The following is a 277,228-nucleotide window of genomic DNA, read 5'->3' as shown; positions in this document are numbered from 1 at the left end:
ATCAACATAGTTGTTTGGCAAAATGTCATATTAATGTCCCTAGGCAGAGCAAGGTGCTGCAAGATCAACATCAACGACTTTGAGGTTGCCTGGTAGAAGAGAAACAAATTGGGTTTACATTTTTGGTTTAAGCCCAGTTCTTCGAGCAATAGTGGTCTAAATCCAATTAGCCATCAAATCGATCACTATCGCATTAAAAGAACCAAAAGATGAGGTCAGTGGGTCACGTATGGCTTGTTTTGTTTTATCTTGCGTGTGCAGAGCTTCTGCTGGGCGCGGACGAGCTGAAGAGTCTTCACGAGTTTGAGGAACAATGCGTGGACGAGTATTTCCGAGAAAAGGACGACGAGAAGCAATCGTCCAACAACGAGAGGATCCGGGTCACCTCGGAGAGGTCAGGCAACGCTCAAGAACATGCCAGGAACGCCGGTGTTGAGAAACTTACGTTTTTCCACAGCACATCCCTCCGAGGGCTGACATGCAACGGACAAACAGTATGAAAAACACGTGGCACGTTTGAACATGTGAACAACATGTACAGTAAATAACATTTATATTTATATTGGTTTGAGGTTTTCTGGGAGGGAGGAGGTGAATCTGAAAAGAACACGTCAAGAACATATTTGAAAAAAACATGTCCACGCGTCTGGAGGAGGTGAACATGTGAAGAGCATAAAGAACCCGTTAATGTTAGTTTGATGTCTTTCATGACGGTGAAACACAAGTTGACGCTTGTCACGAGGTGAACACACAAAGAACATATTTATGTTCGTTTCATGTTGTTGTTTTCAGACGGGTGGAGAACATGAAGAGTAGAGTTGCTGTAGTTGTTGTTGAACAGTTGTTCGTGCATCTGGAGGAGGTGAACGCGCAGAGAACATGTAAAGGACGTAGAAAACACATTGATGTTGGTTTGATGTTTTTTCATAGGGTGGAGAAGAGCAAATGACAAACATATGAAGAACATGCCTAATGTGGGTTTGATGCTTTTTTGGGCTCAGGGTGGAGAACATGTCCATGCGTCTGGAGGAGGTCAACGAGCGCGAGCACTCCATGAAGGCGTCCCTGCAGACGGTGGACCTGCGCCTGGCGCAGCTGGAGGAGTTCTCGGCCCGCATGATGAACGCTCTGGAGAAGCTGGCGGGCGTGGAGCGGCTCGAGCCCGACCGCGCCGGAGGAATCGCTTTGGCGCGCGACGCCGACGCCGTCGCCGTCTCCCTGCGGCGCCGCGGAAGCGTCGGCAGCGCCGATGGCGGCGGCCTCTGCCGCTACTGGCCGGACCGCGACGGCGACTCCTGGGTGGCCGCGAGTCCGGAGAGACGAGCGGCACGCGCCGACGCCGGTAGGACGGACGTCCTCCGAATGCATCACGTCTGAATGACGCAGGAGACACAAAAGATGTGGCAGCAAAACAGGCCAAAATCAAGTCGGGGTTTGCGTTTCAAATGAGGCTTTCATGCCAGGGTTAGGGTTTCAAGCCTGGGTTAAGTTTGCAAACGAAGGTTTCAAGTCTGGGTTAGGGTCTCAAATTTGGGTTTCTTAATTTCGATCAGTATTCGTCATTCGGGTTTGGGTTTCAAATTAGGGTTTCTAACCATAGGGGCTCGTGTCTGGGTTAAGGGTTGCAAGTCTGAGTTAGGGTTTCAAATGAGGGTTTCAAGACAGGGATAGGGTTTCAAATTGTCATTTTAAGACAGTGTTAGGTTTTCAAATTATGATTTCAAGACAAAGCTAGGGTTTGAAGTTGGGGTTTCAAATTAGGGTTTTGAATTACGGTCCTTGAGACAGATAGGGTTTCATGTCAGAGTTAGGGATTCAAATGAGAGTTTCTTGCCAGAGATAGGGTTTTAAGTTAGGGTTTTAAATCTGGGTTATGGTTTGAAATGAGGGTTTCAAGCCAGAGCGAGGGCTTCAAGATAGTTTGGGTTTCTAGCCAAAGTTTTGTCCACTTCCTGTCTCCAGGCCCCGTCCAAACGGCGTCCGCCTGCACTCTGGACGTCAGTCGGAACCGAGACAGGAGCCAATCGCTGTCCGGCGTGGACATCCTGATTTCGCCGTGCGACAGCGAGCGCGCCCCGCCGGCGCCAGACCACGCCTCCCCCTCCCGAGTTGAGCCCAGTAACCATGGCGACGGCGAGGAGGCGGACGACGAGGATGACAGGAAGTTCCCCGCGCTGCGATCCAAGAGTCTCAACATCAACACCAGCAAGAAAACCAGGACGCTCGCCTCGGATGCGCCGCGCGGTCCGCTTACGCCGCCACCGCCGCCGCGCGCCAAAGTTAACCTCGCCGACCTCGCCGAAGTGGACGCGCACCAGAGCCTGGATTAGGGCTTTCAACAAGGGGCGGGGTTTCAAAATCGTTTACGGCTTTAAAGAAGCGTGCGGCTTTTCCGGTAAGGTTTCAAGCCAGAGTAAGTTAGCTTTCAAGTCACGGTTAAGGTTCCAAATCCGGGTACTGAATTGGCGTTTGAAGTCCGGGTTAAGGTTTGTTTTCACCGTAATGTGAACAGCGTACAGAACGTATAACATTCATTACACGTGCAATAAATGTAATTAGGATCGAAGGTTATTGCAATGTAAAATTACAAGTTGGCCCAACTAACGGTTGAGTTGAGAAAAATCCAAATTTATTTCGTGTTGTTATTCAATTTGATGAATTAATACACACAAAAAGGTTCATTGTAATAAAATATTATTATATAGTGTTGAATTTATTTCTATTCATTAATTCATGAACTGCTGCAACTGCTGCACAAAATCATATTTGGATTTGATTATTTTCGAAATTGCCCATTTTGGAGGAACAAAATAATGATTGTAATCGCTTCTATTTTATTGCGAGCAATCATTCTACTGGGGAAAGTGTCGATGCTTTGTAGATTTAGGGCATGTGTCCCGAGACAACTGCACGTGACGTCGTGAACTTGTTCGGTTGTCGCGGCGAGATGAAGACAAAAAAAATAAAAAAGCAACACATGAGTCACTTGTGGGTCACTGATGGTGTAGTGGTCCAAGGTTGCCCGCGTCTATACGTGCCCTGCGACTGACTGGCGACCAGTTCGGGGTGTTAGTCGGCCTTTCGCCCGAAGTCAGCTGGGATGATGTGAAAGGTCATTTTTGATCATTTCCGGGTCACTTCCTCTTCATTTTGGGGCACCTCCGTTTCACTTCCTGTTCGTTTTGGTGACGTGAATATTCAGTTCACAGGATGTCTTGCATGAGCGAGCGGTAGCTGTTGCGGTTGGGATGGATGGATGGATGGATAGATAGATATGTCACTACCCGAAACGTAAAGGCAACCTTTTTATTATTTGCAATTATACAGAATATATATATATTTTAATTTTTTTTATTGAATAACAATACAACATTTCAAAATGTTTAGCTTGTAGACCTGTGTATAGAGGCGCATAGTATATAAAATGATCGAGAAATAGATAAAGACTAGAAAGTAAAATGCACAGTGAAGCAGGTGAATCAACTCTGAATGTTCTCCAAGTGTTGTACTCTAAAATATTTTTAAATGTGTTTTGTTAAATGAGTCAACGACGCGCGTGCGCATTTGAGCACGGACAGGTGACGGAGGAGCACTTCCGGGTCAGGCGGAGTTCCAGGAAGTAAAGAAAACAAACATTTTAAGTTGCCGTTCGTGTCGAAGCTGTTCATATTAAACACATCAATTATATTTGAATAAATCGTCGAGGGACAACATGGCGACCACCATCAGCACACAGCGGGGAGAAGTAAATTTGTCATTTATTTATTTTTGCTCTTCAATGTTTAATCGTGCTACATACGAAGGAAGCGGGTTACGACACCATAATCATCGTGGTCGCATTGCAAAAACAAACGTAGATATTAAAAAAGCTTTTTAGACAAGAGAATTTTCTTAACATTAAACACCGGGTGGTGGTGTTTTTTTTTTTTTTTTTTTTTAATGCTTCGGGGGATCCGGCTAAGTGCTGGATTCTGCTTGTTTCGCAGGCTAGCTGCTAACTGAGTAGCTCCTAGCTTTTCTGTTGCGGGTTTATCTCACAGCTTTCTTCCGTTTGTACTGAGATGTAGGCCAGTTCTATTTAATAAATAATAATATTTTGTAATCAGAGTCGGCTATGATTTGAAGCTCCCTCCCAAACATATTTTAACGTGCATTTTAGTCATAAATAGCGCTACATACTGCATTGTACTTTTTAAATACATAAAGTAATATCAATTAAATGGGCTGTCAGGAATCACAGTTTGTATGTCATGATTTCAGGCTTCAATTCAATGGGTATTGTGCTGCTGCTCCTGGTGTGCGCACGTTGGCCACCAGATGGCAGCATAGTCACACGACTGAAGCATCATCAAGCGTACTCATGGTACTGCATTGTTTGTGCCAAGGTGTACGTGGGCGAGCTCCCCCAGGACTTCCTGCGCATCACGCCAACCCATCATCATCATCCTCATCCTCATCATCATCAGGTCCAGCTAGATGCGCAGGCCGCACGACAGCTACAGTACGGCGGCGCCATCGGAACCGTGGGACGGCTCAGCATCACCGTGGTGCAGGTAACGCCACAAAACACAAAGAAAAACATAACTAACTGCTAGTCTGTTGCCAAAATATGTGAGTAAAGTACTAGTTACCTCACTAAATCCTAGTCTAACAATCTATGTGACTGTGTATCTGACGATAACTATTTTCTAATGGATTAATTATTTAAACAAATTGAGGGAAAATGTGTGGTGCTCGTCACCGGTGCTCGGGAGAGGACGTTCGTTGAAGGATTGCTTGAGGGATGTTCACATACTTTTAATACGATACGGCTCGCAAGCGGGCAGTAACGGTTGTAAGTAAACATGCCTTCCAGAAGAGGCAGGAACATAGGGTGACCTACAAGAGCGGAGGTAGAAGCACGCAGGCTCAACAGAGGGACAGCCGAGGTTCGAGTCAAACAGTTTCAAGGTAATGGTAGCAAATACGCATGAATTGTAAACTTTGCAAAATTGCCCCTCAAAAAATTCTCTCATTATTTTGGCACTGAGCAAATAGAAATAATTTTGGTAGTCCTAATTGACCTAAAACAGGAGAAGTTGATTCTGACAGTGAGAGGGAAAAAGTCTTTTTACGTAGACATCAGCTTTTAACGGTATAAAGGACAGATTTACGGTAACCCCTTCACTGCCAGTGACGGCTTTTGAGGTCAAATATTCCTGTTATAAATTGGGACGGCGTGCGCCTGTTCCCGTTTTTCAGGCGAAGCTGGCCAAGAACTACGGCATGACTCGCATGGACCCGTACTGCCGCGTGCGTCTGGGCTACGCCGTCTACGAGACGCCGACGGCGCACAATGGCGCCAAAAACCCCAGATGGAATAAAGTCATCCAGTGCACGCTGCCGCCCGCCGTCGACTCCTTCTACCTGGAGATATTCGACGAGGTAGCCGTCACCGCCCGGCGGCGTCCACGTGGCGTCATCTGGTGGGTGGTTGACGTCAACATGTTGACGTCATCTCGCGCGGCGCGATGACGCTGCGGCGCTTTACACGCGTACACACACACACACACACATACCTGGCAACAACACGCTTTCCACGATACACACGCGCACAACTGCACGCGACAGAAAACAACACAACACACTATAAACACGTGTACAACACACACACTGTACACACAGACACACACACAACTGCAGAGCATGCAAAACAACATGCGCACAACACCGTATTTACACACAAATACACACCACATGGAAAACAGCACACAACACACGATACACACAGCTACACACATGCAAAACAACACAAACACAACACATTATACACACAACATACAGAATCCATCCCAAATTGCACCTTTGTTTCTGTTTGTCTTTTTCCAGCGGGCGTTCTCTATGGACGACCGCATCGCGTGGACCCACGTGAGCATCCCCGAGGGCGTGCGAGAGGGCGGCGTGGTGGACGAGTGGTACACGCTGAGCGGCCGGCAGGGCGACGACAAGGAAGGCATGATCAACCTGGTCATGTCCTTCGCCGTGAGTAGCGAGCCGCCGCAAAGCCAAGAGGGTCTCGTGGTCGGCCCGCCGGGTGTCCCGAAGTTCTTGAGTAACCTCGTCGCATCAATCGGAGTACAAAATCGATCCGATTGGCCTCAAAGCCAATCGAATTCTCGACCGGCGTTCGAAATTGGCCTCAAATTCTTGATCAACCTCATCGCGTTCCTCACCGAGCACAAAATCAATTGAATTCATGTTTTTAATTTGCCTCAAAGTCAAGACACGGGTAGATCAATTCCGTGTCTATTTGAGAGCATCGAGTCGTCGACGTGCTTTGTGTTGACGGCGTCGATTTGCTGCCGTGCGTTTTTGCCGTAGTCGTTCCCGGCGGGGATGATGAGTCAGCCCGTGGTCCTAATGCCCTCCGTGTACCAGCAAGGCGTCGGCTACGTGCCCATCGCAGGTCAGTAGTTCTCTCTTTTTTTGTTTGGGTGTCGTTATCGGTCTTCTGAATTCAAAAGCCCGAATATCGGCCGACGAATCGGTCAGGCCCCTGCGAATGGCGAAAATCGGCCATGTTTTTTTGTTTGTCGTAGGCGTGCCGCCCGTGTACAACCAGGGCGGCGCGGTCCCCGTGACGTCGCCGCCGGGCGGAGGCGGCGTGGCTCCGATTCCGGCGGTGTGCACGGAGGAGGACCTGAAGGCGCTCCAGGACATGTTCCCCAACCTGGACCCGGAAGTGGTGCGCACAGTTCTGGAGGCGCAGCAGGGCGACAAAGACGCCGCCATCAACTCGCTGCTCCAGATGGCCGAGGAGCTCTAACGCAACGACCGACATCCCGCGTTACTTTGGGGGGACGGGGGGGGGGTTGGGGGGGGGCGACAAAAGACGAATGTCACGTCAGGACGTCACGTGACCCGCTCTCGGCCAACCGGACGAGCCGATCGGCTCACTGCTGTTCAGCAAACGTGACGTTTTTGTTCTTTTCTTCGTCTGCTGTCGTACCAAATGTTTCTCGCCTCGCCAACATCGTGTTAAACGACAAAATAATGTATCACATATATCAAGTAAAACAACAAACGAAAACTCAGCGCGTGTGCTTTAAATGTAAGCTATATATAAATAAATATGTATACACACAAGAATACAAACATGTCTGGTGTTTGTTTGATTTAGATGACTGAAGTTTGAGGTTTGGTCGTATTTTTCTTTTCATAAAAAAAAAAGAAATTAAAAATTATCGGGGTGTTTTTTATGGTTTCTTTCTTTGCAATTTGTTTGCCAAATCCGGCCTTTTGATTATTCTTTGCCGTTTTGACAACGGAACATCAAAATTTCGATGAATGATGGCCTGACGCTCAAAGGGATCAACGAAATAAGAAAATGCGTCCACTCAAACAATTGCACAACAAATGTCGAAGGATCCTAGAAAGTTCAATGTCATCGAACTAATAAAGGCCGAGTGAATCATCAAAATCGTCAAATGAAGATCAAAAATAGAGCTATCAAAAAACACCCAACAATTATTGATGTGTCACGTGAAATCCTACAAGAAAATAAATCGAAAGATTACAATTTTTTGTCGATTGATGATTCCTTCACGAGGGATTTTATAAAATTTTGAATTGCATTCCGTTCGATATGCTAATTGTTTGGTCTTTCGTGATTCGATGACATTTCTTCCACTCGGGTCAGGTGATCATGATGTCGGGATATTTTCATCATCCATTGATCGTGTTTTTTTTTAAATTATTTTGTTTGTTTCATGGTTGCTTCTTGATTAGTCTTGGATTTATTTTTTTATGTTTTTTTTTTAAAGATTGTTACATTTCCATTCACATTATATCATATCCGGTTAGTGTTGATATTTCTCTTGGCGATAGTGAATGCTTCTTTTTTCCCCCCTGCTTTTTCAATCGACCGAAACATTAGAAACAGTTTGGAAGCCACTGCGTACGACAAGAATTCCATCTTCCTTTACATGTTTTGTGAAACTCTTCCAAGCTAATGCTAAGGATGCCGCGAAAGAAAATGTTAGCATGACCGTCATCATCTCGTGTGATAAAGAATACAAGTGCTCCTGTTGCATCACTGTTCTTTATTGGATTAGATGTGGACGAAGGCTTCAGTCATCGAGGGGGCTCACGGGCGCCCCCTGGCGGTCGGCGCCTCCCGGCAGGCCGTCGCAGTGCAGTGACACGCTTCCGCCACGGTGGCGCTGTGCCGCAGCGTGGATCCGTCGGGGCAGGTTAGTTCCACCTCCCGCCTGCCGGTGGCGCTCTCGCGGCAACACTCGCACTGGCGAGTCATGGCGTTGGCGGCCGCAGAGTACCTTGAGGACATCGTTGAAATTCATTGTTGTATTTGAGTTCAATGCATCGCGAAAGACGGCGGTGCGTTTCATACGAGTGACTCCACTGATGCATTTAAGGCCATGACGACGTGGAGTTATGGGTACACATTTTCAAGACACTTTTTTTTTTTTATGCCACTAAAACACCACTTATTTTGCTGTCTGCTATTGCGTGAATGCAAAATGGCTGCGAAAGTTCTAATTTTTCCAAATGAGAAATATACTGAATACTAACCCTAACCTGATCGGAACCCTACCCCTACAGTGACCCTAAATATGAGCCGAAAATCCCAACTCAAAAGGCCAAAACGTTGCGGTTGAAGGTGAAGCGGCTCACGTGGACGAGCTCCCGCAGCGTCCGGCGCAGGAAGTGACGTTGACGGGTCCGCTGCTGCGACATCCGTTCACCTCCAGGACGCTCGCTCGCGTCCGCACTTGGCACACGTCGCGCGGCTCACCTGGAAAACACGCACACAAACAAACACGTCGTCTTCCGTTCATCGCTCGTCCGCGACTTCGGCGACAAAAAAAAACAACTTACAACGTCGACAGCAGCCGCGAGCGTCCGTCGTCTCGCTGCCCTGGAACATGAACACAACAATCCATCGCACGTGTGAAATGAGCTTCCTTCGCAAGAAATGCTGCTTGTTGCGGTCTTTAGTTTTTCCGAGGAAGGAAAATTAGCACATTGGACTCAAGATGTGCAACAATATGAGGACAAATAGAGTCGTGGCGAAACGAGCTTCGCGCCAAAGGAGCTACGCTATGCTAACGTCACGCGATGTGGGCGTCTTCTTGTATTGGGAAAGAGGGGAAACATTTCTGTTTTGTTTTGGGGCTCACTGACCCCAAAAGGGGGTTAGAGGTTAGAGAGGTTCTTCCCTGGAACGAAAACATGTTAACGTGCAGCGATTGACTTTGAAGGGAACGTCTCCCCTCCTTGTTCGGGGTGTCCCCACGCTGCCGAGATTCGGAGAGGACTTCCTGGAATTCTTTGTGCCTCGAGTGAGCGCTTACAAAAGTATCGGGCATAACTGATTGTGACTCACTGGTTTGCAGTAGAGTGTGTCGAAGGGGGGGCAGGTGGTCTTGGTCTCCTTGGTAACCAGGTGCCCGTTGACGCGTTGGCACGTGAACGTCGTGCAGGCGTCACCGGGCCACCAGAATGTGGTGTTCACCTGCACAAAAAACCAAAAACAAAAAAAACAAGCCAACGTTAACGTGACGGACGTCTTCTTTTGTTGCGTTGTCGTCGTCGTTGTTGTTGTTGTTGTTGTTGTTTTGCGTGCGCGTGTTCAATTCACCGCTATGACGTGTGTCGTGTCGTCGGGAGTGACCGCAACGCAGCTGGTTTGGACACAAGTGCCACAACATTGCGATGCCGCACGCTGGTACTGGAAGCCCTGCCAGAATAAGAACCAAAAGTCACTCGCCCCGTGAGCATCGCGCTGGCTGCGTCGGCAATCCCTCGCAACTCAACTCTCTTTTCTTTCGAGAGCACTTTGAAAGGTGAAACAAAAGTACGTTGCAAACTATTTTTCTTTTTCGGCTTTCCCAGGAACCCCACAGGGGGGCGTGAGTGCCGTTGCTGTCTGACCTGAGAGCAGTTGCGGTCGCACGTGACGGCCGTGCAGGTGATGCTGTTGAGTCCCGTGTGAGGATCAGCGACGCCGCCGCAGACACACTCTTCACACGCGTTCGCGGCGGCGAGCTTCGGTCCTGACGGGGGCGCTGCTGTTGTTTGTCCGAGCGGCTTGGAAACGCTTAAAAGTGCGCCGGACGCTCGCGTCGTCATGATCTTGGCGCCAGGCTACAAAACGCAAAAAAAGACGCTTACGAATACAACCGTTATTACACATGCACGTGCGTGTGTGCGTGCGTTTGCGCGCTCACCTTGTACTCCGTCATGTTGTAGACACACACACCTTTGGGCTCTGCACACAAACATGACGACACGCAGACACCAATAAGGTTGCGATCCACATAATGACATCATCATTCCGCATGCCAATTTGAATTATGGTCTGTATTTACTTATGCATTATTAGCTAACGTCATCTACGAGTTAATTACGGCGCATGATCGCATCGCCATGTGATCAGGCGACTTACCGCAGGTGTACGCGTGGCAGCAAGTCTCATTTGTGAAATTGAGACTGAAACCCGGCGAGCAGCTCAGCGGCGGTGGGCACAAGTCGGCGTTACATTCTGGGGGGGGGGGGGAAAAAAAAAACATGCTTTTGATATTCCCGTCACAGGCGTGTGACTCAAGCACACGTGGCGGCGTCACCACGGACCGCACGACTGCACGGCGCAGCACCCGTCAACGGCGGCGGTCAGCTGCTGGCCGGGTCGGGCGCAGGTGAGGTCGCCGGGGGCCGGCGGGCACCGGACGGGCTGGCAGAGGACGCTCAGCGAGTCGCCGTCACAACGGCACGTGTTGCAGTCGCTTGTCCACGTGTCGCCCGCCTGGAGAGGAAAAGACCAGGTGAAAATTGGGAAACTGAGTCCGACCCCAAAGAGCGAAAGTCCACAATTGACGCTCACTTATGATTACCATGAAAAAAAACACACACACACACACACACACACACGAAGAGGGGGGAGGGTTAAACAAACAAATAGGGGGATAGATAACCCAAAACAATCTGCGAATGTGTGATTTTGCAAATGCTGAACCGCCATTATGCGGGCGTCCACTGTGTATTTGGAAATTTCAAGCAAAATGATCTATATAACTTGACCAGGGGAGGCCACACTTTTGTGCCTTGAACGAACCATGTAAAAAAAAAAAAAAAAAAGCCAGTGTCCAGTTCAACAGAAAGTTTGATGAAAAGTACTCAAACAATGAGAGGGAGAGAGATATGTCCATTCAAACGGTGAGAGAAGGTCAAATTAAGTCCACTTGCAGGGTTACAGTGCATTTGAGGTTCGCCGGAAACTTCACCGCAAAGCCCAATATCCCCGACACGAATCTTTGCCGTGAATAAAGGCAGGCCGGTACCTGTTTGGGTTTGCCGTCCGGTCCCACACAATCTGACAAAAAGAGGAACACGTGGTGAGAGACGGGCAACCAATCAGGAAAAAGATGTCGAGGGGGAAGTGGACTCACCGCACGAAGTGACGCACGTGTCGTAAACACTGTTGAACAAGATGGAGTCCTGCGGACAGAAGCAGCCCTCCTTGGTGCCGTTTGACTGGACCTGGAACCTCCTGTTGTACCTGATCACACACACACACAAATTCACATTCTGGATCCGCTCGACTTTACATGAACACAAGATGATACCAGTTGCTACGTTTTCTCAGATTACCTGTCGTTGCACGTGGGCTCCACCAGGGGGCCACATGCCATGTAGACTTTGTTGCCGGGACACACGAGTTCTGCAGGCGACACGAGAACGACTACATCAGCAAGAACATAAAAATTGAAGTTGCAAGCAGTGACGAATGGATCCGCATAACCAATCTTTGAAATGATCATCAAACTTTGAGGCGATGCGCTCCCCAAATTAGACAGGGTAGACAAAACAATCTTGATGCCTGCGTCCGCTTGGGGCTCATTAGGGCAAATTCCCTAGCAGGAGTTGGCCTTGGAAAGGGCTGCTTCGATCCAAAATGCTCAAGTTCCTCTTCAATTTGGGGTCTAGGTCCTGGGGACCTTTTTCTACAGCTTGCAATGATAGACATCAATTTAGCCATCCATTTTCCGTACCGCTTCTCCTCACACGGGTCATGGGCGTGCTGGCACCTATCCCAGGTGACGCTGGGCGAGAGGCGGAGTACACCCTGAACTGGTCGCCAGCCAATTGTACGGCACATGTAAACAAACAACCACTCACACTCACATTCCCCCCTATGGGCAATTTAGAGCTCTTCGATGAACCGAGCATGCATGTTTTTGGGATGTGGGAGGAAACCGGAGTACCCGGAGAAAAGCCACGCAGGCACGGGGGAGAACGTGAACTCCACACAGGTTTGAACCGGGGGTCGTCAGAACTGCGAGGCAGTTGTGCGAAGCGGTCGTCCAGCTATCACAGACATGTCCACCCAAATTGGTGTCGATCAATGAAACTAGTGTCCGGGGCTGAGCAACCTTCGAATGAAATCCAAGACCTTGGATTAGCGCAAAATGGCTGCTTCAACCCAAAATGTCTGACTTCCTGTTCAATTTGGGCCAAGGGTCTTTGGGACCTTTTTGTGGGTACAAGTTATAACAGGACATATCATCACGATACATGCACATAGCAAAACCGGTACGTTTTCGAGCATCCTTGAAGCCTGCAAAAAGGCCAATAATTTGACAGAAGGATCATATTAATAAACGCGGTGACTCCAAGAGGTCCTTCGCACTGCCTGCTGCTCAGTCAGAAAAAAAAACAGTTTTTCTCACCACACTGGCCCTGGGTGCGGTTCCTCCAGTCCACACATATTCCCTCACTTGAACACTGGGTGGCGTACGCCTCCAAACTGGAGCAGGAGTGGTTGGCGCCGCCGCAGATGTCCAACACGCATGACGCAAAGAAAGGTTCCGGAGGCACCAGGACGTGGCACCCCGCAAACACGCTAAAGAGGAATCGAGATATTAACACAAGAATCTCAACATCGCGTGACGTTTGTTACGACAAAGAGCAAGCCCACCCAACGGCCTTGCGGAATTTGTGTGCGTGTGCATATGCGTGGTTCAGTAGGCCCGATTATTTTTGGTTTCTTGCGCATACATACACTTGTAGTAAGAATCCTACGCACTGTTTGATCAGGGAGAACCCTTGATAGTCACCAAGACCTGCTCAAAACATCCAGACCTTCACCAACAAGTGGGCCCTATGCAGCTAGCTTTGTTAGCGTAGCATCCTGATGGATTACTTTGGAGTCAGCCAGTCCTCCCTTAAACATGTACAGTTGGTTCCAAAATGCCCTTAACTGGAACATGCAACTGGAACATTCCTTTCTAGATTCTGGTATATGTACAGCACTTTGTTTCAGCTGCGGCTGTTCTTGAAGTGCTCTATTATTAGAATTGAGTTGAGTTCACCTGCTGGTGATCAGGTCGCAGATGGCCGGTTTGCAGGAAGTTTGCGTGGGCGAGGCGGACGGCTCCGACGTGGTCGCTCCGGCTGTTGCCGTGGTAACTGGCGACCCGGTGGGGGTGACGCCACAGGGCGTTCCTGGGACGAGCCAACGGTCGGACGATTCGGAGCAGCTCTCCACCTGTCCGTTGGGGGAGCGGCAGTCGTTGTACTGGGAGTTGTCGCACGTCCCTGGGAGATGACATCACAAATGTCTACTTTGTGATTAGCTGATGTTGACACCGAGGCTGTGTTGGGAATCCCTCCTGATTTCCCTTGACATTTCAGTGAACTATACAAATCCTTCTACAGTGTTTAGGGAGTAGGGAATGAGTGAATGATTCCCAACGCAGCGCGAAGCCTGATTGTCACTCACCACACTGTCCCTCTGTGTTTCCGCCAAACAGGGAGTTTGGCAGGTGGATGCTGAAGGACGAGCCCCTGTAGCGCACCTGGCTCTGGATTTCTGGGATCTCCAGTATGATCATCAGCTCCCTCCCGGTCAGACGCAGAACTGAGTTACTCCAGTCAGAAAAAATCTGTTTCTGGTTCACGAACGCCTGAAAGAAACATCAGATTCCATGAGATAACATGCCAGATGGTTTACAGCCAAGCCTGCCTGTGAATAATGTCATTCATCCAGGTCATTTCATTCTCAGGGCGTTGAATCAATCGCAACTGGACTCTTCTGGTTTGATTCGAAGACGTTTCGCAGGGTTCGTCTGTTCACGCAACAAGGCAAAGTTAGGTCTGACTGAGAAACTCAAAGATTTTCAACCAACACATCATTCCGGTACACTTCAAAGCTGCAAACGCCCTGAGGCAAGGGCTTGTACACCCCAAAGACCGGACACCCTATACCCAGTAAGCAAACTGGTGTATGGGGTCAAGTTCAGTGATGAATGTACAGATACGTGCAGTACATTGGGGAAACCAAACAACCGCTGAGCATGTCACAACACGGATGGGCAAACTCCTCAGTTCAAGACTGCGCTGAGGACAAAAAGGTTTATATTCTGGACAGCGAAGACAGATGGTTTGAAAGAGGAGTGAGAGAGGCCATCTACACAATTGTGGGAAGACAATCGATCTCCCACTGACAAAGCCGTCCTTTCGTCCATTCCAAAGATATCAATAATTCTGCCTCCAGCAAATAAAACAAATAAAAACACGGTCTCCTCGGGCCGTTAGGCAGCTCCACTACCACTTTAAAACTGAATGGAATATTAATGAGGGAGTGTCCACCTAACGATGGTTCTGCCAGGCATTCTAACGACTGTCGTTTTGCATTCCAAAAGAATGATACCATTCGTGGTTTGGGCCATGCCTCCACTTGGAGCATAAATGGTAAAGTTTTTCCACACCAACTCGGGCTAGTGAGTCCTAACTAAGCCTTGTTGCATGAATTGATGAAGCCTGCTCGGATGAGAGGCGAAATGTCTTCTGAGACAACCACCACAGTCTGGTTCCGATCGCTCCAATGCCTAGAGAAGGTTTAAAGCCAAGCTAGTCACAAAGTTTTGATCAGGGGTGTCCAAACTTTTTGCCTTTATTGCCCCGGTGGCTGGGTGCGGAGGGGCTACCGACAAGGTGGCAGGCTACGTGGTATGATGGCTGCGTCACACGGGGTGTCTCGGTCTCCGCAACGGTGGGCACAGGAGGAGTCGGTGCACCACGTGACAGCAACAGGCTTGGAGCCCTTTCTCGTGGGCAGTGCACGCACTCTCCTCAACAGTGGAGGCGACCTGCAGGCTGCGGGAACTGTCCGTCCAACCAACGGCGCTAAGCCGAGCCCTCCAGTGGCAGGTCACAAATGCCAATCGGTCAGAACAAACAAACAAACAAAAAATGGCCTGATTATCACTCCAAAATAAGATTTGTTTTTAAAATCAGGTGCATCCACCTGTGCATCTCGGCCACAAGCCCACAAGCAAGGAAAAATAATGAATGAGTTGATGAGTTTCTTCAAAAACAGGCACCGGAAAAATTGTAAGAGAGAAAAAGAGCCTACAGCTTCAGAGAAAAAGAAGGGTGTATTTCAGAGACAATATCGGCAGCTTCCTTAACGTATGACCGGATTACTGCTGGTTAACTCGCATGCACGAAAAACCGCCTAATCTGCCTAATATTTCACGACAGGTTCAAAACTGTTTCGACACAGCCCACGCACACGGCCTTAAAAGAAAAGCCTAAAAAACAGCGCGTGGCTGCAATGGTCCCCAGGACAAAGTTTGGACACCCCGACTTTAGCTATTTGCGCACCACATTGCTGACAAGTCCCGAAGTCTTCCTCTGCGTTAGCAGCACTCGGTAGGATTTGTAAGTGAGGTTGAGAGCCTGAGGACAAAAACTGCTGTCCGGAAGGTTGCAGTCGTGGTTGTTGATCACCGCGGTCAGCTCGTGCTTTGCTATGATCTCCTTGACCAGGTAGTAAGAGCAGTTCCCGTGGAAGCTGTAAGACTTGCCATCGAAGGTCATGAAGTGAGACTCACCCCAGATGCTGCACACACCTGGGAAAGTGAAAATAAAAACACAGAAAATGTCTTGTTTGATGACAAAACTTAAATATTTTACAATGAACCGGTATGTACAGACACGGTATATTTTGAAGTGACCATTTTGAATGGGGTTTTACAGTATAGAGACAAGTCCGAATTGAAGTTGCACATACTCAGTGTAGTACCGCATTGTGCCACAACATGCCAGGGAGCACTGAGGTCTATTGAAAGAGTTGCCGCGTAATTAAAAGCAAGAAGAAGAGGCAGTACTAGTAATATTTGTTAATTCCACAGAGCAGAGAATTTATTCATTTTTAGAGTATTGTATGCTCTGTTTGTATGTGTTGCTGCTCTGTGTGAGTTAAAGTAGCAGTTGTTTCAAGGTTTAGTATAAGGCCAACATCGATGCTAATTTCCGTTAGCCAGTCTATGGCGTTTCACATAATGTAAGTTATGTTCGCAGTTAGCGTTTGTTTGGTTGAACATTTTGGTGTTTAAATATCCAAATGTTTAATTCTCTTTGGTTTTATGTGTCAATATTATCGCAAACTTCAACTGGGAGTGACAAATAAACATGCGTTGTCTCTTATTTGGGGAACTGTACGAGCAAGGGAGTGACAACACACGCACATGCTACAGAACACTTTCAAACTTTCCCCGGTTTAATTGTGTTTTAATAAGTTTCAATGTGTTTAAAGCACGTGGGAGAGGTCAAATTATTTTCAAAAATGTATTTCATAAGGTCTCTCTATATCGTGAATGTTGTCCTATTACGGGGGGATTAGCCGGTGTAGTTTCTACACTATTTAATTTTAAGGGTACGGCTCTAAGAGTGATTTTGAAATGATATTGTAATGATTTGGGATCAGAGTTTGGGGTATATTCACTTTTTAAACTATTTACCTACTATCAAACGAGTATCACCTGGGATCGGGAACAAAGCGAGAAGATAGAGGGTATTCCAAGTCAGAATTCCAATCTTACATTGACATTCATAGTGGAAGCAGCATCTGCCGTCATCATAGACCTTGACGGCTTTCCTTCCGTTGGTGCAGATTAATGGTTGCGTGGTAGGACAGGCTGTCGTTGACTCTGTGACCACTCCATTGACACAGGTAGCCAAGGTGCAGTTCTCCACTTTCCAGGACTCTCCATTCTGTCAGGCAAGACCAGAATCCTGGTGAGAGGCAGCACTTAGGAAACCAGATGTTATTTTGATCTGACCTTTCTGGGTGGAAACAGTTGAGAGCAGTCGAGGACGGTAGTGGAAGGGAAGGTGGTTGTTGTTGAAAGTGAGGCCGCTGTGGTGGTGGCCGTAGACTCTGAGGAAGTAGACTCCGCAGCGGTGCTTGGTGCGTGCGTCGGACACGGACTGGATCGTGTCTCCACTTTACAAAATGCATTGCAATACGCAACAAAACACCAACCTAAACCGTCACTCACATTGTACACAAAATCACCTGCAAATACACAAAATGAACATCTCAAGCTTGTTGTGATCTTATCCACATTCAATGGAAATTGAAAGGACAGTCGTACCTTGACTTACGAGTTTAATTCGTTCTGTGACTGGGTTCGTACCTCAATTTATTAGTATGTCAAATAAATGTATTCCATTGAAATACCATTAATCCGTTTCAGACCCTCCGACCTAGCAACGGCTAGTAACAAAAAAAACAACACCAACAAATTGTTGGAGCGCTCTGAAGTCAAGGTACCACTGTCTAGGCAGAGTGACCTACCAGGAAGGTATGTAGTCCCGTTGAAAAAGCAGGAACACAACGTCGTGGTAAACGGAAGTGAAGACGGAGAGGCTGTTGTTCTGGCTTGACCAGTCGTGGTTGTTCCACTTGTGGACACAGTCACAGTGTCGGGAAATGTTTGTGTTATGGGTCTGATAACGGTTGTCCCGAGAACAGGTGTTGGAGTCAAAATAGTTGTGCCTGTAAGTGAAGGTTTTGTAATCACAACAGTTGTTTGTGGCTCTCCAGTGAAAACACCCTCAGTGGTTGAGAATACTCTGGTAGTACTACTAGAGGGTTGGGATGTTGTTGTAAAAAGTGTCGCATTGGTTGTTAGGACAGTGGAGAATCTGAGTGTTGTTGTAGCCTCACTATTCAGTGTTGTTCCCTCTCTGGTGGTTCTCTCTCCAGGGGTGGTGCTAGTTCTACTTGAAGTTTTTGTTGGAACTTTGGTAGTGGTGATGCTGACAAACGGTTGGGATGTTGTTGCTTTGTAGTCATTAGTTGTAAAACCTGGTATTGTAGTTTTCCCAAAAACTGTGGTTGCCTCAGTTGTTGAGCCAGTTGTAAATTTCGGTTGCGTTGTTGTCTCACTCTGTACAGTTTTTCTCTCACCAGTTGTCGTTTCTGCACGTCTGGTGGTACTTTCCCCTTTGATTGTGGTTGGAACTTTGGTGGTTGTGGTACTAAACGACGGTTGGAATGTTGTTCGTGTGTATTGTGTAACTGTTGTTGTTTCACCAACAAATGTGGTAGAAATGGTTGTTGGACCAGTAGTGACTCTGTGTGTGGTCTCACTCTTTACTGTAGTTCCCTCCGTGTGGGTTGTTTCTCCAGGTCTGGTGGTAGTTCCCTCTTCGGTTGTTGTTGGAAGGTTTGTAGTTGTGTTACTAAAAGAGGGTTGTGATGTTGTTCCTGTGGATTTGGTAGCTGCGGTGGTAGTTTGTCTTGAAGTTGTTGTTGGCATTTTAGTAGTTGTGGTACTCACAGAGGGGTGAGAAATTGTTCCTGTCAACTCTGGTTGTGTAGTTGTTAAACCTGGAACTAAGGTTGCTGTTTCTCCAACAACCGTGGTAGACGTTGTTGGGCCAGTGGTGAATCTGGGTGTTGTTATCTCACTGTTTACTGTTGTTACTTCTGTGGTGGTTGTCTCTTCGGGTCTGGTGGTAGTTCCCCTTTTGGTTGTTGTTGGAATGTTCGTAGTTCCGGTACTAAAAGAGGGTTGGGATGTTGTTCCTGTGGATTTGGTAGCTGTTGTCGTTTCACCAATAACTGTGGTAGATGTTGGGCCAGTGGTGAATCTGGGTGTTGTTATCTCAGTCTTTACAGTTGTAGTAGTTTGTTTTGAAGTTGTTGATGGTATTTTAGTAGCTGTGGTACTCACAGAGGGTTGAGACGTTGTTACTGTCAACTCAGGTTGTGTAGTTGTTAAACCTGCAAGTAAGGTTGTTGTTTCACCAACAATTGTGGTAGACTGTGTTGTTGGGCCCGTGGTGAATCTGGGTGTGGTTACCTCACTCTTTACTGTTGTAACCTCTGTGGTGGTTGTTTCTCCAGTTCTTGTGGGAGTTTGTCTTGAGGTTGTTGTTGGTATTTTAGTAGTTGTGGTACTCACGGAGGGTTGATACGTTGTTCCAGTCAACTCAGGATTTGTAGTTGTGAAACCAGGAGGTAAGGTTGTAGTTTCTGCAAAAACTGTGGTTGAAGTGGTTTTTGGTCCAGTGGGGAATTCTGGTTTTGTTGTCTCACCCTGTACAGTTGTTTTCTCTCTTGTGGTTTTTTCTCCAGTTGTAGTAGTAGTTTCTCCTTTGGTTGTTGTCGGAGCGTTGGTAGTTGTAGTATTCACAGAAGGTTGGGATGTTGTTCCTGTTAGCTCATGTTTTGTTGTTGTTAAAACTGGAACTAAGGTTGTAGTTTCTCCAAAAACTGTGGTAGAAGTGGTTGTTGGGCCAGTGGTGAATTCAGGTTTTGTTGTCTCACCCTGCACGGTTGATTTCACTCCTGTAGTTGTTTCTCCTGGTCTGGTCGTAGTTTCTCCTTTGGTTGTTGTTGGAACCTTCGTAGTTGTGGTACCTGAAGAGGGTTGTGATGTTGTTCCTGTGGATTTGGTAGCTGTTATCATTTCACCAGCAACTGTGGTAGATGTTGTTGTTGGGCCAGTGGTGAATCTGGGTGTTGTTACCTCACTCTTTACTGTTGTTACCTCTGTGGTTGTTGTTTCTCCAGTTCTTGTGGGAGTTTGTCTTGAGGTTGTTGTTGGTATTTTAGTAGTTGTGGTACTCACAGAGGGTCGATATGTTGTTCCAGTCAACTCAGGGTTTGCAGTTGTGAAACCAGGAAGTAAGGTTGTAGTTTCTGCAAAAACTGTGGTTGGAGTGGTTGTTGGTCCAGTGGGGAATTCTGGTTTTGTTGTCTCACCCTGCACGGTTGATTCCACTACTGTAGTTGTTTCGCTTGGTCTGGCCGTAGTTTCTCCTTTGGTTGTTGTCGGAGCGTTGGTAGTTGTAGTATTCACAGAAGGTTGGGATGTTGTTCCTGTTAGCTCATGTTTTGTTGTTGTTAAAACTGGAACTAAGGTTGTAGTTTCTCCAAAAACTGTGGTTGAAGTGGTTGTTGATCCAGTGGGGAATTCTGGGTTTGTTGTCTCACCCTGTACAGTTGTTTTCTCTCTTGTGGTTGTTTCTCCAGTTCTAGTAGTAGTTTCTTCTTTGGTTGTTGTCGGAACGTTGGTAGTCATGGTACTGAAAGAGGGTTGGGATGTTGTTCCTGTGTATTGTGTAGCTGTTGTTGTTTCACCAACAACTGTAGTGGACATTGTTGTTGGACCAGTGGTGAATCTGGGTGTTGTTACCTCACTCTTTACTGTTGTTACCTCTGTGGTGGTTGTTTCTCCAGTTCTTGTGGGAGTTTGTCTTGAGGTTGTTGTTGGTATTTTAGTAGTTGTGGTACTCACAGAGGGTCGATACGTTGTTCCAGTCAACTCAGGGTTTGCAGTTGTGAAACCAGGAAGTAAGGTTGTAGTTTCTGCAAAAACTGTGGTTGAAGTGGTTGTTGGTCCAGTGGGGAATTCTGGTTTTGTTGTCTCACCCTGCACGGTTGATTCCACTACTGTAGTTGTTTCTCCTGGTCTGGCCGTAGTTTCTCCTTTGGTTGTTGTCGGAGCGTTGGTAGTTGTAGTATTCACAGAAGGTTGGGATGTTGTTCCTGTTAGCTCATGTTGTGTTGTTGTTAAAACTGGAACTAAGGTTGTAGTTTCTCCAAAAACTGTGATAGAAGTGGTTGTTGGACCAGTGGTGAATTCAGGTTTTGTTGTCTCACCCTGCACGGTTGATTTCACTCCTGTAGTTGTTTCTCCTGGTCTGGTCGTAGTTTCTCCTTTGGTTGTTGTTGGAACCTTCGTAGTTGTGGTACCTGAAGAGGGTTGTGATGTTGTTCCTGTGGATTTGGTAGCTGTTGTCATTTCACCAGCAACTGTGGTAGATGTTGTTGGGCCAGTGGTGAATCTGGGTGTTGTTACCTCACTCTTTACTGTTGTTACCTCTGTGGTTGTTGTTTCTCCAGTTCTTGTGGGAGTTTGTCTTGAGGTTGTTGTTGGTATTTTAGTAGTTGTGGTACTCACAGAGGTTTGATACGTTGTTCCAGTCAACTCAGGGTTTGTAGTTGTGAAACCAGGAGGTAAGGTTGTAGTTTCTGCAAAAACTGTGGTTGAAGTGGTTGTTGGTCCAGTGGGGAATTCTGGTTTTGTTGTCTCACCCTGTACAGTTGTTTTCTCTCTTGTGGTTTTTTCTCCAGTTGTAGTAGTAGTTTCTCCTTTGGTTGTTGTTGGAGCGTTGGTAGTTGTAGTATTCACAGAAGGTTGGGATATTGTTCCTGTTAGCTCATGTTTTGTTGTTGTTAAAACTGGAACTAAGGTTGTAGTTTCTCCAAAAACTGTGGTAGAAGTGGTTGTTGGACCAGTGGTGAATTCAGGTTTTGTTGTCTCACCCTGCACGGTTGATTTCACTCCTGTAGTTGTTTCTCCTGGTCTGGTCGTAGTTTCTCCTTTGGTTGTTGTTGGAACCTTCGTAGTTGTGGTACCTAAAGAGGGTGAGGCTGTTGTTTCTGTGGATTTGGTAGCTGTTGTCGTTTCACCTATAACTGTGGTAGATGTTGGGCCAGTGGTGAATCTGGGTGTTGTTATCTCAGTCTTTACTGTTGTGGTAGTTTGTTTTGAAGTTGTTGTTGGTATTTTAGTAGCTGTGGTACTCACAGAAGGTTGAGACGTTCTTACTGTCAACTCAGGTTGTGTAGTTGTTAAACCTGCAAGTAAGGTTGTTGTTTCTCCAACAACCGTGGTTGAGGTTGTTGGGCCAGTGGTGAATCTGGTTGTTGTTATCTTGCTCTTTATTGTTGTTAGCTCTGTGGGTGTTGTCTCTTCGGGACTGGTGGTAGTTCCCCCTTCGGTTGTTGTTGCAACTTTTGTAGTTGTGGTACCAAAGGAGGGTTGGGATGTTGTTCCTGTGGATTTGGTAGATGTTGTCGTTTCACCAACTGTGGTCGACGTTTTTGGGCCAGTGGTGAATCTGGGTGTTGTTACCTCACTCTTTACTGTTGTTACCTCTGTGGTGGTTGTTTCTCCAGTTCTTGTGGGAGTTTGTCTTGAGGTTGTTGTTGGTATTTTAGTAGTTGTGGTACTCACAGAGGGTCGATACGTTGTTCCAGTCAACTCAGGGTTTGCAGTTGTGAAACCAGGAAGTAAGGTTGTAGTTTCTGCAAAAACTGTGGTTGAAGTGGTTGTTGGTCCAGTGGGGAATTCTGGTTTTGTTGTCTCACCCTGCACGGTTGATTCCACTACTGTAGTTGTTTCTCCTGGTCTGGCCGTAGTTTCTCCTTTGGTTGTTGTCGGAGCGTTGGTAGTTGTAGTATTCACAGAAGGTTGGGATGTTGTTCCTGTTAGCTCATGTTTTGTTGTTGTTAAAACTGGAACTAAGGTTGTAGTTTCTCCAAAAACTGTGGTAGAAGTGGTTGTTGGACCAGTGGTGAATTCAGGTTTTGTTGTCTCACCCTGCACGGTTGATTTCACTCCTGTAGTTGTTTCTCCTGGTCTTGTCGTAGTTTCTCCTTTGGTTGTTGTTGGAACCTTCGTAGTTGTGGTACCTGAAGAGGGTTGTGATGTTGTTCCTGTGGATTTGGTAGCTGTTGTCATTTCACCAGCAACTGTGGTAGATGTTGTTGTTGGGCCAGTGGTGAATCTGGGTGTTGTTACCTCACTCTTTACTGTTGTTACCTCTGTGGTTGTTGTTTCTCCAGTTCTTGTGGGAGTTTGTCTTGAGGTTGTTGTTGGTATTTTAGTAGTTGTGGTACTCACAGAGGGTCGATATGTTGTTCCAGTCAACTCAGGGTTTGCAGTTGTGAAACCAGGAAGTAAGGTTGTAGTTTCTGCAAAAACTGTGGTTGAAGTGGTTGTTGGTCCAGTGGGGAATTCTGGTTTTGTTGTCTCACCCTGCACGGTTGATTCCACTACTGTAGTTGTTTCTCCTGGTCTGGTCGTAGTTTCTCCTTTGGTTGTTGTTGGAACCTTCGTAGTTGTGGTACCTGAAGAGGGTTGTGATGTTGTTCCTGTGGATTTGGTAGCTGTTGTCATTTCACCAGCAACTGTGGTAGATGTTGTTGTTGGGCCAGTGGTGAATCTGGGTGTTGTTACCTCACTCTTTACTGTTGTTACCTCTGTGGTTGTTGTTTCTCCAGTTCTTGTGGGAGTTTGTCTTGAGGTTGTTGTTGGTATTTTAGTAGTTGTGGTACTCACAGAGGTTTGATACGTTGTTCCAGTCAACTCAGGGTTTGTAGTTGTGAAACCTGGAAGTAAGGTTGTAGTTTCTCCAAAAACTGTGGTTGAAGTGGTTGTTGATCCAGTGGGGAATTCTGGTTTTGTTGTCTCACCCTGTACAGTTGTTTTCGCTCTTGTGGTTGTTTCTCCAGTTCTAGTAGTATTTTCTTCTTTGGTTGTTGTCGGAACGTTGGTAGTCATGGTACTGAAAGAGGGTTGGGATGTTGTTCCTGTGTGTTGTGTAGCTGTTGTTGTTTCACCAACAACTGTAGTAGACGTTGTTGGACCAGTGGTGAATCTGGGTGTTGTTACCTCACTCTTTACTGTTGTTACCTCGGTGGTGGTTGTTTCTCCAGTTCTTGTGGGAGTTTGTCTTGAGGTTGTTGTTGGTATTTTAGTAGTTGTGGTACTCACAGAGGGTTGATACGTTGTTCCAGTCAACTCAGGGTTTGTAGTTGTGAAACCTGGAAGTAAGGTTGTAGTTTCTCCAAAAATTGTGGTTGAAGTGGTTGTTGATCCAGTGGGGAATTCAGGTTTTGTTGTCTCACCCTGTACAGTTGTTTTCTCTCTTGTGGTTTTTTCTCCAGCTCTAGTAGTCGTTGTTACATTTGTTGGTGTAGTTTCACCAACAAATGTAACAGAAGGTGTTGTTGGGCCAGTGCTGAAGCTGAGTGTTGTTGTCGTCTCGCTTTTTACTGTTGTTCTCTCTGTGGTGGTTGTGTCCCCAGGTTTGGTTGAAGTTCTACTTGAGGTTGTTGGTGGAACGTTGGTAGTTGGGGTACTAATAGACGTTTGGGGTGTATTTCCTGTGTGCTCAGTTGCTGTTGTGGTTAAATCTGGTGCAAAGGTCGTTTTCTCAATAATTGTGGTCGTGGTTATTGGGTTAGTGGTGAATTCGGGGGTTGTTATCCCACCCTGTACAGTTGTTTTCTGTATTGTAGTTGTTTCTTCAGCTCTTGGGGTCGTTCCACCTTTGGTTGTTGTGGGAACCTTGGTAGTTGTGGTACTAAAAGAGGGTTGGGATGTTCTTGTGTATTCAGTAGCTGTAGTTGTGACACCTGGTACGAAGGTAGTTGTTTCTCCAACAACTGTGGCAGAAGTGGTTGTCGGAGTAGTGGTGTTTCTTGGTGGTGGTGTTGTGTCTGTCTTGACTGTTGTTCCCTTTCTGGTGGTTGTCTCTTGAGGTCTGGTGGTTGCTCCTCTTGTGGTTGTGAAAGAAGCTGCTGTAGTTTTCCCCTTTACTGTTGTTGTTTTTTCCTGCGTGGTTTTTTGTGTGGTTACCTTTGTAGTTATTGATGGTGTCAGAGTAACAACTGCAAAATAATCAGATTGTCAAAAATGTAGATCATCGTGCCGACATACTTCATCTTGATTTCATCCAACGAGCAACCTTTGACGTTCATACCGTTCGTTGTCATTCCCGCTGTGCTGAAGGTAAACGGTGTTGTCTGCGGTGACGGGCCGACGGTTGTGAAACACAGATCAACGTTCCGGCTCACAGTCCCGTTGGTTCCGCACGTTGCTGTGATGCAGTTTCCCAGCCCGTCCGTCGTGTTGTAGATAGTGGCGCCGTAAGCGTATGTTTTGCCGTTGATGAAGCACGAACAGGCTGACATTTGGGAATATCACACAATTACTACAATGAATACACGTTCCAAGGACATGGTTTCATGTACTTACTGTTTACGTTGTAGATACACTGTATTCCAGACGCCGTACACAAGCTTTAACACACATTAGACGACAGTGGTTAACACAGTAGGAACATTTTGTTTATGTTAGTGGTTTTCAAACTTGGGTACCCAGACCGCAAAAGGGTCCGCAAAATAATACACAATTATTATTCTTATGGCATTTAGGGGTACACAAGGTGTTTAATTGGTGCAAGGTTTATGAGGGGTTCCTACGAAAGAATTCTCCACTTGTAAGGGGTTCCGGGACCCAAAAACGTTTAGTTGACATACGGATACAAGGTTTGCGTGTCGTGCAATGGTGTACAATGGTGGTGAGATGTACCAAGTGTGACAGTTATCAGCAGGAACCGCCTCGCTCACGGCGTAATGGGCGCCCTGGTTGTCATAGCAACCACATTGATCCCACGACACGCAAGTCATGCTGTCCTCGTCGAAGTACGGACGACTGGGAGGACACTGAGGGTAACATCCTGAAACAACACAATATTGGCTTATTGCGACACAAGATTCCCTCGGAATACAAGACCACATTCCTTTGGACTGCACTACAATACGTACTTGGAGTACAACACATTACCTCAATAGAACACAAAATTCCCTACAACAAAACATTTGCACCTTCCAAACCGCTGATGAGCTGAGAACAACTTCCCGAAGGATTCCTGCAGGTCTTCATGCAGTCCGCTCCACACGGCTTGTAGTGCCACTCGCAGCCTCCAGGGGTGTTGTAGTAGTCGCAGAAGATGGCTACAACAGAACACATTCCATTAATTGGTCAGCTCATGATTGACTGACGCTTTGATTTGCAGCTGTCGCAGGACTCACGGCAAAATTTGGGCGTTCTCCATCGTACACAAGCGCCGGCCTCATTACAAGCCTTAGAGTAGGCTGCCACCGCCGTGCACAAACATTCGCAGTCGCCACCGCTGTCGCACGCGCACGAATCACGCACGCATGCGTCATAGTACGGACCAGGATCGACCTGAAACAAAACAAAATTCTCCTCCTAAACACAGGCCTTGGCACTGGGCACGGGTAGGATAAACTGTCTCCATGATTGTCAAACTCTTAGCCATTTAACATTAGCCTCATTGGGTAACAGTCGGCCACTCAGAACTGTGAGACAGATGTGCTAATCAGTCTTACACCGTGCCGCCCTCCATCAGCGATCGTTTGTTGACATACGGCTTGCTCGTCCCTCTCCCTGAAAAGGAGTTGTTTCCAATTCTAGAACATTCTAGAATTCTGAACACGATTAATTAATCACTCTCCTCTAGCACTGCCACCCTGCACCTTTTAAGACAGCCCTTATAAGACCCTTACTGAAAAGATCCAACCTCGACCCCGAGAGTCTGAGCAACTATAGGCCAGTGTCAAATCTCCCAAATTGATTGAAAAAAAATCCCCAAACAAAAGCCAATGGGTTACAAGTCATGCCAAAATGCCAATTAGAAACCATTCAACGTACCATTTTGTGGGAGGGGGGCGTTTTAACCCCCCCCGGGAACTGTCGCCCTGTGTAATTGAACACTTCACAGATACGCCATACCGCCACTGATTAGCATTATTACTTGACTCCAGCACTGCCTTTGATACCGTCAATCATAATATACATACAGTAGATCGCCTTGGAAGGTGTATCGGTTTCAAAGCCTTAGCACCTTGTTGGTTTTGGTCTTATCTCTCAGAAAGGACACACCATGTACTTCATGGCAATGTAGTATTGCAACGTCACCTGTGGAGTCCTGCAGGGGTCAGTACTCCTCCCTTTATTGTTCTTTATCTATATGTTGCAAATTGGAGATTTGCGTATGATAATATGCAAACATGTCATTAGCTTTCATTGTTGTGCGGAAAATACTCAGGTAAACCACACGATTCCTGCAATCTGGAGGCATGTCTTGTTGAAATCAATCAATCGATATCCTGCAAATTTTTGCTTTTGGTTACCCGCAAGTGACAGGTGTTGAAGGTGACGCCGATGATGACGCTGCACTGCGTCTGCGCCCATGCGGCACGGTATCGGTTGGCGCGGCACGGGTCAGGCACCGGAACGGGGCGGGCGGCATCGAAGCAGCCGGACCCAGACACCGCCCAACTGTTCCCGAACTCGAGCACGTCGGTAACCCTGTCTCCGGACCGCTTGGCCAGGTCGTTGCGGATGTTTCCGTCATAGTTGCCGCACAGGCCGCACACCCGAGCCTGGGAAAAAAAACAAAAATCACCATTCTTCTCTCGGACTTCCAGGATTCCTGATGATGAGCCCGGGAACATGTGACTACAGGGTTCCCCCCTATGCTGTGGCTCTAGCTAATCTAATCTAATCTAATCTTACTCGATAGTCTGGCGCCAGTTTGATGAAGACAGAGGTCTTCTTGTCCCACATGATGACGACTCCCGGTTTGATGGTGACCACCATGTAGACGCCCATCTGACGCACCTGCGCCGGAAGAACCAGCCGGTGGCTCCGGATTACGTGGAACCTTTCCTCCGTCAGGTGGAATTCTTCATCATCCTGGTTGGAGAACTATACTTGAAAGTGTACTAAAAGTGTATTTTTCAGTTTACTCTAAACAGTGTTGCCACAGTTACCTTGAGAAGCACTCAATGCATCGCGATGATAATGACAACATCAAACTCTTCAAAGTGCACTCGACCTTTCTGCTGGAATTATGTAAAGTTACCGTGAATGGTGTATTGCGTGTATAATTGTTACCGTTATCAATGAAGCAAACAAAGGATCCTGATCGGATTTGTCGAGCCAATCGCGATACGTACATGCAACTTACGCTACACTCAACGCTCAGCTCAACTTGGTTTATAGGAACAATCACAGCTGCAACAAAGGTCCACTGTATACTTCAAAGTGTACTTTGAAGTGTAGCCATAATGTGATGATGATGATGATGATGATGATGATGATGATGATGATGATGGGTGGGGCACCTGAATGAAGATCTTGATGTTCTTGGAGCAGGTTGCCGTCGGTGAGCTTGCGCACGGAACGTTCTCGCTGATAATCCGGAAGCTTCCCGTTGTCTCGTTGTGGCCGCAATAGTCCTGCACAGGCCACACACACACACACACACACACGTAGCATTCTCACTAATTCTCATTTGAGCAATGCATATTTATCAATTGTGTGTGTTGTGCGAGTTTTTTTTTCCTTTTACCTGCAGAAGTGTGTTGTGCTACTGCGTGAGTGTGTGTTACCTACGAGAGTTTGTGTTGCGTTACCTGCACGAGCGTGTGTTCGCACTGTCCGTGGAAGGCGAACCTCTTGTCGTCAAAGGTGATGTAATGGCCGTCGCCGTAGATACCGCACACACCGTCGCACAGCTTGCTCGTGCATGTGAACCTTCTGCCTGTGCACGTGCTAAACACACATATGCGCGCACGCCCACACTGTAATACGCCCTCTGCGGTGCCTTGACCTTTGTGTACCTTATTGTCCACCAGGGGGCAGTGTAACACACAGAAACACTACTCGTAGACTTGACAATAAAACACAAGGAAGACCTCAATATGAATGCAAGTTTCGTTAGCCCCTCTATGGCATTTTGCATTATGTGTTAGCATTAAGCTAGCAGACTTTTGTAAGAAAACATTTCAAACTTATTTTCAAGAGTTCTTACGATATGGTTCCTACTCATATTGTGAGTATTTTCACAACAAGCAAGAAAGTCCAAAGGCGTCATTTAAAAAGCTGCGCTTGAATACTTGAATTGGAAGGGAAAGATCGAAGGTGCGAGCGATGATGGCACCAACCAGGTGTTGCAGTCCACTCGGAGGACGTGCCCGGGCCGGTAGGCGTGACCGTTGTGGACGCACGGGCATCTGCCGGCGTCGACGCAGCCCCCGAGCCCGTCGGAAACCAGACCGTCGGGACACACGCAGCCCGAGACACAGCCGCCGCTGATCTGGGGGGAGGGGAAACCACGGAAACGGCTCGCCTTGTTTTCAGCTGTGCGCGTGCGTGCGTGCGTGCGTGCGTGGACTCACACACGCCAAGTTGTCCACGGTGCCGCAGCTCCTCTCACATTCGGCGCCCGTGGAGCCCAGAGGGGCCGCGGAACAGTTCAAGTAGACTTTGGGGACCGCGCACCGGTGGGCTGCACCGTCACGGACGACGACAAAGGAGAAAAAACACAAACACCACAATTAAGAAAGGATTATATTGATGATGACAATGAGACACAGTATGGAAACATCAGGTAATGACAAACCCTGATACATCATAAATACTCTAACGCTTAAAAAATAAATGAGTACATAAGAAAAATACCATAACACATCATATTATATATAATATTCTAATACGTATTAACACTGGCCAAAAACACATTATACATAAAAAAAATACCCTCATATATCATAAATCCCCAACCAGTGTAATACTGTCAATAGCCTCATATAAAGGGTGTTAGACTTGCTGTAGTTCATGGGCCACATACAGCCGAAACCACATCACACTTAGTATAAAAATAAACAACAATACATTTTTAAGATCAGATTTCTCGAGAAAAAGTGGCAAATTCATCCTGCGGACCAGATTGCGCCCCCTTCGTGGGCCGGTAGAATTAGAATAACACATAATATCCTCACTGGGGTCGCGGGCGTGCCGGAGCCTATCCCAGCGATCTTCGGGCGAAAAGCGAGGAACACCCTGAACTGGTCGCCAGCCAATCGCAGAATACATAATCAGCACACCGGCATATCATAAATGCTCGCTTACATCAAAAATACCGTTATGAGTAATAAATACCCCAAAACTTGATAAATGTGTGCGTGCGTGTGTACGTACAGGGTGCACTTGCCCCTCCGGAGCAGCTGAGGGCGCCGTGTCTGCAGATGCTGAAACGGGAAGGGAAAACGCTGACATTTTTGCTATTCCGGAAAATTCCTCGTATATCAGACTGAGGACCGGCAAGCGATCCGTCAAGCGTGACCTCACACAACAATGGCGCCAGGACAAATAAAGCCCCCGGTCCCCACGAGTAAATAAACGCCCTGGGACGCTATTTGCGGGAATGTGCCGACATCCTGTTTGTTGCATCAACCCGCACATTCACTTACTTTTGGCACCCTACTAAAAAAATATATATCAAATATACACACCTAAAAATGAATACATATATTTACGTGTAAAAACAAGTTCCATAATATTTTAAAAAACAAATACAAATTGAAAACGCTATCATGTAAAAAATATCAGAATCATAAACACCGTAACAAGTAAAAAAAAATCTAAAGGAAACATATTACTCCAGTGTATAAAAAAAACAACTAATGCATAATAAAAAACTTAAGAGATAATATATACCATAAAAAAAAATACCCGATGCATCATAAGTAGCCCATAACAAAATATGTTAATATTAATACATCAACCCTTCAGCATTAAAGCAGGTTGTGGTTACCATGGTGACAAACTATCGGCATTCAAGCTGCTTACTGTGCACTTTTGGCAGCCCCTCGGGGTACCAAGCACAGCGCAAGGGTACAAAACCCGAGCGATTTTCCACATGGCCCTCCCCCCGCACCGCATTACCATGTGCCTCCCTGGTGGTTGACGGCCTGTCCGGGCGGGATGATGTCGTCGTCCAGGTAACACGGGCACTGCGCGGCGGCCACGCAACGCCCGCTCTCATCCATGTAGCTTCCTTGGGCGCAGCCGCAGCCGTCCACCGCCACGAAGCGCGCCCGGCACGCCTGGTCCGGCCCGCTCAGCGAGCGGCACGTGCGGCCGCAGCTGGTCATGTTGTAGTCGTACACCGTGCCCGCCGGGCACGAGGACAGGCGGCCTGCCCCCGGAAGACGCCAGATCGCCGTTATCACGTATAAGTTTTGACTAATTGGGAACATGCCAATGCTAACAAGTGCAATGTTGAATTTTCAAGTGTTAGCTGCATGCTATTAGTTTGGAAATTAGCTTATCATGCTAATGCTAACACACCGGCGTTCAATATTTAATATTTTCAAGTGTTAAGTCGTATGTTACCCTGGCTGTTAAGTTATCCATTAGCTTAACATGCTAATCCTAATATGTTAAACCTTTGCAGTGCTTCAAATGTTCAAGTGTTAGTTGCATGCTACCCTAACAGTAAGCTTAGCAATTAGCTCTCCATGCTAATGCTAACATGCTAAATGTTAATTGTCAATGCTAGAGACCATGCGGCCTGTACATTCCATAACGGACCTGAAGCCAAATGGGCAAACCTTAGCCTATCTTAGCTTAGCATGTGTGTCAGCTAGGTGGTTATTCACTTTTGTTAGCTTCCCCAGTTAGCCACCCCTAGCATGAACCTCGCCACGGTGCCGCGTTCACTGACCACAGACGTCGCTCCTCCAGCCGCTGATCCGGATTCCCGCCGCAGAGCACGCGTACACGTAGGCGGACACGGCGGCGCACATGCACGACTCGCTTTGCTCACACGTGCAGGCGTCGTACACGCAGTTCTGCGGTCACCGTGTGACATCGGCGTCAGCGTCGTCGGCGTCATCGCCGTTATCGTGTCATTGTTGTCGTCGACATCGTCACTGTCGTCGTTGTCGTCGTCATCAGTGTCACTGCCGTTGTTGTCATTATTATCAGCAGCAGCGTTGTTGCCAACACTGAGGGCCGACCCGTGGCATAAACAGTTTACGCGGTAATTTAGGGCCACAACCCCGAGGGCAGCGGTCACTAACCGGCGGACGGCGGTCCGGGTCCGGACCCAGAAGCAGTTCCACACGGACCCACGCCATAGCCAAAAAAAGGAAGGTTACGATTCAAGACATGCAGGGCGCTTCTCTTTTAAGCAGCGCAGCATAGCGGGCTTTACAGCCGTGACGGACCGTACCGACCAATCGCATGCGATTCGGCCAATCAAATCGGCATCTCGGGAGGTTAATCGCTAATTGCGCCAGACGCAGACGAGGAGAAACGGAGCAGGGGAGAGAGAGAAAGTTAAAGACAGAGAAAGATCGGAAAATGACCGATCAAGCAAGAAAACATTTGGAACAGCGTATTTTCGTTTGAATGGGATTCAAATTGAATTGTAAGGCATTGCGGAAAAGCGCAATCATTAAACAAAACGTAACCTTAAAGAAAATCATGAGATGGTCTGTTCAGTCATATTAAAGAAAAACATATTTTATATTTCACTAATTCTGCCCACTTATGGTAACTTCAGCGCACGACTGTATATATCAGCAGTCATAAATATTTGTTTAGTTCTGTGTTACTTGGGATTTATTGAAAAGCGTCTCTGGGTACCTTGCTGAGCGCTTTATAAGTGTAACGATTACTATTATTATTATGATTATTAAAAGGGTTTGGGATTTGACTGATATATTGATGACAAGCAGACTACAGGCAGGCTACTTAAAAAAAGGATATAACACAAAAACTAGACACTCGATGATCTTCCGGACCTTTGCTTCAGGAAATGTTCTCGATCGGGATTTTTACTTATTGTTTTTGTCGTCGTTGCAAACGGGAATTTTGTGTCGACGCAGCGCATATAATCGGCGAATTATTTTCAATTTTATTCGAAATAATTGAATCGCAATGAGTATTTTTTGTAAAATAAACTATTTTAGATTTGTATTCATTTGTATATTGCATTTGAAATAAAACGTGAGTAAACACCAAACTATTTTTTGATACGCATGAACTGTTTTTGCCTCATCTCCATCTGGCCATTTCAAAAAAGTTTGCTCACCTCGATTAGATGTCATTTTGCTGTCCAAATGCGGTGGGAACGGGACACGTATTTCTATTTATTTCTATTTTTGGGGCCGCCAAAGTCCTCGTCGTCGTCGAGTGCGGTTTGTGTGTTCTCGGGAGGCGACTCACGTCTCTGAAGGTGTCTGGACTGACCACTGAGTGGCAAGCGCCGAAGGCTGAACTGGGATCAGTCAGTTTGGAGCACCAGTACTGAGCGTAGCTCTCTGGTAAACGAACGACACATTCACACATTTGAAATATTTGGTGTGCAGACTGAGAGTTCCACTGAAACAGGAGCCCATCTTTTCTGATTCATTTTTAAGAATTTCCCTGAAATGATGGATCCCTGTCAAGAAATGTGCGTCCACAGTCACGCAAATGAAAACTTTGTTGTCATTTGTGTTGTTGTTGTTGAAAACCTTTGTCTTATGTTGTAATGTGTTAATGTGCAAAGAAAAAAGGCAAAAATGGGTTTTAAAAAAAAAATATGCCAATTATTTTCCTTAAATCTTTGTTAGAAGTATTACATTGTAATGTGATAACGTGGTAAAAAATAAAATAAAAAAAATTAAATTAACCTTACTTGTGCTGGGGGGAAAAAAGTCAATCACAAGAGTTTCTGCCTCGAGGCAAAAAAAAAATATTATAAATATATATATATATATATATATTAATAAAAGCATTATTGTGCCGCCTGGAACCATGTTTGGCCACCATGTTTACCACACGGACATTTGTTGCAGACGCACGCCATGTTGGGCCAGCAAAATACTTTGCCAAACGCGACAGCATCTGTTTAAGTGATTTTTAAGACACTGTCTGATATTCATATAACATGATAAGTATGAGTGAGTGAATGGTAATTATTCTTTTTCTTTTTGCTAAAAATGCTCATCGCTAGCGCTAATGCTAATCGCGATTGCTAACCGTTTAGCATCGGCTAATTTTGTTGTTGACTCGATGGAGCAGACGATAGGATAATCGATTGTAAAAAGATTCGAAAGCGACAGCCCTAAACCTTACCCTTGCTAATGCCGTGAGCACACGGGTGTCCGAAGCGCGTCCTGACGTCGGGGCAGGCGGCTCGGGTTTTCCACGTGCTGGCGAAGGCGGCGGCGGCGCCCTCGACCAGACCGCTCGGCACGCGGAAGTCGTCGCTCATCACGTCGTTGAAGTCGCCGCACAAGCCTGTGGATCGCGTGCACACGCAAGTACACGTAAAGTACATACAACATATGTACACATTTGAGTACTGATTCACGTACACGTTTAACATACACATTGAAATGCAGTTCACCCAAGCAGGCTTTCTTGTACACATCCAAGTCCGCTTGAAAGTACCGTTGCCATGTGCGGTGTGACATCAGGTGAGGCGAGGACGCCGATGCCTACCTGAGGTGCTTCCTTTGAGCGAGGCGGGCGCGGACAGGAACAGTTGCATGATGGGAGAAATCTGCAGCATGAGGCGCAGACCCGGGCCGGCGCCGATCAACACGTAGAAGGACGACGGACGGAAGACGCTCAGCTCGGCTGCCGCACCGCAAACAGACACACGCAAACGCCGTTAGGAACTGATGGAGGAGGCCAGGTTGCTCCTGATGCTGTGTCAGGTTACTTTTGTTTCCGCGGCAACACGGAGCATCATCAAAGCGTCAGAGGAAACTCACGTGTGAAGAAAGGAAGTTGGGAAAGGATATTGTTGATGTACACCTGCCCGGAAGCTTGGATCTTCACCACCTGGCAACACACACAAACCGTGAGCGTTAAAGCGGTTTGTGGTCACTATGGCAACCAGCACAAGGGTGACAAACCATCAACATTGAAACTGTTTCCAGTCACCAGTGATGACAAACGCAGACATTAGCAGTAAAGCTGCTTGGGTCACTGTGGCGACAAATCATTGAAGTCGCCTGTGGTCACCATGGTGACAAACGGCAACTCTCAGCATTGAAGCTGCTTGAGTCATTGTGGTTACAAGTCATCAGCATTAAAGCAGTTTGTGGTCACCATGGTAACCAGCACACTGGTGACAAACCGTCAGCATTAAAGCGCTCACCAGTGATAACAAACACAAACATTAGCATTAAAGCTGCTTGGGTCATCATGGTGACAAATCATCAGCATTAAAGCTGCTTCTGGTGACCGCGTAACGAACCATTTGCATTAAAGCTGGTTACGGTCGCCGTGGTGACCAAACATCAGTAAAAAAGGTCACCACGGCGACAAACATAAATCATTAGCATTAAATAAAGCTGGGGGGACTCGGCAGCTTTACGTACCACAGAGTTGCTGTTCAAGGCCAGTGTGACCGCCCGCAGACAAGTCCTACCGTCCGCAACGCCACATTGGACCAGATCCACCAAGACCGTGTACGACGAATCGTTACTCTGAGGAAAAGTACACAAGCGCATGTTAAACGACAAAAAAATCTGCCGACAATTGACGCCCATTATAAATAAGCGCATCGAAAAAAAATAATCAACCACCCGGTTTTGAAAAAAAAAAAAAAATGGGAAAAAAAATCTGCAAATGGGAGAATCGGTGGACGTTGAAATGCGAGTATGCGGGGCTCGATCTTTTGTCTGAAGACACCAGTCATAAAGAAAAGGCAAACAATCACGTCATCAAACGTAACATCTGTCCCCTTTTCCGCCTCTGGTCACGTGACCGTCTGCATATGGCGCATTGATCCATATTATTTGTAGAGCACGAAATACATCAAATCGACTTGTTTGTGAAATATGGAGCATTAAGACCACGTAGGTGCCTTCACGAAAAACTCCAGAGTACACGTTGATGGAAGCTTGAAAGTACACTTAAAAGTGCATGTTGAAGGCGGCATTTCAAAGTACACATGCAAGTATACGTCGAAGAACACATCCACGTAGTCTACTTGATGGTACGCATACCTTGGCTAGCACGTACGTGCACTCTCCGTGGAAAGTGTAGACTTTGCCGTCAAAGGTGTTGACGTGAGCTCCGCCCTCCACGGAGCAGCTCCCCGGACACTCGCCGTCCTCCGAGCACCTCCAGCGGCCGTCCTCGCACACGCTGCGGCACAGGACCGACCTCAGATCCGCTGACCCGCAGATTGATTGACAGGCGTGCGTGCGTGCGTGCGTGCGAGGTACCATGATCCGCAGTCGTGCGAGTAGGTGTGTCCGGCCGGGTACACCTGCCGGTTGTGCGAGCAAGGACATTGATGGACGGCCACGCAGCCCGAGTCGCTGATGTCATCCAGCACCGTGCCTGAGGACCCGGACCACATCATCATCATCGTAATCATCATCACGGCCGGAACACTTTCTAGTACGTGTTAGAGTACACTTGAAAGTCCACATTCACTTTCAAGTACACTTGATGGACATAATGGAGTAGTCCGGTCCACTTTGAAGTAGTCACGTAAGTACACGCCGACGTACCGGGGGGGCAGCTGCAGCCGTCGTGACATCGTGTGTCGCAGGTCCGGCTGGCCTGAGGGTCGCTGCAGCTGTCCGGACAGGAGGGGGCGCACTCCGCGAACGCCATGCGGGACGTGCACTCCCGGTCTGCGGAGGGGACCGCAACGGGGAGGTTTTACAGCTGCTTGTGGTCACCGTGGCGACGAATCATTAGTGTTAAAGCTGCTTGTGGTCACCGTGGTGACGAATCATTACGATTAAAGCTGTTTGTGGTCACCGCGACAACAAATCATCACAATTAAAGCTGCTTGTGGTCACCATGGCGATGAATCATCGGTATTAAAGCTCTTCATCGTCACCATGGCAACGAATCATCAGCATTAAAGCGGACTGCGGTGACCACAGCAACAAATTATCACAAAGCTGCTTGAGATGACCACGGTAACAAACACCGACCATCAACTTTAATGCTGACGTTTGTGCTGGTCGCCATGGCGACAAACCATCAGCATTAAAGCCGATCAATCGAGCGAGCGAGCCGGCGAGTGCGAGTGACTCACGGCAGAAGGTGGCGTTCCTCCACGTTCCCGGCACACCTCCGCCGCGGACGCAGTGTCGTGAGAACTCGGACACGCTTTGACAGACGGCTGTCAAGATGCGCGAAGCGTCGTGCGCGGCCGCGTGGCAGGCGTCGGCCGCGCACGCTCGGACGAAGGCGTCCGTGTCCGCTACATTCCGACAGCTGCCGAACGCTGCGCCCGACAACACCTGCGTGCACAACTCCTGCAAAACACACCAGAAAGAAAGAACGCCATCAATGAAAATGGAGATACAGGCCCTTTAACACAGGGGGCGGGGCCTGCTGCATCACCGTAGCAACCCATGACCGTACGCTCAAAAGCACACGTTCGAGTACACTTTCACGTATTGTCATGGGTGTGTGTTCCGGTTTTTGTCTTCCCCCTGTCTCGTACACACCTGCTCCTGAGAGCGTCTTCACCACCTGTGCCTCGTTTACCCTAATTACGCCAGGCTCTCATTCTTTCTGGTCGCCAGTTGGTTGTACCTTGTTGGCATTCCTTGTTTCCACGTCGCAAGACTAGACCCTGTTCCGATTATCGACCTCGCCTCTTTGCCTCACGTTTTTTTGGATACTGTTTGCGGATTGCCTGCCTGTGTACCGACCTCTGCTCATATATTAAACCTCTCTTTTTTGAAACTGTCCATTTGAATTGGAGTCGTGCATTTTGGGTCCTGTCCTCTGTTCCGTTCATGACAGAACGAACTGGCCCTAACAAGGCCCCAGCAGACTCAGACCCAGTGCGCAAAGCCGTGCAAGCGCAGGGTCAATGCCTCGCGAAGCAGGATGAGCAGCTTGCAACCCTCCACCTTCATCTAGAGGGACTGTCAGAGCATCAGGACAATAGGATGAGATAGGTTGAAGTTCTAATGGATATGGTTCAGAAGAAGGAACCAGCTGGCGCAACACCCGATGCCGCCCCTGTACCATCGTTTCCATGTGAAGCGGTTACCATGCAGCCACCTGCCACCTCCGCTGCTGTCTGCCCACAGCTCTCTCGGTTCTCCGGAGATTCTGGGAATATTAAGCCGTTCATCACTCAGCGCGAACTCCACTTTGAGCTGCAGGCAGCTGCCTTCCCCACCGAGCGGGCAAAGATCGCTTTTGTCATTTCCCACCTGACTGGTCGTGCGGACGCGTGGGCTACTGCTGAATGGTAGCTACTGCTCAATTCCGCCGCGTGTCATTCTTGGGCTTCTTTCGTAGAGACTATGGAGCAGGTTTTTCAGTATTCCACACTCGATCGTGAGGCAGCTCGCTCCCTTGTCACCTTACAACAAGGCAAGCCTAGGGTTTCAGATTACGCGATTAACTTTTGCATTCTAGCAGCTGAGAGTCAGTGGAACAACAGGGCACTACTCGATGCATTTTTTCAAGGACTATCCCCCGCTGTCAAGGATCATTTGGTCCCACTAGACATGCCGACCGACTTGGACACTCACATCGTTCTCGCCGTAAAGATCGACAAAAGGCTTGCGGATCGTGAGCTGGACTGAGACGGGCGGAGGGTTGCGTCACCGCGCACCTGAAGGACGAGCCTCGGTGAGCAGCCAAACCAAGGCAGATCCCCTGTCTCCGGTCCCATTCCACTGGCTAGCGTCACCACGGATGAACCCATGCAACTGGGCAAGTTCCGTCTCTCCCCTGAGGAACATCAACGCCGGCTGAGGGAAGGACGGTGCTTCTACTGCGGTCAGTTGGGTCGTTCCTTGGGCAACTGTCACGTCAAGGTTGCCGGTGCTGGTACCAAGGGTACGAGAGCGGTGAATCTAACTTTCATTTAGGAAGACCCTACCCGGGTTCTTCCTAATGTTACACTATGCTCTCCAGGTCAAGTGATTCAGACATCCGTCTTGATTGACTCTGGTTCCGACTCAAATTTACTCAACTCTCTCCTCGTTAGACGGATCCCCCTACTTCCCCCCTTTCGTGGACGCGGGCCCATTAAGGGGGGGTGGGGGGGGTGTGTCATGGGTGTGTGTTAGGATTGTTGTCTTCCCCCTGTCTCGTACACACCTGCTCCTGAGAGCATCTTCCACACCTGTGCCTCGTTTATCCTAATTACCACAGGCATTTAACCTCGTGTCTCATTCTTTCTGGTCGCCAGTTGGTTGTACCTTGTTTCCACGTCACCGACTCACAGTAAGACAAGACCCTGTTCCGATTATTGACCTTGCCTCTTTGCCTCACGTTTTTTTGGATACTGTTGCCTTTTCGGATTGTCTGCCTGTGTACAGACCTCTGCTCGTTTATTAAACCTCTATTTTTTTGAAACTGTCCATTTGTATTGGAGTTGTGCATTTTGGGTCCTGTCCTCTGTTCCGTTCATGACACGTATATTACAAAGCTCGCCTTCAAGTACACTTTGAAGTGTACTTCGGAGTCCGCATGCGAGCGCCGGGAGAGCAGAGCGCACGTTTACCTTGTCGGCACAGTTTTGATCGACGGCGGGCTCGTCTTGGTCTCGCTCCTCGTCCTCGCACGTCTCCGCCGGTCCGCTGACTTTGTGCCGGTCGGCGTAGTCGGCGACAGGAAGCGGCACGCCTGCGCGACAAACGTCGAATTTCCGTTTCTCGTCAGCGCCGAGAATTCCTCACTTTCGCTTTGCGTGACTCACCGTCTTTCAGCAACTCGTCGTTGATTCCGTCGAAGTTTCCGCAAAGTCCGCAAATCGAACCTGCATATTTTCTGTCAATCTCGATCTGAAACGCACAACGACTGACTAAACATTTTGCCAACAGCAGTCGTAAAAATCTTTGGTGATATCGTTTTCATTTTGGGGGGTAACCGACTTGAAACAATCCTGTGGGGGGGGGGGGGGGGCAAGCACACAGTTAGTAGGGGCACAGCCCCCCAGAACCGCCGCTGACGAGCGTGCGAGCGTGTGCATGTGCGCTACATACGCTCAGGGCGTCATTGAGGTTCCAGACGAGTCGTATTCCCAGTTTGGAGCTGACGAGGACCCTCGACGACATTTTCTTGATCATCATTCCCGGCTTCGCCGCAGGAAGTCGCACACTGCGCACGCACACACATGCAGACAAGCAATTCTATGTCACGCCCACACACACGGCTCCGTTAGGCCTCGGTTTCGGCTTATGGCTTATTACTTCCCCGCTACGCGTCTGTTCGGGCTCCCTTACAACTGTGAAGCCCGTTACGCAGTAACGGCCCCTAACCTAATACATTTGCCCTTTTTTAAATGTAACGGCCCATAATGTAATAACTGGCCAATGACGTAATAAAAGTCCTGAACCTATAATGGCATCAACTTTGGCCAATAATATAATTATTTTAAAATATGAGTATCGGAAAACCAGTCCAGTCCTGGAGGACACTAGACAGATGTCGCGCAGATCTGGACTGGTCTTGTGATATCAATGGGCTAACCCTAGGCTTCTATTTTGAAGTTGGCTATCGCCGTTCGCTGCGGTCTTATTACCGTAATGCCTGTTATGAACGACATTCGGGGCGGCTGGCTCGACTTGGTCTTTTCGAGCGGAGGCTGGCTTGACCGCAGTCCATCACTGCGCTGAGCGAGGGATGACCGCATTTCCAGGTGAAGCGCGCTCACCTTTTGCCGTTGACGCGCACGCCGCCGTCCGCCCGCAGCTCCAGCACGTCTCGGTCCAGCCTCATCAGGACGGCCCGGATGGCGCCGTCGCCGTCGGCCGCCCGCCGCCGCATCTGCACGTCGAAGCTCTCGTAGGCGTCGCGGCAGTCGGCCGCCAGGCGGTGGTTGCACGCCGACGGCAGGCGAAAGGTGGCGCCGTCGGCCGTGCGCCAGTGGGAGCGCCCCCACGTGGAGCACGCCGGAACCGCACCTGCAGATGCGTTGGCTTTGCGACAAAACAAACCTCTCATTGTAGAATCTAAATAAAAACGTCAGCACTTCCAAATATGGGCGTGGCGGCCATGGCCGCGCCCTATGGGGAGAGGATATGCCTCAAAATTATTTGCACGTGCCATTTTCAAATCCACAAATAAAGCCGCGATTGACACGTGTTTTTTAATGTTGTGTGTGCATTTATCACGACTTATCCATCCATCCCTCCATCCATTTTCTGAGCCGCTTCTCCTCACCAGGGTGGCGGGCGTGCCGGAGCCTATCCCGGCTGTCATCGGGCAGGCGGCGGGGTACACCCCCAACTGGTTGCCAGGCAATCGCAGGGCACATAGAAACAGACAACCATTCGCACTCACAGTCACGCCTACGGGCAATTTAGAGTCTCCAATTCATGCATGTTTTTGGGATGTGGGAGGAAACCGGAGCGCCCGGAGAAAAGTCACGCAGGCACGGGGAGAACATGCAAACTCCACAAAGGCGGGGCCGGAATTTGAACCCCCGGTCCTCAGAACTGTGAGGCTGACGCTCTAACTAGTCGTCCACCGTGCCGCCTCACGACTTATCATTTGTAAATATTCCATTTTGCTTGTGAATTGTTGAAGGTGCGATTTTGGAGACAAAAAAAAAAAAAACGTAAGTTTTGTCTCCAAAATCGTAGGTTTTGTCTCCAAAATACGTAAGTTTTTGTCTCCAAATAGAAAGAAATCGCCTTCCTCAGCTTTCAACAAGATAAAAGACAGCTTATTATTTCAGTGTTTAAATAATAAGAGTGGCACTTTAGTTGCACTTTAACATATATATATATATATATATATCTGTGAAGTGCGGTCAGGGTAGGCAAGTGAGGCAGAGCCTCACTACCCCCTGGTGGTCTTTCCTTTCCACTGCATGTGAAAAGTAAAAAAAAAACAACAACCTATGATTGGACCATTTTGACCATTTTAGTTCTACGGTCCGTGCTTTACATCGCGAGACACATCGAGAGACCACGCGCACGCACATCCGTTCAGGCAGGCTGCGATTGGTCGGTGGCGTCACACAAGAGACATTGGTGTTTTCCTCAACACATCGCCAATAATATACGTATCATCACACAAGTACCGCGCTAACCGACGTTTAACAGACTGTCGTATTTATTTCATGAAGGTGTGTGGCATGTTTGTCTTTCTTATCGACCAGAAAAGCCACTAAAAGTGCACGGTGGAGTCTGGTATGTCCGCTGCCACAACCGGCACGCGGCAGCGTTGCGTGGATCTTCAGTCACGTGACGTAGTCACGAACCTCACCGAAGCATGAACCTCGCCGCACGTCACTATTTACGAATGATAAGTCATGATCAATTCTTTCCATTCGAAAGAGACGTGCAAATCATTTTGAGGCATATCTCACCCCGTAGCATCGTTATCGAGACCGTGCGATATCACCGGCGCGACAGAGAGCGCCACAAAACGAATCGCCCCCATTTTCCCACCTGCGTCGGCGTTCACGTCGCTCGGCAGCGCGAGCGAGAGCAGCAAACCCGTCCGGATCCAAGTCCCGGCCTCCATGTCTCTGCGACCGGTCGCCGGCGAGGGTGTGAAGTCTCAAACGCCCTGCGCCGGCAGCTTTTATGCAGCGAGCGCCCGCCCGAATGTCGGACACCTCCCCCAGGGCGCGTGTGCGCGCACAAGTCAAGTCAACACGAGGTCAAAAAGTCACATGACAGGATTTTACAGCAAATATTTGATTGGTCGTCTTGTTTGGCTTCCTTTGATCCCGTCGGCTTCGGTTTTCCCTGGCCGTGTGCGCTCTGCGACCAGTTCTTTCTTTGTCTACGCCGAACGGTCGCCAAATCCTCGGCGGTCTGGCTTTGGCGACCGTTCCAACGCGTGTCTCGCGACCGGTCCGACGTCATCGCGACGACCTGTTTCCCCGGGGAGGAGGAAGCCGACGGCGATGATGAGGAAGGCCAAAGTTCAATTTTGCTGACTCACTCCAGGACCTTCATCCTGCTGCCCAGTGGCGTCGCTAGGCCTCTTTTAGCGGGGCTGAAGGCCCCCTAAGAACCTCTCAAGCCCCCCAAAATATTTGCTCACATAATCTGTATAATATGTAGTCAAATGTAATAATATGTGTTCATGGCAAAGGTTCATAGTCCAAGCCCCCTTAAAACTGATCGGCGGGCCCCGAAACAAACATTGATCGCAAAATGCCCGCCGCGACTGTGAGAAAAAACAAAAACAGTATGACGACTGAAAAAAAAAAAAAAAAGACTACTTCTTGAAAAATTCTACTTTATTTAAAAAAAAAAAAAAAAAAAAAAAAAAAAAAATTGCCCTTTTAAAAAGGACAAATAACTTTCAAAACAATTGTCACTTCATTTTTGGTCAAAATGTAATGTGACTCTTGAAAGTAACAAAGTTTGATACGACGACTCAAAAGAAATTTTCAAGAAAATATATACATTTATTCCAGAAAAAAAGTGACGAAGAGAAGGGAAATTCCAATTTTGGCACAGATTTTCTGCCAAAATCAAAAAAAAACAAAAAACAAATAGAAAGTACTTTTCAGAAGGCCAACTCCTAACGCATTTTTACATTCAAAATCATTTATGATTGACTTTTGTGTTATAATTGGGGGGAAAAAATGATTCAAGCGATAACAATTGCTTTCGGGGTCGCTTCTGCACGGCGGTAGCAAGAATTATGTTGATGTAATATTCAAATTGCGCGATCGCGAGGTTAGATTTCATAAATCAAGACGACGACGCCCGGCCCGCAGGCGGTGGCGCTGCGAACCTTTTTGTTTTCTTAATCCCTCACAAACAGCAACACGCCTGCAACACGCACACGCCAGCAGGATGTAAAATGATGGATGGGTGAGTGGGTGGTCAGCACGCACATAAAGACGGGAAACAAACACACACACACACACACACACACGCACGCACACACGCATACAATGTGAGGACGTGAGGCGCGTCTTCAAACAACAAAAGACGAACAAAGCGGCAGGACCCCGTGTCCCAGGCGCTACCGATCAATGCAAACGAGAACTAGCAGACAATCCGACAGCTTCTTCCCTCTTGCCATTAAATTGCTGGAGGCTAAGTGACTCTCCGTAGTATGTTTTTATGTCTCAAAAGTATTTTCTGTCAAATGTTATATGTTGTTGTATGTATGCCATGTTGTCTATTCTTTAGTCATCAGCAGGAGAACATCACCAAAAACAGGAGAAGGAACCTTTTGTGGAAAGAAAGGTCAAGCAGAAAAGCCACTTGGACGCTAATATTGTTTGCTTTTTTTTTTTCAAGGTGAAAAACAACAAAAACAAGGATGAAAAATGGCTTTTGATGGCAATACAATCCTTTCTTTACAAAGAAAGAACTAAAAAAAGACACCGTGAGCCACGCTGACTCAGCGCATGGCGAGTTGAAGATCAGTCAGCTTTTTACGTCGTTCAGTTTTTTTATGTCTCAAACAATTGGTTAACTGTAATGTTATTCCTTATTATTCACTTATTTCTTTTAATGTGTTAATTGATTGACAGTAAATAAACAAACGCAGCCCTGTGGGGGGCACAGGCCAGTGCAAACCGTAGGCCGGCCCCGAGCCGTCAACCCGCGGGGCGCCGGCGGAAATTCAGCTACTGTGGGTCGAAGTCGAATAAGAAGAAGAAGCGGTGGAAAGCGGGTTCTTCGGCACAAAGAGACGAGGAAAGGCACAGAGCCTAGAACTGAATGTGGGGACTTTGAAGGTTGGGACTATGACGGGAAAATCTCGGGACTTGGTTGACACGATGATTAGGAGAAAGGTTGATCTATTGTGTGTCCAGGAGAGCAGGTGGAAAGGCAGCGTTGAAATGATTTGACCGTGGTGGAGATGGGAAGAGAAATGGACGAGGGGTTATTTGAAAAGAAGAATTGGCTCAGAATGTCTTGGAGGTGAAAAGAGTATCGGATCGAGTGATGAGGCTGAAACTTGAACTTGAGGGTGTTATGACGAAGTAGTTCTGAGCATCCCAGACAGAGAGAGAGAGAGAGAGAGAGAGAGAGAGAGAGAGAGAGAAAGTCGTGATGGGTGCAGATTGTCAGGGACGTGTTGGTGAAGGAAACGGGGGAGATGAAGAAGGGATGGGGAAGTACGGCATCCAGGAAAGGAACTCGGAGGGACAGATGGTGGTAGACTTTGCAAAAAGGAAGGAAATGGCTGGAGTGAACACTGTGACAGAATTCTAGCGCGTGAGAAGATGCCTGAGGAATGGAGGAAAAGTGCGCTGGTGCCCATTTTTAAGAACAAGGGTGATGTGCAGAGCTGTGGGAACGAGAGAGGAATAAAGTGGATGAGCCACACGATGAAGTTGTGGGAAAGAGTGGTGGAGGCTAGACCCGGGACAGAAGGGAGTATTTGCGAGCAACCGTATGGTTTCATGGCTGGAAAGACTACCACAGAGGCACTATTTGCCTTGAGGATGTCGATGGAAAAGTACAGAGAAGGTCAAGAAGGAGCTCCATTGTGTCTTTGTAGATCTCGAGAAAGCCTGTGACAGAGTAGCCGGAGAGGAACTGTGGTACTGCACGCGGACGTCTGGAGTGGCAGAGAAGTCTGTTCGAATAATACAAGACGAGTACGAGGGCAGCAAGAACAGCGGTGAGGTGTGACAGACGAATTTAGGGTGGAGGTGGGACTGCATCAGGGATCCGCCCTGAGCCCCCTCCTGTTTGCAGTGGTGATAGTTTGGCTGACAGATGAGGTCAGACTGGAATCCCCCTGGACCGTGATGTTTGCAGATGACATTGTGATCTGCACTGAAAGCAGGGTGCAGGTGGAGGAACAGTTAGGAAGGTGGAGGCGTGCACTGGAAAGAAGAGGAATGAAGATTAGCCCAAGTAAAACAGAATATATGTGCATGAATGAGAGGGGTGGAGGGAGAAGAGTGAGGCTACAGGGAGAAGAGATAGCAAGGGTGGAGGACTTTAAATACTTGGGGTCAACCGTCCAAGAGCAATGGTGAGTGTGGTCGGGAAGTGAAGAAACGGGTCCAAGCAGGTCGGAACGGGTGGAGGAAGGTGTCGGGTGTGTTCTGTGACGGAAGAGTCTCTGCTAGGATGAAGGGCAAAGTTTAGAAGACAGTGGTGAGGGCGGCCATGACGGACGGATTAGAGACAGTGGCACTGAAGAGACGACTGGAAGCAGAGATGGAGGTGGCGGAAACGAAGATGTTGAGGTTCGCTCTCGGAGTGACCAGGTGGGATAGGAAGAGAAACGAGCTCATCATCAGAGGGGGACAGCCGAGGTTCGATGTTTTGGAGACAAAAGTTAGAGAGAGCAGACTTGGATGGTTTGGACACGTCCGGAGGAGAACTAGTGAGTCTATTGGTAGAAGGATGAGGAGGAGGATGGAGCTGCCAGGCGAGAGAGCGAGAGGAAGAGCAAAGAGAAGGTCGACGGACGTCGTGAGGGAAGACGTGAGGGCAGTTGGTGCTGGAGAGGAGGATGCGGGAGATAGGCTGGCGTGGAAAAGGAGGACGCGCTGTGGCGACCCCTAAAGGGTCGAGCCCGAAGGAAAGGAAGATTAGTAAATAAACAAAAGAGCTTTACATATGCAGTTCATTAAAAAAGATGGAGCTACTTCAATAATTGGTCAATTATAATTAAATGAATCACAAATCAATTATTTTCATAAAATAAAATAAAATATTTTCTTTTTATTTTACGAAATAATTGGCGATTTAATAATCAGACCAATTAAAAATACATTTTATTTTGCAAACAAACAGTTTTACACATACATTTTACATATATTTTATACATTTGAATGAATAATTGGTTAATTAGTTGTAATTATAAATGTCCAAGCGGGGGTTGTCACAGCAAGTAAAACAAAAAAACTGAAAACAAATGATTTCATGATCAAAATTAAGTATTTTACACATACACCAATTATTGCCCCCATTCTCAAATTCTTATTTGTACTTTTTTTTCCCCCTCTTTGTTTACGATCATCAAAGACATTTAAATAATATCAGACAAATATAACCCAAGTGAACTTAAAAAGCTTTGTTAAAAGGTGAATTCTTTTCTGAAGGCAAATAAACGATTCAAAGTTACCTGACCCTGTGTGAAAAAGTAATGGCCCCCAAAACCCAAGAACTGGTTGGGCCAGCCTCAGCAGCAACAAGTGAAATCAAGCGTTTTCGAGAACTGCCAATGAGTCTTTCACATCTCTGTGGAGATATTTTGTGTCCCGCTTTTTATGCCATTCAGAAGTTGACTTACTGGTGTGTTTTGGATCGTTATCCTGGTGCAGAACCCAAGCGCGCTTCAGCTTGACGTCACAAACTGATGGCCGAACATTCTCCTTCAGGATTTTCTGGTAAAGAGCCGAATTCATGGTTCCATCAATCACAGCAAGTTGTCCAGGGCCTGAAGGAGAAAAGCGGCCCAAGACCATCACACTACAAACACCGTGCTTGACTGTTCGTGTTGATGTTCTTTTTTCTGAAAATGCTGTTTTATATTTACGCCAGATGTAACAAAGACACACACCTTCCAAAAAAGTTCAACTTTCATCTCGTCATTCCATGTCTTGGGAATCATTCAGATGTTTGTTTTTTTCCCCAAAATATGACAAGCCTTTGTGTTCCGTTCGGTCAGCAGCGGTTTTGGCCTCGGAACTCTGCCGTGGATGCCATACTTGCCCTTGCGGTCTCTTCCTTATTGTCGTGTCATGAACGCTGACCTGAACTGAGGCAAGGGAGGCCTGCAGTTCTTTACAAGTTGTCCAGAGTTCCTTTGTGCCCTCCCGGATGAGTCATTGCTTTGTAGGCCGGCCACTCCTGAGAAGGTTCTCACCACTCTTCCATGTTTTCGCCACGTAAGGATAATGGCTCTCCCGATGGTTCTCTGGAATTCTAAAGCTTTAGAAACGGCTTTTGTAACCCTTCCCAGACTGATAGGTGTCAATGACTTTATTTCTCAACTGGTCTGGAATTTCTTCGGATCGTGTCATTTTGTTGCGGCTTTTGTCGATCTTTTGTCCAACTTGATTTTGTCGGGACAGATTGTGTTGAAGTGATTTCTTGATTGAGCGGGCCTGGAGGGAATCAGGCTTCACATTCAAAATGAGGAAATATTTGCAAAAAAAACAAACAATTATGTTTATCAGTTTGAACATTACACAGCTTGTCTTTGTCGTATATTCAATTGAATATAGGTTGAAAAGGATTTACATATTATTGCATTCTGTTTTTATGTTTTGAGAATTGGGGTTTGTAAATTGCATGCGCACTTGACATGTACAAAAATTGTAACTTACATTTTACATGTAAATATTACAATTCTTTTTTGTTAAAACGACACATGGTACATATTTGGCGCAAACATGGTATTGGTTGTTGTATGTTATCTGCAAATCAGCTGTCTCTTTTTAAACTCTAAATTTTGCCGCTTGAGTGCAAGTGTTTGCCCACAAGAATGACTAACAAACAAAAAGATGGTGTTGCTGTGGCGACGGCCTCACTGGTTGCTGCTCTGTTCAGCAGCACACGAGTGTTTGCTCTTTGGCCCACAACTGAACGAGTTCGCCCCGCTGTGCGTCTTCATGTGCCTCACCAACGCCGAACGGAAACTAAACTTTGATTTGCATTTGGCGCACGAAAAGGCTTTCTCTCCCGCGTGCGACGCCACGTGTTCCGTCAGGTATGCTTTCAGCGAAAAGCTTTTGGCGCACACGGAGCAGGGGAAGGGTTTCTCCCCGGTGTGCGTTCGCGTGTGTCTGGTCAGGGCCGAGCGGTCGCTGAAACGCACTTGGCAAAAGGAGCAAGAGAAAGGTTTTTCTCCAGTGTGCGTCCTGGTGTGTGTAATCAAATGTTCCTTGAGCGAGAAGTTTTTGGCGCAAACGGCGCAGCGGAATGGTTTCTCGCCAGTGTGCGTCTTGGTGTGGATCATCAAGCTGACCTTCCGCGAGAAGCTTTCGCTGCACAGGCGGCACGCGTACGGTTTCTCCCCGGTGTGTCTCCTCATGTGCGTGGTCAGGTTGGACTTGTGAGAGAAGGTCTGAGCGCACACGGAACACGCAAAGGGTTTCTCGCCCGTGTGGATTCTCACGTGCGAGACCAGATGTTCGTTGCGAGGGAAACCTTTGCCGCAAAAGGAGCAAACGAATGGTTTCTCCCCCGTGTGGCATCGCATGTGTCGCGTCAAGTGTCGCTTGCCGCCAAACTTTTTGTCGCACCGATGACATTGCAAAGTGTCGGTTTGGCTTCTCGCGTGATCGCCTTTGCCGTCGTCGTCGTCGTCGTCGTCATCATCATCTGCATGTTGGTCCAAGACCGGATCTGCGTCATCGCCTTCACTCTTCACAATCACTCCAATCGCTTGCTCTTTGACGTCGGGGGGCTCCGGCTGCAGCTGCCGGACGTCTGCGGGACACAACACAGACAAACACAAATGCTTTGGAAAAGTCCAAACGGGAAAAGGGACACAACGTCGCTACCGGGCAGAAAACTCCCAAGTTTTCAACCATTATTTGTGCACAAATCGATAATATTGGAAGGTCCCCACGTGGTCTGTGTTGTTTGTAAAAATGACAGATGGAAGGGTTTCTGAAAACCGTCAAAACGGTTTGCTTTCGGTTCTATCCGCATGTGTTCCGTTCAGTTCGTAAGATGCGCGACTCGCCTCCGTTTTGATGAACAACTTTGCTTCACCGGAGCATAGCCAATGCTAGCGCGATGTAGCCAGCGAGCCTTAAAAAGTGGGCTACAGAAACGCAAACTGTTGAATAGCTACTCCACCATTTGCCTGATTTGGATGTGAACAGCCTCAAATGAAAGCTTAAAGTCTGCAGCAAGCGCATCTTGTTCGTTTCATCTCATATCCGTTGTGGTGGTGTTGGAGCCAAAAAGATGACAATTGTCGCACACTTTCTGCTACCTAAGCCGATGCGTACTCTGTTTATACCATCCATATATATTTGGGCCTGAACAATGAATCGGTACGTATCGGCTGATTATAACCAAGATGCCGCCGACACATGCGGACGCCTCGGTAATGTGCTCTCAGGTATTGACCGTGTTTTTGTCAATATGTCACAATTTTGCGGATTTTCAAACAGGTCAATATTGTTCATTTTGTCCGATTTTGCAGAAAACATGTGGTACCTTCAATGAGCGTGACCACTTACGTTGTGGGCTTTTCAGAGATGTATCGTAAAATAAGATTATTCTACGAGGTGAGGTGGCAATGAGAGTTTTAAGGAAAAGAAAACAAAGAACATTACAATGCAGAGGTACACGTCACACGCTCGTACTCGGCCTTGCGGGGGTTACGTTCCAAACACCCCCCCTCCATAAGTGAAAACCCACAATATAGAAATACCTATAGAAATCTTTTTTTCTTTTTTTTTCACTTTTAATTGTTTTAAACACACTTAAAACACTTCACACATTTAAACAAAGAATATATTGAAAGAGAGAGAGAGAGCGGGGGAGAGAGATTGCATGAGCAATAGATAAAAACTGGCAAAAATATCGAAATGAGTAACACACAAAGTACGAAGAACAAGGTGTTTGCATCTTGGAGAGACGACCCGCACCATCAATTGCCTTAACTGGTTAAAAAAAAAAAGAAAATGTATTGCGCAATAATGATAATCACAACCCCCCCCAAAAAAAACGCAAATTATCGGGAGCACGAACCATGATATAGCGGGGGTTAACTGTATATCACACATGTAGTATGTGGAGGACAATTTCTGAAACGCTTATATATCTAAAAAAAAATAAAGAAATAAATAAATTCAATGTAAAGATGCGGCTAGATTTGTTGTCACTATAAGTGCATATGTCATAACAGCAACAACAGGCACACGTCAACACACCAATACTACAACGAGTGAAGCGAATTCAACTCGAAAGCCAACGTACTACTATACCTGTAACTATTTCACCCCAAAATAGATTTTGAGCCAGTGGTGAGCGGCACGCCCGCCTGTGCAAACGGTCAGAAAGGTAAAACCTCAATTTGAGCTAGGAAAACCCCCGGTGGACGTCACGTACTACTCCTGGCTGCACATTTGTGTTTGTACAGCTGATACTGGCGAGTGAAGCTCTCCTGGCACCAAGTGCAGCTGAAGGGTTTCTCCCCGGTGTGTCTCCTCATGTGCGTCTTCAGGTTTCCCTTCTGGGAGAAGCGCTCGCTGCAAAGCGAGCACGGGAAGGGCTTCTCGCCTGTGTGCGTCCTCATGTGTGTCATCAGGTTGCCCTTCTGGGAGAACCTCTCGTGGCAAACGGCACACATGAAGGGTTTCTCGCCCGTGTGCGTCCTCGTGTGCCGAGCCAGCGCCGAGCTGTCGGTGAAGTCGGTGTCGCACAGAGAGCAGCGGAAGGGTTTCTCTCCGGTGTGCGTCCGGGCGTGCACAGTCAAATGTCCCTTCATGGAGAATCGTTTTTCGCACGACGGACACGAAAAGGGCTTCTCCCCCGTGTGGGTCCGCGTGTGTGTGATCAGGTGACCCCTCTCGGAGAAGGTTTTGCCGCAAAAGTCGCAGCCGTACGGTTTTTCCCCCGTGTGCGCCATCATGTGTCTCGCGACTTGCAGCTTAACTTTGAACGTTTTGCCGCAAACCGAGCAGACGAAGGGTTTCTCCCCCGTGTGCCACCGCGAGTGACGCTTTAAATTTCTCCTCTTGCCAAACATTTTGTCACACTGAGAACATTTGAAGCTCACATCACCTTTCGAGTCTCCTTCATCCTCGTCGTCGTCATCTTCAGTGTCAGGAGAGCGCGACGTCGACGTCGACGTCACCTCGCCGCCTGAGAGCGGCGCTAAGAGGCGCTCCGCTTCCGATCCTCTCGCCTCCTCGCACTGACCGTCAGCTTCACTTTTCACAAGGAGTCCAGCCGCCGGAGGTACGCCGATGTCCGCCTGTAGACCGATGCCGCGCTCCTCCTCCTCCTCCTTAACGAGGGGCGTCTCCGCCTGCTCCTCTTTGACCCCGGCGGGCGTCACTTCTTCCTCTTTCAGGTGGGGCGGCCTGGGCAGAAGCGGCTGCCGGGCGTCTGTCGGCACAAGACGACAAACAGAGTTCAAAGTCCCCTGCCATCCATTTTTTTATGCCCTTTAATCGGGCTCGTAAGACCATTTCTGCTGAAAATTCCCAGGATGCCCTTTTTCAAGCTATTCTCGGCGGTCTTTTACGCCTTGAAAAGTTCTCGTCCGCTTCCGGCCACGCCGCGGGCCCTGCGGCTCTGAGCGGCCAACGCTCGACTCAAATATTGTCAACAAACAATCAAAATCGGAGATTTCCGAGGAAATGACAACACAAGCTGGGTTTTCCCTAATTGTTTTAAGGCATAGTAATCTTACTGTATGTAAACTTCTGACTTTTAAGTAAGTGATAAAAAAAAAATAATAATAATACAAAAAAATCCTTTTGTCATTATTCTGGCATTTAGCAAACAGGAATCAGGCCCTGTGTTAGCAAAGCCTGTCCTGTGAATGTGATCAAATATGAAAACACTGCTACACTGTATTCGTTTGTGGTATAAGTTTACGCAGACTCTGCTCATTCTTGTGATTTAGATGACGATCAGACCACATTCGATGGCCAATTTATGCGGAAATGTAAGAACGACCTGTTTTCGTTCAGAAAATAGTGGAACTACTCGCACAAGACAAAAAACTCCTTTCAAAAGTCTACAAATTCCTCTCAAGTGCCAGTTCGACACACTTACCAATTGCAAAATAGGAAAAAGACCGCTCAGTGTCTACAGACAATGAATACTACGAACAAACAGTCCTTTACAGCTAATGCAGTTCAAAGTACTCCTCTCTCTCCTCTTGTCCTATTGGTTAGTCGTTGCACGTGCTCACCAAGTGTGTGTGTGTGTGTGTGTGTCCCGTCCACAAATAAATAAGAACACGATTGTATTGTTGTAACGTTACTTGTGTCCACTCTGTCCCCTGAAAGCCTTTTCTGTCCGGCCGCATTTTCAATAAACATCAGAGTATTTCAAACTGTTCCTGCACAAAAGGCACGCAAAGCCACCATTTTGCAGGGACATCCGTCATCAAAATCGTTATCAGCAGTAAATAGTCGTAATAGTGAATCAATCTCTCTCTGCATGAATTCCTCCATTGACCAAAATAACGTCAGAGCTGACTTGGGGGGGGGGAATGAATGCTACAGCTGAAAAAAAACAACAAACAAAAACAAAAGCAACCTGCTGTGTGCGAGTCCATTTGAGGTTCGGAAAGAGCGTCGCCGCTCCTTCTCCTCGTCTGCGCAAGGAAAGTCCCTCGTGGTGCTCGGCCGTCGCTCTGTTCAACTACTTGAAATGTGTTTCCGCTCAGTCAGTCGCTCATTTCCACAATGGCGACACCCAAAACGGTGGCTAGCTTGCTGTGCTCCTCCTTGTTTAGCGGCTAACGGGCGAAAAGCGCGCTGGAGGCTGTCATGAAACTGCGACGTTTTCTCACTGTGCGCTGCCAATTGGCGAAATTGGTGGGGAGGGGGGAACGAACGAACGAACAAACAAACAAACAAACAAAAAGACCAAAATAGTACAGTTACACGACCTCGCCCGAACAAGGCGGAAGTGTTGCAGCGTTTTGGGCCAATCAGCAGAGGGCTACGGAAACACCATTTGGACACACACTACAAATAGCTGCTGGGAAATGTTGTTTGGTCAAAATGAACCGGGGCGACTCGTCAGTAGCCTATGGACCAATTGAGTTTGAGTTTTTTGTTTTTAGCAATTTAAAATTGGAAACGTCGTTGCTTACAATGTCAAGTTAAACTGTCGGAAATGGTAACTAGTTCAATTATTTTCTCAAAGTCATTACATTTGATTAAATCCTACTTCTGTTTCTGTTTTCTGCAAATCCCGTTGGAGGTTTTGCACACACGAATGCATAATAATCACACATCTGGAGACTGTGATGTATTCCATTTTATTTCTTCATGTATTTAGATAAATCTTGTGAAGTGCTCCAGATGGTCTACGTGCCGTTTCTTTTTTCATTTTTTGTATATAATATTGCCTTTTTGGATAAATACGGTACGGATGGATCGTATATGTCGAGCAGAAACCTTGTATGTCCAAATATGGTCAATTTCGCACTGTATATTATGGTTAAACAGTGCTTTTTAAGCATTTTTAAAGTGTAGAAAATAGCTTGCCAACTGATCTATTAACACTCGAACTGCTCGAGAAGCGGTGCAAAACTCCGTCTCGACCCTCGGTGCGGCGTCGAGTCGCCTCGAGATTGATGTCTGAAAGGTTTTGTTTGTTTGTTGTTTTTTTTTTAGATAGTCACCAATGTAAGTAGAAGTTCAGTGAGCTACATCGGAACAAGCCGTTTTTGTTCAAAATGGATCGTTGTTATTCTTCGGTGCAGAAAAAAAGCATCAGCCACGATGGTACAAACAGGTTTGGGTGCAAATTTATTTCCACCAGTGAGCCAGAACAAAACAACAACGGTACGGTCACACTTGAAATCTTTGATTTTACGTGACACGTGCTTCCACATCAGATGACAAAGTGTTTGATACACATGATACATAGGATAATATATGTCTGACGTTTTCCTTTCAAGAAAAAGTCAAATCAAGCCGCTGCTGCTCTCCCCGCCACATTTGTGTTTGTTGAGCTGATACTTATAAGAGAATTTGTCCCCACACACGTGACAAACGAACGGTTTCTCACCCGTGTGCGTTCGCATGTGTCTCAACATCGTCGCTTGAAGCGTAAAACTCGAGTGACACACAGAGCAAGTAAAGGGTTTCTCTGCGCTGTGCGTTTTCATGTGGTTGGCGATGGTGGACTGCAGTCGAAACGTCGCGCCGCACACGGAACACGAAAAGGGTTTCTCTCCAGTGTGTATTCTGGTGTGTTCGATCAAGTTCATCATTCTGGAGAAGATTTTACTACAAAAGGAGCACGTGAAGTTCTCGCCAGTGTGAGTTCTCATGTGCGGAATCAACGACGACTGAAAGCGAAAAGTCATGTCGCACACCGAGCACGAAAAAGGTTTTTCTCCGGTGTGAATTCGCATGTGCGCTTTCAAATTAATGTTTTTAGCGAAGCCTTTGCCGCAGATTGAACACGCGAAGGGTTTCTCGCCGCTGTGCGTCTTCGCGTGCTCCTTCAAATTGCTCTTTCTGGCGAAGCTTTGACCGCAGACCGAGCAAGCGAAGGACTTTTCGCCCGTGTGCGTTTGCGTGTGTTTGATCATGGTGGAGCGATCTCGAAAAGTCATGCTGCAGACCGGACAGGAAAAAGGCTTCTCTCCGGTGTGCTTCCTCATGTGGATGGTCAGCGTGCCCTTTTGCGTGAAGCTTTTAGCGCAAAGCGAGCAGCTGAATAGTTTTTCCCCCGTGTGACTTCGCACGTGCGTCTTCAGATCGGACTTGTAGACAAAGGCCTTGTCACATTGGGAACATTTCAAGCCGTCGGAGACGCGATTTCGCGAAGCCCCCTTCGAGCTTTCGACTTGCGCTCGCTCCATTTGGACGTTGTCCTCGCTTTCACTGTTTTCCTCCTCGCTTTTGACGATGACGCGAATGACGGGGAGGTCGCAGATGTCGGCCTCCTCTGCGTCCGGACCTTCGTGCTTCTCCCCCTCCTGGCTGACGCCCACTTCTTCCTCTTCCTCTTTGATGTGGCGGGGAGCCGGGCCCTCCTCTTCTCGCTCGCGGCGCCGAGGGCGGCGCCGCTCCGGGCTCAGCGGCAGCCGCTGGACATCTGCGGGACACGAGAGGACAATTGAATCCGAATCCGTTTACCAACAATGTGGTAAACGTACAAAATATTCGTAGAATTCGCCTCTGGTTACGTATTATTTTGGATTTGTGGACAGTCGTGGAACGAACGAACGGAAGGATCTTTGTCGCGCTTCGACTCGCGCTGTGGCACGATCGTCGGCTCCGTGCTTAACGCTCGGACGTAAGCTAAAAAGCTTGTCGTCTACGCCGAAAGATCCGCCTCCGCGCATTTTATATACACATAAACAAACGCCACGCAAAATACATTGAGTTCAATTAAATTTGGACTTGAAATCATCGCTAAACAACAAAATTGCACACCTGATCAATACTAATCATACATGATGAAAATTGTCCGCAATGCTAATCACCCACCAAAACTTCATGCCAATTGGAAAATGTTTAATTTGAACATTTGTGCAGCCACTGGATTTTAAAGAACAATAAAAAAAAAAAAAAAAAAAAACGTTTTTTATATATGAAAAAACTGAAATTGTTTTTGGTTGATATTTTTCTGAACACAACGGGCACCGCGGGGGCTTGGCTGCCTGTTCAGAACCTTAGCCACTGGTCGGACACTGGGAAAAAATAGGGGTCGGCTCAAAGTCAAAAAAAGTCAAGAGGGAACCTTTTCCACGGATATTTTGAACGTATTTCAATTCAGTTACTGTGGGTCGAAGACGAAGGAGAGGTGGAAGGCGGGTTCTTCGGCAGAAAGAGAAGAGGAAAGCACAGAGCCTAGAACTGAATGTGGGGACTTTGAATGTTGGGACTATGACGGGAAACTGAAACTATGACGGGAGGCTGAAAGTTGAACTTGAGGGTGTTATGTGTCATGCGATTCGCGGCGATGCCCCTCAGGTAGGATGCGACCGAGAGGGGAAAGAGAAATTCTGGAAGGAGCGAGACGAAGTAGTTCTGAGCATCCCACACAGAGAGAGAGAGAGAGAGAGTCGTGATTGGTGCAGATTGTCATGGACATGTTGGTGAAGGAAACATGGGGCGATGAAGAAGTGATGGGGAAGTACGGCATCCAGGAAAGGAACTCGGAGGGACCGATGGTGGTAGACTTTGCAACAAGGATGCAAATGGCTGTCGTGAAGACTTTCTTCCAGAAGAGGCAGGAACGTGGGGTGACCTACAAGAGCGCAGGCGGATTACATCTTGTGCAGACGATGTCATCTGAAGGAGGTTACCGACTGTAAGGTAGTGGGAGGGGAGAGTGTGGCTAGACAGCATAGGATGGTGGTGTGTGAAATGACTCTTGTGGTGGGGAAGAAGATTAAGAAGACAAAGGCAGAGCAGAGAACCGAGTGGTGGAAAGCTGCAGCTTTTCGGGAAGAGGTGAGACAGGCTCTCGGTGGACGGTCGGAGCTTCCAGAAGACTGGACCTCTGCAGCCAAGATGATCAGAGAGGCAGGTAGGAGAGTACTTGGTCTAGCTTCTGGCAGGAAAGGAGAGAAGGAGACTTGGTGGTGGAACCTCACAGTACAGGAAATCATACAAGGAAAAAGGTTAGCTAAGAAGAAGTGGGACACGGAGAGGAGCGAGGAGAGGAGAAAGGAATATATTGAGAAGCGACACAGGGCAAAGGTCGAGGTGGCAAAGGCAAAACAAGAGGCATATGATGACATGTATGGCAGGTTGGACACTAAAGAAGGAGAAAAGGATCGACACAGGCTGGCCAGACAGAGGGATAGAGATGGGAAGGATGTGCAGCAGGTTAGGGTGATTAAGGCTAGAGATTGGAAATATGCTGACTGGTGCCAGCGGTGTGCTAGCTAGATGGAAAGAATACTTCGAGGAGTTGATGAATGAGGAAAATTTGAGTAGAAGAGGCAAGTGTGGTGGACCAGGACGTGGCAATGATTAGTAAGGGAGAAGTTAGAAAGGCATGAAAGAGGATGAAAAATGGAAAGGCAGTTGGTCCTGCTGACATTCCTGTGGAGGTATGGAAGCATCTAAGAGAGGTGGCTGTGGAGTTTTTCACCAGCTTGTTCAATAGAATTGTAGCGCGTGAGAAGATGCCTGAGGAATGGAGGAAAAGTGCGCTGGTGCCCATTTTTAAGAACAAGGGTGATGTGCAGAGCTGTGGGAACGAGAGAGGAATAAAGTGGATGAGCCACACGATGAAGTTGTGGGAAAGAGTGGTGGAGGCTCGACTCGGGACAGAAGGGAGTATTTGTTTCCATGGAGTTTCCATGGATCGGTTTGTTGTGCCAAAATGAAACCAATGAATTCGAAAAGAAACTGACAAAAAAAACAAATACAAAAACCAACAAAAAAAAAACAAACACGAAAAGGAAATTCCTCGTGAGCTGTAGTCCTCCTCCCATTTGCCTTCTTAAACTTAATGAGCAATAAACTGTTATGTTTATTGACTGATTTGTTTCTTTATAACAGTATGATTTCATTGATTTCTAAATCGCACTATATTATTTTTCAACCGCACTATGATTTAATAAATTCTCACTGAATTTTGTGTCTGGAACAGATTAATTCCATCTGTTTTAAGAAGGTTCCAGGTTACGCGTGGTTCCACTGGATCGCATTTAAAGGGGTGTGTAGACTTTTGCTACCTCTGGCCATAGTCGCATCTTCAATAAAGCTTAACACTCGCCATTCAAGGCTAGAAATGCTATTAAATGGGAAAAAGAGGCAACCAACCTGCTGTGTGCGAGGCCATTGGAGGCTGGAAAGCAGCGCCCTCTAGTGGACGCTCCTTCTCCTCCTCCTCCGTTCCGCAAAGTTCCTTGTCGTACGCCGCTCTCCTTGTCGCAAATATGCATTCACTTCGCCGCTCATTTGTGTCCATTCTCCCCATCCAACGGCAACAATTGATGGCCACTCGCGCCCGCTCTTCGCTTGGCCGCTTCCGCCTCTTTGTTAGCAGCTAACAAGCTAAGCTAGCTAGCGGGAGATCGTTCAAAGCGCGCCGAGACGAGATTGAAACAAACTGGAATGTTTCGGATATGCTAGATGACAGCAATGAGCACTTAATAAAGAAGAGGGGGGGGGGGGAAGCAGCAAAAGGTACAAAATAATAATAATAATAAACAGAACATTTAGACGCACACTGTGTCCTAGTGCTCGATTCGACGTTTCCTGGCATGGGGTTGTAAATTAACACTACGCATGCGCAATGGCCGCCATTTTGTATCAACGTATGGCAAGTCACTGGGGACAAAATAAACGACAGCGTCCTCGTAATAATACATCCCTTTTCAAGACCGCTCATCCTGGTCAGGGTCGCGGGGCGCCGGAGCCCATCCCAGCTGACTTCGGGCGAAAGGCGGCCTACGCCCGGAACTGGTCGCCGGTCAATCGCAGGGCACATATAGTCACGGACAACCATTTGCACCGTCACGGAGTGAGTGGGAACTGAACCCACGCCCGCCCGCACCAAAGTCAGGCGAGTGGACCACCACACCATCAGTGACGTCCTTGTAATCATCTTACAACAAAATTCCACATCGAGCAGAAAAAAAAACAAAAAAAAAACAGCACAGTGACAGGCTTTAGATCGGTTAATTATTGCACTCATATCAATTTTGGGGGGGAACTTTCCAACAGTGGACACCTGAAAGGAAGAAGAAAAAAAAGACATCATTTCAGTTTCAAGTGAAGCGTCGAACGCAGCGTCGAACGGACCCAACACCAAAAAAGGGAGTTTGGATTTGGGGATCGACATTTGTGAAAATGCCATTTAGCAAAAGAAAAAGTTGAAGTGAACTTTTGTTCACTAGTACTTTTTTCCACCTGTGCTGTAAGCGAAGTTCTTCATGCAGTCTCGTGGCCAGCACACTTTGTGCCTGGTGACGTCGTACTTGTACGAGAACCTTCCGTGACAAATGTCGCAGACGAACGGTCTCTCTCCGGTGTGCGTCGACGCGTGCGCTACCAAACTCCTCTCGGCGGAAAATCTTTTCCCGCAGACGCCGCAGCAGAGCGGTTGCTCTCCCGTGTGCACCCTGGTGTGTTTCAACAACTTTGCCCTCAGCGGGAAGTCTTTACCGCAAAGCAAAGACAAGAAAGCTTTCTGGCCCGTGCGCATGATGACGTGCGCTTTCAAACTGTCCTTGGAAGTAAAACTTTTGTCGCACGTGGAACAAGAGAATGGTTTGTCCCCGGTGTGCGTTCTCACGTGCGTCATGAGATTTCCCTTGACGGGGAATCTTTTGCCGCACACATGAGCAGCTGAATGGTTTCTCGCCGCTGTGTTTTCAGGCATGTGCCTTCGGGTTGCCCTTTTGAGAGAATCTCTCGCTGCAAACTGAGCAGCTGAATGGTTCCCCCCCCCCCGTGTGCATTCTGCCGTGCACGTTCAAGTTTCCCTTGACGGAAAAACGTTTGCCGCACACCCTGCAGCTGAACGGTTTGTCGCCGTTGTGCTTCCTGGCGTGCGTCACCAAATTCCCCTTCTGGGAGAAGGCCTTGCCGCAAACGGTGCAGCTGAAGGGTTTCACCCCGGCGTGTGACCTGCGGTGTGTTCTCAAGTTGCCTTTTTGAGAGAACCCTTCGCCGCACACGGAGCAGCTGAAGGCAGGACATCTCAGATCACTGTTTGAGTCTTCTTCTCCATCGTCATCAGCGCCAGAAGATGATGTGTCCTCACTGTCTGGCAGCGGAGCGAAGAGGCTGTCTACTTGTGATCCTCTCTTCTCGTTTTCACCTTCTTCACTTTTGACAACGACGTCCGCTTCCTCTTTGATGCGGAGAGGCCTCACCAGAAGGTGCGGATGGACGTCTGCAGGACACATGAAGACAAACAACCAGGGCTCAATTATCCAATTTCACTTCATTTGTTGAGAAACTATTACAGTATTGATTCATGACAAATATTGTCGCATCTCCATAAACGGCTGCTGTAAAAAGCACCGCATCGTTCAGGTTGGTAATATACCTTATATTGCGATCATGCGCCATTGCGCACCAACGTCAACACAACGCCAAAATAATGCTCAATTGACACTTGGTGTCTATAGTTTTTTTAAACAGATGAACGTGGCTCCTTCAGGCACCTGGAAATTGCACCCAAGGATGAACCAGACTCCTCAATTCTCTACCTTATATCTTGGCTGATTTCTTTTGACTTTCCCACGATGTTACAAAAAGAAGCAGTGAGTTTCAAGTGTGGCTAGTTCAAATACAGCCACGGGGTGTGTCTCCAACTCAACTCATAAATCAGAAGCTTCCAAAGAAATGACATCGTCATCATCATCATCTGGGTTTTCCCAAATTGTTTAAAGACACAGTAACCTCACGCCTTGATCAGACTAAAAGATTGCATTGCCTGCCCTGCTCGCCGTTGCCAATATTTATTCGCATGCACAACCCGATATTTAAAAAAACTCAAGTACACGAATCGACAAAACGCCGGAATGTTTGCATACAAACGTGAGTGCTAGCACTACCTAGCTACATTTTTGTTATGTTGCGTGCCTGCTAGCAGTATTAAAAGTACGCGAACGTGACCTCGAGCTCTTCGTGAAAAACAGACAAGTCACAACGTCCTCTCCGGAGCACCCGGGGCCGACACCACACAGCTTGTCTTATTTTCGTTCTTTTTATAAAAAAAAAAAACAAACAAAAAAAAAAACATTGCCGCAATCGCCGTGGTAACGGTCGTATCCAGTGGCGTTGAGACGGTTTCTGACCAAAGAGCTGAGAAAACGGGCTTTTTGTGAAACTGAGCATGTCAAGCGCGGAACGATAGCTTTGACCTCAAACTGTAAAACAACATGAACAAGACTGAGAAAAGGGCTTTTCATGGAAAAAAAGAATTCCTTTATTTCCAAAGAAACGCAGTTGAACGTCGACGGCCATTCACTCCGTGAACTCTTGTTATCTTTTCTGTTTTTACCATACGTGACACGTGTCAGGTGACTAAACTCGTACAACTCCCGACGTGTCGGCAATATCCTCCCTCGTGATCGACACCGACAAGCGGCGATTGACCGCCCAAGCCTACCTTCTGCTCCGAAACTGCGCCGATTTCAAATGGAAAACGCGACGCTGCCGCCTGCGGGGATATGTTGGTCACTACAGTGATTTACAAAGCTGAAATTCACAGGCAAGCTGTGCGTTGACGACTATATTTAGTGGCAGTAAACAGTTGGATTGTAGTTGCTGTTAGAAACGCTGAGCATCGTCGTTCTATGTCGCCTACTTCTGTGTCGAGCCAACTTTTTCCAATGATAGCAGCGATTGGAAGATAGGATAGAGACGAAGGAAGTCATGAAAGTTTGGAAGAAAACAGGTCGCCTGAATGAAACTCCCTTGGCCAGAGATTGGTGCGTTTTCACAACCTGCTTAATATTTGTCACAGGAAAAATGATACCGGAATCGTCTTTTCTAGTGTAAATCGATGAAACTTTTCTTTTTGTTTCAACGAAAGGAAACACTGCCAAGTGAACACAAATGTGCGCGCCCGAGTGGAACGAACCTGCTGTGTGAGAGTCCATGTTGTCGCTGGTTCTCCTCTTTTTGTTTCCCCTCCTGCTGCTCCGCTGTCGTTCTTGCCGACCCTCCGCAAACTTGTCGATCTTTGGCTTCGTTTGTTTATCACAACAGCGCGTCGGCGAGCTGGGGAAGCTTCGAACGTCCCCAAGGTGAGGACGTCATCGACGGCCGTGTTTGCTCACGAAGAAGAAGAAGAGGACGAAGAAGCAGAAGAAGAGGACGAAGAAGAAGACGAAGAAGAAAAAGACGAAGAAGAAGACGAAACGAAGAAGAAGACGACAAAGACGAAGAAGAAGAGGACGAAGAAAAGACGAAGAGAACGAAGAAGACGAAAAGAAGAAGAGGACGAAGAAGAAGAAGAAACGAAGAAGAAGACAAAGAAGAAGGAGAAGAAGAGAACGAAGACGCGGGAGACGAAGAGGACAAAGAAGAAGAAGAAGAAAAGAAGAAGACGAAGAAGAAGACAAAGTAGAAGAAGACGAAGAAGAAGCGGAAGAAGAAGAGGACGAAGAAGTGAAAGGCGAAGAGGACAAAGAAGATGAAGACGAAAAGAAGAAGACGAAGAAGAAGACAAAGTAGAAGAGGACGATGAAGAAGAAAAGAAGAAGACGAAGAAGAAGACAAAGTAGAAGAGGACGAAGAAGAAAAGAAGAAAGAGGACGAAGAAGACGACAAAGAAGACGTAGAAGAAGAATAGGACGAAGAAGAAGAAGGCGGCAATGACGTTCGATTGAAAATAGAAGCGAGCAATGCGGAAGTGCAGCAACGTTTCAATCTGCGGAGGAGCTACGGCAAGTACACTTGGTCAAACTACATGGCCTCGCTTCTCGTCTCGGGAATGACGTCAACTCATGAAAACAAGCTTTGTTTATTTTAGTATCTGTGTTCATTTTAAATTGCAAAGGACTATCATATGACCAGTGTTGGGAAGATGACTTTGGAAATGTAGTTACCCTGGTGAAAATGTGTTAGTAGTGGAACTATTTCAAAAGAACAACTCATGACATTTTGAGGACTTTTCTGATGTTTGAATGATGGCATCAGCAAGACCCTTGGATTTTCCTCTCCAAAAAAGACAAGTGGATTAAAACCATAGATCACAACTTTGAAATATACCACATATTTGTTCTTCACACACACAAATTAAAAAACTAACCACGTATTTGTTCTTGACATAGAACAATAAAACACTGATAAATGATGGTGAAATGTCAATCCATCATAAAAGTGTGTTTGTTGCATAATGTGTACAGCGAGTGGAAAACCACAACAACATACTACGTTGATCTCATGATAAATGTCGACAAACTAGCTTCACATCACAACCCAGATAAAGTCCATTTTCCATGAAATCATGACGACGAAAGTGCTCAAAAGTCAACGTTGCTTTGCAATTGCGACGGTCGCTGTCGAGTACTCTCCTTGTTTTTGTCTTTTGTCTTGGGAGACATGACGCAACTTACTCGCAGCAGAGAAGATGCGCTTAACTTGAGGGAGTCGACTCCCAACCTTTGACAGATCTTCCGGAGCGCTTCTCCTCACGCGCGGGCCGAGGCCTATTATCCGGGCAAACGCCCGGAACCGGTCGCCAGCCGATCGCAGGGCACACTACTAGTTTGATAAGAGCTACTAGTTTGACGTCCAGCTCTGAGGCAGCTTCAGCTTCAACTACTTGTCAATTAGACGTGATTTGTACAACAGCTTGCAGTTTTTTCCCGTCAAGCGAATATGATTCCATCACTGGTTTGGTCCTTAACGTGTCAGAAAATGGGCAAAACTGTTGATTATTCTTCCCCAACGGAAAAGATGTGCGCAAGCGTTTCATTTGGATTCAACTCGACTTTACACCGATCGGATCGGCTAACGATTGTGCGTAAACATGCCGGCGTTCTGCCGAATCATGCTCTAAATAACGTTTCTGCGTGTGTGTGTGTGAAGGAATTGAATTACAATAAAGTGATTCAGTTACAGTAAGTCATGTAGTAATGTTGGTTTCACCTGACTGGTTAGAGTACATGCCTTGAATAGACTACTAGAGAATACTTACAACAACGGCTCGAAACGATTCATCGATCATCAAACTAGTCACTGATTAATTTGATTAGTTGTGACACGTTTACTTGAAACATTTCTCGAAAAGAGGCAACTTTTTAATTCCGATGGCATTTAGGGGTACGCGTGCTCATTATGTCGACAATGGACCCCCTGCTTTTTTGTTCTACCCAAAAAAGAAAGAAGCAAAAATCAAAAGAATCGGGATTTTTTTTTTTTTTTTTTTTAAATTGAAAATGATTATAATTTTTTTTTTTTTTTAATGGACAAAGTTCCACAGAACCGGAGGTATGCCAGGGTCCACAGTAATTGGCGTGAAGATGCCGAGTGGGTCTGTGGACAAATTTCTCCCAGTACCCAAAAAGTTTGCGAACCCCATGAATGGAGAACAATACGGCACACGGTCCGAAAAAGACTTTTTATTTCAAATGGATGTAAAGACGCCAACTGGATTGAAATTGATGAATGAAATGAAGCGTCATTTATTGCTGCTCTCCTCAGCAGCACATTTGTGCTTGTTGAGCTGATACTTGTGTGTGAATTTTAGCTGACAAACTTGACAAGTGAAGGGTTTCTCTCCTGTGTGTTTCCTCGTGTGCTTCATCAAGTTTCCCTTTTGGGAGAAGGGTTGAGCGCAAACGGAGCAGGAAAAGGGTTTCTCCGCGGCGTGCGTCGTCTTGTGCGTCGCCAAACTGCCCTTTTGGGAGAATCTTTTGCCGCAAATTGAGCAGGGAAAGGGTTTCTCTCCGCTGTGCGTCCTCGTGTGTCTCATCAGATGTCCTTTCTGGGAAAAGGTTTGCGCGCAAAGGGAGCAGGAAAAGGGTTTTTCGCCGGTGTGCGTCCTCATGTGCCTCAAAAGCGCCGAACGCAGACTGAAGCTGGTCCTGCAGGCGGCGCAGGCGAAGGTTTTCTCTCCGGTGTGAGTTCGCGCGTGCGTGGCCAAGTTGCCTTTCCGGGAGAATCTTTCCCCGCAGACCGAGCATGTGAACGGTTTCTCTCCCGTGTGCGTGCTGGCGTGTTTCATCAAATTTCCCTTTTCGGAGAATCTTTTGCCGCAAAGCGGGCAGGGGAAAGGTTTCTCTCCCGTGTGCGTTCTCACGTGGAGCTTTAAATTACTCTTTCTGGGGAAGCCTTTGCCGCAAAACGGACAACTGAAGCTTTTTTCTCCCGTGTGACTTTGCACGTGTTTTCGCAAAGTAGTTGAGTCCGCAAAGGTTTTGTCGCACTGAAAACGTTTCAAGCTCGACTCTTCCTCCTCCTCCTCCTCATCAGAGTGCGACATCGACAGGTCGGCTTGCGTTTGCAGCACTCGTCTGCGCTCCTCACTTTCGCTGTGTCGGGAGCAGTGAGCTTCATCTCGGTCCTCTTCGTCATCTTCACTCTTGACAATCACATGAATGAGCGGTAACGCAGCCTCGTCCTCGTCCCCGTCCTCGTCCTGACTGATGTCCACTTCCTGCTGTTCCTCTTTAATGCGGGGCAGCTGCTCATCATCTTCGCTGACGTCTGCAAGACACAAGAAGACAATTGAAGAGGTTCGGTGCAAAAAAAGCAGACAACTCCATTCTGCGGGATTTGAGTCGATTATATCGTAAACCGTCGTCCATTGCAATACAGTTAAAATGAGCACAGTTGCGTCCTCACAATAAATTTCACGCTTGCCTTTTTTTGTGTTACCTTGTGTTTTTATACACTTAAAATGTGTTGAAAGAAACAATGAGTGTTGTGACGATGGCAAAATTCTGACTTGGATCCGCTTGTCTTGAGCATCTTTACCATCTCTTGGCTTGCATCACTTTGAGCACATCAAACAAAAAGCCCCCCCCCCCCCCCCCCCAAAAATGGAGGAAAAGAGCTCGAGCTTCTGCCTGCGGAGATTTAGGGCTAACATTTCATATTTGGATTGAACTATAAACTTGACAAATCTACATGTGCAGAAAAGTCACTCTCGAAAATTCGCACCAGTTATTTTGGGCGGGAGCAGCTTTCCAAGAGAAAACAATTAGCAACTTGGTGGAAGAAGTCAAAAAGCTCAACGAGGTGGAAACAATTGTTGCCAATTTGAAAAATCGAGTGTCGAGCAAAACACGATGCAAGACTGGAAAAGACATGCAGGAGTTGAAATGACAATCGAGGTCTTGGCCAGCAGGGGGGGTGCGAGCACTACTTTCACATGTATTTGAATTACGAGTCGACGACTGCGTTAGTAGCACATTCGAGTTACACCGCCGCGCAGGAACGGAAAAGCGTCGGAAACCGAGGACTTCGCACATACGCTCCTCGCTACGCTCCGTTTGGCCAACAAACGATCAAAACAAAGACTAACAACGTTGTTCGTTCAAGGAAACGGTGGCAAGTGAGAGTACGAAGAGAGCGAACCTGCTGTGTGAGAGTCCATATGGAAGCTTCCAGACCTCGTTGCCGGTTTGTTCCAGAATCTTCCTCCCGTTTCCCTCACGACGAAGACTTCGTGACTTGACACGCTCCAACGGCGCCTTAGCCTGCGTGCGGCTAACTCGTTAGCGGCTACCAAGAACCGAAAACAAAGCTTCACGGATCACCGAGGCGCGAAGTCTTGTCACTGTTCGGCGTCAGTCGGTTGCGCGAAGCACAAGACAAAAGGACAACGGACAACAAGTGGACATTGCAGCACGCACCGACAACCATCGTAGCTTAGCCTAGCTTAGTTTAGCTAGCCTGCTCAGCGATCGGAGGTGACGTAGCTACGGCGACTCCACTTGGACAAATGACATGGCCCGGGATAAGCGCTCTTTCGAGAATGTACGTAAATAAACAACCCTGAATGTAAATAAACATCATTTCATGTTTACCGTTGTCATTAGAGGTTAATACGTGAGCTCTATTTTTAGAATTATATTAATGTATGTCATTTTCTAGATATAGGATTGATGCAAATACGCAAACGGTGATGATAGGTAAATAAATAACATTGAATTTTCATTCTTGTCATTACGGGTTAATAATACTCATTTTAGAATTACATAAATGTATGTATTTTCTATTTTGAGAGTTTACATAAATATATAAACGGTAAGAAACGTCTTCCGCTGCCCCCACAAAAACAAAAAAAGACAAAGAAAACGCTTGGTGGTACGCTGATACAATCGATTCCGACGCAGTTGTTTCCAGTGCGCATGCGCATGCGCACCGCGCGGTGGTCTGCTGTTCCGGCAATGGCGACCTCTAGTGTTGCACGTTGGCTCACGCACCCACACGTGAGCTGTGAGCTTTTCCAAATGCATTTATTCAAAGTGACCCGAATGATGAAAAGATGAACTGATTTAATTCCCGGCGATTATTTTAAATCTATTTGGCATGATAACGCTTTCACTCTAATCGCATTCAGTGATCAAGTACGACGTATGCGATCAAGCTGACGCGTGCGAGTCCACGCGAGATTTGAAAAGCGCGTCCAGTCGTTGACGTTGTCGCTGGTTCTCGTCCACGCTGCGTTAAAAATAATAAATAAAAAGGAATAAAGCGGTGAAAGTTGGGCAAATGGCACAAACGCACGCTCGCTGGCTCGCTAACTTCCGCCCAGTGACCGGGTGCGCGCATGCGCAGGACGTGGTTTTGGTTTGTTTTTCAGTGGGACGTCGCCATCTACCGGCCCGGATGGACATTGCGGGAACGGTGTGGACGATGCGAAGAAGCAGGAAGATTTGAGATGATCGTCACGTGGGTAGGAGTTGAACGAAATATGCGTTCATGTTGTACGAAGGCGTTTGCGTTTTGAAAAATGTATATTTTCCTTTGGGAAGGCAGAAAAATGAGTCCTGTGTTCTTTTTCTTCTCCACGTTTATATTTATTTGAAGACCGATCTGATGTAGCAAAGCGCGAAACGTGTTGCAGCAAGACCCAGAGAACAAAAACCGGACGCTCTGTCGCGAAGGAGCGAGACGAAGACGTACGTGCACTTCACTGCCAAAACACGTCGCGACCCCAACGAGTCCAGCCGATTCCCTCCCCGACACGCTAACTTCCCGAGCCCGGCCGCTAACCTGACGAAACGCACGCCGCTCCATTTCCATCCATTTCCATTCTCATACAAGCTCAGGTTTTTTTTTCTGCTGGCATACGTGTGCAACAGTGTGCGTGCCGCTGTGGTTGTTTTCACGTTCCGAGTGTTTCACTTGTGTACGTTAGTGAGCATCAAATGCACGTCAAAAGCCACCGGGGACACGATTGAGGGTTGCACGCGCTTCGGAAAACGCTCTCACACGCAAGTGCACACGTTCAGAAGTGCAAACGCGTACACAAGTGAGTTTTGCGTGAGAGCATTTAAGTGGCGTGCATCTGAGTGCGAGTCCGGTATTTCCCCGTCAGGGTCCGGACGGAGCGGCGGCGCACGGGTGCTTGTCGAGCTGATACTTGTGAGAGAAGCTGCGGTCGCACGCCCGGCATCGGAACGCCTTCTCCCCCGTGTGTCTTCTCACGTGCGTCGCCAGGCTAACCTTCTGCGAGAAGGTTTTCCCGCAGAAAGAGCAGGGGAAGGGTCTCTCTCCGGTGTGCGTCCTGGCGTGCTGGACGAGCGCCGAGCGAACGGTGAAGCTGGCGGCGCACGCCGAACACGAGAAGGGTTTTTCCCCGGTGTGAATTCGGGTGTGCGTCAGCAGGTTTCCCTTCATGGAGAAGCGTTTGGCGCAGAAGGGGCAGCCGAAGGGTTTTTCTCCCGTGTGCGTACGAGCGTGTCGCATCAAGATTCCCTTCTGGGAGAAATGTTTCCCGCACACGGAGCAGCTGAATAGTTTTTCCCCCGTGTGGCAGCCCATGTGTCTCTTCAGGTTGCTCTTACTGCCAAACGCTTTGTCGCACTGGCAACACTCGAACGCTTTGGAACACCTCGTACGCGCTTTGGAGGCTCGGTTGTCTTCGCCTTCAGAGCGGGAAGAGCGTGTCGCCGACGCGTCCTCGCTGTCGGAGAGCGGAGCCGAGAGCTTCTCGTCGCCTTCGCTCTTCACGACGACTCCGGCGAGCGATGCCTGACTGACGCTGCGTTCCTCCTCTTCCTCTTTGACGCGGGAGGCCTCCGGCTCCTCCTCTTCCCGTTTCACGCGGCCGCACGCGACCTGTTTGACGGCGGGGGACGCCGCCGCCGCCTCCTCTTTGACGTGCGAGCGCTCCGGACGCGTCTCCCGCTGCTGCCGGACGTCTGCGGGACACCAGAAGATTTCCACCGTGCTCATAAGAAAATATTCAGAATGGGTCATTTTCACATCGTTTGATCAATAACGGTAAAGACGTGGCCCACAGAATTTTGCTTTTGAAAACCAATTCATTTGTCTGATAATGAATATTTCAATGATTGGCAGTTGTGATCCACCCAAACGAAAAATAATAATATTGCGCGTCTTTACCGTTACTATGATTGTATAAAGGCGAAAGTGTAATGGCTTGAATGGGTAGTTTGCACCATTTGAATGAATGGTTTACTTTCATTCATTCTTGCAATAAATCACAACAAAAGTTGCGTGAATGTACAAAAAATTGAGAACAAATACAAATTATAATCATAACTAAATAAACGGCTACATCATACTTGACCTATGAAAAAACATGCACGTATTTTATTGATTTAGGTGACGGGCAGCGCGACCATGCATTTCCGGCGATGTCCACTGGGTGGCAAACGCGACTTTGGAAAGAAAAAAAAGTTCATTACGTGATATATTTTCGAAATAACTTGGAATATTCTCAGTTGTAAACTAATGCAGCCCGATGGGGGGCACAAGCCAGTGCAAACCGTAGGCCGGTCCCGAGTCCGGATCAATGCAGAGGGTTGCGTCAGGAAGGGCGTCCGGCTTCAAACTTTGCCAAACAAATAGGAGCGTTCATCCAAAGAATTCCATACCGGATCGGTCGTGGCCCGGGTTAACAACGCCCGCCGCCGCCGCCGCCGCCGTCAACCCGCGGGGCGCCGGTGGAAACACAGCTACTGTGGGTCGAAGTCAAAGAAGAAGAAGAGGTGGAAAGCACAGAGCCAAGAACTGAATGTGGGGACTTTGAATGTTGAGGGCGTTATGTGTCAAGCGATTAGTGGCTATGACCCACAGAGCAGGTCGGAACGGGTGGAGGAAGGTGTCAGGTGTGTTATGTGACAGAAGAGTCTCTGCGAGGATGAAGGGCAAAGTTTATAAAAGAGTGGTGAGGGCGGCCATGACGGACGGATTCGAGACAGTGGCACTGAAGAGACAACTGGAAGCAGAGCTGGAGGTGGCGGAAACGAAGATGTTGAGGTTCGCTCTCGGAGTGACCGGGTGGCATAAAATTAGAAATGAGCTCATCAGAGGGACAGCAGACTTGGATGGTTTGGACACGTCCAGAGGAGAACTAGGTGAGTATATTGGTAGAAGGATGAGGAGGAGGATGGAGCTGCCAGGCGAGAGAGCGAGAGGAAGAGCAAAGAGAAGGTCGACGGATGTCGTGAGGGAAGACGTGAGGGGAGTTGGGGACAGGAGGAGGAGGATGCGGGAGATAGGCTTACGTGGAAAAGGACAAGCCAAAAGGAAATGAAGCTTTTCGGTTGTAAACTTCCAATTATAATGACAGAAAGTTGGTTTGGCGAGCATGAGCCTAAATATGTATTGTGGATGGAAAATCGGCACTTACATTCGGCTTGGCTTCTGTACGTCATTTGTTTGCATCCAAAAGGCTCCATTGTGACTGAACGGGACAGCGAGCTACCACCGAAGCGCCCCGCCGGCAGTCATATGATAATAACCGCGGTAAGAATTGTTACTCGTTATTATTTCGGCCCTCGGGTTTTCCCTCTTTTGTTCCTCCTCCGTCTCCGCTGTTTTGTTTGTTTGTTTTGTTTTTACAACACTACCAAGGATTTCTTCACTTCACAAAGCCCCCCAAAGCAAGACTTGTTTAGCTCACACGAGCTTAGCATGTCGCTAACTTCCGCGACTCTTTGTTTAGTGAGCTCAGGAGCGAAGCTCACCGGAAACGCTTCGATGCGCGCTCGATCAGGAGGGACCGGAATCAACTTTAAATGTAATAAAGGCCTCGTAAAGTTAAAAAATATATACAGAATTCCAATGAAAAGGGCGTGATTTGCTCGTGTTTTAGAGGCCAGTGGCCCTCCGCTTGGCGACGTAGGGCCGACTTCCGCCTTGTTCTTCTTCTTCTTCTTCTTCTTCTTCTTCTTCGGTGGAGCGCAGTTGACAACTTGAATCCTTAACGGCGCAGAGCTGCCATCATTGGACATTTTGCTCCACAACAGACAAGACTTGTTAAGTAGAACACTGATACGTTTCATTCACAAAAAAAAGTCACCGTATTGTATTTTTTATAAATATATTCGTGTTTGTCTAATTATTTTTGTTCTAATGTATTTGTATTTTTGTCTTGTTTTTCTCATTCAAATCTTTCCTAATATATTTTACGATTGACTTTTATATATATATATTATTATTATATATGTTTTATAGTGTAATTGTTGTGCTGTTCAATTTATATTAATTGTGCAATGTGTGTGTGCACATTATATATATATAATTTGTATTTTTTTGTACGGATGAAAAAAATTAAAAGAAATCAGATTGTATTTTTCCCTAATATTTTGTTTTATTTTTGACTTCTATATTAAATATTTTCTCGATATTTTGTATCTTTCCCCCTATTTTGTTTTCGTCTTATTTTTCTCTCATTATATTTATTCCTCATCCTTCGATTTGAATCTGTTTTTTATATTTCTAATATAAAAATGTTTATTTTTTTACATTTTGTACTTTTTCCAGGAGTCATTTTTTCAAACATTTTAGTATTTGCGTATTTTTTTTCTTTTTGTATTTATAAAGTCTCATTGCATATTTTCCAAGTATTTTTGTACTTTTCCAAATACCTTTATATTTTCACCAATTTTTCTTCGAGTTGAATTATTTTCTAACATTTTTCATATTTCTCCAATAATTTTTTACTTTTCTATATACCTTACCGAGACTGCTCTTCAGTCACAACTTAAATGTTTTAGTTCACTGCAAAAACGTCAACAAAAAATAAGAGCAGAGGAGAAGAATACAAAAGCACAGACAGCAGCAGTAGCCTTTGGTAATATATATAATATATATAATATATATATATATATATATATATATATATAAAAGTTTGCATGTTTGCTGGAGTAACCGCAGAATAGTCACAGCCATACCGATACAATATATGCACGTGAAATATGATGCATTAGCAATTAGTGAGAAGGGAAATGCATGACAACTGCGTTTGGAATCACTATTCGTTCCCTACTCATTAGGCACTAAAATACCAACATGCTATACGATAACAAAAGCACAAACGAGGTGCAAGTATTTATTATTTTGTCCCCTTGGGATCGCCATCCTCACGTTCTACAGCGCAGTATCTGTGACTTGCGGGCGGCTATAAAAGGCTACGCAAATTTTAGTCCAAGTGGAAAAAGCACGAGCGAAAGTTCAGTGCGCGGCGCCGATATCCGAGGCGCACTTGTGTTTGTTGACTTGATACTTGTACGCAAACTTGACGTGACACAGGCGACAGCTGTAAGGTTTCTCTCCCGTGTGCCTCCTCGTGTGCGTCTTCAAGTTGCCGCTTTGCGTAAACTTTTCGCCGCAGACCGAGCAAGCGAAAGGTTTCTCGCCCGTGTGCGTCCTGGTGTGTTTGGACAAGATGTCTTTGCGGGAGAAGGTCTGACCGCACACAGAGCAGGGAAACGGCTTTTCTCCCGTGTGCGTCCTCGTGTGGATCATCAGATTCCCCTTTTGGGAGAAGCGTTCGCCGCAAACTGGGCAGTGAAAGGGTTTCTCCCCCGAGTGCCACCTCATGTGGATCATCAGGTTTCCCTTCTGGGAGAATCTCTCGCCGCAGATGGAGCAGGGAAAAGGTTTCTCTCCAGTGTGCTTCCTCATGTGTTTCGTCAAATTGACCTTCTGAGAGAATTTCTCGCCGCAAACGGAGCACGGAAAGGGTTTCTCCCCCGTGTGCGTTCTCATGTGGATCATGAGAGTGCATTTCAGGGAGAAGCTCCCGCCGCAGATGGAGCAAATGAAGGGTTTCTCTCCCGTGTGGGTCCTCATGTGCGTTTTTAGATTTCTCTCCGTGCCAAAGCCTTTTGCGCACTCGGAACATTTGAAGCGCTTGTTGTCGTCGGGACATCTGCCGCGACCTCCTCTGGGGTCTTCCTCGTCGTCGTCGTCGTCGTCGGTGCGGTTGTCGCTGTCCGACAGAGGAGCTAAGAGGCTGTCTGCTTCCGACTCGCTTCGACTGCGACGAAGCTGAGACGACTGAGCTTCTTCGTCGTCTTCGCCCTTCACGACGACTCGAATCAGCGGGAAGTGGCCGATGTCGGCCTCCTCCTCCTCGCGCACACCTTGGAGATGCTCTCCTGCCTCCTGACTGAGGTCCACCTCCTCCTCTTCCTCCTTGATGCAAGCGGGCGCTCGCTCCACTGCGTCCACGCTCCGCTGCCCAAGATCTTCTGCAGGATACACGAAGGCGAACGTCAAAACAGATTCAGGTCTCGAGCAACAATCAACGGACCAAACCGGAGCGGTTCAATTCGCGGTACTTTTTCACACACCCTGCTTTCGCAGTCATGCCCTACAAACTTCGTGTCGAGTGGTGAAACTGCTGTCTGTGGCTGTTTTTTTGTTGTTGTTTTTTTTTCCCTTTTCTAACATTCTCACAAAGCGTGAGACTTGGAATTTGTTGCTTCAAACCAAAATGGCTGACTTCCTGTTCCACGGCAGCGAGCGCCTTGGAACTCGGACACCGGGACGAAGGCCCATGAACGGGGAAACAAATACTTCATGTGACTGTTTCCCGGTTCTTTTTTTGTGACACAAACATGTAAGTGGAGTTAAAACTGTTTGTCAAAAAAATCATGTCAATGTGTAATTACGATCAAGGGTGATATATTTTGGCTACAATTATCAAGCGGTCGGGGTGGAAAAGGGCCTCGCTCAGCTCGTCTGTGAATTTCAGCTTGCTCACCCGCTGTAATGACCAAAAGATCCCTGTAGATGGCAGCGGTTCATCGCTTTGGATTTGAGCTCAGCTCAGCTTTTAAGCGGAACATCGACATTGGGCAGCTCGTCGTGCCGATCGTGAGAGAGAGAAATGCCAACATGTCGGACGTTGAGACACCTGACGCTCCGACGGAGTACGTATCCGTAGGCTAGAAACGGAGTAGATGTCGCGGCAGGTTGAAAGTAGGGCTTGGACTCGCCGTCTAAAACCTTATTCGCTCATCACGTTGAGAGTAGTGTTGAAAAAGTATTGAAAAGTATTATATTATTATAAGTATTATAGTATAAAGTATTGAACCCCTTCTCCTATTTTGGCATTGTTTACTGTCATTAAGATGTTGATTGCCACTCCAATTACATGTTGAGTCATTAAATCCACTTAGCCACTGCTAGCTTTTTATGTGTAATGGGATTAGCGGCTATGCCCCACAGGTCGGCTGAGAGGTGAAAGGTGAAAGAGAAATTCTGGTAGGAGCTAGACAAAGTAGTTTTATCCGGGTTGGATCAAATTAGAAATGAGCTCATCAGAGGAGAAGAAGAGCAAAGAGAAGGTCGATGGACGTCGTGAGGGAAGACATGAGGGCAGTTGGTGCTCGAGAGGAGGATGCAGGAGATAGGCTGGCATGGAAAAGGAGGACGGGACAAGCCCAAAGGAAAAGAAGATGTGAAAGAACCAACCTTGTGTGTCCATCGGAGCGTCCAAGTAGTTGACGACGACGTCGTGGTTCTCGTCTGTTGTTCGAGAAAGTTCCTAACTCACAGTCTGCTGTCGCTCCTTCGAACACGACAAATGTTTCGACGCATTTGTGGTTGTTTCATCGTTAGCTCGCGGGTTAGCCCGCGCTGCTAAGTTCCGCGTCTTCGTGGGCCGCCACTGACGAGCAAAGCCGGTCGGAGAAGCTTCCAAGCGCACTTTGCGCGCAAACAAAACGACAAAGTTTCCTTGTGTCTACTTTGTATGGGAGAAAAATGTTAATAAAGAAGAATCTTGACATGAACATGAAATGCTTCTATACGGACATCGGGCCGCTGCCCACTTCCGCCCTTGTCTTCTTCGTTTGAGTTTTATCGCATCCACCATCCGCGGGGTTACAATGCTGCCGCCAAGCGGAGAGGTTGGGCATCACACGGCCGTGTTCTGGTTTGACAGGTTGCTGCTGTTGCTGCCCACAAAAAGTTGGTGTTGATGGCAAAATACAAATTAAAGAAAGAAATCTAATTAAGGAGGAAGATAATGAAAGCAAGTAAATATCCGGAAGAAAATCAAGTGAATTAAATTAAATGTCAATTAAGTGAGATCAAATAAAGTCAAGCAGAACAAAGTTGACTAAAACTCACAAAATCACGTCAAATAAAATAATTAAAAAACAATTTTACAAAATCAAGTACAAAAATGTAAACAAAAAAAAAGAAAATAAAGTGACGGAAAATAAATCAAGTAAAATAAACTACAATTATGTAAAATAAAGTGCATGAAACCCATTTATTAATAAACTATGCAGTTCAATACAATCAAATTAAGTGAAATTAGGAAAAATAAAATACATTCAAATAAAAGTTAAGTAAAATGAAGTCAAACACAATTACTTCAATTAAGTCAAATAAAATGGAATAAAGGCAAACAGAATAGAGTGTAACAAAGTAATGTGATATATAGTAACACAATAAAATACATTAAAATATAGTGAAGCAAAGTAAAATGCAATCAAACAGGTACGATAAAACCAAGTCCAATAAAATAACTCCCATTATGTAAAATAAATCGTAACTCAAATAATGCGATATAAAGTATTATCTATAACAAAGTCAAATACAATAAGTCGGAAAATCGTCGGAAAAGTAAGTGCAATTATTTGTTTTCAAACTTTGAGGAGAAAACAGTTCCGCGCATCATCTCTCAAGGATCAATCAATCAAAGATGTCTGCAGGCAGGCGGCTTGCAGTACCACCGCCGTCTCAAGGCGGCGGCAAAGAGCTGGTAACGGCCACCCCCGATGTCCCCGTGAAGACTTCACCGGGATGTGAGTCAATGTTAGCGCGCACACCTGATGAAAATTGACAAATTGCTCTCTCTTTTGAAAACAATACAATACTGGGTAAAAGTTCAAAGTCACCATTAGATTGGGAGTGTTATTTTTTTTAATACAGAACACAAACACAGGAAGTATGGTTACAGCACTCACCACGGAAAAAGAAAACGCGTGCGCATTTGTTGCAGTTGCATGCAAAAAAAAAAAAAAAAAAAAAAAAAAGTCACTGTCGTCACAGTCAGCCAAGCCCATGGTTTTCTATGAACAAAAACAAAATGACACAGAATCATTTCCCTTTTGAAGAGTTAACAATTGTAATCAAGATCCAATTAACGGCTGCAATCGCCAGATAACGGGTGGGGGGAAGCGTCAACGAATGCCAGATGCTCAAGTGCGCCTTTATCGAGTGACACCGACTGCAAGGCTGCGAATTCTTTCCCTTCGAGAGACGCCGAAAGACATTTAATCGAGAACTGATCGCAATCGAGGCTAATGACACGAATTTGTCTCGCAACACAATAACCGTGTGCTCAGAGAGTTTCGGTTTTGGATAACTGCAATGAGGAATGGCAGCCTGTAGAGGGCAACGGTGCCTTGAGGTCGTTACCGGTAACCTTTGACTTCTCAGTGTTTTTCCGTCTCCAACGCGTCCTCTGTCAGTCGACGTACTCGAGCGGCTCCGACGACCGGAGACAGATTCCCCTGTGTGTTTTCGACATGCTTGGCAAATAAAGACGATTCTGATTCTGATTCAAGATTCAGTTGTGATCTACCTTCCATTTTGCGCCGTTGGCATCTCGATGCCAGGGAAAGAATTTGAAGTGCCTTTTGGAGCGTAATTCAAACAAAAGTTGTTTGAATTACGACCCCGGGAGGCAGAAAATTGGCGGGTGGGTCGACTTCAACCGTCCATCCCGCGTCATAACTTTTCCACGGGAAGTGGAACGTGAGGCAGGCGGTGTGAAAGATGCGGCGGTCAAAGCTGCCCGTTATCTTCGCCCTTGACGTGGCCTGTTCTTCAGTTCGCGCTGTTGTTGTCACGAGCACATCTGTGTTTGCTAAGCTGACTTCTATTCACGAACTGTCCCTGACACACGTTGCAGCTGAAGGGTTTTTCTCCCGTGTGCTTCCTGGCGTGAATGTTCAAATTGCCTTTCTGCGCAAACGTCTCGCCGCAAACCGAGCAAGCGAAAGGTTTCTCGCCGGTGTGCGTTCTGGTGTGTTTCCTCAAGCTGCCTTTCAGAGCAAACCGTTTACCGCACACAGAGCAGGGAAAAGGTTTCTCCCCCGTGTGCGTCCTCATGTGGATCACCAGATTTCCCTTCTGCGAGAACTTTTCACCACAAACCGAGCAGGGAAAGGGTTTCTCCCCGGTGTGCGTCCTCATGTGCTTCATTAAGTTTCCTTTCTGGGAGAATTTCTCGCCACACACCGAGCAGGAGAAAGGTTTCTCTCCAGTGTGCGTCCTCATGTGTGTCGTCAAGTTGACTTTCTGGGAGAATCTTTCGCCGCAAACGGAGCAAGGAAAGGGTCTCTCGCCGCTGTGCGTCCTCATGTGGATCATGAGAGTACCTTTGAGTGAGAAGCTCCCGCCGCAAATGGAGCAGACGAAGGGTTTCTCTCCCGTGTGGATCATCGTGTGGCCGATCAAGTTCTCCCGCTGGTGGAAGCTTTTGCCGCAAAACGGGCAGATGAAGATTTTGTCTTCCGCGCGACCCCTCGTGCGCGCCATCGAGACGGACGTTTCGCCGCACGCTTCGTCGCACTGGGAACATTCGAAGGCGTCGGGCCGACTTGCCGGCTCGCCTCGGGAGTCCTCGGCGTCGTCCCAGAGGTGGCCTGCTTCCGTTCCGCTATTTTTCTCCCCGAGCTCAGCTTCATCTTCCTCGTCTTCACCCTTCACAATGACCCGGATGACCGGGAACTCGCCGGTGTGGGCCTCCTCCTCCTCAACGTGTTCTCCATCCTGCCGACTGATGTCCACGTCCACCTGTTCCTCTTTGACGTGGGGGAGCTCTGGCTGGACTTGCTGGACGTCTGCACCAAACAACAAGACAAACGCGCGTCGTCAAATATCGTCGCGTCAACAAAATTCTGTGAATTTTCAGAGTTGGAAACTTCAATGCGCTCGACATGCTAGCCTTCCGGGAACAAAAAAAAAAAAAAAACCTACCGTAGAGCTTGGTTGCCTAGTGACGCGTTGTGCGCTAATTGTCGAATGCATTGAAATTGATGTGTAAAACATGTGGCGCTTTCGTTTGATCTCGTCTTTTGAGAAGTCGTGGAAGGAATATTGTGGAATTTCAGGGTGAATTCAGCCATTTGCATTCTGTTTAACACAATGATAAACTTCAACGCTACATTTCTGGAGAGAAGGGAAACATGCACATCGCAGTGATTTGTCATGAAATATTGAGTTTGCCCCGCGATGTTGTCCCAATTTTTGATTTTGGCCCACCGTGCATTCGACACAGATATAACGGAAGCGAACTTAAAATGCTGTTTTTACATGCTGATTTGATTTATTAAAGAAAAAAAAAAAAAAAACAATTCAAAGTGACCTGGCCCTGTGTGAAAAAGTTAAGACCCGCCTTGTTAAATCGTGAATTCATTGTGGCTAAATCCCAACCTTTGGTTCATTTTCACTGATCCCGCCCAAGGCTGATCAATCAAGAAATCACTTCAAACAGAATCAGTCCCGACACAATCAAGTCTGACAAAAGATCTTTTATAAAAAAAAAAAAAAAAAAAAAAAAAAAAAAAGCTGCAACAAAATGACACGGTCCAAAGAAATTCCAAAACGGTCGAGAAATAAAGACATTGACAGCTATCAGTCTGGAAAGGGGCACCGAAGCCGTTTCTAAAGCTTTAGGATTCCAGCGAACCATACGGAGAGCCATGAACCTCAAATGGTGAAAACGTGGAACAGTGGCGAACCTTCCCAGGAGTGGCGGGCCTACAAAGATTAGCCCGAGAGAAAAGCAATGACTCATCCGGGAGGGCACAAAGGAACTCCGGACAACTTGTGAAGAACTGCAGGCCTCCCTTGCTTCACTTCAGGTCAGAGTTCATGACACAACAATAAGGAAGAGACCGCAGGGCAAGTATGGCATCCACGGCAGAGTTCCGAGGCCAAAACCGCTGCTGACCAAACGGAGCATAAAGGCTTGTCATATTTTGCAAAAAAAAAAAAAAAAAAACATGTGAATGATTCCCAATGATATGGACTGACGAGATAAAAGTCCAACTTTTTGAAGGTGTGTGTGTGTCTCATTACAGCATTTCAGAAAAAGATCCTCATACAAACTGTCAAACAGGCTGGCGGTAGTGTGATGGTCTCGGGCTGCTCTGCTCCTTCAGGCCCTGGACAACTTGCTGCGATTGATGGAAGCATAAATGTTAACACTAAATCCTGAAGGAGAGTGTTCAGCCATCAGTTTGTCACCTCAAGCTGAAGCGCACTCGGGTTCTGCAAGCAGGGTCACCATCCAAAACACACAAGTCAGTCAACTTCTCAATGGCTTAAAAATGAAGGTTTTGGAGTGGCCTCGTCAAAGTCCAGGCTTGAATCCGTTTTGGAACTGTGATTTTAGCGTCTCGCGTGGGGGGAACGACGTGAGTCAGCGTGGAAAAAGCCGCCAAAGACCACAGAGAGAATGGAACTTTAAAAGTCAATATGTATCTTGTGTCTGAATTGAAAATATGTCATCAATCAATCAAGCGATTGATTTTAAACCGTATCCTCTGTTGTTTTCATTGCGGCTGTGTCATAAGGGAGGGATGCTCACGGCGTTACAATTGTCGGCAAAAGGTCGGCATATGCGACATGGAGATCCCGAAATCCGAGGGCAATAGGAATAACATTTGGGCAACCCACTCGTCAACTATTGGGGGAAAAACTAGCAAACATCCAAATCCTTCAAACTTAGGGAGCCAATTCAATTCCAAATGTCGGAAAGTTCCTTTCACGCCAAGAACAGGAACCTTCCTTCGGGCGTTCAGCCTTGTCATAAACCAAGAGAAGGTTAAGAGGGTGCGGCAAAGGCGGCTTCGGATTTGCATTTGTACGTTGAAGAAAAGGGTTTGGAAACGCGAGACCGACCTCGTGAGTCGGAGTCCATCTGCGCGTCCGCCCGTTGACGACGTCGCCGCTCCTCTTTTGTCTTTTTGTTCCGGAAAGTTCCTCGTCGCCGTCCGCCGGCGCGCTTGCACCCATCCGAACTTAGCCAATTGCCGAACGCTCCAATGACTCCTCCCCTACAAAAAACAAACAAACAAACAAACAAAAACAAAAAAAACCTCAACACTTTAGCAGCTCGCTAACTTCCGCTGACGTTATAGCGTGCGAGCGCCAGCCGGACACGCTTGGAAGTGCACCGCGACGAAGAGCGAAACAAATGTCGGATATTGACAAATGTGGTGACGGGCGTGGAAAAGTCCAAAGTTGTCGCTCGCCTTCGACCGCCAATCGGCGACTGCTTACTCGCTAACTTCCGCATTTTTTCTTTCGCTTGATTTGATAGGACGACGGGCTCGTGACGTCACAGAGCGACAGCTGTCAATTCGATGACAGGGGGACACGGTGGACGACTCGCAGTTCTGAGGATGCGGGTTCAATCCCGGCGCCGCCCGCGTGGAGTTTGCACGTTTTTTTTTTTTTTTTTTTTACAAATAATGCATCTTGGTTCAAGCAGAACAATGCGATGCTCTTCCACCAGATGGCAGCAGAGAGAACAGTCATTTGATCGTTCGGTCAAGTAGCCCGAGCGTCACGTTTTTTTTTTTTTGTTTGGATTTTTTGAGAACTTCTTGCAAGTGGCGCCATAACAAAGCCCGCTGGAACTGGGATATTATATTTTGACGGGAATTCTTCATAAATGAGAAGACCACCAAAATCAAACCAACCTCCTCAATGCACTCTGGGTAATCCGGTACGAACCTCGCATTGTTGACTTGAAAAAGCTAACATTGTAAACAAGATGACGTCATATTTTGGTGTCAACAATGGGGAGATAAAACCTATTACAGCCACGGCACATCCAGGTCAGCAGGGGTCGCTATCCTGCTAAATAACTTCTCGGACGAGGTCGCGTCTCACGCAGCTGATGTGGACGGCCACCTGTTCGTCCATCCATCCATTTTCTACCGCTTAGCCGAGGTCGAGTCGCGGGGGAAGTAGGACGCCCAGACTTCCCTCTCCCCAGCCACTTCTTCCAGCTCTTCCGGGGGGGATCCCGAGGCGGTCACATGCCAGCCGAAGGACGTAGTTTCTCCAGCGTGTCCCGGGTCGTCCCCGGGGTCTCATTCATTCATATCTCTCTGGTCACGAAGTCCTTTGAAGGCCTCATGCTGGACCACCTCAAGAGCGTCACAGGTCCCCTGCAGCTTGCATATCGAGCAAACAGGTCTGTGGATGACGCGGTCAACACAGGGACTGCACTTCATCCTAGAACACCGGCACGGGGACCTACGCGAGGATCCCCTTCGTGGACTTCAGCTCTGCGTTCAACACCATCATACCCGAACTCCTCTCCTCCGAGCTCAGCGTCTCGCCTGCCATCTGCCAGTGGATTTCCATCTTCCTGACGGGCAGGACACAGCGGGTGAGCGCGTCGACCGCCTCGGAGAGCTCTCGTGATTGGTCCGTTTTAGTCACACGCTGTGACGACGTACTCAGCGTGCCCCTCGGTTCTACATTACCATCCACGTCTGGGCAATCACAAAAGGTCCCGGCTCCGCCTTGCGGCAGAAATTCTGACAACCTATTTTAGAAGTCGGAAGTTCTTTTCCTGGCTTGGTCTGAGGATAATAAATGACATCATCACCTTGAAAGGATTTACATCGTTTATTTAATATCAGGTCAACTAGTCTCTCTAGGTGCTGGTTACAAAGTTTTGCATACACATGTGGATTACAACTACATTAGATTGTACACACACAAAATTGCGACGCTTGCGTTTGGCGCGAATGTGCGATCTACGCATCGAAATCCATTTGAGTGCTGCTGCCCTCGCCGGCGCACGCGTGTTTGCTCAGCTGATGCTTGTGAGAGAATTTGCCCTCGCACGAGTCGCAACTGAACGGTTTTTCGCCCGTGTGGGTTCGCGCGTGCACGTTCAGCGTTCCCCTGATGGAGAACTTTTTGCCGCACACGTTGCACGAAAAGGGTTTCTCTCCAGTGTGGATTCTGGTGTGCCCGATCAAATGTCCCCTCTGAGCGAAGCCTTCGCCGCAGAAGGAGCATTTGAAAGGTTTTTCGCCCGTGTGCGTTCGCATGTGTTGGATCAACGCGGGACGCACGGTGAAGCCGGCGTCGCACTCGGTGCACTTGAAGGGTTTTTCGCCCGTGTGCTTCCTAGTATGTCGCATCAAATTGCCTTTGAGGGAGAAGTGTTTGCCGCAGAAGGAGCACGTGAAGGGTTTCTCGCCCGTGTGCGTCCTCATGTGGTAAACTAGATGCGCCTTGCGGATAAACCTCTTGGGGCAAACGGTGCAGCTAAAAGGTTTTTCTCCCGAGTGGATCATCATGTGTCGCTGCAAATCGGACATCTTGAAAAAGGCCGAGTCGCACAGGGAACATTTGAAGTGTTTGGCGTCGTATCTCACGCGATCGGCGGTGTATCCCGCGCGACGATGGCCTACGGGCGCCACGCCCGCGTTTTGGTTGTCATTATTGGACGTGGCGACCGAGGGGCTGTCCGCTTTCTTCGGGCGAAGAACCTGAGACCACGGAGCTTCGCTCTTCACCGCCACGTGAGCCGCGGGAGGCTCGCTGCTTGCGGCGCCGGCCTCCTCCTCCTCCTCCTCCTCCTCTTCCTCTTCCTCTTCTTCTTCTTCTTCTTCCTCCTCCTCCTCCTCTTCCTCCCCCACCTCCTCCTCCTCCGCTGGCTGCCGCGGACTCCACCCGTGCTCATCTTTTACGTAGCTCGGATCGGGGTCCTCCTGCTCCTCCCCCCCTGAGCCGCACTCCTCCGCCCGCCGCCGCTGCTCCTCGGGGGGACCGTCACCTCGACTGACGTCTGCGGGACACGAGACAAAGGAGAAAAGTCACTCGTCGTTTGGTGTGCAAAGAGGAAGACCAATGGAAATACAGCAGTGCCTTGCGATTTGGGCGGGGAGGAGTGTCAAAACAAAAACCAAAAAAAAAAAAAAAAAAAACATCACGATGACTAAAGAATCTGGACTGAAAACCGCAGAAGCCTCAGAGGTGCTCTACATTTTAGGAACATTAGTAACAAGCGGTCGTGGCCTTCAGAACCTTCTCTGCCGGCCTGAACATTATCAATCATTAAAGCGGTGTTCATTATTTTCAACGGCCTCTGGTCTTGATTTCATAGCGCGTCACAGGTCTGGGCTGTGCAGCTTCATTTTTTGTTGTTGTTGCCCAATCAGACGTCAGCTTGTAAGCGTTCCCATATGAATGTAATCTTTCCCGGCTGGACGTGCCGAGCGAAGGCCCGCGCCCGAATTGTACCGCCAACCGCTGGTTAATAAGTCAACCGAAGGGGAATGGGGAAAAAGATCGACATAGAAAAAGTTTCAACAATTTGTTTACTCGACAGCAGAAAATATGTAGCAACATAAAATAAACACGTTTACAGTCTTGACTGAGTGTTTTGGCAGGTATGCAAGACCCGGAATAATCAAACCGCCTCCTCGGGCATGGAGAAGATGACAAAATGTCAACGCTACCATTTTCAAGTTATGACGCGACATCCGCTGTTCACATTATTGCCGTTTGCAAATGTGCACCTTAATAATAACACAGATGACACCGTTTCAAGTTAAAACGGAACCATTTGACAACAATAAGCAAAATTGAATCCAGGTACATCTCAATAAATGAGTCTGCTAGGAAATCCCAACACTTGCAGTATTTATAAATATTGATTCTGTAAACACTTTTCAGAGGAGAAATTCAAGCCTCAGTTCGACGTTAAAAAAACATTTCCTTTGTTTCGTGACTGTTATGTAGGGTTGGGCATCATTTTGAATTTGAGCGATTCCGGTCGCAATTCCGGGTGCTTATTTCAATTCCGGTTCCAAACGATTCTTGATCTGCGCGCTCTCGCATGCGTGTGTGCACTGCGATGGGTAAAACGCAGAGAAAAAAAATTTCACGTGCATGCATGCATGTTCGTGACAATAAAAAAGGTGATCCTTCTTCTTCGATTACGATTCTTTTAGGGAAAAACTCATCGGATCTGTACGATTTACGTAAATGGCCTATTTTTTAGTTCAACGCGGCCAATTCCGCCAAAAGGCGACTGATTTGCCTGCAAGAGTATTGGTCTGAAAAAAACATGGCAACAACAACCCTAATCTTTCCTCGTTTGAAAACAATGGAAAGGACATTAACTCATTTAAAAAAAAGTTTGTAATGTTTTTTTTTTTTTTAATGAGAAAAGCTTCATAAACCAAATCAAAATTAAATCGTAAAAAAAAAAAAAACGTTCTCCGTCAATGCACATTGTGTTGAGCATTCTGGTGTGTGCAACCTGGCCACTTGGGGGCAGTATAAAACAGCCACCCTCTAAGGTTTAGTCCAGCAGTAATATTAGTCCTTCGCAGATGATAAAGAATATATGGCCGAGTACTGTTACATTGTCAGTCTGAATGTGTTGCTGGACCGTTTGTGTTCAGATACCCGTTCCTTAAGGCAGGGGTTGTCAACTTTCGCAACCCAAATTTGCACATCGTCCCCAAGCCGTGACCCACTTTTGTAGTGAGAAGCTAAGAACGTATTGCTGAAAAAGAGCCTTTGAAAATAGATTTTTCAACATAACTACACAACGTTCACACGTTCAGAATTCCTCTCTGAGCCGAAGATTAAAAATGGCAACTGCACGTACATGCAGTCAAAGAATAGACAAAAAATTAAAGCTCAGCAAATACGGCAAAACAAAACTCAACGGTATATTGCCACTGGTCTCTCTCTCTCTCTTCGTTTTCCATGTACAAATACACGTACCGTTGCCTTTCTGACACGTACCTGTTAAAAAAAAAAATAGTTTTCAAAATAAAAGGCAAGTCCAACCTGAGAATACGTGAAATATTTCACTGTACATGCCGGCGTCCTCCGCTTGCAACAGAGTTCCACTCCTACATATTTGGACACAAGTAGGAATGGAACATAGTCGATCATTAACCTGCGCAAACACTATCGCCGGGTCATAAATACAGGAAATGGAGTATTTGTTTGGAAACCAAAAAAAAAAAAAAGACCATAAAACAGTAAGTTGTATGCGGTTGCCGTCATGTATTTCAAACGTAATGGGGTTTCAGGTTTCTTGATGACTTCTAGGGACGGCCATTGGGAATTAGCATCAGCGACAAACGCTGCGCATTCAGAGTTTTGTCCCCCGAATGTCTATATTGTAACATCTGCCCTTATTGCAATAAACATGGGGGGGGGGGGGAGAGAGAAACACCGCAGTTTTTCTTGATGCCTGATTTTAATAAAGAAAACTAGCACTGAAGTGTATACGTCCTATACAGTCGTATATAGCTCAAGGGAATTCGCACACAGCTTATAACCAGGATCGGCGTTGTAGGAATCCCACGGGCTTTCCTGGCACGACACGCACTGCTCCAATATGATTGGCGCGCGTGTGTGCGTGTACGAACATGGTAGCTCGGTAGGTAGACCGATAGATAAATTGGGCGGGATAAAGAGATGGTCAGTCATAATTGAGCAGGGCTGGGCGGGGGGGGACAAAAACAAAACAAAAAAACGAATTAACTCGGAATATTGTCAACTGCCCGAAAGCAAGTGTGAGGCCCAAGCGCAAGCAAGCGACCAACCTGCTGTGCTCGAGTCCATGAGAGCGTCGAGCAGTTGCCGCTGTCGCAGGTTCTCGTCCTTCGTTCTAGAAAGTTCGTCCTCGTACTCGGTGATGGTTCTCTCCAACACCACGAAGATTTCCTCCACGGCCGCACTCAGCCGCTGGTTGACCAGCGCTCTCAGCATTTTCACTTTACACATGACGACGAGGATAGTGATGACTTCCAAGAAGACTTTTGCGGCACTCACTCACGGCTCGTGTGCGCAAGTTAGCATGTGCTGCTAAGCTCCGTCGCTCTTTGTTCGCAGCTAACGGCTAACAGCTAGCGGGAGTCGCTTCAATCTTCCAGGCGCCGCCGAAAGACGCAATCGCACAGAAAGTCGCGGTTGAATCAAAGAGACGGGAATGCCAAACGAGTAGCCTACTAGACAATAGTAGCAATGGTCCAAACCACGGTCAAGTTCGCTCCCCGTTTCGAGGCGTGCAGTCAATTTGGGACTTTTGGTCGAGGGCTACTTCTTCTTCGTCTCTTTTAAGGCGCCTTTTCGGCTCGTTGCTGCCTCCTGTGGGTCGTTTGGTGGCGTAGCGTCCTTCTTTTCACAAGTCTGGCCTTTTCTTCTGGCCTTTTCTTTTTGTTTTTGTTTTACGGTGGCGTCAAAAATAATTTGACGATCACCAAACAAATCTAAAGATCAATCCATTATGAAAGGAAGACTATAAAACTATTTTATTACAGATTGTGTGGTAAAGTAACAATAATGTTATTTATCTAAAAAGATTCCGACAATATTGACGTTTCCTTGGTGATATTGCAACTTATTTTCGAATTGATGATATTTTCCTCAGCCATACAACTTGTTTTTGTGTCATATCCACTTTTTTACCTAACATTTTGGGGGGAGTCAAAATGCTATTTTTTTATCTGTGCATGTTCCAAATATTTTGTCTACTGACAACTTTATTCTCGAAATGGTTTCTTTCTCCTGAAAGTCATGATTTCATCTTGTCACATTATGGCTGATGAATGAACATTTGTACGAATGATTTGAAGACTAAAGCATCACTTCACAAAAACTCACCAAATTTCACAGGTGTCATATTCTGATACTTTCAAAAGAGGCTTCAAGCTGTTGATTGCCACTCCAATTACATGTTGAGTCATTAAATCCACTTAGCCACTGCTAGCTTTTTATGTGTAATGTGATTAGCGGCTATGCCCCACAGGTCGGCTGTGACCGAGAGGTGACAGAGAAATTCTGGAAGGAGCTAGACAAAGTAGTTTTATCCAGGTTGGATCAAATTAGAAATGAGCTCATCAGAGAAGAAGAAGAGCAAAGACAAGGATGATGGATGTCGTGAGGGCAGTTGGAGGAGGAGGACGCGCTGCGGCGGCGACCCCTAAAGGGACGAGCCCGAAGGAAAAGAAGAAGCCACTGCTAGCTTAATGCTAAGACAGAATGGGAAATGCCATCGGTGGGCTAACGGATAGCGGCAGTGGCATAACCTTTTTAGCAGCAGATATTTCAACTCAAAATGTAGACAGACAACACAGGTGCATCTCAGTGAATTACCATCGTGTCAAAAGTGCAATTTATTGACCTTGTTCAATTCAAAATGTGAAGTTCATATTGCAGAGGTGCACTACATACACTTGAAGGAAATATTTCAGCATTTTTAAATACATATGTATAATTTGCACATGCGTATAATGTTGATGATTATAGCTGATCGCAAAGGAACCGCGAGCAGCCGCCAAAGACAGGCTCCGCCCTCCTGATGGGTTTTTGTGGACGGGTTTGGAATAGATGTAGTGCGTTTCATGGTTTTGTCAAGTTTCCCTGCGCCACGTTCACGTCTTGTCCTGCTCGTTCGGTTATTGTGTCCGCCTGCGCTCGTCGGCCCGCGACCTTGTGTCAACCAATCAGCTCGCGCCTTGTCCAGGTGTTGCTCGTTGTCTCGTCACTTTGCTCGTCTTTAGTTTCTTGTCGTGCTCGTACTCGGCTCCGGCGTTTCTCCGGCACCACCAAGATTTCCTCCGCGGCCTCGTTGTTGCCGATTGTCTCGTTTCTCTTGTCATGTCGTGGTTTATGTTGCGGTCTGTTTACCCTCATTTTATTTCCTTTTTTTTTTTTTTTTTAGGCTTTTGTTTATTTGGTCTTGAGACACGTTTCTGCGGGCCTCGTTTGCCCGTTTTTGTCTTTTCGGAAATAAACGCCCTGTTCTTCCCCGATTCATCCTGCCTTGCCTCCCTGCTTCCCTGCGCTGCGGTTGACTTTTCAGCAATAAGTCTAGTTCTCGTTCCAGCTCCCGTGTGTCGAAATCGCTGGCAGAAACGAGGCGGACATAAACGGCCCGCGTCGATCCACGCGGCGACTCCTCCGTGCCCAACGACCTCGGCCAACATTCGTTGCGAGGCTTTTATCCAGTGACGCTTGTTCGAGCGCACGCGTGTTTGTCCAGTTGATACTTGTACGCGAAGCTTTCCTCACACGCTCGGCAAGCGAAGGGCTTCTCTCCCGTGTGCGTCCTGGCGTGCTTCGCCAAGTGTCCTTTCTGAGCGAAGCTTTGCCCGCACACGGCACAGCAGAAGGGCTTTTCCCCCGTGTGTCTCCTCAGGTGTGCCACCAAATGCGACTTTTGCGAGAACCTGTGAGCGCAAAAGGAGCAAGCGAAGGCTTTGCGCCCCGTGTGAGTCTTCACGTGGCGTCCCAGCGCCGTGCTGTCGCTGAACGTCATGGCGCACAGCGAGCAGGAGAACGGTCTTTCTCCCGTGTGCGTCCTCGCGTGCGTCACCAGACTTCTCTTTCGGGATAATCTCTTCCCGCAAACGGAGCAGGAGAACATTTTGTGGCGGGCGTGCGTGCTCATGTGTTGGACCAGCGTGGAGCTCACGCTGAAGCTCACGTGACACACGGAACAGGAGAACGGTTTTTCCCCCGTGTGCGTCCGGGCGTGCGTTACCAGCGTGGAGCGATCCCGAAATTTGCTGTGGCAGACGGCGCACGAGAAGGGTTTCTCGCCAGTGTGTATGCGTGCGTGTGCGGTCAAATGAGCCTTGCGGGGAAATCTTTTACCGCAACACGCGCAGACGAAGGTTCTCTCTCCCGTGTGTGTTCTCGCGTGCGCTCTTAAATTTCTCTCGTCGCCGAAAGTTTGGTCGCACCGGGAACATTTGTGCCTTTTCACGCCGTCCCCTTTGGAGTCTTCATCCTCACCGTCATCGGTGTCGGGAGCGTCTGAGAGTGGCGCGAAGAGGCCGTCTGCTTCTGATGCTCTCCTCTCCTCCCTTTCTTCTTCACTCTTCACAGTGACACAGATCACCTGCGCTTCCTCTTTCACACGCGGGGGCGCCGGCTCCACCTCGGCGGGCCGCTCCCGGACGTCTGCGGGACAATCGAGACGACAAATGCGGGTCACGTACAGCGGCGCCTCGATTTAACGGACAAAAGAAAATCCTGCCCAGTTGGAATCCCCCTTCCGTGCACCAGCGAGGTTAAGTTTGGCTCGACTTGCCTCGTAAAACAGCGACGTCGTCATAAAGTTGTAAGACGTGTTTGTTTTTGTTTACGGGCGCTATGTTGGTCCTCAGTAAGGAATCGGAACCGGAACCGCTCAAATTCAAACGATCCCCAACCCTCGCCGTGACTGCGTAGAAGTCTGTGTTCCCCGTTTTGGGCTCGTTGTCTTAATGTGTGTACCGTGTGTGTGTATAAGACCAAAACTGTTAAACGCCCGATATTTGTTTAACTTTGTGTGTGGAGCGTCTCACAGATAAAAACAATCTTTGAAGATATGAAAAATCCTTCTGTGCGTACCAGGTTTTAGTTAGTGTGGGATTTTCAAGAAACGGGTATTGGATTTCTTTTTAAATTCATTTTTTTTTTTTTAGCCCATGTACTCGTTTGCATTAGTGAGACAACTTTGGCTTACTAGTAGGACAACGTCATGTTACTACCAGAACAACATGCAAACTCCACAGGTCGTCCGCCGCGCCGCCTCTTATTAAATTGCTCTACAAATAAAGTTGAGCGAATGGAGTAATATCGAGAAATGTCATACAGTAGGGGAAGGCAGCGGTGTTAAAAAATAAATAAATAAATAAATAAATAAATGTACTCGTACGACACGGAGGGGGATCCTCAAACTCTTGAGCTGCGCCGGCGGGCTTTGGTGAGGACCGGCTGGTAGCTTCAAGTCTCATTTCCGTCCTGTCGAAGCCAAAAACAAGAAGAAACACAATCAAATGCCTTTAAATGGGATCCCCATCTGGTACGGTGACATGTGAGGGAGAGGGTTACCTGTCAGCTTTCAAATGACAGAAGACCGAGGGGACCAAATCTGGACTTCCCGGGGGGTCCATGGACGCCTCCCCTGTACGGACAACCTCATTCATTCCTTTCTCGTGCCCACTGATGTGAATGATACAAACAAATCTAAATTAAACAAACACATTTTCAGTGTTTGGGGCTGTAAGGGTTTCATTGCAGTTCCGCTCGTTTCGATGGAGAAAGACGATGAGAGATATCATACGAGTGAGTGTATTGCGAAACACGCAATTCTCTTCAACAGTTCCGTGGCTCCGACGTACCACAATTGGGAGCAAAGAACCTATATAGTCCAAATTAATCTCCTCGACACACTTCAACGTACCTGTTAAATTCTTTACCAACAAGATCAGAATCAGATTGCGACCAGGTGAGTGCGCCAGGCACGAATATGCAGGAGACCCTGTACACACACGACCCTGTACACACAAAAGGCTTCTCAAATTCGGATTTGTTTGCATAGTTTCCCCACTTCAATGTTTAAGATCATCCTCAAAAAAAAAAAAAAAAAGGTCAATATCCGACAAATATAACCCAAGTGGACTTCAAATGGTGACTTTATTGATTACCCGGCCCTGTGTGAAAAAGGATTTTGGGGGCCGATCACCGATCAGCAATCTTTTAAAAACGATAAACCCATGACCGATCCGATCACAAGATGGACCAATGTGTATACTGACTACTGTACCATCACAATTATTCTCTAGCAGTTGAGACAAAAGTGAAAACCTCAATGACCTCTAAATTAACCAAAAATTGTGATTAGCCACAATTAATTCGGGTGGCAATTGCTTACGTTCACTGGGAAATGGATTCCAAAACTACTTGCTGCGTACGAACACAAGTTGTCGCGCTTGTCTGACGTGTTAGAGCGGGTGTGCAGTACAGTAGCACACGTTAAAGCGGGTGAGCGGTGGAAAGCGGTGCCCGTCATTTATGCTAGCCAATGCTTTCAATAGCAGCGCTGCAAAAAACGCCTTTTACTCATATTTTTATACATGATATTATTATTGGCTGTGCGACGAATTCTGCATTCTGAAAATGTGCCTGGTATGAAGTCAGCCAGCGCTGCACTCTGCAGACGACACTCTTGCCACTTTCCGAGTCCGGTTAAGCTCACAAACACCGGCGGCCTCAAACGGCGTCCTGGGCCACGGGATGGGATTCCAAAAGAAGACAAATGTTGTGTTCGCTTTTAAAACCGACGGCACAACAACAAATGCTCTCCTTCCCAACTCTTGTTTACTTCCATGTTGCTAGCAACAACAAAAAAATCAAAAAAATACGCATAAATAAACGGCATACTGCGCATGCGTACACCAGCCGCCATTTGGACCGCTATCTACGGTACGCCTCTAAGGACAAAACACATTAGGATTTTTATTATTTATTTTTTCGCGAAGCGAGAATGCAATCAAGTACTATCTTTCAACAACAAATGTTCTTTCTTTTTTTTTTTTTTTTTTTAAATAATAATCCTAATCCATTTACTTTGGACATTTCTTTTTTTTCCCCTTCTCTTTTCCCCCCCCCCCTTCTCTTTAGGGTCGCCAGTCAATTCCTGGAGTCAGGATACTTGCTTCATTTCATTACAAAATAGAGAGTGAGCTGGGAGGCAGCCGAAGTCCGGGACCTCGGCGCTCCCATCCCCCGGCTACAGTTGCCGGCCCTAGGTCTAGAACACTGGTGTCAAACACAAGGCCCGGGGGCCAGATTCGGCCCGGCCCTTCAATTTATGTGCCCCGCGAAAGCAAATCATTTACGTCGACTTCCATTATTCTTGCTCAAATCTGGACCGAAATTTCAAATCGTCATTATTAATAGCAGGGTGGCTCGAAGCGCTTGCAGGAATCTGCAGCCGGGGATCGTCCGATGCGTCCTAGCGACCTCGGGTGAGGTGGGCGCCCTGCCTGGAGCGGACGCCGGCGAGTTGGCCGGGGTGACCAAAAAGGCTTTTCTGCACCAAGACTCCCAAAAACTCCTCTCAGCTCCGGCCCCTTTTATGGCCAGAGCGGGTCAAACAGTGTGGTCCCACCCCCTCTCCCTCCCTCCTTTTCTACCACCTTCGCGAACACCGAGGGGCTGGACTGCCTTTTGGCATTATTTTTCCATTGTAGCATTATTTTGTGGTTTAAACCCAGTGGAATAAAATATGAATTATTGGGTTTAAGATAACGAGACCACTTTCCTCACCCTGCATCAGCCCACGCTCATCCTCTTTCATACCTGTAATGAATGTTTCAAATGATATGCGGTGTGGAGAACATCACTATATTTGTGGCGTGGGGTGAGACATTCCATCTGGTTCCGTTAACAACACATTTGCCGTTAAGACATTCAAGCAAAACAGTAAAGTTCTTCAAATATTGACTCCCAGTCGAGTCACAGACCGTCTTATGAGCCCGTCTGTAGTGTCGTTCCGTCGCCCGCGGGTGTCGCTGTTGCCTGTTCCAACTCCCAAGTGGCAGCTCTCAGCAGGGTGGAAGCGTCGCTGCCTTCGACTGGCGGGGAGTTGACGAACTTAGCGTCCGGGGGCGAACCCGGCATCCTTGGTTCTCCGCTTTGAAGTCCCAGGCAGACGTGATTCACTTAGCGTCGGCATGGCAAAGCAAATGTCTGTGTCTTGTAGTAGACTCTGGAGTTAACGTCTACCTCGGCGGGCAGCGGCGGTAGTGCGAGGCTGGGGTGCCGGGTGGCGTCTTTTGCGTGGTATGTCCGCTACATTACCGTCGTTTGAGAACCCAATGCTTGTTGCAAAAAAAATAGGACCACGTAACACCCTTTGCCATATATTCCATTTTTAATCTGTGTACTGTATACAGTATATGAACATTGTGGGATTTCACTGGAAAGCACGGTGCATTTGTTTGGCTCTTGGACATACTTTTGTCATAATTGTACAGTAATTGTTCTTTGGAAATTAAAGCAAATCAAGAAACATTACAAATAATTCACCCAGAATAGGTCCTCATATGTCCACATTTTTAACGACACGTTTCCACTTGAACAAAGGTACAGTGTAACAATTAGTAGCACGAAACAATTTGCTCTGACATTACCAACGGTGGATGTCCCCACAAATAGTCAAAACAATGACTACTATGCATCGATATTGCGGGGAGTCTTCTGTCCTGGAAAATGACATCAGGGATGCTGTATATTGTATATTTCAATTTTTTGTTTAACTTTCAATATCGAACGGCAGCAGTCGGATGAATTAGAATCCACGAGAAGTCGCTCTGCTCAAGAACAATGGAAAGGTGGACGTGTGACGCCAACTGGATGCATTTCCGCGGACCCCTTCCCCTTGTGGCAAACTTTGGAACGGTCTTCAAGTATTTCTTTCGGGTATCCTCGATCACAGTGATTGTTTGCGACTGGGGGGTTCAGGACCCAAGAGTGGGTCGCGCAGCCATTTTGGGTGGGTCGCGGACAGGCAGTAAATAATCCATAGCACCATTCAGACTGAACGTGGTTACAGTTCATCCGTAGCCTTCATTTCCGAAAAAGAAGGCAAACTACTGATGTTGCACTTTCCTAAAAAGATCAGTGCCAAAATGTACAATTATGTACACGCAGTTATGTTTGTCAGTTTGTTAATAATGTGCCCTGAAAGGCTTTTTCATGAGCGGTTTATGTTTGAAAATATAATATTGATATGTTTTGCAAGACTATTTTTGAACAACGCATGTTCTTTTATCGTTCCTAACAATTTGCAATGTAGCTATTTTCGCAAGAAACATGAAGTCGACGCACACGGTTTGCTATCGTGGGCCACGCAAAAGGACGCGGCAGCCCAGATCTGGGCCCCGGGCCACGACTTTGACGCCCGTGCTCCGTCAGGACGTTTTTATTTTTTTTATTTTTTTCCCCGCAACGACGCTCACGATCCCTACTCCGCGTGCGTTCTCATGTGTCTCAGCATGGACGAATGAAAGCTAAAAGCCGCGCCGCAGAGCGAACAGGAAAAGGGTTTCTCCCCGGTGTGCACGATGGCGTGCTCTTTCAAGTTGACCTTCCTGGTGAAGCGTTTGCCGCAAACGCCGCACATGAAGGGCTTCTCTCCCGTGTGCGAGCGCACGTGTCTCAGCCACGACGAGTGGACGCTGAAGCTGGCGTCGCACGCGGCGCACGTGAACGGCTTCTCGCCCGTGTGCGTGCGCGTGTGGTTGACGAAGGTGGCGTGAAAGCGAAAGGTGGCGTCGCACACCGAACACGAGAAGGGCTTCTCCCCGGTGTGCGTTCTCGTGTGCGTGGCCAAATTCATCTTCCGGGAGAAGCCTTTCCCGCAAGTGGAGCAGGTAAACGCTTTCTCCCCCGTGTGGACGACCATGTGTTGCATCATCGTCGAGCGGAAAATAAAGGTCATGTCGCACACGGGGCAGGTAAAGGTTTTGGAGGCCACGTGCTTCGCGGTGTGTTCGATCAGCGCTTCCCGTCGAGAGAAGGGTTCCTTGCAAAACGAGCAGCGGAGAGCGTCGCCGGCGTCCGGTCGGCGACTTTCCGCTTCGGCTCGCTCTCCTTCGTCTCGGTCGCCTTCCAGCTTGACGATCACGCAGACGTCCTCCTGACCGATGTCCACTTCCTGCCCTTCCTCTTTCAAGCGAGGGCTCTCCAGTTCCTCCTCTTCCTCCTTCACAGGCGCTATCTCTGCTTCCTCCTCTTCGTCTTTGATGCGACGTAGCTCGGGTCGCTCCTCTTCCTCTTTCATGCGGGAGATCTCCAGTTGGTGGACATCTGGAGGTCGCGAGGAGGCAAACACACGTCACATCTCGTTATTATAGGGAGACGGAGAGCGATACTCACGCAGTGAACCACAGGCTTCTAAAGGCGCGCTTTGCAGCTGGAGGAAACATCACTTTTTCTCATTTGCGGTAAAAACGAGCAATTGGCCGCCACCTTTGTGGAATAATTTGTTTTCAAAAAACACAACAACAAAAACCCCACACATTTCGGAGAATCTATGGCACAAATAAATATATTTGATAAAAGTGGCCACACACAACGTGCTTGTAACACTAGAATAAGAGAATGGCTAAAGGGGACGTTTGATGGATCGTATCCACAGTTGAAGCGTTGCCAGGTGTCTTACAAACATTGGTATTGGATGTCCGAATGTTGCTAACAATTGTGTTTATAGGTTGAACATACCCCGGCACAATTTGTGAACCATTTCATTATTTTCTCGATTGCTATGTTGTGTTTCTTGAGTCTGCCCATTAAAAGTACATGAAATGTGCTTCTGTTCGATTACTGCCGTTTCCTGAATTGGAAGAATAGTCGGTACAGGTGTCAAATTGCATTTCCTATGGAGGTCGGAAACGTCAAAAGCAACCTGCTGTGCGCGAGTCCATCGTTGCGGCGTTCTCCCCTTGTTTTGTTCCCGAAAGCTCCTCCTGTCACTCTTCAGCGGCTCGCTCGCTCCGTCTTGCACACATTTGAACGCAAGCGCGCTCGTTCTTTGTTTCTGCAGCTAGCGAGCGAAACGCTACACGGACAGGTTGGAGGCGTGAAAGAAAAGGCACACGGGGATGTTTTCTTCATTGCGCGAAGGAATATAGTCGTATCAATATCCACCGGTCACAGACAAAAGCAGTGAAAAATGAAGCCAATAAAAGAAATGCGCGAGTCCCGTTCCGGAAGGGCTCCAGAAGATGGCGGGCGCATGCGCAGTACGGGGAAGGCGTGCGTTTCTGGTCACGAGACGCAAGCCGCTTTGCGCATGCGCTGTACGGGGAAGGCGTACGTTTCTGGTTACGAGGGGCAGGCCGCTTTGCGCATGCGCAGTCCTGCTGTATCGCTATTCTCTCTCTCTCTCTCTCTCTCTCTCTCTCTCTCTCTCTCTCTCTCTCTCTCTCTCTCTCTTCCCCCGGCTAGGCCGCTTCACGTTCACAAGCGTCCAAGTCAGTGTCATCAAGTGGCGTTTTGTCGCCGTGTTCAAACGTGCTCGTTTTCTCTTCAACGTGTGCCGTGTACCAGGGCTAACATTAGCATCTGAGCGTGCCTGGCTCATCCGGCCTCCCCAGCTAGCTTCCAGCTCGTTAGCCGCCGATAACAAACAAAGGAAGCTAGCTTGTTTGGGGTTCGTCTCGCAGCAAGATGTTTAAAGTCCAGATGCTGAGAGCTTTGGTCAACGAGCGCCTAACTTCGGCCGTGGAAGAAATCTTCGTGGTGTTGGAGAGAACCATAGCGGACTACGAGGACGAACTTTGTCGAACCAAAGAAGAGAACCACCGACAGCGCCAACTACTGGACGCTCTTTGCAAAGCTCACGCGGATGCACCTTCAGCAGGTTGCTTCCCATTTATTCACTCTTCTCATTGATGTTCTGTTTCTGTGTTTGTTTCCTTTTGCAGTTTGTGCAGCCAAACGACAAAGTAAGTCTTTGGTTGCCTGACTACTTTTTTTTTTTTTTTTAGTAATCAATTGAAATTTAGAGGCAGTTGATAACTGACACATATCCTTGTCGATCTTTGAGGTATCCTATAAATGTAGAAAATCAAGTAATTGAACAAATAATCAACAGAATAATTGATTGCTAAAATGATGGTCAGTTGCAATTGGCCTTTATCAACCTTATTTTTCCCCCCGTGGTTTTTCTTTTTCTTTTGAATGGAACCAACCCCGAAAATGCTCAGTGGTGGCTGATCCCCGAATATTCAAGATTTTATTTTTTCCTTCATGCAATTATAATGGCCGTCAATTATCTGTGAATAATCACTGCATGTTTTTTTTTTTAAATTATGAGCATGGTTACAGAACGGAATAAGCTTGTTAGTCAAGGCGGCCCTGTACTTCTTTGCCCCCCCCCCCCCCCCCCGGTTTTCAGACACGATGATGTGTGACAAGACTTTTCCGATCAACTTGTGTCCCGCAGTCCCGCCGCTGCCGCCGCCCCATCGCGTCGAGGAGGACGCGGGCGAGCGGCCGGACGACCCGGAGGAGGTCGACCTGGGCGAGCTGGCGGTGACGCGCGTCATCGTGAAGAGTGAAGACGAAGACGAGCGTGAGGAGAAGGCGGCGTCGGACGGCGCCGTAGACGCACAACGACGTGAGCAAACGCAGGGCGGCAATTCGAAAAGACGCGCGAGGGGTCGCGCGGCGGCCACCGCGGTCGGCGGCGAAAGCGTCCCTCGGGGGGAACGCCTGCCGCGAGCTGAAGAAGAGAAGCAGTTCTCCTGTTCGGCGTGCGACATGACGTTCAAGTTTCACTCCACGTTCCTCGGCCACATGAAAAGGCACAGCGGCGACAAGTCGTACACCTGCACCGTGTGCAACGCCGCCTTCAGGTTTCAGTCCACGTTCGTCAACCACGTGCGAACGCACACAGGGGAGAAGCCCTTCGCTTGCCAAATGTGCAACGCCACCTTCGGCGCCCACTCGTCGCTCTTGAGGCACGTGCGCTCGCACACGGGCGAGAAGCGCTTCACGTGCTCCTTCTGCGAGAAAAAGTTCCCCAGGAAGTCCAGTTTGGTGGAGCACGTGCGCATCCACACCGGAGAGAAACCGCTTTCGTGCTCCGTGTGCGACATGACCTTCAGATTTCATTCCAAGCTGGTCAAGCACATGAGAACGCACAAGGGAGACAAAGCTTTGACCTGTCACGCGTGCGGCCAAAACTTCATTTCCAAACTTCGGCTGGATAAACACGCGTGTGCTCGCGGGGAGAGCAGTGGCGCTCGAACCGACTTCACGGCGCAAATTTGACCTTGAAAACGCATTTGCGATTGTGCCGTGCGGGTTTTCTTTGACCTTTTCCCATTGTCTTTCCAGCAGGTGAGAGAAATAAAGTTTGAATTGAGTTCAGCGTAATGGATCCCACACTTTGTCGTTAATTGTCCATCCTGCCCACCTTAGCTTCGGGCTCATTCAAACATCTGATTATGGCTGTGATGCATCATATCAATCTGGCATCCCCGCGTGACTAAAGTTTACGACTTTTTATCTAGACGACACGACTTTTCTTGAAAACTCGACGCTCCTAACCGTCCACCCTTTTTTTTTTTCCCCCTCCACTTGTCTATCCTCTGGGGTCGGGCCACGGGGTCAACAAAACCCACTTGGTCCGGCTCTTCCGGACCAAGCGGAATCCGGCGATGACGTCCTATGTTTACTCCGCGCCATCGCGAGACCTCCCGGAGCCTGCGTTGACAAGATGGATGCCAGGTCGAAAGTCTTTGACTTTCATTTATCAAACACGCAAAAAAAAAAAAAAAAAAAAGGCCATAGAAAAGGTCTAAACAGCCCTTGTTCAAAGGCCAGGAATTTGTTTCAAAAATATAACGTAACAATGAAGATGTTAATTACGGCAACAACAAGAAAAATACACGTTGCATTGTGGGAATCGTGCGACTGGATGTGACGTATGCTTGTTGTCGTTAGCATTAGCAGCTAGCTTTGGGAGCGATCGCGCAAATAGCTAAACTGAGGCCCGGCCGCGCGCTGTCTGGGCTTCCTGTTCATTGCAGTCCGCTTTCGTTCGTGAGTGTCGCGTTCTCAAGAATCAGTCTTGGACTTGGATTTCTTCTTTTGTTCACTTTATTTCTCAATCGATCATCTACTCGACACGGAACTGCATTCTTCTTCGTGTCCTTTTCCTCGCCCTTCTGTGACATGTTTTTACCTCGTGCCCCCTAGTGTTCCGATTTAGACATCGCAATTGGATGTAATTGTACCGAGATAACAAGATGACAAACTTGTGTTTTTTTATTTTTTTTTATTTTTTTTGGGGTGTCTTGTGTTCTGTGTCTTTTTGTCTATGCCTTTATGTCTCTGAAGTGTTCTCTGTCAATTGACTGGCTGTTGTCGTACTCGAGCGGCTCCAACGACCGGAGACACATTCCTTGTGTGTTTTTTGGACATACTTGGCAAATAAAGATGATTCTGATTCTTCTATTTTTCCCTTAACGTTTGTAAATCAGTGCATTTGTATTGTGTCCCGTCGGCGGTACAGAAGGGGATATTATACAACCCCAATTCCGATGAAGTTGGGATGTACTGTTAAACATAAATAAAAACAGAATACAATGATTTGCAAATCATGTTCGACCTATATTTCATTGAATACACTACAGAGACAAGACGGTTCATGTTCCAACTGATCAACTTGATTGTTTTGAGCAAATAATCACAACTTAGAATTTTCTGGCTGCAACACGTTCCAGAAAAGCTGGCACAGGGTCATGTTTACCACTGTGTTACATCACCTTTTCTTTGAACAACATTCAATCAACGTTTGGGAACCGAGGGCACTCATTGTTGAATCTTTGTCGGTGGAATTCTTTCCCATTCTCGCTCGATGTACAGCTTCAGCCGTTCAACGGTCCGGGGTCTCCGTTGTCGTATTTTACTCTTCAGTCGACGCCATTCGGTAGCCCGCCGCATTAGCTGGCCAGGCGCTAATGCGCCATCCAAGCAACATTCACGAATTGTTTTGTTCGAGTCGTATTCTGCGATGGTAATAATAATCGCTTTTGACATACAAAGCATTCTTGTAAAAAAAAAAACACGTGGGTAGTTTAGTTGCGGCTTTTAAACATCGAACTCGTGTGCAATACAGTGCAGTGCGGTGCAGGAAGTTCTGAAGACGCCACGCATGGGTGCTGTTTGCAAAAAATCTCTTTTCATGTATGTTTGGGAGTAGTAATAGCCAGCAAATGTCCAAAAATTGACAGTCGCTGGCAGTGGTCGTTGCACTAAAATGGGTGGAAAAAGCAAAGCACAGCATGGTGTTGATCTGCACTCACTCTGCTGCATTCTTGGCAAGCCTTCAATCATTCAGCTCAAGCTGCCGTCAAGACGAATTACGTGAAGTACTCCAATCAGTCACAAAAATAAGTCAGGGGGCAAAGGTTAGGTTTGTGTGGGTACCAGCACATGCTGGTGTGAGGGGGAATGAAAAGGTGGACGAGTTGGCAAAGAGAGCCTTCAGCAAACAAAACACCGGAATAAACATCCATCGGAGTAAGGCGCAGGTCCAATGTGAAATTCGGGAGAAAAGCGTACACGTGTGGGCGGGAGGAGGCAGAGGTTTTAAAGCACTGGCAATGAAATACAAGAGCGTGTGAAAGTTGAAAGTTGGGGAGGAAGTGCAATTGGCAGAGAAGATATTATATTGACACAATTAAGGCTGGGGCACTGTACGTTAAATAAAACAGTCATCATAAAATGGTCTGGCAGTGATTAGGAAAGTAAGCCTCCAGGCTGACCCACACTCCAGAGCAGAAGGTGGCGCTAATGAACCATTAAGCTGGATGACAACCGCTAGAAGAAAAAATAAAAGTCGATTTTTTTATTTTTATTTGTATGTGTACGTTTTTATTGAAATAACAAATGTAAAAAATGTAAGGCATTTCCTTAAATATCACGCAAACTGTTTATCGTGAGGGCGTGGTCCACAGGCGATACAACAGCCAATCATAGCACAGCGTCGCCTGTCCTGCAGCCAGTAATATTGGAGCAGGGCGTGAGCGATCGATGCGCTCCGGGCGTTTCCAGACGTCCCAAATGTAGGACGGCAGACTCGACTAATGGAGCGCGGAGTCGTCGTTCGGGCGACTCGGCAGCTGACAGCTCGCGCGCGTCTAATGCGGAAGTGACACAGCAGCAGTCAACCATGGTGTTCGAGTCTTTGGTCAGCGACCTGCTCAACAGGTTCATCGGAGACTACGTGGAGAACTTGGACAAGTCCCAGCTCAAGATCGGCATCTGGGGAGGTGAGCTCGGCGGCGAACTAGCGGCTAACTCGCGGGTTAGCCGCACGCAGTTCGCTAATGAAACTTCGACTCTCGCCGGATGAATAAAATGTGAACGCTCGCGAATTGGAGAAACAAAGTCAACAAAGTCTCACCGGGTTCAAACTCTATTTTGCCTTCCTCCCCACAAATGTCAATGTTCACTTGGCGTTTTTGTGTTTTCTCCGCTGTCAATTTGGAACAATGTCCTGTTTCGGAAGAAAAAAATGTTTTCAATCCGACGAATCCCCAAAATAATCGACATAATCAAGGCGATATGTCACTCAGTTTGAAAGCACTCTCATTCAAATGGGTCGGAGCCCGGGCACTTGCTAGGTTTGAGTGGACAGGTTGCCTTCTGCGGTTCTCCCAGTGTCTCCTTTTGGCCATTAAAACTTCCTTCTGGCCCGCAGAGACACTTGGAAGATGGAGTGAAGCCAGCAGAGAGTCAGGGAATGTGTCCGCCTTGTGGGCATTTTGGGAATATAGATTGATTGATTTGATTGATTGGTTTATTTAAAAAAACGATTTCAAAGCATTTGTGAATTTCCTGGAAGTCATATTACAGTTGTTTCGTAATTGTGCCTTTAACACGTTCACTGCCATTGACGGCTGTAGACGTCAAATATCCATGTTAACCGGGAAGGCTGGCAGTGAATGAGTTAATTTTATGCACTACTCTCTCTGCTTGTTGCTTCCTTAATTTATATGCCTATTTTTTTATTCCTTTTCTTCTACCTATCTCGTAATAACAGTTTTAAAAAGGTAATTTTCGGAAGACCAACTCCGGCAATGGATTAATGAGCAAAGCGTCCCTGCAGTCACCGTTCGACTGAGTGCAATAACACTTGCGGAAGAAATGAAAAGCGAACGTTTTCAAGGAGGTGCTTTCGTTTTACGAATAGGCGCCATCTATCCATCCGGGCAAGGACTGCCGTGGCGCAAGCAACTTCTGGCGGATTACAAGGAAAAGATGGCCTTCTTCCGCTCCTACTGCAGTCGAAAGATTGCCGACAAACATTGTTAAATACTCCAAGAAAGTACAACCAAACTCAGTTTTGCTCCCGCTGCCTTTTTCAAACCATCGTTTGAGCGTGCATGCATACTACCGTCTCATTTAAGCTAGCGTATGTTGTAGCATGCCTGCGCCCAATAATACGGTGCGCCTTATGTATGTGTGAAATACAGAAATACACCCCGTAACTGAGCCTGCGCCTTTTAATACGGTGCGCCCTATGGTCGTGAAAATGCAGTAGTTTTTCCATGTTTTTGGGGGGGGAGAAAGAATCTATCCTTGAATAGTTATATGGTGACACATCTCCCATTTTGGTTCAGTCTCATATTAAAGTCATCCCCACAGATAACCCATCGCTGGACTTTTGAGTTGTTACCCCTAACCCTTACTAAAGCGCAAGCAAAGAAACGCCTTCATTATATGTGAGGTGAGAGAGACGGACAAGAAAAGGAAAGGAAAACAATGATCTTTGTCCAGCTGCACTCAAACTATCAGAACGGAGTCGCAACATGGCCGAAAAACAGCCTGGCGGTCACAACGTGATTTGAATGTATAAAAGGGTTTCAATATTAACTGAATTATTTCAGTATTTATTTTGATATTTATTTCAATATAACTTCAATTATTTCCCACAATCTACAACAGTCGTCGTGCGCCAATTGGTCGACGAATCGGTTCAGCCCCAATGTCGGTTGCCGTGGTGATGCACTGTTATTTCTTGTAGGAAATGTTGTCCTGGAGAACCTGAGAGTGAAGGAAAATGCACTGGTAAGTCTTTTTTTTTTTTTTTTTTTTTCTTCTTTTCCCTCTCTCTCTCATGCCACTAAGTATCCCAGTCATCATCGATTCTATTCTATTCAGAGTGACTTTGACATCCCATTCAAGATTAAGGCTGGACAGATCGGTGAGTGCGTGTGTTTGTGAGTGAGCGTGTGAGCCTCCTCGCCTTTGTGTGAGCGTCGCTGTCCCTTCGCAGGCACACTGACATTGAAGATCCCATGGAAGAACCTGTACAGCGACGCGGTCGTGGCCACGCTGGACGGCCTCTACCTGCTGCTCGTTCCCGGAGCCAGTAAGCCACGCGAGCCAGACCATGTGCACTAACAACGCTAACGTGCGTGAGAGACTTTGTGCGTTCGCCCGAAGTACGCCGGCATAGGCTCCGGCGCCCCGCGACCCTGAGTACGATAAGCGGCGGCGAGAATGGGCGGATGGAGCCAATCATTCGCATATTTGAATCTCAGATTTGTTTCTGGGGGGGGGGGGGGAACAAAAACAAAATTTCAGATTTTTCATTGTTACGAGTCACATATTCAACACACTGATACGACAGTACTATTGATATAGATACGAATTCTACTTTTCAAACCAGTTCGTTTGTTGACGTTCTCTTAGATTTTGCATTTATACAACATTAAATGATTTGTTGCTTGATAAATATTTCACACCGCAGCGTTTCAAAATATTTGATAGGTTGTAAAGAATCGAAAATCCTAATTAAACCCACGATGCGGTGTAGTGCTGACTGCGTGTGCGCGCTTCATGTTGCGGACAGCCATCAAGTACGACGCGGCCAAAGAGGAGCGCGACCAGCAGGAGGCCAAGCGACGTGAACTGCAACGCATCGAGGATGCGCTGCAGATGGCGGCAAGACGAGGTAAGACGCTCTAATCGAGGAGTTGCAAAGGGGTGGAGCAACCAGCGTCAATTCCCAGAAAGTTCCTCAAGAGAAATGGAACTTTGGGAAGTTACGCCGCCCAGACGAACTGCACTCATTATACCAACAGGCAGATTGTCTCTCCCTACCATACACCGCTAAAGCAGGGGTGTCCAAATCCAAAGTTTGGGCCACTCTTTGAAATCCTTCAACTTGAATTTCTTAAACGTGTTATTCACCCGAGCACCGCATTCACTTGCTGAATTCCCTTTGCTTTGCACGCACGGCAATCTCGCACGCGACGAACACTACTCCCAAAAAGTTGGAGATACTGGGCCGAGTGGTCAAAATTTCACATTGAGCCGAAAACGTACTCAAACTTTCACAGGGGAACTTAATTCGACTTTGTGTCACCTTTTGAATGCGTGTGTCTGATTGTTGAATCTTTCGGTACTTTTTCTTCCCAAAACAAGTAGCCGAATGGCAACATTTCAATGCCTTTCTGTGACCCTTCCGGTCTCATTAGATAGGGGTAGAACGGGTCACAAAATGGTTTGGTATGTTCGTGTCACGGTTTTGCTTTTGTGGTGACTTCAAGTAGCGAGCAGTTTGTATCCGTAAGGGATGGCCACTTGATTAGGGATAGCGGGAAGGCCCACACCCCTGCATGGTTATCTACGTGGTTTTGCCCGCGAAACATTCTGACAGCTCCTATCCTGCAATTGAAGTGTTTTGTGCTTTTGTTCGTGGAAGAGGCAAACAAACATATTACTGAAATTAAGTATTCTGACGGTACGGTAATCTTGAGCCGTTGAGCTTGAAAATGTATTCTTTTTTTTTTTTTTTTTATGTTTTGGTTAATAATAAGATTTGTTTTTTTTTTTTTTTCCATTGCATGTGCTCCATAGGTACAGTCGTAATTATAAAAAGAAAATAAGCAATGGAATTTGTCCAAGTAAAATCCAAATATAGCACTAGCGTAAAAGTAATCGGCAAAGGTTGAGTCGAGGCAAGTGGACTGTTGTTGTTTGTTGAATATATTTCACCTTTAATCCAAAAGGCTTCTTAATTAATGTTAATGAGTAATTATTATTATTATTGTTATTGTTGTTTCCCGAAATAGTAATAGTAGTTGTTTTACATAATTGTACCTAATAAAACACCCATGACATAATAAATGTATATATACACACTTCATTTTGTTCGCACTGGGGGTAAGGTTGGTTTTCTGTTTCCTGACATTCCCCTCGCAAAAGCCCCCACATGACCAACTTTATGAGAGTAGTGTACAGCATACGTGAGAATCCACTTCAAGGGCTCAGTTTTGTTATACAATTGATGCCGGTTGCTGGTTAACCTGACGAGTCCTGTTAAGAAGAACATCAAATGCGTGATGTCATGTTCGTGTATGTTATACTATGATTTGTTGTGTGTTCACGCTGCGTTTGCCGTCAAGCGTCACAAAGCGGCGAGCTGCTCTTCAGTCTGGAAAGTGTTGTTTATACGGAAACGCTCAACGGTAACACACGCACACGCACGCACGCTTGCTAGCATGCTGCAGACTTGTTAGTGGCGAGCTTCTTGTCCAACAGTCATTCAAGTTGGACTTTTTATATCGTAACAAGAGTACACCAAACCTCCCCATCCCTGTTAATCGCAGGCGATGCAAACCCACTAGTGATTAAACAAATTCAGTCAGCAATATCGTATAGAGAGCATATAAAAACACCAAAAAATCCCTCCCACATGCTTTCAACCTTCTTCAGATTGCCAGCTGTTTTCAGAGCATTTTGACTGATCTTTCAATACCCCAGAATAAGGCAAAGTCGACTCTCTTCTTTCGCCAGATTGTTTCTACTACACATGGTATACAGTTTATGCCACACTCCCCTAACTGGGACTTGCCGGTATTCTGTAAAAAGTCATAAAAAACGGATTGCTTAGAAATCTGCAATATAGCGGGGAATGCGAAAGCTGAACCGGATGTTTACTGGCTACATCCGTCGTTGGACAAGCCCAATTCCAATGAAGTTGGGACGTTGTGTTAAACATAAATCAAAACGGAATACAGTGATTTGATAATCATGTTCGACCAATATTTCATTGAATACACCGCAAAGACGAGTTGTTTAATGTTCAAACTGATCAACTTGATTGTTTTGAGCAAATAATCATGAGCTTTGCATTTGATGGCTGCGACACGTTCCAAAAAAACTGGGACAGGTGGCCAAAAAGACGGCGAAAGTGGAGGAAGGCTCATCAAACACCTGCTTGGAACATCCCACAGGTGAACGGGCCAATTGGGAACAGGTGGGTGCCATGATTGATCTCCCTGAATTGCGCAGTCGTTCACAAGCAAAGATGGGGCGAGGTTCACCTCTTTGTGAACAAGTGTGTGAGAAAATAGTCCCAAAAGTTTAAGGACAATGTTCCTCAACGGGCAATTGCAAGCAATTGAGGGATTTCATCATCTACGGTCCGTAATATCATCGAAAGGTTCCGAGAGTCTGGAGAAATCACTGCACGGAAGCGGCGAGGCCCAAAACCCACATTGAACGCCCGTGACCTTCGATCCCTCAGGCGGCGTTGCATCAAAAACCGACATCGATGTGTTAAGGATATCACCGCGTGGGCTCAGGAGCACTTCAGAAAACCAATGTCAGTAAATCCAGTTCGGGCGCTACATCCGGAAGTGCCACTTGAAACTCGACTATGCAAAGCAAAAGTCATTTATCAACAACACCCAGAAACGTCGCCGGTTTCTCTGGGCCCGAGCTCCTCTAAGATGGACCGATGCAAAGTGGAAAAATGTTCTGTGGTCCCACGAGTCCATATTTCCTTTTTTTTTTTTTTTTTTTTTTTTTTTTTTTTTTTTTTTTTTGTTGGGGGGTGAAATTGTGGACGTGGTGTCCTCCGGGCCAAAGAGGAAAAGAACTATCCGGACTGTTACGGACTCGAAATTCAAAAACCAGCATCTGTGATGGTATGGGGCCGTGTTAGTGCCAATGGCATGGGTAACTTACACATCTGTCTAGGCACCATTCATGCTGAAAGGTACATACAGGTTTTGGAGAAACATACGCTGCCATCCAAGCGACGTCTTTTTCACGGACACCCCTGCTTATTTCAGCAAGACCGTGAACATGAAATATATTTTCTTTGTCGTGTATTGAATTAAATATAGGTCGAACATGATTTGCAAGTCATTCTGTTTGTATGTTTAAGACAACGTCCCAACTTCATTGGAATTGGGGTTGTACTTCCTGGTTGTGCTACAGTGCTCTGTGATTGGCTGTTTTTCATGGTCATATGGTCCACTCACTCTCACTTCCTCTGACTAACTGCTGTGTCTTTCTTTAATGCTGCCAAAGTGCCAAAAGGATTTAAAAAACATAAAAAGCACAAAAAAGCTCTGAGGAAGTTGAAACGTGATCACGAGGGCAAGTCAGGTGAGTTGCACCGCGTTTGGTGAAACAGAAGAAATGTTGATCTCACAGCTTCTCCACCACCTCAAACATTTTGTACTACTTCGTATGACTTGTGTCACCAGCTGTGACTAGTCCTGTAGTTCTGGGGCAGGTTCAGGTCCTAACACATGGACCCGTTCTGAGTCTCCTGCTGGTTGCTTTCAGAGAAACCTCAGGACGAGAAGAAGGACTCCTTCATGGAGAAACTGGCCACGCAGGTCATCAAGAACCTGCAGGTGAAGATTAGCAGCATACACCTGCGATACGAGGACGATGTAAGTTCTGCTTCATACTCATTCTAGATCCAGAGCAGATCCAGGATTTAACAATGTACTCACGTTATTTTTTTTGATCAAGTCTTAGTAAAGCTGTGTTCGCCAACTGTCATCGATTGCGCCCCACGCCAGCTTTTCCTTGTAATCCGCCGGAAGTTGCTGCGCCACGGTAGTCCTTGCCCGGATGGATAGATGGCGCCCTTTCGTAAAACGAAAGCACCAAGACGGACCTCCTTGAAAATGTTCGATTATCATTTCTTCTGCAAGCGTTATTGCCCTCCGTCGAATGGTGACTGCAGAGACTCTTTGCTCGAGTTGGTCTTCCAACTCGGGCCACCTCGCCTTGTTTCCGCTGAAACTCTGCGTCGTCTTCTTGACTCGGCGAAGCTCGTTTTCCTCCTTCCTCCACTTGCGAACCGTGGATTCGTTGATCTTGAATTCTCTCGCGGCTGCTCGATTCCCACGTTCCCCTGCGTAACTGACAGCTTGCAGTTTAAACTGTGCTACGTAAGCGTGTCTCTTCGTAGGTGCCATTTTCGAGGGGGTCCTTAGCCAAACCGATGTTGTTTTGCACAATGCCCACCCCGGCGCAATATACCTACTGGGGGTGACGTGACTGAGTCTGGTGACACCGTGGAAACCGTTCTGCTGCGTGCAACATCCTCCAGCGTGGGATCCTTTGGGTTCTTTTGGCGGTGGGACTGTGATAGGCCGGGGAAGTATTTCTTAGAGGACTGTTACCCCCCCCCCCCCACGTGCTAGCTAGAGATAGGGTATCTCTAACTGCTATTAAGTACCGGGATGACATTATAAGACTGGAGCAGTGGGTCCCGGGTTCCTTGTGATGCATGACAATGCCAGGCCTCATGTGGCTGGAGTGTGTCAACAGTTCCGATGTTATGGACTGCCCTCCCCGTTCCCCAGACCATTAATCCAATCGAGCACATCTGGGGAATCATGTCTCATTCTGTCCCCCAATGCCACGTCAGACCGCAGACTGTTCAGGGGTTGAAAGATGCCCTGATCCAGGTCTAGGAGGGGATCCCTCAGGAGAACATCTGACGTCTCATCAGGCGCATGCCCGGGCTTTGTAGGGAGTGGATCTGGGTACGTGGAGGCCACATGCATGACTGAGGCTCATTTTGACTCCTCTCGAGGGATTTGCGCAGAAGTTGGATCGGCCGGTGATCTGGTTTTTCCCCTTTGATTTTGAGTCGGATTCTGAATCCAGACCTCCATGGGATGAGGATTTTCATTTCCACAAATCATTCTCTTATTTTTTTCTCAGCGCACATTGCACAATATAATGAATACAGATTTTCAACAGAATTGTTGAAGTGGTCGTTTATTTTCTTTTAGCAGTAATTGCTGGTATGCCTGTTGAAAAATTAAAGTATTATCTGCATACTAATTTGTGTGAGAGGTTTTTCAAGAAAATTTTAGTTACCTGAAGTGAATCTGAAATGCCTACCTTTTGTGCACGCACCAAACGAAAGCGGAAAATGCTTGCCTTGCTCTGTGAGCGTGCACTGACTTTCTACTACTGCTTTGGTCTCCAGAAGCACTTGCTGAGTCAAAGAAGTTATAATTACGAAATGACAATTGCACCAAATGAAAGCACTCGACACTCATCTAGCTGGGGAGGGTTCACATTCAGGTCCATCTCAAGCGCTAGGTTCACATCTTGGATCTTGGACAACATATAGGTCTAGGTCCAGGTACAGTGTGTGCCCGCGTGCGGGGGGTGTACCTGGGTAGTCATGTAGATGTTTGTGTGCATTTCAGGTGTCGGACCCACAGCATCCCCTGTCCGTGGGAGTCACCCTTGCAGAACTCAGCCTGCAGGTCACACCGACTGCATCTTCCATACGTTGTTATATGCATGGTTCTTTGTCATTGTCACGTGTTATTAGCTAAGTTGTCTTTTGGGCTTAGACGACAGATGAGAACTGGAAGTTATGCATCCTCAATGAAACGGCAAAGATCATCTACAAGGTAAAATGCTGTCGATCAAACGCACACGCCCTTCTAACCACTGTCGGTCAAATATATGTGTAGGTTTTATTTTTATTTTTTATTTTTATTTTTTTTGGGTCCTGCAGCATTATGATGATGTTGAATATTAATGAGTTTTCATGTATTAGCTGGGCCGTCTGGAGTGTCTTTGTGCCTACTGGAACGTCAACAGTCAAATCTTCTACCGAGGATCACGGCAAGACATTGTGGTGAGGTTCTTTTCAAATTTTGATATTTAGTCACGAGAAATTGCTGAAATATTAGATGCTTCGGTAACTTGTGTAGTAGTTTCAGCTGTTTCATGTTTTGTAGGATCAGCTCAAGTGTGGAATCAGTTGCAAGGACCAGGAGCTGCCTCACTACCACTACAGTCAGTACCTAGATCTTTATGTGGGTCTTAAGCTTGAAGGCAACCTGGAACGAGATGTTTATGTGGATTTTGAACAAGAGCTTTATGTGGACTTAGAACTAGACTTATTGTAGACTTGGACCCCGACATAGACCTGTATTTGAATCTAGACCTTTTAAAAGGTCTTTAATCTTTGCGTTGACCTTCGGGCTGCAACTAACAATTATTTTAATTGATGAATTGGACAATAATCCCACCCTTTTTTTCCATAAACCACACCTTATTTCAAATTGGTGCAAACGTGCACAAACAGACATCTCTGTTAACCTAGATTTATGTGGACCTAGCTCTTCAGATAGACCAGGAGCTAGACCTTTATGTGGATCTAGACTTTTCAGAGGACTTGGAGCTTTATATGGACTTGCAACTAGACCTCTATGTAGACCTACATCTTTGAGGAAATGGAATGAGGTTCTTATGTAGATCAAAAACTTGAAGTGGACCTGGAATTATACCTTTATGTGGACCTAGACCTTCAAAAAGACTTGAATCTTGATGTGGACCTTGCAGTTAGATCACTACATGGACCTAGATCTTTATGTGGAACTGGAACGAGGTCCTAATGTGGCCCTAAAACCCCATGTGGACCTAGAACTAGCTTTTTATGTAGACGTAGACCTCATTGTACCTGGAACTAGACCTTTATGTGGCCCAGGACCTTTAGGAGGACTTAGATCTTTGTGGACTTGGAACTACACCTCTATGTGGACCTAGATCTTTATTGTCGAACTGCAATGAGATACTTATGTGGAGCTAAGACTTTATATGGACCTAGAAATAGACCTTTATTTTGATTTAGTGACGGACTTACAGCTTTACGTGGACCTATTAAAACGTTGACTCTTAGCGAATCAATCGTAATTTGTGTTTTCATTGGTCTTCTGATTTAGTCTTTTCCTGTTTTCCAGTTTTCAAGCCCATCTTTGCTTTAGCCAAAATCCGCATCAACCCCAATGCAGAGCAGGAACTGGACTCTCCAAAAGCCCAGCTGCATCTGGAGGTCCAGAACATCGACGTCCAGTTCACCAAACCTCAGGTAACACAAGTTCGAGGTGAAACGACCGTCCTGCATACCAACCGTCGTCCACTCGCCTGGTGGTTCAAGTACAAGTTTGACTCAAAATTTGCAGTTAAACTAAAAATTGTAACACTAGCTAGCTTGCGGGATGGCACCATAATTCCTTTTCACGAAGAAAGATGAGTCCGTTTTTGGTGCAGATCTGGCCAGAGTGATCTCAGAATCAGAATCATCTTTATTTGCCAAGTATGTCCAAAAAACACACAAGGAATTTGTCTCCGGTAGTTGAAGCCGCTCTAGTACGACAACAGACAGTTAATTGACCAGAGAACACTTTGGAGACATAAAGACATTGACAAAAACAGTCACTGAGCAATAAAGGGTTGCTAGTTTTCTGGTAATGCCGGTACAATTTTTCTTTTTTTTTTTTTTCCTTTTGACAATTGTGCAAAAAGATGCAGAGTCCTCTCGCATTTGGAGCAGTTTGGATGACTACTATAGCAATAGTCCGGTGCAAAGGGCGCCGAGACTTCAGAGTGTATGCAGTTTAAAGTGACTAATAGTGCGATAATCTGGGACAATGTTGATTGTGCAAATGGTGCAGATACTCCTCAGTCATTGTGCAAATGGTGCAGATGCTACTCTGGCATGTGTGGCCGGTATTGGTCAACAACAGATATGCAAATAGTACAGCGTGGCCAGACTACTACAGTGAGTGCATGAGTAGTATATAATTGGCCCGACAGAAATGTGACAACAAACTCAAACAATGACAACGTTGCTTTGATATGAATACCGCTGCTTTGAAAGTTGTTGCTATGACATCACTTTAACGACCGTCACTATGGTGTGAAGACTGTCGCTACGACCTTTGCAATGATATGAAGACCGTCGCTATTGATGACTGTTGCTATGATAGGAAGACAGTCACGTTGTCGACTGTCTCTACAATAGGAAGACCATCACGATGACGACCGCCGCGTTGACGTACCGTAGCTGTGATATGAAGACCGTCACTGTGATGACTGTTGCTACGCTAACCGTTATGGTGATATGATGACCGTCGTTATGATACGAACACCGTTGCTATTACGACTGTCGCTCTGACGACCGTCACAATGATGTAAAGACCGTCACTATGACGACCGTCACTGTCCTATGAAGACCGGTGCTCTGACAACTACTGCTATGACAACTCGCTACTATTGGAAAACTGACTCTTTGATGACGGTTGTGATGTCAGGAAGATGGTCTCTGTGATATACCGTCGTGATGATGACTGCTGCGATTGTCCCCATGACGACCGTCTTGTTTTTTTGTGTGCAGTACGTGACCATGGTGGAGATGCTGGAGTCCATAGACCGCATGGTAAAGAACGCCCCCTATAGGAAGTTCCGGCCGGACGTACCGGTCCATGCCAACGCCCCCGTCTGGTCAGTTCTGCTTCACACCGAGGCTATGTCCACATCTGATCCAGATCTAATCCAGGGTCAGATTAAAATTCAAATCTGGATTTATTTAAAAAAAAAAAAAAAAAAAAAAAAAAACCTTCAGTATTCCCTAAACGGTCAAATTAAGGTTCAGTTCAATCCATCCTATTTATTATTTATTTATTTTTTATTTTTTTTGGAACCAATTAAGATGTTAACACAAATGTAAGACTAGTTCCCATTTTTTTTAGTCTGATTTTGTAACTTCCAACTTTAGCGCTTTTAACTCATTCACTGCCAGCCGTCCCAGTTTACATGGATATTTGACTTCTAAAGCCGTCAATGGCAGTGAATGTGTTACTATATCAATAATGTTCAAGATTAGGGCTGTCACTATTGAATCTTTTTAGAATTGATTATCCTATCGACTATTCCATCGAGTAATCCCCCCTCCCCCATGAAAAAAATCTCCCACCCCTCCATTTATTCTTTTTTTTTTTTTTTTAATCAGAATATTTTTTACTACTAACATGCATTTTTTCCCTCAATTATGAGGGATGGACTTCTATCCTTAAACTGCATATGTTGGTGTATGGTATAAATTCTGGACTGAATTTTAGACAACAAAATTAGCTAATGCTCAACAGTTATCAATCACGATTTGCATTAGCGTGCTAGCGATTACCATTTTAGGTTAAAAAAATAAATAAAAAAATACTACCTAACATTCAGCTCACTCATACTTATCATGTTATATGTATCAAGATTTTAAATGCACAGTAAAAAGACAACGGTAACACTGAGCAATAAGATTCTTACTTTGCTAGTCTCCCTCCCTTTGCACAAAAAATATAAAAGATTCAAAAAACTAGTTTAAATAATGAAAGATAAATACTGAGAAAAGGGGCGGCCTCAGAAATTTACATGAACAATTTCAATTTAAAAAAAAAAAGTGGCAGTACTATTAGTTTTGTTAGTGCCAAGATTTTTTTTTTTTTTTTTTATATAATGTGCAAAGCTGCAGGTGTTCCACTATTCAAGTACTGGATGTTGCACAGTGTAAACATTCAAGTGAGCAGGATTAAAAAAGATAATAATATTCCAGTGTGAGTCACAAATTGTGATGTCATTTGTTTTGGAGTCTGATCGTGTGTGGCTAGACGAAACCGTTTTTTCTTCTCGGTTGTCTGGCTGCGATGCCCTTGTAGCTAGAAGTTTGGAAAGTGCGTGTTAGCTGATGTGTGCGATCTCTCACAATTGTCATAAATGTGGTGTAGCGACGTGAAGGCTAAAGAGATGATCATCGATCCAAGGCGGAGGAGGAAAGAGGTTTGCACCGCGAGTCCTTTGTTGTTTTGGGTCATTTGTCTTGTTGCATGACGACGCTTCTCCCGATTAGTTCGGATGCATTTTTCTGTAAATTGCCAGACAACATGGTTTTGTAGACTTCAGAATTCATTCTGCTGCTACCATCATGAGTTACATCATCAATAATGAGTAGTGAGCCCGTTCCAGAAAGCCACCATGCGAGCCCAAGCCATGACATGACCTCCACCATGCTTCACAGATGACCTTGTGTGTTTTGGATCATAAGCAGATCCTTTCTTTCTCCATACTTTGGCCTTTCCATCTCTTTGCTCGAGGTTAATGTTGGTCTCATCAGTCCATAAAACCTTGTTCCAAAACCTTTGTGGCTCATCTCTGTACTACTTTGCAAAATCCAATCAGGCCTTCCGATTCTTTTTGCTGATGAGTGGTTTGCATCTTGTGGTATGGCCTGTATATTTCTTCTCTCAAAGTCTTCTTCGAACAGTGGCTTGTGATACCTTCACCCCTGCCCTGTGGAGGTCTTTGTGTGTTTCTTCACAGCTCTCACAATGTTTGGCCACATTAGGACCTCGTTCCAGTTCCACATAAAGATCTATGTTTTGTGTCATCACCTGCTGTTGATACCCTTGGCTGACCTGTTGCTCAGTACGCCGGTAGCCCAATGTTTGTGCAGTTGCTCTGAGTTGCTTCTTTATAACCAGTATCACCATCAAACCTATGATCTAAAAGGCAATGTGTGTGGAACTAACCCAATTGACTTAATATTCATTAATTAATGTTTCAGCCAAAAGTTAAATCTAGCATTATTAAAATCGTTATTTGGGACCGTTTCATCACGTCAAATGGTTTATATGTGCAAGTTTTCACTTGACTTCCTGTTTTAAGCCTGTAGCCTTTTATTTAGAAGGGTATGCACCAGAACTCAGCATTTTGGCACGAAAAGTAACTTCACACGACACTGGTGATTGAAAAATAAACATTTTAAAAATGTTTTTAATGCAACCAAATGCTGTAAAACGTTGATTCCTTTCCTTACCCACCGTTGAGGCACAAGGTTAGTGTTTGTGATACTGTGAGACGTTTATGTGAATTTTGTCCCAATTCATTGCGGTGTAAAGTTGCTATGGTGAAGTTTTAGATCAATGTTAAGCTTTTTTTCTGTCATCGGCTGTTTTGCGTTGTTTTGAAGACTAAAATAAATGCTAAAAGCCATCAGTGTAAAAGTGCAACCAACCGTTTACCATGATAGCTGTGTCAATACTTTTTGTTCGCCGCCGCCGCCATTGGGCACAACCACGTCTTGCGCGCGTTCTTCTTCGTTGGTTTTTGAGGCTTCCTCATTGGTTTTCGCCGCTTCTTATTCGGGGCCGGAGGACGAGGCATCGAAACGTTTTAATTCGAACGATTCTGGGAGAACCGGAACGTTAGTCCCGATTCCAATCGGTTCTCGATGCCCAACCCTAGTCACGTGTTCCAATACTTTTGCTCACTTGAAAAGTGGGTGGCTTCAAACAAAAGGTGCTCTGTTTTATGTCAGTGGCCAATCCTTGAATGCCCCCTAGAAGTCATTAATGTTTTAGCTTTTGTCTAAAATGCTAGAGACTAATTTTGAGCTCCAGCACGCCCGCGACCCGAGTGTGGATAAGCGGTCCAGAGAATGGATGGATGGAGTACACAAGTAGATACAATAAATGAACAAGTCATGTAAATGGACACATTGCTCCATCTTGCGATCGGATCAGTGATCGGTTATCGTTTTTTTAAACTTGCTGATCCGGTGGTTGGTGATCGGCCCCAAAAATCCTGATCGTGTAAAGCCTAAACTTTCACACTGTTTTTGCCCGTCCACTAGGTGGCATTACGCCTTCAGCAGCATTTTGGAGGTTCATGTCCGCCGGTCCAGCCGCATGTGGTCCTGGTCCAACATAAGACGGCACCGCCGGCACCTCAGGACCTACAAGACTGCCTACAAGACCAAAGTCCTGAGCCAGAACAAGTTGAGCCCCGACGCGGAGTGCAACCTTCAGGTCCAAACACTCAAAACAAACAAATCATCTTTTGAGAGATTTGGACTTATTTGGTCTACGTTATGCTTCTACCAGGACTTGGAGAAAGTTCTGGACGTGTTCAGTATCACCTTGGCTCGACAGCAGGTCCAGATGGAGGTATGCACAAATAGAATTGGTAAAATACAAATCCAAATTTTGAAAAATGTGGACTTATAGATAGATTTCAGGGTCCATAATACTCAACATTTTTTGTATTGCAATTATAGCTATACAAAATTATATGTATAAATTATGGTTTGTTGAGATTTGTGTAGCCGTTTTTCGACATTCTGTTTCAGGCAATAATTTGAATAAAAGTTCCAAGTACTAAATCACTTTCTAGTTTTATGCTTTTATACCCCCCCCCCCCCCCAAAAAAAAAAAAATATATATATATATAAAAGAGAGAGAGAGAGGCATATAAATTGGATAAATCAACTTGTCAATAAAAATGAGTTTGTTTTCCTCTGGTTGAAAGTCATTTTTCTGATGCTGACCATATATTTACTAAATACAACGGCTAACCACCGCAAATGCAAAATTACTAGAAACAAGCCCAATGAATATTATTGAATATAATATCCTCCTTGAGCCGTCACATTATCGTGGTAGAGGGGTTTGTGTGTCCCAATGATCCCAGGAGCTAAGTTGTCTGGGGCTTCACGCCCCTGGCAGGGTCACCCATGGCAAACAGGTCCTAGGTAAGGAACCAGACAAAGCACGGCTCAAAGACCCCTTACGATGACGACAAAAAATGGACTCTGGTTTCCCTTGCCCGGACGCGGGTCACCAGGGCCCCCCTATGGAGCTATGCCTGGAGGTGGGGCTCGAAGGTGAGCGCGTGGTAGCCGGGCCTGCACCCATGGGACCCGGCCGGGCGCAGCCCGAAAGGGTGACGTGGGTTCCCCTTCCCATGGGCTCACCACCTGTGGGAGGGGCCATAGGGGTCTGGTGCAGTGCGAACTGGGCTGTGGCTGAAGGCGGGTACCTTGGCAATCCGATCGGCTACAGAATCTGGGTCTAGGGATGTGGAATGTCACCTCTCTGGCAGGGAAGGAGCCTGAGCTGGTGTGTGAGGTCGAGAAGTTCCGACTCGCCTCCACGCACATCTTGGGCTCTGGTACCAGTCCTCTAGAGAGGGGTTGGACTCTCTTCCACTCTGGATTTGCCCACGGTGAGGGGTGCCGAGCAGGTGTGGGTATACTTATTGCCCCCCCCGGCTCGGCGCCTGTACGTTGGGATTCACCCCGGTGGACGAGAGGGTAGCCTCCCTTCGCCTTTGGGTGGGGGGACGGGTCCTGACTGTTGTTTGTGCCTATGCACCAAACAGCAGTTCAGAGTACCACCCTTTTTGGAGTCTTTGGAGGGGGTGCTGGAGAGCGCTCCCGCTGGGGACTCCATCTTTCTGCTGGGGGACTTCAATGCTCACGTGGGCAATGACCGTGAGACCTGGAAGGGCGTGATTGGGAGGAATGCCCCCCGCCGATCAGAACCCGAGCAGTGTTCTGTTATTGGACTTCTGTGCTCATTGGGATTGTCCATAACAAACACCATGTTCATGTTGTAGCATAAGGGTGTCCACACGTGCACTTGGCACCAGGACACCCTAGGTCGCAGTTCGACAATCGACTTTTTGGTCGTATCACCGGACTTGCGGCCACCAGGTGGTGAGTTGGCTCCGATGGTGGGGGAAGATGCCGGTCCGACGTGGCAGGCCCAAACGTATTGTTAGGGTCTGCTGGGAATGTCTGGCGGAATCCCCTGTCAGAAGGAGTTTCAACTCCCACCTCCCACAGAACTTTGCTCATGTTCCGGGGAAGGCGGGGGACATTGAGTCCGAGTGGACCATGTTCCGCGCCTCCATTGCCGAGGCGGCCGACCGGAGCTGTGGCCGTGAGGTGGTCTGTGCCTGTCGTGGCGGCAATCCCCGAACCCGTTGGTGGACGGCAACGGTGAGGGTCGCCGTCAAGCTGAAGGAGTCCTTTCGGGCCTTTTTGGCCTGTGGGACTACTGTGGCAGCTGAAGGGTACCGGCTGGCCAAGAGGAATGCAGCTTTGGTGGTCGCGGAAGCAAAAACTCGGGCATGGGAGGAGTTCGGTGAGACCATGGAAAAAGACTTCCGGACGACTTTGAGGAAATTCTGGTCTGGAGGGGGAAGCAGTGCACCATCAACACTGTGTATAGTGGGGATGGGGCACTGCTGAGCTCGACTCAGGACGTTGCGAGCCGGTGGGGAGAATACTTCGAAGACCTCCTCAATTCCACCGACACGCCTTCCCATGAGGAAGCAGAGTCTCGGTTCTCTGAGGCGGACTCTCCTATCTCTGGGGTTGAGGTCACCGAGGTGGTTAAAAAGCTCCTCTGTGGCAGGCCCCCGGGGTGGATGAGATTCGCCCGGAGTTCCTCAAGCTCTTGATTTACCGGTCGATCTACATTCCTACCTTCACCTATGGTCACGAGCTGTGGGTCGTGACCGAAAGAACGAGATCCCGGATACAAGCGGCCGAAATGAGTTACCTCCGCAGGGTGGCTGGGCTCTCCCTTAGAGAGAGGGTGAGAAGCTCTGTCATCCGGGAGGATCTCCGAGTAGAGCCGCTGCTCCTCCGCATTGAGAGGCGCCAGATGAGGTGTGAAGAAAAATAATGTCATAGAAATATCGTTATAGTTGAATAATTCCCCTCTGCCGATCTTCCTCCAGGTGGTGCGCTCTGGGCAGAAGATCGCCGCAAAGAAGGCCTCGGGCAGCCAGAAGCAGGGAGGCGGAGGATTCTTTCGCAGCTTCTTCGGCCGCAAGCCCAAGAAGGAGGAGCAGGAACTGGAGGAGAACAAGGAGACCGAGGGTCGGTGGAGGCTACGGAACATGAACCGATTCGGTGTTGCCGTGGCGACCAATCTTTTATGTTCCTCAGGCTCAGCTTTGGATGGCATCATGACAGCGGAGGAGAAAGAGAAGCTCTTCACCGCCATCGGATACAGCGGAAGCTCTCATAACCTCACCTTGCCCAAAGAGGTTGGTAGCGTCGCGAGTTTGGCACGCTCGGTCATTACATATCCATTCCATATTTCATTTTGACATCAATTAATATACATAGCGAAATAAACCAAAACGTGACCCCAGTTTTGTGACATCGACACCGTTAACATAGCAGTTCCTCTGTTATGCTCTTATTCTGAAAGACAAAGTACACCACTTCCGGCAGCGGAAGTAGCTGACTTAGCCATCGATACACGTAGCTTTCACTGATAAAAGTCACGTAAAACACTAATAATGCATTCTGGTTCAAAAAACGCATTCTGGTTCAAAAAACGCACTTAAAGTAGACTTGTGTCTCGCTAATCACTTTGTCATTGACGCACGCAGCCGAATGAAACTTTAATTAATCCTGTACACACGATAGCTACCGAGTCAGTCGCGCAATCTTCTTCCAGCCAGCGTAACATACGTACAAGTCATGTGAACTGGACGCTCGAGTAACAAATATACAAATGAATGCGAACGTAATAAAGGGCTGAAACAGGCGCTGGGCGGACCCTATTGAGTCCCCCTTGGGTAGGAACGGTTGGTCGGTGGGTGCTGGAGCAGCACAAAAACCCGTGTCTTTGTGTGTGGTGTGCAGTATGTCGCCGTGGTGGTCACCTTCCAGCTGTTCAGGACCTCGGTGACGGTCAGAGATCAGCCCCACGTGCCGGAGATCCTCCAGGTCCAAATGATCCACCTCAGCACTGAAATCTCACAGAGACCAGGAGCCCAGGCCCTCAGGTGCGTGCAGAAACGTTTTCAGTCAAATTGTTGTTTTTACTAATGTGTTAAGAGTGAGGCCGAAGTGTGCACTACTTGACAGTAGTGGAGAGAGAGAGAGAGAGAGAGAGAGAGAGAGAGAGAGAGAGAGAGAGAGAGAGAGACCCCCCGTATTCCTTGGGGGAGTCCTGTGGGGGGTGCTTCGGGAGTATGGGGTCCCTGTACGACCGGAGTCAGAATTTTGGTCCGCATATCCGGCAGTAAGTCGGACTCGTTTCCGGTGAGGGTTGGACTCCACCAAGGCTGCCCTTTGTCACCAGTTCTGTTCATAACTTTTATGGACAGAATTTCTGTTGGCTTCATCGAGCCGTGACCTCCAACTCTCACCGGAGCGGTTCGCAGCCGAGTGTGAAGCGGCTGGGACGAGAATCGGCACCTTCAAATCCGAGCCCGTGGTCCTCAGTCGGAAAAGGGCGGCGTGCCCTCTCCGGGTCGGGGATGAGATCCTGCCCCAAGTGGAGGAGTTCAAGTATCTCGGGGTCTCGTTCACGAGTGAGGGAAGAACGGAACGGGAGATCGACAGGCGGATCGGTGCGGCGTCTGCAGTGATGCGGACTTTGTATCGGTCCGTTGTGGTAAAGAAGGAGCTAAGCCGGAAGGCGAAGCTCTCGATTCACTGGGCGATCTACGTTCCTACCCTCACCTAGGGTCACGAGCTGCGGGTCGTGACCCAAAGAACGAGATCCCGGATACGAGCGGCCGAAATGAGTTTCCTCCGCAGGGTGGCTTGGGCTCTCCCTTAGAGAGAGGGTGAGAAGCTCTGTCATCCGGGAGGATCTCAGAGTAGAGTCGCTGCTGGGGACGACCCAGGACACGCTGGAGAGACCGTCTCTCGGCTGGCCTGTGAACGCCTCGGAAACCCCACGGAAGAGCTGGAGGAAGTCTGGGCTTCCCTGCTGAGGCTGCTGCCTCCGCGACCGGACCTCGGGTAACCGGAGGGAAATAGATGGATAATCTCAAATATTGAAGTAACAGCTAAGTAGTACAGTAGGACAAATTGGTAATCACATTGACTTTCAAAAGCAAATTGGCTGGGCCATGTCTTTAGTCTAATTGCTGAAATAATATGAAGGTGACCCACATGAAGGATGCGCAATAAATGCTGGGCTGGGCTTTCCTAAGGGTGGAGGCGTCCCTGCAGCAGTGGAGCGTGACGGGCTTGGAACAGCGCGGCGGCGTTCCGTCTCTCATCTCGGCGGCGGGCGACCCGGCCTCGGCGGGCGACCCGGCCTCGGTGTCTCTGCTGCGCGTGGCCTTCGAGCTGGCGCCCAACGACAGCCGAGCCAATTACGTGGTCAGGGTCCACTCGCAGCCCGTGCAGATCATCTACGACGCCGTAAGCCGCTGCGCAAACCACATCCGCCTCGGTGGCCTTGTGCGTGCGTCAATGTGTGTGTGTGCGTGTGTGCGCGCGTGCGCTCGCGTGTTTGTGTTGTCCAGATGACGGTCAACAGCCTGGCAGAATTCTTCAAGACGGGCAAGGGGGTGGACCTGGAAGTTCTGACGTCAGCGACGCTTTCCAAACTGGAGGAGATCAAAGAGAAGACTGCGGCAGGTCCGTGGAGGCCGCGCCCGCGCCGGCACGTTAACCTTGCGCCCAAGTGGCGACGGTGGCAGCGCTGTCGCCTCTGCCTCAATTTGAGCCCGGAAGCCACGTCGACCACTTTTTGTGCGCTGATCGTCTTGACAAACGTTCCAGCTGAAATTCCGAGTTGATCTTGCGGCGGCGTCTTTGCAGGTTTGTCTCACATCATCGAGACCCGCAAGGTTCTGGACTTGAGGATCGACCTGCGTCCGTCGTACCTTCTGCTGCCCAACTCCGGCTTCTACTCGGACACCTCGGAACTCATCGTTGTCGACTTTGGAAACCTACAGGTGAAAACGGACACACGGCAGAGTAATTATGTATGTTGATTGGAACGCGTGCATGGATGTGTGCGTGTGACTGTTTGTTTGTGTTTGTGTGTGCACGCGTGTGCGTGACAGTTTAACAGCGTTGATGAGAACGTGCGCTCGTCCTCGTCGTCTTTCTCTTCTCTGGAGGAGATCATGGACCGAGCGTACGAGCGATACTGCGTGGAACTGAGACGAGTTCAAGTACTTTACAGCAAGTCAGGTATTGACACACACAGGCGCACACACACACACACACACACACACACACACACACACCTAGACTGACGCAAAACAAAAGAAAATGAAAGAGTAGTGGTGCTTGTAGTTGTGATAACAGTGGTCATGGTCGTAGTACTAATGGTGATAGTTATAGTAGTAATGGTGGTTGTAATTGTTGTAGAACTAGTAGTAATGGGGTGGTAGTAGTAGTGATAGTTCTATTAGTGGTAGTCATAGTTGTGGTGGTAGCTGTCATGGTCGTGGAGTTGTAATCGTAATAGTGGTAGTATTAGTGGCACGAGTAGCGGTCACAATAGTGGTAGTCGTAGTAATCGTAGTACTTATGGTGGTAGTAGTTAGTGGTGGTTGTCAAAGTTATGGTGTTTTTTTTTTTTTTAATAGTAATATTTGTAATAATAGCACAAATGGTGGGAGTTTTGGTCACAGTAGTAGTAGTCCCCCGATGATAGTTGTGCTTTTTTTTTTTTTTTTTCGCCGGCGGCATTCAGGGGACGAGTGGAAGTCGGCCCGCTTGCAGAACTCGTCGCGGCAGCACATCCTGCGGCCGCTCCACTTGACGCTGCACTTGTCCAAGTGTATGGTGGACAAGGACGCCAGGATGCCCAGGTACACGCAACGCCGTATTTTCGTCAAGTGTGTTCGTTTGGCGACGGCTTTAGAAAGACACGTAATGAGGAACAGCCGCCAGCGGGTGGCGGCGTCGCATCCATTTGGACTTGTGATCAGCACAGCTTTTGAGTAGAAGACAAAGATTAGGCGCGCAGTCGCCAACACGCCGGAAGACGGGCAAGCTGTGGCACCTGACACTCAAACGCAGCATGTATGTGGTTTCATTTTCATATCAGTTGATCGGTGAAGACACGTAAAAACAACAACCTCAATTTGTGTTTCGTGCGTTTTCTCTGGGTAAACGTCTCCCATGCTGAAACAGCCACGCTTCGAGTCCTATATTCAAAAGGTTCTTGATTTCAAATTGTAGGCATTCATCGTAAAGGCAATCCTTCTTAACCGAGAAAAGGGTGGTGGCCCATTGTAACATGCGTCTTTTGATCACGGCAAAGACACAAGGACTGGGGTGATGGTGGAGCGTCTGAAACAGGATGGTACAGCACACAGTTCTGGTAGCCTGCAAGTCCTCAAGGGTGGGAAGGGGGGTACCGACGATTTTTTCCGGCAGTCCTGATTGTTCATGGCAGTCAGAGTTTGTCCTTTTTTGTGGCGGCACCAAACCAGACTGTGTTGGATGAACGCAGGACCGAGTCGATGACCGCTGTGTAGAACTGCCTCAGCAGCTCCTGCGCTTCCGTGCTTTCTCAGAAGCCGCAAGAAGTACATCCTCTGCTGGGCCTTTTTGAGGACGGAGTTGATGTTGATCACCCACTTCAGGTCCTGAGAGACTGTAATTCCCAGGAACTTGAAAGTCTCGACGGTGGACACGAGGCAGCTGGACGGCGTGAGGGGCAGCTGTGGCGAAGGATGCCTCCTGAAGTCCACAATCATCTCTACAGTCTTGAGCGTGTTCAGCTCCAGGTTGCGTCGGCCGCACCGCAGCTCCGGCCGCTCGACTTCCTGTCGATGTGCAGACTCGTCACCGTCTTTGATGAGGCCGATGACTGCGGTGTCGTCTGCAAACTTTAGGAGTTTGACAGCCGGGTGCGTTGAGGTGCTGTCGTTTGTATAGAGAGAGAAGAGCAGCGGAGCGAGGACGCATCCTTGGGGCGCCCCGGTACTGATAGTGCGGGTGGATGAGGTGGTGTCCCCCAGCCTCACCTGTAGTGTCCTGCCCGTCAAGAAGATGGCAGGCGAGATGCTGAGCTGGAGAAGCTTGGAGGAAAGGAGTTCGGGGATGATGGTGAACAGAGCTAAAGTCCATGAGCAGGATCGTCGAGTAGGTCCCTGCGCCGTGGATGTGGTCTAGTATGAAATTCAATCCCATGATGACTGAGTCATCCACTGACCTGTTTGCTTGGTAGGCAAACTGCTGGGGGTCCTGCAGGGGTCCTGTGACGCTCTTGAGGTGGTCCAACATGATGCTTTCAAAGGACTTTGTGACCACAGATGTCAGGGCGACAGGCCTGTAGTCATTCAGACCTGAAATTGCAGGTTTCTTGGGGATTGGGATGATGGTGGCGCCGATACGATCGCCCGAATACGGTCACTAGTTCCAGAGATCTATGGAAGATCTGTGTGAAGACTGGAGCGAGCTGGTTCGCACAGACTTTGAGGCAGGATGGGGACACGAGGTCTGGGCCCCCCGCTTTGTTGATCTTTTATAGTTTGAAGATCCTGTTCATGGATGGTCAACGCGGAAGTATGTAAGTATATTTGTTAGCCCGTTTATTGTGTTTTGCATCGTGTGTTAGCAATAAGTAGTGGACCTTCGTAAGGCAAAGTTATGTGCGGTTTGGCGAAATTAATATTGTGCCGCAGGTTGAAGGTTTCGGGCGAGCTGCCTCTTCTGCACGTCAAAATGTCTGATGAGAAGATCCAGAAGGTTCTGGAGCTGATCCACAGCATCCCGCTGCCTCGCGGGCGCTCCACACCCTCGACGCCTGAAGACAAGGTACAATGTGAATTTGGTATTCATTCATCTCGTTCCATTGGAAGTTGGATTCACTGCCAATAATATTAGAGGGTGAGGGATTTATTTTATATCCATTTCATTTTTTAATTGGTGAATTGATGTTGCAAATTAATTTTAAAGTTTCTCTTTTTATTCGGGCAGCCTTGTTGACCATATCTGCGCTCGTTGACCGTATCCGGGCGACCGTATCTGCGCCCGTTGACCGTGTTCTGGCGACCGTATCGGGGACGTGTTGACCGTGTTCGGGCGCTCATATTGGGCCCTTGTTACCTGCCGCAGGTGCCGAATTTGGCCGAGTCACGACCGCAAGCTCTCAACCTTCAACCCGCACTCTTCAGCGTGGCTGAGCCAGGTAAGATCGACTCAAATAAAACTTTATTTGTATAGCATGTTTCATACATTAAAATGAGGCGAGATGTGCTTCACAAGAAATTCCAAACTCAATGATGGTCCTGGTCCTAATGAACCTTGATCTTATTCCGCGCGTCAGATTCAGACGCCAGCGAGATGTCGCCGGAGGGCGAGAAAGAGCGCTGGGCTCTGGAAGAGCTCACCGACCTTCAGTTCAAGTTCGAAGTTCGAGAGGTCTGCAGCGGTCTTTTGCCCGGGTTCCCTCGAGTGCGGCTTGCTGAAGAATGTGTACCGGTGTGGCCTTCAGGTGCTGCTGGAGCTGACGCGGCAAGCGAGCCGGGAGAAGACTGTGCTCGCGCTCAGCGTTCGTCAGCTGGGAGCCCAGGGGAAGATCAGGACCTTCGACATGAGCGTCACGTCGTACCTCCGGAGAATCACGCTGGACTACTGCGACGTGCCCGGTTAGTAACTGCGGTGGCAAAAAATCGACGCACCCCCGTTCAAATGCCACCTTTTTGTCACGTAAAAAAAAATGAGACCAAGATAAATCATTGCCAAACGTTTTCCACCACTGTGACGTACAACGCGTGCGACTCAATAGATTTCTTTGTCGTTCGTTTTTGTCTATTCGAGAAGGGTTGCGTAAATAAGCAACAGCATGGTTACACAAGTGTACACATCCTCTTGTACGGAATAAATGAGAGTATGCGAGAATCTTTTTATTTCAGTACTCATACATGATATAAATCAGGGGCGTCAAACTCATTTTATTTAATTTGAGCTCAAGTGCGCCGGTGAGAGAGTCGTTAGCTTCTGTGACCGATTTATGACCCTGCGCTTTTCGGTATGACCCACAATGTGTAGCGCAATTAGCACGCCAGTCAAACTGTGTTCTTAACTTTTTACAAAGGAAAATAACAAAAATAGTGTGGCGATAGTGAAATCGTGCATTTCTTTGCACTTTTCTGGTACTGCATCCGTCAACAATCACCTCCCGATCCCCTTCTTCCCTTTATTTCGAAATCAGCAGTCTTTGTGAATAGTTAAATGCTGCCGAATGGCTGGAGGGCGAGTTTTCGACTCACCAGGAGCAGAATAAAAACAGAAACGCCCAAGTCAAGTCAACGTATCACTGGACCTACTGGAACCACTGGGCATTACAGCACAACCTGGTGGAACCACTCAACATTACGGGACAAGGTCAAATGAATGTCGTCATGATTCTGATACGATTTGGACGATTCTGTACCAATCTTGGGCGGGCCGGATTGAAATGATCAACGGGCCGTAGTTTGCCCACCCCCCTGGCTTAGCTGTTAGGGTCATTCTAACCCTTCCAACGACTGCTACTTTCCACGCACAAAGCAGCGACATATACAAACGTGACATTGTTTCTCAAACGTGGATGTTTCAGACGGCGCTCCTCTTCACCTGATCAGATGCTCCGAGGAGCAGAGCTCCGACCTTCTCAAGGTTGACTTCGTCAAGGTGAGTTAGCCGGAAATTGCTCCCGCGTCCGCTCGGAAGCTGAAGGTGGCGCCGGCCGTCCACGTTTGTCCCCGCAGGCGGATCTCGGCGGGCCCAGCTTCCGGACGCTCTTCGACAACACCGAGCAAACTCTCAAGGTGGGAGGAGGATTTTTGTCGTTGTCTCCACATTAATTTACTACTGCCACTACGACGACAACTATCACTTTAATTACTACCACTGCTGCTCCTACTACGAACCCTACCACTACTATTACGACTAGGGATGTCCCGATTCAATATTGCAGCCTTGAGTTTTGGCCGATACCGCCAATAATTATACATACGCAAAGATCATTTTACACTTGAAACTATGCGAGTCTCGGGATGCACATGTCATGAAAACAACGAGTCCCAACCTGGGAACAATGAGTCCCTGCAACTTATCATCACGGAATACAGATACAGTAATCCGCCGCTATATCGTGGTTTCTGGTTGGTGGGTCCGAACAAAGAGAGGGGATGGGGGAGCTGATGGCAAGAGCCAGGAAGCAAGACGAGTGCGAAGAACCAAGACCGAGGCTGGCAGCGGGAGTCGGGGGTTAAATACCCATGGGGCGCGTTCAAAGAGGACCAAGGATCAGACAAGATCACCCCCATCAGCTTGAATCTAGTCTACAATTCTGACCCATAAAATGGGTTTCAAATCATATAGTAATATACAATACTCCCAACGTTGTACTCTTTAGTCACAGGTCAAGCATATAGAATGACTGTTTAAACTTTAGTCTTGGCAAATCAACTGCTTATGGTTCAAATCACATTCCATGCTGCTTGGATTTTCAAGTCAGGACAAACAGTTCTCAGTCTGGCCACTGCACCGGGTAAAGTGGACACACTGACGCACACCTCAAGGCATACATTTGGAATATTTCTGCAGAGTTTGTGAAATGGACTGTGAGGGGGCTTCTCTGATGTGCAGACGGAGGTCATTCCATAACGTGAGACCACTCTAACCCTTCTGAGTAAGGGGGCCACATTGCCACCAAATGCAACAGGAGTATCATGACTAAGTACGACGACAATTTCACTGTTAAACCCTTTCTGGACAAAATAGAACATTTCAACAAAGCTAGTCGACTAATCGACTCGTCGACGACGGTTATAGGTTGTCGGCGACTAATCGCCAGTCAGGTGTTTTGGACACGGACAGCTCCCCGAAAAGGCGAAAGCTAACGCAAGCTGTATGTTCTCACCACCAAAGCCCTCCTTTAACAGTCCTTTAACGTCATACTATTCTTATAGACTGTATGTAGCAAGTAACGATCCTGTTGTGTTCCATTTAGTTGTACAGTAAGCTCCAACTGGGGTGATCGTTCAACAGCTTCAAGCACGCTCAGGGAGGGCAGGTGAACGTGCGTCGCACGCTTGCTGCAAGCAAGGCAGGGTGCGTCTACAACGCAGGAACTTGCGTACGCAACCCGCGCTGCGGCAAATTAACGTGATCGATTTATAACGTTTTTATGACTGTGATAAGCCTGGATGTGGTCATTTTTAATTCCATTTTTATTTTAGTCGTTTAATTATTTGTTAAAAATCTACATAAAGTCCCCTGGATGGTTTTCCTATCTGCAAATCTGAGACTCGATAAGAGAATCAAATGGTATTGAAAATGGAATCGGACAAATCTTCCCTATTCCCAGCGCTAGCGCCACTTGCTGGGAGTGAAAGGAAATGACGCAAGATGTTACAGGAAGTCGTAGGAAATCCTGTGATTTATTTTCTTTTTTTTAAAATTGTTTTTATTTATTTATTTATTTATTATTATTATTTTTTAAAATTGTATTTATTTATTTATTTTTAACCATCCCCAGTATGACGGCGGACAGGGATGTACCGAAGGCGCCAATAAAACTCACCTGGGTGACACCAGTAAGGCGGGCTCTTTCTATTGACCACAAGGTGTCACTGTGCTGTGTACCAGGTGGAGTTTTCCTCCCTGGACTTTCTTGTTCACGCTGAAGCGTTGCTGTCCACCGTCGACTTCCTGTCCAGCGCCGTTCCGCAACAACTCCTTTCCAGGCGCAACGCCTCGGCGGACGCCAGGAAGCTGACGGACATAGGCCGGGGCAGGACAGGTGAGCCCGCAGTCCAGAAACGTGAGATTATTCAGGGGTTTTCCTGGCTCAACTTGCGAGCTTCATGTTGTGCGCATCATGAAGCGCCATAGACATGCTACCGGAAATGAGCACAGATGTTACGGTCAATCTAAAACTTCAAACTACGGCTACTGTAATGGAATGTAAAATGTAGCGTTGCTTTCAAAAAACAAAACAAAGTAGAGGTGCACCTTTTAATCGACCGCTAATTGATGATCAAATTTGTCGAACCGTTTTGTAATCGCTTATCAAATTAATCGACGACAGCTTTGATCATCGGTTCATCGCTTGGAGACCTTGTTGAACTTCAAATCCTCCCTAATTTCAGCCTCTCATCAGGAAATAGTCTCTGGTTTCTGTATGAAAACAGACGGATTATCTTAGTTTTTCCCCAAAAAGACTTTTGCAAACATCTGCTTTTACTTTGGATATCAGCGATATAGCAGGGGGGACGCTGCATGTCGTTTTTGCCCCCATTTTTTGGTTTCCTCCCCCCCAGCGTCCAAAGGCGCGAAAGACGCGGACGTGTTCAGCTTCAAGTTGCTGGCCGTGCTGGGATGTTTCCACGTGGAGCTTTGCGACGGCCCGAGCAGCATCGCCGACGTCCGAGTGCAAGGTACCCAAAGACGAAGACCTCACGGAAAGCCGTCCTTCCGGCGCTGCTCCTGCATCCTTGAACGTCGAGGCTACTAGTTAGTCCCCCAAAAATAAAAGAATTAAATCCCCACCTGTGCCGTCAACCTTCACCACAATATTGCAAGAATGATCGTACTGTGCGAGGTCAATACCGTGCTAAAAGCCAACCGTGCGATTTAGGTATCGTTACATCCCTACTAGTACTAGTAAGTCAAATGTGGCACGAGTAGTGGAAAAAAGGTTACTAGTAAGACAGTGGTTCTACTTGGATTGTCTAACTAGTGAGGACAAAGAGTGTACATGGACCTTAAAATGGACATTGCGTACAGGCTCAAACAGCTTTGCTAAAAGGCGCACTAGTGGAAGGAATAACGGTGTTTTACTCCTAAAATAATTTCCTCTCCTATTGCCACATTTGAAGTATACAATTAAACCTTACTAGTAAACTACTGTGCTGCACTAGTAACACCACTTGGCCCAAATGCTAGGCATGCGTGGCACCCTAGCCTCATCAAGCAGATGGAATACACACGTCAAGGATGGCTTTCATTTATTTTTGTTGATGTGAAATCATTTTACTACTATTGATTTTTCTGCATTTTTAAATGTTTTTTTTCCTCACACTTGGCCGACTGTCGCCGCCCTGCAGGCATGGACGCGTCGGTGCTGGTGCAAGCCAAGCAAACGGAGGTCTTTGCTCGCCTCCGAGACATCGTTGTCACCAATGTCAACCCTCAGTGCATTCACAAAAAGGTCCAAAGCTTTTTTTTTTCCCCCCCCGAAAATTGGGTTATTGAAATGTGTTTATTCTAATTTGCTTGAATGAAATTATTTAGCTCGTTCAGTAATTGTTTGTCTAATTGAATTGTACTTTAACTCAATGCCACAGAGTAAACGTGTCTTTTCACCGACTATGTAGCCTCGCAAGCTACTGCTAGCACGAACGGTTGGACGTAAACACGCCGCCGCTCTGTCGAATCGTGCTCTTAACGTGGGTGAAGTCATTTCATTAAAAATAAAGTAATTTTATGAGCGTAAGTTAGCACTCATTATTTCTGTCATGTTGAAATGTTGGTTTGACCTGACTGATTAGACGACATGACCTGACTTAGAGCAGCGATTTCCAACCTTTGTGGAGCCAAGGAACATATTTGACAATTGAAAAATCTCACGGCACACCAACAAACAAAAATGCCTCCATCTTGCGATCGGATCGGTGATCGTTTCTTTCAACTCGCTGATCGGTGGTGAGCCTAGTAAAAATAAACCTTAAATTTGGATTTAAACATTTTCACTGAGGTAGCAGCGCTAATATCGGCAGGTGGGGCATTGCAGAGTACTGGAGCCCGACTAGAAAATGTTCGAGAGCCTATGGACCTCTTTCTGGATTTCAGGGTCACCAAGAGACCAGCGTTTTGCGAGCGTAGGTTTGGGATGCCCTGCGTGACGAATGCAGATAGTAATGTTGAGTGACGAGCGACTCGTCTGCACTGTGACAGCTCGACGTAAACTGATCTGTTGAGTGGACGTTCCCTGCCTTCATGCTGCCATCTACTTTGTAAGTTCCTGTAACGTTTAGGATGGTTTCCAAGGTTCTTGAAACGTCTAGAAAGCTCTTTAACAATTTTCCTTTGCTACATTAGTGCGGAATCTGTCTGGAATGCAAGGGAAACAAAACATGGTCAGGTCAGGAAAAAACAAGTTTAATGGGAATCATTATGAATTTCTTCGTTTTCTAGATGAAAGCAAATAGGAAATAACATCCACTGACCAGAGACAGAAAAATGTCAAAATTTTGTTTTTCACTGCGATCGGTTCCTATCGCGTACGAATAGCAGGGTTCCACTGTATACTATTTTACATTAAAATGTTTTTTCTATCTGCAAATTAGCTTTACAAAAATTAGCCCCAAATGTATTTTCTTGTGGTGTCTGATGCAGTCGTATTTGTTTCTGTATGTATTTGTTCATTTATTTTAGGCGGTGTCCATCGTGGGCGAGGAGGTGTTCAGCTTCAAGCTCTGTTTGTTTCCCGGGGCCACCGAGGGGGACAGCTACGGTGACACGTCCAAGGTGGACGGGAAGGTCACCCTGCGCCTCGGCTGCATCAAGATGGTCTACCTGCACAAGTTCCTCATGTCGCTGCTGGTCAGACAACAAACACGCACAAAAAACAAAAATTTTTGCTTGGGGCAAGTACAGTACTTAGGTTTTATACATCCTCAGTATGCAAACAATTCAAGTATAACCTTGAGGACATCACGAGGACACTCTAACCCATGACTGGTGTTAGTCCCTCAAAAGGATCCTCACTGTGTAAACATGTTTTTGTATCGTTACACAACGGGCCGAAGTGACCTTAACTCTTCTGTTGCTGGTTCATCTTAGTTCATTCTACCAAAATACAGTAGTAGGTAAGGTATGTAGGAATATGGATATGGTTGGGCAGGGTAGCCTTATAGTGGAGGGAGGTAGTGTGGAAGGTACGTACTTTGGTCGGTAGGTAGTTGGGTAGGCCAGGGAGGATGATAGGAAGACAGGTGGGTAGTTAGATAGGTAGGGGTGGTAGGAAAATTAGTAGGGTGGGTAGGAAGACAGGTGGTGGGTTGTATCTGACTTCAATTAACGTTCCATCCCATCTCGAACAAGGTCGCTAAGCAAGTCCTAAGGAAGGTAAGGTACGTAGAGTGAACGTTAGATAGTTGGGTAGGTAGGACAATAGGTGGAGTAGGTAGAAAATAGGACAAAAGGTAGGCAGAGCAGGCTGGAAAGGCACGAAAATAGGTACTACCCTGTCCTAAGAAGATAGGACAGGGTAGAAAGACTTATACCGTGGGTAGGTAAATGAGTCAGCAGGTACATGGTAGGTAGGGTAGAATAGGATAGCCACAATTGCAACCTTGTAATGGACCACCAGAACCACCTCGATGACCATTAGAGCCTGTAGTAGAACATCTAAACCTGTACACCTTGTTGATCACCTGTCGAACATCTAGTCCCATATAACCTCCAGAACCATCTTAATAGCCATGTTTACAATCTTGTAATGGACTGCTGAAACTTCTGTGGTCACCCCGAGGAGCTGCAGTAGACCATCCAGATCCGTATAACCTTCAGAACCTTCTCAATAGCATGTTCAGAACTCTGTAATGAGCTACTAGCACCTCCTTGCTCACCATTAGAGCCTGCAGTAGAACATCTAAACCCATCAACCCTCTCGAACCGACTTAAAGCCATGTTCACAATTTTGGAATGGACTACTAGAACTTCCTTTGTCACCACTAGGGCCTGCAGTAGAACATCTAAACCCATAGAACCGCCTTACTAGTAGTGTACAAAATCTAGTAATAAACCATCAGGACTAAGTAACTAAGCCAATAAAACCTCCTTAGTACTCACTACAGCCTGCTGCAGAACATATAGACCTGTAGAATCTCCAGAACCTTGTTAATAGCCATGTTCACAAGCTTGTAATGGCTTCCTTGGACCTCCTCTGTCACCGCAAGAACCTGCAGTAGAACATCTAGACCCCTAGAATCATCTCATTGTGCATTCTGTGCTGTGCTCTTGCAATCATCTGAACAGGAGGCCCACTTCAGTGCTGAACCGTCTTTTATAGCCGCCTCGCTATGTCGTCTGCGGAGGGCTTAATCTCGTGACGTTTGTCTTCTCCTCAGATGTTTGCGGGCAACTTCCATACGGCCAAAGAAGCGGTGAGCGCAGCCACGGCCCAGGCGGCGGAGAAGGCGGCATCCGGCGTGCGGCACTTGGCCCACAAGAGTTTCCGCCTGTCCACGGACATCAGGCTGAAGGCACCGCTCATCGTGGTGCCGCAATCGTCCACCTCCCGCAACGCTGTCCTGGTGGACCTCGGCCTCATCACGGTGTCCAACAGCTTCTGCCTCATGCCCGCCCAAGGATTCTCACTACCCGCCGTGGTGGACAAGATGGACATCAGGCTCACGCAGCTCAAACTCTCCAGGTAGCTGCTAGCGTCTGTCGCAAGACACTAGAATCGGAAAAGGAATGCCGCTAACAGTTCCGCCCTCCACAGAACCACCCTGAGGAGTGACTCGTCTTTGAGCCCGGACATTGAGATCCTGGAGCCCATAAACGTAGAACTTTTGGTCACCAGAAACATGGCCTCATCCTGGTTCACCAAGATTCCCGGGATGCACGTGCAAGGAGTTTTGCGCTCCCTGAAGGTAAGCCCAATAACACTTTAGTGGTGTGGCGTTGACGATGCGACCGCGTGTCCACCAGGTGAGCGTGGGGGAGGAGGATTTGGGTGTGCTGATGAAGGTTCTGCTGGAGAACATCAGGGAGGGAAGTCAAGAGCACTCCAACGTGAAGGACGACAACAGGGCTCAAGGTGACTTGCAAGGTATAATGGGACATGAAACCGAAAACCTTATTGGAACTTTTAACAATTGGGCCACTCTCTTCGTCCACAGAGAAAGTAGAGCTTGGCAAGCGGCACACGACGGTGGCGCCATCACGACGAGGTAGCGGTGGCGTGGAAGATTCTGTCACTAATGGCGATCCCAGTGACAACACTGTCAACATCCTCATCAACTTTGAAATCAGAGAAGTAAAACAGGATCAGGAGGGGCCTTGAGGTGCTCAGAGGTTGGTGACATGTTGACTTCGGTTGTTCTTGAAGGTTCTGCTCAGCCTGAAGAAGAAGAAGGTGGACAGCGAGGTCGACGCGGAACGTCCTTTCCTGGTGTTCCAACTTGCTCACCTGGGCATGGACACTAAAGTGAGAAAGTACGACACCTGTGCCACCACATACATCAACAAGATGACGCTCACCTGTCTGGAGTTCAAAGGTAACATTGGGACGTCCTTGCCCTCTAACACCGTTCTCTATTCCCATCCTACAGCAGTACCTACCTACCTACCAATTGTCTCACCTGCCTATTTACCTGATTATCCGCCTACCAATTTGCCCTACTTATCAGGGTTATAATAGTTTTGGATTTTCCATTATAGTTGGTATTTATTTCGTTTTGACTTTTTCAAACATAGTTAGTTTTAATTTGTTTTTAGATTTGTTTCGGTGTGTTAGTTTTTATTCTTCCATCCATCCATTTTCCTCCGCTTATCCGAGGTCAGGTCGCGGGGGGGCGTAGCTTTAGCAGGGAATCCCAGACTTCCCTCCCCCAGCCACTTCATCCAGCTCTTCTGGGGAGGATCCGGAGGCCTGAAGAGTTTTTAAAAAAAAAATGTAAATTATTTTTTTGGATTATTATTATTATTATATCTGCTCTAAGTGCTAGAGGACTCTGCATCTTTTTGCACAATTGTTTTTTTGTCAATGTCTTTATGTCTCCAAAGTGTTCTGTAAATTGTACTAGAGCGGCTCCAACTACCGGAGACAAATTCCTTGTGTGTTTTGGACATACTTGGCAAATAAAGATGATTCTGATTCTGTTTTTTTTTTTTTTTTTTTGTATTAAGTTTCTATTAGTTAATTTTTTTTCAAAAATGCTTACTTTTAGTTTAGTTTTTATGAGCTTCAGTATTAGTTTTTTTTTTTTTTTTATTCGGGGTACTGGAAACATGTATGAAATGAATTGTCAAAGATGAAAACAAAGGACATTTTTGCTATAGTTATAGTTAGATTTGCAAGCACAAAATGTCGTTTTAGTTTGTTGTTGTTTTTTTTTTTTTTTAAACAACATTGTCGTTTTTATTTTATTTCGTTTGTTTTTTGATTACCGTACTAACCTTGGTACATACGCTACCTACTTACCGACCGGGCTTCCTTACCCACATGCCTCCCTACCCTACCTGACTTAGCTAACTGCTTATCTTCCTACCTACCCTATATATCACCCTACCAACCTACCTGTCTTTCTAGCTTTCCAACTGCACAAATCCTCCTACCCAACCTACCTATTTTCCGACCAAACTACCCACTGAACTATTTGCCTATCACCCAACTAACCCTACCCAGCCTATGTACAGTACAAGTCTTACTGCCCTCCCCTCCCCAGCAATTTTATCGATCCTACCTACCTATCAAAGCTACCTTACCGACCATGTTCTTATCTCGGTTCATGTCTGTCTTTAATGTTGTGGTCTAGACTCCAACGGGGATCCTTTGTGTCTGCTTAGCTCATCGGCAGAGTCTGGAGCCGAGCTAGTCAAAGTCCAGTACTTCAAGGTCGGGACATCACAGAATTTACCGTCACACATGTGAAAACACCAAATCCAAATCCATTGTGGGAAGTGGAGTCCTGATGTGTGCTATGATTCTTGATTGTGTTCAGGCTGATCGCCACGGTCCAAACTTCTCCAGTGTGTACAAGAACACAGAACAGATGATCAACGTGAGTCGCGCACATGAAATTTCAACTAGCTTCCTTTCAAAAGTGTTCCCATAATGTCTGCAAGTGATGCATCCAATAACACGCAGTCATAGAAGTCCCCAGAAGTTAATGAAGGCAACTGGACTCTTGTTGGTTGTGAAAGACATTTCACCATTAATCCAAGCACTGTCACGCAGGCACTGTAATTACATATGTCAAACCAGAATGGCCCTTTCGAAACAGAGGAGGGTGGTCTTCCGCCATCGCTGATCATCTGCTTACGACATCTGTCCCCCGAAGATTGTTTCACTCCACGAATAAGCTTCTGTGGGTTCCTATGACCTGGATGACTGAGAATCTACACAGACAACTAGATTTAGTTCAGGGGTAATTTATCAGTGGTAGAACTTGCGAGAGGTCCAGGAACGTTTGGGGTGGCCATTTTGACTGGAACTTGACCACTAAATGTCTGCAAGAAGAGTCCAGTTGCCTCCATTCGACCTCTGCGGATTACCACGGCCTGGATGACTGACAATCTGCACGCACACCAAGTCTTCATGATGCAGTCCTTCCACCTTCACTTCTGCTTGTCCTCCAGGTGACCTTCACCTCCCTAGACCTCATGCTGCACACCCAAGCTCTCCTGTCCGCTGTCAACTTCCTGTCGGGGGTTCTGTCTTCAGGCGGTGGCGTGGCGTCTCCTGAAAGGACGATCCGGCTCAAGACTGAAGATGACAAAATGACAGCCACGAAGTCCAGTAAGTTTGCTCGCGTGCAATCCTCAAGGTCCACGTGTGATGTCATTCGGGACCTCTCGCCGTTCAGTGACAACAAGAAGTCAACTCCAGTTGTACATTGACTTACCAGTAAGGATGGTTATCGTTAAAGGGGAAGGAAATGTAAACATTTTGGGGTAAGAATAAATTGTATGTGCTCCCGCTAGTCTAAAGGTTATTTTGATCGATATTGTGCTTTGGAAATCAGAATTGAACAGATAAATGAATAAATTTTCACTAGTCTAGTCGGTCCGTGGTACCTTGGGGGCCATTTGGTTTTCCTTCTGATGTAGGAAAACAAAAAAATGAGAAACAACCTTTATTTTCTTTTTTATTTTGAAGTATGTAAACAAAAAAAACAGGAAATGACTCCTCTCTTATTCCTTTCAATGATATAATTAAGTACGCGGCAAATAGAATTCAAACTTGAAGGCACGTAGACCAGAAGGAGCGGTACTACCTCGCTGGGAACCGGGAACGGTGATTTCAGTTACGAGTGTGGTTGCAGAATTAATTCAAGTCGTAAGTCAGGGTACCGCTGCATTTCCATTTCCTACCAGACGCGTCTGCGTCACCAGAGCTTGGCGAGATCATCGATTTGAAAGTGATGGTGGCTCTGGGGGCCTTCAACGTCCTGGTGTGTGACCAGAGCAGTAACATAGTGGACATCAAAATCCAAGGTACCAATTCCGACCAGGTGGACCCCTCAGAGATTCCATTCGGTTGTACGTGGTACTTTTATGGACTTTACGTGTCCTTCAGGTCTTCACGGATCCCTGTTGGCGCAAGGACCTCAAACTCACATGTCGGCACGCCTGAGGGACTTTGTCGTCCTCAACGTGGATCCTGCCAGCATCCACAAGAAGGTCCGTCCCAACTTGCACCGGGTATTTTTAAAATGAAGCTGAGTGATCCTGTATCTTCTGACCGTCTTCAGGCCATCTCCATCGTAGGGGACGAGGTGTTCAGTTTCTCAGTCAGTCTGACTCCCAACGCCACAGAAGGCTCCGGGTACGCAGACACGTCCCAAACGGACGGACGGGTCAAGCTGAACGTGGGCTGCATCCAAGTGGTCTACCTGCACAAGCTGGTCATGGCGCTCCTGGTGCGTGTCCATCTATCTACTCTATCAATCTACTCTACCTACGCTTATCTACGTACTCATCTACTTAAGCCACTAACTCTCCCTACCTACTCGATATACTCGACCTATTCTACGCTATCTACTCTACCCTCTCGACTTTTTCAGTTGAGTCTATCTAGCTATCTACTCTACAGTGGGTACGGTAAGTTTTACCAGATAACTAGCAAGCCTTTATTGCTCAGTGACTGTTTTTCTCGATGTCTTTCTGTCGCCAAAGTGCTCTCTGTCAATTGACTGTCTGTTGTCGTACTCGAGCGGCTCCAACTACCAGAGACGAATTCCTTGTGTGTTTTTTGGACATACTTGGCAAAATAAAGATGATTCTGATTCAGACCCACTTAAATGTTATACTCTTTGTGAAATTGCAGCCATTTGCTAAAATCATTGAAGTTCTTTTTTTCTTCAATAATGTTCACACAGCACCCTATATTGACAGAAAAAAAACGGAAATCTAGAAATATTTGCAGATTTATTAAAAAAGAAAAACTGAAATATCACACAGCCATAAGTATTCAGACCATTTGCTCAGTATTTAGTTGAAGCACCCTTTTGGGCTAATAAAGCCATGAGTCTTTTTGGGAATGATGCACCAAGCTTGTAATGCCTGGATTTAGGGATCATCTGCCATTCCTCCTTGCAGAGCCTCTCCAGTTCTGTCAGGTTGGATGGTGAATGTGTTGGACGGTCATTTTCAGGTCTCTCCAGAGATGCTCAATTGGGTTTAAGTCAGGGCTCTGGCTGGGCCATTCAAAAACAGTCACGGAGTTGTTCTGAAGCCACTCCTTTGTTATTTTAGCTGTGCACTTCGGGTCACTGTCTTGTTGGAAGGTGAACCTTCGGCCCAGTCTGAGTTCCTGAGCACTCTGGAGAAGGTTTCCGTCCAGGATATTCCTGTACTTGGCCGCATTCATCTTTCCTTCGATGTCAACCGGTCGTCCTGTCCCTGCAGCTAAAAAACACCCCCACAGCATGATGCTGTTGGGACTATATTGGACAGGTGATGAGCAGTGCCTGGTTTTATCCACACATACCGCTTAGAATTAAGGCCAAAAAGTTGTATCTTGGGCTCATCAGACCAGAGAATCTTATTTCTCATCTTGGAGTCCTCAGGTGTTTTTTAGCAAACTCCATGCGGGCTTTCATGTGTCTCGCACTGAGGAGAGGCTTCCGTCAGGCCACTCTGCCAAAAAGCTCCGACTGGCGGAGGGCTGCAGGGATGGTTGACTTTCTCGAACTTTGTCCCATCTCCCGACTCCATCTCTGGAGCTCAGCCACAGTGATCTTTGGGTTCTTCTTGACCTCTCTCACCAAGGCTCTGCTCCCCCGATCGCTCCGTTTGGCTGGACGGCCAGCTCTCGGAAGGGTTCCGGTCGTTCCCAAACGTCCTCCATTTCAGGATTATGGAGGCCACTGTGCTCCTTGGAACCTTAAGTGGAGGAGACATTTTTTGTAACCTTGTCCAGATCTGTGCCTTGCCCCAATTCTGTCTCTGGGCTCTTCAGGCAGTTCATTTGATCTCATGATTCTCATTTGTAAGGTTCTATATAGACAGGGGTGTGGCTTTCCTAATCAAGTCCAATCAGTATAGTCAAACACAGCTGGACTCCAATGAAGGTGTAGAACCATCTCAAGGATGGTCAGAAGAAATGGACGGCACCCGAGTTCAATATATGAGTGTCACAGCAAAGGGTGATATTTCAGTTTTTCTTTTTTTAGTAAATTTGATTGTTTTTTTTTCTGTCAATATTGGGTGCTGTGTATACATTAATCAGGGAAAAAAATGAACTTAAATGATTCTAGTACTACAACAAAGAGTGAAAAAATTAAGGGGGTCTGAATACTTTCTGTACCCACTGTACATACTCTCGGAGGTGGACTGGGACAAAAAAAATCAGCCCTGGCATTTTTGACTTAGCAGGGCTCGAGACTGCGACCGAATTTGTCCTTTTTTTCAGCTGGCGTGATTAAAAATGTCACCTTCTTGCACTCGCGCGAGTGCATGTTTTTCACCGTTTGCCGTAAACAACATTTTGAGACCCTCAGCACTTGTCTGTTTCTCTGAGTTTTCCCCGTTGTGCAAAATCTTTGAAATTGCCACAAATGCATCATGACGCGACCTACGTGAGGACGGGGCCGTATTTACTTTGTAAACACGGCGCGTCGTGTTTGTGCGCGTGCGCAATATGACGTCCTGTTTTTGTGCGCATGCGTGTGATGTCACGGACACATTCCGTCCTCGTGAGAGTCGCATTTGTTTTTATAACGTGAACGGCTACGTAAAAAGGTCAGCTTTAAGGGGGTCATGGCCTGCAGTGTGACCGTAGCCTGAGATCTGCCCGGTGGGCCTGATTGCCAGTCCACCCATGCCTCCTCTCCTCTATCTACCTGCTCAATCTACTGTACTTATTTGATCTACTCTACCGAGTCAACTCTACCTACCCACTAGACTGCATCTACTCTACCTACTCAACATGCAGTGTCTACTCTATCCATCTACCCTTTCTACTTTTTTTCTATAGATTCCATCTGGCTAATCTACTCTACTGTATCTATCTGAGGCTGATGTTTTGGGTGTTCCCTATAGAACTTCACCAATAACTTCCAGACGGCCAAAGCGGCCGTGACTGCGGCGACCGCTCAGGCGGCGGAGAGGGCGGCGTCCAGCGTTCGGGACTTTGCTCAGAAAAGCTTCCGTCTGTCCACGGACATCAAGCTGAAAGCGCCTCTCATCGTCATCCCCCAGTCGTCCACCTCCTACTGCGCATTGGTCATGGACCTCGGTTTGATCACCGTTTCCAACGCTTTCTCTCTGTTACCCGTTGATGGATGCCCTCTCCCAGCTGTGGTTGACAACATGGACATAAGGCTAACGCAGCTCAAACTGTCCAGGTCAGTCATTGCGTCAGACAGAAGACGGAGGACATTTGATCAATCTACTTGGGTTAATAGACTGGACACTGTACAGTACACTATACTGCCGAAGGTATTGGCTCACCTTGACCGTGACTCCCATTCTAAATCCATATGCTTTAATATGATGTTGGTCTACCTTTTGCAGCTATAACAGCTTCAACTCTTGTGGGAAGGCTTTCAATGAGGTTTGGGAGAGTGTTTATGGGAACTTTTGACCATTCTTCAAGTAGCACATTTGTGAGGTCACACACTGATGTTGGATCAGAAGGCCTGGCTCTCACTGTCCACTCAAAACCAACCCAAGGGTGTTCTATGGGGTTGAGGTCAAGAATCTGTGCAGGCAAGCCAAGTTCATCCATACCAAATTCCGTTATCCGCGTCTTTATGAACCACCAGTTCTGGGTGTACCCCACCTCTCGCCCAAGGTTAGCCAGGATGAGCTCCAGCACGCCCGCGACCCTAGTGAGTAGGCGGTACAGAAAATGGATGGATGTGTTGATGAACCTTGATTTGTGCACTGATGCACAGGCATGTTGGAACAGGCACGGGTAATCCCCAAACTGTTTGACTGTCCAAAATCTCTTGGAATGCTGAAGCATTGAGTTCCTTTCACTGGAGCTCAGGGGCAAATATTTTGGACATTTCCAACTTTGTGGGAGCAGGTTCGAGATGCCCCTTTCCTCTTCCAACATGACTGTGCATCAGTGCACAAATCACAGTTCTTAAAAACACGGATAAACTTGAGTGGCCTGCACAATCCTGACTTCAACACGATAGAACACACCTGAATTTTGTTATGTTTTGTACAAAGACAATAAATAATCTTGAATGAAGAGAGGACAAAGATGACTTTTTAAATCTCAAATTGGTTGTCCATCAGGAACTGTTTGGACCCCTCTTCGGGTGGAATCTCTCGCGAGCTTCTAGAACCAGTAAACCTGAACTTGAGAGTCAACAGGAACTTGGCCGCATCCTGGTACAACAAGATGGCTGCCCTGGAGGTGGACGGCGACCTCAAGCCAATGAAGGTGAGATGGGCTTGGCCACTAGGGTCAGTATCTGAGGGATGAGGATATTTACGGTGGGGTATAGGGGTCAGTTTCAGGAAAAGGAGAATCAGTTTTGGGGGGGGGCAAGGCTGGAGACTGAGCTCTGTCAATGGGTGTTTTTCAGTGTCAAAGAAAGTTCCTTCTCAGCATTTCCTAAGATTGAATGGAGGCAACTGGACTCCTCTTACTTGTTGAAGACGTTTCCCAGTTCATCCAAAAGGCTTCTTCAGTTCGAAATGTCAGATGTCAAGTCTTCGTACTTATTTTTTTGCCGGGTATGTCCCCTGGGGGTGGTCACAAGGGGGTTGTTGTTGCCAGGTGTGTTTGTTGAATGAGTGTTTTGGATATCAACTGGTCGCATACCTTCTTGATGGCAAACGATCTCGTTAGTGTCCCCCTTTACCCATGGTGTGAGACAATCTTTGGGGGAGAAATGTCAGGACATTGTTGTAAGCAGGGGGGCAATTGATGGCATAAACCTCTGTTGTTTGGGGCGGGCCTTTCTAGTTTGACATAGATGGCTTCATTCAAACCAGCAGTCCTCCCTGTCCAGAATTTGGGCATTGTTGTCCTTTTATAAGAACATCCTGTCGGGATGCACGATAATTATCGGATGGATATTTATCTGGCTCATTTGAGGAATTATGACGTCAAATCAATCAATCCGAAAACATTGAAGGTCCAATATTTTCCCAACTCGACTTTTTCTAGTATTTGGGATGTAATATTGTCTCTGTGGTGCCTCAGTAAACGTGAAATATGAATTAAAACTGTCAACGCATTTCTGCGTTCCAGACGTTTGTCTGCCGAGAGGCCTGAAAGCAGCTCATTGTAATTCCTCGAGCTTATCTACATCGCCTAGTGAGGATCTCCGCCTACCTCTCTGCTCCCGAGCCAGAGCTGTCTACACAACAAACACCTGTGCTCTCACGAGTGGCTCTTCTAGCCAAATATGGACGAAGCGGATACAAAACCGCCTTTTCTGGACACTCGTTTCACAAAACCTAGGGGTTTTTTGAAATGAAATGGACAATTTTATACCATGTCAATGTTAGAGAGTCACTCTCTGGGGGTTGAAAGGAGACAAAATATGGGACCTTTCAAAAAGACAAATGATGATAATAATCCAAGCATGAAAAGGAAAAGCCAGTGAAGCGAGAGCAGTACTTTTGCTGTCGGTACGTCTGGGTGTACAAATCAAGTGCTCTATTGAAAACAGCCAATCAATAATCACGGCGCTAGACGACCAACCCTGAACCATCATTGAGGACGCTGACGTTTGTCGGCTAGTAAACCACTCGGAGCCACGGTTTGTACTATTTTTCTGGTGCACGTTTGCCAGCAAAATCCGACGTGATTGCGGCACTCTGTACACTGATTGATGGAAGTAAGGACATAAACTTCACTACTGATTTACGGACGTGTGACGTTAGCCCTGTTAGCTTGCTAGGTCTGACCGTGCAGTGGCACATCTAGAAGGTGATTGATGCTTTTGTCAATTTCACGCACCTGCATGTTCACTCATAGTCTGTGTATTGTGCGCGCATTTCTATGCACACGCCTTTCGACGTTCATGTATTACTATGCACTTAACCACGGCTGAAGTTTACATTTGATGAGCCATTGAAAACAAACAGTTTTCTTTAAAAAAACAAAAAAGAAACCTGCAATTCTAGAAACGGATGTGTTTTTGGAATTTTGTTTTGATAGTGATGTCATGTTTGGTTAGGACGACTCTTTCCTCCAGGTGTGCATAAACTACAGTTAACTTTAATAGGTTTTCGTCTTGAGAAGCAGGAAGTCATCGGTATTAGTATTGGCTTGGGAAAAAAAATAGATTGTGCGTCCCTAATATCCTTTCTTTTTTTTTTTTAGATGCAAATGAACTCTTGGGTCTGGACTGCTATATTTTGTGAAGCAGTGACTTGTTCTCTCCAATACAATACAGTGGTGACCACTCCTCCTCAGTGGTTGGACTCTTCTCTGCTCTGTCCTTGAGTGTTCTGATCACCCTAGCATGTGTTCTAGTGGGTGATGGGAGTGGGATTAAAGGTGATTAAAGGTCTTCAATAAACAAGAAGAGTCCAGTTGCTTCCGTTCAACCTTTGCAGATTATCATTATCCGGATGACTGACAATCCACACAGACACCCTGAACTTGTGGCAATAGGTAAAGATGAAGTCTTTTTCAGAGGTTCTCTATTGTAAACTCTTGGACGGGCTATCTTCTAAAGAGCCATCTCAGAGCGACCCCTCCCACCAAGGAACTATCCCTGACATTGGGAATCTCAGAATGTTCTCACTGACATGCAAATTGTAGGCTTTCCTCTTAGGCCATGTTTGGCTAAACCCCTCCTTGCCCCTTGATCAGTTGACTGTTTGATCACTCTGAATAAGATTTTTTTCATATGGCCTGTAGATGGCACTGAGCCAGGAAGATCTGAAGGTGCTGCTGAAGATTCTGACAGAGAACCTGGCAGAGGCCAACAGCCTGGAGCCAAGTGGCCAGAGACCAGGAACCAGTCCACAGCTTCGAGTACCCGCAGGGCCTCAGACAGGTTCTAGCACAGTCCGTCTTCTCCAAAATATTTTAAGTTGATTTGATTTAACGAACATCAACAGATTTTTGTTTTATGTTTCAGGTGGCGCCGAAAAGCAGGTGAGCTTGGATGAAGAGCAGGATCAAATTCTGGAGTCCATCAAGTTCAACTTTAGTATCGAGTCTCTTGGATTGGTTCTGTACAGAGATGAACCTACACAGGTTGGTGCAGAGCTGCTTTTGATCTTTTCAGAATCCGAATCATCTTTATTTGCCAAGTATGTCCAAAAAACACACAAGGAATTTGTCGTTGGAGCCGCTCTAGTACGACAACAGACAGTCAATTGACAGAGAACACTTTGGAGACAGAAAGACATTGACAAAAATAAAAACAGTCACTGAGCAGTAAAGGGTTGCTAGTTATCTGGTAATGCCGGTACATATTGTTTTGTTTTTTTTGACAATTGTGCAAAAGGATGCAGAGTCCTCTAGCACTTAGAGCAGTGCGAATGGCTAATATTGCAATAGTCCGGTGCAATGACCATTGTGCAAAGGGCGCCGAGACTTCACGGAGCGGATGCGGTTTAAAGTGACGAGTAGTGCGATCATCTGGGACAACGTCGGTTGTGCAAATGTTACAGATACTCCTCAATCGGTGTGCAAATGGAGCAGATGCTAATCTGGCACGAGTGGCCAGTAAATGCAAACAGTGCAGCATGGCGAGACAACGACAGTGAGTGCACGAGTAATACATAATTGTCCCCACAGAAATGTGACAACGAACTCAAGTCATAAAATTACCAGCATGTTGTAATGGAATTCTAGGTCAGGTGTCAAAAGAAGTTGATCGCAAGAGGGAAGAAGCTGTTGGAATGTCTACTAGTTCTAGTTTGCATTGATCGGTAGCGCCTACCTGAGGGAAGGAGCCGGAAGAGCCGGTGACCGGGGTGCGGAGGGTCCGAGAGGATTTTGCACGCCCTTGTCTTAGTTCTGGCAGCGTGCAAGTCCTCAATGGTGGGTAGGGGGGTACCGACAATCCTTTCAGCAGTTTTGATTGTCCGTCGGAGTTTGTCCTTTTTTTGTAGCAGCACCAAACCAGAGTGTGATGGAAGAACAAAGGACTGATTTCTTATCCTTCTTGGAATAAGTCCAAGAAACGGAATCAGGGGCAACACATATGATATGATATGGCGGCGCCCACAAGGACTTCATGATACTCTGTAAACAGAATAAGAACATAAGATACAACGTCTCAAGAAATACGCCGATTGACTGACTGGCCCGTGTGGAGTCTCGGCCAGCAAGAAAAAGTTTTTTCAGTTTTCCTACTTTCACCTCTTCGCCCCACATGGACCGTCAACCTTCCTACAATATCGTGAGCATTCCTATAATACAGCAATAATTATCGCACCGTGAGATTAATACGGTGGTAAAACCCAACCGTGAGATATGGCAAACATTTGGGTACACTTGACCGGGCAGGGTAAAGCTCAAATTTTCTGAAGTTAACTTTGAGCCTTGTTACAATCGTCCATTCCAAAGAAATAATTCTGTCTCCAACAAACAGCAGAAGCCTGAGTACAGGGGCTGATGTCAGGGTTAATGAGCACCGCAAGAGTTTAATAGTCTAACAGCTTCCGGATACTCACCTGACACCATCTTTACTTCACCTTTTAGATCCACTGAAATCAATTAGTGATCATATTGTAGTCCTGAAGTCCTACATCATTTCATTTGGTCCAAGTGGTTGAGGTGGTTCAGCAGGTGTCGGAGTTGTAGTTTCAGTAAAAGGAGGATCTGTGTCAGGGGGAGTAGGGTCATTTTCAGAGGATCAGTAGCCAAGGGACAAGAATTAGTTTAATAGGCCCTAGATTAAGTTTCAAGATAAGGAGTATAATTTGTAGGTTGAGTAGGAGGATTAATTTCAGGGGGGAGTAGGATCATATTCAGTAAAAGTATTCTAGGGTGCTAGGTTCCGTACCCAAACACCCAAACCCAAACAAACAAGGATCAGTTTTCATCAGAGTTGAATCAATTTCAGAGGAAGAAGGATCTTATTCAGGAAAAGGAGAATCGGTTTCAGGGAAAGGTTTGGTTTCTGGGAGACTGAGATTTCTATAATTTCCGTATCCAAATCACTGTGGATTAGTTTTATTGGGGAGTTTAATCTGTTTCAGAGTAAGGAGGGTCTATTTCACCTCTTCCAGCTCCTTCCCACAGGTAGACTCTTATCGATCAATGCAAACTAAAAGCAGCAGACATTCCAACTGCTTCTTCCCTCTTGCCATTAAATTGCTAGAGACTAAGTGACTCTCCGTTTCGTGTGTGTTTTCGTATGTTTTTATGTCTCAAAAGTATTTTTTTTCAAAATAGTTGTCAGTTGTTGTACTAGAGTGGCTCCAACTACCGGTGACAAAGTGCTTGTGTGTTTTTGGCATACTTGGCAAATAAAGAGGACTCTGATTCTGAAAAGAAGGATCAGTTTGAGTGGGATGCGTGTAGGATCCGTTTCAAGAGAAGGATCAGTGTCAGCTGGTTCAAGTGGTTGAGTTGGTCTATATATTTCTGGTTCAATCTGATTGTGTTCGGCAGTCTTCTGACCAGAAGAACCAGGAGAGGCTCTGTCTAGGCGAGTTTGCACTCCACCTCCTGAAGGCATCTGGGAAGGTCTGGAACAACGGTAGCATGGAGTTAGGCACCATCTTGACCAACTGCACTCTGGATGACCAGAGGTCGGGAGTGGACAGGGTCACCTCGCGGTAAGTACCCCCTACAAGTGGAAGCCAGTCACACGTTTGTTCAGTAAGTCATTAATGAAATAAGTGAGTTACACATCTGCAAATACTCAATAAGTCGCAGGTTTTGAGTTTCAACCAAGTCGCTACGGCAAAAACCAAGCAATTCAAGTTGGCTCAGTTTCAGCGAATAGAGCATCAACGTTTGAAGGGCATTGGAGCCATATCTAAAAAAACGAGGATACGTTTCATGGGGTGTTGAATCACCTTCAGGAAAAGGAGGTTCAGCTTTAGGTGGTCCAAGTGGTTGAGGTGGAGAACGTGGTTCTGGTTCCCGCTGGTTTTGAAGGATCAGTTTCAGAGGCTCTGGAGTAGGATCCATTTAAGTGGGAGTAGGGTTATTTTCAGTGAAAAGAGGGTTAGTATCTCAGGGACAAAGATAAGTTTCAGGTTAAAGGAGTGTCATTTTCAGGGTGAGTAGGATCAGTTTCAGGAAAAGGAGAATCAGTTTCCGGGGAACAGGATCCCTATACAATAGACATTTCAAGGGATCAAGGATCTGTAGCCAATATGTGTGGATTAGGATTTGTATACAATAGACAAGCAATCATTTCATGTTCATGGGGAGTTGAGTCAGTTTCAGGTGGTCTGTGTGGTTCTGGTCTTGATCCTCAGGATGGTGAGCCGTCGAGACTCTGAGAGCTCCGAGGTGATGATCGACCTGGCCTACCGGCAGAGCGGCGGCGACCGCTCGATAGTGGCCGTCCTGCAGAAACTGTATGTGTGCGCCAGCGTGGAGTTCTTGGTGGCCGTGGCTGATTTCTTCTTGCAGGCTTTACCGCAGCGGCCTCCCCAAAACACTGGCGGAGTGCCACGTGACAGGCTGGTCTTAAGACAAACGGCAGAACAGAGGACCGAGACCAAGACAGGTGGGAAACTCTACACACAAGGAAAATAACGACACACTCACTGATAATATTCCGAGCTACCTGCCAAACTGTTTTTTGTGTTTTTAGCGTGGCTGTCGAGAACGAGCGTGCATGCGGTGGTAGTGGACCCGGAGGTGGTGTTCGTGGCCAGCCTGATGAGGGCGGACGCCCCGTCCCTGGTGGTGTCCTTCCAGTGTGATTTGAGCCTGGAGGAGGAGGATGGAACCCAGACCCTGAAGGCCCAACTTAGGGCCCTCAAAGTCCTGGCCTGCCCCTTCATTCACAACAAGGAGGACAAGACCATTACCACAGTTTTGAGACCCTGCTCTGTTGTCGTGGAAACCAAAAAAGGTCCCAGCCAACCACTGAGCGGATCCGTCACGGTGGAGGAGGTCATTGTCAAGGTACAACGTCAGGGGTAGGGTGTCAAATATTGTGCAGGGGGAGGGTTTCAAATGTGGGTTATGGTTTTCAAATTAAGGCGTGAAACAAGGCTTAGGGTTTCAAGTCAGGGTTCGGGTTTGAAATGTGGGTTTTAAGCCTGGGTAAGGCTTTTAAGATAGGCTTACATACTTTGGGTTGAAGCCAGGGTTAAGGTTTCAAATTATGGCGAGGGTTGTTAATCGCCAATATTAATACACAAAGTTGTTTTGTTCAATTATTTGCAGCTGCTTAAGAGAAAAGTAGAAGCATGAACACACAGTGTAGCGTAACGTTGTCATTTTGAGTCTTATGAGACAATTTAGTTCTTGACATTCACTTTAGTCAGCCTTGATGATGATGAATGATGATAAATGCTGCATTTATTGCTGTGAAATGATACATTCAACATACAAGCGGTTTCCATTTACCGTATTTTCACGACCATAAAGCGCACCGGATTAAAAGGCGCAGACATGGTACAACATACACTAGCTTAAAAGATACGCTAGCATGCATGCACACTAAAATAATGTTTTTAAAAAGGCAGCGGGAGCAAAACTGAGTTCGGTTGTACTTTACTGAATCTCTTCCCTCATGAGTTGAAGTTATTCCAGTAAAATGTATGAACTCATTCGTTGAATAGGAGCAGCTGTTGTATTTAGGGTTACTTTTTATAAAGACAAATTAGCCAGAATAAATCATTTGATACTTTTTAGTTAATTGCTGTATTAGGGTTTTAAATGAGGGCTAAGGCCATAATTTAGCATTAGAAAATTTGAAAACCCTGATTTAGGGTTTGAAATTAGAATTGAAAGTAGGGTTGGGTTTTCAAATTAGGGTTTCAAAATAGGAATACGGTTTGAAATTAGGGTTTTGCACCTGGTTGGGGTTTCAAAGTTTTTTCAACTTTGAGTTGCAAAGTTTAGTGTTCTGTGTTCTGCTATGTTGAGTCCAGAGGTCTAGTCGCCATGTTGTTGTCGTCCTTCGTTCAGATTTCTCCGTTCATCCTCAACACGGTCAGCACCATAATGGCAGCCATGACTGCCAGGCAGCGGTACGGCGACAAGACTGAAGACCGGCGAGAGGACCTCAGAGACCTGTGGATCACCAAGGAGGTCTACGCCTGTAACTACTGGTTCCTGGGGGTGGACCAGGCCAGCGAGGTCACTGAGAACTTCATGGGCCAGGAGGACCTGAACGTAGGCCAGCACTTTGGCGCCCAAGTCAAAGTAAGACCTCCTGGAAACCAAATTTACATCCGAGTCTGATGAGGTTTTAATGAGGTCTTGGGTTCGCAGGTTATACAGGTGACCCTGGAGTCCGGTGTGGGTCACCGTACGGTGCCCCTGCTGTTGGCCGAGTCCTCCTTGAGCGGGTCGGCAAAGAACTGGTCCTCGCTCCTGCAGCTCAAAACCAACATGACTCTGGAGGTGACGCGTTTATTTCTTAAAGGTTTAGTGGTGCAAATTTTGGCCAGGGATATTTTCTATTTGTTTTTCGACTGTTTTGTATTGAAATGCAGTTAAATACATTATCCAGAGTTAACAATAGTTCTGTCTGTGTCAATTATTTGATTCAGTCGTCCACTAAAATCCATTCAAATTTTGGGATCATGTGAGATTAATTAATTACAAAGTCTCTAATTAATTATATATGTATACATTATATCCGCACACACTATATTGCCATAAGTATTGGCTCCCCCAACCAATTAATGGGAATCAGGTGTTCCAATCACGTCTACGGCCACAGATGTAGACTGTTTTTACAAATGTTTCTGAAAGAATGGCTCGCTCTCAGGAGCTCGGTGAATTCCAGCATGGAACTGTGATCGGATGCCGCCCGTGCAACAAGTTCAGTGGGGAAATTTCCTCGCTCCCAAATGTTCGACCGCGGAAGCGTTTGGGAATGACAGCGACTCGGCTGCGAAGCGGCAGGCCACGTGAACTGACGGAGCGCGGTCAGCGGACGCTGAGGCGCACGGTGTGAAGAGGTCGCCGACTTTCTGCCGAGTCAATCGCTACAGGCCTCCCAACCTCATGTGGCCTTCAGATGAGCTCAAGAACAGAGCGCAGGGGGGCTTCACGGAACGGGTTTCCACGGTGGAGCAGCTGTAAAGCACGCCCCCGCCGGATTCTAGAGCAGAGGAGACACGTTCTCTGGAATGACGAATTACGTTTCTCCACCGGGCAGTCGGATGGATGAGTCTGAGTTTGCCGGTTGCCAGGAGAACGCTACTTCTCTGACTGCATTGCGCCAAGTGGTAAGTTTGCTGCAGGGGGGATTATGCAGTTGTGGGCTTGTTTTTCAGGAGCTGGAGGTTCCAGCATACCAAGAAGTTTTGGACAATTCCATGCTCCCAACTTTGTGGGAACACTTTGGAGATGGCCCCTTCCTCTTCCAACATGTCTGTGCACCAGTGCACAAAGCAAGGGCCATAAAGACATGGGTGAGAGAGTTTGGTGTGGATGAACTTGACTGGCCTGCACAGAGACCTGACTCCAACCCGATAGAAGACCTTTGAGATGAATTAGAGCGGAGACTGAGAGCCAGGCCTTCTCGTCCGACATAAGTGACCTCACGAATGGGCAAAAATTCTCATAAACGCACTCCTAAACCTCAAGGACAGCTTTCCCACAAGAGTTGAAAAGGTTGCACCGACGCTGTCAGCCTTGGGTGGACAGCACAATGAGGCCCTTGCTAAAAGCCAGAGATGCAGGGGACAGATCAGGGGACAGCCTGGCTTATAGCAGGGCCCGCAAAGAATTGAAAAGAGGATTAGGAATGGGATGTCACTGAAATTCATATGTGAGTCAAGGCAGGTGAACAAATGCTTTTGGCAATATAGTGTCTACTGTACATGTACAGTATATATATTACCGTGTCTATTAGGCATGCTCTGATCAGGGTTTTATGCTGCCCATTCTGATACCGATCATCCATGAGTGAGATCTGCCGATCATATGGATTAGCTGTACAGTTTTCAATTTATTTACGGTGAAATGCTATTGGATATACGATCTGGCATGTTTGTTTGAGTTCGCTTTGCAGCTGTGTGAAGGTGCGAGGGGTCGCTCCATGAGGGCTGGGCCATTGTAGAAAAAATAATTCTCACAATTATTTTGATTGATATTGAAATCATGACTAATAAACACGATTATTCATTTATTTCAAAACTTGCTATTTATTCAAATACCACAAATCTAATTTAAATATAACTTCAAAGAACAACCAGAAAATAAATTAGGAACAAAATAATATATTCAAACAGAAATATATATAATAAAGCCAATTAATTAATATGGTCATGGCTAAAGGTGTGTGGTGATTTGATGCTTGAACTCAATGGGCAAGCGCCGTTCCATTGTGCCGCAGGTGAACTACTTCAACGAGATCCACGCCGTGTGGGAGCCGCTGATCGAGCGCGTGGACGGCGGCGTACGCAGGTGGAACCTCCACCTGGAGGTAGACACGTTCTCACTTTTCAAATTCTTCATCGTAATTATTATATTGTAATAATTGAAGACTCTAAATTGCCCGTAGGTGGGAATGTGAGTGCGAATGGTTGCTTGTTTGTATGTGCCCTGCGATTGGCTGGCAACCAGTTCAGGATGTACCTCACATCTGGCCCGATCATAGCTGGGATAGGCTCCAGCACGCCCACGACCCTTGTGAGGAGAAGCGGCTCAGTAAATGGATGGATGGATATTGTTATTATAATAACTCATTATCCAATTATTTTTTTTTTCCCTTGCCCGGACCCGGGTCACTGGGGCCCACCTCTGGAGCCAGGCCTGGAGGTGGGGCTCGAAGGCGAGCGCCTGCTGGCCGGGCCTGGACCCATGGGGCCCGACAGCCCGAAAGGGTAACGTGGGTCCCCCTTCCCATGGGCCCACCGCGTGTGGGAGGGGCGGTTATCCGATCCCCGGCTACAGAAGCTGACTTTAGGGACGTGGAATGTCAGGTGAAGGGAACCCACGGCAGGGAAGGAGTCAGAGTTGGTGTGTGAGGTCGAGAAGTTCCGACTCGATAAAGTCGGGCTCGCCTCCACACACAGCTCGGGCTCTGGTACCGGTCCTCTCGAGAGGGGCTGGACTCTCTTCCACTTTGGAGTTGCCTACGGTGAGAGGCGCCGAGCAGATGTGGGTATACTTATTGCACCCCAACTCGGCACCCGTACGTTGGGGTTCACCCCGGGGGACGAGAGGGTAGCCTCCCTCTGCCTTCGGGTGTGGGGACGGGTCCTGACTGTTGTTTGTGCCTATGCACCAAACTTCAGGGGACTTCAATGCTCACGTGGGCAATGACAGTGAGACGCGGAAGGGCGTGATTGCGAGGAACGGCCCCCCCGATCAGAACACGATTGGTGTTCTGTTATTGGACTTCTGTGCTCACCACGGATTGTCCATAACGGACACCGTGTTCAAGCATAAGGGTGTCCACGTGTTCACTTGGCACCAGGACACCCTAGGTACCCTTAGTCCGAGTGGACCATGTTCCGCGCCTCTATTGCTGAGGCGGCCGACCGGAGCTGTGGTCGTAAGGTAGTCGGCGCCTGTCGTGGCGGCAATCCCCGCACCCGTTGGTGGACACCAGCGCTGAGGGATGTCGTCAAGCTGAAGAAGAAGTCCTATCGGGCCTTTTTGGCCTGTTGGACTCCTGAGGTAGATAATGGGTTTGCTGAAGTAAAAACTCTGGTATGGGAGGAGTTAGGTGAGGCCATGGAGAACGACTTCCGGACGGCTTCGAGGAAATTCTGGTCCACCAACCGGGGTCTCAGGAGGGGGAAGCAGTGCGCCATCAACACTGTGTATAGTGGGGATGGGGCACTGCTGACCTTGACTTGGGACGTTGTGAGTCGGTGGGGAAGATACTTCGAAGACCTCCTCAATGCCACCGACGCGCCTTCTCATGAGGAACCAGAGTCTGGGGTCTCTGAGGCGGGCTCTCCCATCTCTGGGCTTAAGGACACCGTGATGGTTAAAAAGCTCCTCGGTGGGAAGGCCCCGCGGGTGGATGAGATTCCTAAAGGCTCTGGATGTTGTGGGGCTGTCCTGATTGACCCACCTCTACAACATCGCGTGGCCTTCGGGGACAGTGCCTTTGGATTGGCAGACTGGGGTGGTGGTCCCCCTTTTTAAGAATGGGGACCGGAGGGTGTGTTCCAACTACTGGGTGATCACACTCCTCAGCCTCCCTGATAAGGTCTATTCAGAGGTGCTGGAGAGGAGGGTCTGTCGGGAAGTCAAATCTCAGATCCAGGAGGAGCAGTGTGGTTTTTGTCCTGGGCGTGGAACAGTGGACCAGCTCTTCACCCTCGGCAGGGTCCTCGAGGCTGCATGGGAGTTCGCCCAACCATTCTACATGTGTTTTGTGGACTTGGAGAAGGGGTTCGACCGTGTCCCTCGTGGAGTCCTCTGGGGGGTGCTTCGGGAGTATGGGATACCGAACCCCCTGATACGGGCTGTTCGGTCCCTGTACGACTGGAGTCAGAGTTTGGTCCGCATTGCCGGCAGTAAATCAGATTCGTTTCCGGTGAGGGTTGGACTCCAAGGCTGCCCTTTGTCACGGGTCTTGGCAGGGGCGATGCATCACGCCACCTGCTGACTGGCGTGTAATGACCCGACGGCGAGGACAGACAGATGGCGGCAAAATCTATTAGTGGCGGTCCAACCCCAATTCCAATGAAGTTGGAACGTTGTGTTAAACATAAATAAAAACAGAATACAATGATTTGCGAATCATGTTCAACCGATATTTAATTGAATACACTACAAAGACAAGATATTTCATGTTCAAACGGTTAAAGGTGATTGTTTTTAGCAAATAATCACAATTTAGAATTTTATGCTGCAACATGTTCCAAAAAAGCTGGGACAGGGTCATGTTTACCACTGTGTTACATCACCTTTTCTTTTAACAACTTTCAATAAACGTTTGGGAACTGAGGACACTAATTGTTGAAGTTTTGTAGGTGGAATTCTTTCCCATATTTGCTCGATGTACAGCTTCAGCGCTTCAGCAGTCCGAGGTCTCCGTTGTCGTATTTTACGCTTCCTAATGCGCCACACGTTTTCAATGGGAGACAGGTCAGGCCAGTCTTGTACCCGCACTCTTTTACTACGAAGCCATGCTGTTTCAACACGTGCAGAATGTGGTTTGGCATTGTCTTGCTGAAATAAGCAGGGGCGGCTTGGATGGCAGCATATGTTTCTCCAGAACCTGTATGTACCGTCCAGCATTAATGGTGCCTTCACAGATGTGTAAGTTACCCATGCCATGGGCACTAACACAGCCCCATATCATCACAGATGATTTATGTTTTGGGGGACTTAAAATAATAAAGTCATTATAAATGAATTATAATATCGTTAAATAATTCAACAATTTGTTTGTGTGTGATTGTGAACTTCGCCCCCATTGTGCTGGCAATAGTTGATGGGCGCGATGATTGAAAGAGCGGCCACAGATGTTTTGGCTTGGAATATGAACACGATGCCTTCTTTGATTTTGTGCTGCGTGCAGATGAAGAACAACCCAGTGCAGGACAAGAGTCCGGTCCACGGAGACGACTTTGTGATCGTGCCAGAAGCGCGCACGGCCGTCAACATCTGCTCCAGCGACGCCCTGAACATCACCGTGTCACGCTGCGGCCTCGATGTCTTGGGCAGCCTCGCCAAGGTCCAAAACCGCGCCCGTGGCCAGCCGGGCAAAGTCCAATCGGTTCTCAGCCAGGAGACCAGGGCCGGTTCTCGGATTGCGTACTTGAGAGTGCAGGCGGAAATGTTCAGGGCGCGTCATGTGACAGCCTATTTTTATTTCATGTTATTATTTCTTATCTAGGGCTGTCAATTGATTAATCACAAAGCTGTCTTCTACCAATCGATGTTAATAATAATACACAAATGAACACTAACAAAGAAATCTTAAAGCTTTAATCCCCAACTTTTTGGTTCAGTCATTTTCTCCCAAACCGCTATTAGAGGAGATGACACAATGCTGATTAAGCCATTGAGCTCCTCTAACATTTTGCTGTGTTTTTCCATTTAGTGAATGCGCTATTCATTTCCCGCACTGGCTCAGTTGGTGGCGCGCTGCAAATGACGGCATGGAAATGATGAAATGTCCTTCAAAATGTTGTGGAATCACATTGGGGAGAGCATAGTGGGAGCTAATTGAGATTCTGACTTTTCCACCAAGCCGTGAAGTGGCCACCGTTGTCTTTGTCGAGTAAAACTTTGTGATGTGATCCCGTTGGTGGTGACTGTCGCTTATGGCGAGTTGTAATTATAAAGTTGCCATCCAACGTATCAATGAGTCTCCAGAGCCAAATTTGGGAAGTACTGCAAACAGGAAAAGCCCAGTTAACTTTATCGAAAGCTTTCTCTGATTGCTTTTTACGCTGTGACATGCTTATTACATTTCAAACTTCGACCTGGCTTTAGTGCATTATCCACGGGAGTTCTTTTTCCAAGTCTTGCTGCAAGGGCTTTCGAGAGAATCTCGCTATCTCCTTTAATCAGTGAGAATTAGCCGGGAGAGGAGGCTCTTTGCCTGGTTTTTAGTAGTAGTTTATGGCAGCTGTGTTCATGTGGTTACTAATTTGACCTTTATCTTTTATCTCCTTGACTGTTTTGAAAAACAGAGGCGCTAACAAATTAGGTTCGTAATCCGAAGTTCCACTCGATGTCAGTTTTGGTAGTGTGAGTCTAAACGATGACGCTAATAATAATCCTAATTCCCGTGTTGCGTTCAGGCGTTCTCCGAGGGCTCGGCGTCCACCTTCGGCCCGTCCATGAAGGAGAAAGCTCCGTTCACCATCCTCAACGCTCTGGGGATCCCGCTCATAGTGCAGCACAGCGCCAACTTGAAGCCGGCGGGCGTACCGCAGCACGGGAAACTGCACGAGCTGCTGCCCCAGCGCAGCATGGACCTGGAACATTCCGTGTTCGAACCCTCCTCTCGGGGGAAACTGTCGGCTCTGCAGCGCCAGGAGAGCTGCTTGTTCCACCTCACCATCGGTCAGAATATTTCTTCTTCTTCTTATGATTGTTTTTAGGTCGGCATTTGGAGGCGTTGCGAATTCCGGGTCTCGTACATTGTTAAAAAGTCAGCGCCGGACACGTTACACCGATCAACACGAAATTTGGTGGCATGAAAAAGTCTCAAGAACACATGCCTCTAATTGAACAGGGAGTCAGGCGTTTTGGTTTGAAGCAGCCATTTCATGCAAATTTGAGAGCTTGCACTTTGTTAGAAATTCAGAAGAAAATCATCCTGACACCCGTTTCACTGATCAACATGAAATTTGGTGGACATGCCCATCAAAACTGGATGCAGGAAAAAATGTCAAGGTCCAGTGCCCCGAATTGAACAGGAAGTTGGCCATTTTGATTTCAAGCGGCCATTTCAGGTGAATTTGAGATCTTCTGTTCTGTTAGAAAGTTAGTAATAAAAAAAATAAAAAAAAAACAGCCCCAGACACCAGTTTCAGGTATCACCAAGTCCATCATAGCAGGATGCACAAAAAAGTCTCAACAACCCATGGCCCGAATTGAACAGGAAGTCGGCCATTTTGGGCGAATTGGAATCATTTTGTGATGTGTTTTATCCCGCAGTGCCGTCGGGCTACAGCGAGATAGCCAACATCCCAGTGGACAAGCCGGGCCGGCGGCTGTACAACGTCCGCGGGCCCTCGCTCCAGGAGGCCGTGTCGGTCGTGGTCCAGATCGACGCCGCCGACGGCAACAAGCTCGTCACCGTCCGCTCGCCCCTGCAGGTGCGTCGTCCGGCTCCTCTGCGTCGTCACGGTTACCGCATCCGCTGTTTTTCTTTGCATCCAGATCCGGAACCACTTTTCTGTGCCGTTCAGCGTCCTCCAGTTCTGCCCCTCGGCCCGCAGCCTGCAGCCGGTCGGGCTCGCCCACCCCGAGAAGGAATTCCACATCCCGCTGGATGCGTACAGGTGGCGTCCTCATGCTGCATATGACTAGAAATGTGAATTATTGTCATAATCATACAAACCCCATTCCGATGAAGTTGGGACGTTGTGTTAAACATAAATCAAAACAAATGATTTGCAAATCATGTTCACCCTATATTGAATTGAATACACTCCAAGGAAGATGTAGCCCATGTGGTTGAGGAAGGCTCATCAAACACCAAGTGGATGTTTGGTACATCCCACAGGTGAACAGGCTCGTTGGGAACAGGTGGGGGCCATGATTGGGGAGAAAAGGAGCTTCAAATCTACTATTTAAATTGGTTCATTCATTACATTAAATTGGTTCATTGTAACAACATGAATTATAAATAGTACAATGAGCATACAAGTAATACAATGAACTATTTTTTTTATTTTTCATTTTAAAATGTATTTATTAAATATTTGGTGAAATTCATTAGTCATGATATTTTGAAAATACTTCTAAAATACATTTCATGTAGACAATACACCTGTTTGATCTGTCTCTTTCAAAAATCAAAGATGAGCTGTAAAGTGTTCCCCATCCATATTTTTGCGGCGCAGGCGCCAACTGTACGTTCGTCCGGCTTCCGGTCTGTCGTCCGAGTACGGTCCGTCGTCCACGTGCGTGTCCTGGAAGGAGGAAGTGCACCGCAGCTCGGAGGTGCGCTCGCAGCTGCAGTGCCCCCCGCTGGACGGAGGAGGCGGCGGCGTACTTCCTCTGATGGTCAGCACGCTCGCCGCGCCCGACGCCCTCAACCACATCGCCAGTCGCGGGGAGGACGACTGGGACCCGGCCTACGTCCTCCACCTGCGCCCCGTGGCCACGCTCAGGAACCTGCTGCCGTACACGCTCAGATACATGATGGAGGTAACCGAAGACCCGCCTACAACTTCAGAGACGTCGTAAGAAATAAAGCGAGAATGAGGTCAGACGCGCGGCATACATTTCAGGCTCCTTTCTGACCGTATTGGAAATAAATCAAATGAGAACAAGGTGACGCTGCCGCAATTTAATGCCTCGTTTAAACTTAATTGAAAATATGAACTCATTCACTGCAGCCCTCCCAGTTAACATGGATTGTGAACTTCAAAAGCCGTCAATGGCAGTGAATGAGTTAAGTAACGAATTAAAGCAAGGAACGGGTTAAAGCCAAAAACAAGGTTACTTCATTCATTTATCACCTTCCTATCTTTCCATTACAAATTTGTTCCAAATTTAAACTTGTTTTTTTTTCTTTTTGTTTTGGGGGGGTTTTCGCATTTATTTTTTCTTAAATTATCATCTTCCCTGTTACATTTGTTGTCATTTTCTTTCAAGTATGTACTGTCACCAGCTTCAACATTTTCCATCCACACAGTCACAAATGTAATAAGAATGAAAGCACATTACCTCCATTCCATTCAAACTTGACTGGAATATAAGAATTAAAGCAAGACCAAGGTCAGCAGCTGTTAACTTGTTCATTTAACGTTATTGGAAAATATTAAGAATGAAAGTAAGCGCGTGTTTAATTGACAAAGCGGTTAAGTGACCCGATATGTTTCCCTGGGCAGAATTGTGCGGATTCTTACGAGCTGGCGGAGGGGAGCACGTCTGACCTCGTGAACGCTAGCGTTTCCGGCGAGATCGTGTCTCTGGTTGTGCTGCGATACCAGGGCCGCGACTGGCACGGGCACCTGCGCGTGGACCGGAAGATGCCCGAATTCCTGGCCGTGTGCCTGACGTGCGACTCTGACGCCACCCTGACTTTGGACCTGAGCGTCCACGTGTCACCGCCGCCGGGGCGACTTCTGCTCTCCGTTTTCAGTCCCTTCTGGATCATCAACAAGACCCGCCGGGTCCTGCGGTACCGGACCGAAGACGTCAGCGTCAAACATCCTTCGGACGTCAGAGACATCGTCCTCTTCTCGTTTCGGAGGAAGAACATCCTCAGCAAGAACAAGGTCAGAGACCGCAACCCGCCTCGTTGTAACTCGATAGAAAATCGTAAGAATTACGGCAAGAACGAGGTCCGACGCCAAAAGCTGCTCCGTTCTAATTTGATTGGAAATGGTCACGTTTCGCACGGTGTGATCAACAACGAATAAAGGAAGAACGAGTTGCAACGCACGCCAACAGTTAACCGCTCGCTTGCGGCTTTCTCGGAAGTCATCGGAATTAAAGCAAGGGAAAGTTGCAACCTGTCGTACTTGCACTCCTCCCAGCTTCAGCTGTGCGTGTCCACCAGCTCCTGGTCGGACGGCTTCTCCCTGGACACGGTGGGAAGTTACGGCTGCGTGCGTTGCCCCGGCAACAGCAACGCGGACTTCCTGGTAAGATCCCGCCCCTTCCTGTCGGCGACGTACGCGTGAGGTGACGTCGCTCGCGATTGTGTTTGTGTGAGGTGGGCGTGAGCATCCGGATGAGCAGCTTCAACCTGACCAAGATGGTCACCATGAGTCCTTTCTACACGCTGGTCAACAAATCGTCCTATGAGCTGGAGGTCGGCGAACCGACCAGCGCCGCCACCAGGTGGCACTACATCTCCTCCACTGAGGTAAGCGCCGCCTTTTGCGGTCTGATCACTGCTCATGTTGATTTGCCTTTCCGAGTTGAGCGTTGTGTTGACATTCTTTGAAAGTTGATCGTTGTATTAATTGATTGATTGTGTTTATTGTTGCTTTGTCACATTGTTTTGTGCACGATTGTGCTGTCAGGTTGCACTGAATGTTACGGTCGTGCTCAAGAATATTTTTCGCCATCGTGCTTTTATTTACTGGACTGACATGAAATCAGGCTAAACTTTTCCTGTTTTGGGTCAATTAGGATTAGCAGAATTATTTCCACTTGCTAAATGCCAGAATAGTGAGAGAAGGAATTCTTTTGACAAATGTATGTCATCGAAAAATACAGTCATGCTGGGGTGGCAATATTTTTTGAGCACGGCTGTACACTGATTGTGTCGGCGCTGTTGCGGCGTGGACGGTTGTACTGATCGTCGCTCCGATGTTCCAGTGTCTTCCTCTGTGGCCCGAGAGCAGTTCCGGAAAATTGTGCGTGCGTGCAGTGGGCGCCGAGCGGGCGTCCGAGTTTTTCTTCTTCAACCGCCAGGACAACGGCACCCTGCTCAGCCTGGACACGGTAGGCCGGGTCTCCCCGGGGCCGATCGGGCGGCGGCACGCGGTCAGGTGACTTTTCTGATGGGCGGACGTCGGTGCGTGCGCAGTGCGGCGGGATCGTGGTGGACGTCAACGTCTCGGACCACTCGAGCGTCGTCAGCTTCGCCGACTACTACGAGGGCGCGGCCCCCGCCCTCCTGATCAACCACACGCCCTGGGTGGACGTCAGCTTCAAGCAGAGGTCCGCGCGCTCAATTTCCATGCAAAACGCCAAATGTATCAGATCCGATACTAGACTTTTTCGGGCCTCTACAGAGTCCGACGTGAATCTTTTGCAGCGGTTTATTATTTATTTTCTGGTTGTTTTTGAAATGTATATTTAAAGTTGAGTTTTGTTAGTTTTGAAAGGAATAAGCAGGTTCATCGTGATTTCAACAGCAATCAAAATAATAATCGTGATTGCTTTTTCCATAATGGCTCAGCCCTAATATATGCCGATGGCTTTTTCTTTCCACTTTCAGAGACTTTGACTTTTCTGTCAGTTATTTGATGGTTCAGCTTTCCGGGCTTAGATGGACTGCTGACCCCTGCTGGTTTTTCTTGTTTGTTTCTCAGCGGTTGTTCCACCGTCCACCAGCTGAAGCCCGGCGAGGCTCGACGCTTCACCTGGGACGAGCCCACCGGGGTTCGGACGCTCAGCTGGAGCTGCATGGAACATTCCGGAGAGACCGACCTTCTCAAGGTCTACCATCTTCTTTAGGACTCGTGGTCTACCCTGATATCTATCTTATCATTTTAGGACTAGAAATATGACACAGGACTATAAACATGAACTGTCGGAATGCAAATACACGATAGTGCCAAAAGTATTGGCTTACCTGCCTTGACTCACATAGGATTTGAAGTGAGATCCCATTCTAAATCCAAAGGGTTTCATCATTCAGGAAGTTGGTCAACCCCTTTGCCGCTAGAACAGCTTCAACTCTTGTGGGAAGGCTTTCGATGAGGTTGCCCATTCTTCCAGAAGCGCATTTGTGAGGTCACACGTCGATGTTGGCCGTGAAGGCCTGGCTCTCAGTCTCCGCTCAAATTCATCCCAAAGGTGTTTTATCAAGTTGAGGTCAGGACTCTGTGCAGGCCAGTCAAGTTTATCCACACCAAACTCTGTCATCCGTGTCTTTGTGGACCTTGCTTTGTGCACTGGTGCTCATATGTCATGTTGGAAGAGGAAGCATAACGTTGGGAGCTTGGAATTGTCCAAAATCTCTTGGTATGCTGAAGCCTTCAGTTCCTTTCACTGGAACCAAGGGGCCAAGCCCACAGCATAAATATAGATTCTCTCGCCGTCATCCTAGAATCTTAGATTCTCTCGCCTGTCTCTTTATGGACCTTGCTTTGTGCACTGGCGCACAGACATGTTGGAAGAGGAAGGGGTAATCACGCATCCCACAAACATGGTTGTGAAGTTTGCGGATGACACCGCCGTGGTGGGTCTCATTTCCGATAGCGGCGAGACCCTCTACAGAGAAGAGGTCCAGAACCTGACGCAGCGGTGTTCCACGAACCACCTGAAGACCACCAGCAAGACCAAGGAGGTCATAGTGGACTGTAGGAGGTCCAGGAAAACTGAGCACGCTCCTCTCATCGTATGTGGGGAGGCAGTGCATCCTCCCGAGCCAGGGCTCCTGCAAAATTTCATTATGAATGGGATGTCACTTAAATTCATAGTCAAGGCAGGTGAGCGATAACGTTTGGCACTATACTGTATGTCACAGAACTACGAACATGTCCCAGGACTACAAATATGACGCAGGACTGCAAACGTGTCAGTGAAACGTATCCACGTTGTCCTCGTTCAGGACGAGTTGGGTCAGTTTTCGTACGACAGCCTGTCCGAGGTTCACTGGGTGTCGTTCCTGGACGGCCGTCAGCGTGTCCTGATCTTCGCCGAAGATGTCGCCGTGGTGACCAAAGCCCGCCAGGCAGAGGAACTGGAACAGTTCCAACAGGAAATCCAGGTCTCGCTCCAGAACCTCGGATTCTCCCTGGTCGATAACGGCAGCCGCCAAGAAGTCGCCTACGTCGGCATTCCCAGGTCTGTGTGCGCGTCTACGTTTGTTTGTGGATGTTTTGAGTGCGCGTTACCTCTGGCGATGTGACACAAAAAGCATGATCGAGGAGGAATTAGAGGAGGACGGCAGGTTGAAAATGTCTTCCGCAGTCCTGCTGTCAAGTGGGAAACGATTGCCCCGCGAACAGTTCGGAGACGGGGGACGCTGCGACTCGGCGCAGCCTACCTGTGCACCGCATCGACGCGACGGATGGCTTTGTTGTAATGCTGAATTCCAGCAGTAGGGGGCGCCAGAGATTGTGAATTACAGTTTTAAGCAAGCAACAGTCACTCTTCCTCTTTGTTTTTTTTAATTCATATTTCTATAGCTATTTCTATATCGCAGATTTTCACTTATCGCCGGGGGGGTTCTGGAACGTAATCCCCGCGATGGAGCGTGTTTATTCCCCTAACATCCGATTGCCTAATGTTTGAAGTTCGATTTTTGGTGAGTCGGTGTGTGTGTGCGTGCGTGCGTGTTTGCTCAGTTCCGGCGTGGTGTGGGAGATGAGGAGGAGGAATCGTTGGAAGCCGTTCAGTCAGAAGCACATCAACTTGTTGGAGAAGTCGTACCAGAGCGGCAAGTCGGCGGGCACGTGGACCAAGGTGGACGCCGACCTGGAGGTGAGCGGCCGACGCGCTCCGTTGTCGTCCTTCCGCCGCGCCGCCAATGAGATGACAGCATAGCCTCTGATGTCATCGGTCGGCAGGTGAACCTGAGCGCCGCCGTCATGATGATGCGGCGGCCGTTTCCCTGCCCGATCCGGAGGAACTTCCTGTCAGGCATCCAGGTGGAGTTTAAACGATCCCAGCACCAGCGAAGTCTGAGGGCACGGCTGCATTGGCTGCAGGTGAAAAACACGCGCACTCAAGCGCCCACGTGCAAACACGCTCAGGCGCATTCAAGCGCGCGCGCGCGCACACACACACACACACACACACACACACACACATACTCATGTCTGCCACGTGTGTGCGTATCCAGGTGGACAACCAGCTTCCGGGCGCCATCTTCCCCATCGCGTTCCACCCGGTTCCTCCTCCCAAGTCCATCGCTCTGGACTCAGGTGCGAGAGCACTTCCTGTTAGTGAGGCACTTCCTGTTGTTGTCATGACCCCTTCCTGTTCCTTTAACCGCCCGCGCCGCTTTCACAGAGCCCAAGCCCTTCATCGACGTGTCTGTTATCACGCGCTTTAACCAACACAGCAGCGTCACGCAGTTCAAGTGAGTGATCGTGTGCGCGCGCATTACGAGTATGTTTGCGCGCGTGTCCTATGTGTGTGCAGTCGTTACGTTACTGCGAGCGTCGTCATGGTGACGTGCTATGACATCACGTTCTGTGTATGCGTTCCGTACGTCTCGCGCACGCACGCGCGTTGTTCAGGTACTTCATGGCGTTGGTCCAGGAAATGGCAGTGAAGATCGATCAAGGCTTCCTGTCAGCCATCTTGGCTCTGTTCACGCCTGCCGCTGACCGTCAGGCCGAAGGACAGAAGGTACAGCGCGACTGGCCCACCGCGTCGTGTGACTTGGTTGTGCATTGCGACATGCAATGCTGAATTGTATTTGTTTAATTTTTTTTTCTCTCTCCATACGACGCATGTTATCGTATGGACGTTATCGTTTACGTGCGTTCCTTATCCGCCGCTCGTTGCATCTGTGTCCTAATTAAGTGCCGTGAAGTTAGCCCACTGTAGTTCTGTGTGTACGCGTGTGTTTTAGAGTCATCTGATCCAGAAAGATGTAGAGCTCCTGCAGGCCGAACTGATGGAAAGTTCCCTGAGTGACGCGTCGGGACTCAACTTCTTTGAACACTTCCACATCTCCCCCGTCAAGGTACGCAAGCACATACGCACGCGCGCGGCGAGGTTGTCCGATCCAGACCGTAAACGTGTGCGTGCCTCCAGCTGCACCTGAGTTTGTCGCTGGGCTCCAGCGACGAAGGCTCGGCCCAGGACGACGCCGCCGTCCAGTCGCTCAACCTGCTCCTGAAGAGCATCGGCGCCACGCTGACCGACGTGGACGACCTCGTCTTCAAGTGAGACGCCGCCTCTTCGCGTGCCGTCGGCGGCCGCGCGCCGCGCCGCGCCACTGATCGGCCGCTGTGCTCCGCTCCCGACAGGCTGGCCTACTTCGAGGTCACGTACCGGTTTTACCGCAGGGAGAAGCTGATGCGGGCGGCGGCGCGACACTACAGCGAACAGGTTCACAACCGCTTCGCTTCCTCTCACGTCCGAGGTCGCTGTCGCCTCATGTGCGTCATGTTGCCGCGTGCAGTTCTTGAAGCAGCTGTATGTCCTGGTTCTCGGTCTGGATGTGCTGGGAAACCCGTTTGGACTGATCCGAGGTCTCTCCGAGGGTGTGGAGGCCTTCTTTTACGAGCCTTTTCAGGTACGCACTTGCGCACGTACGCGTTTGGCCGACAGAGTGACTTTGTCGTGTCTTTGTCGCGTCAGGGGGCGGTCCAGGGTCCCGAGGAGTTTGCTGAAGGTTTTGTGATCGGCGTGCGCAGCCTCCTGGGTCATACTGTTGGTGAGAGCAGAAAATAGAACATCGCAATCTTGACACAGGACTACAAATGCAGTGGCGTCAAAAAGTATCGACCCCCTTCTCAAATTCTTAGTTTCCCCACTTTAATGTTTAAGATGATCAAACGAATGTAAATGTCAGACAGATACAACCCAAGTGAACTTAAAATGCTGTTTTTAAATGGTGATTTCACTTATTGGAGGAACAAAAATAATTCCGGGTTACCTGGCCCTGTGTGGAAAAAGTATTGCAGTAGTACTGCATTTGAATCGGATTCAAGTCTGGACTTTGATTAGCCCACTCCAAAACCTTTTTGTTTTTTAAGCCATTCAGATGTTGACCTGCTTTGTGTGTTTTGGATCGTCGTCCTGCTGCAGAACCCAAGCGCGCTTCAGCTCGAGGTCGCAAACTGATGGCAGAACATTCTCCTTTAGGATTGTCTGTTACAGACCAGAATTCATGGTTCCATCAATCACAGCAAGTTGTCCAGGTCCTGAAGGAACAAAGCGGCCCAAGACCATCACACTGTCGCCACCGTGTTTGACTGTCGGTATGATGTTGTTTTTCTGAAAATGCTGTGCTACATTTACGCCAGATGTAGCGAGACACACACCTTCCAAAAAGCTCAACTTTCGTTTCGTCACGCCATATAATATTCTCCCAAAAGTCTTGGGAATCATTCAAATCTTGTTGTTGTTTTCTCAAAGGTATGATGAGCCTTAATGATCTTTTGGGTCAGCAGTGGTTTTGGCCTTGGAACTCTGCCATGGGTGCCATTTTTGCCTTGTAGTCTCTTCCATATTGTTGTGTCATGAACTCTGACCTTATCTGAAGCAAGGGGGCCTGCAGTTCTTTGTCCTGAGTTCCTTTATGGCCTCCTGGATGAGTCATTGCTGTTCTCTTGGGGTAATCTTTGGAGGCCGGCCACTCCTGGGAAGGTTCCCTACTGTTTGAGGTTAATGGCTCTCCCTATGGTTCGCTGGAATCCTAAAGCTTTAGAAATGGCTTTTGTCACCCTTTCTAGACTGATAGATGTCAATTACTTTATTTCTTGATTGTCCTGGAATTTCTTTCGATCGTGTCATTTTGTTGCAGCTGTTTTCGATCTTTTGTCGGGACGGATTCTGTTTAAGTGATTTCTTGATTGAACTGGTCTGGAGGGAATCGGGCTTGGATGTGATCAGTGAAAATTAACCAAAGCTTTGGATTTAGCCACAATTAATTCCTGATTTAACAATCACTTTTTCTCACAGGGTTAGGAAACTTTGAGTAGTTTTTTTTGTTTTTGTTTTTTTTAAAAAGCATTTGAAGTTCACTTGGGTTATATTTGTCTTATATTTGCATTTGTTTGATGATCTTAAACATTAAAGTGGAGAATTATTTGATTAATTATGACTTTTTCACGGCTGATATAACATTGGAATACAAACATGACTCAAGACTACAAACATGGCAGTCCTATACAAACATTGCCGGTGTGCCCTGAGATTTTGAACGTGCCAAACGGGTGCCCGGGCTCCATTGGGAAAGGCCCTTTTCCGCGTATGACTCGTCTGTATTGTGCGGCGACGGTTGGGCGCCCGTCCCGCAGGTGGCGCCGCGGGCGTGGTGTCCAGGATCACGGGCTCGGTGGGCAAAGGCCTGGCGGCCATCACTATGGACAAAGAGTACCAACAGAAACGGAGAGAGGAGATGAACAGAACCCCCAAAGACTTTGGGGAGAGCTTGGCCAAAGGCGGGAAAGGATTACTCAAGGTGGGAAATGGCGCCCGCTGGATCCATCTTGAACTATTACCTGACCCTTACACCTGTGTGTGTGTGTGTGTGTGTGTGTGCGCGCAGGGTGTCGTCAGCGGCGTCACCGGCATCGTCACCAAACCGGTGGAGGGTGCGTAGACGCTTCGGTTTTCTCAACGTCGATGTCTTCGGCTCTCGTTTACTCCCGCTAACCCGCTACTGCTCCCCGGTAGGGGCCAAGAAGGAGGGCACGGCGGGTTTCTTCAAAGGCATCGGCAAAGGTCTGGTGGGTGTGGTGGCCCGGCCCACGGGCAGCATCGTGGACATGGCCAGCAGCACCTTCCAGGGCATCCAGAGGTAAAAAGTCATCCAGGTCGCTTCTCGTGCCACCGGGGTCTCGTTTCAATCGTTCAGTTGATCACCGATCACTCAGTGCGTCTCTTAACATCTTTTCAACGGGTCGGCGTGGAGGAGGGTCTCCTCTGTGAATTTCAATTGTTCTTGTGTGAATGCTGAAAGCCAATTGCTTGTTGCTCCGCTCCTTGAATTGTTCCCGCATTTCGACGCTCTTCTGCATCGCCGCATTGCGTTCGATTCGTATCGCTCCAACTTCAACATCTTCCAAGGATTCTCATCTCATTCAAAATAAATTTCCCACAATTCCATATTTTTGCACACAAAAAAACCACCCTTATTCGTTCCCAATGACACATTCATGAAAACACGTTCACGTCGTTCTCATTTAAAATTCCAAATGTTCGGCCCGTTCGGTTCACCTTGGGATCGATTTTCAACATTCCCAAAATTCCCACGCACGCACCAAAAAAAGGTGTTATGACCTATTTTACATGATTCCCTCCGCCTTCAACATTTCTCGGCCGATTCAAGTCATTCCCCGTTTCCGTCGGATTTAATTCAGCATTTCAGCATCGGCATGATATTTCCCCCGAGGTTGCACGTTCTTGTGGCCAATTCCATCGCCCGGAAGTGTCGGCGCCAGCGCTCTCAGGCTGCGGGGCTGACTAATGTTCATTTGTTCTGCTTTTGTCATTGCACTCCAGTGTGACTTTTACCTTATTTAAAAAAAAAAAAAAAAAAAAAAAACATTTCCGTGTGAGTATTGAACATGTTAAGGACTTAACATGTTCACACTTCATGGTTGGAGTATGTGTCTGTGCTCATCACGCACATGATGTGCAGTCGTCAGCAAATCGCTTTTCACGCACATTCAACTCGCACGCTGGATTGTTTTGGCGCGAGTGACGCACTCGTCTTGAGTTGAATGTGGGATTGTCGTCAAAGGATTTGCATTGTTTCACGTCACGTTCATATCACTCGTATGTGGCCTTAGCTGACGGCGAGTTCATCACATGACCACTAGATGGCTCTCTCCATCAATAAGCACCCCCATCCAGCCCCACACCCGTTGCATTTGATGTTGATTGACTAAACCCGGTTGGCACAGGACTGCAAAAACGACACGGGACGAAGAAACGTGTCACAGATGTTTACGGGCAGAACTGACACATTCAATATGGCGGACGCGCTGACGTAGCCTTGCCAATGGTCGACACGCTCCGTGTACGTTCAGAAATTCAACGTAACGCTCTCGCTGCGCTCTGAGAGCAGTTGAGAGCGCGCTTGCAACGAATTTCCGAACGTACCCAAGATCGTTGTTGTTCCTACCGGCTGCTGATTGGTGGATATATGCGTGCATGTGTACGCTCGGTGCTGATTGGCTTGCGTCCAGCCAGAGGCTGTTTGGTTTATCAGTTTACCCCCCCATCCCCTCCCAAAAAATTACACACACACATTTTTTCCTGTTGCCATGACAACATGCTTCCTCTTCCTGCTGGGTCACGTGACTGTGTACCTGTTCCACGCTGCCCCTAGAAGTCAAATCAGGTGAGACGCTCGCTGCAGTCCCATGTGCGCGTACCCGCAAACGCAATGCTTGTCAATGTCGTCGTCTTTTAGCGTCATATAAATGTACGTATTGTGCGTGCGTGCGTGTGTGTGTGTGTGTGTCAGAGTGGCAGAGTCCACGGAGGACGTGAGTAAACTTCGCCCGGTTCGACTGATCCGAGAAGACGGAATCATTCGACCCTACGACCTCAATGAGTCGCAAGGCTTTGACCTTTTTCAGGTGACCGCTTGTTTGTCCCGTATCATTACACTTTGCCCTAACCCTCAACGCATTTACAAAATACAATGATAAATCAATAAAACATAATCGTGAACCCAAAACGTAGTTCTGCTAGCTTAATGCTAACACCTAACTGGAAACACCATAGTGCGGCTAACAAAACCAGCACCGACATTGCGGTAGTTAAAGCCATAGATCTGAAGAGTAGATACGCCAGCGCTGTGGCGCCCCGGCTAACTGACATGTCAATGTGGCCGCCATGTTAGGAAGGTCGATGTTCCCAATGGAGCGTAAATCATAACTTGCTCATTTCTCAACTGATTTACCGTTTTGTCAATGCCAACGCGCATGCTAACAATAAACATGTGTGAAAAAGAAAACAAAACAAATGTGCGTGAAGGGGACTCCTTTTTGTCCGGCGTCTTCCGCAGCCGTTTGCAGCGCGACACATGGAACGCGCTGACGACTTGAACCTCCTTTAGCTTAGCATCGCCGTCGGCGGGGGAGCTCAAAATGGCTGTGTCGTATCTACCTATACATATCTGTGGCTAAAACCCTTTAGACAGTCGTTGAAGCCCTGCATGTTTTCCTCCTCCCCCTTCTGAAGCTAACACGTTTCTTTTTTGTGTGTTTGACTGACATGCAGCGTGATGGCGAGTAAAAAAGCTGCATCTTTTTTTGAACACGTCCATCTGTTGCTTGTCTGCCTTCAGACGTTCTTTTCTTTCTTTAAATGATTATTCATAGAAAAGTTATAAATAGCTGCGTGTTGTGGTGATATTTTTGTACTAGTGCAGCTACTAGCATCCATCTGTGTGAAGAACATTAAAGTGTCCAGAGGAACAACACACTGGCTCTCTGTGTGTGTGTGTGTGTGTGTGTGTCCGTTCGTGGGCCTGTGTCTTCAATACAAGTACACAACTCATTTAGACACTACGACAAACTTCCTGAATGTAATGTGTGAGTCTGTGTGTGTGTGTGTGTGTGTGTGTGTTTGAGTGAGTTTGTGTCTGTTCGTGCGTGTGTCTTTGTGTACTTTGCGTGCGTGGCGACAGCGTTGCGAGCTCAAGCAGCTGGAAGGCGAAGTCTTCCGCGATCGCTGTCCTTATCCCGGACACAGAAAGACCAACATCATCGTCACGAACAGGTACACAACCCCGCACGGCGGACTTCCGATCGTGTGCTCACGAGTGTGTCGCGTAGGAGGGTTGTGTGCGTGAAGGAGATGGATTTTGTGGGTCACTTCAACAAAGACTGGGAGTGTTTGTTCGAAAACTTCTACGCCGCTCCCGACGTCAGCGGGACGCGCCTCAACATCTACTGCAAGGTGACAACGCGACACCACCCGCAACTCGGAAACACGCACACGACACGACACGTGCAAGCGAGGTCACGCTGCACCGCTAACAACAACAACGAGGCGTGTGCGCGTGTCCGTGAAGGAGTGCATGCATGCGTGCGTATCTGCGAGTGCGTGTGTGTGTCCATGTTTGTATGCATGTGTGTCTGTGAGTGAGTGCTGTAAATGGGTGTGTGTGTGTGTGTGTACACGTCAGGCGTGTGTGTCTTCGAGTGTTTGTCTTCATATACGTGGGTGTCTGTAAATATCTGCGTGTGCATTCGCAAACTGCACTGCCGACAAGGTAAAAACACGCAAAATAACGCAATAAGCGTCACGCAAGAAGCACACGAATACTAAACACAAAAACAACAATGTTAGTACAGTGCACATTTGAAAACAACATGAAATACTCTGCAAAATAACAAGGGACCACTACACATCAAAACAAGGTAGCCCTTCAAACAACAGCAACACAACTGCCCACGATAACGTATGAGACAGCAAGATAACACACAAAATGTAATGCGATGCCCCTGAAAGTACTTCGTGTAAAAGATACAAACGAGTTAACACGACGCACGACAGACACGGCCGCCGTCCTGCGATGTCATCGTGTAACGTCGTCATGTCTTCCAGGAGCGTCCCATGTTGAAACTTCCCAAAAAAGAGGCTCACGAATCGACTCGCAGCATCGAGCTGAGAGATGAAAGCGCAGCACAGGTACTTTTTGTGTGTGTGTCCGGGTTTGTGTGCGCGTATAAATATTTGTGGGTACGCAAAGTATTCAGACCCCCTTAAATGTTGTCACTTTGTTTTTTGTTGTATATTGCAGCCATTGGCTAAAATCATTGATTTTTGATTCTCACATGCTCTGCCAGGGTTAGGGTTAAATGGTAGAAGGTCTTCTATGGACAGGGGCGTGGCTTTCCTAGTCAAGTCCAATCAGAATAATCAAAAGAAATGGACCGCGCCCGAGTTCAATGCGCAAAGGCTCTGAATACTTCTCTGGCTGTGCGATATTTCAGATTTTCTTGGTTAATAAATCTGCAAAGATTGAACTTAAAATGCACTGAAATGATTTTAGCAAACGGCTGCAATATAACCGAGTGAAAAATTCAAACTCAAAACAAAACGACCAACAATTAACGGATGACACCAGGTGGCACACTCTTGTACGCGACACAAGGTTAACCGGACACTGAAAGCGCCAACGTCGTTACAAAAGACAAAAACAGAAAGAAAGTGTCGTCCTCATTCCGTTGTCGCCATGGTTACCCTCAGAGGATGCTGGCGTCCATCTCGGACGCCCGGGCGGCGCACCAGCAACGGCGCATGAGCAGACAAAAGTCTCAGCGCTTCCTCAAAGCCGCCGGCAAGCCGTGACGCCGTGACGTCACTTCCTGTCTGCGACATCGCCCACTTCCTGGGAGAGCGGTGAGGTCAAGTTTGGTTTCGGACTGCAGACGTGATCAAGAGTCGGTTGTTTGATTCGTTGACTTCAGTATTTGGCTTATGTTCAGAAATACACGGGCGCGCGCACACACACTTATTCACGCTCATTTAGTGTGTCATAATCACTTTATTTTTTGTATTATTTTGCGGGCAGTTGACGAATGTTTGTGAGGTATTGGTGGTCCCGTTATTGTACTTTGAAATAATCAAGAAGTTTTGTTGCTTTGTGTGCGTGCGCCAGTCAAAGTAATCGTTCAAATCCACGATGTTTCTCCCAAATCCGATGACATTTCTGTTTACATTTACATGCTCGAATTGATTATTATCGTTGAATGTTGACATTCTTACATGTGAACTGTGGTTCGGATCAAATTCTAATTGTTGGACATTTTTTCTTCATCTGAGGCCTAAAAAAAAAAAAAAAAAAAAAAAAAAAAATGAAGTCATTAAAAGAGTTTTGTCTGCAACTGAGGACGTGTGTGTGTGTGTGTGGTGTGCTCCGATAATCTCAACACAGAAATATTCTGTTCGGCCGCCGATCGCGAAATCTGGCCTGATCCCAAAAGAAGAAGAAGAAGAAGAAACACTTGCGGATTGCGCCGATCTTTCCAGAACGTTCCCGCAGGTTGCCGGAGCCGTGACCCTTGGAAAATGGCCACGTCCTCCAAAAAATGGAAAATACTTCTACACACACAAAAAAAAAAAACGGGTACGCGGTAGAAAATGGATGGATGGATGGATATACCAAAAAAAACAACAACAAAAAATGTCACAGCTCCAACCCTGCAAAGGTGATGTCATGACCTCCGCCCGGCAAGGGTGTAGCTCGTCCGGGCGACATCACCGAGGAATCTGACGTCATCAGTGCGGGGGCATGTCACGGGTCCACCTTGATGACATCACGTGACTTTGATGGTAGGCGTGTGAAACAAGGGAAACCTTCTCACCGTCCCCCCTGACAAAGATTCCCGCGTTGCTTTTTTCATACAAACCCGTCAAATGTTGCTCGCTCGCCACCGGAAGCGCCGTAGTTTGCCGCGTTGTCCTCCACCGCGCTGTCATACTTGCCAAATCCTCCACACATGACACAGGTAACAATGCGCACCTGACCTCCAGTAATGTGCAGCGCAGGTGTCAACATCACGGGTGGGGCGAAGGACTCAAACTTAGAACTAGAACTATACTGGACATAGTGGTCTTGGTGCTGTACCCTGCACTAAGATCTATTCACTGGACTGCTGGACTGATTGTATCCTGTGGACTAGATTTGATCCATTGTGCTAGCTAGGGGAAAACATCTTCTGGTCTTGGTCTCGGTGAGTTCTGGTCTCAGGCAAGTCTTGGTCGTAGAGCATGTGGTCTTGAGCGCAACACTTGGGACTGGTGAAAATCAGTAAAGCATTATTTGGGTCAATAACGCCCTAAGTCTGACTGAAATGAAACATCAGCAGACACTTGAATGCAAGCTACTTTGAATTGCTTTTACAGAAAATTCACAAGTGGGTTTTTGTCTCAAAGATGCGACTAAGAGCGTACTGTCATGCTGTGAAGGCAATTTTAAGAACATCAGAATAAACATCAATCCGATTCTTTCATCCTTGTGGTGTCAGAATGGAACTGAGCCTATCTGAGATTCTTTGGGAAAAACTACCAAGTCAAGTCGACCGGGAAACGGAAAAATGGGGTTATGAATTCCAAATCATTCGGATCGAGAGAACTTTTTGGAAATACCGGGCCCCGATCGCTCCTCTACCGTCCACGTTAGAATTTTCATCCTGTGGATTAGGTCCTACTCAGCAGGCTAGGGCCTATCTATCCTACGGCCTCGGCGCTGTCGTCTCCTCTGGATAGTTTCTGTCCTTCTGGTCTAGGTTCTGACGTCCAATATAGGTGTACATGTTTCCATGCGTGCTGCCGTACGCCCTCCGACTGACCTTTCCGCAGTCTCCGTTCTCTGCATGTTCTTCAGCGTGCCCTTCAACGTGTCCTTCTGAGGTGGACTCCCGGGATCTGGCAGAGATGGAAGGCACCGACGTGAAGAGCAACACCAGCTTCTACCGCATCCAAAAGCTTCTGGACCGAGGAATCAGCGCCCACGTGTTCAAGTGTAACAACTTGAACACCGGCAAGGACGTGGCACTCAAAGTCCACAAGAACTACACGGTGTTTGAAAACGAGGTGGGTGTTCCCCGATGTTCAACCACGAGATCTCTGCAGTGGTAGGAAGTAAACGAGTACCAGTGCTTGGTTACTGTACTTAAGGAGATTTTTTTCAGTTACAGAGGTACTTTGACTTCGGAGTTTCATTTGTTCCATAACAAAGATAGAAGCTCAAATCACTTGTATCTCAAACTAAACTAAACTGAAACCCGGTCCACAATATCAATTTCCGTTACACAGCACAAGCGACAAAAAAAAAACCTAAAAATAAATCACGCTGGCAACTGCGTTTATTTTCAGGTAAGGACAGGAGTTGAATCAGCACTCGTACTTTTTGTGGTCTTGTACTTGAGGACAGAGTGTGAGTGCTTTTGCCTCCTGTGGATTTCCACCATGGGAGCTAAATTTGGTGTCCTCAGGTCTACATGCAGGAGATCGTGAGCGTGCTGGACCCGGGCAAGAAGAGCATCGTGGAGTTCATCGAGACCTTCGCCTTCAACGGGCACCCGTGTCTGGTCTTTGAGCTTCTGGACACCAGCTTGTTCAGCATGGTGTACGACAAGAAATGGAAGACCTTCTCGCCCGGCGACATCCGACCCGTCGCACAACAGGTAGACGCCGACCACGTGAATGGACTCCAGTCAGACTTAACTTGACAAGTCGAGGACTCGGGAGTACAAACTCGACTTTACGTTCCCAAAACAATCCCGATTCAGCCCCTAATGAAGGTGAACAAACCCAAACCCAACAGTTTTTCAGTGAACAACAGAAGATTGTCGTTCAACTCTTTCACCATCTCAGATTTTTGGGGTGGGGCAACAGCGACTCTGCCCTGCGCACTCACACGGCGACTGTCAGCTGGAAGTTCCGTCGGGCGTTTTTTGTTTTGTTTTTTGCGGTCGCGGCCGAAAGCCGAGAGAACCGTCTCAATTTGTGACCATTCTGAAGCCTGATTTCATATACTTGATTGATTTGATTTGATTTTATAATTCATTGAAATTTTCTAAACATTTCTTTCATTGGTCGGTCAGATTTACAAAACATTTTTTGTCACTCAAAATGTTTTATAAAAAAAAAAAAAAAAAAAAAAAAAAGAATGTTGAAAACTTTCCCCGAGATTTGAACAATGTCGTTGCCGGTAGCTTTGACTTTTTATTGAAGGGGAAAAGATCAATTCAAATCAAAACTCCGATTTTGGGGCGCAGGGCCGAGTCGCCCAGCCCTGGCGCTTTGCCGCCCTCTTGTGGTATGTCGGCGCAAAGGAACTACGTTGAAGTGAGCTCGGCTCGCCTGTCAATCAACGTCTGCCGTGTTTTTTAGCTCCTGACGGCTTTCGACGCCCTGAAGAGCATCGGCGTGATCCACACGGACCTCAAGTCAGACAACATCATGCTGGTCAACCACAGCGCGACGCCCTTCCGGGTCAAGCTGATCGACTTCGGACTGTCCATCACCACCTCGGAAGCGCACCAAAGTTACGGCGTGGCCCTGCAGCCCATGGGCAACAGGTGTGTAGAGCAAATCTTTTCGGTGTGCCGTCCGCGTAGGCCTCGACGACGACAAGGACTGCGAAGAACTCTCCTTCGAAATCCAATGGCCCTGGACGGCCAGAGTCCAAGGTTGGCTCGGGGCTTGACCGAATCCAATGCGCTAGCTCGAAAATATCTTCTGCACTGGGATCTGTTTTTAGGACCGCATTCTGGCCTACAGGGTTAGGTAGTGTCCTCTGAACAAGGACGGGTATCTTCTGGGAAATCTCCTCTGGATTGCTGTCGAACCACCAGGGGCGAATATTTCCCAAAAATGGAATCTGGGTCAGAATTATCAGTATTTCTTCAACCCTTTTGTCCCTAACCTGGAAGTTTTTGTCAAAGAACTTTGAAATCTGCTCTGGATATCACGAGATCAGGATTTCAGAACCCAGATATGAGATCTTTGAGTAGGCATGTTACTGGAGCTGGACGCTCCGGCGCAAGGGAGGCTTTTGTTTTTTTGGGCCTTGTTTATTGGAAGCAGACTTAGTGAGTTGCTTTGGAAGAGCACTTTTAAAAAAAAAAAAAAAAAAAAAAAAAAAAAACAACAAGCGCAGCTCCAACAAAGTGGAGAAGAAATCGTTGTAATTGAAATGGCTCTAATTCGCTGTAGTTGGAGCCCGACTTCACACGCGCGATCGGCGTCGAGAAGGCGCTAAAATCGGGGGGCCGAATCCTCTCTCAGGTTCGGGTCGGTTGGGACCAGGCGCCGTTCTCTGGGACAACCTGCTCGTGCCTCGTATCCTGCAAGTTCTTCGCGAGTCTTGTGATTCTGCTACCGATTGTTCAGTTCTCCGACCGATCGTGCGACTCCACCCCCGACAGGGCACCGGAAGTGGCCCTCGGTCTTCCCTTCTCCGAGGCCATCGACATGTGGTCTCTGGGATGCGTCTTGTCCTTTTTGTACCTGGGAAACTACCTCTTCTTGGCCAACTCCAACTACAACATGGTAGGTCATCTTGAACTCTTTTTGTTGAAGCTTTCCTCGGGAAATGTATCGCACGCACGCGTCCGTCCGCTTTCGTCCAGTTGCCCGGAGTCGGGTCGCGGGGGCGGCAGCTTCGAAGGAGTTCGCGGTTTGGTAGTTTTCAAAGCGCCGGCAACAACAAATCTTCATCTTCATGTTTGGGGTTTGACCCACCTGCGGCGTTTCCAGTTGCGGAGCATGATCGAGGTGGTGGGTCGCATTCCCGATCATCTACTGAACGCCAGCGACATCGCTCACAAGTATTTCAAGAGGAGCGACAGAGACAACGACGGAGATCATCCCAAATGGCGGCTCATGGTGAGGTCTCACGTCGTCGCGTAACGTTGTTCACTTTCAATCGATCGCCATTTGTGCAAAGGGAACCCAGAATCGGGCCAGCCGCCGAGTCCACGACACCAGCTAGCCGCTAGTCGATTTTGTACGAAGCAATTTCCACCCCCCCCCCCCCCAAAAAAACAAAGTGCAACCCGCGAGCTGGTTTAGCAAGTCAACAGCAGTAATTGCCTTCTTCGCTAACAGATGGCTCGCTCATACCGGTCGTTATTTCGTTGAACCTTTATTTAAAAAAAAAAAAAAAAAAAAAGGCAAAAGACCAGTTGAGCCAGAACATCTCTTTCGCAACGTTGACCGCACGGCGCGTTCGACAAGGGCCGACCGAGTCCATCGACGTTTTGCGGCAGTAGTCTGACACAAAATGCCGTCGTGCCCGGACTAAATTTGTCGAGTCACGGCGCCGCTGACTTGATAAATCAAAATGAATGCATTTGGCTGAGTGAAACCCAAGCGCCAGACTTGTTTGTAGACCGAGAGGGAGTACCAGGACAAAGCCGGAGTTGCTCCCGATTCGCTGCCGTGGTCCTTCACGTGTTTGGATGACCTGGTCAAAGTAAGTCGGCATTTTTCTACCAGCAACATGCTAATGCTAACTAAGATGATTCCCCATCTTCTGCAAATGCAAAAGCTAACGGTGGTCATCTGAATCCGCTGCAGCTCAAGCCGGAGGTAAGCGAGCCAGTGGAGTTGGAGGATCGCGAGGCTTTTGTGGACCTCCTCAAGTGTCTTCTCCAGATGGACCCCAAACGCAGGATCACCCCCGAGGCTGCGCTCAAACACCCCTTTCTCACCATGACCCACTTGCGCGACCACAAGACCGGCAGCTCGTAGTAAGTCGCCACCGGGACCCGGTCCCGTACGCTGGCTTTAAAACAAACTTGGGGGACAGACCTCTCTTTCTGACCGGACTGCAGACCCACACCTGTGGGCCAGCGACAAAGTCCTCCCCTTGACAGCGGCTGTCGGCGTCGTGCACTTCCCTGTGCTGATCTCGCAGCCTGCAAAAGGAGCCCAGGCCGGGTTCGCCCTGCACCTCTGGCTCCGGACGAGTCCCGAACAGGAGAATCGCTCCATTTTTGTGCCGGAACAGTTTTACTGTGCTACAGTGGAGTTTTTTTTTTTTTTTTTTTTTTTTTTCCCCCCCAGCTGCCACCGTGGTTCTTTGTATTCTGGCCAGGATTGGCAAGTGTCTGCAGAAAGACTCCCCTGGTCCTTATTTGCTTGGGTGGAGCCACTCACTCATTGCTCTCAAGTATGCAAACTTCCTGGTATTCCCCTCACTTGCACTCTGTTCCCGTAGATGTTGAGAATGTCCATAGCCACGCCCACCACACTTCAGTTGTACAGCCGGGTCCCCGCTACCTCTGTCCTGAATGCTTGTCCTTGTTGTGTCCAGGGGTTCATTTTGTTAACTCCCGGATGGCTGTCTGATACGCCCAGAGGACCGGGTGCGGTGAAGGTCCCAGTCTCACTGTTGGCAGCCGGCTCGGAAGGCGAGCTTTTGGCCAAGGTGCGGTAGAATCGCTCCACCGGTCCGTCACGCTGGGGACGCGGCGGTGTCGTACGGGTCCTCTCGATCCCCGGCCTCGCGGGGTCGTCGCGACGGGGCGCTAGCGTGTGGGTGCCCGGGGCGATGGCGGATTTCAAAGTCGGCGAAGTTGTCTGTAAAGCGGCCGTTCGGTTTAAACGCAGCGGTCCGTGTCAACACCAGCTCGCAATAGATCGTGCCACATGATCTAAAGATCACGCCACGGAATAGAACGAAGGTCTGCATGTCAACCTAGCGAAAGACTTTTCGAAGCGCCCAGGACACAAACGTTTCCAATAAGTCCACTGATTCTTGGAAGCGTGAGTGGAGATATTCCCTTAAAAGGAACTCACTGGTCTAACTGGAACTCCTCCAGTTCCACCAACTACTGTGGGTTCACATTAGTTCATTCTACCATACTGTGCAATCCCAAACACAAGCACTTTTTGTCATGTTTTCAGTTCATCGGTCATCACTTGCATTTTGCCACGGCCCATTTTTTGCAAATATTACAAGAAGGTATATTGACTCACCGATTGATGGACTGATTTTTGTGTTCTTTCAGTGTGACTGACAGCTTTGATAAAATGAAGTTCTGTCCAGCAAGTAACTTCCAGAACGAGGACCTAGGTCAAACAGTCAAGCCAAGGAACTGGCGTCAAAGGTTCTGTCGTTTCCTCGGCACCAAAAGGACAGACAATTCAGTTCCTCCACCAAGTTCTGATCCTAGAGATGACGAGCCTCCTGGTCAGGGTCCGGATGCCAAGTCGAAGGCCTGGTGGCAGAGTTGCTTTCAATTCTGCACGACCGACAGGAGGCCTGATCCACTTCCACCGAGTGTAGGTCCTCCTGGACGAGGGCCGAAGGTCCGGTCAGCGAAGACCTGGTGGATAAAAATCTGTCTCTTCTTCCGAATGAACCGAATCGTTCCGCAACCGGACCACATTCCCCTTCATCAAGGCAGCCCCCCCGTAAAGGTTCGAACACACCTGGACCGGGTCCTTCGTTCTGGACCTGGCAAGTCGCCGCAACATGACCAGGACGGGTCATCTGCGGTTCATGACCGTGGCTCGTCACGACTTAACCAATCAACGCCAATGAGCGATTTGTCACGAGTTAATGAGAACCAGTTCTCCCGGGTTAACCAGTCGTCGGCAGTTAATGACCGATCATCACAAGTTAACCACGAGTCCTCAGGAGTTAATAACCACCCGTCGTCGCCAGTTAACAATGACAAAAGAGAACGGGTTCACGACGGGTTGCCACGAGTTAAAAATGACAAATCATCGCGAGTTCACCAGTCGCCCCGACCGAACGACAGATCGGCACGAGTCGCCAAGACGACACACGCTCACGTGCCGTCACGCGTTAACAAGTCACGCGTTAAACACAACAACACGTCACTGGTTAACAAGCCGTTGCGAGTTACAAATGATGAGTGGTCACGCGTGAACAAGTTACTGCGAGTTACAAATGATGAGTGGTCACAAGTTAAGGCGGCGCGACTTAAAACGGAGGAGTCGTCGCGGGTTTACGCGTCACGAGTTAAAAACGAGCCGTCACGGGTTAACAAAGTGCGAGCTAAAAAGGACGAGTCGTCAGCGGTTTACAGGTCGCGAGTGAAAAAGGACAAAGTTGACTTGAAAAGAGCGCCGGTGGGCCGAGCCACGCGTAGAACCCGCGGCAACGTGACCCTCGACCTCAACTACCTCAACTATCTGGCCTCAAGTGTCAATCAACACAAGACCAAAAAGATGGGTTAATAGGACCTTTGACCTCCTACCTCATCTTTAAGCTTCGAACAGGATGCGACGGAAAAGAGAGAGTTCCACAAATTCCAGGACGTCCCGTGTTTCTTTTCATTAGCTGTCACTTGAATCCACAACACAATGTTTACTTTCTTCAAATGTTGCCTCCTTTGACTTCATTTGAACCTTCTAGTCACCCTACAATGGTTCTATAATGTTACACAGGTTCTATATTTATTCTTATTTTATTTCTTGACATATATATATATATATGTGGCTGAAATTCGAGTCCGCTGGTTTTACCGTGTTTTTTTTTTTTTTTTTTATGCCAGTCATCTCGATGGCCTGCGGGCTCGGCGCTCATGAATATGCAGCAGCTGTTACAAGTCGTATGTCAATTCGCCGGCTGCCGATTGCGTGGAACTCCCCGAAACGTGACGTCGGCCGGTGACTGAGTGAATGAAAGATAGGTCAATAAAGGAAACGAATGAATACAAGCGATTTCCCGGCCCGGGACTTCCACACCAACGAAGAAGTTTGTCGGTAAGTCGGAACAGAAGGCTTCGGCGAGGGCGCGCGAGCCCACGAATAATTGATGAGCGTTCACGCGGCGCGGCCAGCTGGCCGACCGCAGCTTCATCGAAACAAAAACAAAAAGTGGAACGATGCGGCCGCAAATGTTTTTGCGGCGTGGCGTTTTGAGGAGGAGTTGCTTCGATGCCGTTGCCATCGCGCCAACGTTCTGACGTCGCTGCGCTCCGAGCGCCGGTTGACATTTGCGCGTCAAATAGTTTAATGAACGCGAAGCGGCAACGCGTGCGGCCGAAAAGTCGTAAAGCGTCTTTGGAAAGGTCGACGGCGGCCGGCGTGACCGACGACCGATCGTTCCCGAGTGCAAAATGTCAGCCGAGCCGATGGCGGGAAATCATGAAGCCGACGCCGAGTTGTTGTCATGACAACGCCACAACCAACTTTTATTGTGGAACATTCCGTCAAGGTCACGTTGTACAATTCTTCTGTCTTCATTTTCATATCATTTGCTCAATTAAATCGATAGACATAAAAAAAAAATAATAATAATCAATTCATTTGACTATTTGCATTATTATTAGCAGTTGTTATGATTGCAAAGCAAATGTTTTCCACCCTTTCAATGCCAAAACTTTGTGTATCTCGCGCTTGATTGTCTTTACCATTAGGGGCAAAAATTTAAACTCATCCATAACTTTTTGAAAGTAGGACTTCAAACACGTCCGTTACGCGCCCAACCCCCCAAAAATAAAAAAATTGATACCTTCCCCCCCCCGAGAGGTGACGCGAAGTTCCAAACACTGGTAAAACCCGAATCCTTCATTCTATCTTGAAGCACAAACTCGCAGATTTCAAATTGGGGTCTCAAGGCATCATTACGGTTTTAAACAACTGTTAGGGTTAATAGGAAGGTTCGGACATTTCTTTCTTGTCATGTTGTCTTATTGGGACGTTCGTGTGCAGTAAATATGACATTCAGGTTCGCCCAATCAGAAGCCACCCTCTCCACGTGGCCCTCTGAGAGGCGGAGTCTAGTACAGTATGTTCCACATGATCAGAGTCCCAGGCTATGTGTAACGCTACACTGCTACACATGTGCTTGATTGACAGCTAATCGACTTCCTGTTGGCATCAGCTAACCGGCTAGCTCACGTCTTCACGCTATGGATAGCTACTTCCTGTTAGCATCAGCTAGCTAATGTCTTCAAGGTGCAGCTGTCCTGTTAGCATCAGCTAGTTAGCTAGCTCACATCTTTGCGGTGTAGCTAGCTACTTCCTATTAGCATTAGCTAGCTCACGTTTTCATGGTGCAGCCGGCTACTCCCTGTAAGCATCAGCTAGCTAATGTCTTCATGGTGCAGCCGGCTACTCCCTGTAAGCATCAGCTAGCCGGCTAGCTCACGTCTTTGTGAAGTAGATGACTACTTCCTGGTAGCACGGGCTAGCTCACGTCTTCATGGTGCAGATGGGCACCACGATGACCAGGATGACGCTGAACGTGGCGGCGATCAGAGCGGCCATCTTGCACGCTTTGGCTCTGCGGAAGTCGGCCTCCCGACGCTTTAGCAGCGAATCGTATCCCGGCGTGTAAACGTCCTCCAACCAGAAGGCGAGCTTGCTACTTGCAGGCACACACTCTGCCTACACAAAAACACACACACACACACACACACACACCGAGCTTGAAACCTCACTTTGAAACCCGAAGCTGCCGTAAAACCTGACTTGAAAGTTGGTTTGATGTGGACACACATGCGCGCGCACGCACATACTTAAGCAACACAGACGGGGGCACACACACAAACACACTAAAGCAACACACTCACGCAAACGCGATCCTACAGCTCGAGAGCGAAGGCCGAATGTATGATTTTCGCCGCAATCATCGTTGCCGCGCTGCACGTCGATGGTGTTGTCGTAGTACGACCGGAGCGTACACGGCACGGCTCGTCGTACCTGTACGTCGATGGCGTCGTCTCCCGCTTTGGGTTTGTACCGCTCCGCCTTCCGAGATGGCACGTTGGAATAGAGCGGGCTTCCGTCGGCGTGCGGCGGCGGCCTCGAGCGGCGGTCCGGCACGTACGACGCGGCGGCCGCCTTGGGGGGGCGCGGCGTCGGGGGGAAGTCGTATTGACGCGCCCGCGCCGATGCCTGCGCCCACAAAGTATCGATCACAGTGTGCATTTGTGCGAATGTGTCGCAGTTTGAGAAGCAAACGGCTCCTGCGGCGTTTCCAAAATGAGAGTTGCTCATTACTGACACGAACTCCATCGAACTCCATCTTCATCAAAGTGTCAAATATCTTTGCTAGCGTACCTGATTGGCGCGACACATTCCGTCTCCCGTGTTGTCGTCGGCGCGACGGCACAAGTACGACCGCGTCCTCCAGTTCCCGGGCGGCGGGGACGCGGCGCCCGCGTCGTCGTCGAGCGAGCGCGACGACCTCCGGGTGAACCCGGTCTTCTTCGGCGCCTCCGCCCTCGGACCGTCGGCGGCGGGGAGCGTGCGGCAGCGGAAGGCGTGCGGCGAGGCGGCGGCCCCGCGCGAGCCTTCCGGCGGGGAGGACTCGGGCGCGTCCCGGTGCCTAGCGCCGCCGTCTGGGAGAGGCAGGAAGTCAGAAGTCATTGTCGACGGGGTATGTGCCGGTTGTGGGTTTGAAAGGACTAGACTTCATACCGATTTCATCGGCCCGATATTTACAATTCTATGCTGATGGGCTTTGTCATACTTCGAATCGTGCTCTAAAGTTTCGGTGTGGGTGAAGTCATTTCATTAAAGATGAAGTAATTTTATGACAGGAAGTTAGCACTCATTATTTCTGTCATGTTGAAATGTTGGTTTGACCTGACTGATTAGACGACATGACCTGACTTAGAGCAGCGAATTTCCAACCTTTATGGAGCCAAGGAACATACAACCCCGATTCCAAGGAAGTTGGGACGTTGTGGTAAACAACTAAAAACAGAATGCAATGATTTGCAAATCATGTTCGACCTATATTTCATTGAATACACGACAAAGACCAGATAGTTCATGTTCCAACTGATCAACTTGGTTGTTTTGAGCAAATCATCATGAAGTTTGAATTCGATGGCTGCAACACGTTCCAAAAAAGATTGAGAAAGTTGAGGAATGTTCATCAAACACGTGTTTGGAACATCCCGCAGGTGAACGGGCTCATTGGGAACAGGCGGGTCCCACGATTGGGTAGAAAAGGAGTTTCCCTGAATTGCTCAGTCATTCACAACAAGTACGTGAGAAAATAGTCCAACAGTTTAAGGACAATGTTCCACAACGTACAATTGCAAGCGATTGAGGGATTTCATCATCTACGGTCCATATCGTCATCAAAAGGTTCAGAGAATCTGGACAAATCACTGCACGGAAGCGGCGAGGCCGAAAACCGACACTGAACGCCCGTGACCGCCGATCCCTCAGGCGGCGCTGCATCAAAAACCGACATCGATGAGTAAAGGATATCACCGCGTGGGCTCAGGAGCACTTCAGAAAACCAATGTCAGTAACGACAGTTGCGCGCTACATCCGGAAGTGCCACTTGAAACTCGACTATGCAAAGCCAAAGCCGTTTATCGACAACACCCAGAAACGCCGCCGGCTTCTCTGGGCCCGAGCTCCTCTAAGACGGACCGACGCAAAGCGGAAACGTGTTCTGTGGTCCGACGAGTCCGCATTTCAAATTGTGTTTGGAAATTGTGGACGTCGTGTCCTCCTCCGGGCCAAAGAGGAAAAGAACCATCCGGACTGTTACGGACGCAAAGTTCAAAAGCCAGCGTCTGTGATGGTACGGGGCCGTGTTAGTGCCAATGGCATGGGTAACTTACACGTCTGTGAAGGCGCCGTTCACGCTGAAAGCTACGTACAGGTTTTGGAGAAACATACGCTGCCATCCAAGCGACGACTTTTTCACGGACGCCCCTGCTTATTTCAGCAAGACGATGCCAAACCAGCGTTCAACAGCGTGGCTTCCGTCGTAAACGAGTGCGGGTACTGGACTGGCCTGCCTCCCATTGAAAACGTGCGGCGCATTAGGAAGCGTAAACTACGACAACGGAGACCCCGGACCGTTGAACGGCTGAAGCTGTACATCGAGCGAGAGTGGGAAGGTGATGTAACACAGTGGTAAGCATGACCCTGTCCCAGCTTTTTGGGAACGTGTTGCAGCCATCAAGTTCTAAGTTCATGATTATATATTTATAACATATTTTTGTTTGTTTTATACAACAATGAGTGAAAATAGTGACTGTGAAACTGACTAGTGACTGTGCGTCCCAAAACTGCGACCGATCTTCACCGAAATTTACAAGTACCTTCCTATCTATGCCCACGTCTGCAAATATCAGAACAATCGGTCCGGTGTTTCTGATTTCATCGACACGTTTCCACGTCAGCGACGGTGAGGAAGCGCTTCGCACATTCATTAAACCGCAAACGCCCGGAAGACGTTCCAATAGAGTTCCGAAAGTTCACAAAGCGTTTCCGCCCTTGACGATGTGTGACGGACGAGGCCAACGTCCAAACCCGCCGGCCGATCTTCACCCAAATTCGCGTTCGTGCCCACGTTTTACGTCTCCAAAATATTCTCCGTCAATTGACTGTCGGTTGTCGCTCCAACGACCGGAGACAAATTCCTTGTTTTTGACATCCATCCATCCATCCATTTTCTGTACCTCACAAGGGTCACGCGTGCTGGAGCCTCTCCCAACTATCTTCGGGCGAGAGGCGGGCTACACCCCGAACTGGTCGCCAGCCAATCGCAGGGCACATAGACGCAAACAAGCATTCGCACTCACATTCACACCTACGGGCAATTCAATTTAGAGACTTCAATCAACCGGCCGCGCATGTTTAGAACGGCTAAGTGAGTTGGAAAATCGACGCGACGCAAGTTCCGACGTGGAGGAGCGGCGAAGAGACGGCGCCTCACCTGCGGCGTCCGGCTCCCGGATCTTCTGGTCCAGCTTGTTGAGTTTACGGAGGACCTGCGAGATCTCGCCGCGGACGCCCGACAGCGACTCCAACTTCTTCTCGATGTCGCCCATCCTGGCCACCAGCTCGCCGACGCTCACCCTCAGCTCGCCGTCGGCGCTGTCCAGCGAGCGCAGGAGGCGGTCCGGCTGCGAGCGGGCCAGCCGGACCGTGGCGCGCTCCGGCAAACTGTCGCCGCTGTCGGACCTGCGGTGGGAAATCGGTTAGGCTCTTTCGCTTATGTTCCTTGGCCGTCGACGGCGAAACGTTACTAGCGCGTGTATTCCACATACTCGATGTCCACGGACTACAACGCTCTTTGTCCTTACGAGTAAAACAATTCGGCGCACTAGTAGAATGACTGCGTCACGACGATTACACAACAAACCAATGTACCGAACTAGTAAACTACTGTGCTACCCTACACACGACTATGCCCAACTAGCAGGCTTATGTCACGCAGCTTCCCGGAGCCTACTAGTAACACCAAAATGCCCGCTAGTTGTTTTGCCTCACTAGTAATGGCACGAAATAAATCAGAAGCCGTTCTCGCAGACAGCCAGAAGCGACGCCGGCCGGCTCGAGGCCCACAAGAGGAGCGACTGCACGACTTTGAACCGGACTCATTGGGTGCCCGGATTCTAGCGGACAAATGTGACTCACACACAAAAGTGGAACGACTTTACGCATCATATGCTATTTATCGGCTCATCTTTCTCTCAGGGTGAGACGGACCCGAGCGAGGGGCCGCTGTCGTAGCGGGACGACGGCGCCGCGCCCAGCGAGTCGCACACGCTCATCTCATCCAGGAAGCGGAAGATGTCGCTGATGTCGTCGGCGATCAGCTCGGGTCCTGGTCCGAGGCCTCGCAGGCGGCGCGCGCCGTCTCCGCCGGCCCCTTCTTCACGCCGCCCTCCGCCCGGCTCCCCACGCTCGCCGAGGCGTCGCGGAAAGACGGGCCGTCGGCGCGCCTGGCCCGCAAACGTCGGGCCGACTCCCCGGCTTCGAGGCCGCCGGGGTGAGGCGACACCGCGGCCGCCTCCGCCGCCCGCCGGGGGCTACGGAAGCGGCTCTCGCCGTTGCGGCGGGAGTGAACTCGCTCGTCCTCCACGTCGAAGCTGAGGGTGTCGACGGGCCACGCTGCCCGCGTCCCGCCGTGGCCGCCCACGCCGGCGCTCACGGTGGTGGGCCCGAAGTACGTGGACGCCTGGAGGTCGTCCAGACTTTCGTGCTTGACGCGGCGCCGCTCGTGGAGGGGCGGCGCCCGATACGGGTTTCCGTACGCCGCCTCGAAGCTGCGGTTGAAGAAGGGGGCCGGCCTGGGACGGTAAGACTCGGACCCCGAGATCCCCCGATGGCAATCGGACGCCGCCGCCTGGAGGACAGAAAGAGAGCTCAGAGAGATGTTCCGGGTTGGACTCTGCCATGTTCGAGTGGGTTCGTGCCCTCAGATTTCGAAACCAGGCTAGCACGTTCGCGTCATTGAAGACGAATGGCCCGAAGGTGTTAAGTGCGCACGAACGCTTCACGCGCGTCTTCACGGGAATAACGTCAAACCATCGTCGTTTGCGACCTCTGGGCTGGATGAGTGCGATTCTCTCCTCGCCTTTTGCTGACCTATCAGCGATAAATCGTCAAGCGCCTTTCGAACGTACCCGTTTTCAATTCATCGGGGGACGTTTCGTCACAGCGGAAAGCAATGAAAGACGAACGCGTCCACGTTCCCTCGGGTTTGGGGGAAGTCTACGAGGCAAACTGACCCACTTACGTTTTACACTTTAAAATTAATCGGCTGTTTTTCCCCAAATACTTGAAAGGAACTGGAACAATGTACATCGACATTTTGGGTTGGGTTTTTTTTTTGTTGCAAATATTCTCTCATTTTGAATTTGATCCCCCCAACACGTGGGGGAACTGGGAAAGTTGAGGACTGCTCCAAAAACTTTTGTTTGTTTGTAACCTTCCGCAGGTGAACGGTTGATCGGAAACAGGTCGGAGCGTCCCCGAAAGGCTCAGTCGCGACGACGCGCACTTTTAGAACAACGTTTCGCAATGGGCCATTTTTTTTGGGGGGGGGGGGGGGGGGGGGTGAAGCGGTTCCGGGTCACCGACGGGGGTCGAGGCAGGCGCGCAAAGAGCGTTTGGCGATTTGCCCGCGTGACGTCATCCTCACGGTCACTGACCTGCGGGCCGAGGGCGGCCATCTTGCGGAAGACGCGCGGGCAGGGGGCTCCCGGCGGGGACGGGGGCGAGCATCGGGGCAAGCGGCGCCGTTCGTCCGACCTCTCGGAACGCGCGTGGTCGCCGGCCGCGCGCATCTCCTCCCGGAACGGCGTGGCGGGAAAGCGCGGCTCCGGACGGGCCGCGCGGAACAGGAGCGCGCGCAGCTCCCGCTCGGGCACGCGCGCGTGCCGGGCGTCCAGTTCCGCCGCGATCCGGCTCAGCCACGAAGACTCTTCCGGACCGGAGCTCAAGGAGCGGCGCGCACGCGCAGCCCCATCCCCGCTCACGGGCACGCGCCCGGCAGGTGCGACCATCCGACCCGGCGGCTCATCTTCGTGCTCGCAACCGACCGAACGGATCCGCGGCGTCGCGGTCGGCGTCGGTCAAGTCGCATCCGCTTTTGCTGCTGTCGAAGTAAGAGCGCGGAGCACGACTGCGCCTCGGATATTTGAGCGCTCGGACCGCTTTTACCGCGAAGGATTGCACCTCGCTTCCGGTTCGAGCGCGCCCCAGTCCTTCGTTTTGGTGGGGTTGTGACGTCACGAACGCCGTCGGCTTTCATTACATATAAATATATATATATATATATTTTGTATACTACACAGTGCCGTGTTGATGTTATGATTTACCCCCTGCTCAAATTATTATTATTTTTTTTTTTGGCCCACCTTGTTTTAATCATCAAATCTAATTATCACACACACACATAAATTGCAGTCTGTAAATGTTGATTGTATTTGTTCAGGAGGGGGGGGGGGGGGGAAAACAATACCTGGCCCCGCGTCGAAAGGTCATTGCCCCCCTTGCTCAATCATGAATGAATCGTGGCTAATCGCATTTTTTTTCACTGAGCACACCCGAGCCTGGTTACCTGCGGACCCGTTTCAAAAAAGGACACACAAAACCGCTTCAACACGATCAAGTCGGACGAAAGACCTAAAAAAAAAAAAAAAAGCTGCAACAAAATGGCATTACCCTCGCAGGGAGAAAACACGGCGGGGCCAGGAGTGACCTGAGAGGACGGCAAGGACTCCTATCCAGGAGGCCGCAAAAAGGAAGCGTTCCGAGGCCAAAATCACTGCTGACCAAAAAGAGCAGAAGGGCTCGTCGTGCTGTTGCAAAATAACACATCTGATAAAGATTTGTTGTTTTTTTTTCCCCCGAAGCCAAGCACCCCCCCCCCCCCCCCGTATATATGAATATATATATATGCACACGCACACGAACGTATGTAACAGTGAACGTACACACACCCTTAACGTGATGCAAAACATTTTTAATCATCTCGTGCCGGTGACACGCACGAGCACACCTTCTGGCGGTCACGGTGTGGGCGCACACGCGCAAGCCTGAGAGAAGCCAGTCTGGACGTCGATCTCGCCGCTGCCGTCGCCTCCGACGAAACGCTCGCGTGCGAAGGCGGCAGCGGGTGTGCGCGCGCTTGTGTGTCTTTTATGCCACGCCTGCGCCACATTCTCACCAGAACATTCCACAGACAACGCAGGATGGACGGGCAAGCGGTCAAAAGGAAACTTCCATAATGGGGAGGGGGGGGGGGGGGGGGGACAACTGCCCCCGTCCGACCGGCGCGGGGGTCCCTGACGCGGGAGCCCGCGAACGAGAGCGTCGAGTCGACCGTTGTAAACGCACCGTTAGCCGGTCCGGGCGTCAGTTGTGTAGGAACGCGTTTGTTAGGCGTTTTTTTTTCCCCTGGTAGCGTTTGTTCAATAAAGCAGTCGAACGTGCGCCGCCGGCTGTGTCTGTCCTCGGCCGCCTGGGGGGGGGGGGGATTACAGCAAAGCCCTCTCCGTCACGAGAACTCTCGAAATAGAAATACACCCGAGGCATGTTTTTGTTTCGTCTCTAAACACACTTTTAAAACAATACCGACATAGTAGAACATTTGGCGAGAGCGGACCTCGGTTAGACGGAACTGATAGGCTTTGGTTGAGCATGAAGCCAAACCAGGAAAAAGTCGAACCAGAAGAAGCTGGAGAACCGGAAATGAACCAGAAGGCGACAGCGATCTCAGAAAAAGCAGCACACGTAGGAAAAGCGGAAGAAGTAGAGCCAAAAGTAGAATCCCACCGAGGAGCAGAACCGGACGTACACAGCGGAGTCTCAAGAAGTAGAACCGGAATCAAAGGTTGCACATTGTGACAGGAGGTGCGTCGGTAGAGTGCTCACGTGAGCCACGTGAGAACGTTTATTGTGTCGAGCACCAAGAAGGACATCAAGAACAAAAAGTACACAAGATGGCAGCTGACTAATCCAAACATCAACCATCAGTCATGTGTTAAATCATCTGAATAATAATACAAGATAAGATAGCACCTCTGATGACACTTCCTGTCAGGGAAGGAAGGGGAGGAGCCAACTGACGACATCGTCGTGCTGACTTCCAGGTCGCTGCTAACGGTAAACACTGAGCTGTCTGACAAACCTGGTCCCGCCCCTCCACTTCCCGTCTCAAAACATGTCTTTTTAGGCTTCGGTTAGCATCAGTAGGCTAATGCACGTCGGCATTAGCATCGGAAGCGTTACGAGGTCTGTGAAACACTTCCTGCTACTGATGGGGGCGTAGTCACTCCGGCGAGGTTAGCGACACTGGCCGAGTGCAGGCTTTCATACAGGCGCAGCCATTATTAGCGGAGTAGCGTGCGCTGTCGTTATCGTTAGTATTCAAAGTGTGCAAGGGTGCCGCCTGCATTGGAACAACAAGTAGAACCAGAGGAAGTTGGAAACCAGAAGACATACAAGCAGGAGGAAGAGTGGTAGAAGTAGAACCTGAATTACTAACTACGAGAAGCAGAACCAGAAGAAGTTGTAAACCCGAAAAAGAAATACAACTGCAATTGGAAGCAGAAGCGCAGGTGCCAGAAGAAGAACCAAAATAAGAGGAATCAACATCAGAGGAACCGGAAGAAGTTCTGAAGAAACACAAGCGGAACCAGGTGTAGAACCCGCTATTACAGGCAGAACAAGTTGAACGGTTTTAGAAGTCGAGCTGGAATTAGTAGACCCAAAAGTAGTAGAACCGGATGTCGTCGGACGCCCACCTGCTTTGTCTTTTTTTTGTTTTTTTTTGTTTGTTTGTTTGGTTTTTTTTTTTTGTTTGTTTTTTTTTTTAAAAGAAAGGTCTTTGTGTTTGCGACCGTTCACTTCCTGTCATCGGGGGTCACTTCCTGTCACTCGGCGTCGGCGGTCACGAGGTCTCGGTGGCGTAAAAGTCTCTGCACGTCTGGCAGCAGCGTTGGTACCAGCGCATGTCCTGGCAAAGGTTCTTTTTGCGGATCACGCGGCAGTACACGGGCCACTGGTCGCCGGAACACTTGTACGTCAGGGCGGCTGAGGGGGGACAAACAAGCCACGTAACCAGCGGAACCGCGAGCCCGAAGACGAGTCCGAGCGACACGAGGCAAATCGGTATTAGTAGGGAAAGTTCAACCGGAGCCGGGAGGAGTAAGAATCAGATTCGATTCAAATAGAACGAGTGCGAGTGGAATCAGAAGACGTTGAACCGCAAACGAGGACAACCGCAAATAAGAGCAGTCAAAGTGGGAGCGGAAGTACAGTGGACCTCCGCATACGCCAGCGCCGATTTTTCAACTCCAGAAACGCTTCTTAGCAGTTGATCCCCACTTATTCGAGAACTTTTGGCCTTCAAATAAAAACCCGTTTTGTTTTGTTTTCTTTTGACCCCCCCCCCCCCCCAATGCAATTACTGCACAACGGCCGTCGATTTTCACTACTCGCAGTCCGGCCCGCTCCCTACTGTATCTGCCGTGAATAGAGGCGGTCCACCGTATAGCCGCAGGCGCTAGAAACGCCAGAAGAAGAAGTAGAAGCAGAAGTAGAACCGCTCAAAAGAACAGCACAAGTGCAATCGGGAGAAGTGCAAAGTACAACCGTATCAGGTAGGGGAGGAATAGATGGACCGGAAGAAGTGAGCGAGAACAATTCCAAGCGGGACACGAAGCAAAAGAGGAAGTGGAATAGAAAAAAAAGGAGGTGGAATCAGAAGGAGAAGAAGAAGTAAAACCGCAAGTGGATGCGGAAGGCAAAAAAAAAAAAAAAAAAAAAAAAAGAGAGTGCCGACCTAGCCTGGGCGAGGTGATGGTGTTGCCGTCCACGCCGGCGACCTCGCGCCGGCAGGCTTCCCCGCGCCCGCAGGGCCGATAGGTCGGCGGGCGCGCGTCGGGCGGGCACTCGTTGCCGTGGCGACCGGTCACCTTGTGCATGCACTGCACCGCTCGCGACCGCAGGCCCCGGCCGCACGACGACGAGCACTGCCGGCCGGTCCGCGCACGAAGGCGGTTAACGGACGGACACACAAATAAAGACGCACCTCAAAATTGCACTTGAACACCAAACAAACAAATTGTGTGATTGGACAACATTTTCCCGATTTTCTCGTGGAGCGGGATCTGTTTTTCCTCTGTCTGTCTATCCGTCCATCCGTGTGCGTGTGTTTGTATGTCGCGGGCGCGTACCTTGGACCATTGGCCGGTCTTCCACTCGTAGCAGTGCGAGCGGTCCTGGCAGGGCTCCTGGCGGTCGGGTCGGGTCAGCGGGTCGCAGTTGCCGCCGCACGTGATGTTGCGAGTGCGCACCCCCGTGCCGCAACCCTCCGAGCACTGACGCAAAATAAAAAAAACACATCTTGTCATTTCCTTCATTGTGACACAAATGTTCCGTTCGACAAGATGAAATGATAATTGACTTTTGAAAACTGTACATTTTCAGTATACGTTTTCATTTTATAAATATGACTTGATTACATTTTTCTGTTTTATAATATTTTCTTCTTGTGTTTTTTTTTTTTTTTTTTTTTTTACAGGAAATTTGTTTCTGATTTTACAAGACTAAAAGGTTGTTTTCTTTTTGAAAAGTTTAATTTTTCATGATTTTTTTCAAAACAACTTCTTCACTTCTGATTGGATTTTACAGGGGGAAATAAAACAAATAACCACAACAATATATTTTTACTTTCTTTCTGTTTTCACTATATATATATATATATATATATATATATATATATATATATAATTTAAATAAATAGCCTTTTAAATAAATAGATTTTTAAATATTTTTATTTATTATTATTATTTTTTTAATGTAGGATTTCCTGTGAGACAAACGGTCGGTAAAGCTGGCTGTCATCCGCGTAGCGCTTCGCGAAAGATACGACCCGGCGGGAGGGATGTCGATGAAGAAAAGAATTGGACCAAGCACGGAGCCTTGGGGAACACCGGGGAAGGATCCGATGCGAAGGATTCTAATTGGATCAAGGGAGTACGGTCAGGAAGAGAGGAGGTGAAGCAGGTGAGTGCAGTGCCCGAAATTCCAAGCGATCAAAGTCAGTCGATGAGAGTCCGGTGCGATATTGAGGCCGACGCCCAAGCGAGGTCGAGGGCTCAGGAACCAACGGCCTTCGGGAGGTCTTTGCATTTTTGCTTTCAAGACGTTTCCCGACTGCGGAATCCAGATTGAAATCAGTCGTGTGTGGTTATTGTCGGAAGGGTGGGCGTGGGCTTGCGATGCCAACCCTTCTTCCGAGGGTTTGGCCTCTTTCGGGGCATTTGTAAAAGCGCGTTTTCCTCCTCTTTCCCAGAAACTCGCGTCAGATTTTGACCAGAGTCAAATTAAGCCTTCAAAAGATGAAAGGTTGATTTCATTTCAAAAACATATTCAAAATTACAGAAATTACAATTGTAACCTTTTTCCAAGAAAGCAAATCTACGTTTTCCACATTTCTTTTTGCAATGTTAATGTTTCAGGACTTTTTGACATTTTACAGAAAAGATGATTCTTCTTCTTTTTTTTTTTTTTTTTGTTTTAAATTACAAAATGTAATTATTCAATACATTCCCAAACATCGAAATTGTTTTCAAACCATTTCCCCCATTTTCTCGCGACCGACCTGCGACCACTCGGACGCCTCCCAGACGCCGGGGCAGCGCCGTCCCTCGCAGGCCCGCAGGGGCGGCGGGCGCGGACCCTGGCAGCGCCCGCCCTCCCGCTCTTCCTCCTCCCACGCGCCGCCCGCCGCCGGCGAGCCGTCGTGCCGCCGCTGCACGCACGCCACCCGTCGCCGCTGCGTGCCGGCGCCGCACGTGGCCGAGCACGGGCCCCACTCGCCCGACACCCACCTGAACAAATCCCCCCCCCCCCCAAACAAATACAAACAAAATTTGCATTTTTTTCCCCCAAAGTTTCACTTTGATGTTTTCGGCTTGGACAAGAATTGGTTGGAATGTGAATAAGTATCTTCAAATAAAAATGTTGCTTATTTTATTTTATTTTGTTCATTTTATTGGGAAACCTTTTTTCAAGACATTTTGTTCGGATATTTACAAGAAAAAACATTTCTAAAAACAATTTAAAATATGAAAGTGTCAAATTACAAGAAAACAAACACATTTTTGTTTTTAGTTCTTTACAAGACTTAAAAACAGATTTTTTAAAAAGCAGTTCAAAATGTAAAGTGTCCTTTTTAAAGATGTTTTCTCATTTTATTTTGAAAATTTTGGGGGTTTGATTTTTCGAATAATGATTTCTCTCAGTTTTGGTTTTACAATGAAATGTAGTTTTACCAGATTTAAAAAAACACGTTTAGAAAATTTAAAATGAAAGCTATTTTAAAAGATTATATATCATTTTCTTAATGTTTATACAAAAAAAAAAAAAAAAAAACACATTCCGTGATATTTTTGGAAAAATGTGCGTTTTATATAAAGATTTGTTACACCACTTCTGAAAAATATGTGATTTCATAAGAACAAAAAATGACTACTCCCGCTATTTTTCTTTTACAAACCTTAAAAGGAAAATCGTAAATTTACGATGACAAAAACGATCACTTCGAAAGAAAATTTTCTTGACATGCGTTTGAGTTCCACAATTTAAAAAAAAAAAAAAAAAAAAAAAGTAATTTTACAGGATTAGAAAATATTTTCGAAACCATTTACAATAAAGGTCACTTTACAACAACAACAAAAATGAGACTTTTTATAATTGAAATACATCGAACAAAAATGGTATTTTCAAAAGAAGTTTGTTTGATTTTTTTACGAGACGTAACAGTCCATTTTAAAAGATTAAAAAAGCGTGTCTTTCAACTATTAAAAATGAAAGTCATTCTACAAGAAGAAAGATTTTTTTATTTGAATTTTAAAAATATTTTTAACCGAACATTTTCTTCAATCTTCGACAAAACTAAAGAATATTGAATATTGAATTGTTTTTGAGCTTTCGAAGAGGAATGTCGTTTTTAGGCTGGAAAAAGCAAAATATTGCGGGCTCCGCCGAATGCGCGGCGTGTGTGTCAACGCGTGTCATTTGTGCAACGTGTTTACCGGAAGCGGCAGGGTCGAGGGTCGCACGCCGCCACTCGCGGCGGCGGCCGATTGTCCGCTCGACAAAAAGAATCGTCCACGACCTCGGCGGACTCGTTGGCCAAACGCGCGCAGGACACCGCCGTCCTCCTCTCGCCTGCGCACGCACACAAACAAACGCAAATTCTTGCCCGATTTCGACATTCAAACTCATTTGCAATTCTTTCTTGGTGTTGTTGTCGTTCGTGCGCGCGTGCGCGCGTTACCTCCTCCGCAGTGCGCGTTGCAGGAGTTCCAGCCGCTGTGCGTCCAGATGTAAAGATGATCACCATTGTTGTTGTTATGATGTTGTTGTTGTGGTCGTTGGTGTGTTTCTTTGTTCTCGCGGCGGCGCTTGTCGTGCGATGCATTCAGGGACAACGTGTACTCGTAGTGAATACTGTAACTTCGGTCATGGAACAGCAGCACCTAGTACCACAACACACACACGCAAAATGGGGGGGAAAAAAAATAAAATAAAGATTATTTTCCTTATTTTACAATCTTTGTGAAAGTTGCAAAAAAATACTTGACTCTTGAAAACCAAATGTTCTTGTCTGCACGATATTGGGCAAAAAAGGATTTTAGCCAGATGTGAAACGATGCAGGATCGGTGTCGGGAAAGTTGATTTTGCTTCCAAGTTCACGTCACCGTTGCAAAAACGCAGCTCCTCGTTGATAATTCCAAATTTGGAACGAAAGCGCGCTGTTCCAAAAAAGATGATTTCCCCCCCCCCAGATGATCTTTGACGATCTTTGAATCTTTTGTTTCTTACCAGGAGGCGCAGCGGCGCGCTGGTGGGCCCCCTGGCCCACATTTTCTCCCACAATCCTCTCCGGACGTATCGGACGGTGGTGCCCGCCACCCGGAACTCTCCCGGAAGTTCGATCTTCCAGTCGCTGTTGATCGACTTTCCGCCGCCGCCGCCGCCGTCTTTCAGCGCTTAACCACGCACGCACACAAAAGCTAGCTAAGAATACGTGTTTTTAACAGATAGATCTTTTTTTTCAATGAAAGAAAACATGTGAAATCATTTTTTGTTTTTGTTTTTTCCCCCCCCCCCCCCCCCAATTGGAAGAATTGTATTATACAGGAAAAAAAAGGACACTTTTTATGGCTCAACAAAAATGGTAGTATTGTAATTTGTACATACATTTATTTCTTAAAAAAAAAAAGTCAAGCAAAATATGTTTAGCTTCAAAAAATATATGTTTTTTTGAAGGTAATGTTGTCATTTGTCTTCGTCGTTTCCTTTAACCCCGTTGGGGGCGGCCACAGCGCGTCCTATCTCCCGCATCCTCCTCTCCAGCACCAACTGCCCTCATGTCTTCCCTCACGCCGTCCGTCGACCTTCTCTTTGCTCTTCCTCTCGCTCTCTCGCCTGGCAGCTCCATCCTCCTCCTCATCCTTCTACCAATAGACTCACTAGTTCTCCTCCGGACGTGTCCAAACCATCCAAGTCTGCTCTCTCTAACTTTTGTCTCCAAACCATCGAACCTCGGCTGTCCCCCTCTGATGAGCTCATTTCTAATTTTATGCTACCTGGTCACTCCGAGAGCGAACCTCAACATCTTCGTTTCCGCCACCTCCATCTCTGCTTCCTGTTGTCTCTTCAGTGCCGCTGTCTCTCATCCGTACATCACGGCTCTTCTAAGCTTTGCCCTTCATCCGAGCAGGAAGTATTTCAAGTCCTCCACCCTTGTGGTCTCTTCTCCCTGTAGCCTCACCCTTCCACCACCACCCCTCTCATTCATGCACATATATTCTGTCTTACTTCGGCTAATCTTCATTCCTCTCCTTTCCAGTGCACGGCTCCACCTTTCTAACTGTTCCTCCACCTGCTCCCTGCTTTCAGTGCAGATCACAATGTCATCTGCAAACATCACGGTCCACGGGGATTCCAGTCGAACCTCATCTGTCAGCCTATCCATCACCACTGCAAACAGGAGGGGGCTCAGGGCGGATCCCTGATGCAGTCCCACCTCCACCCTAAATTCGTCTGTCACACCTCACCGCTGTTCTTGCTGCCCTCGTACTCGTCTTGTATTATTCTAACAGACTTCTCTGCCACTCCAGACGTCCGCGTGCAGTACCACAGTTCCTCTCCGGCTACTCTGTCACAGGCTTTCTCGAGATCTACAAAGATGCACAATGGAGCTCCTTCTTGACCTTCTCTGTACTTTTCCATCGACATCCTCAAGGCAAATAATGCCTCTGTGGTACTCTTTGTAGGCATGAAACCATACTGTTGCTCACAAATACTCACTTCTGTGAGCCTCCACCATTTCCATTTTTCATCCTCTTTCATGCCTTTCTAACTTCCCCCTGACTAATCATTGCCACTTGCCTCTTCTACTCTCCCTTCTCTCTCATTTTCCTCATTCATCAACTCCTCGAAGTATTCTTTCCATCTAGCTAGCACACCGCTGGCACCAGTCAACCCATTTCCATCTCTCGGAAACCTCCTTCAGATGACATCGTCTGCACAAGATGTAATCCACCTGCGTGTTTCTACGTCCGCTCTTGTAGGTCACCCCACGTTCCTGCCTCTTCTTTTCAAATAACCCCTCGTCCATTTCTCTTCCCATCTCCACCACGGTCAAATCATTTCAACGCTGCCCCTAAACTTCGAGCCTCGCTGCCTTTCCGCCCGCTCTCCCGGCCGGGCACACAATTGATCAACCTTTCTCCTAATCATCGTGTCAACCAAGTCCCGGGATTTTCCCGTCATAGTCCCCACATTCAGTTGTTGTTGTCATTGTTGTTAATGTTGTCATTTGCACAGGTAACATATTGCAAATTTTAAAACGAACATTTTGCAATTTTTACAAAGAAACATTCTCATTGTGAGAAATTTCTTTAAAGAAAAGAACAACGGTTTCTTACCCAGAAAGCTGTGTGAAGGCTTGTCCTCCACGATTCTGATCCTTCGCGCTCCCGCAGGAATAACAACTGCCTCCACGTAGCCTGACGCACGCACACCAAAACATACAGTTTTCAGACCCCCTTCAATTTTTCACTCTTTGTTGTATTGCAGCCATTTGCTAAAATCCTTTAAGTTCATTTTTATCCTCATTAATGTACACACGGCACCCCGTATTGACAGAAAAAAAAATGGAATTGTTGACATTTTTGCAGATTGATTAACAAAGAGAAACTGAAATATGACACAGCCAGAAGTATTCGGAGCCTCGGTGAGAGAGGTCAAGAAGAACCCAAAGATCACTGTGGCTGCGCTCCGGAGATGCAGTCGGGAGATGGGAGAAAGTTCTAGAAAGTCAACCATCACTGCGGCAACGCCGCCAGTCGGGGCTTTTTGGCAGAGCGGCCCGACGGAAGCCTCTCCTCAGTGCAAGACGCACGAAAGCCCGCATGGAGTTGCCTAAAAGACACCTGAAGGACTCCAAGATGGTGAGAAATAAGATTCTCTGGTCCGATGAGCCCAAGATACAACTTTTTGGCCTTAATTCTAAGCGGCATGTGTGGAGGAAAACCGGCCACTGCTCATCACCCGTCCAATACAGTCCCAACAGTGAAGCGCGGTGGCGGCAGCATCATGCTGTGGGGGTGCTTTTCAACTGCAAGGACAGGACGACCGGTTGCAATGGAAGGAAAGATGAACGCGGCCAAGTACGGGGGTATCCTGGACGAAAACCTTCTGTGCTCCGGACCTCAGACTGGGCTCGAAGGAGAGGATCTGCAAGGAGGAATGGCAGAGGATCCCCAAGTCCAGGTGTGAAAAACTTGTTGCATCACTCCCAAAAAGAGTCATGGCTGTATTAGCTCAAAAGGGGGCTTCTACTACATTTCTGAATACTTACGGCTGTGTGATATTTCAGTTTTTCTTTTTTTAATAAATCTGCAAAATTCTCTGTCAATACGGGGTGCTGTGTCTACACTAATGAGGGAAAAAAATGATCTATCCAAACCACCTGTTTTGCATTCCATTGGGTTCTAACTAGCAGTGGTGAGCTCGCGCTTAATGCTACGTGAGCCTGCAGTCACGACAGTCTGAGTGGAAAAATACTCACCGCCAACGTCCCGCGATAGAGGCAATAATCCTTGATGTAAGTACATTAAAAACATAAAAAGTGAACCACATTATAGCGAGAATTATGGTGGTCTCGTGAGCGCTGCCGTATTGCTATCTGTTATCGTACCGCGGGTGCGTCGGGAAATACACTCCGAGCGCACTCTGCCACACTCTGAACCGTTCTGAGGCTCACGGAGATGTACGCGACGTTCAATTCGACGGCTGAGAGCGTTCCGCGCGTTCCAGCTGCGCTCCGAGTTTCCGAACGGTCCGGAGTGCAGCAGAGCACGCCGGGAGGTTATTTGCTAAACGCACCCCAGACCATAACCGTTGCTCCCGCGTCCGCTTGTCGTAACACGGCATCGGTCTTAGTCTCCTGGACGACCGCAAAAGGAACCCGTGAATCTGTAATAAACCTTGCGCCTGTGTGTAATCTGAATTCCTTAGACTAAGAGTGCGTTCGGAAATGCGGAGAGTGCAAGTATTCGGTTGAGTATTCCGAATTTCCGAATAACCTCACGCTCACAGGTTATTTCCGAACGCATCCCAATTCGTATTATATTCGAGCGCGTATAATACTCGAGAAACGCCGGCGCTGTATGAGTCGTGCGAGTGTCGTACCCATGCCTCTGGTGTGGTTGAAGTCTCCCCTGATAACGGTACACGATCGTCCGTCCCCGTTACAAACGCCACAGACGTCTTCTTTGGACGAAGAACCGATGACGCCGTCGCATCCGATTGTCTGCCGACAAACAAACACGGCAACAGGAAGACTCACTTATTTAGTGGCGAGACCTACGCCAATTGGACCATTCACGTGACGCGATTTCAGATGAAATCAACGCAGTTCGCGTGAATAGGCGCCAATCTGTGCCAGGCTACGCACGTGACAGTTTGAAATGTTTTGAGGGCTTTTTCAAAGCCTTTCCGAGGACGGGCATTGGAAGTCAGCGGTCGCTACAAATGCTGTGACGCTGTACATCAGACAGGAGTTCATCAAATGTCCCTATTCAAAATAAACATGAAGTGGAAGTGAAATCCATTTATTACATCGATCGATGGACCAACAGACACTCGTTTCGGTTTCTATTTTGTGCGAGACGTAAGACGAAAAATGCAATTGCGTCTTCTCTTGCACGCCATTTAAATTTCCTATATCCACGATTGCTGCTGAAACGACGCAAATGTTCCCATCGTGGGACTAAATCAAGGTTATCTCATCTTATATTACAAATATTGAGGAATAATACTCTTCACGTGACATGCGCAGTGACGTACTAATTCATTTCCGTTTCAGACGCGGCGTCCTGTGTGGACGCGTGTGTATGTATATGTGTGTATATATATATTGTTTATATAATCATAAATAGCTGTGACGTATTGTTCTACATTACAATGCTGCATATTCTTGAGAAGTGAAAGTTAATTGCGGACCTTAAGAGTACGCCCACGCCTACGACACGTTCGACGCTCGTGAGCGAGAATCTCGAATATCGGACTTCGGGAACAGCTGTTATGACACAAAGGCTCTTTTGCGCCTTGAAGTACTCTTCGCTCCTACCCGACGGAAACGAGGAGCTTTTACGGAGCCGCAAATTCACCGACCTACCCACCCGTAGCTTAGCATACCTGACACCTGCCATTGACGCACAGGTCGGCCTCGAAGGGTCCGCACGGCGTCCCGTCCATCACCCTGTCGGCCATCAGCACCGAAATGTCCCGGCCCACCGGACTGCAGAACAACGCGCACGGCTTCTCTGTGCGCACACGCGAGCAACCACGCACACAAACCTAAACATTAATCACACAAACACAAGCTCGCGTGCACAAATACGCACACACATTCTCATACACGCACACACAGGAGCGCATCCAAAAAGTCGAGGCCAACGGCGAGCGCGCGTGTGAGCGTCACCGTCATCGACGACGGCAGTCAGCACGTCGCTCTTCTTCTTGCCGCCGTTTCGATCGTACGACAAACACTGAAGGTCCCTGAAGCTCGGCGCCCCCTTTGGGCACGGAGGACCTTCGCAAGCTTTGTGCTCCACGTTGGCGTTTGGGCAGGGGTGCCCGCCCGGACCCGGCCTGCGCCCACAGACATGCACACACGCGTATTGTCACAGAACATACGTGTTGTCGCAGTTACAGTAACTATGGAGATAAAAGACAACAAACGTAAACAGTGAGTGTCGATATCAGATCGGAGTGCACCGGGTCAAATCGCCAAGAGTGAAAAGCTGCAAAGAATTCACGCCAATTATTATTACAAAAAAAAAAAAAAAAAGAAAAAACACCACCACCCCAGAAACTCTTGATTAAGTAACACGGTGGACCCCCGCGTAATCACGGTTCGGCACCCGCGGATTCACCGATTTGTGGATTTTTTGTCTTTTTCGGTTGCGGTGAACCAACCCTGTTTTTCTGGGAAAACACTCATTGGCGGTATATCTCTGCTTATTCAAGAATGTTTGGGGTTTAAGTGGGTTTTTTTTGTTTTGTTTTGTTTTTTTCATTCTTTCAATGCATTTACTGTATAATATGCATTGAATTGAATTGAATTTTAATTTAGGGTCAGGCCCGGTCCCCATCTGTAGCGTTTTCCATGAAAAACGGGGGGTTAATAATCACGACTACAACTGCAAATAGGGGAATCCAAAGGTTCCGAACTACGGAAAGGCGGGGGTCCGCCCTAGACGGCCAATAAGCAGTTTTCTACACGCGCCCGTCCCACAGAAAAAAAAGAAAGAATGGCAGGGGTCCGCTGTCGTACGTACGGGGGGTTGTCGCACTTCCTCTGTCTGAACCGAACTCCGGTGGCGCACGTCCGACTGCACATGCTCCACGGACTCCAAGGACTCCAGTCGCCGTCCACGTGCTGCGGGATGGGCGTCTTGCTCACGCACTCGCTCGCACGGCACCACTGACGCGCACACGCATTGAACACACACATGTATAACACACACGCGTTACAGAAAGGCACTCCTCACTATATCGCTTTTGTACAGGAGCAGACTTCTCAATCCGTACCAAATCCGCCAGAAATCCTTACAATGATGCAGGTACGGAATATTCTAGATTCTAGAAGATAGTGAACTTGGGGGTTTTGTTGGCTGTAAGCTCTAATTGTCAGAATTAGACATACAGCGGAACGGACTCAGAAGTGGCCGGGGTCGCCCGTTAAATCGGCTCGTCCGATAAATTGTAGCGCTTTTTTTCGTGGCCCCACGGCCACCACCAAACATTCATTCCCACAGACACACGGGCACGTTCACGCGCGCGCACACGTCTACAAACATACACACACATAACACAAAGACACACACGTACGCACTTACATATAACAAACACATGCGCCCACTCATACGCACACACACACACACACACACAGGAATGCTTACATACACACATGCAAACACGCATAAAGGCACACACAAACAATTGCATGTTCACACACAAGTTGAGACTAGCACACGCAAACACACACTCTCTCACACACACACGCACACGCAGACAAAAGAGCGGCGACGATGGCGAGCGCGCACGAGCCACCTTGTCTGGTCCACACTGAGTCCCGTCCAAAGGAGGATCCAGTTTGGTCTTGCAGGAGCCGTCGCCCTCCACCAGGCACCACAAGCCGGCACACATCAGGTGCTACGAGGCACACGCACGCACGCACGCACGCACGCACACACAGCAGCCGTCAATCTTATGTCCATTCGAGTGTTCATCTCGACCATTCGTGGCTCCATCATTAGCGTTCACGTGTTCGTTCACGCGTTCCTTATGTCCAGTCACGGCTCGGTCGTGTCAATGATCCATCTGTCCGTCAACTGGATCCCATTTACAGTGTACCCCCGTTTTCGCCGGGGGGGGGATCGGGACCGGGCCGGACGGCCAATCGCGAAAATCCGCCGATAATTGATGCCCATTATAATTGCATTGGAGTTGTTTTTTTTTTTTTTTCCTTCCCCTCTCTTTTTACAAACCCAAGCAATTCTTGAGCATGCAGGAATCATGTGCAAATAAGCATTTTTCGGGGTTAATTCCTTATGGCCATTCACGGGTTCATGAGGAGGACATGAAGAAAATAGGAGGAGTAGTAACGCACAGCGGTACCTTCATGTCGGAGCAGAACGTGGCGTTGCTTCCGAAGAGGATCTGGCACTGTTGGTCGACGCTGTAATGCATCCCGGGAAGTTTCGGCGGCAGCGGCAGCTGATCGCGGGTCCTCGGATCCGTGTGCGCCAGACAGGCGCTCGACTTGGACCTGATAAGGAAACAAACGCGACGGTAATACGGTGCCAATGAGCGAGCGCAAATATGCAAAGGGGATGGGAGGAGACCCAGTCACCTGAGGAACTTCTGCAGGTCGTCGCGGCTGCAGGACGACCAGGATAGGTCGCTGGGGTTGCGTCCCTTCACCCACTCGCCGGACATGATGTAGGCGTGGCCCGCGCAGGCGGCGTGGTCGTCGTCGTGGCTCATGCCCACGCTAGACGTGGCCAACGCACACACACGCACACGCACACGCACGGTGATCAACAGAACGCGCGCATTCTTCACCGTTCTTCTCTCGCGTGTATGTCCATTTTGCGGACGGCGGATCTGGCGCGGGCAGCATAGCGGCTGGCTGGTGAACCCATCCGCCTTTGTGTCTCTCACTGTGGCTCTTTCGGTGTCTTTTCCTGCATTTTGGACTGTCGTCGTGGGCGTCTTTTTGTGCATCTTTCATGTGCACTTTTACGTATTTTTTTCAAGCCTCTTTGTGTTTACCCAAAAGGAGGACGCGGAGCACAGAAGGGGGCGTCGGCTTGGCCACCATAACTCACTTGTGTCCGAGCTCGTGTGCGATGGTGAAGGCCAAGTTGAGGCCGTTGTCCTCGGCCAACACGCACTTCCTCTTGGCGCTGCACACGCCGCCCAGGTACGCCATACCTGCAGGGGTACGACAAACAAACAAATGCACAAAAGACGAACAAATTATTTAAAATATGTATCATTTTGATGACTGTAGGACATAGCAAATAAAAACATTCCCCATATTGAGAAACTAAACTAAAGGCTGGAATTTCACCTCTGAAAAGTACTTCGGTGTTTAATCACTCTATGAGTACTGAAGAAAAAAATGACTTTTCAACTGTATTCTTATTTATTGAGATGTACCTATATTTAAAAAAAGTCATGAAATATTTGACTCCGAGTGTGTGTAGTCTGTAGTGCATCTTTATGACACGGGTTTCACTGCAATCAAATCGGCGTGTGAGAGTTAACTGTTGCGATAAACCCGTATTTGAAGTGGGACGCCTGATATGGGGTCGTTTCGTTCAAAAGAAACGACACCACGTCTTTTCAGTAAACGTAATGAACTGAATTTGTTTCTGAAATGATTTCGTTCTTTGACCTCTCCCACCGTTAGCCCGCCCGCTCGGACCGTAAACGGAAGCCTTCTGTGCAGTCTCGACGTGTCAACTGAGACGCGCAGCTGAACATCCGGTCAATTTTCATAATAAAACATGTTGACAAGACAAGAGAAATTATGTAAAATTGGTCATTCTTTCTCTGCGGCCCGGTAACGAATGCCTCACGGTCCAGTACCGGTCCGCGGACTAGAATAGGGGGATTTTTTTTTCATGTGCTATGTGCTATAATCAATATTATACTTGTTTTAAATGTGGAATACTTCGCTCTGAGTGTGTGCAAGCGCATCTCTATAATTTCACTTATTGAATTGAACTACATAATAAAACATTTACACTATTAATGTGTGAGCATAATCGATGAGTGCGTGAATGTGATTGACGTGCTCGCGTGAACGCATTTGAGCAGTGTTTATGAGAGCGTCTGAGTAGTCTTTATGAGAACACGACTCATGCGTATAAGTGTATTTGAGTCGTGTTTCTGAGAGTATTTGACAAGTGTTTATGCGAGGTTTTGAGTTGTGTTTATGAGAGCAAAACCTTGTGCGTATAAGAGTATAGTTTATGAGATGGTTTGAGTAGTGTTTATGAGAGCGTTTGAGGAGTGTTTATGAGAGTCTTTCAGTGGTTTGTGTGGGTGAAAGCATTTGAGTAGTAAGTGTGAGAGCTAATCCCGAGCAATGTCCCTAACGGCCTCTCGCACTTAGGAAAGGGAACGCAGCGGGACGATCCGACATGACTCCGAATTGAGAAGAGAAAGAAAAGAGAAAATGGTGAAAGTGGGGTCCCATTTTATAGTGAAATGCAAGGCGGCTCGCAATGAGACCACCCTTGAGAAATGTTGACCTCCAGAATAAATACCCGCAAATGAAGCCAGAACACAAACGTCTTCCACAGAAAAGAAGCCATTAGCTTGTGTGTGTGTTGTTGAGAGCCAAGGAGATCAAGGAAGCTTACCAACAGTGTCACAAGGCTCCTCCTTGTGAACGCAGAAGTCTGTCCTGAAACACAAGGAACGACGACAACAACAACACGAGTCAGCACATTCCTAAAACACAAACTCATCCGAGAGCCACAATAGCCGTAACGTTCTCTCCAGACTAGAACCCTGAGTCAACTAGAAATTTTCTCGGTACTCGACCTTCTCTTGGAATGAGAACTTTCTCTCAGGAATAAAACCTTCTCTCGAGACTGGAACTTCTTCAGAACGAGACATTCTTTCTGGACTAGAACCTGGAGTCAACACAGGAACTTTTTCTCAGGAGTAGACCTTCTCTTGAGATGAGAATTGTCTCTCAGGACTAGAACCTTCTCTTGGGATGAGCGTGCAGCCTGGCGATACTACTACAGTGAGTGCACGAGTAATATATAATTGGCCCCACAGAAATGTGACAACAAACTCAAAAGACAAAAAAAAAAAATGGCAGCATGTCGCAAATGGAATTGTAGGTTAGCCGTTTAAGAAGTTGACTGCAAGAGGGAAGAAGCTGTTGGAATGTCTGCTTGTTCAAGTTCGCATTGTTCGGTCGCGCCTACCTGAGGGAAGGAGCCGGAAGAGCCGGTGACCGGGATGCGGAGTGTCCGAAAAGATTTTGCACGCTGTTGTCTTAGTTCTGGCAGCGTGCAAGTCCTCAAGGGTGGGTAGGGGGGCACCGACAATCTTTTCAGCAGTTTTGATTGTTCGTCGCAGTCGGAGTTTGTCCTTTTTTGTGGCAGCACCGAACCAGACTGTGACGGAAGAACACGGGACCGATTCGATGACCGCTGTGTAGAACCGCCTCAACTGCTCCCGTGGCAGGCCGTGCTTCCTCAGACGCCGCAGGAAGTGCATCCTTCGCTGGGCCTTTTTGAGGACGGAGTTGATGTTGATCGCCCACATCAGGTCCTGAGAGACTGTAATTCCCAGGAACGTGAAGGCACAAGGCAGCTGTGCAGCGAGAGGGGCAGCTGTGGCGAAGACTTCAGGAGTTTGACAGCCGGGTGCATTGAGGTACAGTCGTTCGTGTAGAGAGAAAAGAGCAGCGGAGAGAGGACACAACCTTGAGGGGCCCTGGTGCTGATGCTGGGTGCGGACGAGGTGGCCTCCCCCAACTTCACCTGCTGTGTCCTGCCTCTCAGGAAGCTGTAAATCCACTGGCAGATGGCAGGCGAGACGCTGAGCTGGAGAAGCTTGGAGGAAAGGAGTTCAGGGATGACGGTGTTGAACGCAGAGCTGAAGTCCACAAACAGGATCTCGCGTAGTTCCCTGCACCGTCGAGGTGTTCTAGGATGAAGAGCAGTCCCATGTTGACTGCATCATCCACAGACCTGTTCGCTCGGTCGGCAAACTGCAGGGACTCCAGCAGGGGACCTGTGACGCTCTTGAGGTGGTCCGGCACGAGACGTTCAAAGGACTCTACGGCCACAGATGTCAAGGCGACAGCCCCGTAGTCATTGAGACCCGAGATTGCAGTTTTCTTGGGGGACTGGAATGATGTTGGAGCGTTTGAAACAGGATGGTACTTCGCACAGTTCCAGAGATCTATTGAAGATCTGTGAGACTGGAGCGAGCTGGTCCACGCAGACTTTGAGGCAGGACGGGGACACATGGTCTGGGCGTGTGATTGTGTTCGGTGGTGCGGCCTGGTGGGTGTGGGGTGTGAAAGTGTCCTTTTCAAATCTGCAGTACAAGGTATTCAAGTCGTCGGCTAGTGTGCTATTGTTCTCAGCTCGGGGGGGATCGTCGCTTGTAATTGGTCAGGGATTGGCATGCAGGCCGGACCGATTTAGAGTCGTTAGCGCTAAACTGTTTTTCCAACTTTGGTGCATCGTTCCTCTTTGCAATGTTAATTTCTTTCGTCAGCTGGTTTCTAGCGCGATTATACGGGGCCCTGTCCCCGCTCTGATATGCGTCCTCCTTAGCTTGGCGAAGCTGCTTAAGTTTGGCAGTGAACCACGGCTTGTTGTTGTTGAATGTGCGAAATGACTTCGTTGGTACACAAACCTCTTCACAGAAACTGATATAGGTTGTGACCGTGTCCGTACGTTCATCCAGGCTGCCGGCTGAATTTTCAAAAGACAATCCAGTCTGTGCAGTCTAAGCAGCTCTGAAGTTCCACCTTGGCTTCGTTGGTCCACTTTTTCACCATTTTCACTGAAGGCTTTCACGCATTTAAGTTCTTTCCTGTAAGTTGGTATTAAGCGAATCAAGCAGTTTCCGGTTCAGACGGGGCGTCCCGCGTGGATTTGTGCATTTCCACTGTTGTGTATCTACTGCTATTTTGAAATAAGTTGTAAACTGTCCTTGAAGACTCTTCGACTCATTTCACAGCTGTTGGAATAAAAGATGATCACAGTGAAGTCAACCCACCTTGTGACCAGCACGGCGCTGTCCACAGGCGGGATTTCGTCACGTCCTCCGGGAACATGATTGCTTCCCAGGTATCGCGGTCCTCCGAACTCTTCATGCTGCCACTGACAGAAACTCCCCAGGGAACGCTCGCCGTGGTGGCCGACCTTCAGCGTCTCCTGAGGAACATGAAGCCACACAACCGTTAAAAACAATCAGGAACCTTCGAATGAAGTGTTTCAAGAACCGGGACTATTCAAATTGAAGCCAGGAAGGCAAGATCTGATGAAGCTTTTACGGAACCAGAAATCTTCTGAAGAACCAGGAATGTTCAGATGAAAAATTAACAGAAGCAGAAATGTTCTAATGATTTTATTAATTTCATTTAATAGTTTTATGTTATACGTGCTCCACAGTAAGACGTTGGCGCCTTCAACGCTGCAACGTTGAAGGCTCCGGAGTCGGAAGACATAAGGTCTCGGGATGGGGTGCATGGGTGAGGGAGGTCTGATAGGTACTGGGGGGCAAGTGCATGGAGGGATTTTTAGCCGAGGAGCAGGATTTTGTAGGTAACGCGGGACCGAGCGGGAGCCGGCGCTTGGTGCGGTCGAGGACCCCGGCAGCTGAGTTTTGAAAGTAGTGGAGCCTGTCCAGGGTTTAGTTGGGAAGCCCCGACAGGACTCCGTCGCAGCAGTTGAATCGACACGTAAAAGCATCCATTTACAATTCATTGCGATGCAATGTTGCCAAGTTTGACCTTTGGTGAAGGTTGAGCTTGTAATGCGACCGTTTCCACTTTCTTTCCAGGATGGTAAAGTCATTCATATTTTATTTTTGTCTCCTTAGGTTGGTTTGAAGACTAAAACAAATGCTAAAAACGATCAGTCCAAGAGTGCAAACCCAGCGTTGGTACTCCCTTGGTACTCTGGTTTGCCCCCCCGTTCCAAAAACATGCGCGCTAGGTTAAGTGAAAACACCGAATTTTCCTTCGATGTGGAGGTGAGTGTGAATGGTCGTTTGTCTGTGGCTGCAGTCACACAAATGAAGAGAACCAAGAGTGTTCTCGTGAAGCCTGAATAGAACCGGAAATGTTCTGAGGAAGCATTTTTTTTTTTTTTTTTTTTTAAAAAGAGCACCGTTCAGATGAAGCCTTAAAAGAACCAAGAATGTTCTGACGAAGGATTAACAGAACCAGGAAAGTTCAGATGAACATTTAAGGAACCAATGATGATCCGAGGAAAAATTAACAGAACAAGGAATGTGCGCACCAGGAACGTTCTTAACGAGAATGTTCCGATGAAGCGTTAGCGGAAGCAGGAAAGTCGAAGACGAAGGTCGTAGTTGATACTCACGGGGCGGCTGTGAAGCAGAACCAACTTGGTTACCCGAATGTTGATCCTCACGCCCAAACTCTGGTGCTGGAACATGTTGTAAACCTGACACACACACACACGCGCCATAATACAACACTTAACACTGTTTGACTCCATAACATCTGAAACATTTGCAGAGTTCCACTGAACGCTTCCTCCGGCGTGTGAGCTTACCATGTTCATGACGGTCAACAAGAACCTCTTAGCGGCGTCCGCTCCGTGGTACCGGACCATGTCGGAGTCGGCCACCAGCAGCGTTTCCACCGTGTACGCGTCCTCGCCGCCGATCGCCGCGCGCTTGGCGCGAAGTTCCTCCGTGACCTTTGAACTCTTCCGCTCCGTCACGTCTGTCGACACACGCACGCGACACGCCGGCGTTGAACGACGGCGACCTCATGAATGTTAATCGAGCGTCGGCTTTGCTCAGTACTTCTCGTTAGCAGCAGTGTCAGCGAAACTAACAAACGGGTCGTGGATACATATGCTGCGAGTCATCGTAATGGGTTTACAGATATGTTAACTCATCAAAAGGTTGTCTTGCCACAGTGCCCCCGGTGGACGTTTTGATCACTTGGACGAACACGCATGATGGCGAATGTAGCGAAAAGTGGTCACACAAAAGCTCAGGTGACATCACGTGTGCACATTTACACAACACGTCAAACGCACACAACCCACGACGCAAAGTAAATGGCGACACGTCACGTAAACAACATTGTCATGGAAGCGGTTATATTGAAGCTGAAGCCGCAACGCGCGCAACACACGCACGCCACTGCCGTGCCGTCTGACCCAGTTGAGGACACGTGGGAAGCGTTAAGGGTGCGTGTTTGTTTTGAAGCGTGTCGAAAGAGGAGATGAATGACGACGAAGACGAAGATGAGCGCGTATTTCCTCTCGGCTCGCGTTGACTCAAAGTTGCCGAGTCACGTTTATACTTTCAAACCGCCGGGTCGCACTCGGACGCCTGCCGTTTCGAGTCGTTTTCGTTGTTCCTTTTGTGATTCTGCTCGTGCCGATGTCCCTGTTGGTGCACATGTGCGTGTTCCTGTTCGTGACCCTCTTTTGGCCTCTGCTCATGTTTCTTTTCATCTTCCTGTTCATTTGCATGTTCACAATCCTGTTCCTGTGCGTGTGCCTGCCCACGTCCCGGTTTGTGCACGTGTCAATGATCCTGTTCCTGTTTCGGTTTCTTCTTCTTCTTCATGTCCATGCTTCTGTGCTGTGCATGTTCCTGATCCCATTCGTGTTCCTGTTCCTGTGCTACTCCCAGCACAGTATTCACATGCGCCGGCGGAAGGGAAGAGTGGACGACAGGACTTGTGAGGTTGCGGGTTCAAATCCGGCCTCGCCTCTGTGTTTGCGTGTTCTCCCCGTGCCTGCGTGGCTTTTCTCCGGGTACGCCGCTTTGCTCCCACATCCCAAAAACAGGTGTGGTAGGTAGGTTGATTGAAGACTCTAAATTGCGCGTAGGTGTGAACGCGAGTGTGAATGGTCGATTGTTTATATGTGCCCTGCTATTGGCTGGCGACCGGTCCAGGGTGCACCCCGCCTCTCGCCCCAAAGACAGCTGAGATAGGCGCCAGCATACCTTCGACCCGCGTGAGGATAAGCAGTATGGAAAATGGACGGACGGACGCACATGCGCCCTCTAGCGGCCGGAGTGCAGCGGCGACGCTAGGACGTTGCGGTTGGCTAACCTCGTCGTGCGGTTCCGCAGCGTTGCGACGCGTGCTCCGCGTCCCGTTCGGCTCGGCGCCGCCGCCGCAGCACCTGATGTTTGAGCCCCGAGAACGCCCCCAACCGACTGGTCGGCTCTCGCTCCTCCACAGGGCGGACGAACAGCACCTCACCGCCCACGTGCACCAGAGCCGTCTGAAACGCCACAACAAGTGCCGAGTCATGCGTTTTACATCCAAACTACAGTCACCCGTTTACAGTCAATGTGCCGAGTCATACTTTTGATGTCTGCAGTGGCAAATTCAACATGCTGACTCACACTCTTAGGGTTCCGTATTTGACATTCAAACAGCTAAGTCACAATTTGACACTCAAAATGCCAAGTCCCGTTTTTACACGGTGGAGTCTACGCTGAAATTGCGATCTTGGTTTTTAATGGCGTAGTAGTTGACTTGAACTGCTGAGTCACTCGTTTCTGTTCACTTGCCGACTCGCAGTTTTTACATTGGAAAGTGCCCGGTCACGATTGCGGGACGGTGACGCGATGCATTCAGGGAAACTGCGTGACCCGTCAGCTTCCACGCTAAAAACTCACCCGTTCTCCCTTCGACTGCAAAATGACAGACACGACGTGTGCGCGCCCCCCGTGTGCCAAAAGCCGATCAATTCCACATCTTCGGTTGGGACTTTAATATGGCAATTTTCCAAAAATGCCGTGTTGGAAGGGGCCAATCACTGCATGGGAAAATGCACTTTTTCATTTTTGTCATCTTTTTCTCCCGACAAATTTCCAACTATGGAGGGATGGATACAGGTGGCAGGATGTGTGTGTGTGTGCACGTGCAAATCGTGACTATTTGTGTGTCTTTGTGTCATTTGAAACTGTGTGTGTATGTCAACGTGTAATTTGTGAGAGTGTGTATATCTGTGTGTGTAAAAAGGGCAATTTATGACTTTGTATTGAGTGCGTGTGGAATTCCTTACTTTGTGTGTTTATGAGTAATATGTGATTCCGTGTGTGTGTGTGTGTGTGTGTGTGTGCGCGCGTGCGTGCGTACCAGGCCTCCGCAGGCAGTGAGGGACACCAGCGACCCGGGTCGGTCGAGGACTGACCCAGAGTAGAGGCAGAGCTGGTTCCGGTCCATTCGCGAGCGGGTGGGCGACGCCCCGGCGGCCCACCGTTCCTCCACCGCCAGTTGAGCCGCCAGCAGGCCGCCGCGGCCGCCGTCTCTGGTGGCGTTGAGCCGGAGGTTCTGGCCGAACGCCGACAGCGACACCAGCAGGCGGTCGGGGTCGCCGGGTCCGGACAGCAGCGTCGGGACCGCCTCCGCCGAGTCGTCGGAGTCCACGTCGCTGCGGACCGCCCCCGCTGGGCGAACGCACGGCGACGTCAAAAGCCATGTCGAACATCAAAACCTTGCTATGCCGCCATCCGGTGGCAGCAAAAGGCAATTGCAAACTTTTCACAAATATTGTGTAGAACCAACAGAATGCTGAATTCTTTTTTTTTTTTTTTTTAAACTGCAACCTGCGAAATCTGTGGTCGGTGAGGCTGGTAACCGTGAGCCAGTGTAACGAAGTCACTTTGGCGACGGGACTTCCGCAGATGACACATCAGACGTCTCTCCCTTGAAGCTAGCCCGTGAAGGCTCCGTTTTTTGACACGAGAATGAGTGAAAGTAGCGCTTGTGATCGTTTAAAACAAATCGACCGTTGAAATGCCAAGAAGCCACGTCGTTTGAAAAGAGTTCTTGTGGGTGACAAAAGCGTTTCTGGAGTGGCGTTGCGCGACTTTGGCCTCACGCAGGTTGTCGTACCGTCGGATGACGAGCGTTGCGGCGCTTCACGTCGCAAAACCGCGATCCCTATTTGTGCCCACTTACACCTCTGAAAATATCACAACAATTGGCCTGATACTTTTGATTTTATGGGCGCTTTTTTTATGTCCTGAAAAGTTGTCATTCTGAAGGTGAGGGGAGCCAGTTTCATTTTCTTCCGCAAAAAATACATCAAATCACCTCGTGAGTGAAATATGGACCATTAAGACCCATCCCCCCTTTTCTCACGATGACAATTTCCTCGCAAATAAATGCTAAGTTAGCAAATGATAATGACCAAAAAACCCCCCAAAAAAACCCATCTTATCTTAAAAACTATTTTTTTTCCCAGATTAGACACGAAGGCCGCAAATTGACGGAATCAATCAAAACAAAAAATAAAATAAAATAAATCAACTTCATTGAAATTGACTTTGCTGCTGTCCAATTACATCTTTTTGACGTCAAAAAGGGACGAGTGCATTTAGACAAAGCAACGAGTAGGAAGTGCATATGTGTTTAAGTTGAATAAATACAGTAAACAGACGTCGCCGTCCCGCTATTTTGCGGTTTTTTTTTTTTTTTTTTTATAAATTATGCAATACCTTGACCCCCCCCCCTCTTTCAACCAGTTAAGGAAGTTGACAGTCCATGTAGTCTCTCTGGGATACAAAGACCGTATTTGTTGAACTGTATGAGTTATTCATATTGATATTTTCGCCATTTTTTTTAATCGATTGCTCTTGCACGCGCTCTCTCACTATAGTCTGTGTTTAAATGTGTGTGTATTGTTGTAAAAGTGCGTTTGAAGACCCCAAAACCATTTCGAGTAAAAAAAATTATTAAAAAAAAAAAATCCTATTTCTATATTGTGGATTTTGACCTATCGCGGGCGGGTCTCGAACGCAACCGCCGCGGTGGTCGGGGGGGTGACTGGACTCCTCGAGTCAAGCAGAGCCAGCTGAAAAATCCACTTAGGGCCACGCGCCAAGAATTTGGACTCCGTTACTTCACAGCAAAGGGCAGGAACAAGAAGAGGAAGAGGGAGAAGAAGAAGGAGGAGAAGGAGGAGGAGAAGCACAACAACAACAAGAGGAGGGAGAAGAACAATAAAAACAAGAAGAAAACGAAGAGGAGGAGGAAGAACAAGAGGAGGAGGAGGAGGAAGAACAAAAAGAACAAGAAGTAGGGAAGGAGGAAGAAGAAAAAGAACAACAACAAAAAGAACAAAAAGAAGAAGAAGAAGAAGAAGCAGCAGCGTACTTACCGGACACTTCCACGCACAACAGCGCCACCAGCAGGCGCGCCATACGGCCGCTCCGCATGCCGAAGCCAAGACAAGAACCGGACCGGGACCAGAGTCGCTCGCCACGACCGGGATGAGAACCGGGACTAGTCGGACGGACGTCCTGAGACGCGGCGCGAGTCGAGCCTTGAGGGAGGCAGGCAGGCAGGCAGGCAGGCAGACAGGCGCCCTCTTTTTTTTTTTTTTCTCCCTTTTTCTTTTCTCTTTTTCTCCCCAAAGTGGATCCGCCTCAGCCGCTTTGTGATTGGCCCCCTTCGATTTTGGCCAGCGGGGAGCGCCGCCTCTCGTTGGCCGACGCGGCTGTCAATCACGACGGGGCGGGAAGTGAAACCTCACACGTGGTGTGCTTTGTGCTGGCCGCGCGTGCACGTCCAGTCGGAATGAATGTTTCCGCTTCATTTTCGTGACATTGAAAACAGCATTAAAAAAAAAAAAAAAATGTATTTGATCAAGTCAAGGATATGTATGTGAAGTCCCACCTTCAAAAAGTTTTTGACCATTCCATTTTAATGCAGCCCTATGGGGGACAAAAGCCACAAATAGGAGCGTTGATCCAAAGAACACTCCATACCGGATGGGTCGTGGCCCGGGTTAACAACGTCCGCCGCCGGCGCCGTCAACCTGCGGGGCGCCGTTGGAAATTCAGCTACTGTGGGTCGAAGTCGAAGAAGAGGTGGAAAGCGGGTTCTTCGGCACAAAGAGAAGAGGAAAGCACAGAGCCTAGAACTGAATGTGGGGACTTTGAATGTTGCGACTATGATGGGAAAATCTCGGGACTTGGTTGACATGATGATCTATACTTTGCAACAAGGATGCAAATGGCTGTCGTGAAGACTTTCTTCCAGAAGAGGCAGGAACGTGGGGTGACCTACAAGAGCGGACGTAGAAACACGCAGGTGGATTACATTACAAAGAATACTTCGAGGAGTTGATGAATGAGGAAAATGAGAGAAGGGAGAGTAGAAGAGGCAAGAGGCAAGTGGCAATGATTAGTAAGGGGGAAGTTAGAAAGGCATGAAAGAGGATGAAAAATGGAAATGCAGTTGGTCCTGCTGACATTCCTGTGGAGGTATGGAAGCATCTAAGAGAGGTGGCTGTGGAGTTTTTCACCAGCTTGTTCAATAGAATTGTAGCGCGTGAGAAGATGCCTGAGGAATGGAGGAAAAGTGCGCTGGTGCCCATTTTTAAGAACAAGGGTGATGTGCAGAGCTGTGGGAACGAGAGAGGAATAAAGTGGATGAGCCACACGATGAAGTTGTGGGAAAGAGTGGTGGAGGCTAGACCCGGGACAGAAGGGAGTATTTGCGAGCAACCGTATGGTTTCATGGCTGGAAAGAGTACCACAGAGGCACTATTTGCCTTGAGGATGTCGATGGAAAAGTACAGAGAAGGTCAAGAAGGAGCTCCATTGCGTCTTTGTAGATCTCGAGAAAGCCTGTGACAGAGTAGCCGGAGAGGAACTGTGGTACTGCACGCGGACGTCTGGAGTGGCAGAGAAGTCTGTTCGAATAATACAAGACGAGTACGAGGGCAGCAAGAACAGCGGTGAGGTGTGACAGACGAATTTAGGGTGGAGGTGGGACTGCATCAGGGACCCGCCCTGAGCCCCCTCCTGTTTGCAGTGGTGATGGATAGGCTGACAGATGAGGTTCGACTGGAATCCCCGTGGACCGTGATGTTTGCAGATGACATTGTGATCTGCACTGAAAGCAGGGAGCAGGTGGAGGAACAGTTAGAAAGGTGGAGGCGTGCACTGGAACGCAGAGACGGATTAGAGACAGTGGCACTGAAGAGACAACAGGAAGCAGAGCTGGAAGTGGCAGAAATGAAGAGGTTGAGGTTCGCTCTCGGAGTGACCGGGTGGCATAAAATTAGAAACGAGCTCATCATCAGAGGGGGACAGCCGAGGTTCGATGTTTTGGAGACAAAAGTTAGAGAGAGCAGACTTGGATGGTTTGGACACGTCCGGAGGAGAACTAGTGAGTCTATTGGTAGAAGGATGAGGAGGAGGATGGAGCTGCCAGGCGAGAGAGCGAGAGGAAGAGCAAAGAGAAGGTCGACGGACGGCGTGAGGGAAGACATGAGGGGAGTTGGTGCTGGAGAGGAGGATGCGGGAGATAGGCTGGCGTGGAAAAGGAGGACGCGCTGTGGCGACCCCTAAAGGGACGAGCCCGAAGGAAAGGAAGAAGATTGACCATTCCATTTTTAGGCATTCGTAAGTAAAGGCAATTCTTACTGACAGAGCAAATTGAAATACACTTCTTGTTATGACTGTAACGACAACAGCGCATATCGGTACAGACATAAAGTGCTCCCTAAAACTGGCGCGGGTCGCAAAATTCCCACGCGAAACTCTGCCGAAACACGAGGCCAACTACTCATTGGAGCCGCGACGTTCTTGTCTTTATGCAGCTGTAACTGACCCGTCTTACTTTTGGGCTCGAACCCAACATTGTGTGATTCTGCGAGGGGGGAAAGGGCTGACGTGTGACGACGCTGGCGGCCGGCCCCCCCCCCCCCACTTTCAAATGAAACTTGCCCAACTGCCTTGAAAATTATTTGGGCTTATACTCACAATTTAAAGTCCATCAAGTTGATTGGACGAAAAATAATCCAGTTACATTCAACGTCAAATCGTCCATGTTGAAAGAAAGAGTCGACTCTCTTCTGTCACTCGGGGGGGGGGGGGGGGGGGGGGGGGGGGGGGGGGGGGGGGAGTGACTTTCTCGCCGTTCGCATTCTTTAGTCATCTAACTCGGCACCGAACCGTTGTATTCCACCTGACAAATATCAACGCGCACAGCAGTGAATGACTTCCTAAAGTCAAGTTTATTGTGGGGGGGGAAAGAAAAAAAAAAAAAAAAAAAAACACAATCATCATTTGGAAACAGCAAACAGTCAAACCACTTCAGCGCCAAACAACAGAACAGAAACAACATGGTTCTGAAGAAATCCTATGGAAACGCGGAACGATACGAGCGGAACGGTTTCAAGTCCGAATCGGTCAAGAAATGCGGAAAGTGAGCAAAGTCTGAATTTGGGGCTTTTTTTGTGAAAATTGGAGCAATTTTGGAAATGGGGACAGTTGACGAGGTGGACCCAACGAGCTGAACATTGATCAAGTTTGGGTCGCGACACAAATGTGGAAATGTGATTTCAAGAGGAAGAAAACAAACATTTTTGGCGGGCAGCAATATGTTGTCTACGCCCCCATGAATCCAAACACGGTATTCTGAGGAATATTGCCTTTGCTGGGTAATAATGAAACGGCTAAACTCATAACATTTTCATCAATCTCAGGCGGCGGCCACGTCGGGCAATATCGCCCTCTGCTGTCGACCGAAACGTCACGCGAGCAAACCCGGGAATCGGGATATCGGGCTCCCCTGTACGACGCCACAACCGGCACAACTACGGGTCGGTGACATGACGGTTTGAAGCCAAACTCGCCAGAAGATAGAGTGTTCAAAGTGATCAATTTATCTGTTAAATTCTTTTTCCGCCCCCGGGTGCGCATGGAACCAAAAGCGAAGGCAGCGTGAGGGTGCTGTTGCCACGACAACGGGACAACCGGGAAGTCAAATTCTCCTCACCACCAAGCGACGGCCGGAGAAGGACAAGAAGCGGCCGCCACCTCGCCGCCGCTCAGGAAAATGGCGGGCGGGCCGAGCCGTGCGGCGTACTTCCCGTGAGTCTCGAGCGGGAGGGGCGGCGGCGGGGACGACGAGCCCAGTTTGTCCAGCGCCACGGGGACCTCCTCCAGGGACTCGGCCGAGTCCGAGTGGTACTCGGCGGGAGGGGCGGCGGCCCGGACGGGAGGTTTCGGAGGGGGCCGGCCCGGAGGCGACGCGCCGACCCGCTCCGACGAAGACGGCGCAGTGGGCGGGGCCCAACCTTCTGCCCCAATCGCACCAGGAAGCGGGATCTTCTTCTTCTTCTTTGTCGTCTTCTTCTGGGAAGACGTCAACACACTCGACTAACTCTCAACTGTGTGTGTAACGCTACCTCACGAGTACATCAATGTGTTTCTGCATACACTCACCTTTGTGTGTGTGTGCTGTACTGTGCTGTGCTCTGTGGAGATAGTGGGCGGGGCTTCTAGCTCCAGAAGGGGACTGGCCACACCCCTCACGCTGCCATTGGCCTTTGACCTTCTGACACACGCACACGCCAATATAGAGTTTGACAAACAAGACGGCTTCCATTTCAGCCCTCCGTATGAGGAGAAGCGGCTCAGAAAATGGATGGATGGATAAAGACAATGCTTTTTTTTTTTTTTCCTTGACTGTCTGACCTCAAATCAGACTCAACCTTTCCTGTTTTAGGTCAATTAGGATTACCGAACTTATTTGTATTTGCTAAATGCCAGAATAGTGAGAGAAGATTTTTTTTTTTTTTTTTTATGCTAAAAAATATTGTCACCCCAGCAGTGCCAATATTTCTAAGCATGACTGACAATAAAATGCTATCCTATCCTGCATAGTTGGTAATGAAACAAGGTAAATGGAAGTCTTACTGTGCGGTCCCCCCGTCCAGCGGAGCGTTGGTATAGCCCAGAGTTTCCGAGTTGTCCACATCCTGCCAACGACATCAGATGTCCGTCAGCAGTGACCTGACACGACGACGTCGTCGGCAGCGACCGCTTCGTCGTAAGAAGCGACCGCTTCGTCGTGTCGCGCGACGTCGTCGGCAGCGACCGCTTCGTCGTGTCGCGCGACGTCGTAGTTGTCGCCAGCGACCACTTCGTCATGTCACACGACGACATCGTCAGCAGCCGCGACACTTTTGTATTTTGTGGCTCTCAGCATTTTCGCATTCGAATCACAATGAATCGAACCTACTAGTACTAGTAGTACTAGTAGTACTACTACTAGTACTACTACTACTACTACTACTACTACTACTACTACTACTACTACTACAGCTCCAACTCTTGCCATGCCGCGTTTACTTTTAAAAAATATATATAAATATTCTACTATTGTGTACATTTTCGTGTCAATAATAATTGTGCAATATGACACGAGAGGGAGTGATGTTGTATGCGTTAATCTTTTTGAAAGTGAGAGTGACCTCTTGCCTACCGATTCCTGCAAACGAAGGGCTACTAGTTTCATGTACACTTCTGAGGCCGCTTCAGGCATACATTCAACGACAAAATGTTGAACATTGTTTTCCAAAGTAAAAGTAGGTGTTTACAAATGTCTTATTCCGGAAAAACAAACAAAGATAAACCGCCTGACAACGGAAATCCAAGAAAATGTGCCTTTTTGAGAGGCTGAAATTGCTAAGAAAGCTAAACAAAGGCTCCGATGTTGTATGGCGGCAGTAGACGAGGTGCAACCGTTTGAATCGATTAATCAACAACTATTTCGATAATCGAGATCACCTTCGAGCGGACGGACGCATCGGCGGCGGGCCGGAGGTCCTCCGAGGTGCTTGTTCGTCTTCCGTCCCGACGGTGGCGCTGGCGCACGATGTACTCGTACGTGCTCAACCTGTTCCACACTCAAAACGCGTACACACATCAATCATAGTCACGTTTCCGCCACTCACACGGAACGACAATCCCAAACGACTTCGATTGCTAGGGATGTCCCGATCTCACTTTTTCACTTGCGATCCGATTCCGATATTGCAGCAGCCTTGAGTTTTGGCCGATATCGGGACGATCCGATATCAGCCATAATCATATGTACTTGTTTTGTAGTGTGGAGAATATACCCGCGAGTATTGTTATATTGCCTGTTTGTTTGTTTATAAAGCATTTGTGTACCAATATTCATTATTTTATTGCCGTGAAATCCATGGCAATTTCGTTAGCTCGTCAACGGTGTTTTTCATTCATCGTGCGCTAGCTTTGAGCTAGCGATTTTTGTGAACAAACGCAAACCAATTCCGTGATGTACTTGAAGATCCAATCGGTGTAATTCTTTTGAATTGATTGGACTCCAGGTTGGCTCGCACCCGACTGATTAGCTCTTGGAGAAGCCGCAGCCCAAATGTTGACTTCCATTTTCCTCCCTGTCCTGTAAATGTCATTGTGCATGTAATTTTCAATACAACTGTGAAAACATATCATTGTCAGTATGGTATTTGTCTGTTTGTTCACTCATGGGATTTTGATGAAGCGCAGACCACCTTTTATGACAGATTTGTTGTTATGATTGGTTCTACTGAAGCGATTTATCAGGATTCTCAAATATAATTTGTATTTCTTTCATTCGGAAATATGAGAATTTCCAAAGGGTTCACAAACTCTTTCCTCCCACTGAACTTACTGAGGTAGCAGTGGAAGGCCAGCAGGTGGCAGAGCAGCACACAGGCGAGCAGCGCCATCGCGACGGTGACGGCGGCCAGCGCAGGGATCACGGCGGTTGGCGCTCGCAGCGGCCCCGCCGGCACGAACGGGAACCGCGACGCCGTCTGGTTAAGCGCTAAACGGGAACGCAGGTGCGCCTTAGCGTGCGAGAGGCTACCGGAGCGACCGCACGCCGAGTCCACTCACCCCAGAAGTGTTTGCCGGGCTCTAAGAAGAACTCGATCAGCACGTACGACGAAACCACCAGGAGGACGCACGCGCCCAACACGGCCGACGCCACGCTGTACAGGAACAAGCTACACCACACGCCAGCAGATTACACGCACACACTCAGATTAAAACACACAAGGTGCGCACACACGTTACGCGCACGTGTTACGAACACTAACCGCACACGGGTTAGTCACACACACGATGCATCCCTCCATCCATTTTAATTAATTCATGTCATTAATAACAGTTTACACACACACACACACGTGTTACAAAAAGACAGGAAGTACAACATGTTGACTGACTTGTAGTTCCTGCTTCCCACGCAGTTGTTGAGCCATCGACAGTGATGATCGAAGTCGGCGACGCATTTGTTACACGCGCTGCAGTGCTTTGACTTGGGCCCCCTGAAACGCACACAAAACATCTCTTTTGGCGGGAGCGAGGCGTTTTCCGCGCGCGTCGTACTGATGTGGCGCAGGCGTGTCAAAGCTCGCCGTTTTCACGAGGCCGCATTCTCGGTACGGCCTCCCTCCCAGGGCCGTTATGACTGCGAAACTATAGACGCGCTTAAGTGCCTCCTTATCGTATAACATATACACAACAAATGGATGGAGAACTAGTTGAAATCACAAGCGGGGATAATAGCAGTCAATGAAGTTACTGTAAAAAGGGGTTTCTTCACAAAATAATGACAATTTGAAATTGAGATTTTTGGCGAGAATCCTGGAAGTTGGCACATGATTCGCTTTCGGGGTTTCGAGTCTGACGCCTGCAATGTGGCGTGCGTGTAAGCAAGCCTGAGTCTGGCGGGGACGTCGCGAGGACTCACACGTCCACCCGGCACAGGTAGCAGTGGCAGTTCTCGATGACGTGGGCGCGCTCCGACCGGTCGAAGACGGGAAGCGGCCCTCGGAGGCTCTTGGCTCTGACGTTGCGGTCGGCCGGGTCCACGCTCACCGCCGTGACGTGAGCGCACAGGTGGCACGCCAAAATCACGCCGGTGCACTGACACGCGCATCGGGAAGCTTCACGCACCATCGGTGGACGGACGCGCGCGCACACGCTCTCAAGGATACGATATACCCGGCGGGCATCCAGTGCGCGGGTAGCAGCGGCACAAACACTCCCAGGCCAACGACGGCGAAGTAGGCGTAGAGGAGCCAGGCCAGCATCTGCAAGGGATGAGGAGGCCAGCTCCAGCCGTTGGTCCGAGAGCACGGCGGCGGCGGCGGCGCCGCGCCGCGCCGCTCGCCGCTCGCCTTCGCGCGTGCCTCCATCCTGCGCGTGTCACCGTCATGCCAAACACACATACAGTGGCTGAAATAAGTATTTAACGCGTCACCCTTTTTCCCCGCTAAACATACATTTCTAAAGGTGCTATTGACATGAACCTTTCACCAGATGTTGGAAACAACCCAAGTAGAAAGTCGAACAAATAAGCTCAGAAATTAAGTTGTGTGTAATCATGTCAAATGACACAGGGAGGAAAGTATTGAACACGCCAACTGGTATTTATTTATATATATCGGGTTATTACGGTTAGTGGCTAGTTATGGTTCGTTAGTAGTTAGCATAGTTCCATTTTGCTCTTATCAGACCAGACGCTATTCTCCCGATCCCAATGTTGTTGAGCAAACTTCAAACGAGCTTGGACATGCTTTTTGAAGCGCTCCACAGGTGGCCCTTGGCTCTGACACAACTCCGCTGATTATTCTTTGCGCTCCTCTGTCGGAAATCTTGCGAGGAGCGTCTGACGGAGGCAAACCGCCGCTGGCACGCTTGGCTTTCCCCTTCCGTATTCGGGCTCACTGGAACGACCTCTCTGGAGGCCATCAATTAGGACAGAACCAGCTGATATTCATTTGCACTGACGCTGCTGTTAGATTATTGACGGGTTTTAGGTGTTCTCTTGGCTTTCCGTGCCTTTTTGCACCTTCGTGTGTTCAATACTTTTTCCCTGTGTCATTTCACATGAGTACACACGATTTAATTTGGGAGCTTATTTGCTCTACGTTCTTGGTATGTGTGGATGACTTGGGTTGTTCCCAATGTTGCGGTCAATGGCACTTTTGGAAATATATCGAGTGAGAAAAATGGTGGCTTCTTAAGTACTTCTTTCAGCCGCTGTGTGTGGGAAAATGTCCTTTCGCTCGCTCGCTCGCTCGCTCACCTTTTAGCAGACATGAGCGGGGGGCCTCGGCAGGTTCCGGATGGAGCTTCTGCGCCACATCGTCCTCTCGTCTCCTTTCTTCTCCTCTCGCTCGTCCGCCGCTGCGGCAGGGAGGGAGGCACTCGGTTCGGCTCGGTCCAGAGAAGCAGGAGCAGCGCCCGGCGACGCGACACAGGGCGTCCCGGTCGCTCCGAACCGTTAGCTGACGTCCATGCTGACTGCGAGGTCGAAGCTCCTGACCTTTCCTTAACCGTTGACGGGATGCGTCCTCGGGTCAAGGAGACGCCAAAAGCGAAGGTTCTGGTTTCCAGGATGACGTCAGCGCGCGGCGCCTATTGATGACGTCGACCTTCACGTTTGCTTGCTTTTAATTGCTTAAAATCCAAAACCCTATGGCTTTTGTCAGAATGAAATACAAATAAGGTCGGGTACATTCCAAAATAAAGAAACATGAATGAATTTAAAACAAAAAAACATATCTCTCTCTATATATATATATATATATATATATATATATATATTTATATATATATATATATGATGATGATGATTTTTCTCCTATTGCATGATTTTCCTTTTCCATGCTAATTTTCTTTTTTCTTTAGTTTTCTTCTCTTGTTTGTCACCGAAGCTGTCTTTTCGCCCGAACGCCACTGGAGAGAGCATTTTGATGTGGTCGCAATGCACCAGAGGGGGCTGCGATGAGGCAGCCATTTTGCATTCGCACAACAGCAGACAGCAAAATGAATGCTCTTATTTCTCAGATATGAATGAGAATGTTTCGCAGCTATGGCACGACTTTAGCGTTATTACGATAAAGACAAGAGCACAATGGCTTTGATGAGTAGTTTGGTGCGTCAGTTGCACAACTCACACCATTTGTATGCAGCTGTCTGTCTTTACCATGAAGCAAGAAATGTTTTTCAGCGGGGCGCCACCATTTGCTTGATCAAGAAGAATGCTGAAAATGTGAACTCATAGAGAACTTTTTGCAAATCGGACTTTGGGCGTGGCTCTTTCAGGACGGTAGACATTTACGCAGAGAAAACCAAGGCGGCATCAACAAATGGTCAAGTTCAAAACCCCCCAAGTGTGTATTAAAATAGTGTATTTCTATTTTGCCTATGTCACTGACTGCGGGGTTGGTCTGGAATGTATGGAGGGGGAATAAATGTAGACAATTCCACATTGAGTAATTTAATAATGCAACATTGACAAAAATAAATAAAATAAATAACCCTCATAAAACTCGGTTGAGAATTGAGCAAGTTACAGCTTAACTTCAATGTCCATGTATTGCCTTTGATTGGAACGTTGCCCCTACCAATATGGCCGCCACGTAAGCACGTCGGTTAACCGGTATGGTACAGCACGCGGGCGTGTCTTCTTTTCATATTTGTGGCTAGCCTCAGTCCGCTAGCATTGTTAGCATTTTCGAGAGACGCACGCTGGCTAACTAAATAACGCAGAGGGCCGCACATGATCGGACCGCAACTCTCGTCTGTAGCGTTTCGAGCATCGTTTTTCAATCGTTACTGCGCCACATTCGCGCAGTCCCGCCGAGTGGTTAGCTTCAGCGTTAGCCTAGCCTCCCTTTCGCGCCGAATCGCTTGTCGTTTCCGTGGCAACAGCTGCCGGGCAGCAAGTCCCGGTGCCGCCAACCAACGCGGCGCCCAGTGACGTCAGCGTGTGAAGAGCCCAAGTGACCAGCAGGGGGGGGGGGGGGGGGCGCTGCCGACATTTGGTCACAATAAGTCGCACCGAAATGTCCAAATCACATTGATTGATCAATCATAAATCACCACGTAGACGAATTAATTTATGTTTTAAATACAATCCATACAAAAAGGACACTTGATAAATCACGGTGTTTTTAAATAAATAGCAAAAAAAAAAAAAAAAATAACAAATCATTCATTGATTTGTGCCATACCCAGTAAATTAATAAGTCATTAAATCAATAATATTGCCATTAAATAAATAAAAATCAATCAATAACACTGCCATTAAATATTTTTTTACATTTATTTTCATTGAATTCAACAAATAATCATCTCAGTATGAATAATGGGATTATTTAAGTAATAAAATCAAATACATACTTTTATTGTATAAATAATAAAAATACATTTTACATACATATTACATATTATTCCATGAAGAAATTACTAAACAACAATATTATACAAATGTTCCTATAGTCCTTAAATAAATAATATTATATCAATAATGTCATTCAAAATAATACAAGTTATAAAAAATAAGCATGTTGTTAAATAAGTCTAAATAAATCATTTTGCCTTTAAAGAAATAAGTCATTGAATAAATAATAATGTCAGTAAGTATGGAATGAAAATCTTGAAATGAATAATAATGTGATATAAATAACGTCACTGTTGTCGCTTAACAAGTTATTCAAAAAATACCTTATTAAACAAATACTACTATCACTCAATGAGTCATTCAATAAATAATAGTCTTTGCTTTAAAAAGTCATTAATAATAATGTAATAAAATTATGACATCATTCAATGAAGAACAATGTCGTTAAATTAAACAAGGCCATTAGCTAAATAATGTCATTAAATGAATAATGTTTTCAAATACATTGTAATGTTATTAATAATGAGAGGCCATGATTGAAAAATCAATCAGTCATGAAAGATGTTTTTTATTCAATCGGTTGAATACAATGAATATGCCTAATAATTCAATTATCAATAAATAGGCACATGCGGAGTCCTCTTCGCTCCATGCTCAATTTTGCAGCGCAGTCGTCCCTCCCGCCATTTTGGGAATTTTAAAGTGCAACGTGTGCAATTTGGGGAACGCGGGAAGTCTTTTTCGATTTGGAACGGTTTGAATCGGTCCAGACGTGCGCAAGTCGCGGAAGGGTGACAAACGGTGGACTTATCCTGGAAAAAAAAACATGTTTCTGTGTGTGCGGTGAATAACGCGAGGGTGAAAAGACGCCGTTCCTGCGCCTTTAAGAGGAAATCCGAGGCCGAGGGGGCCGCTGGAGGTCAAACAGGGTGATTGGGGGGGGGTCATAAATGAAAGCCACGTTTGGAGCGGAGGTGGAGGTTGCAGGTCCTTTGACATATATGTTCCGTCGGGGGAATTCCAGAAGGACGCGCGGACCCCCCGACCTCTGACCTTCTGATGGAAACAAGCTGGAAACAAGCTGCCCCGCCCCCTCCTCACGAAACGCCGCCGTGCCTTGCGGGCCTTTTGTAATGTGCGTTAGCAATAAGCTAACAGACTTTCGTAAGGCCAAGGAGTTACGTGCTCCCAACTCCAACTTTCGAGTACGAACACCTGGCGAGTCAACACGCGAGCACACACGCCTAAACGCAAGTGCACGCAAGCACACGCATACACAGGAACACACGGACGAGCACATATGCACGTGCAAAATCACACACATGTACACGCCTGCATACAGACAAACACACACGCGCGAGCGCACACACACAGAGTTGCAGAGAACAAATTTGTGTGACAGGATGTGCCTCTTGACCTCCACATATGCGACCATTTAAGGACGCTCCCACGCCGCCACTCCCCCCCCCCCCCCCCCCCCGCCTCCCCAACACACATGCCTTAATTCTCTTCCTGTTCGATGACGAAAAGTCAACAAACCACACGGAGCGACACTCTAGCGTGTTAGCATCTTAGCAAGTTGCCGTGTTAGCACATTAGCGTGTTAGCGTGACAAGAGTCAAAGAGGAACAACGACAGCACGTCAAATAAGGCAAATGTCACGCAAGTCACCAAAAGGTGGGACCAAGACATTGCTTTACAAGTCACAAGGGAGTCTTAAAGTCTTTGCCCTCAAGTCCCGAGTCAAGTCGCGAGTCCTACACGTTGGGTTTCGAGTCCTTGCCAATCATTTTACAAACAAATGAAAAATATATTTGAATAAATAGGATATTTATAAGGCGGCACAGTGGACGACTGGTTAGCACAGCTGCCTCACAGTTCTGAGGTTGCAGGTTCAAATCCGGCCTGGCCTGTGCGGAGTTGCCATGTTCTCCCCGTGCCTGCGTGGCTTTTCTACGGGTACTCCGCTTTCCTCCCACATCCCCAAAACATGCGTGCTAGGTTCATTGAAGACTCGAAATTGCTCGTAGGAGGGAATGAGAGTGCCAACGGTTGTTTGTTTATATGTGCCCTGCGATTGGCTGGCGACCGGTTCGGGGTGTACCCCGACTCTCACCCGAAGATAGCTGGGATAGGCTCCAGCACGCCCGCGACCGGGTCAATGCGGCACGGACGTCATTCCATACAGCCTGGATCCGCTGGAGATGATCCTTGACTGCGGGGACTGCCACTGCCAGCTCCTGCTCCTTGAACAATGGCGGTTGGTAACCGTAGCAAGCCATGAATGGGGACATACTGGTGAGGGAGTTGTGGGCGTACTCAATCCACGGGAGGAATGAGCTCCAGGAGGAGGGGTCGCGTGCGGCAACACGACGGAGGGCTGATTCCAGGGATTGGTGTGCCGGCTACGTCTGGCCGTTGGTCCGCGGAGGATATCCCGCGGACCAAAAAAGCTGGCTGCTCCGCCCACCGCATTACAGAATTCCTTCCACCCCGGGGATGAGAACCGAGGACCTCTGTCAGAGACAATATCGATGGGAATACCGTGGAGTCTAAAGACATGCTGGACAAGGAGGTCAGTAGTTTCGATGGCGGATGGTAGCTTGGGGAGAGGTATGTAATGGACAGATTTGGAAAAAAACGATCGACAATGGTGAGAATGACAGTTACCTTCAGAAGGAGGTAGACCGGTAACGAACTCCAGAGCGATATGGGGCCAAGGGCGGCCAGGGATAGGCAATGGTGGCAGCAGCCCAGCCGGGGGCAGGTGTGAAGACTTCCCTCGGGCAGGCTTGGACGAACTCCCGGGTGTCTTGAACAAGGCTGGGCCACCAGAAATGCTGCCGGATGAACTGAATGGTGCGGGTGATGCCAGGATGACAGGTGAGTTTGGAGGTATGAGCCCACTGAAGAACGTCAGAGCATGCAGAATCTGGTACGAACAGGCGGTTTGGAGGCCCAGTCTTGGGATCCGGGTGAGTTTTTTGGGCCTCCTTAACCACCTGCTCGATCTGCCAAGTGGCTGCTCCAACGAAGCACGAGGAAGGAAGAATGGGTTCCGGTTTGTCAGGGCCGGCGGGGGGAGATTAAAGTCGAGACAGGGCATCAGGTTTGCCGTTTTTGGAGCCAGGACAGAAGGAGAGATTGAAATTAAACCTGCTCAAGAAGAGAGCCCAGCGAGCTTGTCGGGGGTTAAGGCGTTTGGCGGAACGGAGGTAAGCGAGTTTCTTGTGGTCGGTCCAAATGATAAATGGTTGTTCAGTCCCCTCCAACCAGTGCCTCTACTCTTCCAAGGCCCAGTAGCTCTCGGGTGCTGAAATCGTAGGTCCTCTTGGCAGGAGACAGATGACAGGGGGGGAAAGGCACAGGGGTGCAGTTTCTGGGTCGTGGGGTCCCGCTGCGAGAGAGGACACCCCCTGCCCCTGTATCCTAGGCGTCGACCTTGACTACGAACTGGAGGGAGGAGTCGGGGTGGCGAAGAATGGGCACACTGGCGAACAGGGTCTTGAGTCGGTTGAATGCTCGGGATGCTGCCGGGGTCCAACGAAAGAGGAGCTGGCATTGCTGTAATCACGTATAAAGCGACGGTAGAAATTGGCGAAACCAATGAAACGTTGTAGTTCTTTGCGGGTGGTGGGAGTGGGCCAGTTAACGACTGCTTGGATCTTGGCAGGGTCGGGTTGTAGTTGTCCTTTCGAGATAACGTAGCCCTAGGAAGTGTACGGAGGAGAGGTGGAATTTGCACTTTTCAGGTTTAATATATAGCCGGTTTTCAAGGAGACGCTGAACGACTTGGCGTACATGGAGGCGGTGTTTTTCGGGGGAGCGGGAGAAAATGAGGATGTCATCAAGGTATACAAATACGAACCGGTTGAAGCATGTCACGGAGGACGTCAGTAATAAATGTCTGGAAAACCGCAGGGGCGTTGGCGAAACCGAATGGCATGGCCAGATACTCGAAGTGTCCGAGAGGGGTATTGACGGCGGTCTTCCATTCGCCCCCCCTCTCGGATACGGATGAGGTGGTAGGCTTTCCGTAGATCCAATTTTCCCCCGAAGTGCCGCGTCATCCCATCCACATTCACCCGCCAATATCCGGAACTCTACGGAATATTCCGCTGCAGAATTAGCGCCCTGTGTGAGCGTGAGGAGACGACGGGTGGCTTCTTTGCCCTGAACGGGGTGATCGAACACCTTACAAAGTTCATCGAAAAAGGAATCGAATGAGTGGAGTACAAGGGAGGAGTTTTGCCATAAGGAAGTGGACCATTTAGCTGCTTTGCCGCGGAGGAGGTTAGTGACGTACGCTACTTTGGATTGTTCGGTGGGATAACTGGTATGGTTGAAGGTTGAAAACGAGTGAGCAAATGAGTAGAAACTGGTTACATGCACCTTGGTCCCCGGAGTAGGGCTCAGGCGGCAGAACATGAGGTTCTTTGTACAGGAGGCAGGGTGGTGCTGAGGCTGCGGACTCATAAGGGGTACTTACAGGTGGAGGGTTAGCTAGCATCGTCGAAGAAAGGAGAGATACCTGTTGTGTGAGGGAGTGTAGGGATTCCGTGAGTCCTCGGAGAGTCTTTTCTTGTTTTCCGACGTGGGCTCCTTGGAGAGTGAGTACGTTCATCAGTGCCTCCGGAGTTGCTGGGTCCATAACGGCCGAAGTATTCTGACATGAATAGAGAGTGGCTGGATCCAAGAGCCGTCGGAGGCAGAAGAGAAAGGATGAATAGTTTATTGATGAAAGGTAATGGCGACGGTCCTGGGTGGGTTGGCAGGCGGCGGTGTGGACAGGCGACTGGCTTGGCGGCAGCAATCACGTGGATCGGGAACACGGGGGGGGGGGGGGGGGGGGGGGGGGGGGGGGTGGACGCACTGGAACAAGGAGACACAGGAGTCAAACAGGGAACGAGAAATAGGGTGACTTCCGGGAGGTAAATGGGCCGCGGTGCCACTGAAAGTCACTGCAATACTTCGGCGAGGACTTTCCGGAACAGGCGGGTTTATATACCGGCCCCGATAAGGCTGATTGGAGACGGTTGCTGAAAACAGAGACTAAAGCGGACTGGAATGAACAGGAAGCCCAGACGGCGCACGGCCGGCCCGCCGTCATCGCTTTCACAGCTAGCTGCCAATGCTAACGAAAACCAGCATACGTGACATCCAGCTGTGCGATTCCCACAATGCACGGGGGATTTTTTATTTTTTTGGGCAACAAACATCCTTATTGTTACGTTAAATGTTGTTGTGGCTTCTGTATATGTTAACGGTGTTTCTCGGGATCGTATACCTTATTTAGATGTCACATTTATTGCCGATTGACGTTGCACTGTTTTGTTTTGTTTTTGGTTTTCGGGACGATTCGCAGGCTCCTCGAAAGTCGGCCAAAAATACCACGCGACGAGCCCCAAAGTCTTCAGCGCCCCTGAGCGTGCGTGCGTGTCCATTAGGGTCACTTGGGGCTGCTGGTCCAACAGGAAGTAAACAGGAAATGAGGTAAAAGTAGTTTCTACGTTTGGATTCATAGCGGCCCGCCCTTGTGAAATATGAACGTATACGTGCGTTTGTGTGTGTGCGCGTGTGAGATTGTCGTCATTGCGTGTTGTGTTCTCGTACTATTTCATTGTTTCCTCTTTCTTTTATTCTTACCAACACGCAAGCGCGCAACCCGCACACACACAGCCGGCTGGTAAGTCACACACACACAAAAAATGTCACTTTGATGTTGCCACGTCCATTGGTTCGCACATTAGCCGCTCGTTATATGATCCGACTTACTTCTGAAATGATTTTTTTGACTTCATTATCATTATTATTTCTGTACCGATCAGCATCACACCTCTGACTTCTGCGTTTACCATCCACGAACAGGATGTGAGACGCACCTTCAAACAACAAAGAGATGAACAAAGCGGTGGGTGGCAGGCCCAGACCATGGGTCCCCATCCTGCCTCAAAGTCTGCGCGGACCAGCTCGCTCCAGTCGTCACTCAGATCTTCAATAGATCTCTGGAACTGTGCAAAGTACCATCCTGTTTCAAACGCTCCACCGTCATCCCAGTCCCCAAGAAAACTGCAATCTCGGGTCAGAATGCCTGTCGCCTTGACATCTGTGGTCATGAAGTCCTTTGAACGCCTCGTGCAGGACCACCTCAAGAGCGTCACAGGTCCCCTGCTGGACCCCCTGCAGTTTGCCGACCGAACGAACAGGTCCGCGGCTGATGCAGTCAACAGGGGACTGCACTTCATCCTAGAACACCTCGACGGTGCAGGGACCTACGCGAGGATCCTATTCCTGGACTTCAGCTCTGCGTACAACACCACCTGAACTCCTTTCCTCCGAGCTTCTCCAGCTCAGCGTCTCGCCTGCCATCTGCCAGTGGATTTACATCTTCCTGACGGGCAGGACACAGCGGGTGAGGCTGGGGGAGGCCACCTCATCCGCACGCAGCATCAGCACCGGGGCGCCCCAAGGTTGTGTCCTCTCTCCGCTGCTCTTCTCTCTCTACACGAACGACTGCACCTCAACGCACCCGGCTGTCAAACTCCTGAAGTTTGCAGATGACACCGCTGTCATCGGCCTCATCGAGGACGGTGACCAGTCTGCATATCGACAGGAAGCGGAGCGGCGGTGCGGCCGACGCAACCTGGAGCTGAACACGCTCGAGACTGTCGAGATGATCGTGGACTTTTGGAGGCGTCCTCTGCCACAGCTGCCCCTCACGCCGTCCAGCTGCCTCGTGTCAACCGTGTAGACCTTCAAGTTCCTGGGAATTACAATCTCTCAGGACCTGAAGTGGGCGATCAACCTCGACTCCATCCTCAAAAAGGCCCAGCAGAGGATGTACTTCCTGCGTCTTCTGAGGAAGCACGGCCTGCCACAGGAGCTGTTGAGGCAGTTCTGGACAGCCGGTCATCGAATCGCATCCTGTGTTCTTTCATCACAGTCTGGTTTTTGTGCTGCTACAAAAAAGGGCAAACTCTGGACAATCGCCTTCGTGAGTGAAAAAGAGAGCCGGTCCACTCTGCGGACACAACCTCCCCTGCATACCCGCTGTCCACGGAAGCCCCAGCAGACACCTCATCACCCCTCGCTGGACTTGAGGTGCCTATGCAATTGGATAAGACCCGTCTGGACCCTCTGGGGCGTCAGCGCCGTCTTAGTCACAGGCTCTGTATACACTGTGGACAGCCAGGCCATTTCATCGTCTCCTGCCCCCATCCCCAGCTCTCCCTCTCGTATGACCCTTCCCCCCTTGTATCCTTGGACTGAACCACAACTCCCCGGTAACCGCCCTCAATGACTTCGGAGCAGACGACAGTTTCATTCACGAGGGTTTGGCGTGTCAACTCCGGCTGCCTCTCGAACCCCTCCCTCTTCCCAAGAAGGTTACGGCCCTGGACGGGCCAGTTTGTTAACCAGTATGTCTCTGTCTATTTAGACGACATCCTCATTTTCTCCCGCTCTCTGGAGGAACATCGACAGCATGTTCGCCAAGTGCTTCAGCGCCTCTTGGAAAACCGACTCTATGTCCAGCCCGAAAAATGTGAATTCCATCTCACCTCGGTGCATTTTTTTGGGATACACCATAGCTAAGGGACCACTACCACCAAGACCCGTCCAAAATCGAGGCAGTCGTCAACTGGCTCGTCTCTGCCACCCGCAAAGAGCTGCAACGCTTCCTGGGTTTCGCAAATCTCTACCGCCGTTTCATCAACGAATACAGCAAAGTGGCCGTCGCTGGGCACTGTTCCTCAGCTGCTTTAATTTCAGCCTTTCCTTTTGCCCAGGGTCTCGCAACACCAAGCCAGATGCCCTCTCTTGCCTCCATTCACCTCCTTACAGCTCTGAGGAGCCTGAACCCATCCTTCCCTCCTCCTGTTTTGTGGGGGCTGCTACCTGGGAGATAAAACAAGTGGTTAAGGTGGCCCAGAGAGACCAACCAGACTACTAAGACTGGACGTCCCCACCGTCTCTTCGTGCCCGAGTCTGTCCGCTCTCAGGTGCTCCAGTGGGGTCACGGCTCCGAACTCACCCGTCATCCTGGAATCACCCGATCCCTCCAGTTCCTCCAACAGCACTTCTGGTGGCCCAGTCTGGCGAAAGATACCCGGGAGTTCGTCTTAGCCTGCTCCGTCTGTGCCCGGGGAAAAGCCACACACCTGTCCCCAGCTGGCTTGCTGTGCCCCTTACCCATCCCGAGCCACCCCTGGTCCCACATTGCCTTGGACTTCGTTGCCGGCCTACCCCACTCTGAAGGTTATTCTTACCGTCATAGATCATTTCTCCAAGTGTTTCCACGACATACCCCTTCCCAAGTTACCTTCTGCTTTCGAGACCGCAAACCTTCTTGTCCTTCATGAATACGAACTCCACGGAATCCCCATAGACGTTGTCTCGGACCGAGGTCCTTAGTTCTCCTCCCAGGTCTGGAGGGAGTTCTGTAAGGTGGTGGGCGCGGCAGCCAGTCCGTCTTCGGGCTATCACCCACAGTCCCACGGCCAGATGGAGCACCTTCTTCTCGTGGGTCGAATATGCCCACAACTCCCTCACCAGCTCCGCCACAGGTATGTCTCCCTTCATGGGGTGCTATGGGTTCCAACTTGATACAGTGCCGTCTGAGGGATCGAAGGTCACCGGCATTCAGTGTGGGTTTTGGGCCTCGCCGCTTCCGTGCATTGATTTCTCCAGACTCCCGGAACCTTTCGATGATATTACGGACCGTAGATGAGGAAATCCCTCAATTGCTTGCAATTGCCCGTTGAGGAACATTGTCCTTAAACTGTTGGACTATTTTCTCCCGCACTTGTTGACAAAGAGGTGAACCCCGCCCCATCTTTGCTTGTGAACGACTGCGCAATTCAGGGAAGCAATCATGGCCCCCACCTGTTCCCAATTGGCCCGTTCACCTGTGGGATGTTCCAAGCAGGTGTAGGTGTGAATGGTCGTTGGTTTTTGTGTGCCCCGCGACTGGCTGGCTGGCAACCAGTTCAGGGTGTACCCGCCTCTCGCCCGAAAATAGCTGGGATAGGCTCCGGCACGCCCGCGACCCGCGTGAGGACAAGCGGTACAGAAAATGGATGCTTTCATTCCATTAGAATGTTTGTGATGTGTAATGTCGCTTGATGACAACTTGTGTTGTTGTGGTCCTGTGTTTGTGTTTGTGTGCGCGTGTGCTTGTGTTGCTGGTAATCCTGGCCCAGCTCACAGACAAAAGCTGGGTTTGTTTTGGGCGGTGCACCACCCACAGGGACAGGACAAGAGGTGGGGCGGGGGGGAGCGTGTGCGTGTGTGTGTGCACGTGTGCGTGCGCAAGCGGGCGAGACTTTCCCAGAACAGCGTGTTCCTGAAATGTGTGTTAAGATTTTCTTCTCGAGTGTAAATGGCGGGACAAAGTCAAGCAACCCACAAATGTCACTCGTTATCACCGTCAGCAATCTACACAACTCCAACACGCGAACGCACGAAGCACGATAATACGTCGTACATGCGTCGTATCTGCGCAACATCCGTCCGTGTGTCCGAAGTTTGATTTCCATCAAACCTGTGCGGGCCGGACGGCGGACGGCAAAACGAAGTTTCCGTTCCGTTCTTCTTCCGCAACTCCTAAACGCTCGTTTGCGACCTTCTGCAACACCTTCACTGACCTGACACACACACGCGCACACAAAACGTACGCACACATATACACGCACAAAACACTTTGGGTTGATGGTGTCGTGTTGTTGTTTTTTTGGGCAGCGTGGCGTCCAATCCCTCTGTGGAAATCTCCTTACGGGGTCACCTGAGGCTCCCGCACAGTGGCGTTTTCCGTCGGCCCCGGTGGGCTTGACCCCCCCCCAAAAGTGAGCCAAAAAGTGACCCGCTTCGTCCTCAACTGAGCTGACCCCCCTCAAGTGAGACTAATGAGGACAAGCGCCAAACAAAGAACGTCTGCGTGAGTGAATGATGTCATGGTGTTTGTTGTTTACTTTCCAGGAACATCATCCACGCTGATGCCAACAAGTCACTAAAGTTTTGCTTTCGGCTCAGCCCCCCCCCCCCCCCCGCCGACGCCCCAGTACACCCAGGAAGTTCGCGGCCACTTCCTGCGGAAGTTCAAAAGTTCTCCGTATTCAACTTTGGGGCTCTCATTAGAGGATGGCGTGAGGACGGCGAGGCTGGTGAACGTCAACAATAGCGAGGAGCGCTCGCTTGGTTAACCATTAGCGCCGAGCGGTAAACAACGCATTGTCTGAGCGGAGTTGCCTCGTTAGCGTCATGTGACACCCACACAAAGACCGGCGTGGCGGCCAATCACAGGGGGTTCCTTTCAGACAGCCGGGACCGGTCATTCAAGACAGGAAGTGGCTTTGAACTTTTCACACACACGCTTCCTGTCCCAGCCGAGAGACAGGAAGCCGGCTCGTTCGCGGCACTCGGCGAGCGCGGTGACTGTGTCAGCGAGACCGACGGGACCCCGTGAGGGTCACGTGACGCACGAAGGCGAAGCGTCCTGAGGGTGCCCGCACGCGAGCTTCTGCTGGTCCACTTAGCAGCTGACCGGGCCAGGGATTTCCTCGGTGGCACAGGGGGTGGTCGCCGTGGCAACCGTGGCGCTTTAACAGGGGGCGACACCTGTTGCGCTGTCAATCAAGTCTGTACGTGCGAGTGCTGGTGCGTGTGCACGTCTATCTATAAAGTGCGCGTGTGTGCGTCTATCTGTAAAGTGTGTCGTCGTGCGTGTCTGTGCTTATGTCAACGTGTGTGCACGTGTGTCCGTGTGTGTGTAAAGCGAGTCTGCGTGTCGACAGTCTATGGATATCTCCTGAAGTGGGAGACCGACATCAACTCCATCCTCAAAAAGGTCCAGCACAGGATGTACTTCCTGCGGCTTCCGAGGAATGCGGGGGCCCGCCGAGGCGGTTCTGCGCAGCGGTCTTCGAATCGGTCCTGTGTTCGTCCACCGAGGTCTGGTTTGGCGTTGCCGCGAAAAAGGACAAACGACGGACAATCGGGACTTCCGGAAAGATTGTCGGTCGCCCCCCCCCCCCCGAGAACGAAGACAAGAGCGCGCAAAATCCGTTCCGCTGCAGGCTAAGTGAAGCTAAGCGAAGCATCATCTGGTGATTTACCAGCTGCGTAAGACACAAAGCGTGTACTTCCTTGGGATTACTCAATTTGGCCTGTTTCTCTTGCAAGCCAAAAGCGCTCCCATTTTCCTTGCGTGACTCATCAGCAACACAATGGATAAAAAAAAAAATTTTTTTTTGAAAAACTAGACTGACTCCCTGTTGTGCATCGTGATGTCAACCCAGATCACATGATGCAGCTGGGACGATATTTAATTCAAGTATAATCACTCGAAATGCTTTTTACTGCACGGTATGCGGTAAATAACTGTAGACTAACTGTAACCCCCCCCCCCCCCCCCCCCCCCCCCATCTGCAGTCCCTCCTCAAGCTTTCTTTTTCCCCAAATAGGATTTGGAGTTTTTCCTGTGGGATCAAGGGGTTAAAGGTTGGAAGTCCTGAGAGACTGCAATTGCCAGGAACTTAAAGGTCTCGACTTGTTGACACGGGGCAGTTGGACAGCTTGAGGGGCAGCTGCGGAGAAGGATGCTTCCTGAAGTCCACCATCATGTCTACCGTCTTGAGCGTGTTCAGCTTGGTTCACTCCAGCTGCTCCACTTGAACAAAGTGTATGAAAATATGTCACAGACAGTATGTCCGAACAAACTTGATTGATGAAGATGGAGAATAAATGAGGACCTAAAGATGAACCGTGCGGTGCATCTCTGCCAGTAATCTTGAAGTCTAACTGGCTTCCCTGAAAGGAAACGCAATGACTTCTTTGACGAAGAAAAGAGTTGAAAAATAATAAAAGAGTCAGTCAGGCAGGGAATAAGATCAGCGGTTTTAAGATCATTGCATTGGCTCCCTGTGTGCTTTAGGATGGATTTTAAGGTTCTTAAGGTTCTACTAGTTTGTAAATGTCTTAACAGTCTTGGGCCATCCTATCTGACTGCAACCTCGGTCTCAGTGTGAGGCGCATTCGCGTTCAGCGCTAGCATGAGCGCCAGCTCTCGGGCTGCTCTTTTGGTCCCGCGTCGTCGTCTTGTCCTCGTTTCAGGCGCAGAGCTTCGACGTCTCCTGCGTCACGTGACCCTCGCGAGCGGGAACATGTGGTCTCCCTCGAGCTCCCCCGATCCCAGAATAAACAAACAGGGAAGTGTTCTGTCAAAGGGCCAACATTCCCGCACGGACCCCAGAAGAGTTGTTTCTCTTTTTTTCCCGTCTTGAGCAACGGAGACGGCGAGGAAGCAGATGTTCCCCAGCCCGCAAGGTTTTGATCTAAAAAAAAAAAACACTGACGGTCTTGACGAGCACCTCTCCTGAAAACAAATCTCTACGATGCCACACAGATGACAAGAGGGAGGCCAGCATGCCCGCTTGGGTTTCATCCTCACGTCCCACACAAAAAACGTCCTTCTCTCTGATGATTCCTGCTGAGTCATCTCGAAATCGCCCTTAACACTCATGCAAGCTAAGCAAATAAATGATAACTTCGACAATATATTTCCCATTTCCCTCCTGTTTATCAGGTATTTTGCACAAATTCTCATATCATTTTGCAGTCACTTCATTTCGATTTTTTTAACTGCAGAATCATTTTTTAGGAAACAAATACATTCACACTCAAGAGTCAACTGGTCGTACATGAATGTTGTCGTTGAAACATCGTCATATATATATATATATATGTATATATGTACATATAAAGACACTAATTTAGCTCATTTTTGATGCCACCTTGCGTATGTAACAAACGCATGCAGTAGTTCCATACGGCGTGTTCAGTGGCGTCAGGCGGCGGCCGAGCCCCTGAAGATGTTGATGCGAGATACAAAACAAAACGAAATAATCATCATTGGATGTTCCGTCGACAGCGGGAACGTTCTGATCTGAAAAGTGCTGCCTTCAGGCAGCGTCGTAAAACACTGCTTTATCGCCTTGCAATCGGTCGCGGTGTCGTGTGTGCGAGTGTAACATTTTACGGGCATACGTAACGCATAACATATGCTGTCAAATAAAACGATTGTTTCTGTGTGTGCCTCTGCGCAAATGTGCATGATGTGTGTGTTTATGGGTCAGGGTGCGTGAAGTGTTGGCGTGTCCTTGCGTGTGTATGCATGTGTGCACGCACTCGTGTGTCATTGCTTGTGTCTTTGTCTCATCGTGTAATAGTGTGTGTGTGTGTGTGTGTGTTAGTGTGTATGACACAATGACAGATTAAACACGCGAGAAGAAGAAGAAGAAGAAGAAGAAGAAGAAGAATTAGCGCACGGGGTCATCCTGCCAAGGCCGCGCGCGCCCAAGTCAGGCAACGCTCAGTCAAGTGCGCTAATCATGCTAAGAAGTGAGCATTTTCCTTTTCAAATGGGAGCTGAAGTCCGCCGGTTCGCCTGCTGCCCCCAGCTGGTGAGGAGTGTCAGCTGCAACACGCGCACACGTACCTGCTGATCTGACGTGTGTGCGCGCGAGTGTATATATATATATATATATATATATATATATATATATAAGTGGATATATGGGTGCGTGTGTGTGCGTGTATGTCCTTGCGCACGTGTCAGCGTGTTATTGGGTGAGTGAGTGTGCGCCGGTGTACGCGCGTGGACAGGACGCTGCCCTTTTTGTTGTTTTTTTTTGGGGGGTTTTTTTTTTGCACAACAGCGAGTGAGAAGCGTGCACGTCGCGCGCGCGCGCGCTCTATAAAGCGAGTGAGTGAGCGGCCGCTGAGCGTTCAGTGCGGCGAGCAGGCGGAAGAGGCAAGGCCGGCGGACAGCGAGCGCGTGCGGCAGCCGCACGCCCATTCGCGCACGAGGTCAAAGTTGAGCGCGGCGTGGGCAATGGACGACTGGGCCGTGCCGTGGTGGATGTTGGCCGCGTGGGCGAGCGTGCTGACCCCGCTGCTGGTGGGCTTCCTCCGCTCCCGCGACAGAAACAAGGACAAACTGCTGCCTGCTTGCGGGAAAGCGGTGGTCATCACAGGTAAGACCGGGCGGCGCCAGCACGGAACTTCGGAAACCTTCTTTCGCTTGGACTTCTCAGTGCGCCGTGTTATGTGGCGGACTACGAAACTTTACGCTCATTAGATCTTTGTCCCACTTGGACTTTCGATCGGGCAGTCATAACATTTGTGTGCGCGTGTGTGTTAGCGTGTCATTTTTTTTTTATTTATTTTTTTTTACGTTGTCAAAGCGGCGGATGAAGCGTTGCCGTGGCAGCGCGGCAGAAGCCATCTTTTTGACGACAGGAAAACATCATTCGCCAGCACGCGCACAATCCTAGCAACACGCGCTATAAACGCGCACGCGTCTTTAATCGCTCACTGTCCCAATCAACACACACGTGCGCACGAGCGCGTCTTCAATCGCGCATCAACACACTCGCGACGGTGAGACGAAGCGTCATGAAGCGTCGACACGTTCAGTCAACGTACCGACCCTTCATTCGGCATCGTTTACTCTCTGGCGCCCTCAAGAGGGCGATAAAATGGACTACAAGCGAGTGGCCACCTACAAAACAAGCGATAGGGCCACAGCATTAGAACTGGGAAGGCACTTTTGTTACTTGTACTAGTGCTCGTAATTAAATGAAGAGAATTCAAACCCCAGTATTTTTCCATGGTTTTTATTTGGATAAAAGTACTTCCTTTTATGGAGGCAGGACTAAGGCGGCTGCGCTTTTTGGTGAGGGTTTCTCCTGCTTTGGTTCTGCCAGGTATTTCTGTCCTTCGACTGTCAGTGATGCAGATGCGTTTTCCCCGCCATAGTCCCAACCTTCAAAGTCCCCACATTCAGTTCTAGGCTGTGTGCGTTCCCTCTTCTCTTTGTGTCGAAGAACCCGCTTTCCACCTCTTCTTCTTCTTCTTCTCTGTGTGTGTCTGCGACGATGTTGCGCCCACTCAGGCTGCGACTCCGGCTTCGGGAAGGCGACGGCTCGCCATCTGGACTCGGCGGGCTTCCGGGTGTTCGCGACGGTGCTGGACGCGAGCGGCGAGGGCGCCGGCGAGCTGCGGCGGACGTGCTCGGAGCGACTCGCGCTGCTGCAGCTGGACATCACGCAGCCGCAGCAGGTGCGGCGGGCGCTCGGCGAGGTTCAGGCGCAGCTGGGACCCGAAGGTACGGCCGACCCCCCGCAGAGTCACGAATTCACCTCCGGCCGACCCCGCTCTCTGTGCCGCCGTTCGACTTTCGAATCCCTGCAGGTTTGGAAGCCATTTTTGATCCGCCGCTAACGTTTGGAAAATTGGATTTCAAGCGCGGCGTCTTTACCGGGAGGAATTCAAAGGAATTCAATGAATTCGATAGCTAACGTTGCATCGTTTCGCCGTGAGTTTTAAAGTCAAAAGTGACGTCAGACGATTGCCAGTAGGAAAGAACGCATAAAAGAGCGAGAATGTCCGACGTTCGGGCTAGAATGAACTGTCGTCTGTAACGGGTGGTTTGGATAGAGGAAGGATGGGAATAGCCGCAGGCGCCCTTTCAATTGCTTTATTCAACAATAAAATAGTAATAGTAGCGGTAGAAATCAAATGCGGCGTGCAAAGGTGTCCAGGACGTGCATGGAAGCGATGCGCGTCCAAGTCAGTTGTTCGCTGTTCACGGCAAACCCGCCGCCTCATCCCGTGCGTGCGTTGCAGGTCTGTGGGCCCTTGTGAACAACGCGGGCGTGTGCGTGAACTTCGGCGACATCGAGCTGTCTCCCATGTCCAACTTCCGCGGCTGCATGGAGGTCAACTTCTTCGGAACGCTCAACGTCACCAAAAGCTTCCTGCCGCTGCTACGACGGGACAAAGGGCGACTGGTCACCGTCTCCAGTCCGGCCGGTACGCGCGAACGCAGTCATGTTGTATTTGAAAAAGGAATAATTTTTTTTGGGTTTTTTGTTGTTGTTGTTGTTGTTGTTGTATTTTTCGAATACAACATGAATTTGTACATCCAATTTAGAATTGTTTCACATTGCTGGTCGGCACTCAATGCTTTGCCTTGTACTTTTTTTCCATGGCCTGATCCATAAAATGCAATTCTGCAACAAGAGCATATTTGCGTAACGTATCGCGGAGGTCGGGAAAGGTCAAGTGCGAGAACAAATGCAATCAGCGAGTATTGAAGGCAAGAATATGTCACAGAAACGCATACAATAATAAATATGTGCAAGTACCGTCAATACGAATAATTGGGTCTTAAGACCGGGTCAAAAGGTGCAGAAGGAGAATCCGGATCGGATACCTTGCGAACCTTTTGTTGAGTGTCGACTGCTCTTGCGGACCCTCGAGGTCGCCGTGTCCGAAGCAGTGATGTCATCCTCCTCCTCCTCCTCCTCCTCCTCCCGTTGTCCAGGCGACCAACCGTTTCCGTGCTTGGCAGCGTACGGCGCGTCCAAAGCCGCGCTCAACCTTTTCATGGACACGCTGAGACACGAGCTGACGCCCTGGGGAGTCCACGTCTGCACCATCCTGCCTTCGTCCTACAAGACGGGTAACGCCGCTCGCCGTCACGCTCGCGCGGCACCGCCTGCCGATGGCTCGATGCCAGCGACGGCGCGTACCGCGTCAATCGCGACGCACCGTCGGCGGCGGCGTGCCGCTCGCATCGTGACAGCTACAACACGATTTGTCGTCGCGTTGACGGCACGCCGTGCGAATTTCTTCAGTAAAGTCGTCGTCGTCGTTGTTGTTGTCATGGCGATCAGGTCAGTGCAGTAACACGGCGTACTGGGAGGCCCAACACCAGGAGCTCCTGGGTTCTCTTTCTCCGGCGCTTCTGGAAGACTTTGGCGAGGACTACGTGGGCGAGACCAAGGAACTGTTTCAACAATTCGCTCGCCACGCCAACCCGGACCTCAGTCCCGTGGTGGACGCCATGGAGCGGGCGCTACGGGAACCGCGGCCGCGGGTGCGCTACTTCGCCGGCCCCGGCGTGGGTTTCATGTACCTGGTCACCAGCTACTTCCCCGCCGCCCTCAGTAACAGATTCCTGCAGAGTATTTTCGTCAAGAAGAGGCTGGCGCCCCGGGCGCTCAGGAAGGAGGCGGCCGCCGCCGCCAGCCTCGGGAAGGAGACCGCCGCCCACCGACGCCACGACAGCAATAACAACGACGACGAGACGGACAAAGCCAAGTAGCCGCTTTGACTATGTGACAGCAGCGCCGATAGATGAGGCGCTTTAAGACCGAGACTTTCTTGGCGTGCGCTGACATAGACGAGATTTTGTATGGACTGTTGATTTGTGGAATATTATCTGCCCAAATCAACTAGTGTCTTACTATGGAGGACAAAGAGTGTACTAGTAGATGGGGCCCTGAGATGGATATGGGTATGCTCAAGCAGGTTTCTATAGATCATTTATTGCCGCTAAAAACTTCTCGTTTGTCAATATCTGGTTCTAGAAGTTCGACATGGACTAATTCTGGTTCTTCAAGTTGTGCTTCTCGAGGTTGTAGTTCGACCAGGTGTGGTTCTTCAGGTCGCGGTTCAAGAAGTCGTCGTGATTTTAGTTCTGGTTCTAGACCTTTTAGTTCAAGGCGAGCCGGTTCTAGAAGTTGAGGTCTTAAGTCCTAGTTCTCGAAGTGACGGTTCATAAGGTTGCTGTTGGAAAAGTTGCGGTTCGAGAAGCCGGACGGCTCAACCGACTCCGCCCGTGTGGGGCGTCGGGAGTTTTTAAAAGGAGCGCCGGCCCCCCAGCCTGTTTTCACAAGCGCAACAAGAAGTCACGCTTGCTGCAATAAAACGGCGAATATTTATAGCAAACTCTACCTTTCCACTTTTAACACTCAAACTGTGAATTTTGTATCAAAACAATTGAGATTTTTGTTTTGGTGTTCATTCTTTTCTTGAATTAAAGTCTTTTTCCCCACACACTTTTCTCTCCTTTTTCTTTGTCTGTAAAACTCTTCTTGGTTTGTGTTTCCATGACGATGTCACCCTGCCCTCCTCGTGGCCACGTAATTAACCCACAACGCATTGCGCACAACGCGCCAGTCAAACTATTCTTAATGTGTAAATAAAGTGAAGGCTTGCATTTGTCAAGTACACTTGACTATTGTAACGGTCTTCTGACCATTACAAAAAGTTCCATTTTACAAAGAATTCCTCCGACAATTCGTGTCCTCGGTTCCCAAACGTCGGTTGCTCGTTTGTGTTGCTTTGACGCGTTTCTTCACGGTTGACACGCCGCCGTCCTGCCGTTTCTGGGTTACCGCGGCAACAGGGCTTCGAGCTAGCGTGTCTGGCGTGCTCTGACTCGACGCAGGTTCAAACCGAGCTGATCCGGCTAATCCTGCTTTGTGAAACAGAACCCAGAATGTGAAGGAGGAGTTTCGCCTCGAAACAATTTTTTTTTTTTTTTTTTTACAATTTTGCCTTGGACCACTCGAGGCCGCCTGTGAGCCTGCAGGCCAGCTCTCACCCCATTTACATGCGCTAGCGTAATTTGTCCAATATTGGCAATTTGGGGGCATTTTTCTGGACCGTGCCGATTGCGCAATTGTGAAACGCCTTTTTCCTTTCATTTCGCTCGCTTGGAAAATGCCGATTATTACAGCAGAAAGAGGAGGAAAAAAAAAAAAAAAAAGTTTTTTTTTTTCTGGGGAGAAATGTTTTTATTAAATTGGGCTGGTGACTTTTTTGGTGTGCAATTGGAGACGAGGTACACGTGGCGGTGCGGCCAGCTAGAGCGGAGGCCGCGATCGGAGGAAACCTCCGGAGACGGCGCGCACGCCACAGACAGGAACCGCGGCCGGGCGCTCACAGCTGAGTGGGGCCTCGGCCGGGCGGGGGCGCCGTCACCAGACTCCTCAGGTACACGCGGGGCTTCCTCCCCGGCCCCGCCTCGGGCAAGGGCGGCGGCGGCGGCCTCAGAGACGGCACCAGCGGCATCATCTCGTCCGCCGCCTCCTCTTCCTCTTCGTCCTTTTCAAGCGGGACGCGCGAGGAGTCGGGCGGCGCGGGCAACCCCGTGCCGGCCGGCGGCGTGTAAGAGACGGGCCGGGGGGCCTGGCGCCGGGACAGAGCGCCGACGCGAGGGTGGACGGGCTCGGCGGGGCCCGGCGGCGGCGAGGAGATGCTCTCCAGGGACGAGATGCTTTGGTTCCAGGCCTGCTGGAGGTCCACCGGGATCACCTTGGTGGCCTCCAGGGACACGCAGGGCGGCGGCCACAGCACGCCGCCGCCTTTCCACGGGAGGTGAGCGTCGCCGCCGGGGGTCCCCGTCGCCGCCGCCACTGAGGACGCACACATCTGTCATTCATGTGCGTCTGTATGTGTCAATATGTCATCGATTGCGTGTTTGCGTCTCCATTTTCAAGAACACGATATTGAAAACATTAGTTCGGCGTTTAAAGTGAGAATTTGGGGAACGTCTAAGTGATTGAAAAGTAACGCCGCTCTCCCGGTGAGGCCTGAAAGCAGACTAGTGAGTATGCGCGGGCGCGGGCGTGTACCTGAGTGTGGCCGTTTGTGGGGAGTTTCCGGTTTCACGGCGATGAAGACGATGCCGACGTCTTCCTCCTTCTCAGGGTCTGACCGCTCGCCTTGATCTCCGCCCTCCTCCGAGCCCAGAGGAGCCGCCGCGGGATCTGACACACGCACACACGAGTCAAGGTGAGAGCGCTAATGCGTTGAGGCCCTGTGGTGGCGCCCCCTGCTGGCGACCCCAAGTGGTGACTCCCTTTGAGGCGCACGCACACACACAAACATACTTAGCTTCGGAAGCCGCCCGCCGGTTCACCTATTCGCAGATTTTTTTCCTTCCAGTTTTCATTTGTGTTTGTTTTTTTTTTTTTTTTTTTCCTTTTTGTTGGTGGGAACAAAGCACGAAAACGCTCATTGGCGGTCCCCGCTTCGTCGAGAATTTGAAAAAATAAGCATGTTTTTCCGCAATGTAGTTGGAACGGGCATCAATTATCCGCGGATTTTGGCAATTGGCGGTCCGGCGGCCGACCTGGAAATTCCGAAGCAAATTTGGAATCGTGGTTATTTTCCGCTCATCGGACCCGCCGGCATATTCCGGTCCGGTCCGCTCGGGGTGAACGCGGCCCCCTAGCTTGCGCGACTTTGACGGCGGCGTCGAACGTTACCGTTGACCTGCCGGCTGACGTTTCTTCTGGACTCGTCTCCGGCGTCGTCCTTGGAGTCGGACCCTCGGCGCTGTCGGATCAGCCGACTTTCCTTCATTGCTTCGTGAATTTGCGATTTGCGATTTGCCTGACCTTCTTGACGCTTCGCTCCTTCTTGTGCCGCTTGTGTCGTCCCGACTTGAAGGTCTCCATGCGGCTCTTCATGTTCCTCTGGAAAACTTCTCGATCCTGCCGCTCCTTCTCGCCCGCCGGCATGAAGTGACGACTGTAGTGCGACTGGTACTACACGCACACATAATTCAAACACTCGTATCGGTCAAGTCAATTGAAATTCAGTGGGACGTGTCTTTACCGTTATTGCTCAAATGATGTGGCAAAGCGCCTTAAACACATGCGAGTGTGTGTGTGTGCGCGTTACTCGTCTGCGGGGTTTGTAGAGGTTTTCTGCGAGGACGTGATGAGTCTCCATGCCCTCCTCCACTTTGGCACCGGGAACGTTATCGATGACCTGGAGGTCCAAACACACGCCGCTGCCGTTCTCGCGCCTGAAAAGCACGCCGGCGCACGTTTGAGCCGTGGCGCCCCCGGGTGGCGACCCCGTGCCACGACGACCCCCGAGGAGGAAGGCAGGTCTGTTTGTTATCACCCTAATTCAGGGCCTCCGCTGGCGCCACCCAGTGGTGGCTCCATGTGAGACACACACACACACATATATATATATAGCGGCGATGCGCCTCACAGGTAGTTAGCGACGGAGGCGTCCGGAAAGGAGGTCCTGCCGGTCATGGAGGGCAGCGAGAGTCTGGCCGAGGTCAGAACGTTTCCACCCTGCGCACACGGACACGCGCCGAGGTCACGTGTGGCGCGCCAAGGCGAGGGCGCGTGTGCGCGTGGGCGGGCGGCGCCTACCCGGTCGATGACGCTGATGGCGTCTCGGATGTTGATCTTCTGGTACGCCTCCCACAGCTCGCTCTTCCTGTACACCGACTTCCTCAGCAGAAGCTTGCTCAGGTGATTCTTGTCAAACTGCTCCCACCTGATGACATCATCAGGGCACCGTGACATCATCGCGTGGAGATGACATCGTCGCTGCGCTGTCACTCACTTGTCCCTCCAGTGGTGGTAGCCCTGAAGGCCGGCGATGTCCTCCACCGCCGTCAGGATGTGGTCGAACGCCTGGCCGAGATCATCGTCGTCGTCATCATCATCATCATCATCATCATCACAAGATCGCAGTGGTGCACCAACATGAAATGAAATTCACTTCCACAACAATTTGTCTGAATTTCCATTTTTTTCCAAATGAAGTCGAGGGCATGACCATGGGACAGCCATTGCAGTATATTATGTAATGGGATACAAATGATTCGGAATCGTGACTTCATAACCGTAATCGTTCCTCAATGATGCCTTGGCTATTTGCGATTTGAATGTATGTGTCGCATCAACCTTGTACGCATTTGCAGCCAAATGTCTTTTGTCGCGTGCCGCTTTTAAAAATTGAAGCCACAAAGAGGAAACAAGACGCGTCAATTTGGATTCTGTGTCTCGATCTGTACATGAAGTGAATCACAAAAGAACGACGAGACTGATTCTTGAGAACGCCACAGCGACCGAGCCCGACCGGTAGCTCGGACGGTGACGGCCGGCCCGCTGCGAAACTATTCGCTCACTCCGCAAAGCTAGCTGCTAATGCTAACATAAGCGAAACCCCGCGAAGCGTTTTCTATATCTGGTCTACTATGTTGCTATCTAAACGTGCAAGCGCTTCGACTGGCGGGGAAAAGGAATCCGTTTGTTGCGAGGCCTACGTTTAGACGGCCGGCGGCTCAAATAAGCATAATTCTGCGTGCCGCTTTGCATCGGATTCAGGCGCCATTAATCCGCTCTTAGCAAATGACGCCGTGTGTTCGGAGCCCCGGGAAGAAAGGAGCCACTATGGCGGGGGCGACGGGGGCGGGGGGGCCTTCGAGACGCTCCGGTTTGGGCTTGCGCGATGACCGAATAGCCACGTGGTTCAAATCTCAATTCAAAACATTTCGTTGGTGCATCACTACTGTATAGGGACACACACACACACACACACACACACACACACACACACACACACACACACGCTGACCCTCTCATGAATCTCCTCGTTGATGGTGGGCTTCCTGCTGGTGGAGCGAGGAACTTTCAGCCACTTGACCAGCGGCTTGATGGTCAAACCCTAGGACACACACACACACACACACATACGCGCGCACGCGCATTTCTAAGGAACAAACATGCAGGTCTCCATGGTGACGGGCAGGATGTTTAGACTGCATTGAGAGTCACACGCTGATGGGAAAATGTTGAAATAAACAAACGTATTCCCACCAATCCCGAGACGCTAGCGGCTAGCTGGCAAGCTGTTGGCTAGGTGCGTGCGTGTCTGTGGGTTTGTATGCCAGCGTGTTGTTGCGTGATTGTGTGTCCCTGGTCATGTGTGTGTGTGTGCGCGTGACTGAGAATGTGTACATGTATTAGTGTATGTATGTATGTGTGTGTGTGTGTGGGGGGGAGGCGAATGTGCGTGTGTAGGTGCGTGCGTGTGTGGCAAGCTAACAGTCAAACTGTCTCCTGGCTGTCAAGCTAACAAAGCCAATAAAGTTGTGTTGGATTTTGCTGATGACGTACACATGAGGTCACAAATTCGCCCATACAGATGTTAGCGCATTAGCATTAGCTCACTTCATAACCCAATTCCTGTTAGCATGCCACACTGCTAACCGAGCGTTTTGCTGCGATACCTGGAACATCACGGTGAAGAAGACCACCACGATGGTGGTGGCCACAAAGTAGTCTTTGGCCTTGACGTGTTCGCCGTCCAGCAGGACCACCAGAGCGAAGGCCACCGCCCCCCGCAGGCCGCCGTACGACATCACCACCTGGTCGATCTTCTCCAGCGGCACCAGACGGAACCGGTTCAGGACCCAGGTCTGGCCCACCACGCCTGAGGATATGCACACGCCCCAGGAGGTCACACCTTGTTAGCGGTTTTTAGGAGTCCTCGGCGCTGGTTTCCGGTGACTAGTGATGAGTAGCAGTTGTTAGCAGTCACTCGCAGACATCAGTGGTCATTAGCGGGCACGAGCTAGTCGTTAGTGATAGGTAGATGTTAGTGTAAGTGACTAGATGTCGTTAGCGGTTACGAGCGGTTGTTAGCAGTCATTATTGGTTGTGAGTTGTCTAAACGGTCTTTAGCGGTTGCTCGCGCTTGTCAGCACCCATTAGCAGTCATTAGCTGTTGGTAGCTGTCACTCGCTGTTGTTAGCAACTTTTAGCAGTCATTAGAGGCTCATCAGTGGTCAACAGCGGTCATTAGCACACACTTACACTGTTGTAAGTGGTGACTACGTATCGTTAGTGGTCACTAGTGGTTGTTAACTGTTTAATGGTCTCCAGCAGTCACTAGTGATCATAAGTGTCATTAGTAGTCACAAGCAGTCACTGCTGGGTATTATTAATTCTGCAGGGTTCTATTTCAGGTCCTTTCCTATTCAGTCTGTATCTACTCCCTCTTGCTGGTGTCATCAGGAGGCACGGAGTGAACTTGCACAGCGACGCTGACGACACGCAGTGGTACATCTCTCGGTCTCCCGATGACACTAGTCCAATGGATGCTCTTTTAAACTTTTAGACTGCGCTATCCAGGACTTCCTGTTTTGATTTGAAGAGACAAAGCCCCGTGATCGTAAAAGATCGGAATAAATGTCACGTAGTGTTGTAGCCGTCTGACGTAGCGCAATCGTGAAAGAAAACATTTCTCTTGTCGTCTGATCCAGGCATGAACCAGGACAAAACTGAAGTTCTCGTCATTGGCCCTAAGAGAGAAACTTCTGACTGCTGTAAGTGAAAACAACAAGACCTATTCGTGTCTGAACGTGATTGGGTGAGCGCGTGATTGGATGGGGGCGTGTCTGAACGTGATTGGACGAGTGTGTCTCGGGGTGCGGCAGAGCAACCGTGGACAGTCAGTGAGCTCGTGTGTGCCTGTGTGGACTGGAGGAAGGCAGACGTTCCAAGGTGACAACTAAAACAATAGCAATACAAATATCAATGACATCATCAATTCATTCAATAATTAAACCGATTTTTAAGAAGCTGCTTATGTCTTTTCCGTTATGCACTTTTGTCTTTACTGTTATGCAAGAAGTGGAGAGGGACTGCCTTTACTGTGAATGCCTAAAATTGGAAACTTTTTGAAAAAAGGACTTAAAAGTGTCTCAGTTTCAGCATGGGAGACATTTACGCATACCAAAAAACTAAATTTGACTTCTTTTTTTTTTTTTCTTGTCTGATGGACGACGTGACCGGGGAGGGGCACTGACCCACGGCTCTGAAGACGAAGATGAACACGAGGGTGCAGGCCACTAGGCCCGTGTCCCAGGCCCACTTGGACTTGTCCACGGCGGAGATGCCGAGGAAGATGAAGATGAGGGTCTCGGCGATGCTGGCCAGGGTCTTCGTGGTGTACTTGACCGTGGTCCGAGACTTCTGCGAGATGTTGGCCTCCACGTACTTGTTAGCGCCGATGCCGCAGAACGTCATTCTGGGTGGGCACAGAGACCGCGCGCCATTGGTCGCCCCGCCCGCCACCGCCAATCAAATCACGTCGTGTCTTAAGCCAGCCGCACACCCGACCGCCCGGACCGAGTTCACTCGACCGCTCGATTGCTTCGGCAACTGCTTTAGCAGTCGTCGGAGGTCGTCGCTAGCGGTCGTTAGCAGGGAATCGGCTTTTTTCGTCTTTGTGGCTGAATAGAATCGCGCAGGTGGCGCCGTACGACTTTGTTTTTCCACACAAGAATGCCAGCGGGCACAGTCATTGTTGCGTCAAAAGTTGGGGATGGTCGTTCGGTGTGTGCCTGGCTTAACAGTGATACGGTTTTCAAGACTGAAAATGCATCGGCGCCCGTGGCGCTCCTTGCCTGCATGGAACCCAAATTTGGGCTCGCAGCTCCTAACTGTAAAAACTGCTAAGTTGTGGCAGCCGCAAGTCAAGGTACCGCGCTGTAAAATCATTCATCATTCGTGGTTTTGTCCTCAGCCGGCAAGTAGGCGACGCGACTTACGACAAGATGGAAGACAGGGAGAAGAGTTCGGCGGTGAGGTAGGCGAGGTAGACCAGCAGGAAGACGAAGAGCGGCTCGATGATTCGAACCTTTTTGGTGAAGCGCGTGATGAAGCTCAGGAGGACCGCGAAGACCAGACCCACTAGGGTCCCGCCCACGCTGACCACCAGGAAGGACGCTGCGAACAACACAACGGAATGACGTCTTTTCATTCCGAGGATTTTAGCGTTCATTTGGCGTGAAAAACGTTTTGCCTTCTTATCGCCACTCACCGATTCCTTTGAAGTAATCTGCCGTCTGCACGTTCTCCACTCCAACTTCCACAAAGGAAATATAAACTTTGTACAACACCTGGAACACGACACGAGGACGCGAGCTGTTAGCTTCTGGACACTAGCTTCCATTTAACTCGAAAGTTCCTGCGCAAATTCTGATTGTGCCTGCCGACTCCTGCGATTTCCAAAAATCGAATTTGAGAAATGTTGAAAAAAAAAAATAATGGAATAGGAATGAGGTGGACTGATTAAAGTTGGGAGGGTTTGAATCGGTCAAAAAAGGGTAGACATTAGAAGTAATTTGGGGCCTTTATTTGGAAATTTTGGAATAGCTGAACAATTTTTTGGAGACTCTTAGTGACAAATCAACTTCCCTTTCATTTCCTGTTCAATTTGGGGCACTTCCTCTTCATAGATAATGACTCTTTGATTTGAAAGTTAAGCTTGAACCAAATGTCTTTTTTCAGCGTTTTTGTTACATGCAGCCAGCTACGAGGCAATTCAAGATGCTAACAAAGACGATGACGTTTGAATATATGATGTGTCCAATCACAAAATGGTGGCTGAATGTTGGCGGCGTGATTGACAGCTGTTGAGATGGAAAGGATGCCAGCTGGCGCCGTGTCGGTTCTTGGCGTAAGCGAGTGTGGGTCGGGTCACTGTGGTCCACTTGTTGGCAGGATTAGCTCATATTCGAAGTTCTGATGAGGATTAGCGGGGGGGGGGGGGGGGGGGCGCGGCTAATGTGCTCAAAGGTTTAATCGTTAAATGCTCCACCGCCAATAAAAGTCTTAAATGGCGTGGAAATCCAGGACAGTGTTTCTGGATTGGCTTTCGTCCCTTTCAAGACGGTCCGGCGAGACCACAATCCTTAAATTTCCTGGGAAATGCTCAATCCTCAATAGCATAGATATCAAACTCACGACCCGGGGGCCCTCTGAGGGAAACCACAACTATGAGGAGATTGACACTCCTGCTCTAAAAGGAGGACGTCCTCTCTCCGGTTCAGGGGAGGTTTTTCGACCAGTCCAGGAAAAAGACAGACAGGGTTCCTCGTGGAGTTCGGCTTTACGTATTTACGCATCTATTTCGTTTGTTGGACCAGGTAAAGCAATTGAGAAACGTTTCTCATTTACAACTCAGACCTGTAGGCAATTTAGGGTTCAGTGTCTAGCCCAAGGACACTTCGACAGGAGACAGTCGGAGCCGGGATTCGGCCCGTTGACCCTTCGGTCAGTGGATGAGTCGCTCTACCGACGGAGCCACAGCTGCTGTTCTGTTGGGGACCTCCAGCGGGTTCGGGGGTCCCCGTGTCCAAAACTACTGAGTCCCACCACAATCTGAGATTGGGATCTTGATTCACTTTAGATGTTACAGATCTTGGATTCCACCAAACCTTTATCACGAGTACTGTTTGCCATCGTTATGGACCCACTTTGCACTATTCCTTTGTAAAAGCAGACATGGCGCAGAGTGGGTCCAGTTTCGTGATCCAGGATCCAGAGATGGGGACTTCAGTCTGCCACTTGGACAGAAGTGCCTCGTGATGACTTGTGACATGACAAAAACTAAAAGATTTGAGACTGGGCTTGGACTTTAAAGATTAAGTTAAGTTAATTCGGGACAGGACTTGACTTAGGACATGTTGAGGTGTTGTACGTACAGTACAGGCTATACACATTATCCAATGACATTATCTGACTTGAGAGAACTTTTACAAATGTTTGTCAACAATCGTTGGGGGGAGGAAGTAGTGCTGTGCACTGATTCTTATGCGTGTGTCTGAATGTGAATTCCCACAATCGTCATTCAATCCGTTTCACCTGCTTTCATGACGGCACTGCCTTGGCCGAAGGAGGGTTTTTTTTGTTTTTTTTGTTGGCGAGTGGTTGCCATCAGAAGTACATGTGACATCGTGGTGAAATGGTCTGCTGGTCTTCTCTCTTTGTGAAGACCACGTACTGCAGCTAAGACAGTATTAATAAGGTGAATAGACTTGACTTTCCCAAGACAAAATGATTCAGGACTCCCTTGACACTTGAAGGGTAAGACTTGTGACTTGATCCCATCTCTGCTAGGACCTCATGAAGTGTACTGTGACCTTCAGCTTTGAATGTGAAGCTGAGAGCCTCCAAATGGGAAAATGATGGATTATTCCCAGCAGGGAGATAGTAAAGCTCTGCGGGAGGTGGAGGAATTATGCTAAGTACTAATAAGTACCAAGTATGTCAGGTAAGGACGGATGGTGAGCTCAACAAACCGTCAATCAGAATGTCACGGTCCAGACCGGTCCATGTACATTCCTGAACCTCTCCCACGGTCACCGGGATTTAAGGCTGGTGACGGAAAGGTCACGGTTGCTACGGAATCCGGTCTCCGCGGGGGGCCCGGGCCTCCGAAATCCGCCACATGCTAACTTGGTTCTGGTGGCGGGGGAAACCTCGCAGCAGACCTACTAGCACTTCTGTGATGGGACTGCGTGGACTGGGAATGTTTCTGTCGACAGGAGGTCCTCAGAAGCCCCTTTCAACACAGCGAGGCAGGAGACGAGAACTTCACACATTGACAGACGCGGACAATGTTTCCGCCTGTGATGCCGCCTTCCGAGCTGGCACGGCGAGCTGGAAAAAACTGCAAGCTCTGATGGGCAGCGTGAGAAGGACTTGATACGACCTTCGAAGCTGGCAAAGTTTGTGGGGCAGCGTAAACACCCCATCCCGTATTGGTGCCATCTGCGCAGAACACTGAAACTGGAAACGGGCGGTTTTGGTGGGCGGCGTGAAAGGGACTTTAGACGGGGAAGTCTGGGAAAGCCACTGCAACCTGCGACCCGAATGAGGCGTGGAGTTCAACGGATCGTCTTGAAATTTCACTCATCACAAGTGCATGTGCGTGTGTGCGTGCGTGTGCGTGCGTGCCATCACCACGGTGACGGCGTCATTGAGCAGCGACTCTCCGAAGACGATGATGAAGAGCGTGTCGTTGACGTGAACTTCCTCGAAGACGGCCAACACGGCCACCGGGTCCACGGCCGAGATCAACGCTCCGAACAACAGGAAGTCCATCAGGCCGGCCTGCACGCGCTCGTCTGTAGACACGGTCACACGCGCACGCACACACACACACACACACTCAAACATACTCACAAATGTGCACACAAACCCACAATCAGATGCACACACACATACAGACAAACACACAAAAACGCACAGCGTTGAGTGTCACGTGTGTGCGGCGGCGGCGGCGGGAGTCGCGCGCTGGCTGACCGATGAGTCCCATGACGTTTGCGGCGTGCAGTCCGAATCCTGTGCAGAAAGCGTTCCAGAGCGTTCCGGCCACGGCGTACGTGAGGATGGCGCCCAGGTTGTCGAAGAAGAGGCGCGCGGGCATGAAGTAGCCGGCGTCGCCCACAATGGTCGGCAGCAGGAACAGGAAGAAGAGGGCGGGCTCCAGCTGGTACAGCTGCTTCTCATTGGCCAGAAGGACCAGGCCGCCCAGGACCAGACCCAACAGGATTAACAGGCAGCTCTCGGGAACCACAGTGGTGAAACGCTGCGAAAAGTGGAACACTGACGCACACCCGCAACGTCATCGTCATCATCATCGTGAGATCACCATCATCATCACGAGATCATCATCATCGACGTTCTCATTTTGCTGTGAAATTTCAGGACGCCCGCTAGCGCACCCGCGTCCCTCCGCCGTAGCACCGTTCACTTTTCGTGGTCTCACGATGCATTCATTTATCCATTGTCTTCCGCTGAGCCGAGGTCGGGTTGCGGGGGCAGTAGCTTGAGCAGGGACGCCCATACTTCCCTCTCCCCGGCCACTTCATCCAGCTCTTCCGGGGGGGATCCCGAGGCGTTCCCAGGCAAGCTGAGAGACGTAGTCTCTCCGGCGTGTCCTGGGTCCTCCCCGGGGTCTCTTCCCGGTGGGACGTGCCCGGAACACCTCACCGGGGAGGCATCCAGGAAGCATCCTAAATAGACGCCCGAGCCACCTCATCCGTCTCCTCTCAAATGCGGAGGAGCAGCGGCTCTACTCGGAGATCCTCCCGGATGACCGAGCTTCTCACCCTCTCTCTAAGGGAGAGCCCGGACACCCTGCGGAGGAAACTCATTTCGGCCGCTCGTATCCGGGATCTCGTTCTTTCGGTCACGACCCGCAGCTCGTGACCGTAGGTGAGGGTAGGTAGGAACGTAGATCCACCGGTAAATGGAGTGCTTCGCCTTCCGGCTTAGCTCCTTCTTCACCGCAACGGAGCGACACAAAGTCCGCATCACTGCAGACGCCGCACCGATCCGCCTGTCGATCTCCCGTTCCATTCTTCCCTCACTCCTGAACAAGACCCCGAGATATTTGAACTCCTCCACTTCCACTTTATCTGCAAAAAGCAGAGATGCAATACTGAGGCCACCAAAGCGGACCCCCTCTACGCCTTGGCTGCACCTAGAAATTCTGTCCATAAAAGTTATGAACAGAATCGTGACAAAGGGCAGCCTTGGCGGAGTCCAACCCTCACCGGAAACGAGTCCGACTTACTGCCGGATATGCGGACCAAACTCTTACACAGGTCGTACAGGGACCGAACAGACCGTATCAGGGGGTTTGGTACACCGTACTCCCGAAGCACCCTCCACAGGACTCCCCGAGGGACACGGTCGAACGCCTTCTCCGAGTCCACAAAACACATGTAGACTGGTCGGGCGAACTCCCACGCACCCTCGAGGACCCTGCCGAGGGTGTAGAGCCGGTCCACTGTTCCACGGCCAGGACGAAAACCACACCGCTCCTCCTGAATCTGAGATTCGACTTCCCGACGGACTCTCCTCTCCAGTACCCCTGAATAGACCTTACCAGGGAGGCTGAGGAGTCTGATCCCCCTGTAGGTGGAACACACCCCTCTTAAAAAAGGGGACCAAAACCCCAGTCTGCCAGTCCAGAGGCACTGTCCGCGATGTTGCAGAGGTGTGTCAGCCAGGACAGCCCCACAACATCCAGAGCCTTTAGGAATCTCATCCACCCCCGGGGCCTTGCCATCGAGGAGCTTTTTAACCACCTCGGTGACCTCAACCCCAGAGATAGGAGAGCCCCGCCTCAGAGACCCCAGACTCTGCTCCCTCATGGGAAGGCGTGTCGGTGGAATTGAGGAGGTCTTCGAAGTATTCTCCCCACCGGCTCACAACGTCCCGAGTCGAGGTCAGCAGCTCCCCATCCCCACTATACACAGTGTTGATGGTGCACTGCTTCCCCCTCCCGAGACGCCGGCGGGTGGAACAGAATTTCCTCAAAGCCGTCCGGAAGTCGTTCTACATGGCCTCACCTAACTCCTCCCACGCCCAAGTTTTTGCTTCAGCGACCGCCAAAGCTGCATTCCGCTTGGCCAGCCAGTACCCATCAGCTGCCTCAGGAAAAAGGCCCGACAGGACTCCTTCTTCAGCTTGACAGCATCCCTCACCGTTGGTTTCCACCAACGAGTTCGGGGATTGCCACCACGACAGGCGCCGACCAACTTACGGCCACAGCTGCCGTCGGCGGCCTCAGTGGTGGAGGCGCGGAACATGGTCCGCTCGGACTCGATGTTCCCCGCCTCCCCGCGAACATGAGCAAAGTTCTGTCAGAGGTGGGAGTTAAAACTCCTTCTGACAGGGGATTCTGCCAGACGTTCCCAGCAGACCCTCACGATGCGTTTGGGCCAACCACGTTGGACCGGCATCTTCCCCCACCATCGGAGCCAACTCACCACCAGGTGGTGATCAGTTGACAGCCGTGATGAGCGCAGAAGTCCAATAACAGAACACCACTCGGGTTCGGATCGGCGGGGGGGGGGTTTCTTCCAATCACGCCCTTCCAGGTCTCACTGTCATTTCCCACATGAGCATTGAAGTCTCCCAGCAGAACGATGGAGTCACCAGCGGGAGCGCTCTCCAAGGACTCCAAAAAGGGTGGGCAACTCCAGAATGGAAGACAGTCCAACCCCTCTCGAGAGGACTGGTACCAGAGCCCAAGCTGTGTGTGGAGGCGAGCTCGAGTATATCTAATCTTCTCCAACCTCACACACCAGCTCGGGCTCCTTCCCTGCCAGAGGGGTGGGTGACATTCCACGTCCCTAGAGCCAGCTTCTGTAGCCGGGGATCGGATCGCCAAGGTCCCCGCCTTCGGTCACTGCCCAGCTCACAATGCACCCGAACCCTATGGCCCCTCCCACAGGTGAGGAACCCATGTGAAGGGGGACCCACGTTACCCTTTTGTGCTGTGCTCGGCCGGGCCACCATGCGCTCGCCTCCAAGCCCCACCTCCAGGCCTGGCTCCAGAGGGGGGGCCCCGGTGACCCGCGTCCGGGCAAGGGACACCTAAATCCATTCATTGTATTCATCATAAGGGGTCTTTGAGCCGTGCTTTGTCTGGTCCCTCACCTTGGACCTGTTTGTCACGGGTGACCCTGCCAGGGACATAAAGTCCCAGACAACTTAGCTCCTGGGACACAAAAACCCCTCCACCACGATAAGGTGACGGCTCAAGGAGGGGTGGTCTCCCGATATCGAAGATATTCAAATTGTACCCATCTCATTTTATATCGTGGATTTTTGCAAATCTCGTTTGAAAGTAGTTTCACCTTCTTATCACGGGCGCTACGTTCCAGACCACCCCGTGAAGTAGCTACCAAGTATTAATGCTATTATTTACAGGAGTGATTCTAAAACTGTGGTACCTTAAAGTACGACTATTTCTCATAAGATTAGGAAATGTTTTCTCCAAAAAATATTTTTTTTCTAGAAAAAAATACATTTTTATTCTAAATTAAATTCTTGTTTTAGTTTGCATTGTTCAGTAGCACCTAGCTGAGGGAAGGAGCCGGAAGAGCTGGTGACCAGGATGTGGAGGGTCCAAGAGGATTTTGCACGCTCTTGTCTTAGTTCTGGCAGCGTGCAAGTTCTCAAGGGTGGGTAGGGGGGGGTACCGACAATTTTCCGACAATCCTGATTGTCAATTGCAGTCGGAGTTTGCCCCTTTTTTGTAGCAGCACCAAACCAGACTGTGATGGAAGAACACAGGACTGATTTGATGACCACTGTGTAGAACCGCCTCAGCAACTCCCGTGGCAGGCCGTGCTTCCTCAGAAGCCGCAGGAACTACATCCTCTGCTGGGCCTTTTTGAGGACGGTGTCGACGTTGATCGCCCTGAGAGACTGTAATTCCCAGGAGCTCGAAGGTCACGACGGTTGACACAAGGCAGCTGGACGGCGTGAGGAGCAGCTGTGGGGCGAAGGATGCCTCCTGAAGTCCACGATCATCTCTACAGTCTCGAGCATGTTCAGCTTCCTGTCGATATGCAGACTCGTCACCGTCTTCGATGAGGCCAATGACAGCGGTGTCATCTGCAAACTTCAGGAGTTTGACAGCCGGGTGGATGGGAGGTGCAGTCGTTCGTGTAGAGAGAGAAGAGCAGCGGAGAGAGGACGCATCCTTGGGGCGCCCCGGTGCTGGTGCTGCGTGCGGACGAGGTGGCCTCCCCCAGCCTCACCTGCTGTGTCCTGCCCGTCAGGAAGTTGTAAATCCACCGGCAGATGGCAGGCGAGACGCTGAGCCGGAGAAGCTTGGATGAGAGGAGTTCGGGGATGATGGTGTTGAACGCTGGAGTCATTCAGAACCGAGATTGCAGCTTTCTTGGGGACTGGGATGACGGCGGAGCGTTTGACAGAGGACGGTACCTCGTAGAGTTCCAAGCGCTATTGAAGATCTGTGTGAAGACTGGAGCGAGCTGGTCCACGCGATGGCGGCCGGTGGCACGGCAGACTTGAAAAGGGTCCGTGTCAAATCTGCAGTAGAAGGTGTTCAAGTCCTCAGCTTCCCCTCTTTTGTTCTCCGCTTGGGGGGGGGGGGGGGGGGGGGGGGGGGGGGGGGGGGGGGGGGGGGGGGGGGGGGGGGGGGGGGGGGGGGGGGGGTCGCTTGAAGTCGGTTCACGATTTTAATCCTCGCCAGACTGACTTGGAGTCGTGAGCAGTAAACTGTTTTTTTCCATCTTTTCTGCCTAATTTCTCTCGGCGACGTTAAATTCTTTTGTCGTCGGGTTTCGAGCGAATGAATAAGTGAATCAAAAAAGAAAAAGAACTGAAAAAGAATTGGGTGAGAATAGGCAATCCAAAAATAGGCGAATAGGGGGAATGTGCAAGGTGCTGAAGTGCGAACGCGGAGGGCCAACGGATGTGAAACGCCTCCCGACGCACGCGCGCACTTCCATGTATACAGCGCCACCTGTTGACGTCCTAACGTCTTCTCGTGCGGGTTTGAATACAAACACGTGACACACAAGAGCGGAGTCTTTGCAGCTCATGAATATTCAGCTTGGAAGCTTTTGCGGCGACATTGTTCCGCCCTCAGGATGTGCGCCCTGTTTTCCTATTTTCGGGATGAAAACTAGCAGGAGGGGTGTCCCTAATGACGTGGCCCGGCTGCCGGTGTGAACAAAACATTTGTTATTATTATTTTTGTTTAATCCTGCCTCAAAGCACTTTCCCTCCGTCCCCTCGGACTTTACCCGAAAACGCCATTACGATCGTAGATGCGGTCCATGATCCATCATCACCAAACTCGTTTTGACAGGACACGTCAACTTTGTGCGCGCGCGTTCAAGACGCAACGTGGTTCTTCGTTAACATCGTGTACATAGCACACTTATATAGAAAATTACGCAAACACTACCACGCGCAAACCTATTTCCAAAGAGAGACCCACGTAACACACACACACACACACACACACGTATTAGTTAACAAAACACACAAACGTCTCGCACACACAGGTGTACCTAATGAAGTGGCCACCGCAAGGAAGCCGAAACATGACTCATCACTTTCCCCCCCAACCAACTTTTGGATTCTGACGGCAATCTGTGACGTCATCAACTCACCGATTTTGGCCACGCTGGCCACCAGGAGCCACACGGCGATGACGTAAGGGGTCTGCACGTAGCTCCACTCCCACTGGACCACCCGGAACCCGCCGCCGCGGTTCGGATGCTCCTCGGGGGGAGACGAGCCGGGGGGCCCGACGGGGCCGCTCCCGGTGCCGGAAGCCGCGAGGAGCAGCAGCAACAGCAGCAGCAGCAGCGGCGGCGGCGGCGGCGGCGGCCGCAGCGGCGCGGGCACGCGCACACGCACGTTGACGAGCGCAGGCATGTTCCCGCGTCTGGGCGTCCTCGTGCCGCTTATAAACACTTGCGCTTGGACGCGCGCGCGCGCGCGCCCCCGGGGGAGCAGAGGTGGGGGCGGGGCCACGGAGTCGCGTGACCCAGCCCGAGGACTATTTAGTTATCCTTTTTTTGTTGATTTTTTTTTTTTTTTTGCCTTCGAGGAGTCATTCGCTCGCTCCACGCAGTGGCGGTTCTCGACCCATTCTGCAGTGGGGGCTGGGGCGCACTTTTAAACACACACACACACACACACACACTATACTATTATTACTTCACCGTTATGTTTATTTAAACATGGTATTTATTCATCGCATCCACTACATGCTTCCCTTGTATTCCAAAGCCTGACGAGCAACTCCAAAAGGCTTCTTTCGGTTTAGTCTTTCCGACCCGATTCTGTCGGTACCACCGAGTGTGCAGCGCGGCCGTGCCGGTCTCAATTGTTGTATTCAAAATGCATTTATTAAATTGTATGTTCACCCAGTAAACAATGCACAACAAACTTTCATTTAAGTTAACAATATTAACATGTAGTCCAAAAGGTGTGCGTGTAACATCCGCTAGGGGGGGACGGGGGGGGGGGGGGGCAAAGGCAAAAGTTTGAAGACGTGCTCAGGACCAGCAAGTGACAAAAATGTGGAGTTTTTCTTTGCAAATTTAGAAAAAGCATTCAAGTTCACCCCCCCCCCCCCCCAAAAAAAAAATCTAAATAATAACTTTCAAGTTTCGCTTTGATGTTTGAGTGAAAAGTTAAAATGTTTTTTTGGTGTTTAAAAAAGGTGCAGACTTGAACATTTTCTTGCTGTTGTGTCGTCTTACGTCAGACGTCCTCGCCGCTCTTGTCCAGTCCCAAAACCTGGACCGTGTCCACGCTGATGCCGCTCTTCAGAGTCCTCCTCACTGCACGCACGCACGCACGCACGCACACACACTCTCATTTGAAAACGGAAATATTTGAAGAGATTTATACAAATAAAATGTTGCATGTTGATTTGCATCCGTTTCCCAATGACTAAGAAAATCCTTAACACGATCAGTATCTTCACATTAACGATGAGCGGTGATTAAAAATAACCTGGACCTGGACCCGCACTGGGGTTCGGTACGCCCGACGCGGCTCGGAAGAGGCCTCCCCCGGAGGGGGGGGATCGCTCCCAGAACCCGACACTAGCGAAGACGCCGCCTCCGTCAAGTACAGCGGCAATCGGGAAAAAAAAAATCGTCTTCTGCGGCCGTGTCGGCGCTATGTTGTCAGCAAACAGACTGAAGCAGCGATGGCCGCCGCGATGCCCTTGGGAAAACTGTTCGAACGGCGCAAACCGCGACGATTCCTATCAGCTGAGAACGGCTTAGCGTCCTCGGTGTTTATGGCCACAACACCGAAGACGACGTCGAGCCACAAAACACGTCCGCCCCCGCGCACGACGACCTTGACGGCACAAGACGGAAGCGCTTCGCGGATTCGTCCCGATTTTGGGGTCCGAAACAGGCCGGGCCGGGCAATCTCAAATAAGGAACGCGTTTGAGATTGACCACCAAAACTCGCTCGGGTGGCGACGCCGAGAATTGTGACGTAAACAGAATGTAGCCAATCAAAAAGAGCCCCGCAAAAAACTAAACATAGAGCAAAACCCCCCAAAAAAAAAAAAAAACACGTCCTCCCCGATGTCATCTTTTGCATCAATGTCGTTCTTGACGACAACGGTCTCGCCGCCGATCCCCTCGGGTAACATCGGCGCATACCCGCAAGTGTCTGCTCGTCTTCGTTTTTGCGAGATCACGCGAGACTTTGAGCTCAGCGGAGGACCGGAATCAGAGTCTGTGCGGTGTCCTTTGTGGAGATGACCGGAGCACGCCCACCCCCCCCCACCCCCCCCACCCCACCGCAGTACGAGCATAACGGTTCAATTCCATTTTTTATTTTATTTTATTTATTTATTTTTTTGTTTTAAATCTTCCTGTGTGGGGTCCGTACGCTGCAGCAGCTAAAAAAAAAAAATCCCTCGTGTGTACCAGGCCGAAGAGTAGATGCCATTAACGCACTTACTGGACTTCCTGTTGACTCGGGACCGCTTTCGGGTTTTGGGACTGGACGTCCTGCCCGAGCGGTTCCTGGTGACCGACTTGACCAGACGCTCCATGATGTCGTCCGCGGCGTCTTCGTCCTGAGGCGACGAAGACGACGGACCCGGATGTCCCAGAACCGGGCCCGCAGAACCTGCGCGCGCAAAGTCGCAGCTTAAGTCAAGAAATGGAGGCGAAGGCGCTCGTGCAAAAGTGGAGCAGCAACGGAAAGACAAGTCGCGCGGAAATGAACAACGATCATTGGAGTGAAAGCGGAATAGAGCAACGACAACTGGAAGGGGAAGTCAAGTTTGACTTGACTTCCTTCCGGCGGCGTAGAAGGAAGGCGAGTCCAAAACCAAGCGCGCTCCTCTCCTTCTCGCCGTCCACAAACCAGCAAAACACAGCGTGCCTACCTGATTGGCATCTCATTAGCATGCCAGCGCCCGCTTTGACCGATTGAATGAATTACTTCGATGGGCCCCTTACTGCGGGTGGTGCGCGAGCGCCTCGGCGCTCGCTGATCCTCGGTCAGCATATGGGTCATTTGCTGGTGCTCCGCCTCCTGCTCGGGCTCCGCCTCCAGAGCCGGGCTGTCGCAACGCGACACTGCCCCCGAGAATTTCTCCGTCTGAGAAGTACGTCACGAGACACGTTAACACACACGCGCGCCCGCAATTAACAAACGCACACACAACAGACACAACAGACGTTTGGTGTGCGCGTGTTCACCTCGGTGATCATCTTCCCTCGCGTTTTTGTCCTCTCTCTGTGCTGGTCTCGCTTGCGCTTTAGCGTGAGCACCCTCTCGCGCATGGTGCGGTACTCGAGCGAAAACTCGCTGATGACGCGGCAGAACCAGGTCACCTTGGTGTCCCGCACGGACGCCGCCGGCTGACCCAGGAAAAGCAGGAAGGAGTGGAACCTGTCGCGCACAATGCTGGCATTAGCATCCATGCTTGCCAACAGAAAGGTTCACTACGATAACTTCAAGGGCCATCAAAGTCCATTTTTTGGGGGGGGGGGGGGGGGGGACAGTTTCATGCATAACACGGGCCAGGCTTTCCGTCTGCCGGGTCTTCTCGGAGTCTCGCGCGTATCGGCCGCTATCGTTTTTAGTATCAGGTTCACCGGCAGGAGCGAGCGGAAGCTGCCATAAAGAAGACCGACGCGACCGTGCCGAGATCGGCCTTGCGCTCGCTTCCGGGCTAACCTGTTGATGACTCTCCTGTGGACGACCTTGAGGATGACGATCCTCCGCGTGCAGTCCTTCAGGAAGTCGGCCAGCTTGTTCTTCAGAGTGGGTTTGGTCTCGTGCTTGGACACCACCTTCAGGTTTTCCCACGACGCTTTGCAGCGTCTCTCCAGCTGAACCAGGTTCTCGCCCAGAAGCTCAAAGTCCACCTGCCGTCAAAACAAAACGCTGCGTTCGGTCGGATGCCGAAGTCACGCGGACAAAATGGAAGCGGGTGACTCGAAATGAGACGCCAAAATCAAAAGGAAACAAACAAGGACCCAAAAAGAAAAAAAAAAAAAAAAAAAGATGCCAAATGAGAGTAAGCCGCGACGAGCGACGCCAAAGTGCGACGAGGCACCTTGGCCGAACGCGTGACGGCGGGGATCTCCGAGTAGACGTCCGAGGATTGCGGGTCATTTTCCGTGATGAGGTTGCAGGTGTGATGAAGCAAAGACTGCCTGTGAACCGTGTCCTTCACCTCCACCACCTTCTCCAGGTAGGCCAGCTCAAAACCCACAGCCTAAGCGCGCACACGCGCGCGCACGCACACACGCACACACACACACACACACACACACACACACACACACACAGGGTCAAGCGCTGCAGCGAAAGCGGACGAAACGGGCGCGTGTGCGTGCTGACATCGGAGCTGTTGAGGAAGTTCCCGATGGCGAGCAGCGTGGCCAGGATCCTCCTGAAGGTCTGATTGGTCGCCAGCTGCTCCATGGCCAGCTTCAGGTCAAACAGCGGCTCCGCGATCTCCTGCGCCACAACGAGACCATCTCCAACCAAAGCACTCGGCGGACAATCGTGCGTGCGGGAACGTGCGTGTACATGTGTGAAGTAACCAATTACGAGAATTGGCGACTGTACTCGAGTACTTGAGTGGAGTACTTTTGCCGTGTCTGTGTGTGTGTGTGTGTGTGCGCGCGCGTGACCTTCTCCAGTGCCTCGTAGTTGACCTTGAAGGACCAGAGCTGCAGGCGGGGGGTCAAGGCGCTGACGGAGGCCAAGCTAAAGAGGAACCGCTCGGCCGTCCCCAACGGAACGTCCGGATTGGCCAACTGGGCCTCCTGGATCTTCTGCTGCTCCTCCTCGCTGGGCGTCATGGTCAGGATCTTCTGCTCCGCACGCAACAAACATGCTTGGATTTTATAAAAAGTTCTGCCACTGGTCTATAAATCACTAAATGGTTGAGGTATATATATATATATATATATATATATATAGATTACTCTTACTCTACTCAACTAGCACTACGTTTGCTTCAATCCAGATCAGTTTAGTCTACTTAAATTCTGTTTGGTTCAGATTGATTGAATGCATTCGACTTCCGACCGTTTGCGTGACAGCATGTAGTCGAGTGGTGTGACCCCTTCGGGTCCTTGCCGTCTTTTAAAGAGGAACCCAAATTGGCACCCACTTCGATGCCCTCCTTGCTGATGGCGAACTCGTCAAAATTGAGGATGGCGGTCTTGATGACGTGAACGGCGGGCAGGACCGTCATCCCGATGTTGATGGCGTTGCTCCTCTTGGAGTCCAGGACCAGGATCTCGGACTTCTTGGTCTCCGCTGCTTTCTGTGCACAAACGACATCGCGGTGATGTGACCCGGGATGTCCAGAAAGGGACGGGCCGGAGAAATCGCAGACGGCTCTTTTTCCCCGACGTTTGTACTCTCTCTGGAAACTGCCGCAGTTCCACGTTGACACAGTCATAGTTCTTCAATGGAGTCGCTTTTCACTTTTTTCCTTGATTTGGTGGCCTGTCCACACCAGCGCAAAGGCCAGAAATTCACGCTTTGAAATATGTCGTCCTAGTCTGCCTCTGATTGGCTCGCGCACGTCGGTAGGACTCATATTTTTAGTGGGTTACGCCTTTGACTGGCTGTGTGTGGAATCACTTCAGCAACACACGCACACGCACACGCACACGCGTAGGGCGGGTGAAAAGCTTGCGTCCATGGACGCAGATTGATAATACTTTATGCGCCTCCAAAGGCGACGGTCCGACCCCCTACTTTTTAACGGTGTGTTTTGTGCCGGTTGTGCTCGGTGTTATTCATCTACCGACGTTAGGCCATAAAAGTCAGTTTGTTCAAATGCGTTCCTTCTACCAAACAAAAAACGTGTTCCGAGAGTCGATAAACAGGACAACTTGCTGCAGAACCAATTGCCCTTCCGGTGACAAATAAGGAACTAATGCTGAAGGTGAAACTAATTTAACATCCATGCTTACCTTGGCGATGTGCATCTCTTTTGCTTTGGACTCAAACAGGTGCTCGAGCCGCCCCGTGTCCACTTGCACCTTGTCTAGAGACGACCACACGGTGCCCCGGCCAAAGCGACACTTGGTGGGCAGCTCAGTCTGCTTCAGTTCGCGCCAGAACAACTTCACGGTCTTCTTCTTCTTCCCTAATGGTGACGCCGCCCCACACGAGGGAGGAAGGGGGGGGACCGGACCGCCAGGGAGGGGCGGCGGCGGCGGAGGAGGAGCCAGACCGCCAGGGAGGGGCGGCGGAGGAGGGGGCGGTGGCAGAGGTACGGGACCTGCAAGGGGCGGCGGCGGAGGAGGAGGAGGAGGAGGAGGAGGAGGAGGAGGAGGCCCCCCTAAGGGAGGCGGCGCATGAAGGCCGAAAGAGGCGGAGTCTGAGGTGTCCATGTCCAGAACGTCAATGTCCTCCTCGTCCAGGAGATCTGAGAAGTCCAAGTCTTTGATGCGAAGGTTGGCACCGCTCAGCTGAAGGTGGTCCCACGCGTCCCCCAGACCACCGGGACCCAGAGGGGTCATCTGAGTGTTCTCCGGGCGGTGGGCGGTACTCTCCACATCCACGCTGCTCTGCTGACGCACGCAACTCTTCTGAACACACACACACACACACACACACAGTTATTTAGCCCCACCCACAAACACCACCACTAATCACAAGCGTTCCTGTCATTCCATATCAACAAAGTTTTGAACCAACAGAGGGCGAAATTAGCAAAGAGGTTACAACAGCACCGATTGGCCAGCATGCACAAAAACATGTTCTTGCGCTAAATCAGGGCTGTCAATCTCATTTTTTTTTAACCATTTTTTTGGCTGCGCAAAATCCCAACTACATTTGTGAAAATATTCACATTCATTCATTATTATCTTGTTGCAAATCAAATGAGCACTCTCAAATGTCAATTTCAACTACATTGTGAATCAGTGTTTTCATTTACAGTTGCAACTTAAGAGATCACAGTAGATCTATAAACTGTATGTACATTTTATAAAACAACATAACGCGGGCCGGATTAGACTCCCTGACGGGCCGGTTCTGGCCCGCGGGCCGTACGTTTGACACCGCTGCGCTAAATGATAGTTATGTTTGGTGACGTGACCAACAGGGGGCGACACAACCAAAGATCTTACACCAGCAGCAATTCAAGCGGCATCTAGCCGGAGGCGGGGCTATAAAGTCACATGACGCCACGTTGCCGTCGACCTTCTGACCTGTCGCTCTTCCACAAGCCTCGCCAGCGCCACCTGGGCGGAGCCTTCCAGCCCTTCCAGTTCCGCCCTGCGGGAGGCGCTGCTCTCGCTGGGGACGGCAGGTTCCACCGAGCGCGCTCGGAGGCTGGACAGGCGCTCCAGCACCCGCCCCCCCCGCGAACCTCCCGCCTCGCCGTCACCTGAGTGGGAAAACAAAGATGGCGGTTGAATTATTATTACCGTTATTCGTCTATTGCATGAAAACTAACACAAATGCATCTCGGTGTCAAGAGTTCCATTTTGGCCTCCTTTCACAAATGACACTCAAGTTGTCTTCAGCGCGAACGCCACTGGGGGGCGCTTCGGCATCTTGCAATACGCCAGCGGGATCTGCGATGAGGCAGCCATTTTGCATTGCAGACAAAACAAATGCTGTTATCTCACAGACGTGCATCAATGGATATGTATCAATTTGTCAACGTGCGCCCACTATTGCATGAGTTTACGCTTCTCATGATTACATAAAGACGAGGGAGCAATGGCTTGAATAAGTAGTGGGGATCATTTCTGCACTAGTACCCGCAGAGTGTAACACTTGTCAGAGGCTTTTATTGTGAAACGTACCGTTGGCAGGAAGTCCTCCATTGTCGGCATCCTCCTTTGGCGTTGGTCTCTGGCTGATGACGTCATCAGACGAGGACAGCTTGGAGTGACTCGATTTGAAACTTCGCCTCCTCTTCTCCCATTGGGTGGTGGCCAAACTGCGCAGGAAGTTGTCTCTGGGAGGGGGCAGAGTCACCAGTCAAGAGTCGGAAGTGATGTCGCGACCATCTGTTCAAAGACGCCTGACGGACGATCCGACACCGTGGAGACGGTCGTCGTTGATGTCTCTTTGAGGGTTGACGTTTTATTGTTGAAAACACGAGTCTTTGAGGCGAGGAGGCGGAACCTTGAGAAATACATCACTTGATTGGCTGATCGGTTCATTTCAAAGCAATTCATCACCAACGAACCCAAGCCAGCAATTAGACACCACCCAACTTCTCCGACACTACTGCACACCATCGCCATCGAAACACGCACAATCACACACATGCGCATAGGACACACAGACATGGATAACGCACACATAGGAGCAACACACAAACATACAAAATAGAAATCGACGAAGCGGTAGTAAGACACAAAATAGTAAAACACACACACACGCACGCACGCACGCACAGTTTCCAGCATGCATTGCTTCAGCTGCCAGACTTACTCAAACCTCCTCAGAACGGGTTTGTCGTCCGCGTTCATGTTACACTCGTCTGGGCTGCAGAGACACACGCGCACGCACACAACACACAAGCTTATGCGTGACGTCACGCCGAAGCCCGTCGGGCTCCGGCTTGGGTTGCCGTGGCAACAGTACAACGCGTGAACGGCGCATCACGTGACTGATGAGGTGACAAACCAGGAAGCAGATGGAGGTGAAAAGGAGGCGGGTACTCACTAGTGGAAGACGAGCTCGTCGCTGTGTGAGGAAAGAGTGCGCACAAAATCTTTTCAAGCAACCAGACGGGAAGTGACGCGTTTTCCGACAAGGGGGGGTGGGGGGTGGGGGAAAGCACGCGTCACCGTGGCAACGTTACATTCACTCTCCGGGACTCACTTGAAAGACATCCTGTTGACACTCGCATGATCTGTCGGCGACCTGCGCAAACACGCACACACATTAGCGGACGGCACTGCATCGTATGTTCGGCGTGTGCACGTGCAGACCTGCAGGAAGTGGGCGTGTCCTGAGAGGAAGCAGGCGTGTCCTGGTCTCGGGTGCCGCCGGCGTTGGCTAAGGTCCTGGACTTTCTGCTCAGACCCAAAGAGGACATGTGGTGGCTGAGGAAAGAGCGACTCCTGCCGGCACCGAGGCCACGGCGCAGGGCGAAGACAAGGAGGGACGGGGTCCGGGGGGGGGGGGGACACACACCCGTGGTTAAAAGACCCGACAAACAAGAGACAAAGCCACGTGCACCAAAAGGGAGAAGTCGAGACCGCCAAACGGCAAGGTGTGCTGGGAATCCGTGATCTCGAGCTCATTTTCATATCATTTGATCAATGAGCCGTGAAGACGCGGCCCACTGAATATTGGAGTATCATAGCGTATTTGAAATATTGGCAGCTGTAATCCATTTTAAGCTCAACGCCCTTTCCAAGATGCCCAAATGTCTTTACCGTCGGGTGTCCCAAATGAAGTTTGACGATCTGCGACATGTTTTGCGAAGATGCTAATGATGTTTTTCGGATGCGTCGGATTTTTTTCGCCTTTCGCGCAATTTGGCTTTTCCCCAAAAACCGCCTCGGCGAAGCGGCTGGGGAGAGGGGAAGTCTGGGCTTCCCCGCTTCAGCGACCGACTCCGGCTTAGCAGAAGAAAATGGATGGAGAAGCTCATTTTTTTGGAAGGGTAGCATTTGTAAAAGGAGTTTGAAATGATTTTAAAACGCGTTTTGGGATCATAGTTCGGGGTATATTTATGCTTTAAAATCTTGAAGTCGTGTTTTTGTTTGTTTGTTTGTTTGTTTGTTTTTCGGCCGCAGGGCTCAGTCCGCAAACGTCGCCGTTGGCGTCAGGCCGCGATCGGCCGAGGGAGAGAAGCACTTACGGGCCGGCCGGCGGAGTCTTGGCGTCGTCATCGTCCTGCAGGCGGAGGGGTGGCGGGGTCAAGGAAGGAGGAGGAGGAGGAGGCGAAAGAGATTGAGGCGGCGGAGTCGGAGAGCCCCCGAGCGATCCCGAGGGGCTGGAGGCGGCACTGCTCGGGTCTGAGGCGGAGAGGGCGGGGCTACCGGCGGAGGCGGGCGACGCGCAGGGGGAGGAGCCGGCCGAGGACGCCGGCAGGTCAGGGATGTTCTGATTGGATGAGCGCAGACTCCTGCGGCCTTCCTGCTCGCCGGCGGCCATCTTACGGCGCTCTTTCCGCACGTGAGGGGACGAGTCCGGGATGTCGGCGTCCTCGTAACGCAAAGCTGTCTGGACGCACACGCTCGCCTGGAGAGTTTGCAGCGTTGCGGATGTTGTGCGGCATAGTGGGCGTGTCCTACCTCGTATATGGCGAACTGCGCCCGGAGGTCCGGTTCGGTGGCCGCGTTGGTGAGGTTCCTGTGGACCACGTCTTCCATTTTGAGACTCTCCAGACAGTCGGTCACATCGTAGAAAGAATCCTGGTCGGGAAGCGCCGCCAGCGTTTTGTTGACCAACGTCATGGCGAACACCAGGAGCTCACAGTCACAGCCGGCTTTCTCGCGAAGGACGTCCATCGCGTACGACCACGGCTTCTCGCCTAATACGCGCAAGGCACACACACGCACACGTAATTGTTCACATACCCACAATGCATTGCACTGGAGCTTGATTGCTGCCCACCAGAAACTCCAACACTTTCTCCAAGGAATGAACACTTTGATTCGAGGTGCTTCTATGCTTCCATTGGTCAAAGTTAACAGCTAACCATCAGCTAGCTGCGCAACGTAAGCTTGTCAGGGCCAACAAACGAGGACAGAAATAGTCTACACACCCTGCTCAATTGCCAGGTTCTTGTGATCTCGAAGATCAATGAACAGCTGAACTTTACTCGGGGTGACTCGGGTGCGTTTTAAACGGTGGCAGCCGTATGCCGACTCCAGTTTAGTACGAGTCTGAATGTGACCGGTTCATCCTAATCCCGTCCCCCTCCCCAGTTACAAGAGGGTGTGTGCACGCTTGTGCAACTAACCGCACTTCCACCCTCCCCAATTGCATTGCACAGGGTTAGTGGTCACAGTTTTGAAATGACTGACCTTGGTCTCATTTTTATAGCCACAAAAGGGAACATTAACGGGTTCTTAAACGATTGATGTACGCAATTATTAACATTTTGGCGGACTGTCGACGACTCCCAGGAAAACGTGCGCGCACCTCTTCGTGCGTCCACAGCGTTGACGGCGTCGATGAGGATCGGGCTGTTGGATTCTTTATATTCCACAAAGACGATGAGGAGCTTCAACGACGTTTTGACCAGCAGGCGAGACTGAACGCAAAACAGACGCCAATCGGCCATCTCGGTTTGTTTGTAACACAGCCGGAAAAGCATCGCGACTCGCGCTCGCACACGACTGACCTGACTTCCTGTTAAGGTGTAGAGCCACTCCAGCGTCTCGCTGTGGTTGATGACTCCGTCCATGCCGTCCACGAACAACATGATCTGGCTCAGAGCTGGGAACACGCGGACATATGTGCGCGCAAACACATGCATACGCAAACGCACAAACAAAGCGCACACACGCACACACTAAGAGAAGGATGTCACCGCGGTAACTGCGCACGTGCACGCACGTGTGCCTGCAACCTCTGAGGATGTAGTTCTGGTAGTTGTGGTCGGCCTCAGCGCCGACTTTGACCAAACACGTCAAACCCTCGGACGCCACGAACTCCGGAACCAGGTCCTTGTCGTCCTGTCGCGACGAGGTCACGATGACGCCGTGATGATGTCATAGCAGTGGGCGTGGCGGGCCTTACCTGGAAGAGCTGCTTGAGCGAGAAGAGCGAGCGCCGCAGCTCCGGACCGTGACTGTTGTACAATTTCTCTGCAAGACAATGGCGGGAAACAGGAAGTGAAGTCACCGCCGTTTGTGCTGCAGGATTCGGTTTTTGCGACTCTTTCTGTGAGCAACTTGGGGACCGGGGTAAGTACAATGCAGACATACGCATCATCCACCGCGGGGGTGGTCTGGAACGCAAGCGCCCGTGTGATAAGAAGGTGAAACTACTTTCAAACGAGATTTGCAAATATCCACGATATAAAATGAGATGTGCACAATTTGAATATCTTCGATATCGGGAGACCACCCCTCCTTGAGCCGTCACCTTATCGTGGCGGAGGGGTTTGTGTGTCCCAATGATCCTAGGAGCTAAGTTGTCTGGGGCTTCACGCCCCTGGCAGGGTCACCCGTGGCAAACAGGTCCTAGGTGAGGGACCAGACAAAGCAGAGCTCAAAGACCCCGATGACGAACAAAATATATGGATCTAGGTTTCCCTTGCCTGGACGCGGGTCATCAAGTTGGGATCTTACTGCAACACCACAAGAATAAGGTCATCCGGGAGCATTCAAGTCATCGTTTCAGCAACGCGTGTCAACTATGTCGTCCACCATTTATAAATCCCGTCCTCGTGATTCGTGGGTAAGGAATGATGAACGATTCCTCATGCAACTTTGCATTGGGAACGACAGTACACACTTGACTACGATTAATTGAATACTCCCCGTTCACTAAAACGGGACTTTTCGTGGTCATGAACTTTATAGTCCACGACATGAAACGGTTTCGCGTGGTTAGGGCGTTACGAATGATTCAACGATTCCCAACGCAGTCGAAGTCACGCACACACTTTGGTTGTGACACACGCACTCACCGCCCACCCCGCCCCGCCACACTCGCGAAAGCGTGCGACACAAATATTTGCCAATGTTTTCATTCTTTGTTTGGCTGCGAAGACGCTAAGGCTAACAGTGCCCACATGACATCTGACGTCTGATTGGTTACCTTCTTATTTACTAAGATCGATTAGTGTGTGTGTGTGTGTGTGTGTCACATGTTGCTGGGCCATACACACACACACACAAAACACAGTACAGACACACATGCAAAAACACAGCGTGCTGCAAACACATAAGGACACACACAACTTGCAAAAATGGGGATACACGTGCGCACGCGCGCGCACGCACGCACGCACGCACGCAGCGTTGTTAGCAGTGTGGAGACAGGAAGCGGTCCTGATAAAGTTAGCCTGGTATTTCCTGTTGGTGGCAAAACGGAACAAAAGGAGACGAGGACGACAGAGACGGAAGAAAGCAGCACATTTGAAAAAAGGTTTGGACGCGCAAGATAAGTCGAGGCAGTGTTTGAGATGACAAGAAATTTCAAAAAAAATAACAAAAATAAACCCAACAGTCGGGAAACCCACTTCCGTCATGTGACCGAGCGTAACTTATCGCCATGTAACCGAAACAACTTTCAGTCATTCTAATTCTGTCCACTGAAGATATCCCCCTCCCCCAAAATATCATTGGTCGCAGCTAATCTCACTTTTGTTAGAATTAAATTGCATTAGGAGGTTTTGTGATGGTGATGGCTTGCAAACAGCATTCAAGGAGGGTGGTCGAGAGAAGTCCTGTCATCAAGTGCAACTATAATAATCATCAGAAAAATCGGAATCATTTATGATTAGCATGAGGTTTATTTTTTTTATATATCATAATCATAATTACCCAGGATGGTGTGGACTCGCACAGACAAATGTGTCCTCAGGATCAAGATGGGTTTCTTCCCCTTCCTGTTCACTCACACACACACACACACACACACACACACACACGCGCACACACACACACGCGCGCGTTGAGTCAAATGGAAGAAAAGTCTCAATATGAACGAGAAGACGAGCACACACACGCGCGCGCGCACGCACACAAACACACCAAGATGACAATCTGTGCGTGAGAGTGTGTGCGTGTACTGCGAACGAGATGCTTTAACGCGTGTGTGTGTGTGTGTGTGAGAATGTGAATGTGTGTATGCGAGTGCGCGTTTGTGCGTCTTCTTCAGTGCGTATGTGTTGATCCAAGGGCAGCTGAGTTTCTAAAAATGTGTCATGACGCCAGCGTGCCAGGATGAGCGCATGGAAACACGGAAACTTGGAATTGTGCAAATGTGAAAAGGGAGGCGGGGGGGGGGGGGGGGGGGGGGGGTAAAGAAAGAAGGTACGTTTGTTCGAACGCTGAAGGAGAATGTCAGCGCAGTCTCTTGGCGACGATGCACACGCGCACATTTCGAAATGGAGTTTGGACAGTGGCATCGCCATGGAAATAGCAAGCGTGTGCACGCGTGCGCCAGAGGATTGCGGGTAGCGCGGCGGCAGTCGCGGCTTCTTACGCGACGTCCTGGTAGAAGTTTTCCAGCTCGTCGTGCTGCTCCGCCAGAGACGAGTCCAAGTCCAAGTAGTTCCCCTGAGGAGACAGCTGCAACGTGCACTCCTCCAACTGACGTGCGCGCGCGCACACACACACACACACACACACACACACACACACACGCACACGCACAAGATAAAATAAGATATGATATTCACATTGTTGGCAGCATTCAGTACACACATTCAAGTACACGGCACAAACAAACAAACACTCATTTTGGTGAGCTCTTAGCTCGCCCGGTTAGCTGCTAATTTTAGCGTCAACAGGTGTGAGCTACTTGCTTCAAGCCATGAACGTCTAAAATCGTCATCTAATCGATGACGATTCCTGTAGCCTCAGCGCACAGGTTATGCGTTCGATGTCACGTAAGAAGCACGGCTAGGAACAGCAGCTCGGCAGGCCGTTAGCGATGTGCCGACGTGGCGGCCATGTTGGCAGGGTCAACGTTCCGATCACCTTCACTGAAAAGGAACCAGAACTTGCTCATTTCTCAGTAGACTTTCACGAGGTTTGTCATGTGCTATTAGTAAAAGAACGATCGACAAAAGCGTTTTTGGTTCCGTTTTAAAGTGCAATAAACATTTACAGCTAAAAATGTTCAAGGCCAGAGTTGCGCCTTCATTTAATTTGCACAACCATTTCAGGAATTGGGCTCCAAGCTGCAAAGTGGATTAAAAGTTGAATGTCCAGAGCCACATTGTAAATAAGAAACGGTTGTTGTAGCTGGATAAATAAAGGTTACAAATGACCTTCATTATCTCTTGCGCACACGTCAAGCTGGAAGCCAACGATGGTCGTGTGAGAGCGGCACCATTTACACATCGACGACGTCGGGCGGAATCCTCGTGCCTCCAAAACCGAAAAACGGAATGTATTGTTGTGCCATTAATCGTCAAAGAGAGCGAGCCATTTTCAACAGCGGAAAAGATAGGCAACGTGACCAAATTTGGACATCGGTGGGTTCGGCCCAGCGCCAGCGACGCGATCCGATTTGTGGAATAATCGGCAACATAATCGGCCACTGGTTCGTTTTTTTGGCAGCCCTAGTGCATATAGACCCACATACATGCTAACGTGTACACAAACATACAAACGCACAAGTGCACTCAAAACCACATACGTACAGGCGTACACATGAGCGTGCTGTGGGAGTGTGCGAGGTTGCGGAGAGGAAGTGCGAGTCTTGCGGTAGGTCCACATTCCTCACGGAGGATTCGCTCACTCCGACCTCCGCCCCTTTCACAATAAAGGCTCCTTTCGAAGCGAGGGAGCCGAAGAACGCCTTCCCGTTGCCACGGTGACAGGAAGACGGCACGCTTACAGATACGTGCGCTCGCTTCAAGCTCCGCCCCTGTCCAGAACGTACCGGAAGCGCTAAACAATATTCGTACGTGCACTACACGCACGCGCACACAAATACACGTTACCACACACACGGGCAAACGAAACAAATAGAAAATACACACATCCACACGCATGCACGCATACACATCAAAACAAACAAACAGTCACGTGTGTGCCGTCCTGTTGTGACGTGGCACTTGTGCGCGTCTGCGTGTGTGTGCACGTATGCGTGGTTGTGTGCGGGTGTGTGAACTAGATTGTGTGGATGTGACAGTAGGGGAGAGTGTGTGTGTATTCAATTGTGTGTGTGTGTGTGTGCGTGTGTGTAGTCATGTGTAATGTGTGTGGTTGTGTGTTCGTCTGTGGTTATGTGTGTGTCTGTGGCTACGTGCGTGGTTATGGCTGTGTGTATCATTGCATGTGTGCGCGGTTCTGTGCGTGTGTGCGTGCGTGCGCATGTCTGTGTGCGTGCGTTTTTGAGTGTGTGTCTGTGTGTGGGCTTGTGCTCCCTCAACCCTAAAGAGCGATTTTATTGTAAGTTATCAAAAAATTTTAAAAAATAAAGTGCCATTTTCTAACAATGTTTTCAAGCAATAATACATTTCAAACCCTCAAAAGAAATCTTCTGTCTTCTAGCAAATCTGAACTCGGAAAGACGCTGACTCCATTGAAGGAAATGCTTGAATTCACTTTAACGGCTGTTTTGCTTTTGTCTTTTGCCAGTCAACAAAGTTGACGGGTGGATTTGAAAGTGGAGCGGAATTGGTCGCGCTAACCGACGTCATCGGTCAACGGACTTTGCTTGAACGGCTGACGTCGTCACCTGCTTCGCTCACCTTGAGGGGCGCGTCCAGCAGCTTGTGCACGACCGGAAGCAGTTGACCGAGCGGCGCGTTCTGGTCCACGTCGAGGGAGGGAGGCCGCCGAGGTTCCGGAAAGTTGGTACAGATGAAAGGATCCTGGTCCAGCAGGAACTGGACGCGGCAGGTGACCGCAGACATGCCGACGACGTCTGCCGCGGGTGCGTCAACGTGCGAAAATGAGGCCGCGCCAGCCGACGCGAGTGGCCTTTAAATCAATACGACACAAGCGCGCCGCTCTAAGGGAGACGACTTCCGCTCGCGCCCTTCAAAACAAGAAAAACAAAAGCAGCGTCAACTCGCCCAACCGGAAACCAAACCTACCTGTTGAGCTCAAGTGCTCCCAAAAAAATCGAAATGATAGTTTTTGCATTGTTTCATACAAAGGTTCCAACGTGTCACTTCCTGTCACGCGGAAGTGGCAGTGGAGCTTTCCAGCTGGGCTCCTGTTGGCTCACAACTTTTATTCTGAAGGCAAAGAGGCTCAACGACCACCGGATGTCGCTCCTCGATCCCACACGCTCAGGTGTCCAACTGCTCGTTTATGTTTTCATTTCAAATCCTCCTGGCTCCCCTCTGGTGTACTCTTCGATGTGTCGTCCGTTTGTCTGCTTTTGTTTGTACATTGAATATGGTCAATAAAGTTTTTGGTTGTTTTTTTTTTTAATTCAGGTGAGACGCCCTCAGAGGCGCTTGAAAATGACGTCATCAAGGTGATGCAACACAGACCTTGGGTTATACGAGACCGCGACCTCGCTCTCGTGGCTCGGGTAAGGGTGAGGGCACCGGTGCCCAGACGAATACGTATGGGCACCGGCCGTCTTTTCAATTCGCAGGCGCATATTGAGCTGAACGCCGAATCTAACATCTGATTGGTTACACCATTTCAAGGGTGTTCGACTTGGTTGACACAAGCAATTGGGATTCTGAAGGCCTTGGGCAGATTACATTTACATGGCAACAGATAGGACCTGAAAATCTGATTGGACAAAAAAAGCAAATCGCCACATATGACGCTGAACGCGACTGGAAGCTGAGCGAAGCGCGTGCGCACATGCTATAAATCCATATAGACTATTGTGCGTAGCTATATTATTAGAATGAATAATCGAAAAAATGAAATCATTGAATGAAGGTCAGTGCTTTTCAGAGGATGTTGTTGAAAAAGGGGAAAAGGGGGCGGGGCAGCATGCAAAGTGGGGGTGTCGCAACACCCCTAAGAACTTCTAATACCTTGCTTCTGTTAGGGCGATTAAATGTGTAATGTCTTAAATGTCTCAGTCAAGACTGGAAACTGTTTGGGAAATAAGGTCGAAGTCTTAATTGCTTAATCGTGGTGTGATTTTCCTATCCAAGTTTGCGAACGTGACGCTCGTGTCTGGAAATGTTTGCGCGTGCGGCCCCGGCAGACCTAAAAAGTTCGAGCGCCCTTGAACGCTCCGTGGGATTCAGAATAACGCGGTGGCGACATCTCGCGTGCAAATGGATCCCTTGCGTCGGCTCAAAAAAGAGACTCGCTTAGTCGCCACGAGAGGGCGCTGTCCGCTCACTCTTCCAACGTCACGGCGTCAAGTTTTCCAAGTACGGCAACACTACTACCTCAGGACTTGCTCTGATTTGGATTCTCCATCAAATATTTGTGCATTTAAAAAATATATAATTGTAGCACTTTTAAAAAAAAAAAAAAAACTTACTCTCTTACTTTTGGACAAAATTAGATTTTCGAGGAGGGCCGAAAATTGAACTTTGACCTGCTCGGATGTTGGGATGACGCCAGGGAGACACGCGTGGACAAATTCTTCTTCTTCATCTTCTTCATGTTGACGTCACGTGCGCGCAACACAAACACACACTAAACACTCACGCGTGCACATGCACAAACTCTCGCGCACACAAACGCGCTAAACACTCACAAACCCTTTTACACACACACACACGCATTTAAAACACACGCACACATTAAATACAGTGTATGAAAGATGTCAAAGGTCAGGGAAACACGTGGACATATTTCTTCTTCGTGTTGACGTCACACACGCACGCACGCACGCACGCACGCACACACAAACATGCACATTCGAAACACACGACGACATGATGTCCGGGAACTTATGGACATATTTCTTCTTGACGCTGAGGTCACGCGAGGTCAGGTGACGCGGGTCCAGCCTCGGACGGTCCGGCCGTCCCCGGTCGACGTCTCGCTGCCTTTTGCGGCCTTCCGGAGTAAAGGGAGAAAAAAGGGGGCCGAGGTTCCCCAGGACGCGGAGAGCTGCCAGCGGGGGGAGGGGGCCGAGGGGGCCGAGGGGGCGGCTGGTGTTGTTGGATGCTGGCTGAACCCCAACATGGACTCTGGGGGCTTTGGGTTGGGAAGGGGGAGATTAAGAAAGCAGAAGTGAACAAAAAGAACAAATACTTTGGACTTTGTCAAGTAAATGTCGCTCATTAGTTTATCTGAAAGGACATGTTTTTATTTGTCCTACTGTCCTCGTATTTGACTGTGATACCTGGAAAAACACCGCCATTTTTGCTGTGTGTTTTTAGAAAACAAAAACAAAA

The 277,228-nt window shown here is 48.8% G+C and overlaps 19 protein-coding genes and 1 long non-coding RNA gene across 43 annotated transcripts in view; 7 read left to right on the top strand and 13 right to left on the bottom strand.

Annotated features, from left to right (window-relative positions):
- The window catches only part of LOC133417735 (transient receptor potential cation channel subfamily M member 1-like), a 19,607-nt gene extending 16,646 nt beyond the window's left edge, over positions 1 to 2,961 (top strand). The window contains exons 26-28 of the mRNA XM_061705807.1: positions 262 to 394; positions 1,002 to 1,342; positions 1,963 to 2,961. Of these exons, the coding sequence (XP_061561791.1) occupies positions 262 to 394; positions 1,002 to 1,342; positions 1,963 to 2,330 (842 nt within the window). The 3' untranslated portion in view covers positions 2,331 to 2,961. The remainder of the gene's footprint in view (positions 1 to 261; positions 395 to 1,001; positions 1,343 to 1,962) is intronic.
- Positions 2,962 to 3,579: 618 nt separating this feature from the next.
- On the top strand, positions 3,580 to 7,518 carry tollip (toll interacting protein). Its single transcript, XM_061706787.1, has 6 exons — positions 3,580 to 3,745; positions 4,386 to 4,553; positions 5,242 to 5,424; positions 5,869 to 6,021; positions 6,361 to 6,445; positions 6,579 to 7,518. The coding sequence occupies exons 1-6, from the start codon at positions 3,713 to 3,715 to the stop codon at positions 6,803 to 6,805; spliced, it is 849 nt and encodes a 282-aa protein (XP_061562771.1). The 5' UTR covers positions 3,580 to 3,712; the 3' UTR covers positions 6,806 to 7,518.
- Positions 7,519 to 8,089: 571 nt separating this feature from the next.
- LOC133399404 (mucin-2-like) lies at positions 8,090 to 42,230 on the bottom strand. Its single transcript, XM_061670983.1, has 49 exons — positions 42,155 to 42,230; positions 40,411 to 40,660; positions 39,740 to 39,854; positions 39,454 to 39,538; positions 39,259 to 39,380; positions 36,817 to 37,039; positions 36,278 to 36,403; positions 35,987 to 36,104; positions 35,765 to 35,906; positions 35,135 to 35,242; positions 34,523 to 34,592; positions 34,248 to 34,385; positions 33,879 to 34,043; positions 32,985 to 33,079; positions 31,477 to 31,603; positions 30,696 to 30,948; positions 29,949 to 29,998; positions 29,147 to 29,256; positions 28,913 to 29,064; positions 28,382 to 28,520; positions 28,091 to 28,204; positions 27,480 to 27,659; positions 27,095 to 27,346; positions 25,970 to 26,126; positions 25,763 to 25,891; positions 25,467 to 25,614; positions 25,131 to 25,174; positions 24,856 to 25,059; positions 22,890 to 24,649; positions 22,221 to 22,457; positions 17,645 to 20,726; positions 17,127 to 17,362; positions 16,887 to 17,058; positions 15,667 to 15,914; positions 13,781 to 13,964; positions 13,371 to 13,596; positions 12,729 to 12,901; positions 11,650 to 11,719; positions 11,448 to 11,557; positions 11,340 to 11,371; positions 10,633 to 10,804; positions 10,448 to 10,543; positions 10,230 to 10,270; positions 9,934 to 10,146; positions 9,641 to 9,739; positions 9,386 to 9,514; positions 8,878 to 8,917; positions 8,674 to 8,794; positions 8,090 to 8,315 (listed from the first exon to the last, which is right to left on the bottom strand). The coding sequence occupies exons 1-49, from the start codon at positions 42,228 to 42,230 to the stop codon at positions 8,126 to 8,128; spliced, it is 11,523 nt and encodes a 3,840-aa protein (XP_061526967.1). The 3' UTR covers positions 8,090 to 8,125.
- Positions 42,231 to 46,496: 4,266 nt separating this feature from the next.
- Positions 46,497 to 53,248, bottom strand: LOC133417964 (zinc finger protein OZF-like). 2 transcript variants are annotated; one of them, XR_009770408.1, is made up of 4 exons: positions 52,889 to 53,248; positions 51,398 to 51,724; positions 47,211 to 49,084; positions 46,497 to 47,087 (listed from the first exon to the last, which is right to left on the bottom strand). XR_009770408.1 is itself a non-coding variant. In XM_061706244.1 (3 exons), exons 1-3 carry the CDS (start codon positions 52,905 to 52,907, stop codon positions 48,180 to 48,182), a joined length of 1,251 nt encoding a protein of 416 aa, XP_061562228.1. In that variant the 5' UTR covers positions 52,908 to 53,248; the 3' UTR covers positions 46,497 to 48,179. The 2 variants fall into 2 exon arrangements, 1 of the variants encoding a protein (XP_061562228.1); XM_061706244.1 differs by having other exon boundaries at positions 46,497 to 49,084.
- Positions 53,249 to 54,103: 855 nt separating this feature from the next.
- On the bottom strand, positions 54,104 to 62,076 carry LOC133417253 (oocyte zinc finger protein XlCOF6.1-like). Of its 2 annotated transcripts, XM_061704880.1 has the most exons (4): positions 61,877 to 62,076; positions 59,191 to 60,178; positions 58,099 to 59,011; positions 54,104 to 55,411 (listed from the first exon to the last, which is right to left on the bottom strand). In XM_061704880.1, the coding sequence occupies exons 3-4, from the start codon at positions 58,253 to 58,255 to the stop codon at positions 54,270 to 54,272; spliced, it is 1,299 nt and encodes a 432-aa protein (XP_061560864.1). In that variant the 5' UTR covers positions 58,256 to 59,011; positions 59,191 to 60,178; positions 61,877 to 62,076; the 3' UTR covers positions 54,104 to 54,269. The 2 variants fall into 2 exon arrangements, with proteins under 2 accessions (XP_061560864.1, XP_061560855.1); XM_061704871.1 differs by having other exon boundaries at positions 58,099 to 60,178.
- On the bottom strand, positions 59,174 to 61,895 carry LOC133399403 (gastrula zinc finger protein XlCGF7.1-like). Its single transcript, XM_061670982.1, has 3 exons — positions 61,877 to 61,895; positions 59,754 to 60,178; positions 59,174 to 59,593 (listed from the first exon to the last, which is right to left on the bottom strand). The coding sequence occupies exons 1-3, from the start codon at positions 61,893 to 61,895 to the stop codon at positions 59,174 to 59,176; spliced, it is 864 nt and encodes a 287-aa protein (XP_061526966.1).
- Positions 62,077 to 64,423: 2,347 nt separating the features above from the next.
- Positions 64,424 to 66,612, bottom strand: LOC133399402 (gastrula zinc finger protein XlCGF8.2DB-like). The gene is made up of 2 exons (XM_061670981.1): positions 66,603 to 66,612; positions 64,424 to 65,451 (listed from the first exon to the last, which is right to left on the bottom strand). Exons 1-2 carry the CDS (start codon positions 66,610 to 66,612, stop codon positions 64,424 to 64,426), a joined length of 1,038 nt encoding a protein of 345 aa, XP_061526965.1.
- LOC133399401 (zinc finger protein Xfin-like) lies at positions 65,380 to 91,437 on the bottom strand. The gene is made up of 16 exons (XM_061670980.1): positions 90,911 to 91,437; positions 90,440 to 90,533; positions 90,088 to 90,160; positions 89,906 to 89,997; positions 88,220 to 89,172; positions 85,809 to 86,037; positions 81,985 to 83,023; positions 80,107 to 80,261; positions 77,073 to 78,041; positions 74,653 to 74,706; positions 72,404 to 73,424; positions 71,079 to 71,184; positions 70,577 to 70,673; positions 69,819 to 69,902; positions 66,360 to 69,119; positions 65,380 to 65,451 (listed from the first exon to the last, which is right to left on the bottom strand). The coding sequence occupies exons 1-15, from the start codon at positions 91,046 to 91,048 to the stop codon at positions 68,290 to 68,292; spliced, it is 5,934 nt and encodes a 1,977-aa protein (XP_061526964.1). The 5' UTR covers positions 91,049 to 91,437; the 3' UTR covers positions 65,380 to 65,451; positions 66,360 to 68,289.
- LOC133417220 (gastrula zinc finger protein XlCGF8.2DB-like) lies at positions 75,553 to 80,464 on the bottom strand. 2 transcript variants are annotated; one of them, XM_061704824.1, is made up of 2 exons: positions 80,107 to 80,464; positions 75,553 to 78,041 (listed from the first exon to the last, which is right to left on the bottom strand). In XM_061704824.1, the coding sequence occupies exons 1-2, from the start codon at positions 80,123 to 80,125 to the stop codon at positions 77,023 to 77,025; spliced, it is 1,038 nt and encodes a 345-aa protein (XP_061560808.1). In that variant the 5' UTR covers positions 80,126 to 80,464; the 3' UTR covers positions 75,553 to 77,022. The 2 variants fall into 2 exon arrangements, with proteins under 2 accessions (XP_061560808.1, XP_061560800.1); XM_061704816.1 differs by lacking the exon at positions 80,107 to 80,464 and adding an exon at positions 79,308 to 79,934.
- A 1,467-nt stretch (positions 91,438 to 92,904) lies between the features above and the next one.
- LOC133417248 (gastrula zinc finger protein XlCGF7.1-like) lies at positions 92,905 to 96,409 on the bottom strand. The gene is made up of 2 exons (XM_061704857.1): positions 95,450 to 96,409; positions 92,905 to 94,851 (listed from the first exon to the last, which is right to left on the bottom strand). The coding sequence occupies exons 1-2, from the start codon at positions 95,466 to 95,468 to the stop codon at positions 94,007 to 94,009; spliced, it is 864 nt and encodes a 287-aa protein (XP_061560841.1). The 5' UTR covers positions 95,469 to 96,409; the 3' UTR covers positions 92,905 to 94,006.
- Positions 95,871 to 99,090, top strand: LOC133417232 (zinc finger protein 324A-like). 2 transcript variants are annotated; one of them, XM_061704837.1, is made up of 2 exons: positions 95,871 to 96,406; positions 96,944 to 99,090. In XM_061704837.1, the coding sequence occupies exons 1-2, from the start codon at positions 96,214 to 96,216 to the stop codon at positions 97,819 to 97,821; spliced, it is 1,071 nt and encodes a 356-aa protein (XP_061560821.1). In that variant the 5' UTR covers positions 95,871 to 96,213; the 3' UTR covers positions 97,822 to 99,090. The 2 variants fall into 2 exon arrangements, with proteins under 2 accessions (XP_061560821.1, XP_061560830.1); XM_061704846.1 differs by having other exon boundaries at positions 95,873 to 96,406; positions 96,992 to 99,090.
- Positions 99,091 to 100,643: 1,553 nt separating this feature from the next.
- On the top strand, positions 100,644 to 171,278 carry vps13c (vacuolar protein sorting 13 homolog C). 8 transcript variants are annotated; one of them, XM_061704626.1, is made up of 85 exons: positions 100,644 to 100,829; positions 102,587 to 102,630; positions 102,724 to 102,766; positions 102,839 to 102,934; positions 103,418 to 103,519; positions 104,976 to 105,038; positions 106,891 to 106,968; positions 107,152 to 107,261; positions 109,047 to 109,106; positions 109,197 to 109,256; positions 109,406 to 109,486; positions 109,590 to 109,647; positions 110,595 to 110,722; positions 112,031 to 112,137; positions 115,316 to 115,490; positions 115,566 to 115,628; positions 118,210 to 118,351; positions 118,421 to 118,521; positions 119,129 to 119,271; positions 120,433 to 120,646; positions 120,751 to 120,865; positions 121,049 to 121,185; positions 121,297 to 121,426; positions 121,935 to 122,052; positions 123,877 to 124,009; positions 124,310 to 124,382; positions 124,521 to 124,615; positions 124,689 to 124,842; positions 125,796 to 125,869; positions 125,947 to 126,006; positions 127,832 to 127,985; positions 128,506 to 128,622; positions 129,292 to 129,395; positions 130,622 to 130,789; positions 132,319 to 132,623; positions 132,696 to 132,846; positions 132,905 to 133,013; positions 133,096 to 133,232; positions 133,305 to 133,473; positions 134,734 to 134,813; positions 134,920 to 134,979; positions 135,557 to 135,716; positions 136,295 to 136,414; positions 136,497 to 136,600; positions 136,672 to 136,839; positions 139,463 to 139,767; positions 140,672 to 140,819; positions 143,259 to 143,397; positions 143,482 to 143,600; positions 145,971 to 146,137; positions 146,789 to 147,042; positions 147,130 to 147,446; positions 148,458 to 148,694; positions 148,764 to 148,895; positions 150,841 to 150,930; positions 153,991 to 154,146; positions 155,222 to 155,486; positions 156,084 to 156,244; positions 156,309 to 156,430; positions 156,995 to 157,301; positions 157,988 to 158,377; positions 158,639 to 158,746; positions 158,818 to 158,970; positions 159,429 to 159,554; positions 159,640 to 159,773; positions 160,148 to 160,274; positions 161,392 to 161,627; positions 162,131 to 162,266; positions 162,353 to 162,493; positions 162,628 to 162,709; positions 162,798 to 162,867; positions 163,028 to 163,139; positions 163,366 to 163,479; positions 163,551 to 163,681; positions 163,766 to 163,847; positions 163,921 to 164,034; positions 164,100 to 164,175; positions 165,764 to 165,927; positions 166,015 to 166,060; positions 166,143 to 166,266; positions 167,941 to 168,055; positions 169,111 to 169,202; positions 169,259 to 169,382; positions 170,034 to 170,117; positions 170,679 to 171,278. In XM_061704626.1, exons 1-85 carry the CDS (start codon positions 100,730 to 100,732, stop codon positions 170,778 to 170,780), a joined length of 11,265 nt encoding a protein of 3,754 aa, XP_061560610.1. In that variant the 5' UTR covers positions 100,644 to 100,729; the 3' UTR covers positions 170,781 to 171,278. The 8 variants fall into 8 exon arrangements, with proteins under 8 accessions (XP_061560610.1, XP_061560618.1, XP_061560601.1 ...); XM_061704634.1 differs by having other exon boundaries at positions 132,905 to 133,025; positions 136,313 to 136,414; XM_061704617.1 differs by having other exon boundaries at positions 132,905 to 133,025.
- Positions 171,279 to 171,424: 146 nt separating this feature from the next.
- LOC133417166 (uncharacterized) lies at positions 171,425 to 179,437 on the top strand. 3 transcript variants are annotated; one of them, XR_009770326.1, is made up of 8 exons: positions 171,425 to 173,027; positions 173,429 to 173,620; positions 174,330 to 174,517; positions 175,367 to 175,826; positions 176,332 to 176,415; positions 176,520 to 176,692; positions 177,259 to 177,372; positions 177,956 to 178,033. XR_009770326.1 is itself a non-coding variant. In XM_061704721.1 (8 exons), exons 1-8 carry the CDS (start codon positions 172,746 to 172,748, stop codon positions 179,151 to 179,153), a joined length of 2,370 nt encoding a protein of 789 aa, XP_061560705.1. In that variant the 5' UTR covers positions 171,425 to 172,745; the 3' UTR covers positions 179,154 to 179,437. The 3 variants fall into 3 exon arrangements, 2 of the variants coding, with proteins under 2 accessions (XP_061560705.1, XP_061560698.1); XM_061704721.1 differs by lacking the exon at positions 177,259 to 177,372 and having other exon boundaries at positions 175,367 to 175,490; positions 175,698 to 175,826; positions 177,956 to 179,437; XM_061704714.1 differs by lacking the exon at positions 177,259 to 177,372 and having other exon boundaries at positions 177,956 to 179,437.
- Positions 179,438 to 180,082: 645 nt separating this feature from the next.
- minar1 (membrane integral NOTCH2 associated receptor 1) lies at positions 180,083 to 187,585 on the bottom strand. The gene is given in 7 exon segments (XM_061704738.1): positions 180,083 to 181,310; positions 181,626 to 181,820; positions 181,986 to 182,266; positions 184,615 to 184,862; positions 185,391 to 185,505; positions 185,508 to 186,030; positions 186,839 to 187,585. Coding segments are annotated over 7 exon segments (1,911 nt in total). The 5' UTR covers positions 187,193 to 187,585; the 3' UTR covers positions 180,083 to 181,115.
- An 840-nt stretch (positions 187,586 to 188,425) lies between these two features.
- Positions 188,426 to 213,383, bottom strand: adamts17 (ADAM metallopeptidase with thrombospondin type 1 motif, 17). 3 transcript variants are annotated; one of them, XM_061704685.1, is made up of 23 exons: positions 213,171 to 213,383; positions 211,145 to 211,455; positions 210,107 to 210,281; positions 208,581 to 208,753; positions 208,386 to 208,469; positions 207,055 to 207,212; positions 204,663 to 204,706; positions 203,118 to 203,223; positions 202,640 to 202,780; positions 202,405 to 202,555; positions 201,838 to 201,939; positions 201,063 to 201,208; positions 200,204 to 200,373; positions 199,918 to 200,045; positions 198,910 to 199,030; positions 197,142 to 197,222; positions 195,031 to 195,197; positions 194,482 to 194,683; positions 194,237 to 194,372; positions 192,802 to 193,030; positions 191,372 to 191,515; positions 190,978 to 191,167; positions 188,426 to 190,226 (listed from the first exon to the last, which is right to left on the bottom strand). In XM_061704685.1, the coding sequence occupies exons 1-23, from the start codon at positions 213,226 to 213,228 to the stop codon at positions 190,084 to 190,086; spliced, it is 3,360 nt and encodes a 1,119-aa protein (XP_061560669.1). In that variant the 5' UTR covers positions 213,229 to 213,383; the 3' UTR covers positions 188,426 to 190,083. The 3 variants fall into 3 exon arrangements, with proteins under 3 accessions (XP_061560669.1, XP_061560677.1, XP_061560686.1); XM_061704693.1 differs by lacking the exon at positions 190,978 to 191,167 and having other exon boundaries at positions 190,152 to 190,226; XM_061704702.1 differs by lacking the exons at positions 188,426 to 190,226; positions 190,978 to 191,167; positions 192,802 to 193,030.
- Positions 213,384 to 216,088: 2,705 nt separating this feature from the next.
- zdhhc1 (zinc finger DHHC-type containing 1) lies at positions 216,089 to 222,228 on the bottom strand. Of its 7 annotated transcripts, none has more exons than XM_061704753.1 (10): positions 221,918 to 222,228; positions 220,824 to 221,064; positions 220,577 to 220,752; positions 220,050 to 220,151; positions 219,718 to 219,827; positions 219,491 to 219,646; positions 218,599 to 218,717; positions 217,726 to 217,787; positions 217,252 to 217,363; positions 216,089 to 217,161 (listed from the first exon to the last, which is right to left on the bottom strand). In XM_061704753.1, the coding sequence occupies exons 1-10, from the start codon at positions 221,929 to 221,931 to the stop codon at positions 216,799 to 216,801; spliced, it is 1,455 nt and encodes a 484-aa protein (XP_061560737.1). In that variant the 5' UTR covers positions 221,932 to 222,228; the 3' UTR covers positions 216,089 to 216,798. The 7 variants fall into 7 exon arrangements, with proteins under 7 accessions (XP_061560737.1, XP_061560747.1, XP_061560765.1 ...); XM_061704763.1 differs by having other exon boundaries at positions 216,089 to 217,158; XM_061704781.1 differs by having other exon boundaries at positions 220,824 to 221,025.
- A 15,496-nt stretch (positions 222,229 to 237,724) lies between these two features.
- Positions 237,725 to 241,921, top strand: LOC133417096 (11-beta-hydroxysteroid dehydrogenase type 2-like). The gene is made up of 5 exons (XM_061704598.1): positions 237,725 to 238,050; positions 238,971 to 239,183; positions 239,705 to 239,890; positions 240,405 to 240,542; positions 240,757 to 241,921. The coding sequence occupies exons 1-5, from the start codon at positions 237,909 to 237,911 to the stop codon at positions 241,185 to 241,187; spliced, it is 1,110 nt and encodes a 369-aa protein (XP_061560582.1). The 5' UTR covers positions 237,725 to 237,908; the 3' UTR covers positions 241,188 to 241,921.
- A 736-nt stretch (positions 241,922 to 242,657) lies between these two features.
- slc9a5 (solute carrier family 9 member A5) lies at positions 242,658 to 258,859 on the bottom strand. The gene is made up of 16 exons (XM_061704585.1): positions 258,429 to 258,859; positions 252,784 to 253,086; positions 252,442 to 252,605; positions 249,515 to 249,593; positions 249,243 to 249,420; positions 248,499 to 248,719; positions 246,918 to 247,120; positions 246,263 to 246,352; positions 245,246 to 245,316; positions 245,050 to 245,176; positions 244,880 to 244,968; positions 244,559 to 244,685; positions 244,273 to 244,422; positions 244,141 to 244,210; positions 243,505 to 243,639; positions 242,658 to 243,285 (listed from the first exon to the last, which is right to left on the bottom strand). The coding sequence occupies exons 1-16, from the start codon at positions 258,694 to 258,696 to the stop codon at positions 242,810 to 242,812; spliced, it is 2,751 nt and encodes a 916-aa protein (XP_061560569.1). The 5' UTR covers positions 258,697 to 258,859; the 3' UTR covers positions 242,658 to 242,809.
- Positions 258,860 to 258,880: 21 nt separating this feature from the next.
- fhod1 (formin homology 2 domain containing 1) lies at positions 258,881 to 274,903 on the bottom strand. Of its 3 annotated transcripts, XM_061704577.1 has the most exons (25): positions 274,646 to 274,903; positions 272,425 to 272,531; positions 271,761 to 271,825; positions 270,007 to 270,074; positions 269,837 to 269,942; positions 269,609 to 269,703; positions 269,407 to 269,518; positions 268,554 to 268,792; positions 268,118 to 268,482; positions 267,240 to 267,371; positions 267,130 to 267,171; positions 266,971 to 266,991; positions 266,737 to 266,790; positions 266,100 to 266,254; positions 265,497 to 265,675; positions 264,252 to 264,872; positions 263,438 to 263,593; positions 262,953 to 263,135; positions 262,657 to 262,776; positions 262,370 to 262,531; positions 261,988 to 262,178; positions 261,507 to 261,699; positions 261,264 to 261,405; positions 260,758 to 260,928; positions 258,881 to 259,610 (listed from the first exon to the last, which is right to left on the bottom strand). In XM_061704577.1, exons 1-25 carry the CDS (start codon positions 274,808 to 274,810, stop codon positions 259,531 to 259,533), a joined length of 3,924 nt encoding a protein of 1,307 aa, XP_061560561.1. In that variant the 5' UTR covers positions 274,811 to 274,903; the 3' UTR covers positions 258,881 to 259,530. The 3 variants fall into 3 exon arrangements, with proteins under 3 accessions (XP_061560561.1, XP_061560542.1, XP_061560551.1); XM_061704558.1 differs by having other exon boundaries at positions 269,407 to 269,703; XM_061704567.1 differs by lacking the exons at positions 266,737 to 266,790; positions 266,971 to 266,991 and having other exon boundaries at positions 269,407 to 269,703.
- LOC133417105 (uncharacterized) lies at positions 270,010 to 276,373 on the top strand. Its single transcript, XR_009770317.1, has 3 exons — positions 270,010 to 270,173; positions 274,533 to 275,195; positions 275,342 to 276,373. It is a non-coding gene; the product is annotated as an uncharacterized LOC133417105 (long non-coding RNA).
- Positions 276,374 to 277,228: the final 855 nt, after the last annotated feature.

The sequence above is a fragment of the Phycodurus eques genome, chromosome 2 (genome assembly GCF_024500275.1).
Source record: "Phycodurus eques isolate BA_2022a chromosome 2, UOR_Pequ_1.1, whole genome shotgun sequence".
NCBI classification, from domain to species: Eukaryota; Metazoa; Chordata; class Actinopteri; order Syngnathiformes; family Syngnathidae; genus Phycodurus; species Phycodurus eques.
Note: the sequence above shows the minus strand (reverse complement) of the source record. Positions and strands in the feature narration are given on the sequence as shown.

Excerpts from the sequence above, each read along its gene's own strand:
- LOC133417096 (XM_061704598.1), top strand. The coding sequence starts at position 237,909 with ATGGACGACTGGGCCGTGCCGTGGTGGATGTTGGCCGCGTGGGCGAGC. Across the intron at positions 238,051-238,970 it reads GAAAGCGGTGGTCATCACAG|GCTGCGACTCCGGCTTCGGG; the intron begins GTAAGACCGGGC and ends GCGCCCACTCAG. Across the intron at positions 239,184-239,704 it reads GGCGCAGCTGGGACCCGAAG|GTCTGTGGGCCCTTGTGAAC; the intron begins GTACGGCCGACC and ends CGTGCGTTGCAG.
- fhod1 (XM_061704558.1), bottom strand. The coding sequence starts at position 274,810 with ATGTCTGCGGTCACCTGCCGCGTCCAGTTCCTGCTGGACCAGGATCCT. Across the intron at positions 266,791-266,970 it reads GACGAGCTCGTCTTCCACTA|CCCAGACGAGTGTAACATGA; the intron begins GTGAGTACCCGC and ends GTGTCTCTGCAG. Across the intron at positions 263,594-264,251 it reads AAGAGATGCACATCGCCAAG|AAAGCAGCGGAGACCAAGAA; the intron begins GTAAGCATGGAT and ends GTTTGTGCACAG.
- LOC133417253 (XM_061704871.1), bottom strand. The coding sequence starts at position 58,255 with ATGGGGAGAATGGACACAAATGAGCGGCGAAGTGAATGCATATTTGCG. Across the intron at positions 55,412-58,098 it reads AATGGCCTCGCACACAGCAG|ATGTCCAGCGGCTGCCGCTG; the intron begins GTTGGTTGCCTC and ends CGTGTCCCGCAG.
- LOC133399401 (XM_061670980.1), bottom strand. The coding sequence starts at position 91,048 with ATGACGGGCACCGCTTTCCACCGCTCACCCGCTTTAACGTGTGCTACT. Across the intron at positions 86,038-88,219 it reads ACGCGTGCGCTCGAACAAGC|GTGAGTGCCGCAAAAGTCTT; the intron begins GTCACTGGATAA and ends CACGAGCCGTGA. Across the intron at positions 73,425-74,652 it reads CGCTCCGATGGACACACAAG|AAGATCTTGGGCAGCGGAGC; the intron begins GTTGGTTCTTTC and ends TGTATCCTGCAG.
- vps13c (XM_061704617.1), top strand. The coding sequence starts at position 100,730 with ATGGTGTTCGAGTCTTTGGTCAGCGACCTGCTCAACAGGTTCATCGGA. Across the intron at positions 103,520-104,975 it reads GCAGATGGCGGCAAGACGAG|CGTCACAAAGCGGCGAGCTG; the intron begins GTAAGACGCTCT and ends TTTGCCGTCAAG. Across the intron at positions 126,007-127,831 it reads ACACCGAGCAAACTCTCAAG|GTGGAGTTTTCCTCCCTGGA; the intron begins GTGGGAGGAGGA and ends GCTGTGTACCAG.
- LOC133417964 (XM_061706244.1), bottom strand. Across the intron at positions 49,085-51,397 it reads GGATGAAGGAGACTCGAAAG|ACGTCCGGCAGCTGCAGCCG; the intron begins GTGATGTGAGCT and ends TGTGTCCCGCAG.
- LOC133417220 (XM_061704816.1), bottom strand. The coding sequence starts at position 79,398 with ATGCTTCCATCAATCGCAGCAAGTTGTCCAGGGCCTGAAGGAGCAGAG. Across the intron at positions 78,042-79,307 it reads GCCAGCCTGTTTGACAGTTT|ACGTCCAGCAAGTCCAGCCA; the intron begins GTATGAGGATCT and ends TGTTTGGTGCAG.
- LOC133417232 (XM_061704837.1), top strand. The coding sequence starts at position 96,214 with ATGTTTAAAGTCCAGATGCTGAGAGCTTTGGTCAACGAGCGCCTAACT. Across the intron at positions 96,407-96,943 it reads CGCGGATGCACCTTCAGCAG|ACACGATGATGTGTGACAAG; the intron begins GTTGCTTCCCAT and ends CCCGGTTTTCAG.
- slc9a5 (XM_061704585.1), bottom strand. The coding sequence starts at position 258,696 with ATGCCTGCGCTCGTCAACGTGCGTGTGCGCGTGCCCGCGCCGCTGCGG. Across the intron at positions 246,353-246,917 it reads TCTTCACCGTGATGTTCCAG|GGTTTGACCATCAAGCCGCT; the intron begins GTATCGCAGCAA and ends TGTGTGTCCTAG. Across the intron at positions 244,969-245,049 it reads CCATCAGCGTCATCGACCGG|GGTGGAAACGTTCTGACCTC; the intron begins GTAGGCGCCGCC and ends CCGTGTGCGCAG.
- adamts17 (XM_061704685.1), bottom strand. The coding sequence starts at position 213,228 with ATGCGGAGCGGCCGTATGGCGCGCCTGCTGGTGGCGCTGTTGTGCGTG. Across the intron at positions 194,373-194,481 it reads CAACGCGCACTGCGGAGGAG|GCGAGAGGAGGACGGCGGTG; the intron begins GTAACGCGCGCA and ends GTGCGTGCGCAG. Across the intron at positions 191,516-192,801 it reads AGGCGTCCGAGTGGTCGCAG|TGCTCGGAGGGTTGCGGCAC; the intron begins GTCGGTCGCGAG and ends ATTTTGCGTCAG.
- tollip (XM_061706787.1), top strand. The coding sequence starts at position 3,713 with ATGGCGACCACCATCAGCACACAGCGGGGAGAA. Across the intron at positions 4,554-5,241 it reads TCAGCATCACCGTGGTGCAG|GCGAAGCTGGCCAAGAACTA; the intron begins GTAACGCCACAA and ends CCCGTTTTTCAG. Across the intron at positions 6,446-6,578 it reads CGGCTACGTGCCCATCGCAG|GCGTGCCGCCCGTGTACAAC; the intron begins GTCAGTAGTTCT and ends TGTTTGTCGTAG.
- LOC133399404 (XM_061670983.1), bottom strand. The coding sequence starts at position 42,230 with ATGGAGGCCGGGACTTGGATCCGGACGGGTTTGCTGCTCTCGCTCGCG. Across the intron at positions 37,040-39,258 it reads ATCAAAACTGTGCCGACAAG|GAGTTGTGCACGCAGGTGTT; the intron begins GTAAACGTGCGC and ends TGTGTTTTGCAG. Across the intron at positions 20,727-22,220 it reads TAACAACAGTAAAGAGTGAG|ACAACAAAACCAGAATTCCC; the intron begins GTAACAACACCC and ends GTGCAGGGTGAG.
- zdhhc1 (XM_061704753.1), bottom strand. Across the intron at positions 220,152-220,576 it reads TACCTGTGCCGGGTGGACGT|GGGGCCCAAGTCAAAGCACT; the intron begins GTGAGTCCTCGC and ends TGTGCGTTTCAG. Across the intron at positions 217,162-217,251 it reads TACAGCACACACACACAAAG|AAGAAGACGACAAAGAAGAA; the intron begins GTGAGTGTATGC and ends ACGTCTTCCCAG.
- LOC133417166 (XM_061704714.1), top strand. The coding sequence starts at position 172,746 with ATGTTTCCATGCGTGCTGCCGTACGCCCTCCGACTGACCTTTCCGCAG. Across the intron at positions 173,028-173,428 it reads ACACGGTGTTTGAAAACGAG|GTCTACATGCAGGAGATCGT; the intron begins GTGGGTGTTCCC and ends TGGTGTCCTCAG. Across the intron at positions 175,827-176,331 it reads ATCCCAAATGGCGGCTCATG|ACCGAGAGGGAGTACCAGGA; the intron begins GTGAGGTCTCAC and ends ACTTGTTTGTAG.
- LOC133399403 (XM_061670982.1), bottom strand. Across the intron at positions 59,594-59,753 it reads CCGTCAAGGGAAACTTGAAC|GGAAATCTCATGACGCACGT; the intron begins GTGCACGGCAGA and ends TTCCCCGTCAAG.